This window comes from Bombina bombina, chromosome 2 (genome assembly GCF_027579735.1).
Source record: "Bombina bombina isolate aBomBom1 chromosome 2, aBomBom1.pri, whole genome shotgun sequence".
Taxonomy (NCBI): domain Eukaryota; kingdom Metazoa; phylum Chordata; class Amphibia; order Anura; family Bombinatoridae; genus Bombina; species Bombina bombina.
Genome location: NC_069500.1, coordinates 814750618 through 815032040, shown reverse-complemented (window position 1 = coordinate 815032040; position 281423 = coordinate 814750618). Strand labels below are relative to the sequence as shown.

At 38.7% G+C, this 281423-nt stretch overlaps 1 protein-coding gene across 2 annotated transcripts; it reads right to left on the bottom strand.

The window, feature by feature from the left end:
• Positions 1–65015: 65015 nt before the first annotated feature.
• LOC128648034 (CD209 antigen-like protein E) lies at positions 65016–264937 on the bottom strand. 2 transcript variants are annotated; one of them, XM_053700720.1, is made up of 7 exons: positions 264890–264937; positions 262516–262617; positions 259222–259341; positions 236395–236505; positions 148890–149041; positions 125209–125324; positions 65016–65357 (listed from the first exon to the last, which is right to left on the bottom strand). In XM_053700720.1, exons 2-7 carry the CDS (start codon positions 262592–262594, stop codon positions 65192–65194), a joined length of 744 nt encoding a protein of 247 aa, XP_053556695.1. In that variant the 5' UTR covers positions 262595–262617; positions 264890–264937; the 3' UTR covers positions 65016–65191. The 2 variants fall into 2 exon arrangements, with proteins under 2 accessions (XP_053556695.1, XP_053556696.1); XM_053700721.1 differs by lacking the exon at positions 259222–259341.
• Positions 264938–281423: the final 16486 nt, after the last annotated feature.

Genomic DNA, 281423 nt, shown 5'->3' with positions numbered 1-281423 from the left:
ATAGTTTAATTTTGACTAGACACTATCCCTTTAAACAACTTTTAACCTTCGGTTTGCTTGTTTTTAAATGGATATTCTACTGCAGTCCGATCCCAATGACTTGTCATACCAGCTGCGTAATATTAAATGTCTTGGAAATTGTTCCTTTAGGTTTATTCTTGCAATTAAACAGCTGGTCTTGCTCATTCTTTGAAACCACCACCCATTGTGAAATCTTCAATACTTAAAGGGACAGTCTAGTCAAAATTTAAACAACTTTCCAATTTACTTTTAAATTATTAGGAGTCTGCACTGATTGGCTAAACTGCATGTCTGTCAAAAGCACTGAGATAAGGGGGCAGTCTGCAGAGGCTTAGATACAAGGTAATCGCAGAGGTAAAACATAAATTAATATAACTGTGTTGGTTATGCAAAACTGGGGAATAGGTAATACAGGGATTATCTATCTTTTTAAACAATAACAATTCTGGTGTAGACTGTCCCTTTAAGTATTGACTTTGTGTATACTAAGAGCAATAAGAAAATTAGGTCTGCAGTTTTCCTAGGCTCATTCCATTTGAATGGGTAAAATTTTTAGAACAATGACGTCTGGTTTTAATTAGTTAAACACTGCTATTTAAAATGCAAAAATAAACCTAAAAGTTCCATACACGTATTAGTATGCAGCTGATAGAAGAAGTCCTAAACACATTAAAGGAAAACAGAATGCACAGTATATTGCTCCCATAACTGCTGCTTTTTCATGTACATGATGGAAAAAGTCTGAGTACCATGCCACTTTATATTCTGAATACAAAATGTCTTAAATAACAGCAGCAATCTGATTGCTGGTAACCTTAAAATATCAGATCCTTAAAGGGACAGTCTACTCCAGAAAATGTTTAAAAGGAAAGATAATACCTTTTGTTACCCATTCCCCAGTTTTGCATAATCAACACTGTTATATTAATATACTTTCTCTTGTTAGGTGTATCCAGTCCACGGATTCATCCTTTACTTGTGGGATATTCTCCTTCCTAACAGGAAGTGGCAAAGAGAGCACACAGCAGAGCTGTCCATATAGCTCCACCCCCCAGTCATTCTCTTTGCCGGCTCTAAGCAATAGGGTCCCTCTCGGGAGGGTAAAGTGAATGTGGTGTTAGAATTGAAGTTTTGTTTTTCTACAAGCAAAAGTTTGTTATTTTAAATGGTACCGGTTTGTACTATTTACTCTCTAGCAGAAAAGAGATGAAGATTTCTACAGAGAGGATGATGATTTTAGCATGTTGTAACTAAAATCCACTGCTGTTCCCACAAAGGACTGAGGAGTACCAGATAACTTCATTTGAGGGGAACGGTTTGCAGATTAGACTGCAATAAGGTATGTTGTTCAGTCATTTATTTCTAGACAAGACTGTGATCATGCTACAAGAGACTGACAAGATCCCCATGAGGGAAGGGTAAGCTTTATTCAGAGTATGGAATTACAAGCTTACATAACAGGGCTAATTTATGCTGGTTTTATGGCAAACGATTTTTACTAATAAATATCGTTTTTTGAGACACTTTGAAGGTCCCTTTGGGTTTCTTTCAGGGGTTGTTACCCACATGGCTAATATTATAACTCTTGGGAGTGTTTCTTTAGGCCTCACAACACCGGAGTAAGGTGGGAGGGGCCTAATTTTGCGCCTCAGATGCGCAGTTAGATTGACTAGATCTTCAGGCTGTTTTTCACATGGAGGTTCCTGCTACAGTTTGAGGACCCATAAGAAGCTTTGTTCCCCATAAATCTGACTCCTAAGGGAAGGTAGGGCCACAGCAGAGCTGTGGCAAGGTGCTGAAGTTGTTTTAACCGGTCTGTTAGCTTATTATTGATCCGGTTTGGGCATTAAGGGGTTAATCGTTTTTATTGCTAGTTGTGCGAGCTTAACAATGCTTTAGGTACATACTGTGAAAATTTCAAAAAGTTTGGTGCATTTTTCACTGTTTTGGAAAATTGTGTGCCTTTTTTTTATCTCTTAAAGGCACAGTAACTTTTTTTGCAAAGTGTGTTTTTGCTTCATTAAACTGATTTCTAAGCCTGTTTGTCTTACTACTAGTCTGTTAAACATGTCTGAGTCCAAGGAAAATCCTTGTTCAATGTGTTTAGAAGCCATGGTGGAACCCCCTCTCAGAATGTGTCCCACTTGTACTGATATGTCTATACACTTTAAAGATCATATTGTTGCACTTAAAAATGTGGCCCAAGATGATTCTCAGACTGAAGGTAACGAGGGTAGCCCGTCAACCTCTCCCCAAGTGTCTCAACCAGTTACACCCGCTCAAGCGACGCTCTTTTACCTTACAAGAATTAGCGGCAGTCATGGATAATTCCCTCTCAGTATTCTTATCTAGACTGCCCGTGTTACCTGCAAAGCGCGATAGCTCTGTTTTAAGAACAGATTATGAGCATCCTGACGCTTTAGTAGCCGTATCCGATATACCCTCACTACACTCTGAAGTGGGGGCGAGGGATTTGATGTCTGAGGGAGAAGTTTCCGATTCAGGAAAGGTTTCTCAGACAGATTCAGATACATTGGCTTTTAAATTTAAACTAGAACACCTCCGCTTATTGCTCAGGGAGGTATTAGTTACTCTGGATGACTGCGACCCTATGGTGGTTCCAGAGAAAATGTGTAAAATGGACAAGTACCTAGAGGTCCCTGTTTACACTGATGCGTTTCCGGTCCCTAAGAGGATTGCGGATATCGTTACTAGGGAGTGGGATAGACCAGGTGTTCCCTTTGTTCCCCCTCCTGTTTTTAAGAAAATGTTCCCCATATCTGACCCCATGCGGGACTCGTGGCAGACGGTCCCTAAGGTAGAGGGGGCTGTTTCTTCACTTGCTAAACGCACAACCATACCAATTGAAGACAGTTGTGCTTTTAAAGACCCTATGGATAAAAAGTTAGAGGGTTTACTTAAGAAAATTTATGTTCAACAAGGTTTTCTTCTCCAACCTATTGCGTGCATTATTCCTGTAACTACTGCAGCTGCTTTCTGGTTTGAGGCGCTGGAAGATGCGCTCCAGACGGAGACCTCATACGAGGACATTATGGATAGAATTAAGGCTCTAAAGCTGGCTAATTCTTTTATCACAGATGCCGCTTTCCAACTAGCTAAGTTAGCGGCAAAAAATTCAGGTTTCGCCATTTTGGCGCGCAGGGCGCTATGGCTAAAGTCCTGGTTGGCCGATGTGTCGTCAAAATCCAAGCTCTTGAACATCCCTTTCAAAGGAATGACCCTCTTCGGGCCTGAATTGAAAGAGATTTCAGAAATCACTGGGGGTAAAGGCCATGCTCTCCCTCAGGACAAGTCCTTTAAGACAAGGAATAAACAAAATAATTTTCGTTCCTTTCGGAATTTCAGGAGCGGTCTCGCTTCATCCTCCCCTGCTGCAAAGCATGAGGGTAAACAGTCCAAAAAGCCTGCAGCTGCCACCGAGACAGCATGAAGGAGTAGCCCCCGGTCCGGGACCGGATCTAGTAGGGGGCAGACTCTCTCTCTTCGCTCAGGCCTGGGCAAGAGATGTACACGATCCCTGGTCATTAGAGATTGTATCCCAGGGATATCTTCTAGAATTCAAGGACTCTCCTCCAAGGGGAAGGTTCCACATTTCTCGTCTGTCTACAGATCAGACAAAGAAAGAGGCGTTTTTACGCTGTGTAGAAGATCTACATACAATGGGAGTGATCCACCCAGTTCCAATTGGGGAACAAGGGCTGGGTTTCTTTTGCAAGGTGTATCCAGTCCACGGATTCATCCTTACTTGTGGGATATTCTCATTCCCTACAGGAAGTGGCAAAGAGAGCACACAGCAGAGCTGTCCATATAGCTCCCCCTCAGGCTCCGCCCCCCCAGTCATTCTCTTTGCCGCTCTAACAAGTAGCATCTCCACGGGAGGGTAAAGTGAATGTGGTGTTAGATTTGTAGTTTTTATTTCTTCAATCAAAAGTTTGTTATTTTTAAATAGTGCCGGTTTGTACTATTTACTCTCTGGCAGAAAGTGATGAAGATTTCTGCTGAGAGGAAAACGATTTTAGCATGTTGTAACTAAAATCCATTGCTGTTCCCACACAGGACTGATGAGTACCAGAAAACTTCAGTTGGGGGGAACAGTTTGCAGGCTTAACTGCTTTAAGGTATGTTCAGTCATTTTTTCTAATCAAGACTTAGTAATGCTGGAAAAAGACAGTTCCGGCTAACTAGGAAGACGCTCCAAACAGTGGTAAGTAAATTCAAAAGATTTCTTTATTCAAAGCACTGTGCACTAAAAACAAAGAGCGGACAATAGCTAGAAATGACCTCCACCCAAATCAAGTAGTGGTCACATAAAGGCAGTAACAGCAGACGCGTTTCATGCGGGTCCACCGCACTTGATCACTGCTTAGCATAAGAAACTGCCTATAGTCTATTTAAAGGGGCATATAATTAGGCAATTAACATCATATGTGTCCAACTTAGTAATTCATAAAGCCTTAAACAATTAATCCCTAATTCATAGACTGTAATGTACAGGACACAGGAAGGTTTGCACACACAACAATACAAGTTCATACTTAACAAAACATGAAAGGGGAGCAAAGTAGATAATCGATTCAATCTCAAGAAAAATTACAAACAATTATTATTATATATACATAGTTTCTAATTCATGATTTATAATATTTAATTTTTAATTATTAATTTTTATAATTCTTATAATTTAGTGAACAGTAACAGATGAAAGAAGGGGCAAATGAGGTATCATATATTGTTGATACTATTATTTAATTATAACTCAAATTCAAATTTAATTTTAATTTCAATTCAAATATTGGCTTAATTGCTATAGTACACAAAAACCAAAAATTTTTTTGTGTTTATTTAAACAAAAAGATTGACATCGGCTTCAACATTCAAGCCAAGAGGGGTCCTAGTATTGAGATGAAAAATCCATCTAACCTCCTTTTTGCTTAAATAATGTTCTCTGTCCCCACCTCTCTTGGAGAAAGGAACATGATCAATTGCTTGGAAATTTGCCAGGCTAGAATTTCCCAAATGTTCAAATTTAAAATGGGTGGCAACAGAGGTGAACACATCAGGGTCCTCAATGTCCCTGATGTGCTCCAACACCCGATCTCTTAACCTCCTCTTGGTTTTCCCCAAATATTGTATTTTACATTCTTTGCACGTCATAAGATAGACTATATGTGTGGAATTGCAGTTTAGTCTAAATTTAATTTTATATTCTTTGTTAGTACTATGGGACACAAAACTGTCTCCCTCCGTTACGTAGTCACATGTTTTACATCTGGTAGCCCTACATCTATAGAAACCCATCCTAGGTTTCAACCAAGATTGTATCTTCCTGTCAGGCAGGGAAGAGGGGGCTACATAATCTCTTATAGTCAAGGCTTTTTTAGGTACAAATTTTATACCTTCTGCCACTACTTTTTCTAATACAGTATCTGTATGAAGAATCGGGAGGCTTTCACGAATGATGTCACAAACTTCTCGGAACTCCAGACTGTATGGAGTACTGAAAATGATATTTTTACAGACATCATTAGCCTTTCCCTCTCTTTCAACTTTCCTATATACGAGAAGGTCCTCTCGTGGTATAGCATCAACTATCTCTTTTGTATTTAGTAGAAGGGCATCCTTATACCCTCTTTCAAGAAGTCTGTCGTGCAGTTTTTTACTTTGTTGCTGATACAAAGATTCATTCGAACAAATACGTTTTGTACGAATGAATTGACTTTTGGGAATAGCATTCAAAACGTGTTTTGGATGACAAGATTTATAATTGAGAATTGTGTTCCCACTGGTGGCTTTGCGATACAAATTAGTAACAATGTTATTTCCTTCAATCGTTAGCTCAATGTCAAGAAACTGTATTTTAAGAGGGTCCTGAACCCCCACAAAAATAAGATTGAAGTTATTGCAATTCAAATAATCAAAAAAGGAAATTGTTGATTTCTCATCTCCATCCCAAATAAATAATAAGTCATCTATATAGCGACCAAAGTAAACTATATGATGACGGAAAGGATTACTATCTGCATAGACGTGGAACAGCTCCCACCATCCCATATAGAGATTGGCGTAGGAAGGGGCAAACTTTGCCCCCATAGCCGTTCCACGTCTCTGCAGATAGTAAGATCCCTCAAACAAAAAATAATTGTGGGAGAGAAGAAATTCAATGACACAAACAAGAAAATGTTTGTAGTCTTCAGAATAATTCGACATTCTATTCAGAATGTGTGAAATAGATTGCAGTCCCAAATGATGGGGAATCGATGTATACAGTGATGATACATCTACTGTTATAAACCGATAAGATCGTTTCCATTGTATGGATTGCATGGCACATAGCACCTGTGTGGAATCTTTAATATAACTAGTCAAATCACCCACCAAGGGTTGCAAAAATAAATCCACCAACTCAGAGGTGGGCTCCAAAAGAGAGCCCACCCCTGATATGATGGGTCTGCCAGGGGGATGAACCTCGTCCTTATGTAGCTTTGGGAGGAAATAGAAGATGGGTACTCTAGGGTTTTGTTTTAATAGGTAATCCATTTGAATATCCTTTATCAAACCTATTTGTTTTCCCAACAGTAATACCCTCTCCAATCTCCTCCCAAACACAAAAGTAGGATCAGAATCCAGTTTTTCATAGATCTCAGCATCCCTAAGCTGTCGTTTAGCCTCAAAAAGGTAGTACTCCCTGTCCATGACAACGACATTCCCACCTTTGTCAGATGCCTTAATGACTATATTGTGGTTTTCTTTTAGGGATGCCAAGGCCTTGAAATGTTTGTCACTGAGATTTTTATTGAACCTATTTGATTTTTTCTTTTTTCTAGATTCAACTTTACAAGACAGAGCTATCAATTTTTTCTCAATTGTTCTTTGAAAAACGTAACGGAGGGAGACAGTTTTGTGTCCCATAGTACTAACAAAGAATATAAAATTAAATTTAGACTAAACTGCAATTCCACACATATAGTCTATCTTATGACGTGCAAAGAATGTAAAATACAATATTTGGGGAAAACCAAGAGGAGGTTAAGAGATCGGGTGTTGGAGCACATCAGGGACATTGAGGACCCTGATGTGTTCACCTCTGTTGCCACCCATTTTAAATTTGAACATTTGGGAAATTCTAGCCTGGCAAATTTCCAAGCAATTGATCATGTTCCTTTCTCCAAGAGAGGTGGGGACAGAGAACATTATTTAAGCAAAAAGGAGGTTAGATGGATTTTTCATCTCAATACTAGGACCCCTCTTGGCTTGAATGTTGAAGCCGATGTCAATCTTTTTGTTTAAATAAACACAAAAAATTTTTTGGTTTTTGTGTACTATAGCAATTAAGCCAATATTTGAATTGAAATTAAAATTAAATTTGAATTTGAGTTATAATTAAATAATAGTATCAACAATATATGATACCTCATTTGCCCCTTCTTTCATCTGTTACTGTTCACTAAATTATAAGAATTATAAAAATTAATAATTAAAAATTAAATATTATAAATCATGAATTAGAAACTATGTATATATAATAATAATTGTTTGTAATTTTTCTTGAGATTGAATCGATTATCTACTTTGCTCCCCTTTCATGTTTTGTTATTTTTGCTGTTTTTTGTTGTTTTTGATTGTTTATATATATATTAAGTATGAACTTGTATTGTTGTGTGTGCAAACCTTCCTGTGTCCTGTACATTACAGTCTATGAATTAGGGATTAATTGTTTAAGGCTTTATGAATTACTAAGTTGGACACATATGATGTTAATTGCCTAATTATATGCCCCTTTAAATAGACTATAGGCAGTTTCTTATGCTAAGCAGTGATCAAGTGCGGTGGACCCGCATGAAACGCGTCTGCTGTTACTGCCTTTATGTGACCACTACTTGATTTGGGTGGAGGTCATTTCTAGCTATTGTCCGCTCTTTGTTTTTAGTGCACAGTGCTTTGAATAAAGAAATCTTTTGAATTTACTTACCACTGTTTGGAGCGTCTTCCTAGTTAGCCGGAACTGTCTTTCTCAAGTGTTTGTTCCTGTGGCGTCTGATACAGAGACGCACTTCCTGGCTCCTGTGGAGGATCGTGGGGGAGTTGTTGGACTGGTGCACACGCTGAAGCAACGCCGAAGACACGCAGAAGAAGCCGGCATTTGAGCACTGTTTGGGTAAGCACCGCTTGTTGTGTATATTGTTATTGCTTTTCTGTTTTATAGCGGTAGCTCTCCTGTGCTCTCATGCGAGTGGGCTGAATATTTAGCGTTTACATTAGGAGCGTTTTTGTGACTTGTGCGGTGCTGAAGATACAACCCCAGGTACTATTTTGGATGTCTTATATTTTCTATTTGGACTGTTATACATCAATATTGGTGTTGCACTGTGCACTTTTGACTGGACTGGACTTTAGCTATGTCTGAGACACAGGATTGTTTTGTACTAAGAGACTTGGAAGCCACTCTATATCATTATGATGAGGACTTGGATCACCTCTCTACTGATAATGAAAACACCATTGACAGCCTCTTTTTCCATATTGATGAGCTTCGTAGAAAAGATATAAAATTAGATCTGGAGATTAAGGCTTTTCTATTATACAAAAAAAATCAACGTATCCCAAGAGGCCTTAGGATAAGGAAATTCCCATCCTTCACAGTTAATGATTCAGACTTTATATTGAAGTGGAACAAGATTCAAAATGATTGTTCATTTGCTTTAATGGACCTTCTTATAGAATTTAAAAAACAACAGAGACAAGAACTTATCACTTTAATTAAAGCAGTACAAACTGACCTACAAAACCTACAGACTGACCCTGTATTTAAAGAGTATGACACCAAATTTGAAGCCAATATGCAAAAGTTTTCCAAAGAATTGTGGGACTTCAAGAAAACTAAGTTGTCACGTGACAAAAGAGACTATGAATCAAATAGGGTGTATAGGTGGTCTGCAGCACCTCACAAAACTCAGGGTGATAAACGTACCTTTAATAAAAGAAATGAAAATAAATCAGCTAAAAAAGTAAGATTTGCTGAGACAGAATATGATCAGGATACCACCGACCATGAGTCTAATGGGGAGGGAGCGGCTGAGGTCAGAATAACATCAGTATTAGATATTCCTAGTGTTGAGATGGAAGGGGCTTCAAAAAACGAAGTGGGTTTAGATGTCAGACCAAAAAGAAAAAAACAAGAAGGGGTAGTAGAGGAAGAAAAAGAAAAGAGAGTAAGGACATATCATAGGAGAACAAATCGGACTCAGGTCCGCAAGTATGTTTAAAAAATGTAATTAATCTGTCACAGTATGAACTTAACAAGTATGAAGAGGAGGTTTTAAGTAAGGGTTTGAATTTCTCTCCGACTACCCACTTCAGCCTCTTTGATACCATCTTAGATGTAAACAGTTTTGTGAGAAAACTCACATTGAAAAAACATTTTTTTGTGGAAGATGGTAATGTGGAGGAAACTGTGGGCATTGCGGATGATTTGGTTAAATCTGGCTCTGATAGTGCATCCAATGCACTAAATTTTGATGATCAGTGCACACTTACTGAGTTAATGCAATTAATGGATGACAATATGGGTTGTAACACTGCACAGGGAGAAACTCATCCTGAGGTGAGATTAAATAGAAAAAGTAATTTTTACCCCGTACATACTAGGGGTAAAAATATAGATGTTTTTCAAAGAACAATTGAGAAAAAATTGATAGCTCTGTCTTGTAAAGTTGAATCTAGAAAAAAGAAAAAATCAAATAGGTTCAATAAAAATCTCAGTGACAAACATTTCAAGGCCTTGGCATCCCTAAAAGAAAACCACAATATAGTCATTAAGGCATCTGACAAAGGTGGGAATGTCGTTGTCATGGACAGGGAGTACTACCTTTTTGAGGCTAAACGACAGCTTAGGGATGCTGAGATCTATGAAAAACTGGATTCTGATCCTACTTTTGTGTTTGGGAGGAGATTGGAGAGGGTATTACTGTTGGGAAAACAAATAGGTTTGATAAAGGATATTCAAATGGATTACCTATTAAAACAAAACCCTAGAGTACCCATCTTCTATTTCCTCCCAAAGCTACATAAGGACGAGGTTCATCCCCCTGGCAGACCCATCATATCAGGGGTGGGCTCTCTTTTGGAGCCCACCTCTGAGTTGGTGGATTTATTTTTGCAACCCTTGGTGGGTGATTTGACTAGTTATATTAAAGATTCCACACAGGTGCTATGTGCCATGCAATCCATACAATGGAAACCATCTTATCGGTTTATAACAGTAGATGTATCATCACTGTATACATCGATTCCCCATCATTTGGGACTGCAATCTATTTCACACATTCTGAATAGAATGTCGAATTATTCTGAAGACTACAGACATTTTCTTGTTTGTGTCATTGAATTTCTTCTCTCCCACAATTATTTTTTGTTTGAGGGATCTTACTATCTGCAGAGACGTGGAACGGCTATGGGGGCAAAGTTTGCCCCTTCCTACGCCAATCTCTATATGGGATGGTGGGAGCTGTTCCACGTCTATGCAGATAGTAATCCTTTCCGTCATCATATAGTTTACTTTGGTCGCTATATAGATGACTTATTATTTATTTGGGATGGAGATGAGAAATCAACAATTTCCTTTTTTGATTATTTGAATTGCAATAACTTCAATCTTATTTTTGTGGGGGTTCAGGACCCTCTTAAAATACAGTTTCTTGACATTGAGCTAACGATTGAAGGAAATAACATTGTTACTAATTTGTATCGCAAACCCACCAGTGGGAACACAATTCTCAATTATAAATCTTGTCATCCAAAACACGTTTTGAATGCTATTCCCAAAAGTCAATTCATTCGTACAAAACGTATTTGTTCGAATGAATCTTTGTATCAGCAACAAAGTAAAAAACTGCACGACAGACTTCTTGAAAGAGGGTATAAGGATGCCCTTCTACTAAATACAAAAGAGATAGTTGATGCTATACCACGAGAGGACCTTCTCGTATATAGGAAAGTTGAAAGAGAGGGAAAGGCTAATGATGTCTGTAAAAATATCATTTTCAGTACTCCATACAGTCTGGAGTTCCGAGAAGTTTGTGACATCATTCGTGAAAGCCTCCCGATTCTTCATACAGATACTGTATTAGAAAAAGTAGTGGCAGAAGGTATAAAATTTGTACCTAAAAAAGCCTTGACTATAAGAGATTATGTAGCCCCCTCTTCCCTGCCTGACAGGAAGATACAATCTTGGTTGAAACCTAGGATGGGTTTCTATAGATGTAGGGCTACCAGATGTAAAACATGTGACTACGTAACGGAGGGAGACAGTTTTGTGTCCCATAGTACTAACAAAGAATATAAAATTAAATTTAGACTAAACTGCAATTCCACACATATAGTCTATCTTATGACGTGCAAAGAATGTAAAATACAATATTTGGGGAAAACCAAGAGGAGGTTAAGAGATCGGGTGTTGGAGCACATCAGGGACATTGAGGACCCTGATGTGTTCACCTCTGTTGCCACCCATTTTAAATTTGAACATTTGGGAAATTCTAGCCTGGCAAATTTCCAAGCAATTGATCATGTTCCTTTCTCCAAGAGAGGTGGGGACAGAGAACATTATTTAAGCAAAAAGGAGGTTAGATGGATTTTTCATCTCAATACTAGGACCCCTCTTGGCTTGAATGTTGAAGCCGATGTCAATCTTTTTGTTTAAATAAACACAAAAAAATTTTTGGTTTTTGTGTACTATAGCAATTAAGCCAATATTTGAATTGAAATTAAAATTAAATTTGAATTTGAGTTATAATTAAATAATAGTATCAACAATATATGATACCTCATTTGCCCCTTCTTTCATCTGTTACTGTTCACTAAATTATAAGAATTATAAAAATTAATAATTAAAAATTAAATATTATAAATCATGAATTAGAAACTATGTATATATAATAATAATTGTTTGTAATTTTTCTTGAGATTGAATCGATTATCTACTTTGCTCCCCTTTCATGTTTTGTTATTTTTGCTGTTTTTTGTCGTTTTTGATTGTTTATATAAGTATGAACTTGTATTGTTGTGTGTGCAAACCTTCCTGTGTCCTGTACATTACAGTCTATGAATTAGGGATTAATTGTTTAAGGCTTTATGAATTACTAAGTTGGACACATATGATGTTAATTGCCTAATTATATGCCCCTTTAAATAGACTATAGGCAGTTTCTTATGCTAAGCAGTGATCAAGTGCGGTGGACCCGCATGAAACGCGTCTGCTGTTACTGCCTTTATGTGACCACTACTTGATTTGGGTGGAGGTCATTTCTAGCTATTGTCCGCTCTTTGTTTTTAGTGCACAGTGCTTTGAATAAAGAAATCTTTTGAATTTACTTACCACTGTTTGGAGCGTCTTCCTAGTTAGCCGGAACTGTCTTTCTCAAGTGTTTGTTCCTGTGGCGTCTGATACAGAGACGCACTTCCTGGCTCCTGTGGAGGATCGTGGGGGAGTTGTTGGACTGGTGCACACGCTGAAGCAACGCCGAAGACACACAGAAGAAGCCGGCATTTGAGCACTGTTTGGGTAAGCACCGCTTGTTGTGTATATTGTTAGTAATGCTGGAAGACTGACAAGAATCCCCATGTGGGGAAGGTAAGCCATATTCTGAGACTCGGTATAGAAGGAAGGCTTTATTAATAGGGCTCAAACACTTGTGGACACTGTTAAGGGGCAGTCAATTATTTTTTAATAAAAATCTGATCATTATACAAGTTTTTATTACATTTGGAATGTTTTATGGGGTTTTATTCCACATGGCATCTATTTAGACACCTATTTAGGCTTTTGAAGGCCCCACAACTCCGGAGTGGAGAGGGAGGGGGCCTAAATTTCGCGCCTCAGTTGCGCAGTTGATATTGCAGACAGCTTCATGCAGCTTCACGTGGAGGGTCCAAAGATTACTTGAGGACTTCATAGAGGCTTATTTTCGATCAAACTAATCCCCAGGGAGCAGGTAGGGCCACAGCAGATTGCTGTGGCATGGTGCTGTAGTTTGCTAACCGGTTGTCAGCTTTAGTTTGCTCCGGTTTGGGCATTAAGGGGTTAATTGACTTGAAATTCACTGTGCAATCATTTCAAAGCATTAGGATCATATGGTGAAAATTTCATAAAGATTGGATGATTTTTTAAGATTTAGTAAAAAAGTGTGCGCTTTTTTATTATTTAAAGGCACAGTACGGTTTTTTTCTCAAATTGTATTTTTCTGTATTTGAGTGCTGTCTAAGTCTGTTTAACATGTCTGAGCCTACAGATAGACGTTGTTCTATGTGTTTAATAGCCATGGCGGAACCCCCTTTACATTTGTGTTTAAAGTGTGCTAAGGTATCTAAGCATTTTAAAGACCATGCTGTGACACTTAAAAATGTAGCCCAAGATGATTCTTTAACGGAAGGTAATGAGGATAGTCCACCTTCCTCTCCCCATGTGTCGACACCAGTTACGCTTGCGCAAGCGATGCCTAGTACCTCTAGCGCATTGGCCCCTATTACATTACAACAATTAGCAGCAGTCATAGATAATTTCCGTTGCGGCATTTCTATCCAAACTGCCAGTTTTTCCTAAAAAGCGTGATAGCTCGGTTTTAAGAACAGAGGATGAGCAATCAGAAGCTTTGGATGATTTATCCGTTGTACCCTCACAACACTCTGAAGTGGCAGTGAGGGATGTGCTGTCCGAGGGAGAAATTTCTGACACTGGAAAGGTTTCTCAGCGGGCAGAATCAGATTCCTTAGCGTTTAAATTTAAGCTGGAACACCTCCGCGTGCTGCTTAAGGAGGTATTAGCTACGCTGGATGATTGCGACCCCATGGTGGTCCCAGAGAAATTGTGTAAAATGGACAAGTTTCTAGAAGTCCCTGTATACACTGATGCGTTTCCGATCCCGAAGAGGGTGGCGGATATTGTGACTAGGGAGTGGGAGAGACCAGGTGTACCTTTTGTTCCCCCCCTATCTTTAAGAAAATGTTCCCCATAACCGATCCCAGGCGGGACGCGTGGCAGACGGTCCCTAAGGTAGAGGGGGCAGTTTCAACACTAGCCAAACGCACAACCATACCAATAGAAGATGGTTGTGCTTTCAAAGATCCTATGGATAAAAAATTAGAAGGTTTACTAAAGAAAATATTTGTTCAACAAGGTTTCCTTCTCCAACCTATTGCCTGCATTATTCCTGTAACTACTGCAGCGGCTTTTTGGTTTGAGGCGCTGGAGGAGTCGCTCCAGAGGGAGACTTCATATGACGAAGTCATGGATAGAATTCATGCTCTAAAGCTGGCTAATTCTTTTATCACAGATGCCGCTTTGCAATTAGCTAAGTTAGCGGCGAAAAATTCTGGTTTTGCCATTATGGCGCAATGAGCGCTTTGGCTCAAATCATGGTCGGCCGACGTGTCGTCCAAAACAAAATTACTAAATATTCCTTTCAAGGGTAAGACCCTTTTCGGCCCCGAGTTGAAAGAAATTATTTCGGATATCACTGGGGGAAAGGGCCATGCCCTCCCGCAAGATAGACCGTTTAAGGCCAAAAACAAGGCTAATTTTCGCTCCTTTCGCAACTTCAGGAGCGGTCCTGCTTCAACCTCTGCAACCACAAAGCAAGAGGGTAACGTTTCACAGCCCAAAGCAACCTGGAAACCTTTGCAGGGCTGGAACAAAGGTAAACAGGCCAAAAAGCCTGCGGCTGCTACTAAGACAGCATGAAGGGGTAGCCACCGATCCGGGACCGGATCTAGTGGGGGGCAGACTCTCTCTCTTTGCTCAGGCTTGGGCAAGAGATGTTCCAGATCCATGGGCATTAGAAATCGTTGCTCAGGGATACCTTCTAGAATTCAAGGACTCCCCTCCAAGGGGAAGGTTCCACATTTCTTCTCTGTCTACAGACCAGACAAAGAAAGAGGCTTTCTTACGCTGTGTAGAAGATCTACTCAAAATGGGAGTGATATATCCAGTTCCAATTACAGAACAAGGACTGGGATTTTACTCAAACCTGTTTGTGGTTCCCAAAAAGGAAGGAACTTTCAGGCCAATCCTGGATCTAAAAATTCTAAACAAATTCCTCAGAGTTCCATCGTTCAAGATGGAGACCATTCGGACAATCTTGCCAATGATCCAGGAAGGTCAATATATGACTACTGTGGATCTAAAGGATGCGTACCTTCATATTCCTATCCACAAAGATCACCATCAGTTCCTAAGGTTCGCCTTTCTGGACAAGCATTACCAGTTCGTGGCCCTTCCCTTCGGATTGGCCACTGCTCCCAGAATTTTCACAAAGGTGCTAGGGTCCCTTCTAGCGGTACTAAGACCGCGGGGCATTGCAGTAGCACCTTATCTAGACGACATCTTAATTCAGGCGTCGTCTTTTCACAGAGCCAAGGCTCATACGGAGATTGTGCTGGCCTTTCTAAGGTCTCACGGATGGAAGGTGAACGTGGAAAAAAGTTCTCTGTCCCCACTCACAAGGGTTCCCTTCCTGGGAACATTAATAGACTCAGTAGAAATGAAAATATTTTTGACGGAGGTCAGGAAGTTAAAGCTTTTAACTACGTGCCGAGTTCTTCATTCCATTCCATTCCTCGGCCATCCGTTGCTCAGTGCATGGAGGTAATCGGATTAAAGGTTGCGGCAATGGACGTTGTCCCCTTTGCCCGAATTCATCTCAGATCACTGCAACTGTGCATGCTCAAACAGTGGAATGGGGATTATGCAGATTTGTCTCCTCAAATTCAACTGGACCAGAAAGCCAGAGATTCTCTTCTCTGGTGGTTGTCTCAGGATCACCTGTCTCAGGGAATGTGCTTCCACAGACCGGAGTGGATCATTGTCATGACCGATGCCAGTCTGTTAGGCTAGGGTGCGGTCTGGGACTCCCTGAAAGCTCAGGGCCCATGGTCTCGGGAAGAATCTCTTCTCCCGATAAACATTTTGGAACAGAGCGATATTCAATACGCTCCAGGCATGGCCTCAACTAGCGACGGCCAAATTCATCAGATTTCAGTCGGACAACATCACGACTGCAGCGTACATCAATCATCAGGGAGGAACAAAGAGTTCCCTAGCGATGAAGGAAGTAACCAAGATTATCAAGTGGGCGGAGGATCACTCCTGCCATCTATCTGCAATTCACATCCCAGGAGTAGACAACTGGGAGGTGGATTTTCTAAGTTGTCAGACTTTCCACCCGGGGGAGTGGGAACTCCACCCGGAGGTTTTTGCTCAGCTGACCCAGCTATGGGGCATTCCAGAACTGGATCTGATGGCGTCCCGTCAGAACACCAAACTTCCCCTTTACGGATCCAGGTCCAGGGACCCCAAGGCGACATTGATAGATGCTCTAGTCCTTCAATCTAGCTTATGTCTTTCCACCGTTTCCCCTTCTCCCTCGGCTGGTAGCCAGAATCAAACAAGAGAAGGCTTCGGTAATTCTGATAGCGCCTGCGTGGCCACGCAGGACTTGGTATGCAGACCTAGTGGACATGTCATCTGTTCCACCATGGAAGCTGCCATCGAGGCAGGATCTTCTAATTCAGGGGCCATTCAAGCATCCAAATCTAGTTTCTCTGCAACTGACTGCTTGGAGATTGAACGCTTAATTCTAGCTAAGCGTGGGTTCTCTGAATCAGTTATAGATACTCTGATTCAGGCTAGAAAGCCTGTCACCAGGAAAATTTACCATAAGTTATGGCGGAAATATCTTTGTTGGTGCGAATACAAGGGTTACTCGTGGAGTAAGATTAGGATTCCAAGGATATTGTCCTTTCTCCAAGAAGGATTGGAGAAGGGTTTGTCAGCTAGTTCCTTAAAGGGACAGATATCTGCTCTGTCTGTCCTGTTACACAAGCGTTTGGCAGAGGTACCAGACGTTCAAGCGTTTACACAGCTTTAGTCAGAATCAAGCCTGTCTATAAACTTGTGACTCCTCCATGGAGTCTAAATTTAGTTCTTTCAATTCTTCAAGGGGTTCCGTTTGAACCTTTACATTCCATAGATATTAAGTTATTATCTTGGAAAGTTTTGTTTTTGGAAGCTATATCTTCTGCTCGAAGAGTTTCAGAATTGTCTGCTTTGCAGTGTGATTCACCCTATCTGGTGTTCCATGCAGATAAGGTGGTTTTGCGTACCAAACCTGGATTTCTTCCTAAAGTTGTTTCTAATAGGAATATTAACCAGGAAATCATTGTTCCTTCTCTGTGTCCTGATCCAGCTTCTAAGAAGGAACGGCTATTACACAATCTTGATGTGGTTCGTGCTTTGAAATTCTATTTAAAAGCAACTAACGATTTCAGGCAAACATCATCTTTGTTTGTTGTATATTCTGGTAAGAGGAGAGGTCAAAAAGCGACTGCTACCTCTCTTTCATTCTGGCTGAAAAGCATTATCCGATTGGCTTATGAGACTGCTGGACGGCAGCCTCCTGAACGAATTACAGCTCATTCCACCAGAGCTGTGGCTTCCACATGGGCTTTCAAGAATGAGGCTTCTGTTGAACAGATTTGTAAGGCAGCTACTTGGTCTTCTCTGCATACTTTTGCCAAATTTTACAAATTCGATACTTTTGCTTCTTTGGAGGCTATTTTTGGGAGGTTTTGCAAGCAGTGGTGCCTTCCGTTTAGGTTACCTGACTTGTTCCCTCCCTTCATCCGTGTCCTAAAGCTTTGGTATTGGTATCCCACAAGTAAGGATGAATCAGTGGACTGGATACACCTTGCAAGAGAAAACAGAATTAATGCTTACCTGATAAATTACTTTCTCTTGCGGTGTATCCAGTCCACGGCCTGCCCTGGCAATTAAGTCAGGTTGAAATTTTCTTGTTTAAACTACAGTCACCACTGCACCCTATGGTTTCTCCTTTTTCTCCTAACCGTCGGTCGAATGACTGGGGGGGCGGAGCCTGAGGGGGAGCTATATGGACAGCTCTGCTGTGTGCTCTCTTTGCCACTTCCTGTAGGGAATGAGAATATCCCACAAGTAAGGATGAATCCGTGGACTGGATACACGGCAAGAGAAAGTAATTTATCAGGTAAGCATAAATTCAGTTTTTTACTCAAATCTGTTTGTGGTTCCCAAAAAAGAAGGAACTTTGAGACCAATCCTGGATCTCAAAATTCTAAACAGATTCCTCAGAGTCCCATCATTCAAGATGGAGACCATTCGGACACTCTTACCAATGATCCAGGAAGGTCAATATATGACTACCGTGGATCTAAAGGATGCGTATCTGCACATTCCTATCCACAAAGATCATCACCAGTTTCTCAGGTTCGCTTTTCTGGACAAGCATTATCAGTTTGTGGCTCTTCCCTTCGGGTTGGCCACTGCTCCCAGAATTTTTACAAAAGTGCTAGGGTCCCTCCTGGCGGTTCTAAGACCGCGGGGCATAGCAGTGGCGCCTTATCTAGACGACATCTTCATTCAGGCGCAGACTTTCCAAAGAACCAAGTCTCACACGGAAATTGTGTTAGCTTTTCTGAGGTTAGTGCTGAATCATAATTAACTCCACGGACGTGAGCACAATGTTTTCTCTATATGCACACATTAACTAGTGCTATTTAGCTGTGAAAACTGTCAAAATGCAGAAGCGGCCTTCAAGGTCTTAAACTAGCATATGAGCCAACATAGGCTTAACTTTCAACAAAGAATACCAAAAGAACAAAGCAAATTTCATGATAAAAGTAAATTGGAAAGATGTTTAAAATTGCATGCCCTATCTGAATCATGAAAGTTAAATTTTGACTAGACTGTCCCTTTATTGCCTAATTATTATAAATCAAATCCATTACCTCTATGATGATACCAGAACTCCACAATATCACGTAAAGTGGAATATATTATTTTGTTAGTATAGCAAGAAAAGGGAGCATATTGTTCAGATGTAGGTACAAAATATTTAGCTTTGAAAGAACACAAAAAACAAAACTTGAAATGTAAGTTTTAATATACTTAATTGACACGCTTTCTGTATCCTGGATCCCTTGAAAAAAAATAGTGGTGCCTGTATTAATTTGCTAAACTGTGGTGCTTAGTAAGGGGCCTAGTATGTACTATGTTCATTTCTGCATGGCAACACTAGTTTTGCCAACAATTTAGAAAAAAGGAAAATCATATTTATTTTCCCTTTAAAAATCTAGGAAATTCAGCACTTTTAAATATATATTTGTATCAATTGGTACACAGAGAACACTGCACCTGAAATACAAAACTAATTAAAGGGACACTCATGTCAAAATTAAACTTTCATGATTCAGATAGAACATGCAATTTTAAACAACTTTCCAATTTACTTCCATTAACAAAATGTTCACTGTCTTTTTATATTTACACTTTTTGAGTCACCAGCTCTTACTGAGCATGTGCAATAATTCACAGAATAGATGTGTATGCGTTTGTGATTGGCTGATGGCTATCTCATGATACAGAGGGAGTGGAAATAGCCATAACTTTAAAATTTGTCAGAAAAAAATCATTTGAAGTTCAGATTAAGTGCTTTTGCATTGTCTTTCATGCATATGTTGATTGTGCAAATATACAGTAGTTTCTAGTCCTTTAGCGAAATCATGAAATGTCATTAAAAAAAAAATTGTTTTATTTGCAATACCAGTAACATTAATTGACCACAAGGTTGCAAACAAGCATTGTCGCCATAGTAATAGTCCATGCTGTTAGACTTGAGCAAATATATGATGATGTACATACACACAAGCATAAAGAACTAAAATATAACAACCGCATGGTATCAGCATATGTATTAAAGTGCATGGATTTCTGAGCAATTATTAAATCGGGTATGCTGGTACAGCCTATTGCTCTGCTGCGTCTCATGCAATATTAAACTCATAGGTCATATGATCTGGCAGCCATATTGCTTTTTGTGACTAATTTCGACAAACGCTTAAAACTGTACTGCTCTGGAACTGCTTATGTTACATCTTTGAAACTTGCTGTGCTCACTGCTGCTATGACCTAGCTTTGCTATTGCTCAAGAGAAGTGCCTCTGTCATATGATGTAGCAGTCATCTTGAATTTTGAAAAAATCTTCAAACATCTTCTCTAAAACTGCTAAGTGCAATAAAGCGAAATGTTGCACATGTGCTCCTTGCAAGGACCTCTACCAAGTTTGTTCAAACTGAGATTTTTCCATAATCAACATGGCTGCCGTGAGACATTAATCTTTTTGTCAAAGTTTAATTGCGTAACTTTGCACTTTATGCACTATTTTTACACTTTTCAACTATATTACAGTGTAGTAGACACATGATTACACGTATTAATATCTCCCAAAGACAATATTGTGGTCAAAGTTCGCACTGCACAGTCGCTATCGGGAAATAAAACATTTACTAATTTCAATGAAACTTCAGCAAATTGTAGAGGTCTATGGTGAGCATTAGTATGTGTAATATGAAAGCCATATTACACAGTGTTGAGGCCATTTTGTTTCGTATGCGTTGTTTTTAAAAACTACAAAAATCTTCTCCAAAACTGCTTATGAGACAGACATGAAATTTTGGTCTATAGAGTTATCTTATGACTAATATTCAGATTTGTTTAAGAGAAGTCAATTGGTCATGTGGTTTGGCAGCCATTTTGAATAGTTCAAAAAGCTTAACAATATTTTTAAATTAATAGTAAAACAAAAACTGTTTGATAATAAAGCCTTCTTTTTGCCATGTTTATTGACATGTATGGTGAGCACTATTGTGCGTAATATGGAGGCTGTAGATCACATGATCTGGCAGCCATTTTGTTTTAAGCAAAAATATTGAAAATCTATTTTCTCTGCAACCGCTTATGCTAGAACTGTCAAATTTGCTGTATAACCTTATATTGTGACCTAGAGTTACAATTGTTCTTGTTGAAAGTATAGGTCACATAGAGTGGCAGCCATCTTGGTTTATGCAAACATTTTGAAAATGTGTTTTCTTTTCAATCTCTTATGTTAGTGTTGTAAAACTTGCTGTGTAACTTCATGTAGTGACTTAGCTGCTTGTATGCTATTGCAAAGGGGATGCTGGTCACATGTTGTGGAAGCTATATTGGTTTTCACGAAAATTAAAAAAAAAATTGTTTTCTATTCAACCTCACAATAGATCACTGAAATCTGCTGTATAACTAAATGTTGGGACTTAGCTGCTCATATGCCATTGCAAAGGCAATGCACTTGGCCACCTCTATTGCTGCTTGCAGCTATATTTTTAATTTAGAATTTCTTTTGGAAAAAAGACACAAATATTTTGTTGGCACTCTTTAAAGCTTGGAGATCTACATCACAAATCATAAGGCATTTCCAGAGCCTGATTCCAACCTTTAAGCTATAAAACCTGACTTGGTTGATTGACAACAGTCTGTAACCAATACAAAAGTCTGAGGTCATTCACAGGATAAGTAGCCTTGTAAAGACATAGGCCCCATTTAAGACAGGTCCGCAAGACCTTGCTGAATGCGGAGAGCAATACGCTCTCCGTATTCAGCATTGCACCAGCAGCTCACAAGAGCTGCTGGTGCAACGCCGCCCCCTGCAGACTCTTGACCAATCGGCCGCCAGCAGGGAGGTGTCAATCAACCCGATCGTACACAATCGGGTTGAATTGTGGCGATTCCTGTCCGCCTGCTCAGAGCAGGCGGACAGGGTTATGGAGCAGCGGTCTTTGTGACCGCTGCTTCATAACTGCTGTTTCTGGCAAGTCTGAAGACTCGCCAGAAACACGGGCCGTCAAGCTCCTTTCGGAGCTTGATAGATAGGCCCCATATACTTTAATAAGTAATAATGCCTTAGAACAATTAAGAATGGAAAATACTTGGTTTTTGGTATGAAAGGTTTTGTGTGGCAGGTAAATTAAATGTGCCTGTGTATGCTAATGGAATACATTTAGAACTTTCTCTAATTTAGAATGTAAGGGACTTAAAGCTGGGGTTATATTCTCTTACCCCCCTCTAACCAAGTTGGGCTGGCTTAGAAACCTGAGATGGTTCTTTAATGTATCTAGTGGGAAAATTTACACCAAAAAAAGTTAATTTGCTGGAGAGCATTTTTTTCTCTGAAATTGCATAAATGACCCAGGATCTTAATCTCAATTCTTCATGATTGTGACACTTATACATTTGCTGGATTGTGAATGAGTGTATAGGCTTTTCATTTTTATCCTAAAACTATTGCAGCGTGTACCTTTTTGTATATTTTTCTGTAATCTAATCTTGTCAATAAAATACACTGACCATTTTTGTCCTAATAAAAATTTCTCTTATAGGTTTGACTTTCATTTTAACAGTTATAATCCATGTTATTTGAGAGACCAGGAACAGCTAGTAAGGTTTAATAGTAGGAGTTCATCAGTTAGTATTGTTAGGTCGTGTGGACTGTAGCTGGTAAACGCTTTACTAAACTCTACTATACTAAGATAGCCAGTAATATTGTGAATGTTTAACCTGGGTTTAACTGACAGCTGACATTCGTTGTAGTAGCACTCACCAATGGATATGGTCCCATTTGAAACTATAAACCCAAAAAAGTACGTTATTTACTTTGTGTGGGGATCTGGATTTTCACTTTTGGATCCTTTTCATAAAGCATAAACTGGAGAACTCACACCTACTCTGGAGTTCTTTAGCCTTATCCCAGCTTGGTTGCTACATCAAAGTCCTCTGAGGCAGGAAGTGACCTCTTTGTTTGAGTTACCCATAAAACAATAGTATACAGAAACACTTCTGCACTCCACTATTGATAGAAAATAGCACCAGACACTGAAAAAAAACAAAAAAACATAAAAAAGCATGACAAGGGGTACCTCATGCATATTATATACTTTTGAAAAAAGTATATGTGTATTTTTATTATAATATATATGCAATATGTATTTCTTTCATACAGGTGGTGGGAGTCCATGATCCATTATGCCTGGGAATTAGTCTTCCCTGCCATTAGGAGGAGGCAAAGATTCCAAAATCCAAGAGCTCTATCAAACTCGTCCCACCTCACTGACACCTCAGTCTTGTCTTTGCTTCCTCTGGAGAAAGGGGAAGAATGAAAATGTGCATACTGGATTCTTCAATGAGAGGGCTCATTTCCCCTCAGAGAGCAATGATTTGTGAGAGGTATGTGTATGCAGTATGGGCTGTGTCTAATTTTTCACCTCATGGTAAATTAGTTACAAGCCTTCCATGGGTCTTGCAGGACATGTCATTTGCCGCCTCCTGCTGATATTTTTCAGCTCTGATTTGGCTTTCTACTGGTTTTACCAGGAGATGAGTGTTTCGATAAGGAGCATATTTATTTTATTGACACTTTATTAGCCTTTAAGGGTATTTTAAATTATATATATATTCCTATATATAGTCCTTGGACAGAATCTTTATTTTAGTTTTACCCCTTTAAATTTAAAACTGATTTTTACTTTTTTTCCACGTGTCGAGTTTTTGGGGTGCTCTAACAGTTTATTTTGCGAGTCGACCTGTGCGCGTCCGTATGTCGGGTTCCTTTTGAGCACGTTGGTTTTCAGGGCCTGCGAGCATTAAGTTAGTGTACGCATTCACTCTGGTCTTTTTTTTTGGGGGGGGAGAAAGGTTCTTCAAGCAGTGGTGCCTTCCGTTTAGGTTTCCTGTCTTGTCCCTCCCTTATCATCTGTGTACTCTAGCTTGGGTATTGATTCCCAACACTAATTAATGATGATCCGTGGACTTATCGTGTCATTAGAAAGAAAACAAAATTTATGCTTACCTGATAAATTTATTTATTTCTTAACACGATGAGTCCACGGCCCGCCCTGTTATTTAGACATGTTGTTAGTATGTTATAAACTTCAGACTCCTCTTCACCTTGTTTCTTCCTTTCTCTCCTTTACTTCGGTCGAATGACTGGGGTGGGAGGGAAGAGAGGAGATATTTAACAGCTTTGCTGTGGTGCTCTTTGCCGCCTCCTGCTGGGCAGGAGTGATATTCCCAACAGTAATTAATGATGATCCGTGGACTCATCGTGTCAATAAATAAATAAATTTATCAGGTAAGCATAAATTTTGTTTTCTATCAATTCTATAATAGAAGTCTCAATTGATAGAAATGTTATTTTTTGCAATACATAGGTCAAACAAGAAGACTTCTCAGAACAAGAATTAGAGAACATTTGTTAAAGGGACAGTCTACACTAGAATTTTTATTGTTTGAAAAGATAGATAATCCCTTTATTACCCATTCCCTAGTTTTGCACAACCAACACAGTTATATTAATACACTTTCTTTCATGTAATTGGCAAGAGTCCATGAGCTAGTGACGTATGGGATATACAATCCTACTAGGAGGGGCAAAGTATCCCAAACCTCAAAATGCCTATAAATACACCCCTCACTACATCCATAATTCAGTTTTACAAACTTTGCCTCCTATAGAGGTGGTGAAGTAAGTTTGTGCTAAGATTTCTACGTTGATATGCGCTTCTCAGCATTGTTGAAGCCCGATTCCTCTCAGAGTACAGCGAATGTCAGAGGGACGTGAAGGGAGTATCACTTATTGAATACGATGATTTCCCTAACGGGGGTCTATTTCATAGGTTTTCTGTTATCGGTCGTAGAGATTCATCTCCTACCTCCCTTTTCAGATCGACGATATACTCTCAATTTACCATTACCTCTACTGATAACTGTTTCAGTACTGGTCTGGCTATCTGCTATATGTGGATGGGTGTCTTTTGGTAAGTATGTTTTTTTATTATTTAAGACACCTCAGCTATGGTTTGGCACTTTATGCATTTATATAAAGTTCTAAATATATGTATTGTACTTATATTTGCCATGAGTCAGGTTCTTGTATTTCCTTCTGCAGACTGTCAGTTTCATATTTGGGGAATATAAACATTTTTTAAGAAATTTCTTTCTTACCTGGGGTTTAGTCTTTTTTCAATTGACTACTTCTTGCAAATTGCGGGCGGTATTAGGCCCGCGGGTGCGTCAAATGCTAAACTTTATTGCGTCATTCTTGGTGCGAAATGTTTTTTGCCGCGAAAAATACGTCTATGACGCAACTTTGTCATTTCTGGAGTCATACTTGACGCCGAAGCCTTACAAACGGTTGCGTCATTAGTGACGCGAGTGTGTCATTTCCGGTTATTATTGGCGCCAAAAATGTTTTCAGTTACGTTGTGCGTCATACTTGGCGCCAAAATGTTTCATTATTTCAATACCCCATTGATGTTTGCCTCTTGCCTTTTTCTCTATCAGAGGGCTATGCTATTTGCATTTTTTCCCATTCCTGAAACTGTCATATAAGGAAATTGATAATTTTGCTTTATATGTTGTTTTTTCTTTTACATTTTGCAAGATGTCTCAATCTGATCCTGCCTCAGAGGTTTCTGCTGGAACATTGCTGCCTGACATCGGTTCTACCAAAGCTAAGTGCATTTGTTGTAAAATTGTGGAAATTATTTAGCCGAATGTCATTTGTAATAGTTGTCATGATAAACTTTTACATGCAGATAGTGTTGTGGAGTTATAAATTGTACTTTGCCAGTTGCAGTTCCTTCAACTTCTAATGTACATGATATACCTATGAATTTTAAAGAATTTGTTTCTGATTCTATCCTGAAGGCTTTGTCTGCATTTCCACCTTCTAATAAACGTAAAAGGTCTTTTAAAACTTCTCATTCAGTTGATGAAATTTCAAATGACCAACAACATAATAATTTATCCTCTTCTGATGAGGATCTATCTGATACAGACGATCCTTCCTCAGACATTGACAAATCTACTTATTTATTTAAAATAGAGTATATGCGTTCTTTATTAAAAGAAGTGTTAATTACTTTGGATATTGAGGTAACCAGTCCTCTTGACGTTCAGTCTAATAAACGTTTAAATGCTGTTTTTAAACCACCTGTGGTTTCTCCAGGGGTTTTTCCTATTCCTGAGGCTATGTCTGATATGATTTCCAAGGAATGGAATAAGCCAGGTACTTCTTTTATTCCTTCTTCAAGGTTTAAAAAATTGTATCCTACACCAGCAAAATCTATAGAGTTTTGGGAAAAAAATCCCCAAAGTTGATGGGGCTATTTCTACTCTTGCTAAACGTACCACTATTCCTATGGAAGATAGTACTTCCTTTAAGGATCCTTTAGATAGGAAGCTTGAATCTTATCTAAGGAAGGCCTATTTATATTCAGGTCATCTTCTCAGGCCTGCAATTTCTTTGGCTGATGTTGTGGCTGCATCAACTTTCTGGTTGGAGAATTTAGCGCAACAAAAATTGGATTGTGACATATCTAGCATTATTCGCTTACTGCAATATGCTAATCATTTTATTTGTGATGCCTTTTTGATATTATCAAAATTGATGTTAGATCCATGTCTTTAGCTATATTAGCTAGAAGAGCTTTGTGGCTTAAATCTTGGAATGCTGATATGACATCTAAATCTAGATTACTATCTCTTTCTTTCCAAGGTAATAATTTATTTGGTTCTCAGTTGGATTCTATTATTTCAACTGTCACTGGGGGAAAGGGAGTTTTTCTGCCTCAGGATAACAAAACCTAAGGGTAAATCTAAGGCTTCTAACCGTTTTCGTTCTTTTCGTCAAAATAAGGAACAAAAACTTAATCCTTTCCACAAGGAATCTGTTTTCAATTGGAAGCCTTCCTCAAATTGGAATAAATCCAAGCCATTTAGGAAACCAAAGTCAGACCCTAAGTCCGCATGAAGGTGCGGCCCTCATTTCAGCTCAGCTGGTAGGGAGCAGCTTAAGGTTTTTCAAGGATATTTGGATAAATTCTATCCAAAATCAATGGATTCAGAGCATTGTCTCTCAAGGGTATCAAATAGGATTCAGAGCAAGACCTCCTGTGAGAAGATTTTTTTCTCTCACGTATCCCAGAAAATCCAGTAAAAGCTCAGGCTTTCCTGAAGTGTGTTTCAGACCTGGAGTCTTCAGGGGTAATCATGCCAGTTCCTTTTCAGGAACAAGGTTTGGGGTTTTATTCAAATCTATTCATTGTCTCAAAGAAGGAAAATTTATTCAGACCAGTTCTGGATCTGAAAATTTTGAATCGTTATGTAAGAGTACCAACTTTCAAGATGGTGACTATAAGGACTATTCTGCCTTTTGTTCAGCGAGGACATTATATGTCCACAATAGACTTTCAGGATGCATACCTTCATATTCCGATTCATCCAGAACATTATCAGTTTCTGAGATTCTTTTTTCTAGACAAGCATTACTAGTTGGTTGCTCTTCCATTTGGCCTAGCAACAGCTCCAAGAATCTTTTCAAAGGTTCTAGGTGCCCTACTCTCTGTAATCAGAGAACAGGGTATTGCGGTGTTTCCTTATTTGGACGATATCTTGGTACTAGCTCAGTCTTTATGTTCTGCAGAATCTCACACAAATCAACTAGTGTTGTTTCTTCGGAAACATGGTTGGAGGATCAATTTACTAAAAAGTTTCTTGATTCCTCAGACAAGGGTCACCTTTTTAGGCTTCCAGATAGAGACAGAGTCATGGACACTGAATCTAACAGACAAGAGACGTTTAAAATTGGTTGCAGCCTGCCGGCACCTTCAGTCTCAGTCATTCCCTTCAGTGGCTATGTGCATGGAAGTTTTAGGTCTCATGACTGCAGCATCGGACGCAATCCCTTTTACTCGTTTTCACATGAGACCTCTACAGCTTTGTATGCTGAACCAATGGTGCAGGGATTATACAAAGATATCACAATTAATATCCTTAAATCCCAATGTACGACACTCTGACATGGTGGATAGATCACCATCGTTTAGTTCAAGGGGCTTCTTTTGTTCGGCCAACCTGGACTGTGATCACAACAGATGCGAGTCTTTCAGGTTGGGGAGCTGTTTGGGGATCTCTGACAGCACAAGGGGTTTGGAAATCTCAAGAGGCGAGATTACCAATAAATATTTTAGAACTCTGTGCAATTCTCAGAGCTCTTCAGTTTTGGCCTCTGTTGAAGAGAGAACCGTTCATTTGTTTTCAGACAGTGGCATATGTCAATCATCAGGGTGGGACTCACAGTCCCCAAGCTATGAAAGCAGTATCTCGGATACTTGCTTGGGCGGAATCCAGCTCCTGTCTAATCTCTGCAGTGCATATCCCAGGTGTAGACAATTGGGAGGCGGATTATCTCAGCCGTCAGACTTTACATCCAGGGGAGTGGTCTCTCCATCCAGATGTTTTCTCAGATTGTTCAGATGTGGGGTCTTCCAGAGATAGATCTCATGGCCTCTCATCTAAACAAGAAACTTCCCAGATACCTGTCCAGGTCCAGGGATGTTTAGTGGAAGCAGTGGATGCGCTGACACTTCCTCTGTGTTATCATCCTGCTTTCATTTTCCCGCCTCTAGTTCTCCTTCCAAGAGTGATCTCCAAAATCATCATGGAACAATCATTTGTGTTTCTGGTGGCTCCAGCATGGCCACACAGGTTTTGGTATGTGGATCTGGTTTGGATGTCCAGTTGCCAGCCTTGGCCACTTCCGTTAAGGTCAGACCTACTGTCTCAAGGTCCGTTTTTCCATCAGGATCTCAAATCATTAAATTTGAAGGTATGGAAATTGAACGCTTAGTACTAAGTCATAGAGGTTTCTCTGACTCAGTGATTACTACTATGTTACAAGCTCGCAAATCTGTCTCGAGAAAGATTAATTATAGAGTTTGGAAGACTTACATTTCATGGTGTTTTTCTCATAAATTTTCATGGCATTCTTTTAGAATTCCTAGAATTTTACAGTTTATTCAGGATGGTTTGGATAAGGGTTTGTCTGCAAGTTCCTTGAAGGGACAAATCTCTGCTCTTTCTGTTTTGTTTCACAGAAAGATTGCTATACTTCCTGATATTCACTGTTTTGTACAGGCTTTAGTTTGTATTAAACCTGTCATTAAATCAATTTCTTCTCCTTGGAGTCTTAATTTGGTTCTGAAGGCTTTACAGGCTTCTCCATTTGAGCCTATGCATTCTTTGGACATTAAACTACTTTCTTAGAAAGTGTTGTTCCTTTTGGCTATCTCTTATGCTAGAAGAGTTTCTGAGCTATCTGCTCTTTCTTGTGAGTCTCCTTTTCTGATTTTTCATCAGGATAAGGCAGTTTTGTGGACTTCTTTTCAATTTTTACCTAAGGTTGTGAATTCTTACAACATTAATAGAGAAATTGTTGTCCCTTCCTTGTGTCCTAATCCTAAGAATTCTTTGGAGATATCCTTACATTCTTTGGATGTGGTAAGAGCTTTGAAATATTATGTGGAAGCTACTAAAGATTTCAGGAAGACTTCCAGTCTATTTGTTTTATTTTCTGTTCCTAGGAAAGGTCAGAAGGCTTCTGCTATTTCTTTGGCTTCTTGGTTGAAACTTTTGATTCATCAAGCTTATTTGGGTCAGGCCCCGCCTCAGAGAATTACGGCTCATTCTACTAGATCAGTTTCCACTTCGTGGGCCTTTAAGAATGAAGCTTCAGTTGATCAGATTTGCAAAGTGGCAACTTGGTCCTCTCTGCATACATTTACTAAATTCTACCTTTTTGATGTATTTGCTTCTTCAGAAGCAGTTTTTGGTAGAAAAGTTCTTCAGGCAGCTGTTTCAGTTTGATTCTTCTGCTTTTGATTTTAGTTTTTTTTCATTTATGAGAATAAACTTATTTCTTTCATGTAATTAGCAAGAGTCCATGAGCTAGTGACGTATGGGATATACATTCCTACCAGGAGGGGCAAAGTTTCCCAAACCTCAAAATGCCTATAAATACACCCCTCACCACACCCACAATTCAGTTTTACAAACTTTGCCTCCGATGGAGGTGGTGAAGTAAGTTTGTGCTAGATTCTACGTTGATATGCGCTCCGCAGCAAGTTGGAGCCCGGTTTTCCTCTCAGCGTGCAGTGAATGTCAGAGGGATGTGAAGAGAGTATTGCCTATTTGAATGCAGTGATCTCCTTCTACGGGGTCTATTTCATAGGTTCTCTGTTATCGGTCGTAGAGATTCATCTCTTACCTCCCTTTTCAGATCGACGATATACTCTTATATATACCATTACCTCTGCTGATTCTCGTTTCAGTACTGGTTTGGCTTTCTACAAACATGTAGATGAGTGTCCTGGGGTAAGTAAATCTTATTTTCTGTGACACTCTAAGCTATGGTTGGGCACTTTGTTTATAAAGTTCTAAATATATGTATTCAAACATTTATTTGCCTTGACTCAGAATGTTCAACTTTCCTTATTTTTCAGACAGTCAGTTTCATATTTGGGATAATGCATTTGATTTAATCATTTTTTCTTACCTTCAAAAATTTGACTATTTTCCCTGTGGGCTGTTAGGCTCGCGGGGGCTGAAAATGATTCATTTTATTGCGTCATTCTTGGCGCGGACTTTTTTGGCGCAAAAATTCTTTTCCGTTTCCGGCGTCATACGTGTCGCCGGAAGTTGCGTCATTTTTTGACGTTATTTTGCGCCAAAAATGTCGGCGTTCCGGATGTGGCGTCATTTTTTGGCGCCAAAAAGCATTTAGGCGCCAAATAATGTGGGCGTCTTATTTGGCGCTAAAAAATATGGGCGTCGCTTTTGTCTCCACATTATTTAAGTCTCATTTTTCATTGCTTCTGGTTGCTAGAAGCTTGTTCTTTGGCATTTTTTCCCATTCCTGAAACTGTCATTTAAGGAATTTGATCAATTTTGCTTTATATGTTGTTGTTTTTTCTCTTACATATTGCAAGATGTCTCACGTTGCATCTGAGTCAGAAGATACTACAGGAAAATCGCTGTCTAGTGCTGGATCTACCAAAGCTAAGTGTATCTGCTGTAAACTTTTGGTAGCTATTCCTCCAGCTGTTGTTTGTATTGATTGTCATGACAAACTTGTTAATGCAGATAATATTTCCTTTAGTAAAGTACCATTGCCTGTTGCAGTTCCTTCAACATCTAAGGTGCAGAATGTTTCTGATGACATAAGAGATTTTGTTTCTGAATCCATAAAGAAGGCTATGTCTGTTATTTCTCCTTCTAGTAAACGTAAAAAATCTTTTAAAACTTCTCTCCCTACAGATGAATTTTTAAATGAACATCATCATTCTGATTCTGATGACTCTTCTGGTTCAGAGGATTCTGTCTCAGAGGTTGATGCTGATAAATCTTCATATTTATTTAAAATGGAATTTATTCGTTCTTTACTTAAAGAAGTTCTAATTGCTTTAGAAATAGAGGATTCTGGTCCTCTTGATACTAATTCTAAACGTTTGGATAAGGTATTTAAATCTCCTGTGGTTATTCCAGAAGTTTTTCCTGTTCCTAATGCTATTTCTGCAGTAATTTCCAAAGAATGGGATAAATTGGGTAATTCATTTACTCCTTCTAAACGTTTTAAGCAATTATATCCTGTGCCGTCTGACAGATTAGAATTTTGGGACAAAATCCCTAAAGTTGATGGGGCTATTTCTACCCTTGCTAAACGTACTACTATTCCTGCGTCAGATGGTACTTCGTTTAAGGATCCTTTAGATAGGAAAATTGAATCCTTTCTAAGAAAAGCTTATCTGTGTTCAGGTAATCTTCTTAGACCTGCTATATCTTTGGCTGATGTTGCTGCAGCTTCAACTTTTTGGTTGGAAACCTTAGCGCAACAAGTAACACATCATGATTCTCATGATATTATTCTTCTTCTTCAGCATGCTAATAATTTTATCTGTGATGCCATCTTTGATATTATCAGGGTTGATGTCAGGTTTATGTCTCTAGCTATTTTAGCTAGAAGAGCTTTATGGCTTAAGACTTGGAATGCTGATATGGCTTCTAAATCAACTCTACTTTCCATTTCTTTCCAGGGTAACAAATTATTTGGTTCTCAGTTGGATTCTATTATTTCAACTGTTACTGGTGGGAAAGGAACTTTTTTACCACAGGATAAAAAATCTAAGGGTAAAAACAGAGCTAATAATCGTTTTCGTTCCTTTCGTTTCAACAAAGAACAAAAACCTGATCCTTCATCCTCAGGAGCAGTTTCAGTTTGGAAACCATCTCCAATCTGGAATAAATCCAAGCCAGCCAGAAAGGCAAAGCCTGCTTCTAAGTCCACATGAAGGTGCGGCCCTCATTCCAGCTCAGCTGGTAGGGGGCAGGTTACGTTTTTTCAAAGAAATTTGGATCAATTCTGTTCACAATCTTTGGATTCAGAACATTGTTTCAGAAGGGTACAGAATTGGTTTCAAGATGAGACCTCCTGCAAAGAGATTTTTTCTTTCCCGTGTCCCAGTAAATCCAGTAAAAGCTCAAGCATTTCTGAATTGTGTTTCAGATCTAGAGTTGACTGGAGTAATTATGCCAGTTCCAGTTCAGGAACAGGGGATGGGGTTTTATTCAAATCTCTTCATTGTACCAAAGAAGGAGAATTCCTTCAGACCAGTTCTGGATCTAAAAATATTGAATCGTTATGTAAGGATACCAACGTTCAAGATGGTAACTGTAAGGACTATCTTGCCTTTTGTTCAGCAAGAGAATTATATGTCCACAATAGATTTACAGGATGCATATCTGCATATTCCGATTCATCCGGATCATTATCGGTTCCTGAGATTCTCTTTTCTGGACAAGCATTACCAGTTTGTGGCTCTGCCGTTTGGCCTTGCTACAGCTCCAAGAATTTTTACAAAGGTTCTCGGTGCCCTTCTGTCTGTAATCAGAGAACAGGGTATTGTGGTATTTCCTTATTTGGACGATATCTTGGTACTTGCTCAGTCTTTACATTTAGCAGAATTTCATACGAATCGACTTGTGTTGTTTCTTCAAGATCATGGTTGGAGGATCAATTTACCAAAAAGTTCATTGATTCCTCAGACAAGGGTAACCTTTCTGGGTTTCCAAATAGATTCAGTGTCCATGACTCTGTCTTTAACAGACAAGAGGCGTCTAAAACTGATGGCAGCTTGTCGAAACCTTCAGTCACAATCATTCCCTTCGGTAGCCTTATGCATGGAAATTCTAGGTCTTATGACTGCTGCATCGGACGCGATCCCCTTTGCTCGTTTTCACATGCGACCTCTTCAGCTTTGTATGCTGAATCAATGGTGCAAGGATTACACAAAGATATCTCAATTAATATCTTTAAAACCAATTGTTCAACACTCTCTAACGTGGTGGACAGATCACCATCGTTTAATTCAGGGGGCTTCTTTTGTGCTTCCGACCTGGACTGTAATTTCAACAGATGCAAGTCTCTCAGGTTGGGGAGCTGTGTGGGGATCTCTGACGGCACAAGGAGTTTGGGAATCTCAGGAGGTGAGATTACCGATCAATATTTTGGAACTCCGTGCAATTTTCAGAGCTCTTCAGTTTTGGCCTCTTCTGAAGAGAGAATCGTTCATTTGTTTTCAGACAGACAATGTCACAACTGTGGCATACATCAATCATCAAGGAGGAACTCACAGTCCTCTGGCTATGAAAGAAGTATCTCGAATTTTGGTTTGGGCAGAATCCAGCTCCTGTCTAATCTCTGCGGTTCATATCCCAGGTGTAGACAATTGGGAAGCGGATTATCTCAGTCGCCAAACGTTGCATCCGGGCGAATGGTCTCTTCACCCAGAGGTATTTCTTCAGATCGTTCAAATGTGGGAACTTCCAGAAATAGATTTGATGGCGTCCCATCTAAACAAGAAACTTCCCAGGTATCTGTCCAGATCCCGGGATCCTCAGGCGGAGGCAGTGGATGCATTATCACTTCCTTGGAAGTATCATCCTGCCTATATCTTTCCGCCTCTAGTTCTTCTTCCAAGAGTAATCTCCAAGATTCTGAAGGAATGCTTGTTTGTTCTGCTGGTAGCTCCGGCATGGCCTCACAGATTTTGGTATGCGGATCTTGTCCGGATGGCCTCTTGCCAACCGTGGACTCTTCCGTTAAGACCAGACCTTCTGTCACAAGGTCCTTTTTTCCATCAGGATCTGAAATCCTTAAATTTAAAGGTATGGAGATTGAACGCTTGATTCTTCGTCAAAGAGGTTTCTCTGACGCTGTGATTAATACTATGTTACAGGCTCGTAAATCTGTATCTAGAGAGATATATTATAGAGTCTGGAAGACTTATATTTCTTGGTGTATTTCTCATCATTTTTCTTGGCATTCTTTTAGAATTCCGAGAATTTTACAGTTTCTTCAGGATGGTTTAGATAAAGGTTTGTCCGCAAGTTCCTTGAAAGGACAAATCTCTGCTCTTTCTGTTCTTTTTCACAGAAAGATTGCTATTCTTCCTGATATTCATTGTTTTGTACAAGCTTTGGTTCGTATAAAACCTGTCATTAAGTCAATTTCTCCACCTTGGAGTTTGAATTTGGTTTTGGGGGCTCTTCAAGCTCCTCCGTTTGAACCTATGCATTCATTGGACATTAAATTACTTTCTTGGAAAGTTTTGTTCCTTTTGGCCATCTCTTCTGCCAGAAGAGTTTCTGAATTATCTGCTCTTTCTTGTGAGTCTCCTTTTCTGATTTTTCATCAGGATAAGGCGGTGTTGCGAACTTCTTTTGAATTTTTACCTAAAGTTGTGAATTCCAACAACATTAGTAGAGAAATTGTGGTTCCTTCATTATGTCCTAATCCTAAGAATTCTAAGGAGAAATCGTTGCATTCTTTGGATGTTGTTAGAGCTTTGAAATATTATGTTGAAGCTACTAAATCTTTCAGAAAGACTTCTAGTCTATTTGTTATCTTTTCCGGTTCTAGAAAAGGCCAGAAAGCTTCTGCCATTTCTTTGGCATCTTGGTTGAAATCTTTAATTCATCTTGCCTATGTTGAGTCGGGTAAAACTCCGCCTCAGAGAATTACAGCTCATTCTACTAGGTCAGTTTCTACTTCCTGGGCGTTTAGGAATGAAGCTTCGGTTGATCAGATTTGCAAAGCAGCAACTTGGTCCTCTTTGCATACTTTTACTAAATTCTACCATTTTTATGTATTTTCTTCTTCTGAAGCAGTCTTTGGTAGAAAAGTACTTCAGGCAGCGGTTTCAGTTTGAATCTTCTGCTTATGTTTTTCGTTAAACTTTATTTTGGGTGTGGATTATTTTCAGCAGGAATTGGCTGTCTTTATTTTATCCCTCCCTCTCTAGTGACTCTTGTGTGGAAAGATCCACATCTTGGGTAATCATTATCCCATACGTCACTAGCTCATGGACTCTTGCTAATTACATGAAAGAAAACATAATTTATGTAAGAACTTACCTGATAAATTCATTTCTTTCATATTAGCAAGAGTCCATGAGGCCCACCCTTTTTTTGTGGTGGTTATGATTTTGTATAAAGCACAATTATTCCAATTCCTTATTTTATATGCTTTCGCACTTTTTTATCACCCCACTTCTTGGCTATTCGTTAAACTGAATTGTGGGTGTGGTGAGGGGTGTATTTATAGGCATTTTGAGGTTTGGGAAACTTTGCCCCTCCTGGTAGGAATGTATATCCCATACGTCACTAGCTCATGGACTCTTGCTAATATGAAAGAAATGAATTTATCAGGTAAGTTCTTACATAAATTATGTTTTTTTGGGCTGTGGATTAATTTTTTCAGCGGAAAATGGCTGTTTTTATTTTTTATCTCTCCCTCTCTAGTGACTCTTGCGTGGAGTTCCACATCTTGGGTATTGCTATCCCATATGTCACTAGCTCATGGACTCTTGCCAATTACATGAAAGAAAACATAATTTATGTAAGAACTTGCCTGATAAATTCCATGAGGCCCATCCTTTTTTATGGTGGTTATGATTTTTTGTATAAAGCACAATTATTTCCAAATTTCTTTTGTTGATGCTTTTTACTCCTTTCTTTATCACCCCACTACTTGGCTAATCGTTAAACTGAATTATGGGTATGGTGAGGGGTGTATTTATAGGCATTTTGAGGTTTGGGAAACTTTGCCCCTCCTGGTAGGATTGTATATCCCATACGTCACTAGCTCATGGACTCTTGCCAATATGAAAGAAATGAATTTATCAGGTAAGTTCTTACATAAATTATGTTTTTTACCTCTGTGATTATTCTGTATCTAAGCCTCTGCAAACTGCCCTCTTATTTTAGTCCTTTTGACAGACATCCATTTTAGCCAATCAGAGCTTGGTCACTGGAACTCCACGTGCGTGAGCACAGTGTTATCTATATGACATACGTGAACTAACACCCTCTAGTGGTGAAAAACTGTCAAAATGCCCTGAGAGAAGAGGCGGCCTTCAAGGGCTTAGAAATTAGCATATGAACCTCCTAGGTTTAGCTTTCAACTAAGAATACCAAGAGAACAAAGCAAAATTGGTGATAAAAGTAAATTGGAAAATTGTTTAAAATTACATTCTCTATCTGAATCATGAAAGTTTATTTTGGACTAGACTGTCCCTTTAAGTATTGAACATGGTACTGATAACACTACTCTTTATAAACATTTTAAGGAGCATCACTATAAGGATACAACAGCTTTGAAATATTGGTGGATTAATAAAATTTATAACAATTCCAGAGGAGGGAATATTGAAAAGAGACTTAAAAATCTGAAGCAGAACTAATTTATACCTTCAAGACATTAATTCCCCTATGGTTTAAATTCTGAAATAGACCTGAATCAGATCTTATAGGCAATTCTAAATAACTGTTGATTTAAACTGTATCCCCACAAAGTAACAAAAGCAGTTAAACCAAATAATTAGGTACTAAAATTCCTCACTTGGCATTAACACACACACTACTTTTAATATCACAATGTATTCTAAATTTAGACATTAATTGTCCTTTAAGAAGACTCATAGTATATGGGTCTATACTTTAGTCAATTAAATTAGTTCCCCTACCAAACACTATCCCCACACGTTAGTATATCACTTAGTATAGAATAACCAGTTAACCATGGTGAAATTACATTTTTTCCTATGTTTTTGACTTTTACAACTTTAAAAAAAACAGAGTATATTAATGAAATTCATTCACTATCACGCTTTTATATAGAAAAATGATAAAACATAGATTAACCACTTTTCATTAATAAAGAAAAATATTTTTGTTAGCACTTTACCCATGTATTTATACATTTTAACCGTTCTTAAAAGATGCACAAAATTAGTACGAATTGTTCTCAATATGTTTTCTATGATGTAAATAATTTATAAACTTGGCAGATTGAAATGAATGAAACGAATCAAGGAAATGGAAATATAGAACTCACATTAACATAAAGAGTTAATCGGTAAGAGTATAAAAGGGAGTATCTTAACACTGTCAGGTATCTTGAGAAAGGCAACCCGCCGAAACGTGAAGATCACCTGTGCACACACTATCAGCCATCTGTAAAGGAGCAGACCGGTGAAAAGGCTACAACGCCTAAAGCTGCAACGTGTTTTTTCTGATTGTTAGAAACAATCCCTGCAATACAAATATCGAGAGAGGTAATAGAGAAAGCCGGTACCTATGTGTGAAGCGGAACGGAACTCTAGGAGTCATAACGCCAGAGCGGTTAGCCATTGTGGAGCTAATCACAATTAACAGGACCATAACCTACTCCCAATACGACCGATTGAAGGCACGCAACTCAAGGAACATTGGTAATCACTGCAGGTACGATATGCAACCTGAAGGTGAGCAGTATTAAGGATAATATTTGCTATAACTAAGGATCTCGTATTGACACTTGTTTATAAAAATATATAATAAATAGATTCATACCAGTCAAGGAACCCTACGGTATATCCGTAGTAAGGATTACAACTAACCCCTATATGGAGTAAGACAGCGTAAGCTGCTTCAAAAGCGATAAAGGAGAACAATAATTTATAAAACGCAGCATAATAACAAAAACCCCCTTGTACTACATATGAAAGGATACACTTGTCAGAGACTGTTCACATTATTTCCAACTAACGAATCTGCCGACTGAACATTCTATATCATCCTATCTGCCATAGTATCAACTACTTTATATATGTTTTAACGAATCTACCATTGAACCTTTGTTTTTATTAAGTAAGTTGAATAATCATATTCTTACCACAATTATCGGGTTTTAAACTAAACTATATTGTAAATATATTTTTATACAGACAATTTTGTGACTATGTATTTTTAAATAAATGTGTTATATACAACTTTTTTTTATAGAAACAGTGTCCTCCAACTTTTCGTCCTATAGCACCACCCTCCTTTCACTTTTTAAATTGTTCACACTATTTTTTGAGGAGTATAGTGTCTTCTTCGGGTGTAGCAGCTGATCACTAGTTTGTAGACTATTTTTTTCCCTTTTAACCTTAAACATAGATAAACAGACATCACATATTATTAGTGTATAAAATAAAGTAATTTGGTTTATCCTACTACAAGATGTTTCACAAAAACCTTTAATTGCAAGGTCTATTTTCCTTTGTATATACACGTGTATTTCCCTTGCAAACCTCATCCCAGCTATCTCTGGAAGAACTAAAAGGAAATCCAATCAGAGGAAGCTGGAAGTACATGACTCTTCCCTGCTTGATGAGCACATATTTAATTTGGTGTAACATTGAACTTTTTTTAAAAAACAATTTTAAATGAACTAAACTATCAGGGTGTCCATACTTTGTTTTTAACTCACATGGTGCATAGCCAGCTTAGCTTCAGTTCCTCACACCCTCCTTCCTCCTCTCCTTTCCAGAAGAAAGGAGAAGAGGAAGAAGCTGTTTACTTCAATGGATTTTCAAAGGAGATGTAAAGGTGATACCTTTAATAGCTAACCAATAGTGAATACAATTGCAAGCTTTCAGAACACTTAAAGGGCCATAATACCCAAATGTTTAAAAACTTTAAAGTGATGCAGTATAGCTGTAAAAAGCTGACTAGAAAATATCACCTGAACATCTCTATGTAAAAAAGGAAGATATTTTACCTCAAATGTTCCTCAATAGCCACATCCCATTGTAAAGGATTTCTAAGCAGCAAATCAGTATGTCTGTCCCGGAACAGCTAATGGAGTTAACCTCACCCGGGTTAGCCCCCCCCATATTCAAAATTTTAACAAATTATCATTCCATTTGTTAGATCTTTGTTAGATCAGTTTAGATCAACTGTTTTTTTCGTTAGATCTACTCTAAAATATGAAATATTAAAAATCTTTTTCAGGGGGGGCTAACCCGTAGCCAGCCCCCCCTCAACAAAAATTTGGACAAAATGTTATTGATTATGATAGCTCCACGTTAGATCAGGTTTGATCAGCCAAAAGTTTTGTTAGATCTAGTCTAATTACTGAGATATTGCATTTTTAATGAGGGGGGGCTAGCCCCCCCTCAACTGAAATCTGGACCAAATGTTATTGATTTTGATAGATATACGTTAGATCAGGTTAGATCAACTGTTTTTTTTCGTTAGATCTATCACGCAAGCGGCGGTATTCACAATCCTAGTTTGTGTGCGGGGGAGGGGTGATCCCCGGGTTAGCCCCCCCTCAACTGAAATCTGGACCAAATTTGATTGATTTTGATAGATATACGTTAGATCAGGTTAGATCAACTGTTTTTTTCGTTAGATCTATCACGCAAGCGGCGGTATTAACAATCCTATTTTGTGTGCGGGGGAGGGGTGATCCCCGGGTTAGCCCCCCCTCAACTGAAATCTGGACCAAATTTTATTGATTTTGATAGATATATGTTAGATCAGATTAGATCAACAGTTTTTTTCTTTAGATCTATCACGCAAGCGGCGGTATTCACAATCCTAGTTTGTGTGCGGGGGAGGGGTGATCCCCGGGTTAGCCCCCCCTCAACTGAAATCTGGACCAAATTTTATTGATTTTGATAGATATACGTTAGATCAGGTTAGATCAACTGTTTTTTTCGTTAGATCTATCACGCAAGCGGCGATATTAACAATCCTATTTTGTTTGCAGGGGAGGGGTCATCCCCGGGTTAGCCCCCCCTCAACTGAAATCTGGACCAAATTTTATTGATTTTGATAGATATACGTTAGATCAGGTTAGATCAACTGTTTTTTTCGTTAGATCTATCACGCAAGCGGCGGTATTCACAATCCTAGTTTGTGTGCGGGGGAGTGGTGATCCCCGGGTTAGCCCCCTCAACTGAAATCTGCACCAAATTTGATTGATTTTGATAGATATACGTTAGATCAGGTTAGATCAACTGTTTTTTTCGTTAGATCTATAACGCAAGCGACGGTATTAACAATCCTATTTTGTGTGCGGGGGAGGGGTGATCCCCGGGTTAGCCCCCCCTCAACTGAAATCTGGACCAAATTTGATTGATTTTGATAGATATACGTTAGATCAGGTTAGATCAACTGTTTTTTTCGTTAGATCTATCACGCAAGCGGCGGTATTCACAATCCTAGTTTGTGTGCGGGGGAGGGGTGATCCCCGGGTTAGCCCCCCCTCAACTGAAATCTGGACCAAATTTGATTGATTTTGATAGATATACGTTAGATCAGGTTAGATCAACTGTTTTTTTCGTTAGATCTATCACGCAAGCGGCGGTATTAACAATCCTATTTTGTGTGCGGGGAAGGGGTGATCCCCGGGTTAGCCCCCCCCTCAACTGAAATCTGGACCAAATTTGATTGATTTTGATAGATATACGTTAGATCAGATTAGATCAACAGTTTTTTTCGTTAAATCTATCACGCAAGCGGCGGTATTCACAATCCTAGTTTGTGTGCGGGGGAGGGGTGATCCCCGGGTTAGCCCCCCCCTCAACTGAAATCTGGACCAAATTTTATTGATTTTGATAGATATACGTTAGATCAGGTTAGATCATCTGTTTTTTTTGTTAGATCTATCACGCAAGCGGCGGTATTAACAATCCTATTTTGTGTGCGGGGGAGGGGTGATCCCCTGGTTAGCCCCCCCTCAACTGAAATCTGGACCAAATTTTATTGATTTTAATAGATATACGTTAGATCAGATTAGATCAACAGTTTTTTTCGTTAGATCTATCACGCAAGCGGCGGTATTCACAATCCTAGTTTGTGTGCGGGGGAGGGGTGATCCCCAGGTTAGCCCCCCCCTCAACTGAAATCTGGACCAAATTTTATTGATTTTGATAGATATACGTTAGATCAGGTTAGATCAACTGTTTTTTTCCGTTAGATCTATCACGCAATCGGCGGTATTCACAATCCTAGTTTGTGTGCGGGGGAGGGGTGATCCCCGGGTTAGCCCCCCCTCAACTGAAATCTGGACCAAATTTTATTGATTTTGATAGATATACGTTAGATCAGGTTAGATCAACTGTTTTTTTCGTTAGATCTATCACGCAAGCGGCGGTATTAACAATCCTATTTTGTGTGCGGGGGAGGGGTGATCCCCGGGTTAGCCCCCCCTCAACTGAAATCTGGACCAAATTTTATTGATTTTGATAGATATATGTTAGATCAGATTAGATCAACAGTTTTTTTCTTTAGATCTATCACGCAAGCGGCGGTATTCACAATCCTAGTTTGTGTGCGGGGGAGGGGTGATCCCCGGGTTAGCCCCCCCTCAACTGAAATCTGGACCAAATTTTATTGATTTTGATAGATATACGTTAGATCAGGTTAGATCAACTGTTTTTTTCGTTAGATCTATCACGCAAGCGGCGATATTAACAATCCTATTTTGTTTGCAGGGGAGGGGTCATCCCCGGGTTAGCCCCCCCTCAACTGAAATCTGGACCAAATTTTATTGATTTTGATAGATATACGTTAGATCAGGTTAGATCAACTGTTTTTTTCGTTAGATCTATCACGCAAGCGGCGGTATTCACAATCCTAGTTTGTGTGCGGGGGAGTGGTGATCCCCGGGTTAGCCCCCCTCAACTGAAATCTGCACCAAATTTGATTGATTTTGATAGATATACGTTAGATCAGGTTAGATCAACTGTTTTTTTCGTTAGATCTATAACGCAAGCGGCGGTATTAACAATCCTATTTTGTGTGCGGGGGAGGGGTGATCCCCGGGTTAGCCCCCCCTCAACTGAAATCTGGACCAAATTTTATTGATTTTGATAGATATACGTTAGATCAGGTTAGATCAACTGTTTTTTTCGTTAGATCTATCACGCAAGCGGCGGTATTCACAATCCTAGTTTGTGTGCGGGGGAGGGGTGATCCCCGGGTTAGCCCCCCCTCAACTGAAATCTGGACCAAATTTGATTGATTTTGATAGATATACGTTAGATCAGGTTAGATCAACTGTTTTTTTCGTTAGATCTATCACGCAAGCGGCGGTATTAACAATCCTATTTTGTGTGCGGGGAAGGGGTGATCCCCGGGTTAGCCCCCCCCTCAACTGAAATCTGGACCAAATTTGATTGATTTTGATAGATATACGTTAGATCAGATTAGATCAACAGTTTTTTTCGTTAGATCTATCACGCAAGCGGCGGTATTCACAATCCTAGTTTGTGTGCGGGGGAGGGGTGATCCCCGGGTTAGCCCCCCCCTCAACTGAAATCTGGACCAAATTTTATTGATTTTGATAGATATACGTTAGATCAGGTTAGATCAACTGTTTTTTTTGTTAGATCTATCACGCAAGCGGCGGTATTAACAATCCTATTTTGTGTGCGGGGGAGGGGTGATCCCCTGGTTAGCCCCCCCTCAACTGAAATCTGGACCAAATTTTATTGATTTTAATAGATATACGTTAGATCAGATTAGATCAACAGTTTTTTTCGTTAGATCTATCACGCAAGCGGCGGTATTCACAATCCTAGTTTGTGTGCGGGGGAGGGGTGATCCCCAGGTTAGCCCCCCCCTCAGCTGAAATCTGGACCAAATTTTATTGATTTTGATAGATATACGTTAGATCAGGTTAGATCAACTGTTTTTTCCGTTAGATCTATCACGCAATCGGCGGTATTCACAATCCTAGTTTGTGTGCGGGGGAGGGGTGATCCCCGGGTTAGCCCCCCCTCAACTGAAATCTGGACCAAATTTTATTGATTTTGATAGATATACGTTAGATCAGGTTAGATCAACTGTTTTTTTCGTTAGATCTATCACGCAAGCGGCGGTATAAACAATCCTATTTTGTGTGCGGGGGAGGGGTGATCCCCGGGTTAGCCCCCCCTCAACTGAAATCTGGACCAAATTTTATTGATTTTGATAGATATACGTTAGATCAGGTTAGATCAACTGTTTTTTTGTTAGATCTATCACGCAAGCGGCGGTATTCACACTCCTAATTTGTGTGCGAGGGAGGGGTGATCCCCGGGTTAGCCCCCCTCAACTGAAATCTGGACCAAATTTGATTGATTTTGATAGATATACATTAGATCAGGTTAGATCAACTGTTTTTTTCGTTAGATCTATCACGCAAGCGGCGGTATTCACAATCCTAGTTTGTGTGCGGGGGAGGGGTGATCCCCGGGTTAGCCCCCCCTCAACTGAAATCTGGACCAAATTTTATTGATTTTGATAGATATACGTTAGATCAGGTTAGATCAACTGTTTTTTTCGTTAGATCTATCACGCAAGCGGCGGTATTCACAATCCTAGTTTGTGTGCGGGGGAGGGGTGATCCCCGGGTTAGCCCCCCCTCAACTGAAATCTGGACCAAATTTTATTGATTTTGATAGATATACGTTAGATCAGGTTAGATCAACCATTTTTTTGTTAGATCTATCACGCAAGAGGCGGTATTCACAATCTTATTTTGTCTGCGGGGGAGGTGTAATCCCTGGGTTAGCCCCCCCTCAACTGAAATCTAGACCAAATTTTATTGAATTTGATAGATATACGTTAGATCAGGTTAGATCAACTGTTTTTTTTGTTAGATCTATAATGCAAGAGGCGGTATTCGGTAGCATGCAGGAGCGCATGTCCATGTACTGACCAGTCAGTGCTTTTGCACGCACTGTGTCTATTTGGCCTGTGAGGGACATTATTATAACCCCGCCCCAAAGCTCTGCACAAGACCAAGAGACATCCAGCAGTGACAAACTACGCCCCCCACATACCACCAGGGTGTAGGAAGCAGGGAATGGAAGATTATTCTACACTTTATTGGATTATTTTATAGTATACATTTGTCCTATAACAGAAGAAATACATTCTTTAGTATTGTGTTCTATAAAATTACAAGTAACGCATCTTCTATTATCACATTTAATATTGCTGATTTTATTATAATAAGTATTAACTTTCATATTGCTTACATCTTGATGTAAGATATATGGAAGTTAATACTTTATGAGATTAACCCTTCTTCATCTCCATGGATCACACTGGTGAACCTCTCCCAGGTATGGAACAAAGAAGAAGATTTGTTGAAGATGCTATGCAACACATTTCTTATGATAGGGTGACCAGACGTCCCCGATTTTAGGGAACAGTCCCCGGATTGAGGAGACTGTCCCAGGAAACATTATGTCCCGGAAATGTCCCCGGCTCCTGTTGAGCTGTCCCCAGGCAGCGCGCAGGTCAGGAGGGAAGAGCTTGTGCATGTGTGTATATATATGCTTGTGTGTGAATGTGTGTATATTTATGCGTGTGTGTGTGTGTGCATGTGTGTATATGTATGTTTGTATGTGCATGTGTGTATATATATATTTGTATGTGCATGTGTGTATATGTATGCTTGTGTGTGTATATATATATGTGTGTGTGTATATGTATGCTTGTGTATGTGTGTGTGTATATATGTATGCTTGTGTGTATATGTATGCTTGTGTGTATATATATATATATATATATATATATGCTTGTGTGTGTATATATATATATATGCTTGTGTGTGTGTATGTGTATATATGTATGCTTGTGTGTGTGCGTGCATGTGTGTATATATTTGTATACTTGTGTGTGTGTGTGTGTATATGTATGCTTGTATGTATGTGAGTATGTGTGTATATGTATGCTTGTATGTGTGTGTGTGTATGTGCATGTGTGTATATTTATACTTGTGTGTGTGTTTATGTATGCTTGTATGTATGTGAGTATGTTTGTATACAGGGAGTGCAGAATTATTAGGCAAGTTGTATTTTTGAGGATTAATTTTATTATTGAACAACCATGTTCTCAATGAACCCAAAAAACTCATTAATATCAAAGCTGAATATTTTTAGAAGTAGTTTTTAGTTTGTTTTTAGTTTTAGCTATTTTAGGGGGATATCTGTGTGTGCAGGTGACTATTACTGTGCATAATTATTAGGCAACTTAACAAAAAACAAATATATACCCATTTCAATTATTTATTTTTACCAGTGAAACCAATATAACATCTCAACATTCACAAATATACATTTCTGACATTCAAAAACAAAACAAAAACAAATCAGTGACCAATATAGCCACCTTTTTTTGCAATGACACTCAAAAGCCTGCCATCCATGGATTCTGTCAGTGTTTTGATCTGTTCACCATCAACATTGCGTGCAGCAGCAACCACAGCCTCCCAGACACTGTTCAGAGAGGTGTACTGTTTTCCCTCCTTGTAAATCTCACATTTGATGATGGACCACAGGTTCTCAATGGGGTTCAGATCAGGTGAACAAGGAGGCCATGTCATTAGATTTTCTTCTTTTATACCCTTTCTTGCCAGCCACGCTGTGGAGTACTTGGACGCGTGTGATGGAGCATTGTCCTGCATGAAAATCATGTTTTTCTTGAAGGATGCAGACTTCTTCCTGTACCACTGCTTGAAGAAGGTGTCTTCCAGAAACTGGCAGTAGGACTGGGAGTTGAGCTTGACTCCATCCTCAACCCGAAAAGGCCCCACAAGCACATCTTTGATGATACCAGCCCAAACCAGTACTCCACCTCCACCTTGCTGGCATCTGAGTCGGACTGGAGCTCTCTGCCCTTTACCAATCCAGCCACGGGCCCATCCATCTGGCCCATCAAGACTCACTCTCATTTCATCAGTCCATAAAACTTTAGAAAAATCAGTCTTGAGATATTTCTTGGCCCAGTCTTGATGTTTCAGCTTGTGTGTCTTGTTCAGTGGTGGTCGTCTTTCAGCCTTTCTTACCTTGGCCATGTCTCTGAGTATTGCACGCCTTGTGCTTTTGGGCACTCCAGTGATGTTGCAGCTCTGAAATATGGCCAAACTGGTGGCAAGTGGCATCTTGGCAGCTGCACGCTTGACTTTTCTCAGTTCATGGGCAGTTATTTTGCGCCTTGGTTTTTCCACAAGCTTCTTGCGACCCTGTTGACTATTTTGAATGAAACGCTTGATTGTTCGATGATCACGCTTCAGAAGCTTTGCAATTTTAAGAGTGCTGCATTCCTCTGCAAGATATTTCACTATTTTTGACTTTTCTGAGCCTGTCAAGTCCTTCTTTTGACCCATTTTGCCAAAGGAAAGGAAGTTGCCTAATAATTATGCACACCTGATATAGGGTGTTGATGTCATTAGACCACACCCCTTCTCATTACAGAGATGCGCATCACCTAATATGCTTAATTGGTAGAAGGCTTTCGAGCCTATACAGCTTGGAGTAAGACAACATGCATAAAGAGGATGATGTGGTCAAAATACTCATTTGCCTAATAATTCTGCACTCCCTGTATATGTATGCTTGTATGTGTGTATATGTATGATTGTATGTATGATTGTATGTGTGTATATGTATGTGTATGTGTGTCACAGCCTTAAGTGGGTATATGTGTGATGTGTGTGCATATGAGTGAGTGTATGTGTGATGTGCTTGCATATGAGTGTGTGTATGTGTGATGTGCTTGCATATGAGTGTGTGTATGTGTGATGTGCTTGCATATGAGTGTGTGTATGTGTGATGTGCGTGCATATGAGTGTGTGTATGTGTGATGTGCGTGCATATTAGTGTGTGTATGTGTGATGTGCTTGCATATGAGTGAGTGTTTGGAAGTGGGTGTATGTGTGATCTGCTTACATATGAGTGTAAGTGGGTGTATGTGTGATCTGCTTACATATGAGTGTGTGTAAGTGTGTGTATGTGTGATCTGCTTACATATGAGTGTGTGTGTGTGTATGTGTGATGTGCGTGCATATGAGTGTGTGTATGTGTGATGTGCTTGCATATGAGTGTAAGTGGGTGTATGTGTGATGTGCGTGCATATGAGTGTGTGTATGTGTGATGTGCTTGCATATGAGTGTGTGTATGTGTGATGTGCTTGCATATGAGTGTCTGTATGTGGGGTCTGCGTTCATACAAGTGTATTTCTGTAGTGCTGGATGTCACACATTAAGGTATATTTACAATCCCTGCAGGTGGCCATGTTTCAAAGCAAGGTAAAATGTAATTTTGCACAAGAGGATTATTGCGCAACGCCATCCCCTGCTGTGGTGCAAACAGTTGCACTATAGCACAGCATTTCAATCATCCTGGACAAGCGAGTGTTAAAGGGACAGTCAAGTCCCAAAAAAAAACTTTTATGTTTCAAATAGGGCATGCAATTTTAAACAACTTTCCAATTTACTTTTATCACCAATTTTGCTTTGTTCTCTTGGTATTCTTAGTTAAAAGCAAAACCTAGGAAGGCTCATATGATAATTTCTAAGCCCTTAAAGGCCGCCTCTTATCACATGCTTTTTTATTTGCTTTTCACAACAGGGGAGAGCTAGTTCATGTGAGCCATATAAATAACATTGTGATCACGCCCGTGGCTTGTGGCAGACACTGCACTAATTGGCTAAAATGAAAAGTCAACACATAATAAATAAAATGTAATGTGATCAGGGGGCTGTTTGAAGATGCTTAGAAACAAGGTTATCACAGAGGTAAAAAGTATATTAATATAACTGAGATAAGGAGCAGTCTGCAGAGGCTTAGATACAGGCTAATCACAGAGGTAAAAAGTATATTAATATAACTGAGATAAGGGGGCAGTCTGCAGAGGCTTAGATATAAGGTAATCACAGAGGTAAAAAGTACATTAATATAACATTGTTGGTTGTGCAAAACTGGGGAATGGGTAATAAAGGGATTATCTATCTTTTTAAACAACAAAAATTCTGGTGTTGACAAGAAATTGGGATGGCTGCTTTGCCTTAAAATGCTTGGGCCTATTTTTGGTCCCACCCCGACCCTGTCTATCACTTTGTCACACACACCCCCTTCACCCTGCCACATTCCCCAGCACACAAACTAGGATTGTGAATACCGCCGCTTGCGTGATAGATCTAACAAAAAAACATTTGATCTAACCTGCTCTAACATATATCTATCAAAATCAATCAAATTTAGTCCGGATTTCAGTTGAAGGGGGGGGCTAGCCCAGTGATTACCCCTCCCCCGCACACAAACTAGGATTGTGAATACAGCCGCTTGTGTGATAGATCTAACGAAAAAAACAGTTGATCTAACCTGATCTAACGTATATCTATCAAATTCAATAAAATTTGGTCCGGATTTCAGTTGAGGGGGGGCTAGCCCAGTGATCACCCCTCCCCCGCACACAAAATAGGATTGTTAATACCGCCGCTTGCGTGATAGATCTAACGAAAAAAACAGTTGATCTAACCTGATCTAACGTATATCTATCAAAATCAATCAAATTTGGTCCAGATTTCAGTTGAGGGGGGGCTAACCCGGGGATCACCCCTCCCCCGCACACAAACTAGGATTGTGAATACCGCCGATTGCGTGATAGATCTAACGGAAAAAAACAGTTGATCTAACCTGATCTAACGTATATCTATCAAAATCAATAAAATTTGGTCCAGATTTCAGTTGAGGGGGGGCTAACCCGGGGATCACCCCTCCCCCGCACACAAAAAAGGATTGTTAATACCGCCGCTTGCGTGATAGATCTAACGAAAAAAAAAACAGTTGATCTAACCTGATCTAACATATATCTATCAAAATCAATCAAATTTGGTCCAGATTTCAGTAAAGGGGCGGCTAAACCGGGGATCACCGCTCCCCCGCACACAAACTAGGATTGTGAATACCGCCGCTTGCGTGATAGATCTTATGAAAAAAACAGTTGATCTAATAAAGTATATCTATCAAAATCAATAAAATTTGGTCCAGATTTAAGTTGAGGGGGGGCTAACCCGGGGATCACCCCTCCCCCGCACACAAACAAGGATTGTTAATACCGCCGCTTACGTGATAGATCTAACGAAAAAAACATTTGATCTAACCTGATCTAACATATATCTATCAAAATCAATAAAATTTAGTCCAGATTTCAGTTGAGGGGGGGTTAACCCGGGGATCACCCCTCCCCCGCACACAAAATAGGATTGTTAATACCGCCGCTTGCGTGATAGATCTAACGAAAAAACAGTTGACCTAACCTGATCTAACGTATATCTATCAAAATCAATCAAATTTGGTCCAGATTTCAGTTGAGGGGGGGCTAACCCGGGGATCACCCCTCCCCCGCACACAAACTAGGATTGTGAATACCGCCGCTTGCGTGATAGATCTAACGAAAAAAAACAGTTGATCTAACCTGATCTAACGTATATCTATCAAAATCAATAAAATGTGGTCCAGATTTCAGTTGAGGGGGGGCTAACCCGGGGATCACCCCTCCCCCGCACACAAAATAGGATTGTTAATAACGCTGCTTGCGTTATAGATCTAACGAAAAAAACAGTTGATCTAACCTGATCTAACGTATATCTATCAAAATCAATCAAATTTTGTCCAGATTTCAGTTGAGGGGGGGCTAACCCGGGGATCACCCTTCCCCCGCACACAAACTAGGATTGTGAATACCGCCGCTTGCGTGATAGATCTAACGAAAAAAACAGTTGATCTAACCTGATCTAACGTATATCTATCAAAATCAATAAAATTTGGTCCAGATTTCAGTTGAGGGGTGGCTAACCCGGGGATCACCCCTCCCCCGCACACAAAATAGGATTGTTAATAACGCCGCTTGCGTGATAGATCTAACAAAAAAAACAGTTGATCTAACCTGATCTAACGTATATCTATCAAAATCAATAAAATTTGGTCCAGATTTCAGTTGAGGGGGGGCTAACCCGGGGATCACCCCTCCCCCGCACACAAACTAGGATTGTGAATACCGCCGATTGCGTGATAAATCTAACGAAAAAAACAGTTGATCTAACCTGATCTAACGTATATCTATCAAAATCAATAAAATTTGGTCCAGATTTCAGTTGAGGGGGGCTAACCCGGGGATCACCCCTCCCCCGTACACAAAATAGGATTGTTAATAACGCCGCTTGCGTGATAGATCTAACGAAAAAAACAGTTGATCTAACCTGATCTAACGTATATCTATCAAAATCAATCAAATTTGGTCCAGATTTCAGTTGAGGGGGGGGCTAACCCGGGGATCACCCCTCCCCCGCACACAAACTAGGATTGTGAATACCGCCGATTGCGTGATAAATCTAACGAAAAAAAACAGTTGATCTAACCTGATCTAACGTATATCTATCAAAATCAATAAAATTTGGTCCAGATTTCAGTTGAGGGGGGCTAACCCGGGGATCACCCCTCCCCCGCACACAAAATAGGATTGTTAATACCGCCGCTTGCGTGATAGATCTAACGAAAAAAACAGTTGATCTAACCTGATCTAACGTATATCTATCAAAATCAATAAAATTTGGTCCAGATTTCAGTTGAGGGGGGCTAACCCGGGGATCACCCCTCCCCCGTACACAAAATAGGATTGTTAATAACGCCGCTTGCGTGATAGATCTAACGAAAAAAACAGTTGATCTAACCTGATCTAACGTATATCTATCAAAATCAATCAAATTTGGTCCAGATTTCAGTTGAGGGGGGGCTAACCCGGGGATCACCCCTCCCCCGCACACAAACTAGGATTGTGAATACCGCCGATTGCGTGATAAATCTAACGAAAAAAAACAGTTGATCTAACCTGATCTAACGTATATCTATCAAAATCAATAAAATTTGGTCCAGATTTCAGTTGAGGGGGGCTAACCCGGGATCACCCCTCCCCCGCACACAAAATAGGATTGTTAATACCGCCGCTTGCGTGATAGATCTAACAAAAAAACAGTTGATCTAACCTGATCTAACGTATATCTATCAAAATCAATAAAATTTGGTCCAGATTTCAGTTGAGGGGGGGCTAACCCGGGGATCACCCCTCCCCCGCACACAAACTAGGATTGTGAATACCGCCGCTTGCGTGATAGATCTAACGAAAAAAACTGTTGATCTAATCTGATCTAATGTATATCTATCAAAATCAATAAAATTTGGTCCAGATTTCAGTTGAGGGGAGGCTAACCCGGGGATCACCCCTCCCCCGCACACAAAATAGGATTGTTAATACCGCCGCTTGCGTGATAGATCTAAGGAAAAAAACAGTTGATCTAACCTGATCTAACGTATATCTATCAAAATCAATCAAATTTGGTCCAGATTTCAGTTGAGGGGGGGCTAACCCGGGGATCACCCCTCCCCGCACACAAACTAGGATTGTGAATACCACCGCTTGCGTGATAGATCTAACGAAAAAAACAGTTGATCTAACCTGATCTAACATATATCTATCAAAATCAATAAAATTTGGTCCAGATTTCAGTTGAGGGGGGGCTAGCCCCCCCTCATTAAAAATGCAATATCTCAGTAATTAGACTAGATCTAACAAAACTTTTGGCTGATCAAACCTGATCTAACGTGGAGCTATCATAATCAATAAAATTTTGTCCAAATTTTTGTTGAGGGGGGGCTGGCTACGGGTTAGCCCCCCCTGAAAAAGATTGTTAATATTTCATATTTTAGAGTAGATCTAACGAAAAAAACAGTTGATCTAACCTCATCTAACAAAGATCTAACAAATGGAATGATAATTTGTTAAAATTTTGAATATGGGGGGGCTAACCCGGGTGAGGTATGGAGTTAGCTTACGTGCACTCTCATCTTATTTCCCTATTCAGCTTAAGGAAGTTTACTATGAAATCTCGAGAGTTAAGTGAAATCTCATGAGATCACAGTAGAAGAGTTCATGACCTGAGCACTGTTGATGCTGATTGGCTTCTGTTCATTTCTTCATTTTTTTATTTTTTTTTTTTTTTACCTGCAGCTGAGCAGCAGTTGAGTATAACTTTTTACACAGAACTTACTCTGCTGAGCTGAGGAAATTGTGAGGTAAAATATCTTCCTTTTTTACATAGAGATGCTCAGGTGATATTTTCCTGTCAGCTTTTTACAGTTATACTGCATCAGTTTCAAGTGATTTAGCATATGAGTATTATGTCCCTTTAAGTATTCTCCTTATGTAGGGACCTCAGTGTCCTGAAAGCTTGCAATTACTGTAAAGCCGCTATTAGTCAGCTATTAAAGGCATCACCTGTACATCACTTTTACTATTTTCATATTTTATTATTATTTAGTTTGAATACACTGCATCAAAAGGGCTTTTCAGAAAGTTAAATTGACAATTTCTCCTTTCTTTCCTCCACCTGGGGGCAGCAGAGACTTTATTTTGATATTCCATTGATTGATAAAAACAAATGAGTGTAAACCTTTTTCTTGTGAAACTGAAAACATTACAAGCTGCTGTGTTAGCCAAAAAATAGAACAAGAATACAGACATTGATCATACTATTTATAAGTGTTATTAATTTATTGGTTTCTGATGGGTTTTTATTATTAAATACAGGCAGTGCAGAACTATTAGGAAAATTAGTATTTTGACCACATCATCCTCTTTATGCATGTTGTCTTACTCCAAGCTGTATAGGCTCGAAAGCCTACTACCAATTAAGCATATTAGGTGATGTGCATCTCTGTAATGAGAAGGGGTGTGGTCTAATGACATCAACACCCTATATCAGGTGTGCATAATTATTAGGCAACTTCCTTTCCTTTGGCAAAATGGGTCAAAAGAAGGACTTGACAGGCTCAGAAAAGTAAAAAATAGTGAGATATCTTGCAGAGGGATGCAGCACTCTTAAAATTGCAAAGCTTCTGAATCGCGATCATCGAACAATCAAGCGTTTCATTCAAAATAGTCAACAGGGTCGCAAGAAGCGTGTGGAAAAACCAAGGTGCAAAATAACTGCCCATGAACTGAGAAAAGTCAAGCGTGCAGCTGCCAAGATGCCACTTGCCACCAGTTTGGCCATATTTCAGAGCTGCAACATCACTGGAGTGCCCAAAAGCACAAGGTGTGCAATACTCAGAGACATGGCCAAGGTAAGAAACGCTGAAAGACGACCACCACTGAACAAGACACACGAGCTGAAACGTCAAGACTGGGCCAAGAAATTTCTCAAGACTGATTTTTCTAAGGTTTTATGGACTGATGAAATGAGAGTGAGTCTTGATGGGCCAGATGGATGGGCCCGTGGCTGGATTGGTAAAGGGCAGAGAGCTCCAGTCCGACTCAGACGCCAGCAAGGTGGAGGTGGAGTACTGGTTTGGGCTGGTATCATCAAAGATGAGCTTGTGGGGCCTTTTCGGGTTGAGGATAGAGTCAAGCTCAACTCCCAGTCCTACTGCCAGTTTCTGGAAGACACCTTCTTCAAGCAGTGGTGCAGGAAGAAGTCTGCATCCTTCAAGAAAACCATGATTTTCATGCAGGACAATGCTCCATCACACGTGTCCAAGTACTCCACAGCGTGGCTGGCAAGAAAGGGTATAAAAGAAGAAAATCTAATGACATGGCCTCCTTGTTCACCTGGTCTGAACCCCATTGAGAACCTGTGGTCCATCATCAAATGTGAGATTTACAAGGAGGGAAAACAGTACACCTCTCTGAACAGTGTCTGGGAGGCTGTGGTTGCTGCTGCACGCAATGTTGATGGTGAACAGATCAAAACACTGACAGAATCCATGGATGGCAGGCTTTTGAGTGTCCTTGCAAAGAAAGGTGGCTATATTGGTCACTGACTGGTTTTTGTTTTGTTTTTGAATGTCAGAAATTTATATTTGTGAATGTTGAGATGTTATATTGGTTTCACTGGTAAAAATAAATAATTGAATTTGAAATGGGTATATATTTGTTTTTTGTTAAGTTGCCTAATAATTATGCACAGTAATAGTCACCTGCACACACAGATATCCCCCTAAAATAGCTATAACTAAAAACAAACTAAAAACTACTTCCAAAACTATTCAGCTTTGATATTAATGAGTTTTTTGGATTCATTGAGAACATGGTTGTTGTTCAATAATAAAATTAATCCTCAAAAATACAACTTGCCTAATAATTCTGCACTCCCTGTAAGTCTGTACACAATAATGTGTGTTTTCATACAGTGGCAAGAGAGCCAGTATCATTACAGTACCAAAAACACTACTAGTAACTTTATAAAAAAATCACTTCATCAGCTCTGAGTGAAATATATTACACAAATACTATCTAAAGCTCTTTGGTCTGGCGAGGTTATCTATGAAGGCTGAGTTTTACTGTGAGGTCTTGTAATGTAAATAATTTTATAAAGGCAAATTTTACCATGATAACTGTTTATCTGCTATGCATGTTTTGGAAGTGAAGGAGAGATACATACATTACAATATAGTGCTCAAAAAGTAAGTTTTGCAGAGTTTTTGATAATTGGGAAACTGTCTATAGCTTCCTATCATAAATAATGGTTATACAAGCCAATAAAGCAGACATCCTCAAACTTGGCCATCCAGAGGTTTTGGAACTACAGTTCCCACAATGCTCAGCCAGCATATCAGCTGGCTGAGCATCATGGGAAATGTAGTTCCAAAACCTAAGTTTGAGGATGTCTGCAATAAAGTAATACAGAAGCATACTTGTATTTCTGGATCATTTTTTATGGCTCTCATTTAGTAGTGGTAAATAGGTCACCGACTTATATTTGCATGATATTCCTTCCTTCCCATTGCTTGCAATCCCTCACTGATGCTGAAGGTGTTTTATTTTAGGGGCAGTAGACACACAGCAAAACTCTTAAGGCTGTGACACACTGCAAGCAATGCAGCGCGCAGCGTGTACATGCAGCTGTGTGCGCTCAGTGTGTCCTGCCTTTTCATCTCTGAGCACTCTGCTGCGCCAGGTCGCGTTGCTAAGCGCTCAGAGATGAAATATTTGAACTTCAGAAGCAATGCGATGCGGAGCGAAGCAGCTGCTTTGCCTCGCGCTGCATCGCTTGCAGTGTGTCACAGCCTTTAGAGCAGAGACATGCCTGCTGACTGACATTGTGTGTGAAGGCCTCTCACTATGAAACTGGGAGGTCTGAGTTCAAACTGTGCGACACACAAGCAAGCATGTGACTAGACTGCACTGTAGAGCAGGTAAGAAGCACAACACAAACATTATTATTATATTTTTTTTGTATATCAAACACCAATCTTTACTTGTGAATACAAATCATATTAAATAAACGTAACATGCAAAAATGTAAGTGATGTGAACTCTCCCCTTTACAAAATCAGATCAGGAATGTTAGTGATATTTTAGATTAATTCATCAGTTGTAATGAAGTTGTGCTATAGCTTACTTTTAAATATAGATAAAAAATTCAAATACCCTCCGCTGCCCACTTCAAAAGTCAATTTTTCTGTGAGCTAACGGTTTAGAATTGTTGTCCAATCAGCACTCTCCTGTATGGCACTTTTTTGTCGCTATAGCGCTGATACAGCGGCTATTAATCATTGACCTCTCATGTAACTACAAAGGAACACATTATATGAAATAAATTACAAGTATAATCATTAGTTACAAATTGTTCAGCTCAATACATCCAAAAATTGTAACAAAATATTTGTAACAAATATAGCTGCAAAATAAGAACCTCAATACATACAATGTACTAAATGTGCATATTTAATTTGATACAATTAATTAACATTATCATGTGCAATACATAATACACAATTTTCCCATTTCATATCTCAGCACTTCATTGCAAGTAATTATTAATGTCAGTATTGATGTTAAAGGGACAGTCTACACCAGAATTGTTATTGTTTAAAAAGATAGATAATCCCTTTATTACCAATTCCCTAGTTTTGCACAACCAACACAGTTATATTAATACATTTTTTTCCTCTGTGATTATCTTGTATCTAACCCTTTGCAAACTGCCCCCTTATTTCACTTCTTTTGGCAAACATCCATTTTAACTAGTGATGTCGCGAACCTAAAAATTTCGGTTCGCGAACGGCGGACTCGAACTTCCGCAACTGTTCGCGAACTGGCGAACCGGGCGAACCGCCATTGACTTCAATAGGCAGGCGAACTTTAAAACCCACAGGGACTCTTTCTGGCCACAATAGTGATGGAAAAGTTGTTTCAAGGGGACTAACACCTGGACTGTGGCATGCCGGAGGGTTATCCATGGCAAAACTCCCACGGAAAATTACCTAGTTGATGCAGAGTCTGGTTTTAAGCCATAAAGGGCATAAATCACCTAACATTCCTAAATTGTTTGGAATAACGTGCTTTAAAACATCAGGTATGATGTTGTATCGATCAGGTAGTGTAAGGGCTACGCCTGCTTGACAGTGACAGACCAAACTCCCCGTGTAACGCACCGCAAACAACCGCAAACAGTCCATTTGCACAACCACGAGATAGATAGATACATAGATTACATAGATCAATAGATGCAATATACATATGACAGATACTAATTACATAGATCAATAGATGCAATATACATTTGATAGATACGAATTACATAGATCAATAGATGCAATATACATTTGATAGATACGAATTACATAGATCAATAGATGCAATATACATTTGATAAATACTAATTACATCGATCAATAGATGCAATATACATTTGATAGATACAAACTACATAGATCAATAGATGCAATATACATTTGATAGATACAAATTACATAGATCAAAAGATGCAATATACATTTGATAGACACAAATTTCATAGATCAAAAGATGTAATATACATTTGATAGACACAAATTACATAGATCAAAAGATGCAAAATACATTTGATAGATACGAATTACATAGACCAATAGATGCAATATACAATACATTTGATAGATACGAATTACATGGATCAAAAGATGCAATATACATTTGATAGATACAAATTACATAGATCAAAAGATGCAATATACATTTGATAGATACGAATTCCATAGATCAAAAGATGCAATATACATTTGATAGATACGAATTGCATAGATCAATAGATGCAATATACATTTGATAGATACGATTGATAGTTAGATAGATTTGATAGATAAATAGATAATTTGAAAGATATATAATTTCCCAGACAGAGAATTACAAAGACGTGCGGTCTGAGACCCATGGTAAGGTTACTTCCTTTTGCACAATCGAGTACAGGTTGGGGTCAGGGATTGCCTTTTTGTGCTGTCTGATTCTTTCAAATATACCAGTTGCAGAGGTTCTGACCCTGCATTCTGGCTGCACCTCTCCCTGCAAGAGAGATCTGTTACAGAGTCTGTGGGCCTCTATGCAAAGAGCTGGCCTGCCTGAAAGGAGCAGCAAGGCAGATCAAAAGATGCAATATACTTTTGATAGATACGAATTACATAGATCAATAGATGCAATATACATTTGATAGATACGATTGATAATTCGATAGATTTGTTAGATAGATAGATTTGATAGATATATAATTTCCCTGACAGAGAATTACAAGACGTGTGGGCTGGGACCCATGGTAAGGTTCCCAGAGGCAGTTGGGGCGCCAGGGGACGTGTATATGGCATGGATTTTTGGAACCGGGAGATGGAAAAAGATGCTTGGTCGGTCCTCCCGCTTCAAATTTGGGGCGCTGCGCGTGCAATCTATTGTAACACCAGATATGAGTGGTGTCTTAAGTAGTAGTATTCTTAGCAGTTTAATACCTGTTACTCCCCCTATCGGGGGAGGTGTATATGGCATGGATTTTAGGAACCGGGAGATGGAAAAAGATGCTTGGTCGGTCCTCCTACTTCAAATTTGGCCGAAACACAAGTGGCTATCACAAAACAGTCCGGCCACGAGATCGAAAGATTTGATAGATAGATACATAGATTACATAGATCAATAGAGGCAATATACATTTGATGGATACGAATTACATGGATCAAAAGATGCAATATACATTTGATAGATACAAATTACATAGATCAAAAGATGCAATATACATTTGATAGATACAAATTCCATAGATCAAAAGATGCAATATACATTTGATAGATACGAATTGCATAGATCAACAGAGGCAATATACATTTGATAGATACGAATTACATAGTTTAAAAGATGCAATATACATTTGATAGATACGAATTACATGGATCAAAAGATGCAATATACATTTGATAGATACGAATTACATAGATCAAAAGATGCAATATACATTTGATAGATACGAATTGCATAGATCAATAGATGCAATATACATTTGATAGGTACAATTGATAGTTAGATAGATTTGATAGATAAATAGATAATTTGAAAGATATATAATTTCCCAGACAGAGAATTACAAGACGTGTGGGCTGGGACCCATGGTAAGGTTCCCAGAGGCAGTTGCGGCGCCAGGGGATGTGTATATGGCATGGATTTTCGGAACCGGGAGATGGAAAAAGATGCTTGGTCGGTCCTCCCGCTTCAAATTTGGGGCACTGCGCGTGCAATCTATTGTGACACCAGATATGAGTGGTGTGTTAAGTAGTACTATTCTTAGCAGTTTAATACCTGTTACTCCCCCTATCGGGGGAGGTGTGTATGGCATGGATTTTAGGAACCGGGAGATGGAAAAAGATGCTTGGTCGGTCCTCCTACTTCAAATTTGTCCGAAACACAAGTGGCTATCACAAAACAGTCTGGCCACGAGATCGATAGATTTAATAGATAGATACATGGATTACATAGATCAATAGATGCAATATACATTTGATAGATACAAATTACATAGATCAAAAAATGCAATATACATTTGATAGATACAAATTACATAGATCAAAAGATGCAAAATACATTTGATAGATACGAATTACATAGATCAAAATATGCAATATACATTTGATAGATATGAATTACATGGATCAAAAGATGCAATATACATTTGATAGATACGAATTACATAGACCAATAGATGCAATATACAATACATTTGATAGATACGAATTACATAGATCAAAAGATGCAATATACATTTGATAGATACGAATTATATAGATCAATAGATGCAATATACATTTGATAGATACGAATTACATAGATCAAAAGATGCAATATACATTTGATAGATACGAATTACATGGATCAAAAGATGCAATATACATTTGATAGATACAAGTTACATAGATCAAAAGATGCAATATACATTTGATAGATACGAATTCCATAGATCAAAAGATGCAATATACATTTGATAGATACGAATTGCATAGATCAATAGATGCAATATACATTTGATAGATACGATTGATAGTTTGATAGATTTGATAGATAAATAGATAATTTGAAAGATATATAATTTCCCAGACGGAGAATTACAAAGACGTGCGGTCTGAGACCCATGGTAAGGTTACTTCCTTTTGCACAATCGAGTACAGGTTGGGGTCAGGGATTGCCTTTTTGTGCTGTCTGATTCTTTCAAATATACCAGTTGCAGAGGTTCTGACCCTGCATTCTGGCTGCACCTCTCCCTGCAAGAGAGATCTGTTACAGAGTCTGTGGGCCTCTATGCAATGAGCTGGCCTGCCTGAAAGGAGCAGCAAGGCAGATCAAAAGATGCAATATACATTTGATAGATACGAATTACATAGATTAATAAATGCAATATACATTTGATAGATACGATTGATAGTTCGATAGATTTGTTAGATAGATAGATTTGATAGATATATAATTTCCCTGACAGAGAATTACAAGACGTGTGGGCTGGGACCCATGGTAAGATTCCCAGAGGCAGTTGGGGCGCCAGGGGACGTGTATATGGCATGGATTTTCGGAACCGGGAGATGGAAAAAGATGCTTGGTCGGTCCTCCCGCTTCAAATTTGGGGCGCTGCGCGTGCAATCTATTGTAACACCAGATATGAGTGGTGTGTTAAGTAGTAGTATTTAATACCTGTTACTCCCCCTAACGGGGGAGGTGTATATAGCATGGATTTTAGGAACCGGGAGATGGAAAAAGATGCTTGGTCGGTCCTCCTACTTCAAATTTGGCCGAAACACAAGTGGCTATCACAAAACGGTCCAGCCACAAGATCGAAAGATTTGATAGATAGATACATAGATTACATAGATCAATAGAGGCAATATACATTTGATAGATACGAATTACATAGTTTAAAAGATGCAATATACATTTGATAGATACGAATAACATAAATCTAAAGATGCAATATACATTTGATAGATACGAATTACATGGATCAAAAGATGCAATATACATTTGATAGATACGAATCACATAGATCAAAAGATGCAATATACATTTGATAGATACGAATTGCATAGATCAATAGATGCAATATACATTTGATAGGTACAATTGATAGTTAGATAGATTTGATAGATAAATAGATAATTTGAAAGATATATAATTTCCCAGACAGAGAATTACAAGACGTGTGGTCTGGGACCCATGGTAAGGTTCCCAGAGGCAGTTGTGGCGCCAGGGGACGTGTATATGGCATGGATTTTCGGAACCGGGAGATGGAAAAAGATGCTTGGTCGGTCCTCCCGCTTCAAATTTGGGGCACTGCGCGTGCAATCTATTGTGACACCAGATATGAGTGGTGTGTTGAGTAGTACTATTCTTAGCAGTTTAATACCTGTTACTCCCCCTATCGGGGGAGGTGTATATGGCATGGATTTTAGGAACCGGGAGATGGAAAAAGATGCTTGGTCGGTACTCCTACTTCAAATTTGTCCGAAACACAAGTGGCTATCACAAAACAGTCCGGCCACGAGATCGATAGATTTGATAAATAGATACATAGATTTCATAGATCAATAGATGCAATATACCTTTGATAGATACGAATTACATCATTTAAAAGATGCAATATACATTTGATAGATACGAATTACATAGATCTAAAGATGCAATATACATTTGATAGATACGAATTACATGGATCAAAAGATGCAATATACATTTGATAGATACGAATTACATAGATCAAAAGATGCAATATACACTTGATAGATACGAATTACATGGATCAAAAGATGCAATATACATTTGATAGATACGAATAACATAGATCAAAAGATGCAATATACATTTGATAGATACGAATTACATAGACCAAAAGATGCAATATACAATACATTTGATAGATACGAATTACATGGATCAAAAGATGCAATATACATTTGATAGATACAAATTACATAGATCAAAGATGCAATATACATTTGATAGATACGAATTCCATAGATCAATAGATGCAATATACATTTGATAGATACAAATTGCATAGATCAATAGATGCAATATACATTTGATAGATACGATTGATAGCTAGATAGATTTGATAGATAAATAGATAATTTGAAAGATATATAATTTCCCAGACAGAGAATTACAAAGACGTGCGGACTGCGACCCATGGTAAGGTTACTTCCTTTTGCACAATCGAGTACAGGTTGGGGTCTGGGATTGCCTTTTGTGCTGTCTGATTCTTTCAGGTATACCAGTTGTAGAGGTTCTGACCCTGCATTCTGGCTGCACCTCTCCCTGCAAGAGAGATCTGTTACAGAGTCTGTGGGCCTCTATGCAAAGAGCTGGCCTGCCTGAAAGGAGCAGCAAGGCAGAGGGATCTATTCCTGCCTAGAAGAAACCAGAGGTCACGCTACCTGCTTGAAGTGTGCAGTGAGGCAGAGGGATCTATTCCTGCCTAGAAGCAGACAGGCAGAGGGGACGCTACCTGCCTGGGAGCCTACTGAGACCAGTCCAGCTTGTGGAGATACAGCCGCTAGCTTGACCCCGGTCTCAGCAACTATATCTCTAGTCCCACTATCCGGTGGCCACCCCTGGGTTTGGACAGAGGAAGGGAGACCCCCTAGCGGAGTACCGCTACATACGGGAGATGGAAAAAGATGCTTGGACACCCAGTACAGGTCGTTCTCCTTCAGCCTTTTTATACGAGGGTCCCCGATCCCAAACAGGCACGACAGCATGAAAGACCCCATCTGCCATGACTTACTTTTGCACAATCGAGTACAGGTATGGCATCGATTTTAGGAACCCGGAGATTATTTTTAGGAACCGGGAGATGGAAAAAGATGCTTGGACACCCAGTACAGGTCGTTCAACTTCAGCCTTTTTATACGAGGGTCCCCGACCCTCAACAGGCACGACAGCATGAAAGACCCCATATGCCATGACTTCCTTTTGCACAATCGAGTACAGGTATGGCATCGTTTTTAGGAACCCGGAGATAGTTTTTAGGAACCGGGAGATGGAAAAAGATGCTAGACACCCAGTACAGGTCGTTCTCCTTCAGCCTTTTTATACAAGGGTCCCCGACCCTCAACAGGCATGACAGCATGAAAGACCTCATATGCCATGACTTCCTTTTGCACAATCAAGTACAGGTATGGCATTGTTTTTAGGAACCCGGAGATAATTTTTAGGAACCGGGAGATTGAAAAAGACACAATGGATGTGGTTACCTAAGGGCAAACAGGGGTGCTTCCTCTGTGGAAATTGTGTGACCTGTAACAGCCTAATCACAGGCAATACTTTCCATCATCCTCACACTAACAAGCAATTTACCATCAAGCGTAGGTTAACATGCACCTCTGAGTTTGTGGTTTATGTTAAGGACAGCTTGCCAACCATAAAACAGCAATATGGCAAGCGCTGGAAAAGGGTCGCTCGGAACAGCCGGTGGCTAGACACTTTCTGACCGCGGGACATGCGGTATCATCTCTTAGAACAATGCTTATTGATCATGTTCCACATCCCAGACGTGGTGGAAACAGGGCACAAGCCTTACTACATCTGGAGGCCAGATGGATATTTAACTTGGATACAGTTCCCCCCCGAGGACCTTTGTGCATAGGACAATATAGTCCTAATAGTTGCGCTGTACATTGGATTATATTTATCTATACATTTTTATGATACTGTGATTTTGTAGACTGTGTAACTGTATAGTTGTCACTATGTAGATTTTTTTAGGTGTATACATTAGGTTAAGTGTGTGTATAGTCTTACACATTTTATTCTTTTTTTGACAGTTATACTCCCTGACTGTCTGTTGTCCGTGGTCACACTTGCACTTTACCCTGCATAATGACTTATGTGCTAGTGTGTTGTGGTCATTACCATGGTAACCCATAGCGCTTTGGTTGAATCAGGCGGATGCGGAGGTATGATGTCATCTTCCATTGCCTGTCTCAGTCGTGTGTGGTTTGTTGTACACAGGTGGGTGTGATCGCAGTTCTTGGATATGGCTAAGGGATAAGACGGTATTTAGGTGTGAGTTCTGGGGGTTCTCACTATGTCTTCACAGCCTCCATTGACAAAGGCTCCTGCGTGAGCCGAAACGTTTGGGTCAAGCCTAGGCCCTTGTTATGCTGATTGTTGTTATAAAGGAATCTTTTGAAAATCCTGTGTTTGTGCCTGCTTTTGATAACCCTGGATACGCTGAAGCCAGGCGTGGGGATTATCTGGATTTCATGCATGTGTATTTCAAACAGAGCACCAGGTTGTTGTAAGGCTGGTGTGTGCCATTTCTTATATACTCTGAGGAAGGGGATACATTATCCTCGAAACGTCACATATTTGATAAGTAAAATTGAACACTAAAAAGTCCAGTGAGTGCAAGTTCTTTTGTTTCTACATACTCCTATATATATATATATATATATATATATATATAAATATTCAAACACCCTGTCATTTACCATATACATTTTACCACTTATAAAAATTTGTATTAATATTTATATGAATAATTTTTATCAGATAGTGTAAATATGAGTGGTAACACTTTATTTGAATATATTTATGTTGTGTTTGGTGCACATTTTTTATTTAACTCTTACACTTTATGCTAGGTCTCCACTCAAGCAAACCTGACGTATGCTAATTTAGTTTGTGCTTGAGCGAACACTATTACTTTCAACTTGTAATACGCGTGCAAGTTAGCATAGGCGATAAAATATTCTTATCACGACCCACACTAATTTAGCGCAACATTTGTAATTTAGCCCTATGTAGGTAAAATGAAAGGAATTTTTAGAGAACTTATGGTTAATCACAGACTCAAAGGAGTATGGTATAGGGACATGAGAGGCAATGTGTGGGGTCTTTGATGTTGGGAAATTGGAGTCCCTAGGGATTCCCTCACTCACTGATGGAGTTAAAAGGAATTTTAAAGATCCCGTCTCCAACGTCAGTACCCGTTTTGTTAACAGCCTGGAACTTGGAATAATACTATAAAATATCAAAGTCATTATAATGAAAAGATGACTGGCTTTTATTAGTAATGATACTAAATATAATATATATAATAAAAATATTTGATCTGGCTTACATGAATAGGGTGGTATATTCACTATGGACATGATCTATAATTTAAATATGTTATATGGATTAAACTTAGTATTGAATGAGAAGGTAAATTCTAAGCAGTTGAGGATTTTGATGCCTTGTTAATATGCACAATGCATAATTATCATATATATTTGAATCGGTAGAGGTATTAATTATATTTTAGGTACTTATATGATTGCTGAAAACATTAGTGTAATTTAATAGTTTAATAACTATATGTTGTTATATAACCACGGAGGGTTGTGTTGATGCTACAATTATGACATTGTCCATGAAACTACACACAAATTAATTCTACAGATCATTTTATATCACAGTTTCCATTTGTAGTTGTATAAAATTTATTTTACTAGATGATAGTTTGATTTATATGATTGTACTTACATGTAATAGAAATGATTAATTTAAGTTATATTTGCTGAGAATCAGAAGTGATGGCAACGGGTCACTTCTGATGGATACTGTGAATAACACGCACAGCGTGCATTCCAAAGACGTCAGCGAATGGGCACCATGAAGGAGGGGATGAGTGTATTTCACTTTTTAAAAACATTAAAAACATTATTATACATTTGATTATTCTGAGGAAGAAATTCAAATTACACTGAAATGTCAATACATTTTTTATTATGTTTGGCCACAAATCCTCTGAGTGCTATCTATCTATCTATCTATCTATCTATCTATCTATCTATCTATCTATCTATCTAACATTCATACCTTTTGACCCAGTGGATCCTGTTAATACTACCTCATTAATATGTACAAAGTCTGGAATTGTCCATCTTACAACCCTGGTTCTAAAAAGATCTGTGCCTCCTTTTCACACACGTATCTATTATTGGTCCCACAGAAAGCATCATTCCAGTTTTTCTCATCATTACCCCCAACTGTTGCACAATGTTCTGATCCTTGACTACTTTTATTATCTGGTTGGCTTTCTCTCCAGAACCTAGAAAACAAAGAATTGAATTAATGTAAAAGTTATCTGTGAAGTAATTATAAGTTTATATTATATAGAAAGATAGGAACATTAAACACAAATTGTAAGCTAAATGATAATGTACCTTCATATCTGAATATTGCAATGAATAATGCATCTTTGTTTTCTTAAATGGAGACAGGGTAATAGCTGAAACTACATGGAACAGGCCAGAATGGGGTAGGGGGCAAATAATTAGTCAAGTTTAAAAAACAAACAGCAGAAAGCTTTCAAGATCCTTCAGAACGAAATGTTAACATTTTTTTATTTATTAACCTATTCATAGCCCAAATAACTATGGAACTAAATGGAACAGCCTGTAGTAGCATGGAGCAGCCTGAAACACCCCAAGTAGTAACTTCAATGAAATTCAACTGAAAGCTAGAAGAGATGGAGACTGTAAGACACAGGCCTTCCATGTAACTCACATCCAAGTGTCCATACCAGTCAAAAAAAGTTTTGCACAAAAAAGGCCTAAAATACACAATTCCCAAGAAGTCACACCAAACAAATTCTCACCTACCACAAGGCTAGGTGGGAGAGAGACAAAAAGCCACACACCTATCACATAATCCACATCCTAGCAGCTGTTGCAGTCAAAAAAGAATTTTGCATACAAAAGGCCTGGAACGCCAACTTTCCAAGTACTCACAACAACCAAATACCCCTATTCCACAATGCTAGGTGGGAGAGAAAAAATGAGCCACAGACCTTTTACACAATCTACATGAAAGTGTTATTTCCTGTCAAAATATGTGTTACACAAAAAAAGGCCCAGAATGCTCACATCTCAAATAGCCACATCAACTAAATTAATTTATTCTACATGGTTAGCTGGGAGAGAGAAAAATGAGCCACATGCCTGAAACATAATCCACATCAAAGTGGCTATTCTGGTCAAAGAAACATTTTCATAAAACAAAAAAGGCTTGAAACTCCCTCTTCTCAAGTAGCCAAACCAATGAAATTCACCTATTTCACAAGGCTAGGTTAGAGAGAGACAATGAGCCACACAACCACCACACAATCCACATCCAGGAGGCCATCCCATCCCAGATACATTTTGCATAAAAAAGACCTAGAATGCTAACTTCACAAGATCCCACACCAGCTCAATTCTCCCATTCCTCAAAGCTAAATGGGGAGAGACAATGAACCACATACCTACCACAGAATCCACATCCAAGTGGCTCTTCTGGTCAAAAAACATTTTGTGCAAAAAGTCCATACTAGAGAATCTCAAGGCTAGGTGACATAGTGACAACACACCACACATCTTCCATAGAATCCTCATCTAAGTGGTTATTTCAGTAAAAAAAAAAGTTTTCTTTCTCAAAGTTTTTTTCCTCATCTGTTCCTGAAAGTGAGAATAGGAAAAAACAACTATACACAGGCACACCGCAAAATCCTCGTCCAAGTATATGTAACAGCCAAAAAAAACTTTTGTGGAAAAAGTCCTGGAATTCCCACTTGCCCGGGAGCTTAATGGATCAAATTGACCCATTCCACAAAGCAAGGTAGGAGAGAAACAATAAACTACACACCAGCCACAGAAGTCACATCCAAGTTGCCGTTCCAGTAAAAAATTTTTTTTTGAAAATTCGATGCCAGGGACACCATTTTCCCAAGTAGCCACATTAGTCAAATTCAACCATTCCTCAAGGGTATGTGAGAGAGAGATAATAAGACACACACTTGCCACATAATCCACATCCAAGTGTCTGTGCAACTCAAGAAAACATTTTGTGAAAAAGGCCCTAAATGTCCACTTTCTAAAAACCAAATTCACTTGATCTAAAAAGCTAGGTGGGAGAGAACTGAACCTTGGATGTAGATTCTGTGGTGGGCGTGTCATTGTTGTCTTTGTCTCTGTTCCATCTAGCCTTATGGACCAGGTGAGTTTTATTAGAGTTGTTACTTGGAAAGTGGGTGTTCCAGGCAGTTTTGACCAGAACAGTCACTTGGTTATAGATTCTGTGGCAGGCGTGTGACTCATAGTCTCTCTCACATGCAGTCTTGTGGAACTTATTCATTTGCCTAATGTGTCTTAATGTGGGATTGGGTGTTCTGACCAATTTTAAGCAAAATGTTTTTTGACCAGAAAGGCCACTTGATTGTGTAATATGTGGTGGCTATGCAGCTCATTGTATTCTCCAACCTAGCTTTGTGAAACTGGTGAATTGGAGAGGCTTCTTGAGAAGGGGATGTTCCAGGCCTTTTTTGAGCAAAATCTTTTTTGACCAGAATGGCCACTTGGATATAGATTCTGTGGCATATATATGGCTTATTATCTCTTTACCTCCTAGACTTGTGGAGTGGGTGAATTATATTGGTGTGGCTACTTGAGAAGTGGGAATTTTAGGCCTTTTTTTGAAAAATATTTTTTGACCAGAATGGCCACCTTAATGTGCATTCTGTAGCATTGTATCTCTCCCACCTAGGCATGTGGAACAGGTGAATTTGGTTAGCGTGTCTACTTTTGGCCTTTTTTGGTTAGTTTGGTTGTTCTGTGCCTTTTTGCACAAAACATTTTTGTGGATTCTGTGACAGATCCGTGTCTCATTTTCTTTCTCCCAACTAGCTTTGTGGAATGGGTGAAATTGTTTTGTGTGGGTACTTGGGAATTGGATGTTTCTGTTTTTTTTTTGCATAGAAAGGCCACTTGGATGTAGATTGCATGGATGGGGGTGTAGCTTATTTTATCTATCCCACCTGATCTTGCAGAAGAGGTTACTTTTTTCTTTTATTGGGAACGGCCACTTTAATGTGGATTCTGTGGTGAGTGTGTGACTTATTCTCTCATACATTGCCTTGTAAAATGGGTGAATTTGGTCATTATATATACTTAGGAAGTAGTAATTCCAGGCAATTTTTGAGCCCAGGGCCTTTGTGTTTTACACAAAAAGTTTTCTTTTTAACCACAACAGTCAGTTGAATGTTAATTCTGTGGTAGGTGAGTGGATCATTGTCTTTTTTCCACATAACCTTGTAAAACAGGTGGATTTTGTTGGTGTAACTACATAGGAAGTTAGCTTTTCAGACAATTTTAGACTTCTCCGTTTGGTTCCATATTCATCTGGGCTATGAAGGGGGTAATACAAATGATTATTTTAAATTCTAATATATAGTTCTAAAGAATTATTAAAACTTTCTACTGTTTTTTTATAACTTGTTCCAGCCTGTTCTGGGCTTTTACCCCATCACTGTTAAATGAGTATATTGTTTTATGTTTTTTTGTTTCCACTGATTTCCCTATCGACCAGAATATTAGATCCTTGTTAACGTATCACAGATTTTATAATTTTTTTTTGTATATGTGCAGTTAAATAGACATATTGGGGTAGCCCTGCCCTTTTCTTTTCTTTTAAAGGGACAATAAATAATAAATTAAACTGGCTCAGAGCACGACATTTTAAAAACTTTTCAATTTACTTCAATTATCAAAATGTGCACAATCTCTTTATATACACACTTTCTAAGGCACCAGCTCCTACTGAGCATGTGCAAAAGTTCACAGTATATAAGTACACGTGTTTGTAATTGTATGATGGCTGTTACCTGTGGTGATATAGCTCACAGATTTTATCCCTGGCATATTCACATAGCTGGTTTTAAAATCCCTTCCCCCTAGATACACCTTGGGGCCGAATTATCAAGCTCCAAATGGAGCTTGATGCCTCTTGTTTCTGGCAAGCCTTCAGGCTCGCCAAAAACAGAAGTTATGAAGTAGCGGTCTAAAGACCGCTGCTCCATAACTTGTTTGCCTGCTCTGAGGCGGCAGACGGAAATCAACCCGATCGAATACGGGGGGTGGCATTGCACCGCCAGTTCACCAGAACTGCTAGTGCAATGATAAATCCAGACAGCGTATGCTGTCTGCATTTATCGATGTGCAGCGGACATGTTCCGCTATATCAGATCATGTCCGCTCGCACCATAATAAATTGACCCCCCTTATCTGAGCTAGGTGTTTAATTAAAGACACTCCCATTAGCCTTGACTGGCATCATCATGTAATAGGCCAAACCCCTTTGAATTGAGAATAAAATTGGGAAACACTTTCTTTCTTGCTCTCTGTCTTATCCTGCTCCTGCTGATAAGATGGATTATGTTGGACACATTAGAGAATCTGGCTAAGTATTTCTGGGATAAAATAATGTGGTTATTTTAGTTGTGTACCACACATCAGGGTTGTGGTAGTTGCACTGTAATTATTATTTGGACTGTTTTGCTGTGAAATATATGTGTGTGTATATATATATATATATATATACAGTATATATAAATATATATATATCTGTAATATATTTATCTTATTATTAACATATATTGGTTCCTAATAAATTCTTTGGAAACAATGGAGACCCTTTTATAGCGTTTATTTCACAACTTACTTGTATTGGTTTAGTAGATTTTACCATAGAATTAGATTTAGTACTACATTAGAATTATATTTATTATAAATAAAAAATCCATTAAACTAATTAATAACCACATTATCTGATACATGGGGGGAGGGGATGTAGAAGTAACTGAAATTTCTCAGACAAAAATCTGCTCATTTTAAATTCAGACCAAGGCCCTGATGATCGAAAGTGCTGTGAGGCAGCCATATATTTAAAAGAGACCTGATGCAATGTCAAGAATGCTGGTGAAATATTCAAAAGTGACAACATTACTTTTTTAAGGCAGCATTGCAGAGAAGTTTTTTACTATACATTGCAATGGGTGGCAATGCTGGAAAAATATTCCAAGCAGTATCGACACCAACATTGGCGATGTAAGGTAAAGGATTCCTTTAAAATATATAGCACACAACCTAATAACTATACCTATGTACCCCTAAACAGCTATAACTCACAACCGCAAACTAACCCTGCAATTATTAACTCCTATACTGCCAACAGACCACCGCAGTATACTTCCTAACCTATTAACCCATATACCACCAATAGTCCACAGCAAAGACCCCCTACACTACTTAACCCCTATACTGCCAATACCCCTAACCTATCAACCCCTACATTGCCACAACCCTCCCAACGCAAACTTCCCCTAGACCACTTAACTACCTAACACCTAACTCCCCCACCTCTAAGCTAATACCCCCTAAGTTACCAAAAATAACAAGCACTAAATTAACAAAATATAAAAGAAACTAACATTATAGAAAACAAAAAGACAATACCAAAAATAAAAGAACACAAGTTATGCCTATATTAAAACTGAGGCCCTCATAAAAAAAACCTTAAAAACATTGTAGAACAATGCTTTGAATCAATGCTTTGAATATCGGGGCCTAAGTGCTCTTGCATTTTCTTAATATTATATAGATTTGTTGATTATGCAATTCTACTGTATGATTTGTTGATTATGCAATTCTACTGTATTTCATGATCCTTTAGGTGGTTTAGCACTGATTCGGCTTAGTTAACTAATAATAATAATAATTTATTAAAAAGGTATTAAAAAATAAAAATAAATACATTCCTTTCTAATTTCTATCTAAAGCTAAATATAAGTAAAGTATTTATGTATATATAGACAATACTATTCATTATTAAACTACTTAGTATGCTCACTTCTACTGCAAAGAATATTTTTCATGTTATGATTGCTTATGCAAAACTGATAATACACCTTAAAGTGATAGTAAACTCTCCCCTTTTTAAAAATGTTTTAAACTTACTTTTAAATATAAATATGAAATTCAAATTCCCTACGCTCCACAGCCCACTTCAAAAGTTTTTTTTATGAGCTAAAGGTTTGAATTGTTCTACAATCAACTCTCTAGCAACAACAAAAGTGCCATATGGGGAGAGCACTGATTGGAGAACAGTTCAGACCGTTAGCTCACAAAAAAATTTACTTTTGAAGTTGACAGTGGAGCACGGAGTATTTTATTTTTATATCTATTTTAAAAAGTAAGTTATAGCGCAACTTCATTACAACTGAAGAATTAAACTCCAACTAAAATATCACTAACACTCCTGATCTGTTTTTATAAAGTGGAGAGTTTACCATCACTTTAAGGAAACATTAGGTCACAGAAAACTAGGTAACAATAATAACCTAATCCTCTTAAGCAGAATAAACACTTTTATTAGATGTATTTTACAGCAAAATGCATAAAAATAAATAATACTGCAATATTTTTATACTTTTGATAATGAAACATTTTATGCTTTTTATGCTTTGTTAAATTTTGTTTTTAATAGTCCTTTAAACTTAAAGGGCCACTAAAACCAAAATCTTTCTTTCATGATTCAGATAGAGAATAGAAATTTAAACAACATTACAATTTACTGCTATTATTTATTTTGCTTCATTTTTTAGATATCGTTAGTTGAAGAAAAAGCAATGCACATGGTGAGCCAATCACACGAGGCTTCTATGTGCAGCAACCAATCAGCAGCTGCTGAGCATGTCTAGATATGCTTTTCAGCAAAGAATATCAAGAGAATAAAACAAATTAGATAATATAAGTAAATTAGAAAGATGTTTAAAATTGTTGGTGTCATGTCCCTTTAAATATTTAAAATGTTTCAATAGGTCACTATGCTGCAACATGACTGACTCATTCTTAGCCAATTCAACATATTATTTGGTCACTTTGCTGTTAAATTGAGATGTCCCTTAATCCCAAAAAACATGCCATTGCTCCAGAAGCAATAAAGTGTGTGTAGTTGCTAATGTAAAGTCCACTGGTCTAGCAAGTAATTAGTAAATTACAGTCCAGTACTATTGTGAATGGTGCTTGCTAATGGGTTAATGCCACAACTCCCAGTCCAACCAAACAAATTAAAGGAAGCAGCACAATGGTTTATTTTATTCATAGCATCAATCTATAGCTAATTTTTTTTTTAGGACTTCTCCATTATTCAGTCTAAATGCATATACTTATAACACAAGAGGGTACCAAAGTTCAAACTCTTTAACCTCCAATAGTGATATTTTTTCTATCACATCAATATGGTGAAATCTGCATTTTAAAACATAATAATGAGTTACAATATAACCTAACGAGAAGCCATTATATAAAAATATAAATACCTCAAGATTTTGATATATTTTTTCAAAATATAAATCAGTGTGAAATGTTTTTACATACAAGAAAATAAATCACAGAAAAACAATTTCTACAAAATGGAAACCAGCAATGTCCCTTTAAGCAGAGAGTGCACGTGAAGACAGAAGCTCACTGTCTAGCTCCCAAATGATTCAACAAAACACTATGTCCACAGCGCTCACAAGAGGAAATATTTATTCACCTGAGGAAGCGGTCAAGGTAGACCGGGAAACGCGTTGTGATATATGTTTATGAAATAAACATTTGTTTTTACCATAACTGATCACGGCTGAGTGATACATTTTTTAGGAATCGTTATTTTAACAAACACTTGATATCCGATCATAGCTACCAGCCCACCTGGTTTGGGCACCTCTCACATTATACAGCGAGAGAAAGGAGCAGGTGATAGGGTTCAAGCTGCAAATTGCTGCAGACCGTACACAGCACTAGGAGCTCATTTTGAGGACGAGAGACCAGCTACCTGGACAGCTGTTAATGCTCCAGAAAGTCGTTGTAGCACTTCTCAAGTGCTTTACTTCTCGTAAGTACCATTTATGTGTGGGGAGTGAACAACTTTCAATACAGATTCACACTATGTTGGCGCCTTCTTCTTTATTGTATTCTATACAGATTTATTCAAGGTAACATATTCCGGATACAAACAGCAATGTTTCGGGTAATGCATGACTAAGGGTGCACTATTCGAATAAATTGTATGTATGTAACCTGGATATGTTACCTTGAGTAAATCTTTCCTCTTGTGAGTGCTGTGGACATAGTTTTTTACAGAAAAACTGACAGGTCACAATCCCTATTCAGTACATGCATTTCCTAGCATTCAGTGTGTGAATCCAGAAAGTTCCCATTGTTTTTAAAAAAAGTACCCTTTTATCAACTCATCTTGGTTTCTGCACATGATCTATAACCTGATATCCGCATTGACTAATTGTGTGACACACATAAAACAATATGCAAAATCCAATGTAATCCAGCACAACAAACAAACAGGTGTGCACGCCCACAGGTCACTGCAAAAACCTTTGGATAATACAAAAGTTCAAGAAAACGGCAGCACCACCTTGATATGCAGTAAATCCTCTTTATTCTTTATGTAGGAGCAGGTACAAAATGACTACGTTTCGGGTCACATACCATTAGTCATGTCAAATTTTGTACCTGCTCCTACATAAAGAATAAAGAGGATTTACTGCATATCAAGGTGGTGCTGCCGTTTTCTTGAACACATAAAAAAATAATTAGCAACTGGGACTGTTAAATCTTTCCTACATATCCTCTTTTTATGCTCTACAATCCTATCACTAACATTTCTAGTTGTTTCCCCAACATAGATCTGCCCACATGAGCATTTTGGGCATTTGACCACAAAACAATTATTGCAAGTGTAATGTGTAGGAAATATAATACCCTCACTATATTACCACAACAGGAACAACCAGAACAAGGGAAGTACACCTTATTCTTAGATTTAACAAGGACCAATATTTGCCCTTATCAGTTTCTCCCTTAGGTTCTTACCTCTTAAATAAGTAGGCATGGACAATGCGTGAAACACAGAAACACAGGGATTACATGCCTTTATTATTCCCCATTGTTTCTAAAGAATACATAAAGGACTATATTACAAGTTAAAAAGTAAAACATTTGCGTGCAAGCAAAATTCAATGCACGCTAAGCAAAGGCCTTCTGATATTGTGACGTTGCTATAATCTCCCCATAGGCTTCAATGAAGAGCGAAAACAAAGAAAAACCTTTTGCTTGCACAATAACCCAACAGGAATGATTAATATTTAACATTACAATGTTCTTCACATACAGGATAATGTTATTTTTATTGATATACAGGTAAAGGTATATACATAAATATATATACTGTATAAATATATATATACTGTATATATATATATATATATATATATACTGTATATATATATATATATATATATATATATATATATATACTGTATATATATATATATATAAATATTTATTAACAATACAAATGATATTATCCTGTATGTGAAGAACATTGGATGTTAACTATGTACAGTAAATATACAGTAAAACACATAAATATGACTTTCGGTGGGCAGGGCGACTGGAAAGCAGCTGGAAAACGGAGCTCAGGGACTTTGTTCAAAAATCACACAGAATTCTGCTTTCCCGGATGCCCCCATGGGGTCTTCTTGCCAGGCAGACAGCTGATTACAGCACAGGCACGCTTTAGCTGAACTCGGCACACGCAGGACTCTGATATCGGTCCTGGTCCACGGACGACAGAAGGCAGAGGTGCGAAAAGACACCACTTTAGACAGAGGCTCCAGATCTCCCTCTTGCAGCCGGCGTCCCGGTGGAGCATGCGGAGCTGTGGCGATTCCTTTGGTGGAGAGGAGGTGGCCTTTTCACCGCATAGCACAGTATTGGCACGAATTTCGGCTGACGGACTTGTGGCGACTAACAAGTTTAGAGTAATCGGACGCCATCTTGAGACACTGTCTCACATTGTGCTTCAGGGTCCAATCTGTTGCGTCTTAAGCAGTGTGCAGGCTCACAACTTTTATTCAGCATTGGGTGCGAGGAGGAATCAATATACCATCACTGGAACCTGAGGTGCTATACTTTGCACTCTAACAAAGAGAACAAAAAAGCAATGCCCCCCTACTCCAAACTGATACAAGAAGCATCCACACAGGACAGGGTAAGACAAAATAAACCCTATTTTAAAGCATCATCTTCCTTCCAGTCTTTCTGCTGTTTGATTCCACACATTGCCTAGATATGCGGGGGTGAAGTGGAAGAGTCATTTTATTTTATTAATTGGCCCCTTAACCTTGTGGCATTACAAACAAATCTACATGCTAACACTGGCACATACAGATGCCTTCTATCTCGGGTCAGCTGAGACAAGTGTGCAACTTTGAAGCAGGAGATCATTACTAAATTTCTGCCTAGACTACTTTCTTTTCAGGAACTGTACACTTTGGGGCCCATTTATCAAGCTCCGTAAGGAGCTTGTGGGCCCGTGTTTCTGGCGAGTCTTCAGACTCACCAGAAACAGCAGTTATGAAGTAGCGGTCACAAAGACCGCTGCTCCATAACCCTGTCCGCCTGCTCTGAGAAAGCGGACAGGAATCACCGGAATTCAACCCGTTCGAGTACGATCGGGTTGATTGACACCCCCCGCTGATGGCCCATTGGCTGTGAGTCTGCAGGGGGCGTCGTTACACTAGCAGCTCTTGTGAGCTGCTGGTGCAATGCTCAATACGGAGAGCGTATTGCTCTTCGCATTCAGTGAGGTCTTGCGGACCTGATCCGCACTGTCGGATCAGGTCCGCAAGACCTTTAGTAAATAGGCCTCTTTTACTGGATTCTGTCAGGGGCGTATTTAGGTTTTGTGCTGCCCTAGGCACTCAAAATTCTGCTACCCCCCCCACCCCTCACCCCACCCCAGGTTTAAGGCCTTTTTTTTAGACATAATATTTTTGGGGCAGGGTGTAAAAAATTAAAAAAATGTCTTTTTTAAGTAGATGTTCACTAGGGCTTGCATTCACTCTGGTCACACACACACACACACATATATATATATATATATATATATATTAAGACATTATTTTGCAAGTCAGATGATTAAAGTGTTTATATCAGAAAAAAATATCCTTCACTGTATGATAGTTTGTCAGTAGGTAGTTGTTTAACCTTAAAGGGACACTGAACCCAAATTTTTTCTTTCGTGGTTCAGATAGAGCATGCAATTTTAAACAACTTTCTAATTTAGTCTTATTATCAATTTTTCTTCGTTCTCTTGCTTTCTTTATTTGAAAAAGAAGGCATCTAAGCTATTTTTTGGGTTCAGAACCATGGAAAGCACTTGTTTATTGGTGGGTGAATTTACCCACCAATCAGCAAGAACAATACAGTGTGTTCACCAAAAATGGGCATCTAAACTTACATTCTTGCATTTCAAATAAAGATACCAAGAGAATGAAAATAATTTCATAATAGGAGTAAATTAGAAAGTTGCTAAAAATTGCCTGCTCTATCTGAATCACGATTGAAAAAAATTGGGTTCAGTGTCCCTTTAAACATCTTCTTTGATGATTGACAGTTATTTAATCAAAATATCTGCTTGGATAAATATGTAATGAATACATAAACTGGCCTTTAAAAGTACTTAAAAAATACAACAGTAGTTATGATAGGTTTAGGAATTGTATCCTAGGGGATAAAGTCACATGATACAATCATAATAAAGTATATACTTGTATTGTTTCTGAATGTATTAAATGCATACAACATATTTTCAGTTGTGTTTTAAGTCACATAGTTGTCTGGATTCAGCAATAAATACTTATTCTTTGCATGTATGACACATAGACAAACAGTAAATGTACAAGTATTTAGTGACTAATCCGTTTAAGTATTTTAAGGCCTAATGAAGATATATTGAAGGGAGAAAGGCATATGCTGTTTCACAGTGGTCACTTTGTAGTGCACACTGCACTGTGTAGTCTGTGTGAGTCTCAATCACGCGGTGGAGCCAGGAAGAATACTGCATTCCCTCTCAGTGCAGGCCAGGCTGCGCAAGTGAGCTCCGCCTCCACTTTCACCACGTCATGCGCACCCACATTCAATCCCATAGGATAGCAATAGCCGGGCCAGCAGTTTAAGTCATTACTAATTGGTTGATTTAGCCACCCAGCCCTGAGTTCAGTAGAGTGGCCCTAGGGACTCAAAATTCTGCTGCCCCTTAAAAATCTGCAGAAATCAATAACATCAAAGTTGAGCGACACACAGGTCCTCTAAGACAGAAAAAAGACCAAGAAAAACCAGAATTAATTTCTATTCAAAACACAAATTCCTTCTTGTTGCATTTTGTTGTATATCTAATACCACATAAACAAAAAAAAAAAAAGAAGAGTGGGGGGAGAAAAATAAACAAATTTACATGAAACCTTCCCTCTCCCTCATCTCTCCGTGTCCTCCTCTCCCTCATTATTAGTAGAGAGCCAGGAGTTGGGTAAATGACCGGAAAGTACTTGTGTTTGAACATATACCGATTTCATAAGTGGTTTCACTATGATACTTTTTACAGGGAATGGAAGAGATAGAATAAACACTCCAATGCTTAAAGAACAATGCTATTCGGTCATCAGTTGTATTTTGTAAATTATATTTTTCAGACAAACATTGAGAAACCAACGCATTCTTCAGTTCTTTCAAGGTGGGCTTTAGCCTTCCAAGTTCTTAAAATCAAATTTCTGCCAAGAAATATAATTATGTTAATCAGTTTTAAATTCCGCACCACTCCTTGGAATTTAACCAGAAAAAAATATCCAATGACTGAATAGGGTAGTCCAGTTTAAGAGTAACATTCATCCAATATACTATTTTGGCCCAAAATTGCCCAATTTTGGGACAAGTCCAAAAGCAGTGTATAAGATCTGCGGAAGAGGAACTACATCTAGAGCAGGGATTATTTGTCTTATACCATTTGGATATCCTCGCAGGGGTCAGATAAGTCATTAGGGATATTTTAATCTGTGATTCTCTCCAGGCTGTCAAAACCCAACTATTTTCTATTAACTTAAAAGTGTCCATTATTAGCTGTCTATCTATATATGGAAAAAGAGGGGTCCATTTCAGTACTATATATTCTACTTGTTCTATAGAGGGCCTTTGATTAAGAAGAGAGTAGAGAGGAGAGATAGAAAACAGACCGTTTTGATAAATATTAATCCTACTCATGGAGAGACCAATCCAAACCATGTTTTTGTTTTAATTCATATATATAGTGTCTTAACTGTAAAAATGCATAAAAATCATGCGCCTAGATTTAGAGTTCTGCGTTAGCCGTCCAAACCAGTGTTAAGGGGTCCTAACGCTGGTTTTAACCGCCCGCTGGTATTTAGAGTCAGTCAGGAAAGGGTCTAATGCTCACTTTCCAGCCGCGACTTTTCCATACCGCAGATCCCCTTACGCCAATTGCGTATCCTATCTTTTCAATGGGATCTTTCTAACGCTGGTATTTAGAGTCTTGGCTGAAGTGAGCGTTAGAACTCTAACGACAAGACTCCAGCCACAGAAAAAAGTCAGGAGTTAAGAGCTTTATGGGCTAACGCCGGTTCATAAAGCTCTTAACTACTGTGCTCTAAAGTACACTAACACCCTTAAACTACCTATGTACCTCTAAACCAAGGTCCCCCCACATCGCCGCCACTATAATTACATTTTTTAACCCCTAATCTGCCGACCGCACACCGCCGCAACCTACATTATCCCTATGTACCCCAAATCTGCTGCCCCTAACATCGCTGACACCTACATAATATTTATTAACCCCTAATCTGCCCCCCCAACGTCGCCGCTACCTACCTACACTTATTAACCTCTAATCTGCCGACCGAACCTCGCCGCCACTATAATAAATGTATTAATCTGATTGAACTTGCATTCTATTGGCTGATCGGAATAGCCAATAGAATGAGAGCTCAATCTGATTGGCTGATTGGATCAGCCAATCCGATTGAACTTGAATCTGATTGGCTGATTCAATCAGCCAATCAGATTTTTCCTACCTTAATTCCGATTGGCTGATAGAATCCTATCAGCCAATCGGAATTCGAGGGACGCCATCTTGGATGACGTCACTTAAAGGAACCTTTATTCGTCGGGAGTCGCCGGAAGAAGAGGATGGATCCGCGTTGGCTGCTTCAAGATGGTCCCGCTCCATGTCGGATGGATGAAGATAGAAGACGCCGCATGGATGAACATGTCTACCGGTCCGGATGTCCTCTTCTTGCCGGATAGGATGAAGATTTCGGAGACTCTTCTGGACCTCTTCTTGCCGGATAGGATGAAGACTTTGGACCCTCTTCTGGACGGATCAGTGATACCCGGCGTGGTGAAGATAAGGTAGGGAGATCTTCAGGGGCTTAGTGTTAGGTTTTTTAAGGGGGGTTTGGGTTAGATTAGGGGTATGTGGGTAGTGGGTTGTAATGTTGGGGGGGTATTGTATGGTTTTTTTTCAGGCAAAATAGCTGTTTACTTCGGGGCATGCCCCGCAAAAGGCCCTTTTAAGGGCTGGTAAGGGAAAAGAGCTGTTAACTTTTTATTTTAGAATAGGGTAGGGCATTTTTTTATTTTGGGGGGCTTTGTTATTTTTTTAGGGGGCTTAGAGTACGTGTAATTAGTTTAAAATTCTTGTAATCTTTTTTATTTTTTCTAATTTAGTGTTTTTTTTTTGTAATTTAGTTTAGTTGATTTAATTGTAGATAATTATAGGTAGTTTATTTAATTAATTTATTGATAGTGTAGTGTTAGGTTTAATTGTAACTTTTTTACAGGTAATTTTGTATTTATTTTAACTAGGTAGCTATTAAATAGTTATTAACTATTTAATAGCTATTGTACCTGGTTAAAATAAATACAAAGTTGCCTGTAAAATAAATATAAATCCTAAAATAGCTACAATATAATTATTCGTTATATTGTAGCTGTATTAGGGTTTATTTTACAGGTAAGTATTTAGCTTTAAATAGGATTAATTTATTTAATAAGATTTATTTTATTTCGTTAGATTTAAATTATATTTAACTTAGGGGGGTGTTAGGGTTAGACTTAGCTTTAGGGGTAAAAACATTTATTATGGTAGCGGTGAGGTCCGGTCGGCAGATTAGGGGTTAATACTTGAAGTTAGGTGTCGGCGATGTTAGGGAGGGCAGATTAGGGGTTAATACTATTTATTATAGGGTTTTTGAGGCGGGAGTGAGGCGGTTTAGGGGTTAATACATTTATTATTGTGGCGGCGAGGTCCGGTCGGAAGATTAGGGGTTAATAAGTGTAGGTAGGTAGCGGCGACGTTGGGGGGGGGGCAGATTAGGGGTTAATAAATATAATATAGGGGTCGGCGATGTTAGGGGCAGCAGATTAGGGGTACATAGCTATAATGTAGGTTGCGGCGGTGTACGGAGCGGCAGATTAGGGGTTAATAATAAAATGCAGGGGTCAGCGATAGCGGGGGTGGCAGATTAGGGGTTAATAAGTGTAAGGTTAGGGGTGTTTAGACTCGGGGTTCATGTTAGGGTGTTAGGTGCAGACTTAGGAAGTGTTTCCCCATAGGAAACAATGGGGCTGCGTTAGGAGCTGAACGCTGCTTTTTTGCAGGTGTTAGGTTTTTTTTCAGCTCAAACTGCCCCATTGTTTCCTATGGGGGAATGGTGCATGAGCATGTTTTTGAAGCTGGACGCGTCCGTAAGAAAGGCTGGTATTTAGAGTTGAAGTGGCGGAAAATTATGCTCTACGCTCCCTTTTTGGAGCCTAACGCAGCCCTTCAGAGAACTCTAAATACCAGCGTTGTTTAAAAGGTGCGGGGGAAAAAAAACACGCGTAGCTAACGCACCCCTTCTAACGCAAAACTCTAAATCTAGCCGATGGTTTGTAAGTTGAAATTGCTTACGTAAGTCACCAAACGTTAATGGATTTAGATATGAGTCTAACATTTGTGTGATATATTCCAGGCCTTTAGCAAACCATTGTCTAAATACCCTATCCGTTAATCCTGGCGAAAAATTTGGATTACCTGTAATAGGAAGAAATTTGGAAACATGTGGGGAGCATCCCATCTCCCCACATATCTCCTGCCATGCTATAATAATATTTCTAAGCGTTATAAATTGAAAAGACACTGAAGGGAGAGAAGTGATTAGACAGTGCAAAATTGCATTTAATCGAAAAGGGGCCACTAAAGAAGATTCCCAAACTATTGAAGAGATTTGTTGTCGTTCTGTTAACCAATCTATTGCGATCTTACCACGTGACGCTAAGCTGTATAATTGAATATTCGGAAGTGCGAGCCCTCCTGCTGTTTTATTACACATAAGGAGGGTCACCGCCATACGTGGTTTTGTACCTTTCCAGAGAAATTTAGAACATGCCTTATTATATTCTTTTATATCCGCTCTATGTATAGGAATCGGTATGTTCTGTATAAAATAAAATAATTTGGGAAACAGTATTGTCTTTATTAGCATGACCTGTGCTGTTAATGAAATGGGAAGATTAATCCAATCCTCCATTTTTTTTTTACAAGCCACAAAACAATTACGAAAATTCATATTATACCATTCATCCGGGTTCGGGCTTAACCTAATACCAAGATAAGATATCGACGGAGTTTCACTAAATGGATGTTCAATATTATGATCTTTTATTTTGTTCAGCCACATCAATTCAGACTTTGTCAGATTAATTTTATAGCCTGATATTTTCCCAAAAATTCTGATCGTATCCAAAAGAAGAGGAAGATTTTTCTTAATGTTACTTAAGAATAGGAGTAAATCGTCTGCGTACATTAATTACACCAGCTTTTGTCCTGCAATATGAATCCCCTCCAACTGTTGGTGAAGAAAAATCGCCAGAGGTTCTAATGATATATTAAATAATAAAGGTGAAAGAGGACATCCTTGATGGGTACCTCTATGCAATACTAAACGTTGTGAAATCTCGCCGTTAATAATTAAGGCTGACATCGGAGCTGAATATTTTAACCGAATAAATTTGTTCAGATGCCCAGTCACTCCAAACTGCTCTAGTGAGAAAAAAAGGTCATTCCATGAAATATGATCAAATGCCTTTTCCGCGTCAACCGTTAATAGTGCTAAATTAGTAGTGTCTCTGCGCTTTACTGCTCTAAATTTGTTCCAAAAAGAAATCTAATAATGTCATTACCTTTCGCATATTCTTGGCTAGGTTCCTTCCAGGCATAAAGCCTGATTGATTTTCATGGATAATTAAATTAATTAAAGATGCGGTTTTAATCTGTTTGCCAGAATAGACATTAATAATTTATAATCCGTATTTAGTACCGATATAGGCCTATATGAAGCTGGTGATTCTAAATCTTTATTTTTCTTTGGGATTAGAGAGATATTAGCAGCCGCAAAATAAGGGGAACACTTATTACCCTCAATAAAGTAAAAATGAAATAGTTTCTCAAGGAATGGTACAATTTGTTCTTGCAGGATCCTATAAAATGCAATAGGTAAGCAATATGGTCCAGCAGCCTTATTAGTCTTAGCTTCTTTAATTGCTCCCAGAATCTCCTCTTCTGATATAGGTGTATTAATCTCTGATAAGATTTCTACGGGGATTCTAGGAACCTTAATTTTTTTCCCAAAAAAGTTTTCCCTTATCTATTTCGCATTCCTCAAGCCTATACAGATCTCTAAAATATTCCAAGAACACTCTGCTAATATCAGCGTTATTTGTTACTCTCTTAGTCCCACTTCTAATGGCTGTTATACTATTCCTATTAACTGCTTTCATTATTTTAGCTAAGAACTTTGCAGACCTACCGCCAAAGCCCCTATAGAGTGCCTTTTGTCTTTGCATTTCTTGTATAGTTTTTTGTTTCAGAAATATATCTCAAGCTTTTTTAACGTTTATATACTTATTCCAATTCAGATTTGAACGATCCCCTAAATATGCTCTATAGGCATTTTTAACCTGATTAGACATCTGAATTTCACTTTGTCGAAATTTCCTTTTAAGCTGACACATATAAGCCTTGATTTTCCCTCTTAATACAGCTTTAGCTGCTTACCAAAATATCTCCGGTCTATTTATATATGAACTATTGTAGTTAACATATTCTCTCCATTGATTAGTCAGCCAATTTTGGAAACCAATTTTATTCAGCAAGTGTTTGGGAAAAAAAAGAGTCTGATTAGTGGATAACTGCATACTTGCTGGATTAAGGGTCAGCATGATAGTGGCATGGTCTGAAATTATTATCTCTCCAATCTCTGCTCTCCACTCTAATCCAATCAAAGGGTCTGCAATCAAAAATAAATCGATCCTAGACAATGCTTGGTGACCTTTTGACATACATGTATATGATCTTAAATCAGGATTCTGTGAGCGCCAAATATCAGTTAACCCCTAATTGTGAACAAAATTTCTGTAAAATGCGAACTTTTCTATTTCATTTAAACAAATATTTTTTAATTGATTCTATCCAGTATAGGATCTACAACTAAATTTAAATCTCCTCCCACTATGAGGTTTTGTCCTATGTACTTATGTTGACGTAATGTCATATTATTCCAAAATTCTTTATCCACCTTGTTAGGGCCATAAATATTGCAAAGAAAAAATAGTTTTTTATTATAAGTTATCTCTAAGATTTGAAACTGACCTTCTTGATCTATCATAGCTTTTAAAGCTTTATTAAAAAGAATAGCCACTCCTCTCTAATGGGAATTATATGGGGCAGCCACCCCTTCACCCACCCAGTTAGTCTGAAATTTAGAAACTTCTGTAGCTTTTAAGTGGATCTCCTGTAAAAAAGGCTTAACTTTGGCAAGATGTTTAATTATAGATTTCCTCTTTATTGGGGAGTTTATGCCTCCTACATTTCAGGAAGCTATTTTAAAAGACGTTACCATTTATTTAACTTACAGATCTATCTAATCTATAGATCCACAAATAAATCATGAATTAACAACCTCATAAATATAATCTATAATATACACACAGTGGAAAGAGAGAGGATAGATTTTTTTTTTTAAAATTTCCAAAACATAATCCATTAGAATTAAAAAACATATAAGACCAAACTGAGACCATAATTTAATAGAATATCAAAACTAATAATGTATAGTATATATCTCAACCTCACGGTAGACCTAATTCCTTACAAAGAGAAAATGCCTCATGGGTATTGTTTAGTGTTTATGAAATCCACTATGAGTTTCGCAGGATACACCAACCTGACGTTATACTCTGCTTTCAGAAATTTCGTAAAAAAAAGGTGACATTTCTCTTCTTTTGGCAAGCGTCTCAGAAGAAAAATCTTGAAAGATCATGATATTATGTGTGTCAATAAGAAGAGAATTGAGTTTCCTATAATATTTTAAGTATAACAGTTTATCTTGATAATTAACAAATTTAAAATTAATAGATCTAGGTTTAGATTCTGTACTGTTATTCTCTCTTAGGTACCCAATTCAGTGTACTCTCTCTATTTGGAAAGCCACAGGAGGGGGCGCAATCAAGAGCGCCTGAGGAAGAGTATTTGTAACAAAGGCCATCAACTCCTGTGGACCTACTGACTCTGGCAGGCCAATAACCCTCAAATTATTGCGCCTTGACTGATCTTCAAGGTCTTCAATTCTCGCTTGCAATAGAGAGATATCCTTGTCTTGCTTAGCTAATATAGGCTCATTACTATTTAATCTGTCCTCTAGATCAGACACAATTGTCTCCACCTCCACCATTCTAGCAGTAAATTGTCGGATTTCACCTGTTAAACTAGAAATTTCAGCTTTGATTTCTTTTTTAACATCAAAATGAGGCATAATTACATTAGCCACCTCAGCAGCAAGCTCTGCCATGTCGCTAATACCAATGCCAGATAATCTTCGCTCATGTGAAGTATCTAGGTTAGGATTATACTGCCCTTCTTATACTTTTTAGGAGGCATATTTGGGGAGGAACTTTTTTGGTGTGAAATAAACCTATCCATTCACCTACGTGAATCTTGTATGTGTGTATTACTCAAAAAAAAAAAAAAAAGGAATAACCTAGTGAACAACAAAAAAACATAATTTATGTAAGAATTTACCTGATAAATTCATTTCTTTCATATTGGCAAGAGTCCATGAGCTAGTGACGTATGGGATATACATTCCTACCAGGAGGGCAAAGTTACCCAAACCTCAAAATGCCTATAAATACACCGCCCACCACACCCACGATTCAGTTTAACGAATAGCCAAGAAGTGGGGTGATAAGAAAAGAGCGAAAACATCAACAAGGAATTGGAATAATTGTGCTTTATACAAAAAATCATAACCACCATCTTGCCAATATAAAAAGAAATGAATTTATCAGGTAAATTCTTACATAAATTATGTTTTCTTTCATGTAATTGGCAAGAGTCCATGAGCTAGTGATGTATGGGATAGCAAATACCCAAGATGTGGAACTCCACGCAAGAGTCACTAGAGAGGGAGGGATAAAAATAAAGACAGCCAATCCCGCTGAAAAAATGAATCCACAACCCAAATCAAAAGTTTTAATCTTTATAATGAAAAAAACTGAAAATATTGATCAGAAGAATCAAACTGAAACAGCTGCCTGAAGTACTTTTCTACCAAAAACTGCTTCTGAAAAAGAGAAAACATCAAAATGGTAGAATTTAGTAAAAGTATGCAAAGAAGACCAAGTTGCTGCTTTGCAAATTTGATCAACAGAAGCTTCATTCTTAAAAGCCCAGGAAGTAGAAACTGACCTAGTAGAATGAGCCGTAATCCTCTGAGGCGGGGATTTACCTGACTCCAAATAAGCATGATGAGTCAAAAGCTTTAACCAAGATGCCAAAGAAATGGCAGAAGCCTTCTGACCTTTCCTAGGGCCAGAAAAGATAACAAGTAGACTAGAAGTCTTTCTGAAAACTTTAGTAGTTTCAACATAATATTTCAAAGCTCTTACCACATCCAAAGAATGTAAAGATCTCTCCTGAGAATTCTTAGGATTAGGACACAACGAAGGGACAACAATTTCTCTACTAATGTTGTTGGAATTCACAACTTTAGGTAAAATTTTAAATGAAGTCTGCAAAACTGCCTTATCCTGATGAAAAATCAGAAAAGGAGACTCACAAGAAAGAGCAGATAATTCAGATACTCATCTAGCAGAAGAGATGGCCAAAAAGAACAATACTTTCCAAGAAAGTAATTTAATGTCCAGAGAATGCATAGGCTCAAACGGAGGAGCCTGTAAAGCCCTCAAAACCAAATTAAGACCCCAAGGAGGAGAGATTGACTTAATGACAGGCTTGATACGAACTAAAGCCTGTACAAAACAATGAATATCAGGAAGATTAGCAATTTTTCTGTGGAACAGAACAGAAAGAGCATGTCCTTTCAAGGAACTTGCAGACAAACCCTTATCCAAACCATCCTTAAGAAACTGTAAAATTCTAGGAATTCTAAAAGAAAGCCAAGAGAATTTATGAGAAGAACACCATGAAATGTAAGTCTTTCAAACTCGGTAATAAATCTTTCTAGACACAGATTTGTGAGCCTGCAACATAGTATTAATTACTGAGTCAGAGAAACCTCTATGACTAAGCACTAAGCGTTCAATCTGAATACCTTCAAATTTAATGATTTGAGATCCTGATGGAAAAATGGGCCTTGAGATAGAAGGTCTGACCTTAACGGAAGTGGCCAAGGTTGGCAACTGGACATCCGAACAAGATCCACATACCAAAACCTGTGTGGTCATGCTGGAGCCACCAGCAGTACAAATGAACACTCCATTATTATTTTGGAAATCACTCTTGGAAGAAGAACTAGAGGCAGAAAGATATAAGCAGGTTGATAACTCCAAGGAAGTGTCAACGCATCCACTGCTTCCGCCTGAGGATCCCTGGACCTGGACAGATACCTGGGAAGTTTCCAGTTTAGATGAGAAGCCATCAGATCTATTTCTGGAAGCCCCCACATCTGAACAATCTGAAAAAACACATCTGGGTGAAGAGACCACTCTCCCGGATGTAAAGTCTGGCGACTAAGATAATCCGCGTCCCAATTTTCTACACCTGGGATATGGACCGCAGAAATTAGACAGGAGCTGGATTCCGCCCAAGCAAGTATCTGAGATACTTCTTTCATAGCTTGAGGACTGTGAGTCCCACCTTGATGATTGACATACGCCACGGTTGTGACATTGTCTGTCTGAAAACAAATAAACGGTTCTCTCTTCAGAAGAGGCCAAAACTGAAGAGCTCTGAGAATCGCACAGAGTTCCAAAATATTGATTAGTAAACTCACCTCTTGAGATTTCCAAACCCCTTGCGCTGTCAGAGATCCCCAGACAGCTCCCCAACCTGAAAGACTTGCATCTGTTGTGATCACAGTCCAGGTTGGACGAACAAAAGAGGCCCCTTGAACTAAACGATGGTGATCTAACCACCAAGTCAGAGATAGTCGAATATTGGGATGCACCATTGGCTCAGCATACAAAGCTGAAGAGGTCTCATGTGAAAACGAGCAAAGGGGATTGCGTCCGATGCTGCAGTCATGAGACCTAAAACCTCCATGCACATAGCTACTGAAGGGAATGATTGAAACTGAAGGTTCTGACAAGCTGAAACCAATTTCAGACGTCTTTTGTCTGTTAGAGACAAAGTCATGGATACTGAATCTATTTGGAATCCTAAAAAGGTTACCCTTGTCTGAGGAATCAAGAAACTTTTTGGTAAATTGATCCTCCAACCAGGTCTTTGAAGGAACAACACTAGTTGATTTGTGTGAGATTCTGCAGAATGTAAAGACTGAGCAAGTACCAAGATATCGTCCAAATAAGGAAACACCGCAATACCCCGCTCTCTGATTACAGAGAGTAGGGCACCGAGAACCTTTGAAAAGATCCTTGGAGCTGTTGCTAAGCCAAAAGGAAGAGCAACAAATTGGTAATGCTTGTCTAGAAAAGAGAATCTCAGGAATTGATAGTGATCTGGATGAATCGGAATATGAAGATATGCATCCTGTAAGTCTATTGTGGACATATAATGCCCTTGCTGAACAAAAGGCAGAATAGTCCTTATAGTCACCATCTTGAATGTTGGTATTCTTACATAAAAATTCAAAATTTTTAGATCCAGAACTGGTCTGAAAGAATTCTCCTTCTTTGGAACAATGAACAGATTTGAATAAAACCCCAGACCCCGTTCCTGAAAAGGAACTGGCACAATTAACCCAGATAACTCTAGGTCTGAAACACACTTCAGGAATACCTGAGCCTTTACTGGGTTCACTAGAATGTGTGAGAGAAAGAAACTTCTCACAGGCGGTCTTACTTTGAAATCTATTCTGTACCCTTGAGAAATAATGTTCTGAATCCAATGATTTTGAAATAAATTGATCCAAACATCCTTGTAAAATCTTAGTCTGCCCCCTAGCAGCTGCGCTGGAATGAGGGCCGCACCTTCATGCGGACTTGGGAGCTGATTTTGATTTTTTAAATGGCTTCGATTTATTCCAGACTGGAGAAGGCTTCCAATTGGAAACCGTTCCTTTAGGGAAAAGGTCAGGTTTCTGTTCCTTATTCTGACGAAAGGAACGAAAATGGTTAGCAGCCCTGAATTTACCCTTAGATTTTTTATCCTGAGGCAAAAAATCTCCCTTCCCCCAGTGACAGTTGAAATAATAGAATCCAACTGAGAACCAAATAATTTATTACCTTGGAAAGAGAGAGAGATAGCAACGTTGATTTAGAAGTCATATCAGCATTCCAAGATTTAAGCCATAAAGCTCTTCTAGCTAAAATAGCTAAAGACATATATCTGACATCAATTCTAATGATATAAAAAAATTCATCACAAATGAAATTATTAGCATGTTGAATTAGCTTAACAATGCTATACACATTATGATCTGGTACTTCTTGCGCTAAAGTATCCAACCAAAAAGTTGAAGCTGCAGCAACATCAGCCAAAGAAATAGCAGGCCTAAGAAGATGACCTGAACATAAATACGCCTTCCTTAGATAAGATTCAAGCTTCCTATCTAAAGGATCTTTAAAAGAAATACTATCTGCCGTAGGAATAGTAGTACGCTTTGCAAGAGTAGAGATGGCCCCATCAACTTTGGGGATCTTTTCCCAAAACTCCAATCTATCAGTCGGCAAAGGATACAGTTTCTTAAACCTTGAAGAAGGAGTAAATTAAGTACCCAGTCTATTCCATTCCCTAGAAATTACATCTGAAATAGCATCAGGAACTGGAAATACCTCTTGAATAACTACATGAGGTTTAAAAAACGAATTTAAACGTTTACTGGTGTTAATATCAAGAGGACTAGTCTCCTCCATATCTAATGCAATCAACACCTCTTTTAATAAGGAACGAATATACTCCATTTTAAATAAGTATGAAGATTTGTCAGGGTCAATATCTGAGGCAGAATCTTCTGAACCAGATAGATCCTCATCAGAGATAGATAAATCAGAATGCTGTCGGTCATATAAAAATTCATTAGTTTTATTAGAAGTTTTAAAAGACCTTTTACGTTTATTAGAAGGTGGTATGACAGACAAAGCCTTCTGAATAGAATTAGAAACAAATTCTCTCACATTAACAGGATTAGATGTTGAAGGAATAACAACAGGTAATGGATTACTACTAATGGAAATATTTTCTGCATGTAAAAGTTTGTATTGACAATTATCACAAACTACAGCCAGAGGAACAGTTACCACAAGTTTACAACAAATGCACTTAGCTTTGGTAGAACCAACATCAGGCAGCAGCATTCCAATAGTGGATTCTGAAACAGGATCAGATTGAGACATCTTGCAATATGTAAGAGAAAAAATAACATATAAAGCAAAATTATCAATTTCCTTATATGACAGTTTCAGGAATGGGAGAAAATGCAAACATTATGACGCCCATAACTGACAAAATATTTTTTGGCGCCAAAAACGTCTGCAACAAACACGAGCGTCATAAATGACGCAACTACGTGAAAATTCTCGGCGCCAACTAAGATGCCGGAAATGACGAAAATACGTCAACAAACGTAATTCTCGCGCCAAAAAAGTCTCGCGCCAAAAATGACGCAATAAATTATACAGGGAGTGCAGAATTATTAGGCAAATTTGCATTTTGATCACATCATCCTCTTTATGCATGTTGTCTTACTCCAAGCTGTATAGGCTCGAAAGCCTACTACCAATTAAGCATATTAGGTGATGTGCATCTCTGTAATGAGAAGGGGTGTGGTCTAATGACATCAACACCCTATATCAGGTGTGCATAATTATTAGGCACACCTGTGGTCCATCATCAAATGTGAGATTTACAAGGAGGGAAAACTGTACACCTCTCTGAACAGTGTCTGGGAGGCTGTGGTTGCTGCTGCACGCAATGTTGATGGTGAACAGATCAAAACACTGACAGAATCCATGGATGGCAGGCTTTTGAGTGTCCTTGCAAAGAAAGGTGGCTATATTGGTCACTGATTTGTTTTTGTTTTGTTTTTGAATGTCAGAAATGTATATTTGTGAATGTTGAGATGTTATATTGGTTTCACTGGTAAAAATAAATAATTGAAATGGGTATATATTTGTTTTTTGTTAAGTTGCCTAATAATTATGCACAGTAATAGTCACCTGCACACACAGATATCCCCCTAAAATAGCTATAACTGAAAACAAACTAAAATATACTTTCAAAACTATTCAGCTTTGATATTAATGAGTTTTTTGGGTTCATTGAGAACATGGTTGTTGTTCAATAATAAAATGAATCCTCAAAAATACAACTTGCCTAATAATTCTGCACTCCCTGTAGCATTTTGCGCACCCGCGAGCCTAACAGCCCGCAATTTAGAAAAAAGTCAGTAAGAAATTTTTTTTTTTTTTTTTTTATGTGTATTTCCCAAAATGAAACTGACAGTCTGCAAAAAGGAAATATACTGATAAACCTGAATCATGGCAAATATAAGTACAAACATTATATTTAGAACTTTACATTAAAGTGCCAAACCATAGCTGAGAGTGTCTTAATAAAGGAAAACATACTTACCAAAAGACAGTCATCTACATAAAGTAGATAGCCAAACCAGTACTGAAACGAGAATCAGCAGAGGTAATGGTATATAAGAGTATATCGTCGATCTGAAAAGGGAGGTAGGAGATGAATCTCTATGACCGATAACAGAGAACCTATGAAATAGATCCCCGTTAGGATGACCATTGTATTCAATAGGTAATACTCCCTTCAAATCCCTCTGACATTCACTGCACTCTGAGAGGAACCGGACTCCAGCATGCTGAGAAGCGCATATCAACGTAGAAATCTAGCACAAACTTACTTCACCACCTCTTAGGAGGCAAAGTTTGTAAAACTGAATTGTGGGTGTGGTGGGGGGTGTATTTATAGGCATTTTGAGGTTTGGGAAACTTTGCCCCTCCTGGTAGGAATGTATATCCCATACGTCACTAGCTCATGGACTCTTACCAATTACATGAAAGAAATGTGTACTTTAAACCTAGATTTCTAGGTATGTGCAAATTAATACTAAGCAGTTCTATTTATAGGTGCTTTATACTGTAAAAAAGAAAAAATCACAAAAAACACTCCTAAACAATGAAAATACAAAAATATTGTGAAAATATATAACTCTAACAAAGTGAAATACAGTGATCTTTAAAGTTCCTAGTTAAATAATATCTGGAAGGGCTACACCATAATCTGTATCAAGGATTCAGATCACAAACCCACTAGATGCAACACACAGGTAATAATAGCTTCACAGTGCTAGTTTAAATCAAATAGTCATATCCTAAAGCTTAAGATCTTACAGGATTTGAAGGCTTATTATAGCCTTCCAATAATTCAAAGGTCTGACACTTTATATTACTGAATAGGTTAATACAAGTCTTAAAGACCTGAATTAGTGGAACAATAATACTACTTCAGATAATATATTCCTTTACAGGCTCGGGTAATAATAGTCATAAATTCAAAGTTAACAGGGCCCTGCCGCTTTACCAGAAAAGTCTATCTCATAACTATATTTTAATACTATACTTATAAGTATCACTTAATTAGAACATTCAACTCCCAGCAAAAGGGGGCCCAAGTTCACAACTGGCCCTTTTAAGCTATAAATAAGACTAAATCTGTATGCAACATCAGCAAATACAGGGAGTGCAGAATTGTTAGGCAAGTTGTATTTTTGAGGATTCATTTTATTATTGAACAACAACCATGTTCTCAATGAACCCAAAAAACTCATTAATATCAAAGCTGAATAGTTTTGGAAGTAGTTTTTAGTTTGTTTTCAGTTATAGCTATTTTAGGGGGATATCTGTGTGTGCAGGTGACTATTACTGTGCATAATTATTAGGCAACTTAACAAAAAACAAATATATACCCATTTCAATTATTTATTTTTACCAGTGAAACCAATATAACATCTCAACATTCACAAATATACATTTCTGACATTCAAAAACAAAACAAAAACAAATCAGTGACCAATATAGCCACCTTTCTTTCCAAGGACACTCAAAAGCCTGCCATCCATGGATTCTGTCAGTGTTTTGATCTGTTCACCATCAACATTGCGTGCAGCAGCAACCACAGCCTCCCAGACACTGTTCAGAGAGGTGTACTGTTTTCCCTCCTTGTAAATCTCAAATTTGATGATGGACCACAGGTTCTCAATGGGGTTCAGATCAGGTGAACAAGGAGGCCATGTCATTAGATTTTCTTCTTTTATACCCTTTCTTGCCAGCCACGCTGTGGAGTACTTGGACGCGTGTGATGGAGCATTGTCCTGCATGAAAATCATGTTTTTCTTGAAGGATGCAGACTTCTTCCTGTACCACTGCTTGAAGAAGGTGTCTTCCAGAAACTGGCAGTAGGACTGGGAGTTGAGCTTGACTCCATCCTCAACCCAAAAAGGCCCCACAAGCTCATCTTTGATGATACCAGCCCAAACCAGTACTCCACCTCCACCTTGCTGGCGTCTGAGTCGGACTGGAGCTCTCTGCCCTTTACCAATCCAGCCACGGGCCCATCCATCTGGCCCATCAAGACTCACTCTCATTTCATCAGTCCATTAAACCTTAGAAAAATCAGTCTTGAGATATTTCCCAGCCCAGTCTTGAAGTTTCAGCTTGTGTGTCTTGTTCAGTTGTGGTCGTCTTTCAGCCTTTCTTACCTTGGCCATGTCTCTGAGTATTGTACACCTTGTGCTTTTGGGCACTCCAGTGATGTTGCAGCTCTGAAATATGGCCAAACTGGTGGCAAGTGGCATCTTGGCAGCTGCACGCTTGACTTTTCTCAGTTCATGGGCAGTTATTTTGCGCCTTGGTTTTTCCACACGCTTCTTGCGACCCTGTAGACTATTTTGAATGAAATGCTTGATTGTTCGATAATCACGCTTCAGAAGCTTTGCAATTTAAGAGTGCTGCATCCCTCTGCAAGATATCTCACTATTTTTGACTTTTCTGAGCCTGTCAAGTCCTTCTTTTGACCCATTTTGCCAAAGGAAAGGAAGCTGCCTAATAATTATGCACACCTGATATAGGGTGTTGATGTCATTAGACCACACCCCTTCTCATTACAGAGATGCACATCACCTAATATGCTTAATTGGTAGTAGGCTTTCGAGCCTATACAGCTTGGAGTAAGACAACATGCATAAAGAGGATGATGTGGTCAAAATACTCATTTGCCTAATAATTCTGCACTCCCTGTAGATACAAATTAGTTGTTTGTACTTCAGTCTTATGTAACTTTTAAGAAGCAAAATTCTGGCTTCTGTTAATTATCACTAATTCCCAGGCAGCAGTTCTCGTTGCCATATATATAGTCAATAACCATCTATCTATAGGAACCAGTGTCCATTATTTGTTCCGTGGGCCTGGGGCTTCAGAGGGTATATATGTAACGTTATGCCTCACTCTACCAGTCGGCAACCCCAGCCTTAACAGACCCACAATGTCAATTATGGCTTCAAAAGGGAAATAGACTTACAGCACCGGACCACTTCACTTGTTAAGATGTAGATATTTAGTCCGTGTCCGTAACACCCTCTATGACAAGCCAGAGCCGCTGCTAAAAATATCTGAACCGCCACCAACAACAGGCACTCTGCCCATGTGTAATAGCGATAGTTGTAGATGTGTGTCCGTAATAGCAAGAGTTGATCCGAGTTTCTGCCTTCCGCTACCCACAATGGCTAAAGACCCGGCGCTCCAACTTGACCTCTGCGATATCCACCGTATTCCCTTGGAACACAGCTTAACTTCTGCGGAGGGCCGTAGTATATAACTATCCCTCCGACTACGTACAATGTATACTGATTTCTTCTTGTGCAACAGGAGGTGTGTGGGAATTACCCCTCAGAATTGGTCAAAACTACTGATGTCAGCACACACCCGCAGAAAGACTTCACTTCACTGGAGGGCCATGGAGTTAGCCTCAGCCTTAATTCACACGCTGTAAAGGCAAGTCTCTTTCCACTCAAAGCCTTTGCTCACACAGTCTCGAAACTCCGGTCACACTCCCCGGCAGAGCCAAGTTCCATACAGGCTCCCCATCATCTGTTTGGGGTAATGGACATCTCCATTGGAAAATATATCAGAGTCTCTGGCTCCATTTTACCAACCTTCCAATCCGGTTAGTACTTAAAGTACAGACCAATTTCACCTGCCGTTTAGAGGCTGTTATGTATGGCTAGGTCAATCCATGTGCTGGAATCTTCAAAAAAAGGTGCTATAGCAACATAGCATATTACTGCCACAGTGGAACTTCCAATCCGAGATCCGAGGATCCTGTACCGGCCTAAAAACAAGTTAGAGCAAGGTACGCTTCAGCAGGCTGGAGAATATAATTCCCAATAAGGGAGAGGTGAAGTTGAAGGCAGCTACCTGTGTTGGCTCCGCCTCCAGCCAGAAGTTCCACAGCCACTTGAGGAGTAAGTTATACACAAATTCTTGCCATTGCTCTATGAAAGTTAACAACTATTTTAAAAGGCTCTCTCCACCTCTAAAAGACACCATGACCCACAGATCCAGGACACTAAACAAGAAACTTAAACATTCAGCAGAAATCCATGCAACCAACTCCTCTCAACTGAATAATGACAGGATCACAGTTCCCTACTACAGGAAATTAAATCTTTTTTCTTGCCAAAAATTGATTCTTTGCAGGCTGGTGTGGACACACTGACCAGTGAAGTGAGAGCATTCTCTACATGCCTTACGGTCGCGGAACACAGAATCTCTGAGGTTCAAGACAGGCAACAGGAATCAGAAGGTTCCATAAAGAATCTCTTAAAGCAAAACCAAGACTTGCAAGATAAAGTGGAGGATTTAAAGAACCATAGCAGGTAAAATAATTTACGGATCGTGGGAGTTCACAACTTCATGAGCAAGTTCATCAGGTTACCCTCTTGTATCCAGCCAAGTTGAAACTTCAAACGACTTCAGACCTAAGATTTTTCACTCACCTGCAGCGGTACATGCCTACCTTGCCTCAGAAAGGAGACAGGACACTGGCTAATGCTTCATCACTGAGTACTTGTATCTACTTTTCTAGCCTTTGTATTATTATATAATGTTTGTAAGTCTTTATTCACTGGTGTTAACCCTGGCCTTTGTGATACCCTTTTTCTAAACAGGCTTATGCGGTTTGCCACACACTTGGTTGTCTTATTGTTCCAGGGATTTTTTAAGTCTTAGTCACATGCTAGATAAATGTGATCTAGATCTATTTTATAGTTCACACAAGAAGCAAATATTGCACAATCAAGGCTTATTAAATTCTTGACAGTATGGGGGTGGTGACTTAGCTAAAGCCCAGGAGGTGTGTATGCTGTGGTCCAATACAACCGAGTGGATTCCGGCAAACTGAAACCATGCACTGCTGGCGGGGTGCCAGCCAAAAGGAGAGCCGAGCCAGCTCAATAATGAAAATAAGTGGAAAGAACAGCACTCCAGAAATCGTAGTAGATAAAAACAGAACTTTATTCGATCAGTTTAAAAACTTGTACAGCACGATGCAAGTATTACAAATAGAGGAGGAGGCGGAGTCCTGACATGTTTTGTGCCGTGCGGCACTTAATCATAGGATGACTCCACACCTAAGTAGCACACCTTTTAAGGTAACTGTAACCAATCAGAACACTGTGAATACAACGTTCCCCTGGAAACAAGTTATAAACAACAATAATGTGCAAATATGCGCTACAGAGGTATAAGAAAATGAGCAACATAAAACAATTAAAATCAAAAATTGTACAGAGCAAAAAAATCATTTTTTATATATATATAAATAATTATATCGCTACACATTTTGAAAGTTAGCCCCAACATTTTCTAAGACATATAATATTAGTATTTCTAATTTTATTTATTTATTTATATATATAATTATAATTTATATTGTTACTTGTTTTCATTGTTACCATGTCTCTGCAGCACATAAACAATCCATATATTCACTCAAAATGTGACAAATTAAACATATTAATATGGATAAAAACACATCAATGTGAATGCAGTGACAATGGTACTAAACGTCTACAATCAACAATTCAAACAATTATTACATAAATGTACTAAATTAATGATTTCCCTTATAAAGAATGCACTGTAAAAAAATATGTATAAACATGGAAATAAATATATAAATAAATAAATATATAAATAAATTCCCTCAATATGTTCATATTGTGAGACCACTAACTGATGACTTGAATAATCAGCAAAAAATATTTTGCATTATAAATTGAGTGGAATACAATACAATACATTGAACATAAGTGTATGCATACAGTCTAAAAATATAATTGAGCAAAAAAGGGGATTTTATATACATAAATTAATTATAATAATCATAATTAAAGTATATTCTATCCTATTCCACAAAATAACTTATATCCCATTCTTTATTGAGTCCATGGGGTGCCCTTATATTCAATTTCCAGATCCAATATAATTCTTTCTTAGAGAGGATATTATATATATTACCACCTCTAAGAGGCCTTATAGCTAAATCAATTACTTTGACAATGAATTTTGATTCATTAGTGAAATGAAGACAGTTGAAGTGTCTGGCTACATTTGAATCTTTGTTGTAATTTTTAATATCCCTTTAATGTTCACCTATCCTTGATCTTAGGGCACGATAAGTTTGACCTACATACTGCTCAAAACATAGTGTGCACTCAATGAGATAAATCACAAAATTTGTACCACAATTTGCATAGTGGTCAATTTTGAAATTCTGTTTAGTTGTATAGCTACAAAAATCAACACTAGATGAAATTACTTGGCAGGTGAGGCAATTCCTTGATAGGTATCTAAAGGTACCTTTTTTATACAACCACTGGGTTCCTATCTCTCTCAAATTACTATTAACCATACTAGGGGAAAGTCTATTAGCAAGTGTAGGTGCTTTTTTGGATACAAATTTGACTTTATCTACTACACCTGATAAGATTTCATCACCCTTTAATATCGGTAAATTCCTTTTAATGAAATTACACAAATCATTGTATTGTAGAGAAAATTCAGTTGAAAAAACTACCTTCTCTTTATTGAAACTAGTTATCTTTGATATATGATTGGTCTTATATTGATTAACATCATCTAATGACTGTTGTAATAGACTTGAATCATATCCTCTCGCACTTAGTCTGTCCATCAATTTGTCTGCGTGAAGGTTAAATAACTCAACTGAGTTGGTATTTCTCCGAAGCCTTAGAAATTGGCTCTTAGGTATTGATTTTATCAGGTGCCTAGGATGACACGATTTTGCATGGAAGATCGTGTTACCTGATATGTGGCTAGATTTAGAGTTCTGCGTTAGCCATCAAAAGCAGCGTTAAAGGGTCCTAACACTGCTTTTGGCCGCCCGCTGGTATTTAGAGTCAGTCAGGAAAGGGTCTACCGCTCACTTCCTCACCGTGACTCCAGGCTACCGCAGATCCCCTTACGCCAATTGCGTATCCTATCTTTTCAATGGGATCTGCCTAACGCCGGTATTTGGAGTATTGGAACAAGTGAGCGGTAGACCCTCTACCGACAAGACTCCAGCCGCAAAAAAAAGTCAGTAGTTAAGAGCTTCATGGGCTAACGCCGGAATATAAAGCTCTTAACTACTGTGCTACAAAGTACACTAACACCCATAAACTACCTATGTACCCCTAAACCGAGGCCCCCCCACATCGCCGCCACTCTAATAAATTTTTTTAACCCCTAATCTGCCGGCCGGACACCGCCGCCCCCTACATTATAGCTATGAACCCCTAATCTGCTGCCCCTAACATCGCCGACCCCTATATTATATTTATTAACCCCTAATCTGCCCCCCCCAATGTTGCCGCTACCTAACTACAATTATTAACCCCTAATCTGCCGAACGGACCTCGCCGCCACTATATTAACCCATAAACCGCCGCACTCCCGCCTCGCAAACACTAGAATAAATAGTATCGATAGTATTAGTACTAATCTGCCCTCCCTGACATCGCCGCCATCTACCTACAATTATTAACCCCTAATCTGCCGACCGGACCTCACCGCTACTATAATAAAATTATTAACCCCTAAACCTAACTCTAACCCTAACCCTAACAACCCCCTAACATAAATATAATTTAAATTAAACGAAATAATATTCCTAAAATTAACTAAAATAATCCTATTTAAAACTAAATACTTACCTAGAAAATAAACCCTAATATAGCTACAATATAATTAATAATTACATTGTAGCTATTTTAGGATTTATATTTATTTTATAGGCAACTTTGTATTTATTTTAACTAGGTACAATAGCTATTAAATAGTTAATAACTATTTAACAGCTACCTAGTTAAAATAAGTACAAAATTACCTGTAAAATAATTCCTAACCTAAGTTACAAATACACCTAACACTACACTATCATTAAATTAATTAAATAAATTACCTACAATTAGCTAACTTAAAATACAATAAAATAAACTATTCTATAATACAAAAAAAACAAACACTAAATTACAAAAAATAAAAAAGAATTACAAGATGTTTAAACTAATTACACCTAATCTAAGCCCCCTTAGGCTTATTTTACAGGTAATTTTGTACATATTTTAACTAGGTAGCTATTAAATAGTTATTAACTATTTAATAGCTATTGTAACTAGTTAAAATAAATACAAAGTTGTCTGTAAAATAAATATAAATCCTAAAATAGCTACAATGTAATTATTAATTATATTGTAGCTATATTAGGGTTTATTTTCTAGGTAAGTATTTAGTTTTAAATAGGATTATTTTAGTTAATTTTAGGAATATTATTTCGTTTAATTAAAATTATATTTATGTTAGGGGGTGTTAGGGTTAGAGTTAGAGTTAGGTTTAGGGGTTAATAATTTTATTATCGTAGCGGCGAGGTCCGGTCGGCAGATTAGGGATTAATAATTGTAGGTAGGTGGCGGCGATGTTAGGGAGGGCAGATTAGGGGTTAATACTATTTATTCTAGTGTTTGCGAGGAGGGAGTGCGGCGGTTTAGGGGTTAATACATTTATTATAGTGGCGGCGAGGTGCCATTAGACACAGTGCAGCTCGCTCCCGCTCTGTCTGACAGCAGGAGCGAGCTGCACTGTGTCTAATGGCGCGGTCGGGCCGGGCTGTGACTATACAGCTGGCCCGATGCGCTCAGTAAAAACAACAGACCCGCTCAGCAGAGTACAGAGAGCGAGTCTGTAAAACAGCGGTATTTTTACAAAATAAAAAGGAAATATTATGATTTACAAAGTTTGGCTAATGTGATGTTATATAATTCTGCACTATGTGCAGAATTATATAACATTATTTTTAAGGTTTACTGTCCCTTTAATAATAAAATGCAGGTGTCAGCGATAGCGGGGGCAGCAGATTAGGGGTTAATAAGTGTAAGGTTAGGGGTGTTTAGACTCGGGGTTCATGTTAGGGTGTTAGGTGTAGACTTAGAGAGTGTTTCCCATAGGAAACAATGGGGCTGCGTTAGGAGCTGAACGCTGCTTTTTTGCAGGTGTTAGTTTTTTTTTTAAGCCCAAACTGCCCCATTATTTCCTATGGGGATATCGTGCACGAGCACGTTTTTCCAGCTTACCGCTACCGTAGGCAACGCTGGTATTGAGGGTTGAAGTGAAGCTAAATTAGGATCAACGCTCCCTTTTCTGAGCCTAACGCAGCCCTTCAGACAACTCTAAATACCAGCGTTGTCTTAAGGATGTGCTGGGAAAAAAAGCAGCGTTAGCTATGCGGGTCTTAACCGACAAAACTCTAAATCTAGCCGATTGTTTTTCTGTATGTATCAGTGATGATCCTATTGTGTTCAATCGAGCCAACTAACGTGAGATCTAAAAAATTAATCTCCTTGTTTTGAATGAATCTCCAGTGAAGCCAGACACTTCAACTGTCTTCATTTCACTAATGAATCGAAATTCACTGTCAAAGTAATTGATTTAGCTAAAATGCCTCTTAGAGGTGGTAATATATATAATATCCTCTCTAAGAAAGAATTATAAGAATTATATTGGATCTGGAAAATGAATACAAGGGCACCCCATGGACTCAATAAAGAATGGGATATGTTATTTTGTGGAATAGGATAGAATATACTTTAATTATGATTATTATAATTAATTTATGTATATAAAATCCCCTTTTTTGCTCAATTATATTTTTAGACTGTATGCATACACTTATGTTCAATGTATTGTATTGTATTCCACTGAATTTATAATGCAAAATATTTTTTGCTGATTATTCAAGTCATCAGTTAGTGGTCTCACAATATGAACATTTTGAGGGAATTTATTTATATATTTATTTCCATATTTATATATATTTTTTTACAGTGCATTCTTTATAAGGGAAATCATTAATTTAGTTTCTAAGTACATTTATGTAATAATTGTTTGAATTGTTGATTGTAGACGATTAGTACCATTGTCACTGCATTCACATTGATGTGTTTTTTTTTATTTTAATAATTTTTATTGAGGACAATAGACATACAATATATATATATATATATATATATATATATAGACATAACATAAAATAGCATCTTTAAATCTTAGCAGAAGTAGGTGTATAAAGTTATAGTCCTCGATTTTCTTCCCCCAATTTGATATAATAGGTCGCTTTTGGACCTTTCCAAGTGATAGTAACAATGTCCAGGGGATGTTTTAGTACCAGAACAGAGAACAAGAACAAAAAAAAAAAGTAAAGAAAAAAAAAACAGCATCCTGCTAAAATGAAAACATTACAAACATGTTATAAACAGATTATAATCCAGATGCTGAGGCCGGAGCTAAACACAGTATATTCACAAAGCGCGTCGACACAAATCAGTGACCATAAAACAGTTATAAAGTATGGTGATTCAACTCTCTATTGTAAAGAAATAACTTTAAATGAACAGCTACGAGTAATATAAATACATAATCATGTTAGATGATCTATAGACAGATACCGCAGGCATAGATTGAGTTTCCATATCCACAAAAGAGGGTAAAAGGGTTATGGCTTTAGGTGGATAGATATGTTTACTAATTCATGTATATATCTAAAAAAGACAGAGATGGCCTAGTTGCGGTGTACTGTAGTTATTCTGTCTCTCCCATGGTCCCGGCCGTAGACCACTAGTCAAGACTGTTTTATTATATTAACACCGCCATCTTAATTGGCCTATCCTAAGTTCTGAATGCCCTCCCTCTATATTGAGAAAATTGTGTGGTGTTCGGGGGACCCCCCCAATCCCCAGAGCCCACAGCTATCTGACAAGTGCATAAAAGAACGGGGGCATATTACTGTGTAACTTTATAGACATGCAAGGTGGTAACGTCTGTCATCACCTGAATAGTAAGCTTTTTCTTCCCCCTACCATTTTGTGTTAAGAACTATAGTGGGTTTGAGTACAGGAGAATCAAAATAACCAGCATATATTAAAAACATTGCCCTCCAAACATCTCCAAAGTCCCTTGCGCAATCATTATAACATTCGAAACACAGAACAAAACAAAACTTTTATGATTAAACTCTTCTAGCGCTGATGTACTTAGCTAGAGTCCCCAATATCTCCATTTTATGCATACTGCGCAACATCTGTTAGTCCACAGCAAACACCCGCATTGGGAGTCCCGTCTTGGTTTCGATTCCAGCATAGTCAAAAATAAACTGAGACTTCTTCTGCACTATATTTTGAGGTCCATATCTACCAACATAGATGTCCGGAGGATCATTAGAGTTCAGGATATTTGCTGCATCAAGAATTGCGGGCCCCCCAGAGCACCCCCCAGGACTCCAGGGCAGTTCCACCATCTCCAATTCGAATCCATTCCAGCGAAGCAGACCCGATATCTCGGGATCATTGGTAAAAGGTTTCTTCGCGCTTCCTTTGAGGCTGTTGCTGCTGCGGGTAATTGGTACAATCTTTCCGAGCGCCATCTTTACTTGATAGTTGCGCCGTCGTGTCTCATCTCTCTGAACTGGGTCTACATACACTGCTCTTAGGCTGTTCCGAAAAACTCCTTCCATTATTCCGGATCGGGTCACCGGAGCAGGTAGGGATCGCAGATTGCTATCCTGTTGCAGGGGCTCCCCTTTTCTCAGAGTATTGGGAACAAGAGATCTCGTGGGCTCCATATTCAGTTCAAGTTCCTTATCCTTAGGTTGTAGTATAGGTTGCACTGAGTCTTTAGCATTAGGTAGCCTTGTTATAAGGAGTTGCAATTCGCTCTCGGACAGCGCCTTCTCCATCAAGGGCTGAAAGAGATCTTCCAGCTTGGCAAGGATCCTATCCCATCTATCCAAAAGAGGTTTACCTCGCATTATAGCTGTAAAATTTAGCATCAGAGGGATATCGCACTGCTCAAAAATCCTTTGTCAACGCCAACTTTGTAGAATTTTGCAAACAATCTGATGTGTCAACACTTATGCAAAAGCTTAGACAGCTCCGGTCGTACACCCCAGAGGAATCCGGGGGGGAAGCGTTGCCTGCAGATTTGCCGCCACTACAGGCCTCAAGAGTCCTTTTCCAGCCCTGGGTTCATTAATACAGCAAACTAAAAAATTTTGGTGTCCTTGATCTCATATGTACACGAAGCCAGTCGTGTGAGCTCTCTTTGCTGTGAATACCAAGCTATGACCGGCAAAATAATAGCTCCTCACCTGGAGCTTAAGAAATGTGCGACCGTTCAGGATCGCTACTTGGACACGCCCCCCATTGATGTGTTTTTATCCATATTAATATGTTTAATTTGTCACATTTTGAGTGAATATATGTATTGTTTATGTGTTGCAGAGACATGGTAACATTGAAAACAAGTAACAATATAAATTATAATTATATATATAAATAAAATTAGAAATACTAATATTATATGTCTTAGAAAATGTTGGGGCTAACTTTCAAAATGTGTAGCAATATAATTATTTATATATATTAAAAATACTTTTTTGCTCTGTACAATTTTTGATTTTAATTGTTTCATGTTACTCATTTTCTTATACCTCTGTAGCGCATATTTGCACATTATTGTTGTTTATAACTTGTTTCCAGGGGAACGCTGTGTTCACAGTGTTCTGATTGGTTACAGTTACCTTAAAAGGTGTGCTACTTAGGTGTGGAGTCATCCTATGATTAAGTGCCGCACGGCACGAAACATGTCAGGACTCTGCCTCCTCCTTCATTTGTAATACTTGCATCGTGCTGTACAAGTTTTTAAACTGATCGAATAAAGTTCTGTTTTTATCTACTACGATTTCTGGAGTGCTGCTCTTTCCACTTATTCTTATTAAATTGTTACTATTTTGCCAGATGCATTTATCCTGGTGCTCTGACAAAATGCCAACGGACATTTGGCGGACAGCATTCTGTCAGACGGACATTTGGCCGATGGACAGAATGCCGAATCACGTTACGATTTCGGCCGAGGGCATATATGCTCCAGAGTGCTTTGTTCCAATCAGAGCCTCGGGTGCTGCAACTGCCTCTGGGAACCTTACCATAGGTCCCAGCCCGCACGTCTTGTAATTCTCTGTCTGTCTATGGAATCTATCTATTTATCTATCTATCTATCTATCTATCTATCTATCAAATCTATCTATCTATCTATCTATCTATCTATCTATCTATCAAATCTATCTATCTAACAAATCTATCGAATTTATCTATTGCATCTATTTATCTATCATCTATCAATCTATCTAATCTATGTATCTATCAAATCTATCTATCTATCTTGTGGCCAGACTGTTATCTGACAGCCACTTGTGTGTTGGACTATTGTCCGTCGGCCAAATGTCTGTCGGCTAACAGTCCAGCCACGATTTATTCTATCTCACCTGCCTTAATGAAATTATTCCATTACACAGAGCGCATATCTTTTTGTCTTTTAATGTTCTTACTGGAAGTATATAGCATCCTCTTCACCTTTGGCAGTTGTACCTGGGAAAGGGTGGAACCCTTAGATTCTATACATTTACATAGTCTCCCTAGTGTAACCTGTTGTTCTTCCAGACCCTACTCTCTCTCATCAAGGACGGATGGGATGCTGCCCACTCTATGGGGAACAATATACTTTATAGTACCCACTATGTGGCTACTTGAATCTATTCACATTCCCTTAATGTCCTGTTACTTTAAAAGAACTGGTTCTGCACATTTATCGCTTAGCCCTGTTGGCATTGACTTACAATTATACCATAACACTTCAGCTTGCAGGGTACATTCCTTTAGATATGAGACCCCCAGTATCTTGTTGGGTTATGTTAAAGAGTCCCAAAAGAGGTCATTGTGTGTTGTTTGCATCACTCTGCTCTGGATAATGCTGCTGTCCTTATCATTAATCTCTGTTCTTTCTGTTACCTCTTATTAGGTCGGAACCTGGATGCTTGCACTTTCACCCTCCACAGACCATGTGCATTGGGAGCATCCTTTCTTGTGTCGCCTAACTATAAGTTTTACCAGCTGTCCTAAATTCCCTTCACACATTTTGTTGATGCATGATATGGTTCTACTCCCTTCTTCAGGATAATACCCTTAAGGGAATCATATGTGGATAACCAGACATATAAAGGCATAATTGATAGCTCTGCCCTGCTTCAACTTATCTTCTTGACCAATACCAACGGCCTTAACCCCCTAATATATCCCCCCAACAGTCCAGTTTCTGCTTATTTTATCAACATCACACAGCTTTTCACACTACCTCTGATTTTGCATGGCTACAACATTTAAAAACACTACATACGGACATATCATTACTCCAGGAAACCAAGTTATCCACAGAGGAACATAAAAAATGAAAAACACGTTGGGTGGGACAGATATTATTTTCCCCTACTGAGGGTAGGAAAAGAGGGGTGGTCATTTTGACTAGAAAGGGCCTTTCAATATCTTTTTCAAGGGTGGAGATAGAGCTAGAATGTATCTTCTTTTCTGATCTATTACAAGTTAATTCTCTTACTTATACCATCTGTAATGTATATGGCCCCATTGAGTACTGCCCTGGCTTTTGGACGACCCTACTAGCAAAAATATTTACTTATAATGCTCCTATAATTATGGGGGGAGACTTTAACATAGCTCAGGCATTGCCTCTGGACAGGTTTAGGGATCCTGCCATCTCCACCACCTCAAAAACAGGTACAGCTAGATATAAAAGAGAAGTGACACTGATTAAATCCTTCAAAGTAACTTTGGACCTTGTAGATGTATGGAGGGTGCAGAACCCGATCGGTAGGGAAACACTAGCCTACTTAAATCACATAGTACTCTATCAAGAATTGACTATTTCTTAACTTCCTCCAGTATATCATCCCAGATTCATCATACAGTTATAGGACAAATAATGATCTCAGATCATGCCCCAATTAGACTTATACTTCAACCTCTACCCACTAAACCTCCAGAAAAAACATGGAGATTCCCATCTTACCTATATAGTAATGTCAATTTTCTTCAGCACCTTAAATCCTCCTGGATTCATTACATATCGGATAACGCCCAGCACAACAATAACCCAAACCTATTCTGGCATGCCTCAAAGGCAGTAATGAGAGGACATATTACGTCCTTCACATCTCACTATAATAAAAACCTTAAAAAAGTAGACAGCAAATTCCTTTCAAAGCCCACTGAAGCATACAATAATTATCTGACCGATCCCACAACAGTATCTAAGCAAAATTACTATGACCTTAAAGGGACACTGAACCTAATTTTCTTCTTTCATGATTCAGATAGAGTTTTAAGCGACTTTCTAATTTACTCCTATTATTATTTGTAGGTAATCCAAATGCTAACTTAAAACTCCTCTTAAAAATAATTGATAGATTCAGCACTTTTACTGGTTATAAAATCAACATCGACAAGTCTGAGGTAACTTGGCTACAAAATAAACAAAACACCTCGCTGCTAAACACGGGACTCAAAATCACAGAAGGATCATTCAAATATCTAGGTATACAGCTACATGTTACTCCTAACAAACTATACCACCTTAGAAACCGTTAAAAATCTTAAACTCTTGCTTTTGGGCTGGGCAAAACTACCTATATCTCTCTTGGGCAGGGTCCACCTTTTTAAGATGATTACACTGCCTAAACTTCTTTATCCTCTGAAGATGTTGCTGTTTCTTCTCACCCACCAGGATGCTACCTTATTGCAGTCTGCTCTGGGACAGTTCATTTGGAGAGGGAAAAAACACAGTATAGGGAAAAATTACCTAGCAATGCCAATGAGCAGAGATGGGCTCCGTCTCCCAAACATTATATGGTACAATTGGGCCGCTCTAACAACACTAATACTCGACTGGTTGGTTGGAGATAACCGCTTCACTGTCCCTGTTTTAGAGACATGCCTTATTACTCCACTCCATCTTGCATTCCTTCCCGCCGACATACATACAGAATCACATTCTTTATCGGGACCCTTTAAAGGCATGGGCCAAATTGTGCAGAGTATGGGGAGTGGAAAAATCTGTGAGCAAATACTTACCAATCCAAGGTAATCTATGTTTTCTACCCGGATACACTACAGAAGCATTCAAATTATGGCATGTGAAACATCTCACCAGACATCTCTTTAACCCATTAAAGCTGGAAGTCCTACCCTTTCAAGAACTACAAGACGTATATGGTTTCCCCAACACACACAAATTTGCATATTTTCAGTGCAGACGTTACATAAATAAACTGAAATTGGATGGCTTGCTCTCTAGGGAATCATCTAACATAGACAGGCTCTGTTTGCTGGCGAGGCAAGGATCTTATAAAATCACACATACATATAACCTTATACTTCAACACTTTGAGGATTCTGCCATGAAGAAGATATTATCTAAATGGCTCAGTTATGAACTCCTGACGGCAGACAAGGAACTTATTAAAGACAGTCTTAATAAGATACAGGCCATAACCATCTCATCCACTCTAAGAGAGTCCCATTTAAAAATACTGCAACAAGCTTATATAACTCCTGGTCTCTGTTCTAAATGGGTACCTGGGGCAAAAAGTATCTTCACTAAGTGTAGTTATGCCGCACCAGATTGGATACATTTGTTATGGGATTGTCCCAAATTGAAAAGATATTGGCAAAAAAATTCCTATTGGTTGACCAAAATAACTAAATCACAGGTGTACCTTTCTGCTCAACATGTAATATTCTTAGTACCCAAAGATAGGAAATTTAACTTTCATATTTTTATTTATACAGTTATTGTATTAGTAAAACAGTTGATCTTGGGTTGGGCAAATAGCAAAACACCCTCCCTCCCTCCCTCCAACAAATGATTAGAAATATACATGCCCAGATGCTGGTTGAACAGGCTGATACAAAGGGAGACCCAGAGAAAAGAATTAAACGCTTTCTTCATATATGGAAAGCTTATCTACTGCACCTAACAGTTTCTGTCAGAGAAAGGGTTATCCACCCATTTAGAAATAGTCTTTATCTCTTAAATGAGAATCTCAAGGGTAACTGGTGTTTTTCCTTATGACAGTAGACCGGCAATCCTCCGCACACTTCTCATGCTGTACTTAGGGTATCGTTGATGAATCCAACTTCCTCCAATCACTGCATGGCCTCACGAGCTGGACACCTCGGAGTGCACGCCAGGGTCGGCTCCAGAACAAATGAAATGTGGGGGGCATTTTTTTTCACAAGGGGGCACGCATTTACAAAGCATGTATGAGAGAAAATAAGAGCAGACCTACATATTCTGCAGGAAAGTGTAGCTTCTGGCTGGTTTATCCCCCGCTATTAACATTTGGAGAATATGTGTTAAATCACTAGGTAAAAGAATGAAGTCTAAATCCTATGCAGTGCACTAAAACAGAGCCATTAAACTTGAGACCCCAAGTGCAATAGCTCCTTAAAAACAATTCAACCCTTAATCACCATGATCCAAAACCGGTAAACTCATTCTTAAATCTCAATCATGTCCCCTAAACAGCCATGCACCCCAAACCCTTAATGCAATTAAACCCTTTGTTTGCAATAACAGTGAAGATACTAGATTTTCAGGTACTGGTAATTTTGTAGATTAGATTTAGCTATACCTGTTTTCCAATAACTAATGGATATCAGGCTACTTAGTACAACCTATGTACTGTGAACCTATAAGAATATGATAGTATCATATAAATATGTCTATTAATCCCTACCGGCTTCTATCGACGCCTCAAAAGTGCACTGTGATCTTAGGCCCGGCCAAAGATCACAGTGCACTTTTGAGGTGTTGATAGAAGCCGGTAGCAATTTATAGACTTATATTAATATATTTTAATTAGGTTCAAATGGTAATCCGTTTCTAACCCTTTAAGAAAATGAGTAACTCACGATAGTTAGGTAAAATGAATAGGGTTGAAGACAAGACCAAAAAGTCTCCAATTAACTTCCAATTCCAAATAAGAGGTTAAGACACGGAGCTCCTTGCAGATGCGTGATGCAACCTCACAGCTCGGCAGCTAACTCCGCCCCCAGCATGCAGCATTACATAACAGTTCATTATTTTATTTATTATTTTTAAAGTGTATGAACTTTTCAATATTTTTTGAGGGGGCACATCATTCCATTTGGGTGGGCATTGCCCCCCAATGCCCCCCTTTGGAGCTGACCCTGGTGCACGCAATGGTTGGAGGAAGCTGAATTTGTCATTTCTGTGCTAAGTACAGGATGAGCTGCGGGAGGAAGATTGCCAGTCTGCTGTCATAAGGAAAAAGGTAAGTATTTAAAAAAACAAATGCTTAAAGTTTAATGAATGAAAGTGCCCCTGTTTTTAAGAGTATTTTTTAAAAACCGGCACTTTCTCATTAATCTTTACATTCACTCTAACATGCTAGTACTAATCCCCCCCTTCAAAGTTTAGTGTGTAAACATAGGAAAATATATCTTGTGCTCCCCACTTATCTGAGCCACAAGTACTTAAGATATTTAAAGAAAACAACTAGAATCATTTCACTGTTCTAAGTGGTCAGCTACCTGGAAATATTCTTGTACATATACTGGAACACTCAAGCCTATAGTACGATACTGATTCTATTTTGTTTATAGAAGTGATCAGAGGAGTTGCAATCATGGTCCACAAAAATCTATCATTTCAACTTCTGCACATAGAACAAGATGTAGAAGGTTGATATCTGATTGTGATTTGTAAACTAAACAATCGCCTATTCACGTTGGCCAATCTCTATGTCCCAAACCAGGTCAAATACCATTTTTGCGGAAGACTCTATCCCTAATAGACAGGGAATATTGATCTTGGGAAAGGACCTTCATTTAGTGTGGTATCCAGTCTTAGAAAAACGTCTCCCAGCAAATAAAGAGGTTAATTCCTATTCCAGAACTACAGCACTTAAATTTAGAGATCTTATCTCTCAATATCAACTGTTTGATGTGTGGAGAGTGTGTCACCTGGAGGAGAGAGATTTTTCTTACTTCTTCCTTTTACACCATTAATGCTCCCAGCTTGATTATTTCTTTGTAAATTATTGGACTTTAAACAAGGTCCAGGACTCAAAGATCCATTCTTGCTCCTTTGTGAGACCACAACGCTGTTTCTATAACAATCAAGGGGCACTCTGCACTGTCGGCTATACCAGCATGGAACGTCCCACAGATTTTACGTGAAGATCCGGTCTTCCTTCCTTCTCTTCAAGATATGGTATGAGATTACCTCCATAATAGCCTAAAAGGTCAGGCATCTAATCAAATTTGATGGACAGTCCTTAAATCCTCTATCAGAGGGTTTTGCATAGAGAAAGTTGCAACTTCTCTTAAGCTAATGGAGGCCCTCTAGGGAAACTGGTATGTAACCTCCGACTCAAAGAAAAGCTGAACAAGACTAATCCCACACCAGCGCTATCAGCTGATATTGCACAACTGCAAACTATAATTAAAACTCAAGAATTACAAAGAGTACAGGAGGCTGCACCGAGGTTTAAGCAAATGATGTATTCTAAGATTAATAAGGCAGATACCCTCTAGCAAGAAAACTCAGACAAAGAACAGCAACAGCCAGAATCCCCTATATTGTCCATAAGGGAAAAACTGCATATGCACCAGCTGATATTGGTAAAATGTTTGCTGATTACTATGAAGATTTATAAAATATAGCAGCATGGAAAAACAACAGAAGCACCGATTTTGGAAATATCTTCCTTCCTTAAAAACCTTCAGCTTTCCACTTTGACTGAGGAAGATAACGATTCTTTATTGAACCCCTTCTCGCTCGAGGAGATTACTACAGCTGTAAACAGCTACAATGTAATAAAACTCCAGGACCAGATGGATTCTCTAGCATGTCAGGGAATTCCTTGAATCATCTATATTACCAATACCAAAACCGGTTAACAACCACTCAGAATGTAGCAACTATAGCCCCATATCTCTAATTAATGTAGATACCAAACTCTACTCTAAACTCATAGCTAACAGGATAGTACATCTGCTGCCAATCCTAATTCATTACGACCAGGTGGGAAGGCCGACAAGGTCCTGATAATACAAGGAGGCTAATTAACATATTCACTGAAGCCAGGACACACAGAGTTCCTGTGGTGGCCTTGTTGCTAGATGCCAAGAATGCATTTGACAGAGTCAGATGGGACTATCTTTGGGAAGTGTTGAGAGCATTTATCATTCCAGTCCCATTCATTTGAGCTATTAAGACTCTATATTCATCCATATTTGCAAGAGTAAGGGGGATGGGCTTCTGCTCCCCAGAGATTTAGATACGGAATTGCACCAGGCAGGGTTGTCCCTTTTCATCATTGATTTTTGCAATGTTGATGGAACTTTTTGCTTAGGCAGTCGACATGTCCTACTCTATATCAGGAGTTCCCATAGGAACACACAAAGAGAAAATAGTCTTCAGGTGAGAAAGGAGTGCCTTGGAGATATTGATAATGTAATTTTCAGTCTTAGACAAAAAAAATTTATAGTAGTTAATTCTACCAAATAGTTCTATCAATCAAATTACGGCAGGTGGGGAGAACAATGGTCTTGTGAGAAGTAAGGTAACATCATCAGCAAATAAGTCTAACTATAATTTATTTTGGTCTACTGATGGATCCAGACTATATGCTATGGGAGAATTATAAAAGGCTCATTCTAGATATCAGAGTCCTACTCAGAAAATGGGACTTTAGGGAGATTTTGGGGTCAGGTAGAGTGGATTTGATAAAGATGTCCATTTTACCTAAAGTACTCTTTCTGTTTCATTGTTTACCTCTCAATGTTCAATATCCAACACCAATTTCATAAACTATTCTCTGCCTATATCTGGCATGGAAAAAATCCTCTGATTGCTCATAATGTTCTGCAAAAGTGCTACCCAAAGGGGGGGGGGGTTAGCATCCCCTAATATCTTTCTTTACCATGAGGCGGCTAGACTCTATCATATAGCGGAGTGAAGTATTAAATATGATAGAAGAAACTGCTCTACCTGTGGGCCTATCACTGTCAGATATTCTGTGGGTACCAAACCATCTAAAAGTAACTAAAACTATTTCCAACATCATAATCTTACACAATTTTATTGTATGGAAAACTCCACAAACCTATACCTCGATTGCCCCTTATTCCTCCCCTGCACATCATCTGAAAGGCCACTTCTGGGACCTTATTAATATTGATAAGGAGGGTTTGACAGAAATGGGCCTCTTGACAGCAGTCAATCTATATAATCAGGCATCCTTAGCCACCACTGCCTCGCTGGTATCCATATCAGAGTCAGTACCATCCTGGTTTCGATGTGTACTCATCTCTATGCAAGCATAGGGATTCACAAGACAACCTCCCATAGACTGTACTACTTGGGAGAATAGGTGGCTTAGTGGATCCAAACTGTATAAACCCCTTACAATACTTTATATTTATATCCTATCTGATAATTCTAAAGGGGTACCTTGGCAACTTAAAACATGGGGTAGAGAACTTGGAAGGGTATTCACAGAGCTAGAATTTAACAAAAACATAAATCTGACAAAGAAGACCCTGCATTGTATTACAGTCATAGAAATGTATATCAAAATACTGCTAAAATGTCATAGGACACCTGTAAGACTTGTCAAAATGTTCCAGACATCCTTGCCCTCAAATGTTGGTGACTATGTGGGAAATAGGATCAGATATTCATATCTGGTTGAATGCCCAAAACTTGCCACACTGTGGCAAGAGATCACTGCCCTACTTGACTATTTTAACATTCCATAGACTCTCTCCCCTGCATGAGCTCTACTCCACATTATTGATGACACGATCCCTGACACATCAAGGAGATTGATGATCTATAAACTCTTGCAATTTAATTAACATAGGTCAAACAAGCCGAGCTTTACAAGATAGAATACGAGAACACCTTTGGAACATTAAACATAAGACTTCAAATACAGTTTTATGGCAACATTTTTTAAAGAGGTACACAATGGAGAGACTTCCTGTTTTAAATTTTAGGGCCTAAAAAGATATACTCAGACAAAATTGGAGAGGACCTAGAATCTAAATTATTAAAACAAGAAGCGAAATTAATATTTGCACCGTCTCAATATAGAGTTCAATTTAAATTTTAACTTTTACATTTTTTATTTATATTTTTTCTAATCTTTTAAAAAAATGTTTAATAGGTTAGTTTATTCCAAATGATTTCTTATATCTGTTTTTTCAAATAGAACAAAAAAATGTTTTTGTTGTGAAAATATATACTTAGTTTGTGAAACAGAATGATTTAGGAGATAACTACTTGAACCTCATATATCACTGAGCTTCCTAAAACAGAAGTGGATAAGTACACTTAAGAATATCAAGATTACATACATAACTAAACAAAGAAACAGTAACGATAATCCACCAATCTAATATCATCAATCCTGTATTTGGATTACAATAAATATACCGAATATCACAAAGAAAAAAAATGTGAAATAAATGTGATAACACAAATCATAAAAGGAAAACCAAATAAAGTTCTGAATCAAGGATATGTCTGTGTCCTCTGGATGAGTTTTTCAGCTTGTTAGCATTCCTCAGTTAGATCCCATAAAAAAGGAAACAGAAAATTGCAACATAGTGTGAATCTGTAATGGCACTTTGAGGAAGTAGTTGTTTTGTAACAAATGACTACTCACATTTGTTGGAGCTTTCCACTAAGCTCAAGGATATATTTGGATGGCTATTGGAATTTTCTGAACCAATAACCAAGAAGTTTGTATAACACTCTTTGTTTTGAGTGATAACTAGAAACATACTATCGAACTACAAGCCTTCTCATTGGAGATTTGAGGCCAAGTGACAAGGGGGTCACCTGAAACCAACACAAATGCAGTGATTGTAAGTACTACTATAGTTAACGTCCTAGCTCGGATAAAGATCATTGGCGGTAAGAAGTAACTTACTAAATCAAAGGTGTGTGGGGCAACTTTTGGACATTATGTTTGTTATATAACAAAGAACCAATAACATATCCCAGTGGACAAAATCAAGTGGAACATTTGTTCATACAGTAATCAATTATTAGTAATATTTACAGATACCGGTATCTTATTGAATTGTTAGTAATATTTCATTATATATTATTGTATTTAATATTTTATTTAATGTGTGCTCTAATACATTTTCAGTAAATTTGAAGTTAACACATCATTTTGGAATAAGGTTTTTAGAAATGGTGATTTAATAACAGATAGCTCTTTGTGATCACTTTCCTCTCACCTTTGTATTTGGCATTTAGAAACCATACTTAGAAAGAATAGTGAGGTTTTGGAGGTATAGCGACATCTATGTGATTTAGGGAATAGTTCTTGCACTATATTTTGTCTGTGGCTCATATGAAACTGTGTAAAAGAAAGAAAATCTGATGCTGCAATCTTCAGACCTAACACTTCCATAGATTGAGCTATGGATAGATTGGAAATTTAGTGTAGTTGAGAGCAAACTGACTAATTTTGATCCCTGATCTCTTAGAGAAAGCTAGTCACCGAGTAGAGACTCTTGCTAAATAAGAAAAAAAAACTCTTAAATTAATTGTACAACCATGTCTGTGAAGAAAACAACAGTAGAACGTTGGTATGAAATACAGCTGAAGGAAAAAACATAGCCTGAATCAATATATTATCCAGGTATAGAGCCACTGAGCCACAAGTACTTATTACAGACAAGAGAGTTTCTAGAACCTCCATAAAAAGTCTAAGAGCTGTAGATAGACCAAATGGAAAAGCCACAAACTGAAAAATGTTGTCTTGAAAGTCAAATCTTAGAAACTGGAGATGGTTTAGGAATAGGAAGGAAGACATCCTTCAAATTAAACATTTATATAAATTGACCATGTTGAATAAGGGTTAGAATTGTACAGATAGTTACTATTTTGAAAATAGGAACTCTGAGAAATTTGATTAACGTCATTAAGTCCTTAATTGGCCAGAATATTCCCTCTTTCTTGGGAATAATCGAAAAGTATGGGATAAAATACTTGGCCTTGTTCCAAAACATTTTGGAACATGAGACAGAAGACACCTTCATTGAAAAGGCCTTGATTTTAAACCTTTTCAGTAATCCAGGGAAACTATGTTTAGATCCCAGAGATCTTGGACAGACTGGGATTGACTTTCTTTAAAAGGTGTAAACTGCCCCTACTAGAAAAGAATATGGATTGGGGTCGTACCTTCACACTGATTTGGAAGAGGAAGGAGGCTCATAGAAAGCTTTGCCAATTGGATTAAACTTCCAGGAAGAACTGGGAGATTGAGGTCATTGTACGGAGGAAAAAGATTTTTGGTTCCTAGATTGACCAAATGAACATAAAGCACATTCAACCCATATATATATTATGAAAGCTTCTGCTAGACTCATCAACCTAAGTCGACGATCTACATCAGCTGCTCCACTCTGCCAGTCTCTACACTGGCTCCCCATACACTCCAGAATACAATTTAAAGTATTAGCCCTAACCTACAAAGCACAGTCTAACTCCCAACTATATTTCCTCTCTCATCATGAAATACTCCCCATCCCGTCCTCTTCGATCAACTTCTGACCTACGTCTCTACACTCCTGTTATCTCTACATCCCACTCCCGCCTCCAAGACTTTGCACGTGCTGCTCCTGTCCTCTGGAACTCTCTACCCTGCTCTATCAGACTGTCTCCAACCTTGTATAGCTTAAGACAATCCTTGAAAACTCACCTATTCAGAGAGGCTTACCATCTCTCCTCCATCCCGCATCCGAACCAAGCTAATACATGTACATGAACTGCCTGACTCACTGCTGCAAATACAACCGATGTAACAAGCTACCCCAACCTTATGTCTCTGCACCCTAAACCTATAGACTGTGAGCTCTCCGGAGCAGGGCCCTCTTCCTCCTGTGCTAGATTTGTTTAGTCTTGTTATGTTTTGTATTGTATCACAAATCTTTGTCATTGTATACCCCTATCATTGTACCCAGCTCTACGGAATTTGGGGCGCTATACAAATAAATGATAATAATAATAATAATAAAGCACCATTTTTTCCTTTTTTTCCATTAGACTTCTTGTTCCTTTTCCTCCAGACCCAGTGGATATGATAATGTCAAGTCCAGGTCCAAATAAATTCTTCCTTGAAAAGGAGAGATAAAAGACTATCTGTCGACACCCTGTTTGCTGACAATGACTTAAATAATAAAGCCCTTCTGGTCAGCACTGCTAAAGTCATATACTTAGAACAAAATCGTGTTATGTCAACAATGAGACCCAAAATAAGTGCATTAGTCGACTTTAGACATTTCATACAATTTTGAAAATCTTCATCCACAGAGCCTTCTGAGATTTGCTCAGACAAATTGTAACACCAAAGAGCAGATGCAACTGCTACAGAAGCAATGCTTGCTGAAAAAGGCCTTTAAATGAAAGGTTATGAATTTCATATTCATATGGTTCCTGAAAAATGTAGTGCGTTTGGATAAAGTGAATAGCACCATCTACCACTGGAAACATTTCCCAAAGCTCTACATTAGAAGCTAGTAAAGGAAACCTATTACATTTAGCGTATGATTAACCTCTTAAGGACATATGACGGAATTTTTCCGTCATAAAACAATTGAGCAAACTGAAAGCTGTGTCCTTAAAGGGTTAAAAGAGAAGACCAGGGCTGGTTTACTCTCTGAAAAATATTTTAATAAGAGCCTCAGGAAAAGGAAAAAAACTCTTGTGGCTTAGCAGAAGGTTTAAAAATCAAATACAGTTGTTTGGAAGGTTTTCCTCAGATGATTTAGGGTCTTAGACACCTAAAGTACATAAAACCTCTTTAAATAAAACTAAGATGTTCAAGCTCAAACATGAAAGGGGTAGTCCTGATAAGTAAACAAAATCCCGATCATCATAACAAACTCTTCTTCAAAAAACAAACTGAGCTATCTGAGTCTGAAAATGAAAAGGGCATCCTAAGGTGTTCTGATCTCTGGTTATCGAGAAGAACATGATAATTTAACTTTAGGATGACTTTTCTACATAGAACCTTTGCACATATTTGGAGGAGGCATAGCCACCACAACTGCAGAGCGCACAAACCTTTAAATCCTAGTGCAAAACCTGAAGCACTCGCCATGTATTGAAGAAAGACATCATGATTACAAGTTTTGCGCTATACCAGGTGCGTAAATAATGCAAAAAAATTAGCTGTATCGCACTTTCCATAGCACTGCCATTGCAAGTTAAGCCAAAACCTTCTCTTGTTGTGCGATATGGTGCGATAAGCTCCATACCGCACAAAACCCAAGGCCTGACTTTACGTGCTCGTGCGTGCTTTCCCGCATAGACATCAATGGGGAGAAAGTGTCAGAAAAAAACTAAAACCTGCGATCGCAGAATGGTGATCGCCGTAACGCAACCCCATTGATGTCTATGGGGAAAAGAAAGCTATGTTAAAAACACCCTAACATAACCCCCTAGTCTAAACACCCCTAATCTGCCACTCCCCAACATCACCGACACTAAATAAACCTATTAAACCCTAAACCACTGGCCCCCCACATCGCTACTAATAAAATAAACCTATTAACCCCTAAACCGCCGGCCCCCCACATTACTACTAATAAAATAAACCTATTAACCCCTAAACCGCTGCCCCCACATAGCTACTAATAAACTAAACCTGTTAACCCCTAAACCGCCGCCGCCACATAGCTACTAATAAACTAAACCTATTAACCCCTAAACCTCTGGACCCCCACATCACAACACACTAAATTAAACTATTAATCCTTAACCTAACACCCCGCTAATTTTAAATTAAATTTACAATATAACTATATTTTCAAATAAATAAAAACTTACCTGTAAAATAAAAAACATCTTTAAAAGTTTAAACTATAACTTTAAATGTTTAAACTATAAAGTAACCTAACATTACTATTTTAAAACAATAAAATTAACGAAAAATAAAAAACCTAAATGACAAATTAAAAAAATTCAAACACTACGAAAAAAAAACAAGTTACATTACAAAAAAATAAAAACTCTAAGATTACAAAGAATAATAAACAAAATTATCCAAAATAATAACAATTAAACCTAATCTAATACACCCTATAAAAACAAAAAATCCCACCAAATTAAAAACACCCCCTCACCTAACAATAAACTACCAATAGCCCTTAAAATGGCATTTTGTAGGACATTGCCCTGAAGCAATAAGCTCTTTTACCTTAAAAAATTACAAAGTCCCCCCTAAAAGTAAAACCCCCCACCCAACCAACCCCCCAAAATAAAAAACCTAAGTCTAAAAAAAACCTAAGCTATCCATTGCCCCTAAAGGGGCATTTGTACGGGCATTGCCCTTAAAAGGACATTCAGCTCTTTTGTGCCCAAAGCCCTAATCTAAAAAAAAAACACCCCAAAAAAAACTGACACTAACCGCAGGAAATCTACTCATAGTTCCTGAAGTCCGGACATCCATCTTCATCCAGGCGGGGAAGAAGTCTTCATCCAGGGGGCGATATCTTCACCCATAGCGGGGGCATCTTCTATCTTCATCCCGGTGGTGCGGAGCTGTGGAAGCGTGGAGCTGTGGAGGCGCGGAGCATCATCGCCAGCGGCGCGGACATCCAGCGTGGAGGATCCTCTTCATACGATCACTGCCATACACTGAAGCTTGAATGCAAGGTACATGTTTAAAAATGGAGTACCTTGCATTCCTATTGGCTGACAGTTTCAAATCAGTCAATAGGATGAGAGCTACTGAAATCCTATTGGCTGATTAACAGGCCAATTTTTCAGCAATATAGCTGTACCACACCATTTCGCAAAACTTGCAATCTTGCTGAGACAGAAGACAAATTAATTTAGCAGAATTAGATTGTTAGAATGGCTAATGTGATCCATTCAGGAATTGCAAAGCTGAACTCGTAACAATACTACAAAATACAAAATAAAATTGTTATCAGTGGATCTACCCTCTAAAGGATAATGTAAGGTAGTGGGGGCAAATTTCAGTATGCTCTATGATAGAATACATAAATAGACTAACTAATGTAATTGTATCTTACAGGGACATTCTACACTAGAATTTTAATTTTGACTAGACCGTCCCTTTAATTTTACTTAGTTTATTTTTTATTTTTAAAGTAGTGTTAGGTTTTTTTTTTTTTTTGGTTTTTTTTTAAATATTTTTTTATTTAGGTTATAAGAGATATTACAGAGAATGTTCATCAATTAACATTGAGCGTATCTGATACTGATTTCAAATTTCCCGCATTTGGATTGACAGCGGAGGAACCCCCTCACTGATTGGAGGATTACCCCATGTGACAAGTGCTACTACGTCACACGCCAAGAGTTCCCGACGGAGGAAATTTCTAGCTACGAGGAGGACGTGGACACCCGAGAATTAAGGTGATCTCTATACACATATTGAGACTCTGAACCTAAGAGAGTCTGCCCTGGATATACAGTCCCATAGCAAAACGTATTTATAACTACATTTTGGAACGTTTTGGCTTCAGTGGAAATAACCATCTTTTAACTGGCTGCCTATAACTATACAAAGTGCTGAACATCAGACTGCTTTTAAACCACTCATTGATCGCTTATCTCCTAAGTATCGTTAAAAACTATTGAACTTTGGACTGAACTGTATTCACAGTATACTAGCATCTTATTAATTTTATTAGATTAATTTTATTAGAGCAATTAATTTAAGATTATTTTTAGTGTGATTATCCAAACCACCGGTGGTATATAAAATTGTTATTTATTGTTTGATGTGTATATATATTATTACCTTGTCTCATTAAATATTAGTGTATATATTAATTTTATTTGTATTACTTTATGGTTTTTATTGCAGTGTTTTTAAGATATATATACTCTTCTTAACATTGTGTGATTTATTTAAATACCTAGCTTTTTAGCGCCACATCCTTTTTGTATTGTATTTGTGTTCTTCTATGAATTGCTTCCAAAGTGCAATTCGTGTTTGATGTGTGCTGGTATTTTAGTATTAAGGAGTTTTTAATTCTATTTTGTTGAACATTGGGACATATGTAGTATACTCAAAAAAAAAACATAATAGAGAAATAAAAATAAAATAAAAATATAGTAGTTCTGAGCATGGATTCTATACTTCTCCAGAAGAATAACTAATTAGAGTCTGTATAAAATGGAACTATATCTAGTATTCTTAACATTCACATTGTGACTATAGACATTTGTAACAAATATCTAGTCAGCAGAAGTAGTATTATAAGATATGAATAATTGATAGACCCACAAATAATAATGAAACCTCGATTTTATATTATATGAACAATAGAACTGATCTCCACTTTGTGACTCATGTGGTTATTTAATAGAACAAACGAAAATTGGGCAAGTGGAGGTTAGCTGTCGTTTGGTCCCTTTCGGACCAAGTTGGCAGAGAGGGGGGAAGGGAGTGCAGCGGGCAAGAGCCGCTCTGAGTGGGATGGGGAAGGGTAAAGGGGGGCGGAGCCTTAGGGTATATCAAAATAACAGAGTGCGAAGGGTGGATATTGAATACTCTACAATACTAAAGGGATGGACTACAGAGGGCAATCTGTTATTTATATAGTTACTAGGGAGAAGCAGATGTTGCTTAGGGTGTAGTAATTTATACACGTAGTTGAGGGGTAAAATGGAAGGTCCTATTAGACTAAATAGGGAAGATTTGGGAGCAGATCTATTAACATAAAAGATGGGGAGCTGGTGATACCCTATGAGGGGGGTACGCCATATAATTGGATATCCAATTCCTTCTAGGAAGGTCAATAGAAAATGTGAGTTTGTTGCTAGGGGTAATGATTTAACACTATTATATAATGAGGGGTCAAAGTTGAGAGATCTGCTTTCGATAATATAAATAAATTTAGTTCTCAAGAAAGTTATGTGGAAGGTTGGATGTTAGTATATTTGGCATATAAAGGACTTCTGGGTGAGCTCCTCCCCTGGGGAAATGTCAACTGTAGACGATGCTGGAAAAAGGAAAAGAGGTATGACCCGCAGGCAACCAGTACCGGCGGGAAAGGGAGGAGAGGGGCCCAGCAGTACCAGACAATTTGTATAAACCATAAATTCACTACAGAGAATATAATTTTCTTGAGAAATAACGATAATAAAGTTTGCAATGTAACCCTTATATGCAGCCTTAGAATATAGATGATGGGAGCAATAGATAAAAGCGGTGTCACAATTGAGAGATAATATAAACTGTCTCTGTAAGGCCCTGGCTGGCATGGTATTAGCTAGTGTATGCAGTATGTATCACCCAAAAGCATTCAGCAATAACAATGGAGGGGTTAATATTCTATGTTCAGAACAGTGTTTGGGCCTTAATATAAAACAGTTTGAAATAGCCCATGGGTTAGGCTCCATCTAAGATGCCAATGTTGTTCTAGTATAATTGTAGAATGCCTCATGCTGAAAACCTTATATATTGGCTCTAGATAAGGATGGCAAATATGCAGTTGTTATCAAAGGCACGCAAGTGGGCTAGCTGGGATAGAGACCAAGTCAGGATCCTTAAAGTTAGCAAACCAGGAGTTTTTAGAGTGTCACCTTGCAAACCCTAAGAATAGGGCTGAACAGTTGTGTTTGAAAGTAGCAATACATGCCAGCATTAACAGCAAGATACAAGTTTGACATAACACCAATAAACATATTTAAACTTGTGCCCTAACATATAACCAGCTAGTTAGTGCAATATCTTACGATGTGAGCAGTGTAGGTAATACCAAGATAAAGGGAATCCCTATAAATCATATCAGAGAGTATATTGTAAAGAATGTTATTATCAAGAATGAGTTTAAAAGGCTATGCATAGTATAATAGCCTGCTTTAAACTATATTAACCATAAGTTCTGACCAACTACCTTATTGGAGATTATTTAGCTCTTGTGTATGGCAAGAATATATGAGTAAATGAATAAATAAGGCTCACAGTTATTGTATAGGACTCCAGTGAAAGCAATAAGAGATTAGAATGTAAATAGCTCAATAATACAATAAAGTGTTATTTCAGGATGTAAACTATGATAAACAAATTAACCCATGCACCTTTGAGGAGGTTAAGGGCGTGATGACATTAGTATCTGGTACTAATATAACATGTATATCAAAGTCCCCTGTCCTTGGTCTCTATGTAATGTGGTTGTTATGTGTACACTGCCAGGCAAACCTATAATGTGTAGATGTATCGTAAGTTATAGAGGTTAGGGCTACACAGTAATGAGCCTCTGGTATATCTATTAAAATGTATTAAAAGTAAAAAACACACATATGAAGTGAGACCTTAAGCCTACACTATCCGGCAATTACCTCTCATCTAGGTTTTCAGGGAGAATGTTTGAGACATGCAAGAGCATAATTAAAATTTTGCATAAGATTACCACACACATAAGTCTCAACTACTGATGCCATGACATAAACTGATGCATTGTAAGTTCACATTTCAGACATAACTGTCGTCATTTAGATATTAGCAAAAAGAAAAGACAATGCCTCAGAGGTAAAGTTCCAAGCCAGATTACCCAATGCCAGTCTTAAGGTAGTTCCACGATAGAATTGTGGAGAGATAGCTGCTGATCTTTACCAAAGGAGAACCTCCCATAGTTAGTGACAAGTTTGTAAATCGGCGCTTCCAAACTGCGCAAGATGAAAGTGTATCTGCAGGGCTGAGCTCCAAAAACGGCTGAAGGACTGAATTCCTCACAAATAATTTCACCTGTAGAAGAGGACAAGTCCGTGAGGCTCCGCTATAGCAAAGTGCTTCCTCAAATCCAGGATGTCCGCTTCCCTGTGCTCATTCTCCGGTTATCACTATCAGCTTCCAAGGCATTAACCCCAAGTAAGTTTAGCTTGATCACTAGGGATCTATCTCCAACCGCTTGGGGAATGGCGGTAGCACCTCCGCAGTTACTATGAGCCATGATGCCGGCTGCGTCCTCCAGATCCGCATGGCTCTTGCAGATGTTGCAGCATGGAGCTGATACCCTAGTCAGGGTGAGTACGTGCCATGCGGGCTGAGGAGCACCTTCCAAGAGGGTGGGTTGATGATTGGCCACGGAAGATCGATATGAGCCGCTTGCAGACTTAAATTTTTTCGGCGAGAGAGAGGAGCGGCTAGTAGTAATAGTATTCTCATGCTGTGGCAGGTTTGTATCGGGAGTGTAATCCTTTACTATAGAGCTCCGCTCTGCGATGAGCTCCGCATGGAGCTGTAGGAAGTGAGAGTCCATCTTCCTCTCTAGCCGCTTTAGTAAAAGTATTATCATCGCCATCTTGGAAAAGAGTTATCTCTATTTCTATTACAAGTGAGTGGTCTTCTAAAGGAATTACCTTCATGAGTAACGAAGTGCAGCGTTGTTACTGTATTTTGTAGTATAGGAGCTTACTGACACTTCTATAGCCCCTTATAGTCCTCGTTGCTGAGATTCAAGTCCATGAGAGATAATGCTGCGTTACTACCTCTTGATAAAGATCTCCCATTAGGATTCCAGTCTCCTAAGCATTCTTTAGCTCAATGGTAGTAATTAGACCCTTTAGGGCTGCAATCATTATGTGTTTTGGAATGATTTATAAGAATAATAGTAGTTATATAATAGATGAAGTCAGGAGCTGCAGCAGAGCACGTCCTGCACTCTAGATAGCCGGCTCCGCCCCCCCCCGTGTTAGTTTTTTTAATTTTAATAGTAACTATAGTATTTTGTAATTTGGGTTCATTTAGGGGGTGTTAGGTTAGGGGGTTTAGTAATTTAATTATTTATTTGCATTGTGGGCTTTGGCGGTTTAGTGGTTAATACTTTAATAGGTGGTTTGCGTTGTGGGCTTTGGTGGTTTAGGGGTTAATACTTTAATAGGTAGTTTGCATTGTGGGCTTTGGCGGTTTAGGGTTAATACTTTAATAGGCTGTTTGCGTTGTGGGATTTGGCGGTTTAGGGGTTAATACTTTAATAGGTAGTTTGTGATATTGGGTTTGGCGGATTTAGGGGTTAATAGTTTAGTTATTACTTGTGGTGTGGGTTTGAATGCGGATATAGAGGTAATAGTTTAATTAAGTTTAAATAGTTTAATTGCGTTGTGGGCGGGGGGGGGGGTTCAGTTTAGGGGTTAATACTTTTATTAGTTCCGATGTGGGTTTGATGGCGGTTATAGGGGTTTTACGTGTCAGGCTTATTTTTGGGAGGCATGTTAGACTTTTACGGGAGATTTTATATTTTTTTACTTTTCTTAGGCGCCGGTAGTTTCTAAAGTGCCGTAAGTCACTGGCAACTCCAGAAATTTGTATTTACGCTCATTTCTGGACATCGCTAGTTTACCCGACTTTTTTATGACCTGCCGGCACCATATATGTAATAGCCCAATGTGCGAGGTGAAATTACGGGCGGCGCGGGTATATGTTATACAACGAGGCAAAACTCTTCTGCCATTGAGCACTAAAGACACATGCAGACTTCTGAGCTCGTATGAGGCTACATAGTTTTACTCTTCAATAAAATATACCAAAAGAACAAAGCAAATTAGATAAGAGAAGTAAAATGGAAAGTTGTTTAAATTTGCATAATATGAATCATGAAAGTTTAAATTTTACTTTACTGTCCCTTTAGATGTCATTTTTAAGATTAAATACATATAAATGAAGCAAATAAGTAGAACTGTATTTATAAAAAGCTATAGGCCACATTTTATGTGGGGAAATGTATGCTAATTTGCACTTCAATTGATACCTTAAAGTTAAATTAGTTTTTCCTCCATGATACTTTAACCTATAAAACATGCTGTTGCAATTAAAGGGACAGTCAAAATTAAATGTTAATGGTACAGATCGAGAATGCAATTTTAAATAAAGTTAAAATTTACTTCTATTATCTAATTTGCTTCATTTGATATAATTTGTTGAAAAGCATACCTTAGTAGACTCAGGCGCAGCAATGCCCTACTGGGAGCTAGCTGTGGATTGGTTGCTCTTGTCATTGGCTCACCTGATGTGTTCAACTAGCTCTCAGTAGTGCATTGCTGCTCCTTCAATGAATGATACCAGAAGAATAAAGCAAAATTAATAATAGAATTGAAAGCTGATTAAAATTGTTTGCTTTATCTGAATGATGGAAGAAAAATGTTGTGTTTAATGCTCCTTTAAGCTGCTATAGTCACTTAAAGAATATGTTTTCTTACTTTATATTGTCATTCAATTTGCTTTCATCCACCCATCTGAACTTTGTATCCGTACCGGTGACAATAAGCCCCATCCAGAAATATTTATTGTGGGCAGAATTATTGGTGATGAATTTCTAAAGAAAAAAAGAAACAAAAGAATCAGAGATATACAAAATAAATTGACAAGGATATTAAACAATTACTAATTATAAATGATCATCTCTTTCTCTGTTCTGACCCCTCTGAAATTTGCTACATTTGGAGAATTCTCTGCCTCTTGCTGATTGATCTGTTTTTCAATTTTTCATAGAGGAGTAATTTTATTTTTTCATTTTAGAGACCTGATTTTATTTGCACAAACATTTAGTAACAAAGCACTATATGCAGGTCACTAAATAAGAGCAGCACCTGAGAGTTTGTCACTATAACCCACAAGGAAGTTTCTGACCCCAGTCACTGTAATCATGTATATCAATATTTTGCATAGCAACCAGTTTTATAGCCCATTAGACCTAACTGTGACACTCAACTGCAGCTTAAAGGGACATTATACACTCGTTTTTTCTTTGCATAAATGTTTTGTAGATGATCCATTCATATAGCCCATACAGTTTTTTTTTTTAAATGTATAGTTTTGCTTATTTTCAAATAACTTTGCTCTGATTTTCAGACTCCTAACCAAGCCCCAAAGTTTTAGAAGAATACTGATGTATACCTACTCCAGCTTGCTCCTGTTTGTGTAAAGGGTCTTTTCTTATGCAAAGGAAGGGGGGGGGGTGGGAGTGTCTGAATATTTCCCACTTGCAGTGGGTGTTCCAGTAATCTTTTAAACAGAGCTAAACTGAGAGCTTCTAAATACGTTTTGAAACGGTTTTATACTGGATTTTTATATCAGTATATGTGCATATTATTCTTTATAGTAGTGTCTATTACATGCAGGTATATGAAAGTTGGTGTATACTGTCCCTTTAACTCAAACTGTATTGTCCTGAACTACTCATAGAAATGAATGAAATTTATTTTTGGTTAGACTGTCCCTTTAATTGCTGGAAGAGACTGAAGCTGCCACCGAGTTCAAAAGAGTTAAGTTTAACCCCTATCTGCTGGTAGTTATTTGTTACATCGGAACAAAGTTCTGATGTAAACAAATAAGTGAAAAATGTAAATCACGCGACCGTACATGCGATCGCAAGATTTCAATGATGGGATCGGGTCTGGGGGGAGTGCCTATGATGCTAGGCATACCCTCCAGTCAGCAATCCAAGTTAGGAAGCCGTAGCTGCTTTAGTAAATCAGAACGACTAGGGCGTTCCATGCCATCCTAACGGCTCTAAAGTCCAGCGCGGTTAGGACAGCATGGAACATCCTAACGGCGTTAAGGGGTTAAAGGGGTAACTTTAAAGAGCTTTAAATTTAGTGCTGGGGTGTTTAGTGATAGTAAATAGTGATGTCGCGAACAGTTCGCCGGAGAACAGTTCCCGGCGATCATAGCTTGTTTGCGTTCGCCGCGGCGGGCGAACATATGCGATGTTTGATCCGCCCCCTATTCGTCATCATTGAGTAAACTTTGACCCTGTATCTCACAGTCTGCAGACACATTTCAGCCAATCAGCAGCAGACACTCCCTCCCAGACCCTCCCAGCTCCTGGGCAGCAGCCATTTTAGATTCATTATGATCCTGCATTCTTAGTGAGAGGAGTGATAGTGCTGCTGCTGGTGATTTTATAGGGAAATTGATAGATAGGCTAGTGTATTCAGTGTCCACTACAGTCCTGAAGGACTCATCTGATATCCTTTTTAGGGCTAGAACTTCAGCCCAAAAAGCCCTTTTAAGGGCTAGAACTTCAGTCGTTTTTTGTTTTTTGTTGTTGTTATCTAATTGCATTTGCCTGCCTGTCAGCCTGTGTGTGAGGCTCACAGCATATACTGTGCCTACTTGCTCACTGCCACCACTCATATCTGGTGTAACATTAGTGTAAATTTAAAAAAAAAAACTTTTACATTAGTTTGCTAGCGTAATCTAATTTAATTTTCCATCAGGCCTGTGTGTCAGGCCCACAGCATATACTGTGCCTATTTGCTCTGTTCTCCACCACTCATATCTGGTGTAACATTAGTGTAAATTTAAAAAAAATAAAATTTTACATTAGTTTGCTAGCGTAATCTAATTTCATTTTCCATCAGGCCTGTGTGTCAGGCGCACAGCATATACTGTGATTAATTGCTCTGTGCCACCACTCATATCTGGTGTAACATTAGTGTAAATTTTAAAAAAAACCTTTTACATCAGTTTGCTAGTGTAATCTAATTTAATTTTCCATCAGGCCTGTGTGTCAGGCCCACAGCATATACTGTGATTAATTTCTCTGTGCCACCACTCATATCTTGTGTAACATTAGTGTAAATTTAAAAAAAAAACTTTTACATCAGTTTGCTAGTTTAATCTAATTTCATTTTCCATCAGGCCTGTGTGTCAGGCCCACAGCATATACTGTGATTAATTGCTCTGTGCCACCACTCATATCTGGTGTAACATTAGTGTAAATTAAAAAAAAAACAACTTTTACATCGGTTTGCTAGTGTAATCTAATTTCATTTTCCATCAGGCCTGTGTGTCAGGCCCACAGCATATACTGTGCCTATTTGCTCTGTTCTCCACCACTCATATCTGGTGTAACATTAGTGTAAATTTTTTTAAAAAAAACTTTTACATCAGTCTGCTAGTGTAATCTAATTTCAGTTGCCAGGCCAGCCTGCCACTGCCAGCCTCAGTGCCACCACTCATATCTGGTGTAACATTAGTGTAATTTTTTTTAAAAAAAAACTTTTACATCAGTCTGCTAGTGTTAGCCTGTGTGGCAGGCTCCCGCATATACTGTGCCTACTTCCATCCTCAGTGCCACCACTCATATCTGTTTTAACATTAGTGTAACTTTTTTAAAAAAAAAACCTTTTACATCAGTCTGCTAGTGTTATTTAATTTTAGTTGCCAGGCCAGCCTGCCACTAGTGCCAGCCTGTGTGTCAGACTCCCAGCATATACTGTGCCTACTTCCATCCTCAGTGCCACCACTCATATCTGTTGTAACATTAGTGTAAATTTTTTTTAAAAAAACTTTTACATCAGTCTGCTAGTGTTATCTAATTTTAGTTGCCAGGCCAGCCTGCCATTAGTGCCAGCCTGTGTGTCAGGCTCCCAGCATATACTGTGCCTACTTCCATCCTCAGTGCCACCACTCATATCTGGTGTAACATTAGTGTAATTTTTTAAAAAAAACTTTCACATCAGTCTGCTAGTGTTATTTAATTTTAATTGCCAGGCCAGCCTGCCACTAGTGCCAGCCCGTGTGTCAGGCTCCCAGCATATACTGTGCCTACTTCCATGCTCAGTGCCACCACTCATATCTGTTGTAACATTAGTGTAATTTTTTTTTTCAAAAAACTGTTACATCAGTCTGCTAGTGTTATTTAATTTTAGTTGCCAGGCCAGCCTGCCACTAGTGCCAGCCTGTGTGTCAGGCTCCCAGCATATACTGTGCCTACTTCCATCCTCAGTGCCACCACTCATATCTGGTGTAACATAAGTGTAATTTAAAAAAAAAAATCTTTTACATCAGTCTGCTAGTGTTATTTAATTTTAGTTGCCAGGCCAGCCTGCCACTAGTGCCAACCTGTGTGTCAGGCTCCCAGCATATACTGTGCCTACTTCCATCCTCAGTGCCACCACTCATATCTGTTGTAACATTAGTGTAAATTTTTTTAAAAAAAACTTTTACATCAGTCTGCTAGTTTTATTTAATTTTAGTTGCCAGGCCAGCCTGCCACTAGTGCCAGCCTGTGTGTCAGGCTCCCAGCATATACTGTGCCTACTTCCATCCTCAGAGCCACCACTCATATCTGTTGTAACATTAGTGTAACTTTTTTAAAAAAAAACTTTTACATCACTCTGCTAGTGTTATTTAATTTTAGTTGCCAGGCCAGCCTGCCACTAGTGCCAGCCTGTGTGTCAGGCTCCCAGCATATACTGTGCCTACTTCCATCCTCAGTGCCACCACTCATATCTGTTGCAACATTAGTGTAAATTTAAAAAAAAAAAACCTTTTACATCAGTCTGCTAGTGTTATTTAATTGCAGTTGCCTGCCTGCCAGCGTGTGTGCCAGGCCCACTTTCCAACTAGTGCCACCAATCATATTTGTTATAACAGTACTATAAATATTTTAAAAAAAAAATTGACTGTGAAACATCAGTCTGTTAGTGTAATCTAATTGAAGTTGCCTGCCTGCCAGCGTGTGTGCCAGGCCCACTTGCTAAGTTAGTGGCACCACTCATATTTGTTGTAACAGTCGTGTAAATATTTTTTAAAAAAACTTTTTGGACTGTGAAACATCAGTCTGCTAGTGCAATCGAATTGCAGTTGCCTGCCTGCCAGCGTGTGTGCCAGGCCCACTTGCCAACTAGTGCCACCAATCATATTTGTTATAACAGTATTGTAAATATTTTTTAAAAAAAACTTTTTTGACTGTGAAACATCATTCAGCTAGTGTAATCTAATTGCAGTTGCCTGCCTGCCAGCGTGTGTGCCAGGCCCACTTGCCAACTAGTGCCACCAATCATAGTTGTTATAACAGTAGTGTAAATATTTTAAAAAAAACTTTTTTGACTGTGAAACATCAGTCTGCTAGTGTAATCTAATTGAAGTTGCCTGCCTGCCAGCGTGTGTGCCAGGCCCACTTGCCAAGTTTGTGGCACCAATCATATTTGTTGTAACAGTAGTGTAAATATTTCAAAAGAAAACTTTTTTGACTGTGAAACATCAGTCAGCTAGTGCAATCTAATTGCAGTTGCCTGCCTGCCAGCATGTTTGCCAGGCCCACTTGCCAACTAGTGCCACCACTCATATTTGTTATAACAGTAGTGTAAATATTTTTTAAAAAAACTTTTTTGACTGTGAAACATCAGTCTGCTAGTGTAATCTAATTGAAGTTGCCTGCCTGCCAGCGTGTGTGCCAGGCCCACTTGCCAACTAGTACCACCAATCATATTTGTTGTAACAGTAGTGTAAATATTTAAAAAAAAACTTTTTGGACTGTGAAACATCAGTCTGCTATTGTAATCTTATTGCATTTGCCCACCTGCCAGCGTGTGTGCCAGGCCCACTTGCCAAGTTAGTGGCACCACTCATATTTGTTGTAACAGTAGTTTAAATATTTAAAAAATAAACATTTTTGACTGTGAAACATCAGTCTGCTTTTTTGTGTCAGGCTCACAGCTTATACTGTGCCCACTTGCCCAGTGGCACCACTCATATCTTGTTTAATAGTAGTGTAAGTGTACATTTAAAAAAAATAAACTTTTTGGATTGTTAAAACATCAGTCTGCTTTTTTGTGTCAGGCTCACAGCGTATACTGTGCCCACTTGCCCAGTGCCACCACTCATATCTTGTTTAATAGTAGTGTAAGTGTACATTTAAAAAAAATAAACTTTTTGGATTGTGAAACATCAGTCTGCTTTTTTGTGTCAGGCTCACAGCGTATACTGTGCCCACTTGCCCAGTGGCACCACTCATATTTTGTTTAATAGTAGTGTAAGTCTACATTTTAAAAAAAAATGACAGGCAGAGGCAGGCCACCCCGCAGGTGCCGTTGTGGTCGTGGTGCTGTGATTCCCTTTGACCCTACAATAATGCACAGTGTTCAGAGGCCATGAACACGAAAAGTTCTGAGGAGGACCTAGTTGAATGGCTAACACAGGACACCCAATCTTCTACAGCTTCCGCTCCTAACCTTGACGCACCATCCACCTCCTGCTTAGCTTCGAGCACCTCTCAAGTTACCAGTGCCACTCGCCCGCCTGCCACCACCACCAACACTAGCACCACAGCTGCTTCACTTGATCTGTCAGAGGAGTTATTGACACATCAGTTGGAAGAAATGAGTGATGCGCAACCATCATTGACAGAGGATGTAGATAACAGTGATATGTCTCAGTGAGGCAGCATTACAGACATAGACGTACGGTGTGATAATGATGGTGATGTTGTACCCGCTGCTGCTTCCTTTGTTGATTTTTCAGATACAAGTGAAGCGGTTGGTGATGATGCGTCCGTGGATGTCACGTGGGTGCCCGCTAGAAGAGAAGAAGAAGAGGGGGAAAGTTCAGATGGGGAGACAGAGAGGAGGAGGAGGAGGAGACGAGTTGGAAGCAGGGGGAGGTCGTCGCAAGGAGCTAGTGGCACAGTCAGACAGCATGCATCGGCACCCAGGGTCAGCCAGACAGCACGCCAATCAACGCATGCTGTTGCCACCACCAGAATGCCTTCATCGCAGAGCTCAGCAGTGTGGCATTTTTTTTGTGTGTCTGCCTCTGACAACAGCAATGCCATTTGCAACCTGTGCCAAAAGAAACTGTGTCGTGGGAAGTCCAACACCCACCTAGGTACAACTGCTTTGCGAAGGCACATGGTCTCACATCACAAACGCCGATGGGATGAACACATGAGTAGAAGCAGCACACAAACTCAAAGCCGCCATCCTCCTCCTGGTCCAGCATCTTCAGCCACGTCAACCACTGCTGTCCTCCTTGCCCCCTCTCAACCATCCGCCACTCAGTCTCTCTTACGTAGCAGTTCCTGGTCATCTGCCCACAGTCAGGTGTCTGTCAAGGACATGTTCTCAAAGTCACCCCCTTGTCCGACATCTGACAGCTGGCTTGTCTGAACTCTTAGCCCGCCAGCTTTTACCATACAAGCTGGTGGAGTCTGAGGCATTCAAAAATTTTGTATCTATTGGGACACCGCAGTGGAATGTACCTGGCCAAAATTTCTTTTCACAAAAGGCAATCCCCAACCTGTACTCGATTGTGCGAAAGGAAGTAATGGCATGTCTGGCACACAGCGTTGGGGCAAGGGTCCATCTGACCACTGATAGCTGGTCTGCAAAGCATGGTCAGGGCAGGTATATCACCTACACTGCGCATTGGGTAAACCTGCTGACGGCTGACAAGCATGGAATGTGTGGCTCTGCAGAGGAGTTGGTGACACCGCCACAACTTGCAGGCAGGCCTGCTGCTACCTCTTCTACTCCTCCTACTCCATCCTCTTCCATAACCTCTTCCTCGGCTGAGTTCTCTTCTGCTGCTGCGTCTTGCTCTACATCAACGGCACCCCCCAGCTCCCCAGGTACTATTCAACATCCCGGATACGGCAGTGTCACGCCATCTTGGGGTTGACTTGCCTGAAAGCAGAGAATCACATTGCACCAGCACTCCTGTCCGCCCTGAACGCACAGGTGGATCAGTGGCTGACTCCGCACCAACTGGAGATTGGCAAAGTTGTTTCTGACAATGGAAGTAATTTGGTGGCGGCATTGAAATTGGGCAAGTTGACACATGTGCCGTGCATGGCACATGTGTGTAATCTGATTGTACAACGCTTTGTGCATAAGTACCCAGGCTTACAGGACGTCCTGAAGCAGGCCAGGAAGGTGTGTGGCCATTTCAGGTGTTCCTACACAACTTGTCAGATATCCAGCGGCGAAACAACCTGCCAGTGAGGCGCTTGATTTGCGACAGCCCGACACGTTGGAATTCAACACTCCTAATGTTCGACCGCCTGCTACAACAAGAAAAAGCTGTTAACGAGTATTTGTATGACCGGGGTGCTAGGACAGCCTCTGGGGAGCTGGGGATTTTTTTGCCACGTTACTGGACGCTCATGCGCAATGCCTGTAGGCTTATGCGTCCTTTTGAGGAGGTGACAAACCTAGTCAGTCGCACCGAAGGCACCATCAGCGACATCATACCATTTGTTTTCTTCCTGGAGCATGCCCTGCGAAGAGTGCTGGATCAGGCTGTAGATGAGCATGAAGAGGAAGAGTTGTGGTCTCCATCACCACCAGAAACAGCCTTATCAGCATTGCTTGCTGGACCAGCGGCAATGCAGGAAGAGGATTGTGAGGAAGAGGAGTCAGAGGAGGAATGTGGCTTTGAGGAGGAGGAGGAAGACCAAGCACAACAGGCATCCCAGGGTGCTCGTTGTTGTCACCTATCTGGTACCCGTGGTGTTGTACGTGGCTGGGGGGAAGAAGATACCTTTAGTGAGATCAGTGAGGATGAGGAACGGGACATGATTAGCTCGGCATCCAACCTTGTGCAAATGGGGTCTTTCATGCTGTTGTGCCTGTTGAGGGACCCTCGTATAAAAAAGCTGAAGGAGAACGACCTGTACTGTACGCTACTAGACCCCCGGTATAAGCATAAAGTGACTGAAATGTTACCGAATTCCCGCAAGTCGGAAAGGATGGAGCAGTTCAAAAATAAATTAAAAAGTATGCTTTACACAGCGTATAAGGGTGATGTCACAGCACAACTGGAATCTAACAGGGGAAGAGATGAAAGTAATCCTCCTCCTCCCATGACCACGCCGGCAAGGACAGGATGCTTTCCAGACGTGTTGTTGATGGAGGACATGCGGACCTTTTTAACTCCTATGCATCGCCACAGCCCTTCGGGATCCAGCCTCAGAGAAAGACTCAACCGACAGGTAGCAGACTACCTCGCATTAACTGTGGATCTCGACACTCTGAGGAGCGATGGACCCCTTGACTACTGGGTGTGCAGGCTTGACCTGTGGCCTGAGCTATCCCAATTTGCAATAGAACTTCTGGCCTGCCCCGCTTCAAGTGTCCTGTCAGAAAGGACCTTCAGTGCAGCAGGAGGTATTGTCACTGAGAAGAGAAGTCGCCTAGGTCAAAAAAGTCTTGATTATCTCACCTATATTAAAATGAATGAGGGATGGATCCCGAAGGGACTGACATTGTGCGATACATTAGAGTAAAAAAGGCCTGATGAGATGAGCTGCCTTGGGCTACAAATGGTACACATGCTGCTGTATTTTATCTTTGAATGCCGGATGACTTGCGTGACTTATCCGCCAACAACTAGGGTTCAAGCCGCAATGTTTTAGGGCACTTTCTAACTGTCAAACAAACATCAATTTTTCTGGCCGCTGCTACAGCAGCGGATGCAACAATAGCTAATTTTTCAGGCATTTGTACATGCCTAATTTTTCTGGCCTCTGGTGCTGCACTGTGGCTACAAAACCCAAACCAAAAAAAAGGCACATAACAGTGATTAAACTGTTAAGAATAGTACTACTTAACACACCACTCATATCTGGTGGCACAGTAGATTGCACACGCAGTGCCCCAAATTTGAACTAGGAGGACCGACCAAGCATCTTTTTCCATCTCCCGGTTCCTAAAAATTATCTCCGGGTTCCTAAAAACTATGCCATACCTGTACTCGATTGTGCAAAAGGAAGTCATGGCATATGGGGTCTTTCATGCTGTCGTGCCTGTTGAGGGTCAGGGACCCTCGTATAAAAAGGCTGAAGGAGAACGACCTGTACTGGGTGTCCAAGCATCTTTTTCAATCTTCCGGTTCCTAAAAATAATCTCCGGGTTCCTAAAATCGATGCCATACCTGTATTCGATTGTGCAAAAGTAAGTCATGGCAGATGGGGTCTTTCATGCTGTTGTGCCTGTTTGGGGACCCTCGTATAAAAAGGCTGAAGGAGAACGACCTATACTGGGTGTCCAAACATCTTTTTCCATCTCCCAGATGTAGCAGTACTCCACTAGGGGGTCTCCCTTCCTCTGTCCAAACCCAGGGGTGGCCACCGGATAGTGGGACCAGAGATATAGTTGCTGAGACCGGGGTCAAGCTAGCGGCTGTATCTCCCCCAGCTGGGCTGGTCTCAGTGGACTCCCAGTCAGGTAGCGTCCTCTCTGCCCTGCAGCTCTTTCTTGGCAGGTATCGTCCCCTCTGCCTGTCTGCTTCTAGGCAGGAATAAATCCCCCTGCCAGGCTGCTTCTTGGCAGGAATAGATCCCTCTGCCTCCAAATAGTGGGACCAGGGCAATCGTGGCTGAGACCGGCTGGTCTCAGTGAGCTCCCAGGCAGGTAGCGTCCCCTCTGCCTGTCTGCTTCTAGGCAGGAATAGATCCCTCTGCCTCACTGCACACTTCCAGCAGGTAGCGTGCCCTCTGGTTTCTTATAGGCAGGAATAGATCCCTCTGCCTTGCTGCTCCTTTCAGGCAGGCCAGCTCTTTGAATCAGACAGGACTACCTGTTCCAGAAGGAACTACTACTATTGCTTTATTTCACTCAGGACTAGCTTTTACAAACACACCAGTAAGCTTATGGTGACACACACTCCTTAAAATCGTATCTATCAAATGTATATTGCATCTATTGATCTATGTAATTCGTATCTAACAAAATGTATATTGCATCTATTGATCTATGTAATTCATATCTATCAAATGTATATTGCATCTATTGATCTATGTAATTCATATCTATCAAATGTATATTGCATCTTTTGATCTATGTAATTTGTATCTATCAAATGTATATTGCATCTATTGATCTATGTAATTCATATCTATCAAATGTATATTGCATCTTTTGATCTATGTAATGTGTATCTATCAAATGTATATTGCATCTATTGATCTATGTAATTCGTATCTATCAAATGTATATTGCATCTTCTGATCTATGTAATTCGTACCAGGCCACAATTTCTTTGCACAAAAGGCAATCCCGGACCCCAACCTGTACTCGATTGTGCAAAAGGAAGTAACCTTACTGATCTATGTAATTCGTATCTATCAAATGTAAATTGCATCTTTTGATCTATGTAATTCGTATCTATCAAATGTATATTGCATCTTTTGATCTATGTAATTGGTATCTATCAAATGTATATTGCATCTATTGATCTATGTAATCTATGTATCTATCTATCAAATCTATCAATCTCGTGGCTGGACTGTTTTGTGACAGCCACTTGTGTTTCGGCCAAATTTCAAGTAGGAGGACCGACCAAGCATCTTTTTCCATCTCCCGGTTCCTAAAATCCATGCCATATACACCGCCCCCGATAGGGGGAGTAACAGGTATTAAACTGCTAAGAATAGTACTACTTAACACACCACTCATATCTGGTGGCACAATAGATTGCACTCGCAGTGCCCCAAATTTGAAGCGGGAGGACCGACCAAGCATCTTTTTCCATCTCCCGGTTACAAAAATCCATGCCATATACACGTTTCCTGGCGCCGCAACTGCCTCTGGGAACCTTACCATGGGTCCCAGACTGCACGTCTTGTAATTCTCTGTCAGGGAAATTATATATCTATCAAATCTATCTATTTATCTAACGAATCTATCTAACTATCAATCGTATCTATCAAATATATATTGCATCTATTGATCTATGTAATTTGTATCTATCAAATGTATATTGCATCTTTTGATCTATGTAATTCGTATCTATCAAATGTATATTGCATCTATTGATCTATGTAATTCGTATCTATCAAATGTATATTGCATCTTTTGATCCATGTAATTCGTATCTATCAAATGTATATTGCATCTTTTGATCTATGTAATTCGTATCTATCAAATGTATATTGCATCTTTTGATCTATGTAATTCATATCTATCAAATGTATATTGCATCTTTTGATCTATGTAATTCGTATCTATCAAATGTATATTGCATCTATTGATCTATGTAATTCCTTTCTATCAAATGTATATTGCATCTTTTGATCCATGTAATTCGTATCTATCAAATGTATATTGCATCTTTTGATCCATGTAATTCGTATCGATCAAATGTATATTGCATCTTTTGATCTATGTAATTCGTATCTATCAAATGTATATTGCATCTTTTGATCTATGTAATTCGTATCTATCAAATGTAAATTGCATCTTTTGATCTATGTAATTCGTATCTATCAAATGTATATTGCATCTTTTGATCTATGTAATTTGTATCTATCAAATGTATATTGCATCTATTGATCTATGTGATCTATGTATCTATCTATCAAATCTATCAATCTCGTGGCTGGACTGTTTTGTGACAGCCACTTGTGTTTCGGCCAAATTTCAAGTAGGAGGACCGACCAAGCATCTTTTTCCATCTCCCGGTTCCTAAAATCCATGCCATATACACCGTCCCCGATAGGGGAAGTAACAGGTATTAAACTGCTAAGAATAGTACTACTTAACAGACCACTCATATCTGGTGGCACAATAGATTGCACGCGCAGTGCCCCAAATTTGAAGCGGGAGGACCGACCAATCATCTTTTTCCATCTCCCGGTTCTGAAAATCCATGCCATATACACGTCCCCTGGCACCGCAACTGCCTCTGGGAACCTTACGATGGGTCCCAGAACGCACGTCTTGAAATTCTCTGTCAGGGAAATTATATGCCTATCAAATCTATCTATTTATCTAACGAATCTATCTAACTATCAATCGTATCTATCAAATATATATTGCATCTATTGATCTATGTAATTTGTATCTATCAAATGTATATTGCATATTTTGATCTATGTAATTCGTATCTATCAAATGTATATTGCATCTATTGATCTATGTAATTCGTATCTATCAAATGTATATTGCATCTTTTGATCTATGTAATTCGTATCTATCAAATGTATATTGCATCTATTGATCTATGTAATTTGTATCTATCAAATGTATATTGCATCTTTTGATGTATGTAATTCGTATCTATCAAATGTAAATTGCATCTTTTGATGTATGTAATTCGTATCTATCAAATGTATATTGCATCTTTTGATCTATGTTATTCGTATCTATCAAATGTATAGTGCATCTTTTGATCCATGTAATTCGTATCTATGAAATGTATATTGCATCTTTTGATCTATGTAATTCGTATCTATCAAATGTATATTGCATCTTTTGATCCATGTAATTCGTATCTATGAAATGTATATTGCATCTTTTGATCTATGTAATTCGTATCTATCAAATGTATATTGCATCTTTTGATCTATGTAATTCGTATCTATCAAATGTATATTGCATCTATTGATCTATGTAATTCGTATCTATCAAATGTATATTGCATCTATTGATCTATGTAATTCGTATCTATCAAATGTATATTGCATCTATTGATCTATGTAATTCGTATCTATCAAATGTATATGGCATCTTTTGATCTATGCAATTCGCATCTATCAAATGTATATTGCATCTATTGATCTATGTAATTCGTATCTATCAAATGTATATTGCATCTATTGATCTATGTAATTCATATCTATCAAATGTATATTGCATATATTGATCGATGTAATTTGTATCTATCAAATGTATATTGCATCTATTGATCTATGTAATTCGTATCTATCAAATGTATATTGCATCTATTGAGCTATGTAATTCGTATCTATCATATGTATATTGCATCTACTGATCTATGTAATCTATGTATCTATCTATCTATCAAATCTATCTATCTCGTGGTTGTGCAAATGGACTGTTTGCGGTTGTTTGCAGTGCGTTACACGGGGAGTTTGGTCTGTCACTGTCAAGTGGGCGTAACCCTTACACTACCTGATCGATACAACATCATACCTGATGTTTTAAAGCATGTTATTCCAAAGAATTTAAGAATGTTCGGTGATTTAGGCCCTTTATGGCTTAAAACCAGACTCTGCATCAACTATGTAATTTTCCGTGGGAATTTTGCCATGGATCCCCCTCCGGCATGCCACAGTCCAGGTGTTAGTCCCCTTGAAAGAACTTTTCCATCACTATTGTGGCCAGAAAGAGTCCCTGTGGGTTTTAAAGTTCGCCTGCCTATTGAAGTCAATGGCGGTTCGCCCGGTTCGACGGTTCGCGAACAGTTGCGGAAGTTCGAGTCCGCCGTTCGCGAACCTAAATTTTTAGGTTCACGACATCACTAATAGTAAATGTGGTATAAGAGCACTCAAAGTGACAATTTAGTAGTCAGACAGGCTAGGTCATCAAATTTAAAGGGACATGAAACCCACATGTTTCAGATACAGTATGTGATGTTAAACAACTTGCTAATTCACTTATTTTATCTAATTTGTTTTGTTCACTTGATATCCTTTGTTAAAAATGTGCATACCCTGTATCAGTGCTCCGTTATTTTTACTATTGGGACTAGACTGCTACACATAAGCGCCTCTCTTGTTTATCTGATTTTTATAGAACTGGAAAAAAGATATGAACACAGCACCACAAAATGATGCAATGGCAGAAAAAGGTGAATGTCATTGCTAGGCAACCCCATAGCATGACAGTTTATTTCCCCAAAAGCTTACACTGGTGGCTTAATGAGCTTTATCATGGTGAACATGTTGGAAGGCTGAGATCAAGTTATGGGCAAATGAGAGGATGATCTAAAACCCAAGAACATATGGTGATGGAATATCCCTTCCAATACATTTGTCAAAGGCTTCCCCACTACAATATTTTGAATAAAAAATATTGCACAGCTCATACTGAAATCAACTTTATTATGAGTAGAGGAGGTGAACGTCAAACTATTCAGGAGAACTTGTTTTGAACAACCAGTTTAAAAAGTGACATGCGAAAGACTGGGGATATCTTCATCAAAGGAGGTGGAGCAGGACAAAATAATACAAGGTTGACCTGATGAGCAATACAAAAATACCAGATGAATCTGGGACCAAGTGTTGAAGAGGGTTGGTGTAACTTCAGATGTCCTGAAGTCAACCAAACAGGATCACCTGGTAGAAGAGTGTTACAAGTTGTTTACAATCTGCAAAACATTTTAAAATGTGTACAAGTACTTAGACATATCCAATGCTTATGTATCTTAAGAGAAGTCACCTGATGATCAATATAAGGCACACTGGAGTTAGAAGATGTTAGAAGTACTGGGACCCCAGAACATGGGATGAAGAAGTTTGAGCCAGTTTTATATGCCAATTCAGACCAAAATAAGATGTCTGCTCAACTATCTTGGAGTGCTGAAGAAATGGTACATAAGTTTATTTTTTCTGGTTGGGCCTCACAGTTTAAACAATAGTCAGGGGGTGGTAAGCTGAAGACATATTAATGGAAATTTCAAGATTCCCGCATACAACATTCTAAAACTAAAAGTCTAACAGGGAGCCTCTGCCTGGCACAATATTTGAAAGCAAACTATACAATTGGATAACATCGCCAATATCTGGAGTAGAAGGTAAACCTAGTCAAAGGAACATGTGCCACTCAGTAAATATGATCTACTACTATCAAGCATGGTTTTGCACAGATCTTAGTGCGTGGCACTTTCATAAGAAGAAATCCGGCTCAGAAAACAGCTGAGTGCTCCTAGGGGTGGCCATATTCAGCATTAATTTCCTAACAAATTGTCCGAATGCACACGTCTAAATGGTAAAATTCACTATGTTAATATTGGACATTGATAATTAATTGTTGGTAAAATCAGATTTCACTTGACATTGTATCTTTCTTAAATTTGTTTATACACATTATTATTGATAATAAGGGGATAGACTGATCATGTAAATGTATATAATACTTTAAGACTAATCATAAGCTGCACGTTCAAATATGACATAGTACCTGCTGGAGTGCATTAAATTGTTAACAAATAGCTAATTTCACTTTATTTTGGCATCTGAAATAGCTGAATTTTTTTTCTCTTGTATCCCTTCCTGTGCTGAAAGGTTCTATACTAAAGTATAGGCAATAGAAAAGCTGTGTAAACATAGACAGCAGAAGAATTTACAATCCCATTGAGGTTTAGGAGAGAGAAGTTATAACATATACATTTTCAATTGTTCTATGTATAGGACTTTGATATGCAGACAAAGATAAGATAAGGAAGCATATGTGTGTGAATAGAAAGTGATGAAATAATGAGATCTGATTTCCCTGCAAGCTAAGCTCATTTTAATGGGTTGTGGTTTCAAACATCAAGACCAACTGTTTCACATACAAACAAGAACCTAAATAAACATTTCCCATGCATTGTATACTCTGCAGCGACTATTACTAGTCATTGGAGACACATGAAGGGAAATACAATTTTACAGTAAACTGTACCTTTAAGTAAGTAAAGGATTTCTGAGGGATTGCTCAGGAATTTAGATATTTCTGAAATGTCCTTGTGGAAAGATGCATATAAGGGCTCTTGGTTCTAGCCAGTTTCTGATAACATATAAAATTCAGTGGGCTACCATTTGAAACTCCAATGAAGATCTAATAAAAATGCTTTTTCTGCAGTTGACCTCTCCTGGCTTGTCGAATACAGACTGCAAAGCGAGCAAAAACATCTTGAAGGACTGGATCGTCCTCCAGGAGTGGAGACACCCAAGCCCGTGCTTTAATTTCTAATAGAAAGATTATAAAGGTTAATAGGATAGACACAGGAGTGAAGGTGATCATTTCTAAAGTGCAGATGGCACTGATTTAAGAAACCCTTACATCCCTCAGAATTCACATAAAAAGTGTTAAGAATGAAACACCTTCGCGATTACCAATGGGACACGGCAAGGGTGCCCCCTATCCCCGCTGCTTTTCGCCCTCTCTATCGAAGCACTTGTGCAGAAAATTAGACGTAATCCAGACATTAGGGGAATTAAGGTTGGCAATACAGAACATAAACAGGCGCTATACGCCGATGATATTCTCTTCACTCTAACTGATGTTACCACGTCTGTACCCGCACTCCTGAAAGAGATCAAGGAAAATGGTAAATTATCCAACTTCCAACTAAACCTAACAAAATCAGAGCTCCTTAACATCAACACCCCCCCTGATCAACTCCACTTTCTAGCTACAAATTATAATGTCCCCCTCACCACCTCCAAACTAAAATACCTTGGTATTTATCTATCTGCTAACCCTACTGACTTATACAAAAATAACTATCTGACACTACGAAAAGAAATAATTAACGATCTGTCCTCTTGGAGGAATAAAGCCCTATCTTGGCTGGGTAAAATAGGCCTAATTAAAATGAATATTCTTCCACGAATCCTTTATGTCATGCAAACAGTACCTATTAATTTGCCCACAGAGTTCCTCCCACAATTACAAAGATCTCTTGAACAGTTTATATGGTCTGGAGTAAAACCCTGAATCCCAAAGAGAACACTTTACCTTCCCAGAGACAGAGGAGGGCTAGGCTTCCCTGACATTGCACTATACAGAAAAGCTATCCTACTGCAGAGATTGACCGAATGGTCCCACAACACAACACAAAAACAATGGGTCAGAATAGATGGGCAGAACCTCCACTCAAATAATGTAGCAACCCTTGCGTGGATTCACACTTCTAAGCGCCCAAAACTGCTAAATAAATACCACCTAATATCAGAAACCTTACTAGAATGGGACAAATTAATCGCAACAAGCACACATGTTTCAAATAGGCCTTCTCCAATGACGCCTATCTTAGAAAACCCCGAGATACCATACTACGCATTGAGTAAACGACTAAATACCCCCCATAGCCTGAGATCTGAAATATTGCACTACGCCCTCACAGAGGGAAGATTGCGCTCTCAACAAGAATTAGCAGAACAGTATGGAGATACCTTCTCGTCCTGGCTAAGATACCACCAATTATCACACTTCCTGGTACATCATAAAAATAAAGGTGACTTCCTCAGAGAACTCACCCCATTCGAAATACTCTGTACAGGGATAATTCCTCCCAGGAAGTTGATCTCAAAGATTTATAAACTTCTTCTAACACCTCCTGACACTCATTTACTTTCATACACCAGAGCTTGGTGCAGGGATCTTGACTCTAATATAGAAGAAGAGGAATGGCTTAAATCGTTTAAATTGACTAAACGCTCCTCAGTATCAGCTATTGTACAAGAAATACACATCAAATCATTAGCCAGATGGTATTACACACCAGTCAGACTACATCAGATTTACCCATTAGCCAAAGACACATGCTGGAGAGGGTGCGGCGAACAGGGTTCTCTAATTCACATATGGTGGGAATGCCCTAGACTGACAAACTACTGGGAGACAGTCATAGGGGAGATGTCAGCTAAAATAGACACACACATCCCAGTCTCTCCTGAAACAATATTACTCCTACACCTTTCCGATACCAAAAGCAAACACACTCGCGCCCTTCTCCTGATAATGCTAACTGGGGCTAAGAGGCTTATTCCCAGACTATGGAAGTCAAGGGATCTGCCCACGCTTTCAGACTGGCAATCTGCTGTTGAGGAGTTATTAATCTTGGAAAAGCTCCATTACTTCAGGAACAACCAGCTGGACATTTACGAAATGATAGACAAAATCAACATAGAAGTTGAAAAAAGTATGCATCTATTTAGCACTTCATTCTCCTCATGTAAAGTTATAATTAGAACATCAGTTGGTGGATGAAGTCGGCGATTTGATTAAAATTTAACCTTTATTGGTTTGATTAAAAAACAGAACACAACAACATAAAGTTTGTTTAAAAACACAAAAAGATTGGGACCTATGGAACGAGTTTTTCTGGTTACTCCTGGGAGTTAAACATATTATTCAAATTATGGAGTGTGAGAATCTGGTCACTTCTATACGTGAACAATAAGGAGGTGGAATTTTGAAGTCTCCTAGGAGAGTAGATTGGTACAGTGAGTGATCAAAGTTAGTATCCCAGACTGGGCAAAAATGGATATAATGTTGTAGTTTGTTCTTATAAGTGTCAATATTGTTCAGAGATCAGTTAGGTGCTTCCTGTTGTATCAAGTTAGTTGTATTGAATCATTTGTATCTTTCTCTTAGTTAGAGTTGTACTAAAGATTTATAGTGATTAAACTTTCACAATGATTATACTCAGATTAGAGAGCAAATATATATAGAAATAAATGTGGGTAGGGTAACCACAAATTTGTGTAATATATATTGTCACATAATGTCTTTTGTCAGTGGCTCATACCTTCTAGTGTATAATAAATTCGCCAGAAATCTTTGTTTATGTCGACAAAGATTTAGGATCAATATCTTATTGAAATGAGTATTTATTCACAATAGTGTAGGGTGGTTAGGTGAAACTCCACATTTCAGGTAATTACAACTAGTACCTGATTTGTTAAGCTGAAATATGTCAATTCAGTTGCTCTCAGTATATTCATTAATTGGATAAAAAATCACTCACATCAAACTTATGCAGGTATAAGTAAATTTAGAATGAAAGTTACTATCAAATACGATATTTAGGTTGTGCTTAGATTGCCTGGTGATTGCAATCTTACTTGTGTGTGGATTCTTGTCTGATAATACATAACAGTTGACACATACTGATTCTCAGTCTGTTGGTTCACTCTAATAATAATATGTCACTCTCAGAGGATAATGAAGATTGTTATCTGGATAATGTGCGCTAGATTTGTTGTACTGAGGTGTAGTTAAAACACCATATTATGAGGAGTATTATCCAAACAGCTTCAATACATAGTATATTGTAACTGATATTGTTACATGAGCGTAATGTATCAGTATTTACAATCCTATGTAAACCATATTAAAAGGATTGTTAGAAATGCAGCCTGGATAATCCCTAAAGAGTATTACCCTTAATATCAATATCTGTGGGCACCTATATGTACGGCGCCTGATTATTTCTTTACAACTGTAATACTTAGGTAGAGGCTGATGTCTGTTAAACACTATATTATATTACTGGTCTACATATATAGATTGAGCATTGCGTACTGTTGCAATATTGAAATATATTGAGGATATAAGCCCTCTAGATAGTACTCTCAAATGATAAGTTTGTCTGGTAGATAGATAATATGGGTAGTTTGTAAGTCGCTTTATAATCAAAGCGAAAACTAATTTAACTAAACACACACATATCTTTCAGATTCACATTGCCATTATTGTTAATTGTGTAAAAACTACTTGTCATGCATATCACAGATTCACACCACAGTTAAATTTTGTTTAACGTTAGGTACAGCACAGTATGGCTGTCACACGGAGTAGAAATAACTCGTTCTGTTATAATATAATATTAACAACCGTGTTACTCATTTTGGCGGCCCAAACTTAATGCTCAGTTTAAAAAATAATAGGGGTTGAAAGAGGTTCAACACCCTCCCCTGACATTTTAAACAAACTTTATGTTGTTGTGTTCTGTTTTTTAATCAAACCAATAAAGGTTAAATTTTAATCAAATCACCGACTTCATCCACCAACTGATGTTCTAATTATAACTTTACATGAGGAGAATGAAGTGCTAAATAGATGCATACTTTTTTCAACTTCTATGTTGATTTTGTCTTCCAGTTAATTCATGCATAAGCACTCAAGCTAAGGAAATTAATCCATTTAATACTAGCATCTCCTTAATACTAGTGTAGTGCTGTTGCACTTTTTTGTTTTCATTTACGAAATGATGCTGGCTGCCTGGCACCTCTCCACCACACGCCCCACTTAAGATACATCTCCTTGGCATTCTGACAATCAGCTTTAGGATAGCATAACCTGTTTCATAATGTTGTTTAATATATCTGTTAACAAAAAAAAAAAAGAAAAAAAAAGAAAACACCATGCTTTATCTCACAGAGTTCTACTTATATGTATGCATTTACTCGCTGGAGACTTTGGACTCTAAACTGAGGAACTCCTTCCCGTGACATCTTTGGAGTGCCCTCCCTCGCATTGTTATCGAGAGGGCCTTTTCTGAACTCCTCATTAGACGGGACTTTTGGCCTATCTGCACTCGAGTAACTGCTTTCATGTCTTGTTTATGTGTATGCCACTCTGTTCATGTATTTTTTGTTTCCTATAACTAATAAAGCTGGTTTAAAAAAAAATATATATATATTAAGAATGGCCAGTTTAAGAGCAGAGGATAATCCAGGTGGTGTAGCAGCGGTGGTAGAGGTTGCAGGGGCTACAGAACAAGAAAGTAGAGACATTTGCATTTGCATGTTGTCCTAAAGGAACATGGTCAATTGGTCCACCTTTTCTGCGCCGGAGGTCTTGAAGATGGAGCCGCTCCTCGTTGGATGGATGAAGATAGAAGATGCCGCTTGGATGAAGATGTCTGCCGGTCCGGATGTCCTCTTCTGCCTGGATAGGATGAAGACTTCTGCCGGTCTGGATGTCCTCTTCTGCCCCATCGGATGAAGACTTCGGCCCAGCTGGGTGAAGACGATTCAAGGTAGGGAGATCTTCAGGGGGGTAGTGTTATGTTTATTTAAAGGGGGGTTTGGGTTAGAGTAGGGGTATGTGGGTGGTGGGTTTTAATGTTGGGGGGGTTGCATTTCTTTTTACAGGCAAAAGAGCTGATTACTTTGGGGCATGCCCCGCAAAAAGCCCTTTTAAGGGCTGGTAAAAGAGCTGGTTACTTTTTAATTTAGAATAGGGTAGGGACCTTTATTATTTTGGGGGGCTTTTTTATTTTATTAAGGGGCTTAGAGTAGGTGTAATTAGCCTAATATTCTTGTAATCTTTTTTTATTTTTTGTAATTTTGTTTAGTTTATTTAATTTATGTAATTGTAGGTAATTTATTTAATTAATTTATTGATAGTGTAGTGTTAGGTGTATTTGTAACTTAGGTTAGGATTTATTTTACAGGTAATTTTGTAATTATTTTAACTAGGTAGCTATTACATAGTTAATAACTATTTAATAGCTATTGTACCTAGTTAAAATAAATACAAAGTTGCCTGTAAAATAAATATAAATCCTAAAATAGCTACAATATAATTATTCGTTATATTGCAGCTATATTAGGGTTTATTTTACAGGTAAGTATTTAGTTTTAAATAGGAATACTTTAGTTAATAAGATTTAATTTATTTCGTTAGATTAAAATTATATTTAACTTAGGGGGGTGTTAGGGTTAGGGTTAGACTTAGCTTTAGGGGTTAATACATTTATTAGAGTAGCGGCGAGGTCCGGTCGGCAGATTAGGGGTTAATACTTGAAGTTAGGTGGCGGCGACATTGAGGGGGGCAGATTAGGGGTTAATACTATTTATTATAGGGTTTGCGAGGCGGGAGTGCGGCGGTTTAGGGGTTAATAACTTTATTAGAGTAGCGGCGAGGTCTGGTCGGCAGATTTGGGGTTAATAAGTGTAGGTAAGATAGCGGCGACGTTGGGGGGGGCAGATTAGGGGTTAATAAATATAATATAGGGGTCGGCGATGTTGGGGGCAGCAGATTAGGGATTCATAGGGATAATGTAGGTTGTGGCGGTGTCCGGAGCGGCAGATTAGGGGTTAATAGTATAATGCAGCTGTCAGCGATAGCGGGGGCGGCAGATTAGGGGTTAATAAGTGTAAGGTTAGGGGTGTTTAGACTCGGGGTTCATGTTAGGGTGTTAGGTGCAAACTTAGAAAGTGTTTCCCCATAGGAAACAATGGGGCTGCGTTGGGAGCTTAACGCTGCTTTTTTGCAGGTGTTAGGTTTTTTTCATCCCAAACTGCCCCATTGTTTCCTATGGGGGAATCGTGCACGAGCACGTTTTGCCAGCTTACCGCTACGGTAAGCAACGCTGGTATTGAGGGTTGAAGTGGCGGTAAATTCGGCTCAACGCACCCTTTTTGGAGCCTAACGCAGCCCCTCAGACAACTCTAAATACCAGCGTTGTCCTAAGGCTGCGTTGGGAAAAAAAGCTGCGTTAGCTACGCGGGTCTTTACCGACAAAACTCTAAATCTAGCGGATGGTGAGTAAATGAGTAATTGTTATATGGGTGGATTAATACAGAAGTGCCAAAGCTCAATTTTATTTTTCCATTACAGGTGAACAGAGATCCAGAGCAACATAAGTAAAACACATAGGTACCATATTATTTTTAAATCACATTACTCTGCAAGGCTTTCAGTTGACAATACCTTAAAGGGACATTAGCCACTAAATACATTTCATGCACCTCCCTCTAATTATGGATGCCACCATTTTGGAACCTAGGTTATACTGCAGGTATCTGAATGAGTGTTGCTGCACATGCGTAAACACATCAGTACTGGAATGCAGTGAAAGCCAGATTTCAACATGGCGGCACCCATGACTAGAGGAAGGTGGGGAATAACCTCAATACGATGCTTATAAAAAGTATTTAGGGTCAGATTACAAGTGGAGCGCTATTTATCGCTCCTGCTCGAGTGTTAACTGTGCTAGCAGTAATCTTTTTGCACTCGTCAGGTTGTGCTCATATTATGAGTTAAAAGTAAACTGTTTTCGCTCTTGCGCTGCCGCTAACCCAATGAGAGTAAAAAGCAGAAGTTATAATATTGCATGTGCATTTACGTATTCCCTCATAGAAGTCAACAAAAAAAAGTTGAAAAAAAAACTTTGTAATGTAATTTTTTATGTGTTTTGTGCAACATTTTTGTTTTGCGAAACAGTCAACCAGAACTCTGAGGACCCGGTAATCATTCTAGTGTAAATTGCGATTGGGCTCAAGCGATCTTGTTTACTTTCAACTGGTAATATGAGCAGGAAACCCTGACGAGCAGAAACACTCACAATAAACCCCTTCACGCTCGTGTGTAACTGTTAGCGCTTCACTTGTAATCTGGCCCTTTGTGTTTTATGTCTCTTTAAAGAATGTGTAACTGAAGATAATTTTCTAGATGATTATCTTATCAACACTTTTTTTTTCTCTGTCAAAGTCTATGGGGTTTTTTTAGCTAGAAATTATCTTTAAACATTAAAAATCATGTTGTATTTAATAAAAAAGCCTTGTTATCTTGGTCTAAACATAGTTTTACAGAGAATAACAGCAACTAGAGAGAAATAAAAGCAGAGCACAAAACATGGGGAGGGCTGTCGTTTGTTATTGCAAGAGTAGCTGCCAGTATCACATTACCTGCTCATAATGACTGTTAATTATTAGGAGATCAGAATCCATATCCATACAAGATTTCTGGCTTTCATTCCAACTCAGGCTACTATTAGAAATAAAGTAGCATCTTGAAGCTTTCACCATCCATTCTTTAGGACATACATGAAATTCTACTTCTGTGGGAGATAATGGTTAAATGTTATGGATATAAATTAGGATACACATTCAAGGGACATTAAACTCAAAATGCAATTTCTCATAAAAGGTTTTAAATTTAGGGGTTGGAAACTTACGGCTAGATATAGAGTTCTGCGGCCAAAGGGGTGCGTTAGCTACGCGTGCTTTTTTTCCCCCGCACCTTTTAAATACCGCTGGTATTTAGAGTTCACAGAAGGGCTGCGTTAGGCTCCAAAAAGGGAGCGTATAGCATAATTTATCGCCACTGCAACTCTCAATACCAGCGGTGCTTACGGATGCGGCCAGCTTCAAAAACGTGCTCGTGCACGATTCCCCCATAGGAAACAATGGGGCCGTTTGAGCTGAAAAAAAAACCTAACACCTGCAAAAAAGCAGCGTTCAGCTCCTAACGCAGCCCCATTGTTTCCTATGGGGAAACACTTCCTAAGTCTGCACCTAACACCCTAACATGAACCCCGAGTCTAAACACCCCTAACCTTACACTTATTAACCCCTAATCTGCCGCCCCCGCTATCTCTGACCCCTGCATTATACTATTAACCCCTAATCTGCCGCTCCGCACACCGCCGCAACCTACATTATCCCTATGTACCCCTAATCTGCTTCCCCTAACCCCCGCTGATGCCTATATTATATTTATTAACCCCTAATCTGCCCCCCCCCCCCAACGTCGCCGCTACCTACCTACAATGATTAACCCCTAATCTGCCGACCGGACCTCACCGCTACTCTAATAAATGTATTAACCCCTAAAGCTAAGTCTAACCCTAACCCTAACACCCCCTAAGTTAAATATAATTTTTATCTAACAAAATAAAATAAATATTATTAAATAAATTAATCCTATTTAAAGCTAAATACTTACCTGTAAAATAAACCATAATATAGCTACAATATAAATTATAATTATATTGTAGCTATTTTAGGATTAATATTTATTTTACAGGCAACTTTGTATTTATTTTAACCAGGTACAATAGCTATTAAATAGTTAATAACTATTTAATAGCTACCTAGTTAAAATAATTACAAAAGTACCTGTAAAATAAATCCTAACCTAAGTCCCAATTAAACCTAACACTACACTATCAATAAATTAATTAAATAAACTACCTACAATTATCTACAATTAAACCTAACACTACACTATCAATAAATAAATTAAATACAAATACCTACAAATAAATACAAATAAATACACTAACTAAAGTACAAAAAATAAAAAAAGAACTAAGTTACAAAAAATAAAAAAAGAACTGTTACAAAAAATAAAAAAATAATTTACAAACATTATAAAAATATTACAACAATTTTAAGATAATTACACCTACTCTAAGCCCCCTAATAAAATAACAAAGCCCCCCAAAATAAATAAAATGCCCTACCCTATTCTAAAATAAAAATTGAAAAGCTCTTTTACCTTACCAGCTCTTAAAAGGGCCTTTTGCGGGGCATGCCCCAAAGAATTCTGCTCTTTTGCCTGTAAAAAAAACATACAATACCCCCCCCAACATTACCACCCACATACCCCTAATCTAACCCAAACCCCCCTTAAATAAACCTAACACTAAGCCCCTGAAGATCTTCCTACCTTGTTTTCACCACGCCGGGTATCACCGATCCGTCCAGAAGAGGGTCCGAAGTCTTCATCCTATCCGGGGCTGAAGAGGTCCATCATCCGGCTGAAGTCTTTATCCAAGCGGGGGCTGAAGAGGTCCATCATCCGGCTGAAGTCTTCTATCAAGCGGCATCTTCAATCTTCTTTCTTCCGGATCCATCTTCATCCCGCAGACGCGGAACATCCATCCTGGCCGACGACTTCCCGACGAATGACGGTTCCTTTAAGAGACATCATCCAAGATGGCGTCCCTCGAATTCCGATTGGCTGAAAGGATTCTATCAGCCAATCGGAATTAAGGTAGGAAAATTCTGATTGGCTGATGGAATCAGCCAATCAGATTCAAGTTCAATCCGATTGGCTGATCGGAACAGCCAATAGAATGCGAGCTCAATCTGATTGGCTGATTGGATCAGCCAATCGGATTGAACTTGAATCTGATTGGCTGATTCCATCAGCCAATCAGAATTTTCCTACCTTAATTCCGATTGGCTGATAGAATCCTATCAGCCAATCGGAATTCGAGGGACGCCATCTTGGATGATGTCCCTTAAAGGAACCGTCATTCGTCGGGAAGTCGTCAGCCAGGATGGATGTTCCGCGTCGGCGGGATGAAGATGGATTCGGAAGAAAGAAGATTGAAGATGCCGCTTGATAGAAGACTTCAGCCGGATGATGGACCTCTTCAGCCCCCGCTTGGATAAAGACTTCAGCCGGATGATGGACCTCTTCAGCCACCGCTTGGATAAAGACTTCAGCCGGATGATGGACCTTTTCAGCCCCGGATAGGATGAAGACTTCGGACCCTCTTCTGGACGGATCGGTGATACCCGGCGTTGTGAAGACAAGGTAGGAAGATCTTCAGGGGCTTAGTGTTAGGTTTATTTAAGGGGGGTTTGGGTTAGATTAGGGGTATGTGGGTGGTGGGTTGTAATGTTGGGGGGGGTATTGTATGTTTTTTTTACAGGCAAAAGAGCAGAATTCTTTGGGGCATGCCCCGCAAAAGGCCCTTTTAAGGGCTGGTAAGGTAAAAGAGCTTTTCAATTTTTATTTTAGAATAGGGTAGGGCATTTTTTTTATTTTGGGGGGCTTTGTTATTTTATTAGGGGGCTTAGAGTAGGTGTAATTAGCTTAAAATTGTTGTAATATTTTTATAACGTTTGTAAATTATTTTTTTATTTTTGTAACTTATTTATTTTTTATTTTTTGTACTTTAGTTAGTTTATTTAATTGTATTTATTTGTAGGTATTTGTATGTAATTAATTTATTGATAGTGTAGTGTTAGGTTTAATTGTAACTTAGGTTAGGATTTATTTTACAGGTAATTTTGTATTTATTTTAATTAGGTAGCTATTAAATAGTTATTAACTATTTAATAGCTATTGTACCTGGTTAAAATAAATACAAAGTTGCCTGTAAAATAAATATAAATCCTAAAATAGCTACAATATAATTATTATTGATATTGTAGCTATATTAGGGTTTATTTTACAGGTAAGTATTTAGTTTTAAATAGGAATAATTTATTTAATAAGATTTATTTTATTTCGTTAGATTAAAATTATATTTAACTTAGGGGGGTGTTAGGGTTAGACTTAGCTTTAGGGGTTAATACATTTATTAGAGTAGCGATGAGGTCCAGTCGGCAGATTAGGGGTTAATAATTGTAGGTAGGTAGCGGCGACATTGGGGGGGGCAGATTAGGGGTTAATAAATATTATGTAGGGGTTGGCGGTGTTAGGGGCAGCAGATTAGGGGTACATAGGGATAATGTAGGTTGCGGCGGTGTGCTGTTGGCAGATTAGGGGTTAAATTTTTTTATTAGAGTGGCGGCGATGTGGGGGGACCTCGGTTTAGGGGTACATAGGTAGTTTATGGGTGTTAGTGTACTTTAGAGCACAGTAGTTAAGAGCTTTATGAACCAGCGTTAGCCCAGAAAGCTCTTAACTCCTGGCTTTTCTCTGCGGCTGGAGTTTTGTCGTTAGAGTTCTAACGCTCACTTCAGCCAAGACTCTAAATACCGGCGTTAGAAAGATCCCATTGAAAAGATAGGATACGCAATTGGTGTAGGGGGATCTGCGGTATGGAAAAGTCGTGGCTGGAAAGTGAGCGTTAGACCCTTTCCTGACTGACTCTAAATACCAGAGGTAGGACAAAACCAGCGTTAGGACCCCCTAACGCTGGTTTTGACGGCTAACGCAGAACTCTAAATCTAGGCGTTAATTTTTTTAAAAAAAAATATGATTTAACACGTCTATTTATAACATATAGTTGTAATCTATCCCTTAATAGGCACCAATTACAAGTAGAGTGCAAAATATCACTTTCGCTAAAGGGATATTTGCGCTCCACTTTGTAATACCAGCACAAGCAAATACGCTCTGGTATTACAAGTTAGGTCAATGCCAACACAACCTCGTGTTCACATTGCATGGAAGCATTGCGCTCATGAGAACGTGCTTTGATAGGCTCCAATAGGAGCCTCGTTCTCATGTCGTCAGACGCGACATGAGAACTAGAGCAGCAAAGGGGGTAAGTCGCGCAGCGATGGGCAGCAAAGTGTAAATGTATAAGTATATGCTTATATACATATATATTTATGTGTTAATATGTGTATATACACATATTAACAAATACATATATATGTATATATTCATATACATATATTTCTTTCATGTAAGTGGCAAGAGTCCATGAGCTAGTGACGTATGGGATATACATTCCTACCAGGAGGGGCAAAGTTTCCCAAACCTCAAAATGCCTATACATACACCCCTCACCACACCCACAATTCAGTTTTACAAGCTTTGCCTCCTTAGGAGGTGGTGAAGCATGATGTGCTTGATTTCTTCAGTGAAAGGCGCTTCTAAGCATATTGAAGCCCAGTTCCTCTCAAAGTACAGTGTTTGTCTGAGGGATGTGAAGGGAGCATTGCCTGATGATGCCATGTTTTTAACCTATGGGAAATCTATTCTAAGGCTCTCTGTAATCGGTCTCAGAAATTCATCTGTTGCCTCCCTTTACAGATCGACATTATACTCCTCTACCATTACCTCTGCTGATATGTTTCAGTACTGGTTTGGTTGTCTGTTATATGTGGATGGGTGTCTTCTGGTAACTTTATATAATTTTTTAAGACACTCTCAGCTATGTTTGGCTCTTTATATTATAAAGTTTTAAATGTATATTGTATATAGTTGCCATGAGACAGGTCTGTGTATTTCCCTTTGCAGTCTTAACAGCTTCATCTTGGAAATTATGTTTATGGGAGTTTTAGGCTTACCTGGGGTTCCAGTTAATTATAACTTGAAGTCTTTTAGTTTCAAAGAATGTTGTGGGCTTTAAATTGCAACATTTTTGTCGCAAAGATTTTTGGCGTGATTTTGCATGTGCAGTGACGCGAGTCACGTCATTACTTGCTACTTTCTTGTTGCATGGTTTTTTTGGCGTGAAGTCGTACCTGTTATGACGCGAGTCGCATTATTTATCTTTGTCACCAAAAAGTTTTTTGCTCTGTATTTGCGCCGTTTTTTTGGCGCCTTAAATTTGTTATATAAGTCTCTCCCTCTTTTTGCTCTCTGCTCTCATTTGTGCTTAGAGGGCTAGGTTGCTTGCTTTTGATTTTACGTTTGTAATTTTTTTCTATCATAAGCATTTTTTCCCATTCCTGAAACTGCTATTTGAGGAAATTGGATATTTTGTTTAAATTTTATTTTTTTATTTTTTGTTACATTTTGCAAGATGTCTCAGACTGATCCTGCCTCTGATGTTACTGTAGGAACTAAGCTGCCTGAAAACAATTCTACCAAAGCTAAGTGTGTATGTTGTGAATTAGCTGAATATGTGGCACTTGTTATGAAAAACTTTTATATGTTGATAATGTTTCTATAAGTACAAATACATCTACTGTTAAACCTTCACAGGCTAATGTACATTATATTCCTGTAGATATTAAAGATTATATTGCTGCAGCCATAGAGAAGGCTATGAGGGATATTTATCAAGCCGTCAACCGCAAATACGCTGGAATTCCACAGCGTAATTGTGGCGAGCCTGATTCGACCCATTTATCAAAGCCTACAGACCGGCAAAAGTTGAAATTTGTAAAAAAAAAAAAAAAAAAAAGTTGAAATTTGTGACGTAACATACGAGCTGCTGGTCTCAATCCGACTTAGATCGATGCTTACATCATTACAGATGTTCCGAATACAAATTTGGCACTATCTGACACATTTTGCCATTTATCAAGCTTCTAACAGGTACGCTCGCCATTCTTCCAGCCCATCGTACCTGGTTTTCAATCCGCCACCCTGGAGGCCGCGGATGCCATAGGAACTACCAATGGCCCTTAAAAGGGCCTTTTGCAGGGCATTGCCCAGAGAAATCAGCTCTTTTACCTGATAAAAAAAATACAAATACTCCCCAACAGTAAAACCCATAACCCACACAGCCAACACCCCCAAATAAAAACCTATCTAAAAAAACTAAGCTCCTCATTGCCCTGAAAAGGGCATTTGTATGGGCATTGCCCTTAAAAGGGCATTCATCTCTTTTACTGCCCAAAGTCCCTAACCTAAAATTAAAACCCACACAATAAACCCTTAAAAAAACCTAACACTAACCCCCGAAGATCCACTTACAGTTTTCGAAGACCGGACATCCATTCTCATCCAAGCGGCAGAAGTCCTCAGCGAAGCCGGCAGAAGTCTTCATCTAAGCGGGCAGAAGTCTTCATCCAGACAGCATCTTCTATATTCATCCATCTTCTATATTCATCCATCTGGCGCAGAGCAGCTACATCTTCAAGACATCCGGCACGGAGCATCCTCTTCTTACGACGTCTCTTGAAGAATGAAGTTTCCTTTAAATGACGTCATCCAAGATGGCATCTCTTACATTCCGATTGGCTGATAGAATTCTATCAGCCAATCAGAAGTAAAGGGGAAAACAGACATACATTTCAACCTCGTCAGTGAGGTGCAGTTGCACATCTCTAGGGCATGTGTGCAAGGAGTCCACGTCTGGTTTCCCCCTTTTACTCATAGGAAGACCTAAGAGCAATTTACATAAAATCAAGAAAATAGAGATGCACTCACTGAGACAGAACAATAGCTAGAAAAACTAGCTCTGTGAAAAGGCATAGTGTGCAAAAAGAGACTGCACCCTGAGTGGCACTGGCCTTGTGGACAAGCACAGAAGTTTTTCTAGCTATTGTTCTGTCTCAGTGAGTGCATCTCTCTATTTTCTTGATTTTATGCAAATTGCTCTTAGGTTTCCCTAAGAGTAAAAGGGGAAACCAGACGTGGACTCCTTGCACACATGCCCTAGAGATATGCAACTGCACCTCACTGACGAGGCCCAAGAGAGGCCGAAACGTAGGTCTGGGGTTTGTTGTTTGTCTTGTTCAGAGAAGAATTGCCTGGTATTTTGGTGCTGGACTGTCATTGGGCAGGATCAGACTGATATGCTACAGGATATTTTTTCTCTCTGAAAAGGCATAGTGTGCAAAAAGAGACTGCACCCTGAGTGGCACTGGCCTTGTGGACAAGCACAGACGTTTTTCTAGCTATTGTTCTGTCTCAGTGAGTGCGTCTCTCTATTTTCTTGATTTTATGTAAATTGGTCTTAGGTCTCCCTAAAAATAAAGGGGAAACCAGATGTGGTCTCCTTGCACACATGCCCTAGAGATATGCAACTGCACCTCACTGATGAGGCCCAAGAGAGGCCAAAACGTAAGTCTGGGGTTTGTAGTTTGTCTTGTTCAGAGAAGAATTGCCTGGTATTTCGGTGCTGGACTATCATTGGGCAGGCTCAGACTGATATGCTACAGGATATTTTTTTCTCTGTGAAAGGCATAGTGTGCAAAAAGAGACTGCACCCTGAGTGGCACTGGCCTTGTGGACAAGCACAGAAGTTTTTCTAGCTATTGTTCTGTCTCAGTGAGTGCGTCTCTCTCTATTTTCTTGATTTTATGTAAATTGCTCTTAGGTCTCCCTAAGAGTAAAAGGGGAAACCAGACTTGGACTCCTTGCACACATGCCCTAGAGATATGCAACTGCACCTCACTGACGAGGCCCAAGAGAGGCCGAAACATATGTCTGGGGTTTGTTGTTCGTCTTATTCAGAGAAGAATTGCCTGGTATTTCGGTGGTGGACTGTCATTGGACAGGATCAGACTGATATGCTACAGGATATTTTTTCTCTGTGAAAAGGCATAGTGTGCAAAAAGAGACTGCACCCTGAGTGGCTCTAGCCTTGTGGACAAGCACAGAAGTTTTTCTAGCTATTGTTCTGTCTCAGTGAGTGCATCTCTCTATTTTCTTGATTTTATGTAAATTGCTCTTAGGTCTCCCTAAGAGTAAAAAGGGAAACCAGACGTGGACTCCTTGCACACATGCCCTAGAGATATGCAACTGCACCTCACTGATGAGGCCCAAGAGAGGCCAAAACGTACATCTGGGGTTTGTTGTTTGTCTTGTTCAGAGAAGAATTGCCTGGTATTTCGGTGCTGGAGTGTCATTGGGCAAGATCAGACTGATATGCTACAGGATATTTTTTCTCTGTGAAAAGGCATAGTGTGCAAAAAGAGACTGCACCCTGAGCGGCACTGGCCTTGTGGACAAGCACAGAAGTTTTTCTAGCTATTGTTCTGTCTCAGTGAGTGCGTCTCTCTATTTTCTTGATTTGAGGCTACTAAAGATTTCAGAAAAACTTCCAGTCTATTTGTTATTTTTTTCTGGCTCCAGATAAGGTCAGAAAGCCTCTGCCATTTCTTTGGCATCTTGGTTGAAACTTTTGATTCACAAAGCTTATTTGGAGGTGGGGCAGTCTCTGGTTCAGAGAATTACAGCTCATTCTACTAGATCAGTTGCCACTTCTTGGGCTTTTAAGAATGAAGCTTCAGTTGATCAAATTTGCAAAGCTGCAACTTGGTCTTCTCTGCATACTTTTACTAAATGTTATGTCAGGGTATCTATGAATAACATGAAGTGGACTACAGATGTACCACATGCTTTGAAGTTTTATTTTGGTTAATATAAAATTTGACATGAATTGTGTGGGCTACAGCCATAACAGACCAACCCCCTTTTTTCCTGATTAACAGAACATCTGAGAACAAAGGATTGCTTTCAAAGATTTCCTGCCTATGGTGTGAAGCTAAAGTTCCTATAAGATTGCCACTGACCCCCTCACTGCTCAAATACATTCAAATGAGAGCAAAGGAAAAACATTTGGTCTAATTAGTTCATGCAATTATTTCAAAGATCAGGCAGTTATTTCAAAAAGATGTTCTCCATGTGGCTGCCCAAGATGGGTAATAAACTTATCAGACCCCTGTAAATAAACAGACTGTCAGGGTTTTTTCCCTGTTTTGTTTGCCATGTGCTGATGGCAGCCATTTTACTCACCTCTCTTGCTTACTCTGGTGCATACTGTTTGATGCTGCTCATTTCCTGCACTTCATTTTATGGCCAGACTGGTGTACATCATCCGTGTGAGACAGGATGCAGTCTCAGAATTGTGATGTCATCACTTATTATTTAAAGGTTCTCTGTGCAGTATGCTTTGCCCTTGCGTTGTCTCAGACCTGTTTTTGAGAGCTCCTGTGTATTACCTGGCTGTCTGATGTCCCTCCTGGTTCCTGATCCCTGGCTTGTTCCTGACTCTGTTGTTCTCCTTGTTCCTGATTCCGGCTCGTCTGACTACTTGCTTTGGCTCCTGAATCGGCTCGTCTGACTATTTGCTTTGACTCCTGACTCGGCTCGTCTGACTACCAGCTCTGGTTTTGTTTCCTGGCTTGTTATTTGACTTATGGACTTTTTATTATTTTTTGCTAATAATAAAGGTGTGATTATTTTTGCACTTCTTGTCTCAGTCTGATTCCTGGCATCCTGACATTACGTAAGGGCCATGAATCCTGATGGTGCTAATAATCCACCTTTACCTGCCATAATTTCCACGATGGATGAACAGGATCACCGCTTGGATTAATTTGCACTAGCCCTGCAAACCCTGCTGACTCGCACTGCACATTTGGACCAAAGTGTCCCGCAAGTTATGGCTGCTCCTGTTTCTGCTGCTGCACCTAGTCCTACCAGGAGCATGTCCGGTTCTGCACCTCTACCTCAGCGATATGGAGGTGATCCTAATCAGTGCAGAGTGTTTTTGGGACCATGTGGGCATTTACTTTGAGATGATACCTCAGGCGTTTCCCTCTGACAGAGCTAAGGTGGGATTTCTCATTTTGTTACTCTCTGACACAGCTCTTGCCTGGGCTAATCCCTTGTGGGAGACTAATAAACCTGTGATTTAAAATTACCCTGAATTTGTGGCCTCCTTTTGAAGGGTATTTGATTTTCCGGCTCGCTCCTCCTCTGCTGCTAAATGACTCATGTCCATTCAGCAAGGTACAAGATCTGTTGCTCAGTATGCCATTGAGTTCCATACGCTTGCCGCAGAGGTAGGTTGGAACAATCAAGCCCTTGTTGCCGCCTTCTTTCATGGGCTCTCTGATGCGATTAAAGACGAAGTTGCTGCCAGAGATTTACCAGAGGATCACGAGGCATTGGTGTCCTTTTTGATCCTAATTGACATCAGACTCAGAGAGAGGCCCTCTTTCAAGAAGCGCTTGCAGAAGCCTCCTTTTCCATTGTCTCCTACGTGTTCCTTCCCACCCATGCCTCCCTCTCCTCCCATGCCTCCTGGTCCCGAGTCACCAGGTACTGCTGAGCCGATGCAGTTGGGATTAAGGCGTCTCTCCACGGTGGAGAGGGCCTTTAGGAGGAGGGAGGGGCTCTGCCTCTATTGTGGGTTACAGGACCACCTTTTGAAGTCTTGTCCTACACGGCCGGGAAAAGCACACACCTAAGGTCCTGTCGGGGACCAAAGGAGAAACCTTTGGTCATGGTTGTCCTTTCCTGGGTGGACTCCTCCAAAGTCACCCAGGCTCTTGTTGACTCCAGTTCTTTCATTGGCAGTGTTTTTGTATCAAAACACTCCATTCCTGTTTTGCCTCGGTCCATTCCGCTTGCTATTGAGGGCATTGATGGCAGGCCCCATTGATGGCAGGCCCCTTCAGCCCACCCTCGTTACTCACGAAACTGCTCCGTTATCCATGGCTGTTGGGGCTCTCCATTTTGAAACCCTCCAGTTCCAGGTGATAAACTCTCCGCATTTTCCGGTTGTTCTGGGTTATCCCTGGCTCCAAAAGCACAATCCCAGTTTCGACTGGGGCAGTTTCAAAATGTTGTCGTGGTCTCCGCAATGTATTTCCACTTGTCTTCGGAAACCAGTTAAAGTCTTGAGCACTTCTTCAGTATCTCAATTGCCAGAGGAGTACCGAGAGTTCCTAGATATTTTTGACAAGGTGCGTGCCGGTACGTTGCCTCCTCACTGGTCTTACGATTGTGCCATAGACCTGCAACCCGGAGCCATTCCTCCTCGGGGCCGGGTTTACCCTCTGTTTGTTGCAGAGAATTGTGCTATGGAGGAGTATGTTGCTGATGCTCTGTCGCGGGGGATCATCCACAAATCCTGCTCTCCTGCAGGGGCTGGCTTCTTCTTTGTGAAGAAAAAGGGTGGTGAGTTAAGACCATGCATCGATTATAGGGGTCTTAATCGTCTTACCATTAAAGTGATGGTAAACTCTCCCCTTTTTAAAATCAGATCTGGAATGTAAGCGCTATTTTAGATGGAGTTTTATTCATCATGTGCAATGAAGATGCGCTATAACTTAGTTATTAATATAGAAATGAAATTCAAATACCCCACGTTACACCACCCACTTCAAAAGTCAATTTTCCTGTCAGCTAAATGATTGAATTACTCTCCAATCAATGCTCTAGCTACAACAAAAGTGCCATATGGGGAGAGCGCTGATTGGACAACAATTCAATCTGTTAGCTCACAGAAAATTTTACTTTTGAAGTGGGCGGAGGAGCATGCAGTATTTGAATTTCATATCTATATTAAAAAGCATGTTATACTGCATCTTCATTACAGCTAATGAATTAAACTCCATCTAAAATAGTGCTTACATTCCAGATCTGATTTTAAAAAGGGGAGAGTTTACCATCACTTTAAGAATGCTTACCCTATTCCGCTCATTACGGAATTCTGTGACCGCCTCAAGGGAGCCTCGTCTCTACTAAACTTGATTTGAGAGGAGCGTACAATCTCGTTAGGATTAAGGAGGGCCATGAATGGAAAACAGTATTTAACACCAGGAGCGGGCATTATGAGTATCTTGTAATGCCCTTTGGCCTATGTAATGCTCCTGCTGTTTTTCAAGAATTTATTAATGATATCCTACGAGATATGTTGCAACAGTGTGTTGTGGTGTACTTAGACGACATCCTCATACACCCACACTTGAGGCTCATCGTTCTGATGATACACAGGTTCTTCAGAGACTACATGAGAACGGCCTGTTTTTGTAAACTCGAGAAATGTGAGTTCCATCAGACTCAAGTAAGCTTCCTAGGTTATGTTATCTCCGTTGCAGGGTTCTCCATGGATCCTGACAAGTTATCTGCAGTTCTGCAGTGGCCTCGCCCAGTTGGTCTTCGGTCTATTCAACATTTTTTGGGGTTCACCAATTACTATAGAAAGTTTATTAAAAACTTTTCTTCCTTGGTCAAACCTATCAAAGATATGACCCGTAAAGAGACTGATCCACTCCATTGGTCACCTACTGCCATTAAGGCCTTTGATAGTCTTAAGACTGCCTTTGCTGCTGCTCCAGTTCTGGCTCATCCTAACCCTGTCCTGCCTTTCGTTCTTGAGGTTGATGCGTCTGAGACTGGAGTAGGTGCCCTCTTGTCTCAACGTCCTACGCCTGACGGTTCCTTGCATCCGTGTGGCTTCTTCTCTAAGAAATTGTCTCCAGCGGAGTGCAATTATGAAATTGGCGACAGGGAATTACTGGCCATACTTTTGGCAGTCAAGGAATGGAGGCATCTACTCGAGGGTACTAGTGTGCCAGTGCTCATTCTTACTGACCACAAGAATTTAATTTATCTATCTGAAGCAAAACGTTTGTCGCCCCGACAGGCCAGATGGGCGTCATTTTTGTCTCTGTTTAATTATGTGGTCTCCTACCTGCCTGGTAGTGAGAATGTTAGGGCTGATGCCCTCTCTCGACAATTTTCGACTCTGTCCAAGGAGGAGTCTGTACCTACTCCAGTTATACCTCCTGACCATATTTTTGCTACCATACGTACTAATTTGACTTCTTCCTTGGGGGAGGAGATCCCGGCTGCACAAACCAATGCACCTCCTAAGAAACCTAGTGGTAAGTGTTTTGTTCCTGAGAATCTTCAAACTACACTTTTGCACACTTACCACTATACTAAAGCCGCAGGTCACCCAGGCAAGAACCAAATGATTTGGTCTGTCACTCGACAATTCTGGTGGCCAGGTCTTCGTTCTGATGTTGCTGCATATGTTGCCTCCTGCTCAGTTTGTGCACAGAATAAGACTCCTCGACGTCTTCCTGTGGGTCTTCTTCAACCTATTGCTAATGGTGAGCGTCCTTGGACACATCTTTCCATGGACTTCATTGTTGAGCTCCCTGTTTCTAATGGCAATACTGTTATCCTTATGGTGGTTGACCGTTTTTCAAAAATGTCACATTGCATTCCCTTGAAGAAGTTGCCTACCGCTCAGGAGCTTGCTTCAAGTCCTGCCAGGGAGGTCTTCCATTTACATGGGTTACCCAAGGAGATAGTGTCGGACCGGGGTAGCCAGTTTGTCTCCAGATTTTGGCGTTCCTTTTGTGCTCAAATGAGGATCCAGCTTTCCTTCTCCTCTGCATATCACCCTCAATTAAATGGGACTGTGGAACGATCTAATCAAGCTTGGAACAGTTCCTCCGTTGCTATGTCTCAGATCACCACAATAATTGGTCTGAACTATTACCTTGGGCAGAGTTTGCTCGTAATAGTGCTATTAATGCTTCCTCCAAGTTATCCCCGTTCATGGCGAATTATGGGTTTCAACCATCCTTGTTGCCTGATTCATGTCTCAGGGTATTCCGGCTTTGGAGGAGCATCTCCGTCAACTCCGTTCCACGTGGGTGCAGATTCAGAATTGCCTTCATCGTTCTATGCAGCGCCAAAAGTTCCAGGCTGTTCGTAGCCGTCTGCATGCACCTTCCTACCAGGTTCGTGAGGGAGTTTGGCTGTCCTCCTGCAACTTGAACCTTCATGTGCCTTCCAATAAACTGACTCCCCGTTATGTTGGTCCTTTTTGAATACTCAGACGGGTCAATCCTGTGGCCTATGCTCTTGACCTTCCTCCTGCAATGCGCATCTCCAATGTTTTTCATGTCTCCCTCTTGAAACCATTGGTTTGTAATCGGTTTACCACTGTGTTGCCTCATCCCCGTTATATCTTTGTTGACAACCATGATGAGTATGAGGTCAGCAGCATTATTGACTCTCGTATGTCCATGGGCCGCATACAGTATTTGGTTCACTAGAGGGGCTACAGTCCGGAGGAGCGTTCATGGGTTCCCTCCTCTAATGTTCATGCTTCTGCCCTCCTCCGTGCCTTCCATGCCCGTTTCCCCAATTCCCCAATAAGCCTTTTGTCCTCCCACGGGGGAGGGGTCGTTGAGGGGAGGGTACTCTCAGGGTTTTTTCCCTGTTTTGTTTGCCATGTGCTGCTGGCAGCCATTTTACTCACCTCTCTTGCTGACTATGGTGCATTGTGGGGGATGCTGCTCATTTCCTGCACTTCCTTTTATGGCCAGACTGGTGTACATCATCTGTGTGAGACAGGATGCAGTCTCAGAATTGTGATGTCATCACTTATTATTTAAAGGGCCACTGTTCAGTATGCTTTGCCCTTGCATTGTCTCAGACCTGTTTTTGAGAGCTCCTGTGTATTACCTGGCTGTCTGACGTCCCTTCTGGTTCCTGATTCCTGGTTTGTTCCTGACTCTGTTGTTCTCCTTGTTTCTGATTCTGGCTCATCTGAATACTTGCTTTGGCTCCTGACTCATCTTGTCTGACTATTCACTTTGGCTCCTGACTCGGCTCATCTCACTACCAGCTCTGGTTTTGTTTCCTGGCTAGTTATTAGACTTATGGACTATTTATTATTTTTTGCTATTAATAATGGTGTGATTATTTTTGCACTTCTCGTCTCAGTCTGATTCCTGGCATCCTGACACAGACATAGCTTAAGTGTATGCAAGAGTTGATTGCCCCTGCTGTGTTGAATCCACGAATTCCAGACGTTACGTCTAGATGAAGATTAGCTAAGCAGAAACATATATTGCGTTGTAGCTGTTAAATTCATTTTAAAATACAACTGGGATAATTTTCAATACTGTATAAAAATGTACAATTCCATGGATCTGAGAAATGCATTTCAGTTTTTGTAATAAATTTAATGGATAACATATTCTTATATTTTTCAGGCATCTAATAAGTACATATGTGGTTTGTGTTTTAAATAGTTTCATGTGTTTTATACTCTCAGCATGAAATATGCAAATATGAAATATTTATATGGAATAGTAATAAATATGAAACCACATATGTTTGCTGATCTCAAGGTATGTATGTGATGTTAAGATGATGGCAGAGATATTAGTTGGATCCATGTTAAAAGTATTAAAGTCCTTTTAAATACCTATATACTTTAAATGTATAATAATTACTTAGTATTATGAGAAATATATCATATCTGGTCTTGAAATGCTCAGGATGAGTGGTAAGACATCATCCAATACACATGGAACATGTGACTTATTAATACTAGAAAATATAATACATTGTAAAAATATATATATGAATCCATATTAATCTATAGCAGCATTGATGGTAAAACTGCATTTCTGTGTATATGCTGCCATGCTGCCACCAATGGTTAAAAAATGATATTTTAGCCAAAAGGCATTTGGCTGCTCAGGGAGGTGTTTTCCAAAATATCCTATGAGATATTCAGATCCAAGGGGGAATCAGAGACAAGCTCCGCAAGCCGAATCAGAGAAAAGCTCTGATGGCCTATCATATTGTTTCACCAATGATTAGAATAATAAAAGGAGGGGTTTATCACGTGATATAACCTCATGCAAGAGGATAGTAGAGGGCTGGCTGGCTGTTTGCTGAATTTTTGACTGATAACTTGCTGCCTTGGAACACAGTAACTATTATCCATACGACATTACCTTTATTCATATGAGGTGAAACAAGAAATTCTGGAAACTGAATTATCGATTTGGTTATTCTTAGTAAAGTATACACGTTTGATAAAAAAAAAATAAAAAAAAAAAAATATATATATATATATATATATATATATATAATATTTAAATTAAAGGTATTTGGTAACTATAACTAGATTGCAGTTAGTAATTTTAAAAGGGCACAATTTGTATTTTAAGTTATATCCATAGTCCTGTGTAGTCTTAACTAGTCAATATTACTAAATAATTTGTTTACTAGACAGGGTTTTATACTCCAGATTTATAAGTCAGTTATTATAGTGATCTCTTTAAGAACTGTACATAAACTGGTTATTGAAATTATATCCCTGGTAGTTATTAATTAAGCATAGTAAGTTGGTAATCCACATTGAGCATTGAACTAGAGTTATTTGTTAATAACAGAAGATTCTGGTATTTTGTTGTGGTATTTTAATGCAATTATTGTGAATAAGATAATTTGTAAAGATATATTTTTATGATCTTTGTAAGGATATTATAACAGCATAAGTGTGTATCATCTGATTCATAATCTGGTTTTCTATAAATATAATTCAATGTGTTTATAACTTTAACTAATAAAAAGAATTTAGGAATTTATATTCATTTTAATTGTTTCGTATATGCATTTTATTGGGGATTTGTTTTTAAGAATAATTATTAAATATATTGTATTATAACCCGGCCATATACTGACATATTATTTGGAGGCACTGCTGAGATATTATTACATTTATCACATTGATATAATATATTTGTAGTAAATAAAAATTATTATTGGGAAAAAAAATATTAAAATGAATTTTTTGAAAAAATGATAAAAAAATATAAATTTTTCATATTTCAAAATTAAAGGGACTGTAAACCTTAAAAAAAATGTTATATAATTCTGCACATAGTGCAGAATTATATAACATTACATTAGCCAAACTTTTTAAATCATAATATTTCCTTTTTATTTTTTAAAAATATTGCCGTTTTACAGACCCGCTCTCTGGGTTCTGCTGAGCGGGTCTGTTGTTTTTACTGAGCGCATCGGGCCAGCTGTATAGTCACAGCCCGGCCCGACCGCGCCATTAGACACAATGCAGCTCGCTCCCGCTGTCAGACAGAGCAGGAGCGAGCTGCATTGTGTCTAATGGCGCGGTCGGGCCGGACTGTGACTATACAGCTGGCCCGATGCGCTCAGTAAAAACAACAGACCCGCTCAGCAGAGCCCAGAGAGCGGGTCTGTAAAACGGCGATATTTTTTAAAAATAAAAAGGCAATATTATGATTTAAAAAGTTATATAACATTTTTTTTAAGGTTTACTGACCCTTTAATATTAATATTTTTGAGTTTTTATTTCTTTCTTCTTATTGGTCAAAATTGTATTAGCATTTTAATTTAACTAAATACTAAGCCAATATAATAATCTCTGTTACTAGAAGTGAATCAATTAATTCTATACATAGTGTTGAAATATGTTCCCCAAAATCACCTGTTAGTCAGGCAGAAACGCTTAAAACAGAAGCCATTTCTCACCTTAAAAATAAATTAAATATTAAGGGAGAATTAGGCGCTTAAATTAAGATGCTGAAGACTAAGGCCAAAAATATTGCAGAATTAAAAATAGAAGAAAAATATTGCAGATAATATATGGTGTGGTGAAAGCGAAATATTTCAAGGGCTGTTAAAATTGGGCCAATCTCAAAAGTGGGGAAAACGCAATTAAATAATTTTCAAAACATGGGGCCTGCTCCTCTATGTGAACGATGAAATGTACAATAAAATAGAAGTAAAAAATTCACAATTGGAGCAACTGAGGGGTGAAAATTATTCATTATGGTTAGATGAGGAAGAGGCAGAACGAATCCAGGATAAAATTGATGAGTTTGCCCAAAACATGGCCACCTTACAAAAATATAACCAGAATTTAGTAGCTCAGATAGAAGATTTGCATAAGGAACTCGCACAAAACCAGAGAGAATTAAGTGATTTAAAAAAGCTGTATCTTCATAATGAAAACCCCTCTATTAGCAATGAGGATAATGCAGATAATTCTAAATCTCTTAAAGAATACATCAGAAATGAACTGCAGACATTTAGGGAAGAATTTAGACAAAGGACCCCTGTTGGGTCAGAAATAAACTTCCCACATAGACAATCACCTCATGTTATAAATTCAGGGAACTACTATACCTTGGGGGAGGGCATCTCTAGTAGTGAGTCAGAGGGCAGAGCCAGCTACCCAAATAGCCCAGGTAGTACTAATGTATCTAAGGGGTCTCCCCATAGTCAATATAGGGCAGATAGGGGGTGCTCCAGCCCCAAAAATAAGGTCCCTAGGAGAGCCCAAGATACGTCTAATAAGGTATATGACACCCCTAAAATAATTACTTTCTTAAAGGATGCAGTACCTACATTTTCCAAAAACGGAACCACTTCTATAATTGACCACTTAGAGGCCTTTGAAAATGCTTTACTTATAATGAAGTTACTAATGAGCGGTCAAAAATTGAATTTCTGCCCTGGGTATTTGAGGGTAAACATCACAAATTCTTTGCTTCACTAAAGGATATGAATATTAATTCCTGGAATGAAACGCAAAATCAGTGCAAAAAGGATTTTGGGAAATATTGCACCAAAACTGCAGCGAAAATAGCTGTATACGGTTTAAAATGTGGCGCGAATCAAAGCCCTATAGAATTCCTTTCTGTACTGAAAAGTGCATACAGTATGGCTGAAGACTACCCCATATTTGAAAGCTCAGAATTTGTAAATGTATTTTTCGAAGCATTGCCCGCACACATCAAAGTTAATTTAGCTAGAGATTTTGATGAGCACTGCTCATTGGACTGGCTGATCAAAGAGAGTACAAATTTATACTCTATTCAGCAGTCCGGTGAACAGGGGGTTAAAAAGGAACCACGGTCCAGCCCCAAAATTGTGGCAGAAACTAGGGTGTCACCTAGCCCCCTCAATTTGGAGAAAACGTCTGTGGAGGTGGCCCAAGAAAACAGGCCATCCCCACAAAGTTTTAACTCTGCCCCTCCCCCAACACGGGCTGAAGCGCAGAGAGAATATACTCAAAATTGGGGGCATACCCAGGTAAATAATTATCCCCAATGAGATGAAAACCCACAAGGTTATCGGTATCCCCATAAAAGTAAATACCAAAAGTGGGGAAAATACTCTCAGGGTAACCAGACACCCCAAGTAAATAGTGCTCCCCAAATTATTAAAGCTGAACAAGTTGAACCCCAAAGACAACCACGTCAAAATAGGAACAATAGCTATGATTCTGAGGGATCCCAAGGATCCAGGAATCAGTACCCTGGGACATCAAAAAATCGGTCCATGGGTGAAGATAACTTGTCCATTCAAGTGGGCCAACTCAGTATGCAAGTTAGTCAATTATGTACACTATTTACTAATATGAGTCAAGCTTTTACGGGTCAGTGGGCCACAGGCACAGTCATAAATACTGAAGTATTACCTGAGGGGGAAGAGATATACCAAATGGAATAATAAATGTCAATAATGGTACTAATAATATTCTCTCCCTACAGACTGGAAACAGACGATTTAGCTGTGATGACGAGCAACCTCAACCTTAAAGCACTAACAAATCTCTTCCTTTGCAGTATTCTCTTAACCTTATTTCCACAGATGCAGTACACAGGAACCCTGTCAATCCTATTACAGAGGGATGGACTGGTAAGAATAAAGTTTCTTCTGCATCAGGTAACGTGGCAGATTCAGGTAACACGTGGCAAAGCCCACAGATGTGTGATAATGCCAATTTTATGTGTGAAATGGTAGTAACTGCAGGGAGATATTATGTATTAGCTGAGCTCCAGGATTCAGTCTCCAACCCTATCATGGGATTGATTGACACTGGATCTCAGGCAACTATTTTATCCCACAGGTACTACACACAGCTAAATGAGCTAACACCCCACAAACCTAAAATAAAAGAATTTGATGGTTCACTAATAGGTGTTGAGGGTGACTCTCTCAAAGTCTACGGTACTGCATGGTTAAAACTAAGGCTGGGGAACAGGGTAATAAGACACCCTGTCATTATAGTGGATCTGCCAACTGCTTGTTTAATTATTGGTAGTGATTTCCTGAAGCGATTAAGCACCATAATTGATTGCATAAATAATGTAATTTGGTCACAAGTAAAAAGGCCTATTAATTATGAGTGATCCGGTATATCTCGCACCCGACATAACTGTCAGGTGGTGGAAGAGAAGCCAGATGCTGTGGAGATTCATTTCAGGAATGACTCTATACCTGAATTCACTATCCTACAAATAGATGATCAGACTCCTTTAAGTGGCTCTGATGGTAATACTTTTAAAATTTCTCCTGGAAAGATAGCAAATATTTCCTTAGAGGGCGATGTATTAACCATATCTCTCCACAAGGGGGATCATAAAATCCCCAAAGGGGGAGGCCACATTCAATACCTCGCAGGAATTGAGAGAGTTAAGGATGATCTATTTATCCCCATGCAAGTGCATTACCTTGGTAAAACCAAATATGCTAAATTTAACTTAAAACAGGAAGCTAGCTATAGAAGCAAAGGCTTATTAGCGCAGATAGCTGAACCTAAAGTGATTAAATACCTTTCTCCCCAAGACCACTGTGTCCATGGCCTGAATTACAGGTCTGAAAGCTATAATGTCACAGCTAAATGTTTATTATCTATCTCTATAGGTAATAAATCAGCAAAGCACCTGTTTTCAGTTTTAAATACTCCCCATAATCAAATATATGTTGGCAATGATCTCTTACATAGATATGCCTTACGAATAGATTTAAACAACATTTTCCTCTGGAACAGGTTAAAATGGGACCCTGAAGTATTTCAGGATGAAAATGCCGCCCTTAAATCAAACCAGCAATTGCCATATGCTGTAAATATGCAGGTGTCTAACGATGTTGTAATCCCTGCTGAAACTTATAAATTCCTCTTATCCTTACAGGTAAAAAGAGGTCAGAAATTTAAAAATTCTGAAACACTAATTTGCATCTCCCATAGAATGCAAGATCTGGGTATAACAATGACCCATACTCCCTATGGTAAATATTGGAACTATTCCAATACATGTTATTGTGCATAACATGACCCCACAGGATATAACCTTATCCAAGGGAACTACCATAGGATATGCACTGGAATCAAGTTATTACATGTTTGGATTCCAGAATAATGTAATTGGGCTAATACCTGAAGGATACTTAACTGAAGAACAATTAATAGAACAATCCTTTGCATCTATGCCAGAGGGTCTATTCACAATTCAGTCTATTTATCCCTTCAGCTCAGAGGAAGGCGTCTGTAAAATTGAAGAAGCCTCCCTAGTAATTGATCATCTAATAAAAGAACAAGTATACCCCAATACCCAGAGTCATGGGGGCAATGTAAATTATAATCAAGGGGATCTCACCTCTAGGTTGGAAGAAGCCTATGAGATAGGACAACCTGAAATCTTTCCAGGATTTCAGCAAATAGTCGAAGAGCAAATCTCCCTAGCTAATGGCTGTTCCAGTGATGATGAACGCCGACAGCTATGAGAATGTCCGATGGAGTACAAGGATATTTTTGCTAGGGATTCTTATGACTGTGGGACTACAGACTTGCACATTGCAAGAATCCAAACAGATCCCAATACACCACCCGTCTTTGCTAAACAATACAGACTTCCTTTAGCCTCATATGATTCTCTTGCAGAAATCATAAGGAACTTGGAAGAAAGAGGTATTATCAGACAGGTGAACAGCTCTTATAGCAATCCTATTCTAGGTGTTCTCAAGCCCAATAGACAATGGCGTCTGTGTGCTGACTTAAGACAGCTAAACAAACAAGTGTACATGGCTGGCTCGTGCCATATATTGACCAATGCCTAGCACAAATGCAGGGATCTAAAATATTCACTGCCATTGATTGTGCATAGGGATATTGGACCATAAAGGTACATGAAGAGGACCAGTATAAGCTTACATTCTCATTCCAAAAGGTCCAGTATGCATTCCAAAGACTCCCGTTTGGATACATAAATTTAGGACATGAATTTGCTGTATTCATGCATAAGGCAATGCCTGATGCACTGAAAAGGGGGACCTTATCTTATGTTGACGATGTTTTAATCAAAAGCACAGACTTTGAAAAACACATTGCAGAACTTAAACACGTCCTCAGCCAACTTAAAAGGGCAGGTGTCAAATTATCCCTACAAAAAGCTCAATGGTGCTGCTCTTATGTAAACTTCTTAGGACATGAAGTTATTTCTGAAGGGTTAAATCCTCAGAAGAAAAAGGTGGAAGCTATAATAAATTCTAAGAACCCAACTAACTTAAAGGAATTGAGATCATTCCTGGGTATGACAAATTATTCTTGCAAATTTATTGATAATTAGCTAAGCCACTGCTACTTTTTCTAAAGAAGGATGTGAAATGGCACTGGAGTGAGATTAAAGAGAGAGCCATCAGAGAGCTGAAGAGAAAACTCACTCAAGCACCTTGCTTAGCGTACCGTGAAGGGGGTAATCCTTTCTACTTAGAGACAGGTTACACAGATATAAGCAGAGTGCTGTTTTATACCAAAAGCATGATAATTTAAGCAAAGTCATTGCTTACGCGAGCAAAACTCTATCCCCAGTAGAAATAAAATTTAGCGATTTGCGAAAATGTCCTCTTATCTACTGTATGGGCTCTACAAAATTTCTGCAGCTATATACAGGGCGAGAAAATTATTGTAGAAACGGCCCACCAGCCTTTGCAATATATCTGCAAAGTGAGAGAATAAGAGATGGAAATTTGTCTAACAGTTGCATAACAGCTTGGACTCTTTCCTTACAAGGCTGGCCTTTAGAAATTCGCTACAAGCAGAATAAAATGAATCCAGTTGCACAGGGGCTTGCTGAGCTCCACAGCTGTACTGCTAAGGATCATGGGGAAGAGTTTCCTGGAGGAACAATTGCTTTCCCCATATAAAGGAGGACCAGTGTCAAACATTACCTTGGGTATATGTTGATGGTTGTTCTTACCATGCCACTATTGATAATGAGCGCAGACTAGTCGCTGGTATTAGTATAACTTGGGCAAGTCGATTCCCAAATATTTCTGTAGGTTTCAACATTGGACCAAGATCCAGTAAAGTTGCAAAACTCACTGCTGTTCTAAAAACCATTAAAATGGCTATTGAACAGGATATTCATGATTTTGTGATCATTATTGACTCAAATTACGTTTGTGACAGTTTTGTTGAATACCTGCCAACTTGGAAAGAAATGGCATGCAGAAAACTAACAACAAACCAGTCAAACATGGCAAGTTGTTCTGCGAGATTGATAATCTGGTGGTATCCAATGATTTAACCATACACTGGAAAAAGACCAAGGGTCATTCCAGAATTCTAGGTCCTGATAAGAAAGGCAATGATCTTGTGGATTCATTAACCAAACAAGGAGCCATAACTGGAGAACTCCTTAATATCAACCACTTAATGGGTGCAATTCAGGTAGAAGCCATTATCAGAAACCAGGCTAAACAACAGAGTGAGCCTAACTTGGTACAATGGAGTTAGGATTCTCCTAGTGAGGACCTGATCACTAGTCAAAAAGAAGATCCCATTGTAGGCATCTTCTATAAACACAAAGAAGATCCTGAAAGCAACCCCATCTCAAAAGAGGACGGTGCAAGGAAGATCTTACAATCTTTTTTTTTTTTTTTTTTTGCTGTGAAGAGATTTATTTTACTTTAGATATGATGAGAATTAGTCAAGGATAATGCTAAGTCTGTATAGTAAGGACCTCATTTTCGGTGTTATAAATTAGATTATGGTAACTATTGCTCAGGGATTGTATAAACTAGATGAAAAACAACATATGGAAATTTAAAAGTACAATCTGGTCAGACAAGAGTATATAGATAAGTGTGGAGGATGTAGCTAGGAGTGGGTACTGGAGGAACAGATTTGAATAAGAATTGGGTAATACTAACCTAGAATTCTATGGCTAGAGCCGCTCTTACATAAGTGTGAGGCAAAGTGTAAATGAATAGGAAAATTTTCAGTTATATATAGTGTTGCGTATACCTAAGAACAGTTATACTTACGAACAATTATGGAAAGCTAGTGGCATTACCACTTATCAGCTGAAATATCATATCCAGGAACAATAGTGGAGATTATACAATAGGGTAAACCTTGCATTTCTATAGTATATATTCTTACATGTAACCAATTTATATCCCATAGGTTAATCACATAAGTTGCAGTGTCATGTTCTGCTACTAGCTAATTGCAATGGACAGCATAACAGCCATGTAAACACTTCCCTACTAACATACGCAGGTATTCAATAAATATAAATATGAAGCCTTGGTGTTAGACTCTTTTAACCTGTGTGTGCCGCATAGTACCTAAACCCACCCACTTCTAGATTGGCAAGGGTTGAGGGGGTTGGATGCTTGTCTTAATCACGCTTGGACCTTAGTGTATGAAGCATAGGGGGAAGGACTAAATATAAGAGAAAAAAAACATCTGTAGATTTGGTGGCATTAACATGTGGATATATGATAAGAACCACACTTGTTTAGTTATTAGAGAAGGTTCTAATTGTGAAAGAGCTGCCATCAATGATAAAAAGGAAAATATACAAGAGAGCTACAGCTTTAAGGCTCAGGAGCTTGAGAGTAGTAGAGCGGTCTGCTTAGATGTATCACCTAGACAAAATATGTACAGATTGCTCAATATTAATACACAGCCTCAAGACCATTTTTGATGAACAGAGAACTCATCTGAGTATAACTAATGTCCCACTATATAGGAACTCTGTGGGGTCAATTACATAATAAAGCCAGGAAAAAATATATTGTGAGGAGTGAGCACCAATAAATCTAATGGTAAGAGTGAGTCGTTCCTAGCAAGTCCCTGCAAAAACATAAACCTGCGACAAGACAGACCATCTTTCACATGTAAGATAAACTATTCGAATATATCTGTGGCTATGATTTTGGGGAAGGCTAACGGGAATAAAACATTTGAATTAATATGAGAGTTGAGAAATACACCAGTCTAACACATATAAAAACAAAATTTTAGAACTAAATCCCAGTGCAGTGTATATATAACATACTCTTCTTAACCTATAAGAGTAACAATGCAAAGAAAAAGAAAATTGTTAAACTCGGATGAGAGGCAAACTGCCTTAGATTAGTTTCAGTGCCTTTAAGAATCAGACCACTCCAATGCTCAAATGATACCGTTGCAGTCTATTATGAACCAACATGACAGATCCGACTTCCAAAGTGTGCTGGGGAAAAGCTCTCTTAGCTAAGTGGATCACATCATATGCCAACAGACCAGTAAGCTGATAACGAGTAGGCTCCGATCTCCGACCAGAGGAGCCAGCTGCATCTCCCCTGCCAGAGGCCAGAGGCAACTGATCAAATGCCTGTTTCTCCCTGGAGCTCAAAGAAGGAACTGATAACAATCGGGTAGGCTGAGTGCGTATGGCTAGTACATAGAGCTTAGGGTCCGGCAAGGCGGCACTCGCAGGTAGATGTTGCTGGGTGTACTCACAGTAGGAAAATGGTGTGCCAGTTAGACTGCATACAGGGTCGCCCGCATTGCTAATTCCTGAATTGTAGTCTGGGGCATCATCAGACTCCTCTCTCTGTGGTTGCAAACACAGCTGCACTGGGGATACATCCTCCGTTAGATCCATGGAGTCTGAGTCCTTATTAGGTAGATATCCGACATGATCCTGTGCTGGTATACTTCTGACAAGGTCGTTAAATCGTTTGTCCGCCCTACTTATAAGGTCCATCAGCATGGTATGAATATCTGGGTGTTCCATATAAAGCTAGCAGTTTGATGACTGTATTGTACTCTGCTATCTGGGGAAGTGTTAGCAAGGTTAGTAGTTGAAGGCCGGTGCCATTTCTTGTGACGATATAGTTCTAATCTTCAAAAAGCACTGGAATGAAGTTATACTTATGGCTAGCAGTTCTTGTCGTTGTTAAAGATCAAATAAAAGCGTTGAAGATCAGTAGTTTGTTAGGATTCAGGTAGATTTTAATTGAAAGTTTATATTAGATCCAGAGCTGCTAAAGAGTGCGACTTGTCATGGCACTGGCTAGACACGCCCCCCCAGATCTTAGAATCTTAATGAAATCCAGATCACAATTCAAGTTACAGGATGGTTTGTTAATTAGAACCTCCAAAACTGGCATCCAGCAATGGTTGGTACCCACCAAGTTCAGAGGTCTAATGCTTCAACATGCCCATGATGGCCCCACATCTGGTCATCGTGGCGTCAAATTAACATATGAAATATTGCATGATTACGCTTTTTGGCAACACATGTTGAAAGATGTTCAAACTTACTGTCAAGGTTGTTTAATCTGTCCACAGTTCCAACCCACTGCACCACTCCATAGGGTGCCATTGCAGAAAAGGGGGATGGTAATGCCATGGTCAGATATACTAATTGATTTTATTGGTCCAGTAACTAGGTCATTAAGAGGTAACAAATACATGTTAACAGTGACATGCCTATTCACTAAATGGGTAGAGTGCATCAGTGCACCTAACAATAGTGCTGAAAGATGCGCAGCTTTGCTCATCAACCACGTGTTTTCCAGATTTGGTTTGCCCCAAAGAATCGAATCCGATCGGGGAACCCACTTCAGTAGTGAAGTGATGATCAAAATGTGGAAAATACTAGGGGTCAAAAGAAATCTCCATAATGCATATAGAGCTGCTTCAAGTGGTTGTGTAGAGCGTTACAACCAGTCCATTGTGAAAATCCTCAAAAAGTTTGTGAGTGAAACGGGTAAAGACTGGGATGTAAAATTAACTCTAGTCCTAATAGCATTAAGAGCAACTCCAAGTAATGCTACCAAGATGTCACCTTTTGAGTTGATGACTGGTAGAAGAATGGTTCTACCTCAGCATCTACTGTACTGTACATCAGACCTTAACTTGATAAACGCTGCCAATGCACATCAATATGTGAATAATCTAAGAAAGCACCTGCAATATGCCTTTGCATTTGCTCAAAGGAACTTAGAGAAGGCTGCAACGTCCACTAAAACATATTATGATCTCAAAACATCCAAAAAGAAATATGAAATAAATGATAACGTTTATCTTTATAACTTTGGAAGAGATCAGGTTAAGGAGAAGAAATAATTCTTCCATCATGGAAGGGTCCTTTTGTCATTACAGACAAAATATCTCCAGTTGCCTATAAAATTAGGATCCCTAAAATTGATACTTTTATGGATAATGGGTCCATATTAATCAGTTGCGAGCATGCCATCCTAGATCCCAACTACAAGTCATAGAGGGAGAATGAAGTGTCATATCCCCCAATGCACTAAAAAAATACTGTAGTTTAAAGATGCCTAGCTAATGAGCACAAGGGCTCAAAAATAACAGACTCTCTTCATAGAAGACTGTCTATGATGCATATTGTCAACACTCACCAAGTACCACTGACTTTAAGCCAATTCAAATATATGTGTCCTACATCTATTTAAAATTGGAAGGGGGATTTATGTCAGGGTATCTGTGAATAACATGAAGTGGACTACAGATATACCACATGATTTGATGTTTCATTTTGGTTAATATAACATTTGACAGGAATTGTGTGGGCTATATCCATAACAGACCAATCCCTATTTTTTCCTGATTAACAGAACATCTGAGAACAAAGGATTGCTTTCAAAGATTTCCTGCCTATGGTGTGAAGCTAAAGTTCCTATCAGATTATCCAATGAAAAAATGTTGTCAGGAGCACCAAAAAGTAAATTGATAAGACTTGCTTTATTATTTTTGTGAATAAAACAAAACAAAAATGGTTAACTAACCCCCAGGGTAAGAGTGATAAATAACCTTAGAAACACAGAAAACAAAAAGTCTGACCGGTTTTGGCGTCTGCCTTAGTCCTAGCCTGCAGACGCCGAAACCAGTCAGCCTTTTTGTTTTCTGTGTTTCTAAGGTTATTTATCACTCTTACCCTGGGGGTTAGTTAACCCTTTTTGTTTTGTTTTATTCACAAAAATAATAAAGCAAGTCTTATCAATTTACTTTTTGGTGCTCCTGACAACATTTTTTCATTGGATAATTCGCAGCTGAGGCCACAGTGAGCACATTAAGTGAATCAGCACTTAATAAACCCTTTTTTACTGCATGAGTACAACACCACACTGCGAGGACATTGTAACTCCTGAGAGAAGTTTTCTAACCACCAACAAGGGGCAGAGAATGAAGATTTGACGGCGGCACCACACTACTGGTTAACCAGCATCCTGGGGAGCAAAAAAGGACTGCACCCAAGAAGTAAGGAGGTGGTGAGTCACTTAACTAATTGAATATTCTGTACCAGTGGTTTATAAATGGAAAAGTGAACTTTCATATTGCACAGATCAGGGGATTTGGGGGCTAACCCTCTGACACTGCACACAGTAGGAGTTTTCAACATACTATAACAGCAGTTTGTGGGAAAAGGGACTGACAAATTTATACAATTAAATTAAATTATTTTACTGTGCGAGCACCCATTTGAGTATGCACCCCCACATCCTTGATTTTCCTATCAGATTGCCACTCACCCACTCACTGCTCCAATACATCCAAATGAGAAGAGGGAAAACATTTGGTCTAATTAGTTCAGGCAGTCATTTCAAAGATCAGGCAGTTATTTAAAAAAAATTTCACCATGTGGCTGCCCAAGATGGGTAAGAAACTTATCAGACACCCTGTAAATAAACAGACATGGCTTAAGTGTATGCAAGAGATGATTGCCCCTGCTGTGTTGAATCCACAAATTCTAGACGTTATGTCTAGATGAAGATTAGCTAAGCAGAAACATATATTGCATTGTAGCTGTTAAATTCATTTTAGAATACAACTGGGATAATTTTCAATACTGTATAAAAATTTACAATTCTGGGGGGTGTGTCTAGGCTGTGAACAAGTATGGCCGCAATTCCTGGAGCTTGGAGAGATCTCTAAGATATAAGTCAAATATCTTCATTAAGTGGCACCATCCACAGCATTGAAGCTAAGAAACGCTTAATATGAAGTCGGTACCTACATCAAGTTTGAGTATGCCGCATGAATGACCCCAGAGACTCAGTTCAGGTATAAGTGCTCAGAGATGGCTTAACAACCTATGTACACTGATCTTCCCAGCCTATACCAACTTCCAGTACACGGCTGACAACCTGGATAAATGCAAATAGCAATTATGGAGCAAGCTAGCGCTATCATAAGTAGGATGCTACTAGAACTGGAGCAGAAGATGGCCAGGAACTTCGAAAGCCTAGTATCTATAGTGAGAGATGTACACGTGGAGTTGGCCATCTTAATGCTGAGGACACCCGCTAACGATAATGGCCTGAAGGAGAACACGCAAGTGAGCCCACTCATGAGAGGAGATTAGCCTACTTACACGCCAAAGAGTATAACTACAAGTCCTAGCCTTCTCCCCTCAGCCCCCACCGTGGGAGATGCGGCCGGCACCCGGCGGGAGGATGAAGGAGATAGTCAAGCAACAGTCAAAGGCGTCGGATCTAAGGAGAAGAATAGCAGCTCAGTTCCAGCTCTACTAATGAATACAAGATATAAGTGGTGCCTACTGTTCTCTCACGACCTCTATACTCAGGCTCTTCCTGTTCACCAACACAGGCCCCTCAGATACTTGCTACGCAGAGAGAGGATGGTGTGGCGATGCGGGGGAGTCCAGATTGCTTGCTTAGTAGATGCTGGATTGCAGATGGCGACTGGACAGGACATACACTTTTACAGGTCACACATCAGCAGTGCATAGCAAACTTACACGAATACCGCAATGAGTTGCTCTCAGTGCACGGAGACTTACCGCAACCATGAGCGAGCGAGACAGATAGTAATGTGCTTCCTGCTTGCTGAGGATTTCTATCAAGCCCACAGAGACCTATACTGCACACTCAGACTCGGTTTTGTACAACAAAGTGGTAATGGCTGATTAAGGTGGAACTGTTAATTATTCTTTATGGGGTACTCAGTTACTCACTTGCCTAAGATAATTATTAGCCCTGCATATGGTTTTTTCTCACAGCTCCTATCTCCTTGTTGGCATCACTAACTCTTGTTTTTATATGTCACTTTTGCCCCATGTAAGGTCTGGTGGGCTGTAATCTGTCTAAGAGGATAAGTATAGTCTATATTCAGCTCTGGCCTTTCAGTAGGTGGTTGTACCTGTTCTACAAGCCTTAAATTTGTATTTTCACATCTCTAGTACTAGTTCACACAACGCTCAAACATCAGAAGCCTACATTACATTATATTATATGAAATTGGAATGTTATTTTCCTTGTTTATTAGCTAACTCAGCTGACATACACCCAAGTTACTTATTAGTTATAATGTGATGAGGGCAGTCAATAGTAGCCTGCAGTTTAGTAAATAAAGATTTCTTAACACGTATGCTTTGCTTGTTTGCTGTACACTCCCATTAAGTTCTGCACAGCCTCACAACTAACATCACCAATGCACTGGCCACCTAGGTATAGGGCCCATACTTGGGGGCTTACGCCTAATTTTATGAGATCATAGACAACAAACGCCGATCTTACTACAATATCACTACATCTTCACCCCGAGACTGCATAAACTCTTATATATTTGACATTGAATGTGTATAGTCTTCTCAGCCCTATGTGTAAAATGTAGAAAAATATTATAGATCTCTGGCAATTCTTTTCTAGAGGCAACAATTCCTTATCTTATTGCACAAGGTTTTACTATTAATCATGGCATGTCTGATAAAATAAGTCATTAGTCGGATAGCTTTCCGCTATTATCTCATTTTATCTACTTATATGGATTTACAGTAACTGTCTTGCTCTCACGCCCACGTCTCTCTTATGTACATTATTGGACGCTGATATATTTTGCTGCCTATTAACTATGTGACTGTAATGCTGACACTTTTTTAAATCTTTAACTGGGAGCGGTGTTTACCGGCTGTAATATTTATAACCCCTTGGTGTAATTAGGCACCATAGGGTCTTTGATTTGACTAACACAATATACCAGTTTGATATATTAATAACGGCCCTTGCGAGGTCGGCTACTTAGTCAATTATGAAAGCTATTAACAATAAAACACACACCTATATCATTGCTCTATTTATATTTTCTCAGCTCTCCTTGCTGACATTTATGTTTGTTTTGGGTTCATAAGTGACCTCTAATGACCAGTGGAGAATATATTACTGTAAAATGGAGGATTCATAAGCTTATGCCATGTTACTTTCTTTAGTATTTATTAATAGTGGTACATTATGTTAATGCATTTCTATGATAATATGTATATGATTTTGTGCCATTTATAATTTGGCAATTACTGTTTGTTATGCCTTTTTGAAAATCTTCAATAAAAGAATTATAAATGAAAAAATAAAATAAAAAAAATGTACAATTCCATGGATCTGAGAAATGCATTTCAGTTTTGTAATAAATTTAATGGATAACATATTCTTATATTTTTCAGGCATCTAATAAGTACATATGTGGTTTGTGTTTTAAATAGTGTGATGTGTTTTATACTCTCAGCAAGAAATATGCAGATATGAAATATTTATATGGAATAGTAATAAATATGAAACCACATATGTTTGCTGATCTCAAGGTATGTATGTGATGTTAAGATGATGGTAGAGATATTAATTGGATCCATGCTAAAAGTATTAAAGTCCTTTTAAATACCCATATACTTTAAATGTATAAGAATTACTTTGTATTATGAGAAATATATCATATCTGGTCTTGAAATGCTCAGGATGAGTGGTATGACGTGGTCCAATACACATGGGACATGTGACTTATTAATACTAGAACATATAATACATTGTAAAAATATATATATGAATCCATATTAAACTATAGCAACATTGATGGTAAAACTACATTTATGTGTATATGCTGCCACCTATGATTCAAAATTGGTATTGCAGCCAAAAGGCATTTGGCTGCTCAGGGAGGAGTTTCCCAAAATAACCTATGAGATATTCAGATCCAAGGGCGAATCAGAGAAAAGCTCCGCAAGGGAGAATCAGAGACAAGCTCCACAAGGACAAATCAGAGACAAGCCCTGAGGGCCTATCATATCGTTTCACCGATGATTAGAATAATAAAGGGAGGGGATTATCACGTGATATAACCTCATGCAAGAGAATAGAAGAGGGCTGGCTGGCTGTTTCCTGAATATTTGATTGATAACTTGCTGCCTTGGAACACAGTCACTATAAGCAAAATCTGGCTACCTTTTATTATCCATACGGCAATACCTTTATTTATATGAGGTGAAACAAGAAATTCTGGAAACTGAATTATCGATTTGGTTATTCTTGGTAAAGTATACGCGATTGATAAATATATATAATATTTAAATCAAAGGTATTTGGTAACTATAACTAGATTGCAGTTAGTAATTTTAAAAGGGCACAATTTGTATTTTAAGTTATATCCATAGTCCTGTGTAGTCTTAACTAGCCATTATTGCTAAATAATTTATTTACTAGACAGGGTTTTACACTCCAGATTTATAAATCAGTTATTATAGTGCACTCTTTCAGAACTGTACATAAACTGGTTATTGTGATTATATCCCTGGTAGTTATTAATTAAGCAAAGTATGTTGGTAATCCATATTGAGCATTGAACTAGAGTTATTGGTTAATAACAGAAGATTCTGGTATTTTATTGTGGTATTTCAGTGTGATTATTATGAATAAGGTAAATTGTAAAGATATATTTTTATGATCTTTGTAAGGATATTATAACAGCAAAAGGACCAGATTACGAGTTTTGCGTTAGAGGCTGTGTGGTGCTAACGAGCAGTTTTGTCTCACCGCTCACTTACCTACAGCGCTGGTATTATGAGTTTTCAGAAACCCGTCGTTAAAAGGCAAGAAGTGAGCGTTGAGCACAATTTTGCTCATTATCGCACTCCAATACCAGTGCTGCTCAAGTCAGCAGTGAGCTGGTCGTATGCACTTGTGCAAAATTTCCCCATAGGAATCAACGGGGAGAGCCAGCTGAGAAAAAGTTTGACACCTGCAAAAAAAGCAGCGTAAAACTCCTTAACGCAGCCCCATTGATTCCTATGGGCAAATACATTTTATGTTTACACCTAACACCCTAACATGAACCCCGAGTCTAAACACCCCTAATCTTACACTTATTAACTTCTAATCTGCCACCCCAGACAAAGCCGACACCTACATTATAATTATTAGCCCCTAATCTGCCGCTCCGGACACCGCCGCCACCTACATTATATGTATTAACCCCAATCTGCTGCCCCCAACATCGCCGACACCTACATACTATTTATTAACCCCTAATCTGCCGCCCCCAATGTCGCCGCAACCTACCTACTATTTATTAACCCCTAATCTGCCGCCCCAACGTCGCCGCCACTATATTAAAGTTTTTAACCCCTAAACCTAAGTCTAACCCTAACCCTAACACCCCCTAACTTAAATATAAATTAAATAAATCTAAATAAAATTACTATCATTAACTAAATTATTCCTATTTAAAACTAAATACTTACCTGTAAAATAAACCCTAAGCTAGCTACAATATAACTAATAGTTACATTGTAGCTATCTTATGGGTTTATTTTTATTTTACAGGCAAGTTTGTATTTATTTTAACTAGGCATAATATTTATTAAATAGTTATTAACTATTTAATAACTACCTAGCTAAAATAAATACAAAAGTACCTTTAAAATAAAACCTAACCTAAGTTACCATAACACCTAACACTACACTATAATTAAATAAATTAACTACATTAAATACAATTAAATTAGCTAAAGTACAAAAACAAACAAACACTAAATTACAGAAAATAATCAACAAATTACAGATATTTAAACTAATTACACCTAATCTAATAGCCCTATTAAAATAAAAAAAGCCCCACAAAATAAAAAAAACCCTAGCCTAAACTTATCTACCAATAGCCCTTAAAAGGGCCTTTTGCGAGGCATTGCCCCAAAGTAATCAGCTCTTTTACCTGTAAAAATAATACAAACAACCCCTCCCAAAAGTAAAACCCACCACCCACACAACCAACCCCCCAAATAAAATACTATCTAAAAAAAACCTAAGCTCCCCTTTGCCCTGAAAAGGGCATTTGGATGGGCATTGCCTTTTAAAGGGCAGTTAGCTCTTTTGCAGTCCAAAGTCCCTAACCTAAAAATAAAACTCACCCAATACACCCTTAAAAAAACCTAACACTAACACCCTGAAGATCGACTTACTAGGAGAAGTCTTCATCCAAGCCAGACCGAAGCCCTCAACGAAGCTGGGAGAAGTCTTTATCCAAGCCGGGCAAAGTGGTCCTCCAGACGGGCAGAAGTCTTCATCCAGACGGCATCTTCTATCTTCATCCATCCGGCACGGAGCGGGTCCATCTTCAAGACATCCGACGCGGAGCATCCTCTTCATCCGAAGTCTTCTTACTGAATGAAGGTACCTTTAAGTGACGTCATCCAAGATGGCATCCCTTAAATTCCACGTTGGATTGATAAAGATAGAAGATGCCGTCTGGATGAAGACTTCTGCTCGTCTGGAGGACCACTTCACCCGGCTTGGATGAAGACTTCTCCTGGCTTCGTTGAGGACTTCGGCCCAGCTTAGATGAAGACTTTTCCCAGTAAGTCGCTCTTCAGGGGGTTAGTGTTAGGTTTTTTTTAAGGGTGTATTGGGTGGGTTTTATTTTTTGGTTAGGGACTTTGGGCTGCAAAAGAGCTAACTGCCCTTTTAAAGGCAATGCCCATCCAAATGCCCTTATCAGGGCAATGGGGAGCTTAGGTTTCTTTTATGTAATTGTCAAGAGCCATGAGCTAGTGATGTATGGGATATACAATCCTACCAGGAGAGGCAAAGTTTCCCAAACCTCAACCTAAGCTCCCCTTTGCCCTGAAAAGGGCATTTGGATGGGCATTGCCTTTTAAAGGGCAGTTAGCTCTTTTGCAGTCCAAAGTCCCTAACCTAAAAATAAAACCCACCCAATACACCCTTAAAAAAACCTAACACTAACACCCTGAAGATTGACTTACTAGGAGAAGTCTTCATCCAAGCCAGACCGAAGCCCTCAACGAAGCTGGGAGAAGTCTTTATCCAAGCCGGGCAAAGTGGTCCTCCAGACGGGCAGAAGTCTTCATCCAGACGGCATCTTCTATCTTCATCCATCCGGCACGGAGCGGGTCCATCTTCAAGACATCCGACGCGGAGCATCCTCTTCATCCGAAGTCTTCTTACTGAATGAAGGTACCTTTAAGTGACGTCATCCAAGATGGCATCCCTTAAATTCCACGTCGGATTGATAAAGATAGAAGATGCCGTCTGGATGAAGACTTCTGCTCGTCTGGAGGACCACTTCACCCGGCTTGGATGAAGACTTCTCCTGGCTTCGTTGAGGACTTCGGCCCAGCTTGGATGAAGACTTTTCCCAGTAAGTCGCTCTTCAGGGGGTTAGTGTTAGGTTTTTTTTAAGGGTGTATTGGGTGGGTTTTATTTTTTGGTTAGGGACTTTGGGCTGCAAAAGAGCTAACTGCCCTTTTAAAGGCAATGCCCATCCAAATGCCCTTATCAGGGCAATGGGGAGCTTAGGTTTCTTTTATGTAATTGTCAAGAGCCATGAGCTAGTGATGTATGGGATATACAATCCTACCAGGAGAGGCAAAGTTTCCCAAACCTCAAAATGCCTATAAATACACCCCTCACCACACCCACAATTCAGTTTTACAAACTTTGCATCCTATGGAGGTGGTGAAGTAAGTTTGTGCTAAGATTTCTACGTTGACATTCGCTTCTCAGCATTTTGAAGCCTGATTTCTCTCAGAGTACAGCGAATGTCAGAGGGACGTGAAGAGAGTATCACCTATTGAATGCAATGATTTTCCTAACGGGGGTCTATTTCATATGTTCTCTGTTATTGGTCATAGAGATTCATCTCCTACCTCCCTTTTCAGATCAACGATATACTCTCATATACCATTACCTCTACTGTTAACTGTTTCAGTACTGGTTTGGCTATCTGCTATATTTGGATGGGTGTCTTTCGGTAAGTATGTTTTTTATTACTTAAGACACCTCAGCTATGGTTTGGCACTTTATGCGTTAATATAAAGTTCTAAATATATGTATTGTACTTATATTTGCCATGAGTCAGGTTCATGTATTTCCTTTTGCAGACTGTCAGTTTCATATTTGGGGAAGATTAACATATTAAGAAATATTTTTTCTTACCTGGGGTTTAGTTTTTTTTTCAAATTGACTAAATTTTTCTTGCAAATTGCGGGCAGGATTAGGCCCACGGGTGCGCCCAATGCTAGACTTTATTGCGTCATTCTTGGCACAGGGTTGCGTCGTTAGTGACGCGAGTGTGTCATTTCTGGATGTGCTTGGCGCCAAAAAAATTTCAGTTACGTTGTGCGTCATACTTGGCGCCAAATTTTTTTCATTATTTTAATACCCCATTGCTATTTGCCTTTTGCCTTTTTCTATGTCAGAGGGCTATGCTATTGCATTTTTTCCCATTCCTGGAACTGTCATATAAGGAAATTGACAATTTTGCTTTATATGTTGTTTTTTATTTTACATTTTGCAAGATGTCTCAATCTGATCCTGCCTCAGAAGTATCTGTTGGAACTTTGCTGCCTGATGTCGGTTCTACTAAAGCTAAGTGCATTATATTTCTGAATGTCATTTGTATTGGTTATCATGATAAACTTTTACATGCAGATATTGTGTCCATCAGTAAATAGTACATTGCCTGTTGTTGTTCCTTCAACTTTTAATGTACATGTTATACCTATGAAATTTAAAGAATTTGTTACTGATTCTGTTCAGAAGGCTTTGTCTGCTATTCTGCCTTCTAATTATTGTAAAGGTCTTTTAAAACTTCTCATAAGGTTGATGACATTTCAAATGACCGACAACATAATGAATTATCCTCCGCTGATGAGGATCTATCTGATTCAGAAGATCCTTCCTCAGATATTGACACTAACAAACCTACTTATTTATTTTAAATGATATATTTTTATTCTTTGTTAGAAGTGTTAATTATTTTTGGATATTGTGGAAACTAGTCCTCTTGATATTAGAACTAGTAAATTCTGTTTTTAAACCTCCTTTGGTTACTCCAGAGGTTTTTTTTCCTATTCCTGATGCTATTTCTGATATGATTTATAAGGAATGGAATAAGCCGGGTACTTCTTTTTTTCCTTCTTCAAGGTTTTAAAAATTGTATCTTTTGCCAGCAATTACTATAGAGTTTTGGGAAAAGATCCTCAAGTTGATAAGGCTATTTCTACTCTTGGTAAACATACCTCTATTTCTATGGAAGATAGTACTTAAGTTCCTTTAGATAAGAAACTTGAATCTTTTCTAAGGAAAGCTTATTTATATTCAGGTCATCTCCAAGCCATTTAAGAAACCAAAAGCTAGCCCCTAAGTCCGCATGAAGGTGCAACTCTCATTCCAGCTCAGCTGGTAGTGGGCAGATTAAGGTTTTTTTCAAGGATGTTTGGATAAATTCTGTCCAAAATCTATGGTTTCAGAGTATTGTCTCTCAAGGGTATTGAATATGATTCTGAGTAAGTTCTCCTGTGAGAAGATTTTTTTCTCTCACGCATCCCAGCAAATCCAGTTAAAGCTCAGGCTTTCCTGAATTGTGTTTCAATTCTGGAGTTTCAGGGGTAGTCATGCCAGTTCCTTTTCAGGAACAGGGTCTGGAGTTTTATTCAAATCTATTCATTGTCACAAAGAAGGAAATTTCATTCAGACCAATTCTGGATCTGAAAATTTTGAATCGTTATGTAAGAGTACCATCTTTCAAATGATGACTTTCAGGACTATTCTGCCTTTTGTTCAGCAAGAACATTTTATGTCCTCAATGGACTTGCAGGATGTATACCTTCATATTCCGATTCATTCAGATCATTTTCAGTTCCTGAGATTTTCTTTTCTAGACAAACATTACCAATTCATTGCTCTTCCATTTGGACTAGCAACCACTCAAACAATCTTTTTAAAGGTTCTAGGTGCCCTGCTTTATGGAAACCAGAGAGCAGGGTATTGCAGTGTTTCCTTATTTGGATGATATCTTGGTACTAGCTCAGTCTTTACATTCTGCAGGTTCTCACACAACTCAACTAGTGTTGTTTCTTCGGATCAATTTACCAAAAAGTTTCTTGATTCCTCAGAAAGGGTCACCTTTTTTAGGTTTCCAGATAGATTCAGTATCCATGACTCTGTCTCTAACAGACAAGAGATGTTTGAAATTGGTTGCAGCCTGTCGGCACCTTCAGTCTCAGTCATTCCCTTCAGTGGTTATGTGCATGGAAATTTTAGGTCTCATGACTGCAGCATCAGACGCGAATCCCTTTGCTCGTTTTCACATGAGACCTCTCCAGCTTTGTTTGCTGAATCCATGGTGCAGGGATTATACAAAGATATCACAATTAATATCCTCAAAATCCCAATGTTTGACTCTCTCTGACGTGGTGGTTAAATCACCAGCGTTTAGTTCAAGGGGCTTCTTTTGTTTGGCTAACCTGGACTATGTTCATACAGATGCAAGTCTTTCAGGTTGGGGAGCTGTTTTGGGATCTCTGACAGCGCAAGGGGTTTGGAAATCTCAAGAGGCGAGATTACGAATCAATATTTTAGAACTCCGTGCAATTCTTAGAGCTCTTCAGTTTTGGCCTTTGTTGAAGAGAGAACCGTTCATTTGTTTTCAGACAGACAATATCACAAACAGTGGCATTTTTCAATCACCAGGATAGGACTCACAGTCCACAAGCTATGAAGACGTATCTCAGATACTTGCTTGGGCGGAATCCAGCTCCTGTCTAATTTCTGCGGTGCATTTCCCAGGTATAGACATTGGGAGGCGGATTATCTCAACCGTCAGACTTTACATCCGGGGGGTGGTCCCTGCATCCATATGTGTTTTCTCAGATTGTTCAGATATGGGGTCTTCTAGAGATGGATCAGATGGCCTCTCATCTAAACAAGAGACTTCCCAGATGCCTGTCCAGGTCGAGGGTTTTTCAGGCGGAAGCAGTGGGAGCGCTGACACTTCTTTGCTGTTTTCAACCTGCTTATATTTTCCCGCCTCTAGTTCTTCTTCCAAGAGTGATCTCCAAAATCATCACAGAACAATCGTTTGGGTTGCTGGTGGCTCTAGCATGGCCTCACAGGTTTTGGTATGCAGGTCTTGTTCGGATGTCCAGTTGCCACTTTGGCCACTTCCGTTAAGGCCAGACCTACTGTTTCAATGTCCTTTTTTCCATCAGGTTCTCAAATCATTAAATTTGAAGGTATGGAAATTGATCGCTTTAATGTTAAGTCATAGAGGTTTCTCTGACTCAGTGATTAATACTATGTTACAAGCTCATAAATCTGTCTCTAGAAAGATTTATTATCGAGTTTGGAAGACTTACATTCCATGGTGTTCTTCTTATGAATTTTCTTGGCATTGTTTTAGAATTGTAAGAATTTTACAGTTTCTTCAGGATTGTTTGGATAAGGGTTTGTCTGCAAGTTCCTTGAAGGGACAAATATCTGCTCTTTCTGTTTTACAGAAAGATTGCTAAACGTCCTGATATTCACTGTTTTGTACAGGCTTTAGTTCATATTAAGCCTGTCATTAAATCAATCTCTCCTTCTTGGAGTCTTAATTTGGTTTTGAGGCCTTTACAGGTTCCTCCATTTTGAGCCTATGCATTCTTTGGACATTTAACTACTTTTTTGGAAAGTGTTGTTTCTTTTGGCCATCTCTTCTGCTAGAAGAGTTTCTGAGCTATCTGCTCTTTCTTGTGAATCTCCTTTTCTGATTTTTCATCAGGATAAGGCGGTTTTGCGGACTTCATTTACATTTTTTCCTGAAGTTGTGAACAACATTAGTAGAGAAATTGTTGTCCCTTTCTTGTTTCCTAATCCTAAGAATTCTTTGGAAAGATCCTTACATTCTTTGGATGTGGTGAGAGCTTTGAAATATTATTTTGAAGCTACTAAAGATTTCAGGAAGACTTCTAATCTATTTGTTATATTTTCTGGTCCTAGGAAAGGTCAGAAGGCTTCTGCTATTTCCTTGGCTTCTTGGTTAAAGCTTTTGATTCTTCAAGCTTATTGGAGTCGGGTCAGACCCCGCCTCGGAGAATTACAGCTCATTCTACTAGATCAGTCTCCACTTTGTGGGCTTTTAAGAATGAAGCTTCAGTTGATCAAATTTGCAAACGGCAATTTGGTCTTCTTTACATTCATTTACTAAATTCTACCGTTTTGATGTATTCGCTTCTTCAGAAGCAGTTTTTGGTAGAAAAGTTCTTCAGGCAGCTGTTTCAGTTTGATTCATCTGCTGATGTTTTAAGTTTTTCTTGTCATTTGAATAAACATATTTTGGGTTGTGGATTATTTTTTCAGCGGAAAATGGCTGTTGTTTATTTTTATCCCTCCCTCTCTAGTGACTCTTGCGTGGAGTTCCACATCTTGGGTATTGATATCCCATATGTCACTAGCTCATGGACTCTTGCCAATTACATGAAAGAAAACATAATTTATGTAAGAATTTACAAGATAAATTCATTTCTTTCATATTGGCAAGCGTCCATGAGGCCCACCCTTTTTATGGTGGTTATGATTTTTTTTGTATAAAGCACAATTGTTTAAAAATTCCTTTGTTGATGCTTTTTACTCCTTTCTTTTTACCCCACTACTTGGCTATTTGTTAAACTGAATTGTGGGTGTGGTGAGGAGTGTATTTATAGGCATTTTGAGGATTGGGAAACTTTGCCTCTCCTGGTAGGATTGTATATCCCATACGTCACTAGCTCATGGACTCTTGCCAATATGAAACAAATGAATTTATCTTGTAAATTCTTACATAAATTATGTTTTTTTTAGATAGTATTTTATTTGGGGGTTGGTTGTGTGAGTGGTGGGTTTTACTGTTGGGGGGGTTGTTTGTATTTTTTTTTTACAGGTAAAAGAGCTGATTACTTTGGGGCAATGCCCCACAAAAGGCCCTTTTAAGGACTATTGGTAGTTTAGTTTAGGCTAGGGTTTTTTTTTATTTTGGGGGGGCTTTTTTATTTTAATAGGGCTATTAGGTTAGGTGTAATTAGTTTAAATATCTGTAATTTGTTTATTCTGTAATTTAATGGGGTTTTTTTTGTACTTTAGCTAATTTAATTTAATTTAGGTAATTGTATTTAATTTAGTTAATTTATTTAATTGTAGTGTTAGGTGTTATTGTAACTTAGGTTAGGTTTTATTTTACATGTACTTTTGTATTTATTGTAGCTAGGTAGTTATTAAATAGTTAATAACTATTTAATAACTATTCTACCTAGTTAAAATAAATACGAACTTGCCTGTAAAATAAAAATAAAACCTAAGCTAGATACAATGTAACTATTAGTTATATTGTAGCTATTTTAGGATTTATTTTACAGGTAAGTATTTAGTTTTAAATAGGAATAATGTAGTTAATGATAGTAATATTTATTTATATTTATTTAAATTATATTTAAGTTAGGGGGTGTTAGGGTTAGACTTAGGTTTAGGGGTTAATAAATTGAATATAGTGGCGGCGACATTGGGGCAGCAGATTAGGGGTTAATAAATAGTATGTAGGTGTTGACGATGTTGGGGGCAGCAGATTAGGGGATAATACATATAATGTAGGTGGCGGCGGTGTCCGGAGCGGCAGATTAGGGGTTAATAATTATAATGTAGGTGTCGGTGATGTCAGGGGTGGCAGATTAGGGGTTAATAAATATAATGTAGGTGTCGGCGATGTTGGGGGCAGCAGATTAGGGGTTCATACATATAATGTAGGTGGCGGCGGTGTCCGGAGCGGCAGATTAGGGGTTAATAATTTTATTATAGTGTTTGCCTCGGTTTAGGGGTTAATAGGTAGTTTATGGGTGTTAGTGTACTTTTTGGCACTTTAGTTATGAGTTTTATGCTACAGCGTTGTACCATAAAACTCATAACTACTGACTTTTAAATGCGTTAGGACTCTTGACAGGGTAGGGTGTACCGCTCACTTTTTGGCCTCCCAGGACAGACTCGTAATATCAGCGCTATGGAAGTCCCATAGAAAAAAGACTTTACGAAGTTTATGTAAGTCGTTTTGCAGTAAGGCCAAAGAAGTGTGCGTTGACCCTAAACCTTCAAGACTCGTAATAGCAGTGGTAGGGAAAAAGCAGCGTTAGGACCTCTTAACGCTGCTTTTTTACCCTAACGCACAACTCGTAATCTAGCCGTAAGTGTGCATCATCTGATTCATAATCTGGTTTTCTATAAATATGATTCAATGTGTTTATAACTTTAACTAATACAAATATTTTAGGAATCTATATTAATTTTAATTGTTTCGTATATGCATGTTATTGGGGGTTTGTTTTAAAGAATAATTATTAAATATATTGTATTATAACCCGGCCATATACTGACAGTTACCATTTTGATGTGTTTGCTTCCTCGGAAGCAGCCTTTGGTAGAAAGGTTCTTCAGGCAGTTGTATCAGTTTGATTCTAATGCCTTTTGATTTGAGTTTTTTTGAAATGTTTTAAAGAAAACGTAATTATTCTGATTAACTTTCTCAGCGGATTTAGCTGTTGTTATTTTCTCTCTCCCTCTCTAGTGACTTGTGGATTTCCACATCTTGGGTATTGTATCCCATACATCACTAGCTCATGGACTCTTGCCACTTACATGAAAGAAAACATAATTTATGTAAGAACTTACCTGATAAATTAATTTCTTTCATAGTGGCAAGAGTCCATGAGACCCACCTTATTTTTTATGGTTAAGATTTTTTGTATAAAACACTTTATTTTTTCCAGTTCCTCTTTGTGTATGCTTTTTACTCCTTCTTTTACACCTCACTTCTTGGCTACACGTTTAACTAAGGTATGAGTGTATTTATAGGCATTTTGAGGTTTGAGGAACTTTGTCCTCTCCTGGTAGGAATGTATATCCCATACGTCACTAGCCCAAAGACTCTTGCCACTATGAAATTAATTTATCAGGTAAGTTCTTACATAAATTATGTTATTTACAGGGAACACACAGTTCCCATAGACCACAATGTAAAGGCACTTTATAGTACCGTTTTTTTTTTAACACCCCACAGCTGCCAACTTTAGCCCCCCAAAACTGCCTACTGCAGTAATTTTTTTTTTTTTAAAGTTGCTACAATTTTTCATTTTTAAAAAGGGACCTCACTTTTTTTGTGGCGGGGGGCTATTGAGGCAATTTTAAAAATGTAACCAGAGTTCTGAACTCTGGTTAATTTTTTGTAATTGTATTGACTGGTTATTTGCCAGTTTGCAGGTGTGCAATAAATTAGCTCTCCACTTGTAATCTAGCCCTAATTACAAGTTTATTGTGTTCCTGTAATTACTGCTTATTGTGCCAAACCTATGAATTCCCACATTATGTGGGGCCTATAACGATGTTTTAACTGGGTAGAAACATCATGGCGGCCTGCATACGCATTCAATTGTTTTTCCAGTTAATGCATGTGCATATTTGAATACCTCTTTCCTCTCTCCTGCAGCGTGTCACTAATCAAGTGCCGGATACAAGGCTGACAGGGGGATGGTGACGTCAATGCATTTAAAACTTTAAATATTGATGTATATAATACTTTGGCTTTTATTCATACAAGTTAGCAAAGATTTCTAACCCTTTAATTTAAATTAATCCTTTTTAAAAATGCACATTTATAATTTGTTTTGCCTGCCCTTCTTGTAATTCCTCTAAAAAGTGTAGTGAGATGCATAAGTGTATTCCATGCATTACAGATCCCTACTATGCTGCACAGTGATTGGTGAGATCATGGACGTTCTAAAGTTTGTCCCTAATTGGCAGGAGCAAATAAACACCTAGATTACAAGTTGTGCGTTTGTGTTTTAATGCTGAAAAAAATGGTAATTTCATCGTTAAAACAGCACCGCAGCCATTACAAGTCTTGTTGGTATAGCTGCACCGCAAGCCTTTTAGACTGTAATGCAACGTCTGTCCGCGCACTCGTAAAAATTATGTTTTTTCATGGGACTTCCATAGCGCAGCTATTACGAGTTTTGCGGTGAGGCTAAAAAGCTTGCATTGCAGCCTATACCGACAAGATCCATTTCGCAATCTGAGAGCAGTAGTTATGAGTTTTACACAACAAAACTGTTACATAAAACTCATATCTAAACTGTTACAAAGTACACTCATAAACTACCTAAACCGAGGCCCTCCCGCATTGCAAATACTATATTAAAACTTTTAACCTCTAATCTGCCGCTCCCGACAATGCCGCCACTAATACAATTTAATAGCCCCTATTCCGCTGCACCCCGACATCATTGCCACTATACTGAAGTTATTAACCCCTAAACCACCGCCCTCCCGCATCGCAAACACTATTTAAATATTATTAACCCCTAATCTGCCGTCCGCCCACACTACCCCCACTATACTAAAGTTATTAACCCCTATTCTGCCGCTTCCCGCCACTATAATAAACCTATTAACCAATAAACCGAAAGCCCCCCACAACTAAATATACTAAATAAACCTATTAACCCCTAAACCAAAAGCCCCCACATCACAATAAACTAATTTAAACTAGTAACCCCTAAACCCTGTTTTGAACAGCCAATAGGATTTCAGTAGCTCTCATCCTATTGGCTGATTTGAATTTCCAAAATCAAATCAGCCAATAGGAATGCAAGGGACGCCATTTTGAATTGCGCCATTTTGAATTGCGTCCCCTGCACTGAAGATTTAGTATACGGCGGCGACCGTATGAAGAGGATGCTCCATGACAGATGTCTTCAGGATGGACCCGCTCCGCTGGGATGAAGATAGAAGATGCCACCTGGATGAAGATGGAGCCGCCTGGATGAAGATGGAGCCACCTGGATGAAGATGGAGCCACCGGGATGAAGATCGTTCAAGCGGTACTTCAGAAACTGTGAGTACCTAAAGAGGGGTTAGTGTCAAGTTTTTTTAAGGTTTTTTGGGGTAGGTTTTTTTTAGATTTGGGTTTGGGCAGTTCTTAAAAGAGCTGAATGCTCTTTTAAGGGTAAGAAAAAGAGCTGAATGCCCATACAAATGCACTTTTCAGGGCAATGGGTAGATTAGTTTTTTTTAGATAGTTCTTTTTTTATTTTGTGGGTTGGGGGGGGTGTGGGTTTGTAATGTTAGTGGGTCTTTGCATTTTTTTTTCAGGTAAAAGAGCTGTTTAACTTAGGGCAATGCCCTACAGAGGCCCTTTTAAGGGCTATTGGTAGTTTATTCTAGATTAGGTTTTTTATTTTGGGGTGTTTTTTTAAAAAAAATGCGTATTAGAATAGGAATAATTGTTATTATTTTGGATAATTTGTTTGCTATTTTGTGTAATGTTTTTTTCGTTTTGGGGTGGGTTTTTATTTTTAGATTAGGGGTGGGGCATTTCTTAAAAGAGCAGAATGCCCTTTTAATGGCAGGAAAAATTGCTGAATGTCATTTTAAGGGCAATGCCCATACAAATTCCCTTTTCAGGGCAATGGGTAGATTAGGTTTTACTATTTTTTATTTTGTGGGTTTGAGGGATGGGGCTTTGTTATCTTTAGGGCAATGCTCTACAAAAGGCCTTTTAAGGGCCCACAAAGGCCCTTTTAAGGGCCCTTGGTAGTTTATTATAGATTAGGGTATTAGAATAGGAATCATTTTTATTGTTTTGGATCATTTTGTTTGTTATTTTTTATAATGGTAATTTTTTTATTTTTTGTAATGGTAGTTTTTTTGTGTGTAATGTTAGGTTTTAGTGTAAGACAGCTTAGGTTTTATTTCACAGGTAAGTTTGTATTTATTTTAACTAGGTAGTTAGTATATAGTTAATAACTATTTACTAACTATCCTACCTAGTTAAAATAACTACAAACTTACCTGTGAAATAAAAATAAAACCTAAGCTAGCTACAATATAACTATTAGTTATATTGTAGCTAGCTTAGGTTTTATTTTACAGGTAAGTATGTGTTTAGTTTTAAATAGGTATTATTTAGTTAATAATTGTAACTTTAATTTAGCTCTTTTTTAATTATGTTAAACTTAGGGGGTGTTAGGGTTAGGGTTACGGTTAGGGTTAGGTTTAGGGGTTAATATAGTTTAATTTAGGTTATTGCGATGTGCGATGTGGGGGGCTGACGGTTTAGTGGTTAATAGGTTTATTTAGTGGTAGTGATGTGGGAGGCCAGAGGTTTAGGGGTTAATAACTTTATTTAGTGGCGGCGATGTCGGGGAGAGGTGGACTAGGGGTTAATAGATTTATTATAATGTGGGCGATGTTGGGGTGCAGGGGAATAGGGGTTAATAACTTTAGTATGGTGGCGGCGATATCAGGAGCGGCAGATTAGGGGTTAATAGCTTTATTTTGCTGGCGGCGATATCGGGAGCGGCAGATTAGGGGTTAATAACATTATGTTGGTGTTGGCGATGACAGGGGCGGCAGATTAGGGGTGTTTAGACATGGGGTTTATGTTAGGGTGTTAGGTTTAAACGTAACTTTTTTTTCCCCATAGACATCAATGAGGCTGCGTTATGGAGCTTTTCATTCCGCGATCGCAGGTGTTAGGTTTTTTTCTAACCCGCTCTCCCATTGATGTCTATGGGCAAAGCGTGAACGAGCACGTCAAAACAGAACTTGTATTTTATGCGGTATGGAGCTCAACGCAACCATATCGCACGCACAAGCCGGCTGTTTCAAAACTTGTAATGGCTGCACTATAGAGGGTTAAATAACGCAACTTTTGTTGCGTTTGTTAAATTTCCTATAGCGCGCATAACTCGTAATCTAGGTGAAAATGAATAATGTTCAAAAGGCTGCTTGCATATGTTTCTAACAAAAACAAAATTTACGTTTACCTGATAAATTCATTTATTTTGATGGTGGTGAGAGCCCTTGAGCCATTACTCCTGGGATTCATCTCCTGGTCACTAGGAGGAGGCATAGATTCCCAAAGCTCTAAGAGCACTTAATCCCTTCCAACGCCCTGGTATTCTAGACTAACTTAGAGCAAAGAAAGGAGAAGTAGAAAGTTAGGAAAGGACAAAGTATGAAAAATGAGGTGCAAGTAAGAACTGACACCAAAGAAAATAATGAAAATGGGCAGGTCTCATGGACTCTCACATGAAAATATTTACCAGGTAAGCATACATTTTGTTTTCTTTCATAAGTTGTAGAGAGTCCACAAACTATTACTGGTAACTAATACTCAAGCTGTGGAGTCCATGAGTAATTGGGCAAGACAAATATTTTTAAAGGAAGGCATCTAAAGTACCAGACACTGATTCCTGAAGGACTTTCCTACCAAACACATCAAAGTAGTAGAATTTAGAGAAAGTATGTTGCTGCTTTGCAAATTTATTCAATATAATCCACATTCTTGAAAACTCAAGAAGACGAAACTTATCTAGAAAAAAGGGCAATAATGCGTTTTGGAAAAGACTATCCCGCCTCCACGTAAACCTCAGTAATTAGGAGATTTACCCAAAAAGCTAAAGAAACTGATGTGGTCTTCTGACTTTTACGTGGATCAAGAGACAAATTAAAGAATTGTCTAATGCTAACTTAAAGGACCAGTCAACACAGTAGATTTGCATAATCAACAAATGCAAGATAACAAGACAATGCAATAGCACTTAGTTTGAACTTCAAATAAGAAGTAGATTCTTGTCTGACAATTTTAAAGTTATGTCTATTTCCACTCCCCCTGTACCATGTGTCAGCCATCTGCCAATCACAAATGCATACACGTACCATGTGATACCCATCAGCCAATCACAAATGCATACACATGCTCAGTAGGAGCTGGTGACTCAAAAAGTTTAAATATAAAATGACTGCGCACATTTTGTTAATGGAAGTAAATTGGAAAGTTGTTTAAAATTGCATGCTCTATCTGAATAATGAAAGTTTAATTTTGATTTGAGTGTCCCTTTAAGTAAGAGATCATCAAATTAATTATTTCAATTAGGACAAGGAGATGGAATATAATTTCTTGATTGATGATATCCGAAAAATCATGTTAGGTAAGGAAAAAATCAGTCTGCCCGCAGAATATGTTGCTAAAAACAACAAGCAGACAGAAAAAAAATACAGAAGATAAATGTCAAACGCATGCAGGTTTGCAAAGAGAAACCTGAAAAGCTTGTAAAAAAAACCTAAACAAATTAATCTTTCAAAGAAGAGTTTAGTTTTCAAAAGCAGGAAAGAAACAACTTTCCAAATCATTTAAGAAATTTTATTTTATGTCCTGAAATAAGGTGTTTATACAGCATTAATGAAGCTTCTTTGTTATAAAAAGTGGGTATACAATCTCTAATTCATCAAGATGAGAGCCTCTAGATCTTGATGACTGGAGAAAGCTTGACAGTGACACTTGAATCAACTTCACAAACCAAGTTCTGTGGGGTCTGACTGGAGAATTCAGATTAATGAAGAATGCTCTATTAAATTCAAAATATGACTCTTGGAAACATACGTCATCAGGTCTCCCCCTTCGAAACCACATACTTCAATAATCTAGTAGAAAATAAACATGTGCACAGGTACAAAATTTGGTTCTTCTGAAAATTTTGGTTTGGGTTCTCAGAATTTTGGTCACCGACATGTTCGGTTCAGCCGAATATTCAGAAGAGAATTTCATTTGAGTTAAAATTTGTTACCCATTATTATTATATCCCATTAAAGCCTATGGGAGGCCTGCTAAACATCCTTTTTACACTGCTAGTAATTGTCAACAAATCCAAACCTCCATTGCTAACTGTGACACAAGAACATTCAAGAACTGGAACAAGTTTGACAAAGAGAATTCAAACAATAAATTGAAATGAAGTATCCACATTCCTCATTTTGTCACACAGCTGCTCCATAACAAGTTTGTAGCTAATTCTCCTTGAAGACTCAACTCAGAGAAGTGCAGGAACAGGAGAGGCAGCAGCAGGAAGCAGATTAACTGAACTACGCTTCTGATAATTATAGTACATAAACCACAAAAATAAACTTCCAAAGAGGGAGGACAAATGTGTTTACTAGAGTCCCTTGGAAACAGCAGGCAGCAGTTCCCTGAGGAATTGGCATTGATGGATGATGACCACCACAGAGCAGGGAGGGCAGCAGCAGCAGCAGCAAGCAGCAGAGTTACTGAGCTAGTAAGCTAGACCTGACAGTATATAAACCTCAAAAATACACCTCCAAGCAGGGGAGGAAGAGGGCAACAAGGAGCCTAGAGCCCCTTGGACACAGTGGCTTGCAGGATTTGGCATTGACAGAAGCTTACCACTACAAAGTAGGGATGGTTGGAGCAGGAGTGGCAGCACACTTACTGAACTAGATAGGTAGGCCTCAAAAATAAACCTCCAGGCAAGGGAGGAAGAGGGCAACATGTGCATACAACCCCTTGGACACAGTGGGCGGCAGTGTCCTAAAGGATTTAGCATTGATGGATGATGACCACCTGCAGGAGCAGGAGTGGCAGCAGCAGGCAGTGTGGTTACTGAACTTGCTAGGTAGGCCTGAAAGTACATAAACATCAAAAATACACCTCCAGGCAGAGAAGTAAGAGGGCAACAGGTGCCTTGAGCCCATTGAACACACCATCCAGCAGTTCCCTGAGGGTATGGTATTAACAGAAAATGATCCCCACAAAGAAGGGATGGCTGGAGCAGGAGTGGCAGCAGCAGGCAGTTAACTTACTGAACTAGATAGGTAGCCCTGACAATACATTATGCCTAGAGCCCCATGGACACAGCAGCCAGCATTTCCCTGAGGATTTGGTATTGACAGATGATGACCACCACAGATCAAGGAGGGCAGGGGCAGTAGCGGACCTACTCAATATATTTGCCCCTCAAAGGTTCTCTCAGTAATAAGTAATAGTAATAGCTATTTGAGTGTGTGTATGTATATATATACACAGTAGCTTTTAAATTAATTTTTTACAGACTGCAATTAGATAGAATTGTTTTACTGCACACAAAGGGTTAAAGTTTAATTTTAATTTATTTGGCACCCCCCAAAAAAACAAATAGGCTGCCATTGCCTACACAGCAAAAGCTTACGTGCAGCTTTTAACTCAAAGTTTAACTTACTGCAAAATTAGATAGAACTGTTTTTCTGCACAAAAACAATTAAAGTTTAATTCTACATTGTTGGCACCCCCTAAAAAGCAAGCAGGCTTTTTTTTCCCAACCTATGGCTGGCCACACAGCAAACGTTTACGTGCAGTTTTTAACTTAGCTTAATTGACTGCAAAATTACATAGAATAGTTTTTTCTGCACACAAAGAAGCTTAATTCTAACTTTTGGGCACCCCAAAAAAGCAAGCAAGCTATGGCTGCCAGTGCCCAAACAGCAAAATTTTATGTGCATCTTTTAACTCAAACTTGGACTACAATTAGATAGAAGTGTTTTTCTGCACACAAAGGGTTAAAGTTAAATTCAAATTTTTTTTGGCACCCCCAAAAAGCAAGCTGGCTATGGCTGCCCAAACAGCAACCGTTAACTTTACATGCAGCTTTTAAATCAAAGATCAACTACAATAATAACAATTTTTATGCACAAAAAAAACAAACTTAAATTTTATTTTCCCAAGATAGCTGGCCTATAATGTAACTTGTAGAAATAGTCTCACAGCTATGCCTCACTACTGTGATTAACTTGAAAAACAACAACACTAAAATAAAGAAAATGATATAATTCCCTGGTCCCCAGAGTAAATTTTTTTTTACAGCAGTACACTACACTTCCAGAAAACACAGATTCTGCACAATTTTAAAGCAAACAATAGCACAGCTAGCTCAGATAGGCACACACTACTATACAGCTCAAAAAAACAGAAGTAGAAATGACTACACCTACCGATGCTATGCATTGGACAAGCCTGTTTGGGAACAGTGCCTGACTTGCTGGCCCTCACATCAATCATTTAGTGATGCTCTGTCACAATTGGACAAGAGAAAGTTGTACACATGAATGTTCAAACTCCCTGTATATCACGGGAAACGAAGGAGCTCATTTGTCAAATTATATCAGGCTCCTTCTCCCTCTCCTGTGTTCTCTGCCCTTTTTATTTTTGGTGCCTAAAGTTCCTAGAGAAAACAAAATGTATGACACTAATAAACACTAAAAAATGTTGTTACGGTCTGATTTCAGTCCCATTTCCATTTGTCCCCTTGGTATGCTGCCGATGGCATGAATGGGACCAATTTTTGGCCAAATACATGTTTGGTCGAAAAAGAATGCACATGTCTAGTAAAAAACTAGTTGAAGGAGAAAACATTTCTTTTGAAGGTATTACCTACTAAGGAAATCTGCTTCTTTTCTGTGTCCAATCAAAAACCTTGAGACTTTTCTAAATTATTCCTAAGGAACTGCATGTTCCCCCTTGATGATAGAAGTAAGCTACAGCTGAAACACTGTCCGAATTAAAACTGAAGAGACATAAGATTGCAAGAAAATTTGGAAACCTCCAGACTGAACCCCAATATCAGAAAATGGTGTCTGCAGACATTATTTTCCAAGTTGAGTGAATAAAGGATTCCCCCAGAAAAATAGTTTGGAAAACCTATCCCCTGAGACATAGATTGCCTCACTGAAAAATCCCATACGATTCAATGAAATAGTTGAGTGGAATTTTTTCACCACTGTCGAAGCGTGCAAAGTTGAAGAGGTCTCATGTTGAGCCGTGCAAAAGAAAGAAAATCTGATTCAGCAATCATCAGACCTAACACTTCCATACTTTGAGCTACAGATAGGTTGGAAATTTTTTGTAGTCCAGGTATAGAGCCACTGAACTACATGAGTACTTAATACAGACAACAGAGTTCCTAGAACCTTCGTAAAAAAATCTGGAAACTGTAGATAAACCAAACAGAAGAGCCACAAACTAAAAAAAGTTTGTCCTAAAAGCTGGGGATGGTCAAGGAATAGGAAGGAAGGTACTCTTCAAATAGAATGTTGGCATAAATTGACCCTGTTGAATAAGAGGAAGAATTGTCAAGATTGTTACTATTTTTAAAATATATTGAAAATAGGAACTATGAGAAATTTGATTAGTCATTAAATCCAGAATAAGTCTGAAAAGTACCCATTTCTTGGGAATAATGGAAAAGGATGGAATAAAATCATTGATCTTGTTCCAAAATTTAAACCACAGCTAATACAATTTGCAAAGTCTTTTGGAACGTGAGACAGTAGACACCTTTTTCAAAAAGGCATTGATTTGAAATATATTCAGTAATTCTGGGAAACTTTAATTAGAACCCTTGGGCAGACTGTGATAGGTATTCTAAAAAAGGAATAAACTACCCCCTATCAGAAAAACATTTACCAAAGCTCTACATTAGAAGACAGTAAAAGGAAACATCCTATTAAATTTAGAGGACGATTAAAAGAGAAGACCAGGTTTGGTTTACTCTCTGAAAATTATTTTAATAAGAGCCTCAGGAAGAGGGGAAAACAACTCTTGTAACTTAACAGAAGGTTTAAAAATCTAATCCAGTTGTTTGGAAGTTTTTTTCAGATGATGTAGGGTCTTGGATGCCTAAAATATATAAAGCCCCTTAAAACAAAGAACTAAAATGTTCAAGCTCAAAACCTGAAACAAACGTGCAGGTCGGCAACCAATTCAATCACATGCAACATAGAACAATGACTTCAATCCGTGTAATAACAACACTGAGGTGCAACCCAAAGTAAGTAGCTGAGCGTGCCCACAGCAATAGCAAATAGTCGAAGGAGGCAGCACACAAGGATATCCAATAAAAACGGAAACTTTATTCCAGCATATGCAGGGAAAAATACAAACACTCAAACACAAGAAAAAAGGGGGCGTGTCCTTACGCCTTTCATGCCTTGCTGCACTTAGTCATAGGATAACAGGTAAATGAAGACGTGATAGCTATATACCTGAACCCCTCCAATCATTACTCAAACAAGTAAATATGGGAGTGACAGAGCAAGCAAGAACAAGTGAATTAAAAACAACAATAAGACTTTAGAAAAGATAATGAGAACAATAACAAAAAAATTGGTAAGACGATAACAGAGCAGAATCATATATTTTCATGTCAGACCTGAAAGGCCAATTTGTGTTACGCTACGTGCATGTTCATAATACATGAGGTAAATGATTAGAGACGGCACATAATACAAGTACATTAGATTAGGATGTCTTATCAGAGTATACACCAAAGGGAGGAGCAAAAGTGACTCATTGCAATACTTTCAGGACAAATGCATATAGAAAAAATTCCCATATTATTCATTGAAAAAAGGGGGCGGCTCAATTCGGCCTATAACCCAGTTCATAATCATTTCAATGAAACATAATGTGAAATAGTGTTACATGTACAAGAACAGAAAAAGATACATTCTGACATAAATGGTTCATTGAATGTATTATGTACGATGTGACAAAAAATCACCAAACCAAACGTGTTCAAGAATACTAGTTCTGGTTTACGAGCAGTAATACAAGCTTAAATGAATAAGCACATATCTAGACATGTGCATTTTGTTTCGGACAAATTCGGAATTCGGCCGAATCGGCACATCCCGAAAAATTACGAAAAATTACGAAAATTAATAAATATGTTTCCGAATTTTTGGATTCATTATTCATATTCTGAATTTTTCATTGTTCCTACCTAAACTGCAGTTTCCCGTCACTAACTCTAAGTCTAAGGTATAACCCCTTAACCCCCATTCCCCAACATCGCTGAAACTAACTAAACCTATTAACCCCTAAAACCCCAACCCGAAACATCGCCGACATGAACTAATCCGATTAACCACTAAACTGCACCCCCCCACATCGCCGACACAAACTAAACCTATTAATCCCTAAACAGCACTTCCCCACATCGCCGATACTAATTAAACTTATTAAATCCTAAACCGCCATTCCGAAACATCGCCGGCACAAACTAAACCTATTAACCACTAAACCGCACTCCCCATATCGCCGACACAAACTAAACCTATTAACCCCTAAACTGCCGTTCCGAAACATCGCCGACATGAACTAAACCTATTAACCTCTAAACCGCACCCCCCACATCGTCAACACAAACTAAACCTATAAACCCCTAAACCGCAACCCCCCTCATCATCAACAGTAACTAAACCTATTAACCCCTAAACCGCACCCCACACATCGCCGAGACACACTCTAAACCTATTAAACCCTAAACCTCACCCCCCACATCACCGACACTAACTTAACCTATTAACTCCTAAACCACACCCCCCACATCGCCAACACTAACAAACCTATTAACCCCTAAACCGGCGTTTCAAAACATCGCCGACACTAACTAAAGCTATTAACCCCTAAACCGCCGTCCACGAACATCGCCAATACTAACTAAACCTATTAACCCCTAAACCACCACCCCCCATATCCCAACAACCTAAATTAAACTATATTAACCCCTAACCCTAAACCTAACAACCCCTAACTTTAACATAATTAAAATATAGCTACATTAAAGTTACAATTATTAACTAAATAATACCATTTAAATATAAATACAAAGTAACTTACCTGTGAAATAAAACCTAAGCTAGCTACAATATAACTAATAGTTATATTGTAGCTAGCTTAGGTTTTATTTTTATTTCACAGGCAAGTTTGTATTTATTTTAACTAGGTAGACTAGTTAGTAAATAGTTATTAACTATTTACTAACTACCTAGTTAAAATAAATACAAACTTACCTGTGAAATAAAACCTAAGCTACCTTACACTAAAACCTAAAATTACAAAAAATAAAAAAACCTACCATTACAAAAAATAAAAAAAAAACTACCAAAAACCTACAAAAAACAAATGAAATTATCCAAAAAAATAAAAATTATTCCTATTCTAATACCCTTTAATATAAAAAAGCACTCCAAAATAAAAAAGCCTAATCTAAAATAAACTACTAAGGGCCCTTAAAAGAGCCTTTTGTAGGGCATTGCCCTAAGTTAACCCTTTCGTGACAGGGTTAAAGTGTCTACATCGGAACACCTGTTCCGATGTAGACAAATTGAAACTACGCGATCGTGCATACGATCGCGAGATTTCAATTATTGGATCGCATCTGGGGGGCGTCCCTAAAACCCTAGGAACGCCCTCCAGACCGCGATCAAGTCCTTGAAGCGCAGAAGGCGTTTGATATGACGTTCTATTCCGTCATAACGGCTTTAAAGCCCAGTGTAAATATGACGGAATAGAACGGCATAACGGCGTTAAAAGGTTAAACAGCTCTTTTGCTACAAAATAAAAAACAAACACCCCCTAACAGTATACAAACCCTAACTCCCAAACTACCAAGGGCCCTTAAAAGGGCCTTTTGTAGGGCATTGCCCTAAGTTTAACAGCTCTTTTGCTACAAAAAAACCCAAACACCTTAAAATGGCCATTTGGGGGGCCTTAAAAGGGACTTTTGAAGGGCATTGCCCTAAGTTAAACAGCTGTTTTGCTACACAAAAAAAAAACTATATAAAAATACATTACACAATCACTGAACTTGGGTATTGGGTAAGAACCAAATGGTATCACATAGTTCAATATTTTGTTAATAGGTGTACAATGTTGTAAACCTGTTTTTTCAAGTTACTTCAAGTTACTATGTTTTAATTTTTAGATGAAGAACAAAAAGACACTACATGTCCTTCAGACATATAACATCAGGGACATCTATAGATAATGATCTACATTAGGGATACCATGATAGTTTCTTTTTTTTTTTTTTTTTTTCCTTTTTCCTCCTCCCCTTTTTTCCCCTTTTTTTTTTACTTTACGTCTCCACCTTGAACCTTCATATATCATACATATAGCTAACAAGAGCGCTATGCGACACCGTTTATCCCCCTACTAAGGTGTATAATTTTAAAAATACACTTGGAACAGTTTCTAGATATTGTTTAACTCACTGTGTTATTGTTGTATTTGATGCACTTATGATGTCTCATGCCTTTCTCTTAATGTTGACTTTCACAACTACGAATTACAAGTTCAATCTGTATCAGTCATTTGCAATAGTGTATAAATCAGAGTGTACTAATGTTGGCAAACAAGACTACTATTAAAGTTCTTTCACATAATGTCAAGGGGTTTAACATTCCGCAGAAACGAACCATGGCGTTCAGAGATTATAAAATACTTAAATGTGATGTTGTTATGCTTCAAGAGACCCTTATTAGGAGGGGATTTGAACCCCGCTCATCCTTTAAGAAATTTGGCCCAGTCTATTTCTCTTCTAATGACTCTAAACACAATGGAGTATGTATAATGATTGATAAAAAAATCCCCTTCAAGGTTAACTCAACTATTAAAGACAAGGAAGGGAGATACCTAATTATCTCTGGTATCCTATATCACAAACCTATAACTCTAGTTAATATATATGCACCTAGCCTAGATTCTCCTAAATTCTTTCACCAAATCTGTAATAAAATATTAGAATCCGCTAAAAATAGTCTGCTGGTGCGTGGGGACTTTAATGTTGCGCTAGACCCCACCATTGATTGTTCTCCAGGAAGGTCATCAGTCACTAACAAAACTTTAAACTTAATAAAGTCCCAATTGTCGACCCTTGCAATACATGATGTTTGGCGAATCCAACACCCAGATTTGAAAGATTACACATTCTACTCACATCCTCACCAAAATTATTCTAGAATAGATTATTTGTTAACTGATGTCACTAGTCTATCCCAAGTTCTTCATTCAGAAATATATCCTTTAACGTGGTCGGATCATGCTATGATTAGCTGTACTTTTAATTTTTCCACTTATACCACCCAATCGAGATCATGGAGATTAAACGAATCCCTCTTGAAAGACCCCCTAATACGAATCCAATTAACTAAGTCCATTGAGGACTACTTTGAACTGAACAATACCCCTAACACTTGTCCACAACACATATGGAATGCTCATAAGTGTGTTCTTAGAGGAGAATTGATAGCATTAAAAGCAGCTAAAACTAAACAAAAACAGAATTATTTAACCTCGTTACTAGCTGACATGAATAAACTTCAAGAAATACACAAAGTATTCCCCAAAGATCGATCACTCCTTGAACGCTTAGAGCATAAAAGATCACAACTTAACCTTCTTCTATGGGCCAAGGCCAAACGCAATGTGCTATTTCTTAAAAAAACTTTTTATGAGGGCGCTAATAAACAGGGTAAGTTACTAGCTAGACAACTTTGGAAAAAAACGCTCAACAGGTATATCTTACATATTACAGATGAAAGGGGGAAGGGTTGGTATACATCAAAAGACATAGCAGACAGTTTCAGACAATACTATGAATCATTATATAACTTGAACCAAATTATTCCTCCACCAACAAACACAGCTATACAAAATTATCTGAACCAACTACACGTTCCCAGAATTACTGAGGAACAGAGAGATGACCTAGATGCACCCTTCTCAGCCGAGGAGATTAAACTAGCAATCAAATCATTAAAAAAGGGGAAGTCACCAGGCGCAGATGGCTTCGGTAACGATTACTATACCACCTTTAAAGACCTCCTAATACCACATCTTCTAGCATACTTTCAAAGTATAGACAAAAACAAAAAATTTCCCCCCTTGGCCCTGCAAGCCAACATAACTTTGATCCCAAAACCAAACAAATCTAATACATCAATACCAAATTATAGACCGATCTCCCTGTTAAACACAGACATAAAGATTGTTGTTAAAGTTATAGCTAACAGACTTAATTTAATTCTACCTAAGATTATCCACCAAGATCAGGTCGGTTTTGTTCCCTATCGCGAGGCCAGGGATAATACAGTACGCAATTTACATTTGATGTGGCATGCCAAATCCAAAAATATTCCTTCAATCTGGCTCTCTACTGATGCTGAAAAGACCTTCGACAGAGTCGGATGGCCTTTTCTGGAGGCAACATTACGGGCTTTTGGGTTAAGTGATAAGATACTACATAGAATTTTTGCACTTTATAATAAACCCAGCGCAAGAGTGATCCTTAACGGAGTCTTATCAGACCCGCTTCAGATTACAAACGGCACCAGACAGGGTTGCCCTCTGTCCCCTCTGCTATTCACGTGTCTTATCGAAACCTTGGCGATTAGAATTAGATCAAACCAAGACGTTCGGGGTCTAGTGGTGGAGGGGGAAGAGTACAAGATGTCTCTATTTGCAGATGACATCCTTTTTTCCCTGATAGATCCAGTTAAAACAATCCCACCCCTCATGAAAGAGTTAGAGGTATTTCATAAATTATTTAACTTTAAAATTAACCAAACTAAATCCGAAATGCTAGAAGTGGCCATTGATCATCAAATGGAAACATTAATAACCAAAATATGTCCATTTAAATGGAATAGAGAATCCCTGAGATACTTGGGAATACAGCTAGCGGACAATTTTGATGCATTATTCAAATTAAATTACATCCCAATTAAGAATATCCTAATGAGAGACCTCTCATCCTGGACTAGGAAACATTTGTCCTAGCTAGGCAGGATTAATACTATTAAAATGAATGCATTTCCGCAACTGCTGTACATTATGCAAACCCTCCCTATTCAACTTCCCAATACTTATACTTCACAGATGCAGCAGCTGTTTGGTTCATTCATTTGGAATAGACGCCCCCCTAGGATAAATAAACTTACAATGACATGCCCTACAGCTCAGGGAGGCCTAGGCGTACCAGATATTGATTCATATCGTAGGTCCATATTTCTTCAGAGAATTCTTGATTGGAGAATACACAAGGACCATAAAAGATGGATTTTATTAGAGGAAAATCTAAACCTTAGCATTAACTTACCTTCTATCTGTTGGCACCCAAAATTCCAAATGTTGAGTAGACAGATTAATAACCCAATAACCCAAGAAACACTAAAAATATGGGACATTTCTAATAAGATGAACCCATACCTTTCTTCATGTCTTCATGTCTAGGTCCGCTAACATCACTTCTCCACAACAGTGAATTCTCCCTATTATCAATAACTAAAAATATAGAGATACACAATGTCAATAGAGAGGTCTCAGTTATGCAAATCACTAATAATGATCAGTTGTGCACACAAGAGCAGCTGGTCGATATGGGCCATGACTGGGCTGCTAGCTGGTTCTCCTACAGGAGAGTACACCATTATATCACAACCCACCAACATTACGCAAATATGGCACGTTCGCTAACAAATATTGAAAAATTATATGCTTCCACACCTCCAGTTAAACATAGTCTCTCACATATCTATAATATTATTACTCAATTGCCCCTGGGCAATCTGCCATGTTCCATTGAAATGTGGGAGAGAGAATTGGGGGTAATTATTACTCCTCAGACTGCAACTAACATTTTTCACAACACTATATCCGCCTCTACATCTGCATCCATTAAGAAAATAAATTACAAAATATTACATGGTTGGTTCTTGACCCCTAAGAGATTACATAAATTGTTCCCAAAGACTAATAATCGCTGTTGGCGATGTGGGCATGTTGGAAGTAATATGAGCCATATGTGGTGGTGGTGTTCTCAGATTAACACACTGTGGCGTAATATAATTAGTGAGATAGAGAGCATTTTTCAAGCTCTTCTCCCCTTGGATCCTCTAGTCTGGTTGTTAAATAAATCAATTAAACTTCCCCAGGCCCATTTTAGACCCCTATTAAAAATTATGATAAACAGCACAAAAGTTTTGATAGCTCAAAACTGGAGATCAACTGAAGTTTTTTCTATAAAACTTTGGCACAGTAAGGTTACGGATATGATTGAACTGGAGGAGTATGGTTCCTATCTGTCTGGCAATGGGGAACAATTTATTGAAGTGCAACATACGTGGGAACAATATATTAAAAACAGAAAGCTCTAGATCCCCTCTTGACTGACTCTTGGCTATGTGCACTATGGATCGTAGCTAATATTGGTTCAATTTATGCATTAGTACAGTTATTGAACAATTGTCAAGGCAAATTAACAAAGATATTGTTATAGGCATTGAGACATTAGGGTTATTGTTAAAACTAAATTTATAAAAGGTTAAAATGAGAATCCGTGATGCATGTTCTCTTATATATGATTACTTTTAATCATAAATGTGTATTCATTTGTTTGTATTCTTTTGTAATGCTTACCGGATGAATGTCATTTGTCATCATTGCATAACTGCACATTTTTATGTATTATGGATTCTTAATAAAAAGATTTTGAAAAAAAAAAATACATTACACAAAATAACAAACAAAATATAATATTCTAATACCCATTTAAAAGAAAACACCCAAAATAAAAAACCTAATATAGAATAAAGGGCCTTTTGTAGGGCATTGCCCTAAAGAAAATCAGCTCTGTTTATTAAATAAAAATACAAATACCCACTAACATTACAAACCCCCACCCCCCCAAACCCACAAAATAAAAAAAACTATCTAAAAAACCTAAGCTACCCATTGCCCTGAAAAGGGCATTTGGATGGACATTGCCCTTAAATGGGCATTTAGCTCTTTTACTGCCAAAACCCTAATCTAAAAATAAAACCCACCCAAAAACCCTTAAAAAAACCTAACACTAACCCCTGACGATCCACTTAAAGTTTTTAAAGTACCGCTTGAACGATCTTCATCCAGGCGGCGAAGAGTCTTCATCCAGGCGGCCTCTTCAATCTTCATCCTGGCGGCAAAGTCCTCATCCAAGCATCGAGAAGTCTTCATCCAGATGGCCTCTTCAGTCTTCATCCAGGTGGCCTCTTTAATCTTCATCCAGGAGGCATCTTCTATCTTGATCCCGGCGGCGCAGAGCGGGTCCATCCTGAAGACATCCGACGCGGAGCATCCTCTTCATACAGACGCCGCCATACACTGAATCTTCAATGCAAGGTACGCGATTCAAGATGGCGTCCCTTGCATTCCTATTGGCTGAAAAATTTAAATCAGCCAATAGGAATTAGACCTGCTAAAATCCTATTGGCTGTTCAAATTAGCCAATAGAATTTAAACAGCTCTCATTCTATTGGATGATGAATCATCCAATAGAATGAGAGCTGCTTAAATCCTATTGGCTGGTTTGAACAGCCAAAAAGATTTAAGCAGCTCTCAGTCTATTTACGAACTAATAAAACTTGCCTGTGAAAAAAAATAAAACCTAAGCTAGCTACAATATAACTATATTGTAGCTAGCTTAGGTTTAATTGCACAGGTAAATTACTTTTTATTTAGATTTAAAAAGAGGCGGCCTGGGATCAATAGCAGTCACCCAGCAGACTGACCTCCAAATTGGCAATCTGTGGAGAGTACAAGCAGATACAAAACGCCAATATGGCCTAGTATTGTATGGACAAATTGATGGTGTATGTGGTAATCAGAGTACTCACATTTGATGAAGCACCTCCCTTGGTGCAACGGAAGCAAACTGGGATCAAACAGTCACCCAGTAAACTAGTTTTCATTCATTTTATTAAAGTAAGTTCTTGTTTTAACTTACCACTTGCTGCCAATTCTCCTTACCACCTCATTGTCCTATCATCTGGATTGCTGGGAGTTACTGTTTCCCTGGTATCAGTCTACTGGGTAACTGTTTGATCCCAGTTTGCTTCTGTTGCACCAAGGGAGGTGCTTCATCAAATGTGAGTACTCTAATTACCCCATACACCGTCATTCTGTCCATACAATACTAGGCCATATTGGCGTTTTGTATCTGCTTGTACTCTCCACAGATTGCCAATTTGGAGGTCAGTCTGCTGGGTGACTGCTATTGATCCCAGGCCGCCTCTTCTACACCACTAGGGGTGTCTCGCCAAATGTGAGTGTGATATTACACTGCTATCTATCATCATTTTGTCAAACAATATTGGGCCATGTGGCGCTTCTGTTTTCTTATGTTGTTTACAGTTATTTGATATTGGATCTGGGCCTTAAACCATTTACAGACAGCTGCCTTAACCTGAACCATCTACTGTTCCTCCGTGATATTACCATTTTTTGTCTATCTCTGGACTTTTATACTATCACATCGTTATAATTATTGCTCGAATAATTTTTTATTATCACTTGTGTATATGTTTATCTGTCACTATTTTCATTAAGAACAATAGTTATTACACTTTCTTATTTGATCACCAAGGGTGCCCCCTATCTTCTCTTCCAGTAGATTTAAATAGGTATTATTAGTTAATAATTGTAACTTTAATTTAGTTATATATATTTATATAATTCTTTTATTGAAGATTTTCAAAAAGGCATAACAAACAGTAATTTCCAAGTTATAAATGGCACAAAATCATATACATATTATCATAGAAATGCATTAACAGAATGTACCGCTATTAATAAATAATAAAGAATGTAACAAGCTTATGAATCCTCCATTTTACAATAATATATTCTCCACAGGTCATGAGAGGTCACTTATGAACCCAAAACAAACATAAACGTCAGCGAGGAGAGCTGAGAAAATATAAATAGATTAATGATATACAGGGAGTGCAGAATTATTAGGCAAGTTGTATTTTTGAGGATTAATTTTATTATTGAACAACAACCATGTTCTCAATGAACCCAAAAAACTCATTAATATCAAAGCTGAATAGTTTTGGAAGTAGTTTTTAGTTTGTTTTTAGTTATAGCTATTTTAGGGGGATATCTGTGTGTGCAGGTGACTATTACTGTGCATAATTATTAGGCAACTTAACAAAAAACAAATATATACCCATTTCAATTATTTATTTTTACCAGTGAAACCAATATAACATCTCAACATTCACAAATATACATTTCTGACATTCAAAAACAACAAAAACAAATCAGTGACCAATATAGCCACCTTTCTTTGCAAGGACACTCAAAAGCCTGCCATCCATGGATTCTGTCAGTGTTTTGATCTGTTAACCATCAACATTGCGTGCAGCAGCAACCACAGCCTCCCAGACACTGTTCAGAGAGGTGTACTGTTTTCCCTCCTTGTAAATCTCACATTTGATGATGGACCACAGGTTCTCAATGGGGTTCAGATCAGGTGAACAAGGAGGCCATGTCATTAGATTTTCTTCTTTTATACCCTTTCTTGCCAGCCACGCTGTGGAGTACTTGGACGCGTGTGATGGAGCATTGTCCTGCATGAAAATCATGTTTTTCTTGAAGGATGCAGACTTCTTCCTGTACCACTGCTTGAAGAAGGTGTCTTCCAGAAACTGGCAGTAGGACTGGGAGTTGAGCTTGACTCCATCCTCAACCCGAAAAGCCCCCCCAAGCTCATCTTTGATGATACCAGCCCAAACCAGTACTCCACCTCCACCTTGCTGGCGTCTGAGTCGGACTGGAGCTCTCTGCCCTTTACCAATCCAGCCACGGGCCCATCCATCTGGCCCATCAAGACTCACTCTCATTTCATCAGTCCATAAAACCTTACAAAAATCAGTCTTGAGATATTTCTTGGCCCAGTCTTGACGTTTCAGCTTGTGTGTCTTGTTCAGTGGTGGTCGTCTTTCAGCCTTTCTTACCTTGGCCATGTCTCTGAGTATTGCACACCTTGTGCTTTTGGGCACTCCAATGATGTTGCAGCTCTGAAATATGGCCAAACTGGTGGCAAGTGGCATCTTGGCAGCTGCACGCTTGACTTTTCTCAGTTCATGGGCAATTATTTTGCGCCTTGGTTTTTCCACACGCTTCTTGCGACCCTGTTGACTATTTTGAATGAAACGCTTGATTGTTCGATGATCACGCTTCAAAAGCTTTGCAATTTTAAGAGTGCTGCATCCCTCTGCAAGATATCTCACTATTTTTGACTTTTCTGAGCCTGTCAAGTCCTTCTTTTGACCCATTTTGCCAAAGGAAAGGAAGTTGCCTAATAATTATGCACACCTGATATAGGGTGTTGATGTCATTAGACCACACCCCTTCTCATTACAGAGATGCACATCACCTAATATGCTTAATTGGTAGTAGGCTTTCGAGCCTATACAGCTTGGAGTAAGACAACATGCATAAAGAGGATGATGTGGTCAAAATACTCATTTGCCTAATAATTCTGCACTCCCTGTAGGTGTGTGTTATATCATTAAAAGCTTTCATAATTAACTAAGTAGCCGACCTCGTATGGGCCGTTAGCAATATATCAAACTGGTATATTGTGTTAGTTAAATCGAAGACCGTATGGTGTCTAATTTCACAGAGGGGTTATAAGTATTACAGCGGGTAAACACTGCTCACAGTTGAAAGAGGGGGGGGGCGTGTCCAGGAGATTTATAGAAGTGTCAGCATTACTGTCACATAGTTGATAAGCAGTGAAATATATCAGCATCCAATAATGTACATAAGAGAGACGTGGGCGTGAGAGCAAGACAGTTACTGTAAACCCATATAAGTAGATAAAAATGACATAATAGCAGGAGGCTACCCTCAAAATAAAGACTAACGACTAATTTTATCAGACATGCCAGTTCTACACTTTACACATAGGGCAAAGAAGACTATATACATTCAGTATAAAATATAAAAGTGTTTATGCAGTCTCGGGGTGAAGATGTAGTGATATTGTATTGAGAACGGCATTTGTTGTCTGTGATCTCATATATTTAGACCTAAGCCCCCAAATATGGGCCCTATACCTAGGTGGCCAGCGCATTAGCGATGTTAGTCGTGAGGCTGTGCAGAGCTTAATGGGAGTGTACAGCGTACAAGCAAAGCATACAACATGTTAAGAAATCTTTATCTACTAAACTGCAGGCTACTATTGACTGCCCTCATCACATAATAACTAATAAGTAACTTAGGTTTATGTCAGCTGAGTTAGCTAATAAACAAGGAAAACAAGCATACAGGCGTGAGGTATTTACAGTAGTTTTGCCAACCAACTGCCTGTGATTTATAATCATCAAGTATAGACTGACACTTTTTGGGGTACATGGTTACTAGCCGTTCATGTGTAAAATTGACAGGGAGCTTAATAAGTGCCTGAATATATCAAAATTAACTCTATAGAACAGGAAAGGAAAAGTACATATATAGATAGCCTACTATAAAGGGCTGATTATACTTATGAACATGGAGGTATAAATAGTAGATCTTTCAGCAAGGGCTATCTCAGCTTTGCATTGCATGAATATTTAGACTGATAACAAAGGAATAGGGCTGCAGTGGTATAAATCAGTGACATCATGCAATACAATACATAGTCTGTCTAGTGTAATTAAAGTGTAAATTGTTATCTACCTCGTTGTTCATTTTTGAGAAAGCAGTAAACCTCTCACTTAGTGATATCGCACATGAGAGTGATCAAGCTTAACGATCTAGGGTCTCTAGCACACATTGTAAAATTATATAGAGCAAGTGAAGGGTACTTATTGTTGTCTGCCCTTTTAAGTAATAAACTAGGGTTATGGTTTCTTCTGAAACCTCAGTTTTTTTGTAATTTTTAGTAGCTATCATGAATGACTAGTTAGCTGACCGCGTATGGGCCCTTTGATTTAGGTAACACTGGTAGGACATGTTAATCATATCAAAGACCCTATTGGGTCTAATGACTCTTAGAAGGTATGAGAATATAATTTTAACGATAATATTGAAATATTCCAATAAAGTTTTTCAGCGGGTAAGCACCGCTTGAGGTAATGAAAAATAAATGAACTAAACAGATAGGATTGATATATATGATGTACGTTCTCTAAAGGGCTTATATTCATACGTATATGCATAAGGATCAGCTAGATTATATCAGAATATTGAACTTATGATTCAGTACACTAGGAGGAGGATCTATGGAGCTACTTAAATGACTTATATAACATAGCTGTACCGCAGGATGGCAATACACAGAGATATTGAACTACTAACTGGTGTATATGTAGAACTTATGGTCAAGAATCAGACATCTAGGGTTCTAAAGTGAAGTAAAATTGCTTTTCTGACATCATCACATAACATAGAGAGTTATAGAAGTCTAAAGTACAGTAAAATTGCTTTGCTGACTTCGTCACAGAATATAAGCATTATATTTTTTTTTTTTAAATTCTCTTTATTAATGTTGAGGATACAACAAAATGTTACAGATTCCACAAATACATCCACTTGTTTTACATTCAGTAGGCGGGTACATACATAGTTTAAATCAACATGGTATACACATGTACATATAATATCGCCTTGGCCCTGATGTTAGGGTGAGTATATCCTTACAAATGCACTATAGATCTGTTAGATATAATTGTCATGATATAGCATTCAGTTGACAGTTTGCACGTATCCCTCAACATATTTTATTGTTTATACAGTCATAATCCTAAATCTTAACACCTAACTTAAACAAAAAGTACCTAGTCTAGGTTTGAGAAGCCTCAGTCTAATGGCGTCTCGTAAATTCTAATGATGAAGGAGGTATATGGGCAATCATGTCTGCAAGAAGTTAAGGGTGGGGGAGAGAGAAAGAAGAAGAGGAGAAAGAAGAAAAAAAAAAAAAAAAGTTATAAGGGTTGAAAGAAGGATTCAATAAGTATGGTTTCAGAGTCACCTGGCCTGCTCTGGAGGGGTCTCTCCATTGTCAGTGCTGTCCAGTCACCCCTAAGCATCGCCTCTAGTATTATCTCATGATTCGCGAATGGTCTGAGGATCTGGTTCTGCTGCTCAGGGGGCAACCTTTCCAGAAAACTCGTCCATTTTTTTAAAAAGGGTAGGAGTCTGTGTTTGGTATCCCAACAGACGTCCTGTCTTTCAATAAATAGGTGTTTGAGTAATGTTTTCTTAAATTGTGGTATAGTCGGATCGCGACTGGAACACCACAAGGTCAGTATGCAGTGTCTTGCTAGTAGTGTACAAAGTGTTAACAAAGGTTGGACTTTATTGCCAACAGTAGTCCATGTAAATAAGTATATATTCGTGAGGTTAAAGGAAATGTCAATGCCTAAATTAATTTTAAGCCAATATTGTAGGCGGCTCCAAAATCATCTAATCAATGGGCAATCAAAAAAGTAGTGCGTCAAGGGGGGATCGGAAATCCGACACTTCATACATTTGTTGGGGTGCTCGGGATTCCACCTCACCCTTCTGCTAGGAGTGATGTAGTCCCTATTGATCATTCTAATCTGTGCCTCTCTCAGCGCCAGCGCCAGAGTGGCCGATTTAGCTTTCATGAGACTGTTTTTAATATCTTGGATGGAGATCTCTTGGGTGGTATCTAGTTTCAATCTCTCTAGTGTCACTTCCTGAGCTTTAGTGGTGTGTTGACGGAGCATCTCTTGATAAATCTCTGACATGGAGAAGCTCCCCATCTTGAAAGCAATCTGGGTGATTGCAAATCGGGCTTGGCTCCAAAACTTTGGGTTGGCATCTATTAGTGTTTTAACGTAATGTCGAAGTTGCAGGTATGCATAAAAATGTGTGTTTGGAAGCTCAAAGGCGGTTTTCAGTTCCTGAAATGTTCTGACAGTGTGCAACAACGGATCCAGAACATCCCCCACCCTCTGCAATCCCTTCGCATGCCATACATCGAAGGGGGCTTGCTCACTGCCGCCAGGGAAGCCAGTATTGCCCTTAATAGGTAAATACTTAGGAGCGGGGCACGAGTGCCCCAGTGTTTTATGTGCCTGAAACCAAGTCTTAAGGGGGTCCCTATACAAAAGATTATTACGTATATGTTGGGGTAGGTCTCCCAAAGGACAGTAGGGCAGATAAGTCAGGCTGCATATTCCAATTACAGTTTCCTCCAATTGTTTATCCGAGAAGTGTCCCGTGCCCATTTGCCAGTCCAATACTAGTCGTATAAGAGATGCCCAGTTATAATATTGGATGTGCGGCAATCCAAGGCCTCCATTCAAAAAGGAAGCGTGCAATTTGTGAGTTGCTATTCTGGATTTCTTCCCCTTCCATATGAAGCGCCGCAGCGTTCTGTCCAGTCTCAAAATGTCACCCTTAGACATCATGAAAGGCAGCATTGGCAGGGGGTACAAGATTTTCGGCAGGAGCGACATTTTAAATAGATTTATTCGTCCTGTAAGACTTAGTGGGAGATTTTGCCAGCCATCCAGTCGAGAACAAATCCGATCACACTGGCCTGTAATATTGAGTTCGTATATACGGTGCGGGTTTCGGTGTAGGTTGATACCCAGGTATGTGAGGAAATCTGTTACTTCCACAAAAGGAAACATAATAGGCTTAGAAGATTGTCTATGCAGCCAAAGTATCTCAGATTTGGTGGTATTTATTTTGTACCCTGAGAATCGTCCAAACGATTCCAGTGTATCCAGAACAGTAGGGATGACCTTCGCGGGAGAGTCCACAAAGAGCATCATATCGTCCGCATACAGTGCCAGGTGCAGCATCACATTACCTATAGTGACTCCTGGAAAGACCTGTCGTAGCCTCAGTGCCAAAGGCTCCAAGGCCAGGTCAAAAATTAGGGGGAAGAGAGGACACCCTTGTCTAGCGCCTCTCTCCAGGGTAAAACCCGAAGAGAAACACCCGTTAACTAGAATTTGGGCATCAGGGGCTGCATAGAGTTTTTTCAACGTTTCCAAATAGGAGCCACTGAAATTAAAATGGCCCAGGGTATCAAAGAGGTAGGGCCACTCGACACGATCAAAGGCCTTTTCCGCATCTAAGGATAGCAGAAAGGCCTCAGAGTTTCCTCTCCCTGGGTGGGCCTGTTCCCTTTCCCAATAGTGATTGATGACGTGGAGCACACGCCTCAAGTTGATCACCGGGGTCCTTCCATACACAAAGCCAGTTTGATCAGAATTAAGTAGGGTGGGTAATATAGTTTTTAAACGATTTGCAAGAAGTTTTGTGAAAATCTTGTAGTCCGAATTTAGGAGCGATATGGGGCGGTAAGATCCCGGTTCCAAGGGGTTTCTACCTGGTTTCGGGATTAAGGTTATGTGCGCGGAGGAAAAAGTAGTGGAGGGGAGACTATCTCCCTCGAAAAGATCCACATACATTTTGGTGAGTATAGGGGATATCTGTGGCATAAGCATACAATACAATTCTACTGGTAGACCATCAGGACCCGCCGCTTTGCCCAGAGCTAGCGATTTGATTGTAGCTTGTACTTCTCCCAAGGAGATAGGGGCATTAAGGGAGCTCAACTGGTCGTCAGTTAAACTCGGGGGTGATACAGAACTCCAAAAGGTCTCCAGCATTTCTGCTGGAGGTTCAGCTTGTCTAGCATATAGTTGTCTATAATATAGGGCGAAGCCCTCCGCAATATCTATTGGAGTAGTATAGATGTTGTCTTGTAGCTGTATGGCTGCAACCTCCCACCCAACCTCTCTTTTGTTTACTAAATTGGCAAGCAGTCTGCCCGATCTGTTGCCATATCTATGAAACCTGGCAGCTGATTTCAGCAGCTCTGACGCCGCTCTCTGCTTTAAGAAGGTGTCTAGCTCCTCCTTTGCAAGCACGATGTAAGGATTCCGCTTCAGGTTTTACCTATGCCTTTCCCATTCACCTTATGTAAGGATTCCGCTCCATGTTTTACCTATGCCATTTCCATTCACCTGACTTCAGCCTTACCTGTACTTAAGGCATCAGCTGACTGCAGACAGGTGCTTAATTATTAAGTTTCTAGACTAGCTCTGAAGCGTGTCTGTTTTCCACTTGCTGTGTGTTTTTTTTGACAACAAACCAAACTGCTTTTCTTCCAATTACTGAATCAGCTACTACCTTGGGATTACTTATTTTCTACTGCCGGTTCATATGCTCATTTTGCCTACAGAAAGTTTTACAGAGGCGAGTTTTTCTTTTTAGCGTGCACGCTACAACAGAGACTTAATCTATACTGCAGTGTGTTTGCTGCCGTCTCCCTCTGAGTTTCTATCTCATCTGAGCCACTGAAGTGTTTCTCACACACCGGACTTCAATCTCTCTTTCACTGCAACACAGCGCAACTCTTCTACAAACAACCTCCCACGGACTAAGTGCAAGGACATCTCAGAACTAATTCTGCTTCTATTACACACCATCCGGTGACTGGGGGTAAGCGCTGTAGTTACTTTAAGCTGTGCTGTACAAATAAACATTGAACTTTGCTTTTCCATGCTACTCTACTGACCGCAAGACTATCAGCACATGTGTATACCGTTCTGTGACAAACTAACTAATAGTGTCTAAAACTGAGAGTTACACTTCACACTGAACTGTTATATCTTACTCCAGCACTAAAAGCAACACTACCTGCTTTCTGGAACTCTGCTTTTCTTTATCAAGATTTATCGTACTGGGAGCTAGCTGAACTCTAAAGATTGTTACTAAGAAATTGATTTATTTTTTATATTTCTTCTGATGCAGACTCTGTTTTTGTCTATACTAATGCTGTGACGTTCAACAGCATATATGTTTTACATCATTCGTTGCCAGACAAGTTTCTGATCTGCAATTCAATTACTTGAGAATAACAACTTCACTGAAAGCAGCTTGGTCTATGCTGTTCAATAGTCCATTTGCCAAAAGTGATACAAATCATTTATTTTGCATACTCTGCAGTTGTGATCCATCCTCACTCTCTACTAAATCGTTACACACGAATGCGTTGTGCGTTTCCCTGGAGTTAGTTGCAGTGTATCTCCGAAAAGAGCGTTCTAGTGTTTTCTGCAACTCCGTATATCTTTGCTGTGCTCTATGTTTCAGATTAGCTATATAAGAGATGATGTGCCCAGTAAGAACCGCTTTGGCGGTGTCCCAGAACAGCTGTGGCTCATTCAAGTGCTGTTGGTTGTCCGTATAATAGTCATTCCAACAGTGTATAAGATGTTTTTGGAAGGGTTCCGAGGTCACAAGATATGATGGGAATCTTAGTGTATTTTTATTTGGCCTAGGTTTAACGAGTCTCAGTGTCAAGCCCACTGGGGCATGATCTGAGAGCAGAATCGATTATATTTTTTCCCGGTCTACCCTGGGTATCAGAGAATCCGATATCCAGAACATGTCTATTCTAGACAACGAGCCCGCTGCCTTAGATAAGCACATGTAACCCCTATCCAGGGGGTGCCTCCTTCTCCATATGTAGCACACCGCCAGATCAGACTGTAACTTAGCGAAAATTTTTTATTCAAATTTCCCCTTATGTCTTGGTAGTTTGCTATCGGCATCTGCGGAGCCGAGCCATGATCTGTCTAACTGAGGGTTTGGAGCAAGATTAAAATCTCCTCCGATTATAAGCGGGGTCCCCATAAAGGGGGTCAATGTTCGTATCAGTGCATCCCAGAAAGCTAGTGTTTTAGAGTTAGGGGCATATATGTTACAAAGGGTGTAAATGGTATGTTGGAGCTTGATTTGCAGTATCAGGAACCTACCCTCCCTATCTTTATGTGTATGTAGAATTTCTATTGGTGAGCGTTTGCCAAATAGGATAGCCAAACCCCTACTAGAGCTAGTATATGAAAGGTAAGAAATCGCCCCCACCCAAGTCTGTTGCAGTTTGTCATGTTCAGAGTCTATTAGGTGGGTTTCTTGAAGAAACGCAATGTCAGAGTCCAGCTTTTGCAAGTGAGAAAGAATCGACCTCCTCTTCACCGGGGAGTTAATACCTCCCACATTCCAGGATGTCAGTTTAAGCGTCATTTGTAGTATCCGTCAAGAGGGGTATGTAGACGAGGAGAGATGAGGAGGTGGAGGAGAGACAGAGAAGAAAAAAGAGGGGAGAAGAGAGGGGAAAAAACAAAAAAAACAAAAAAAAAAAACAGTTGGATAGGGGATTCTCCCCCATCCCCGCAAACATGATGCTATTCTGTGGATGTGAATGTGTTGGAATAGAGAACGCTTAATTGGCTTTAACATTAATGTAATCTTGTTCAAGGGCAAGAGCGTAGGTGTAAGTATGCCCATATATATATTCATCCCAAGCCTCAAGCTACTTCTCATATATATAGAAATAAACTGTGAGAGTTTCTGTCCCCTGTGACTCTGATATACCCATACAAAGACAAATATTGGTACAGTACAGTGATAGAGCAAAAATTAGAGTTATCACAGCTGGCATTTAAACATGTATCTGTTCCCCACCAATCCGTCAAACATGAAGGCTTCTATGGACAAAACAAGCATAAGTTCTCCTGTGGCAGTGAGAACACTGCTGCTCATGGTTAAAGCAAACACAGCATATAGAAGGTCTTGGGGTACCTCTTGTAAGGGGGTCGGGTCATACTTAGGTTGTGTTTGAAAGTGGGGCCAAAATTGAGTCAGTTGACTATTCGCCATAAAGCATAAGGGCACACACATGTATAATTGAGCGAGAGTGTGGGGGTTAAAATTATAGTTATCACAGGCCTGAAAGATATTGGTTGGCAGTTAAGCATATACCTGTGGGCCACACATCTATTAGATACCAACATAATCATGAACAAAGCGAACATGTTCCCATATACAACAGTGAAAGTACCTAGCTGGTAAACATATAAGTGCAGACAGTAGTAGGCATAAGCTGTCACAGCACAGTGATAAGCACAGTGATAAAATCCTAGAATGCATATGTAATACTGACAGGCATTGGCACAGATGATGATATATAGTAAAATCCCTAAACATTATTTTATCTATTAGTAGGACAAGTACAGCACAAAAAGAGGTCTGATCTGAGAACCAAAACATATAAGTGCAGACAGTAGTAGGCATGGGCTGTCACAGTGCAGTAATAAAATCCTAGCGTGCATATGTAATACTGACAAGCATTGGCACAGATGATGATATATAGTAAAATCCTTAATTATTCTATCTATCAGTAGGACAAGTACAGCACAAAAAGAGGTCTGGTTGTATACATTTTGCATGTGAGAGATAGGCCATAGACAGTCCAGACAACTGTCCATCTGTCTCAGAGTTGCACAGGGGCCTCTGAGAACTAAGACCGGATCCAGGGTGCATGGTCTAGTTTTACATATAGTAAGATAGTGCAATGTCTGTCTGTCTACATTTAAGTTAGAAGACATAGAGGCTAAGATTCTCGATCTAGGTACCATTAACTTCAATAAAATATTTAAACAGTTAAGAAACACAATCAACCTTAAAACTTTTAACCAGATTTGGCACAACAGGTGCAACAGTATTGGGCCTGTGCAAGCACAGCACCCTTGGGCGCCCGAGGAAGGGTGCATCTGGGTCACCTTATCCATTATTAATGATAAACAAGATATAGTTACGTATTAGCTCCTGTCCATGGACGTCAGCCATCTTCCTGCTGCCGCCTTTCCGATTCCAGGTAGCTCTCCACTGCCTAGGGGGAGTGGAAAAACTTAGGGCCAGAGGATGTTTGCAAACGGAGTTTAGCTGGGAACAGCAAAGCCACTTGTCGGCCCTGTTCGTACAGACGTGAGCAGATCGGTGAAAAATCTTTGCATTGTTTGGTGACCTCTGTCAAGAAGTCCTGAAACACCAAGAGTCTATTACCCTCATACAAGACTTCTTTTTTCATCCGGTAGGCTCTCAGGATTTTCAGCTTCTCTTGGAAGTTAAGGCATTTAAAGATCAGCTGCCTTGGTTTCTGATTACTGGATTCCAAGCTTCGCTCAGGGCCCACTCTGTGAGCTCTTTCGATATCCAGGGGCAAAAGATCCTGTGGTATACCCAAAAGTTTTGGAAGAACAAGTGCCGCAAAGGCCAGCAGTTCTTTACCTTTAACCTTCTCCGGTAGTCCCACCACTCGTAAATTATTACGGCGGCTACGGTTCTCCAAGTCATCCACCCACTCTTGCAATAGTTTGTTTTGGCGGAGGAGTTGTTGAATGGAGTTACTTGTTTCCACTTGCCTATCCTCTATTTCTGATATGCGGCCTTCTGCATCAGAGAGGCGCGTGGAATATTGCCTGACTTCACTTGTCAGGGTGTCTAGGCCTGCCGGCAGAGTCTCCATTTTAGGCAAGAAAAAGAATTTCAATTCCTTCAGTAGCTGAGTGTGATCTCCCATATTCTTGGCACTGGTTTCAGGATTTATCTCAACCACCGCCTGAGTTTCCATTTGATGTTTAGATTTTCTATCATTATTTTTATTCTTCTGGCTCATGGTGTCAGTCTGAGGGGGAGTCAGCTTAAAGAAATATTTATCCACTTTCATCAGTGTGTCCTGTACAGATTTACAGTGCAGATACTATAAAGGAGTGTGTGTTGGAGAAGGCGAGCACAGTATATGCCTAGAGAGTGTTCCCCAATGTAGAAATGACCAATTATAGAGTGTTTCTGAAGTGCACAGCACACTATCCCCCAGCCAATACAATTAGGGGACAACAGAGTTTCACCTCCTGTGTTGTGAGTGTTGAGTCCGTTCACTATCCCACAATGTTCTCTAATTTGGTAGTTCAGAGGGTAGCATGCAAGGGGGTATAGTGTACTTGGGTTATAATCTGATCTGAGGGTTTTTTCCAGCAGCCACAGTTCAGTTTGTAAAAGTTTGCGGTGCTATAGCAGTCCGGTCACCCACGTGGCTCCCCACCAAGCCCCACTGTCGCTGTGCAGCCGTTATATATTATCCCCTCAATCGTCAGTTGGCTTTGCTTGTTTCTTCTCTTTGCGGGGTTAGATAGGTCTGAGGCCTAAGCCACGTGGGTTCATAGTGCTGCTGTAAAATGGAGCCAGGTTAATGAGCGCCCTGTCCCTCAGCAGTCTCTAATATATGTGTCCTTATACAACCGGACAGTGGGGATCCTTACTGTAATATCCCTTCTATAGATAGATTTCTCAGTTCCCCCCTATTTGGTCTCAGCAGTGTCTCTCACCCTTCACAACTCCCAGGGCTGGATCTCCTCTCTGGATGTTAGGCCGATCGCTGTACATTCAGATCAGGCCGTGACTGTAGGGATTGCAAGATGGCGCGGTAGCGTCTAGTGTCTTTTGCGTTCCGGAGCTCCCGGCGGCCAGGATCGTTGTTATTAGTCCTGCACACTAAAATAGGAAGCCGGCATGGGTGTCCTCCATCCGGCAAGTCTGCTGTGTGGGGTCAGGCAGCTCAAAAAGCAGCGTTATATGAAGCAGTTTTATTCCGTTTTACGGAGCTCTCTTTCTCTGCGGCTGCACAGGAAGCCCGCCCACCGGAAGTCATCATAAGCATTATATTTAACTAGTAAAACGCCATGAGAGCTCTACTGTCAGGAAGAGATCATACTCCAACAAATATGCCTATTATTTGCAGGCTATCCTAGATATCTGTATATGTGACAGTAAGCAATTTACCGTGTATCATATGCAAGTGTTTAGAAGCCCAAACAAATATATATATAATAAAAAGGAAAAGAGAAGAATAGAAATATATATATATAAATTGATAATGCTAGCAAGAAGAGGGCTTATATTAACAGTGAGTGGGGAAAAATTGCTGTGTGGCAAACAAACAGGCTTTTTGAACAAACACATAACCAGAGACCCCATGAAGAGTATCCCGTGGCAATACTATATTCATCCAATACCACACTTCTGTAGTTGAGTAAGTCTATAAGTGATAACCACAAAAGTCAGAGTCTGTTTATGAGAGACCTCCCTCTGATCAGAAACATCCTCACGCCAATGGACCAAGAATCTTACAATGATTAATATCCCTCGTGTTGCAAGGATCCGTCTTGCAGCTTTTCTAGCTTGAACTCGATAGCCTCTTCGTACCCTATGTACTCCTAAAGTCTGATCTCCACGACTCAGGGTGCAGATAGTGATTCCTTTACATAGCGGGAGGACGGCCGCACCATCCCGAGCCTTGGCTGGTAAGGGTTCCTCCTCAAATCTATTTTCATGCGCAGCAGCGTGAGATGCACCCATGCCGTCAGGGATGTCAGAATTCGAGTTATGTGAGGTGGGTCTTTGCTCCACTTTTATTTCTCCAGTTCTCAGTGTGTTTTGCCTGGCACTATCTAGCATAGAGGGTTGAAGGTATTCACCAGTTTGACGGTACACTTGCTGCGCAGCGCCGTCTACCTCTGCCACCATCTTGCCTTCATGGTTGCCTTGTTCGACATAAGTAGCTCTAATTGCTTGTGTGAGATCTTCCACCCCGTAGTGTAGTCTCCACTCCAGATCTTTAAGGAGAGTTTTAATGAACAAGCCGGGGTCCTCCTCCATGCTTAGCTTCTCTATCTGTATAGCCCATGGGGGGTGTTGGATATCAAAGGTCTAGGCCTCCACTTCGGCCTCTAAACAGTCCAAAGCAGCGCTCTGTTGTAGTTACATCTGTCACAAAAGAACAGCATTTGGCTCAGCAACGTGTCTGGATCACACTTCTGCAGTTTATCAATTTAGATACTTGGATTATTATTATAAATGTGGTGGATTATTTGCTAAAATAGCAGAGCTTCACTTTTTGCTGCCTGTCATGGCTGCTGCTTGCACATGCCCCCAATTTAGTTATATTCTAATTATATTAAAGTTATGGGGTGTTACTTTTAGGGTTAGGTTTAGGTTTAGGGGTAGGGAGTGCTAGGTTTAGGGGTTAATATAGTTTAATTTAAGTTGTTGCGATCTGGGGGCCAGCGGTTTAGGGGTTAATAGGTTTAGTTAGTATTGGCGATGTTTGTGAACGTCGGTTTAGGGGTTAATAGCTTTAGTTAGTGTTGGCGATGTTGGGGGGTGCGGTTTAGGGGTCAATAGGTTTAGTTTGTGTCAACAATGTGGGGGGTTGCGGTTTAGGGGTTAATAGGTTTAGTTTGTGTCAACGATGTGTGGGGGTGCGGTTTAGGGGTTAATAGGTTGAGTTTGTGTCGGCGATGTGGGGGGGTGCGGTTTAGGGGTTAATAGATTTAGTTTGTGTCGGTGATGTTTTGGAACGGCGGTTTTGGTGGTTAATAGGTTTAGTTAGTGTTGGCGATGTGGAGGTGTGTACGGTTTAGGGGTACATAGGTTTAGGTAGTGTTAGTGATGTGGGGGGATGGCGATTTAGGGATTAATAGCTTTATTTTGTGGAGGCGTGGGTGGCAGCGGCGGTTTAACATAATTTTGTTTCGGCAATCGCCGGAACATTAGCTAGAAATAACGATTCGGTCCGTAATAAAGATTCGGTCTGTTATTAATAATAATTCTGTAACGGTTTTGAATGCATTCGAATTTCAAAATTCGGAACGACACAAATAAATTCTGAAACCGAATTACCGACACATACCGAATTATTACAAATGTCTCAAACCAAATTTTTTTACGGCCCGAATCAAAACAAAATGAAGCGAACCAAATTTTTCGATTGCACACAAGTCTATACATATCCAAAAATAAAAATAAACATTTAAGACATAATACAATACAAACTCACTGAAGACACAAATATATAAAATTGGAAGCTGTACTAACTTTCAGATTAAGTAAATTCAAGGTCAAACTGTGATATTCTTGATTGGTTTGAGATATACTGAAGCGCCAACTGATACCTTTTCGCCCAGGGGTGGTGGTCCCTAGCTAACACCGTATATGCAAGGAATATATGAATAAGACCTAGGCGCCAATCCTACGGAGGCTAAGGTATTAAGACTGCTAATGTGTTAAAGATAGAATTTATTCGATAAAATCAGCTTTAATCAATAAAAGATATAATCAATAAAAGATTATAGCATAAAAAGTTTATAGCATAAAAATGGTTTGCGTACATAAAAATGGTAGCATACATAAAAGAAGGTTGCATACATAAATAATGGTCATGGATCCATGATAACAATGAATGTACAATATTAAAAACAAACAATAAATGGAATGGAATAAATAGTAAGCTATTAAAATACACAATGGTGAAATACACAATGCTCGAATAATATGTGTATGTGTAAAAATTGAGATCAACAATCCATATAGAAGTGAATCTTTAGTGATAAAAAATCCCTTGGTGATCAAAAAATAATATAGTGATCAAAAAATTGATGAATCCTGTGAAAAAATATATTTTGGATGTGTCCTGTGAAAAAAGTCAGTGGGATGAAACATAATAAAAGTAATCCAGTGAAAAAAATGTGAAAAATAATTTTGGTGATAAAAATTAATCCTGTGAAAAAATAATAATAATATCTCCTGTGATAAAATAAGGCTGTGATAAAAAATGAGTGTCTAGATCTTGAGAATAAAGTGCGCTGTATCTGAGCAATGGAATTAACAGGTTAATGGAGTTGTGACTCCATACTTCTTAAATACAAGAGTACTATAGCCCAAGATATAATGAGTGCAAGACGAAATTGATGACTTGGGTAAACAGAAATAAATGACGATCCTCCTGTGGAAAAAATAGAGAACAATGTGTAGAAAATTTACAAATTGTGTTAGCAATTAAAAAGAGGCTTACCAGTTCAAGGTCTACGTGTTTCGGCCCGTGTAAGGGCTTTATCAAGACTCTTGATAAAGGCCTTACACGGGCCGAAACGCATAGACCTTGAACTGGTAAACCTCTTTTCAATTGCTAACACAATTTGTAAACTTTCTACACATTAATTTTTTCCACAGGAGGATCGTCATTTATTTCTGTTTACCCAAGTCATCAATTTCGTCTTGCACTCATTATCTCTTGGGCTATAGTACTCTTGTATTTAAGAAGTATGGAGTCACAACTCCATTAACCTGTTAATTCCATTGCTCAGATACAGCGCACTTTATTCTCAAGATCTAGACACTCATTTTTTATCACAGCCTTATTTTATCACAGGAGATAGTATTATTATTTTTTCACAGGATTAATTTTTATCACCAAAATTATTTTTCACATTTTTTTCACTGGATTACTTTTATTATTTTTCATCCCACTGACTTTTTTTCACAGGACACATCCAAAATATATTTTTTCACAGGATTCATCAATTTTTTGATCACTATATTATTTTTTGATCACCAAGGGATTTTTTATCACTAAAGATTTTTTAAATCCACTGGATTCACTTCTATATGGATTGTTGATCTCAATTTTTACACATACACATATTATTCGAGCATTGTGTATTTCACCATTGTGTATTTTAATAGCTTACTTACTATTTATTCCATTCCATTTATTGTTTGTTTTTAATATTGTACATTCTATGGCCTAGATTTAGAGTTTGGCGGTAGCCGTGAAAACCAGCGTTAGAGGCTCCTAACGCTGGTTTTAGGCTACCACCGGTATTTGGAGTCATTAAAAAAAGGGTCTAACGCTCACTTTTCAGCCGCGACTTTTCCATACCGCAGATCCCCTTACGTCAATTGCGTATCCTATCTTTTCAATGGGATCTTTCTAACTCCGGTATTTAGAGTCGTGTCTGAAGTGAGCGTTAGAAATCTAACGACAAAACTTCAGCCGCAGAAAAAAGTCAGGTGTTAAGAGCTTTTTGGGCTAACGCCGGTTCATAAAGCTCTTAACTACTGTACTCTAAAGTACACTAACACCCATAAACTACCTATGTACCCCTAAACCGAGGTCCCCCCACATCGCCGCCACTCGATTAATTTTTTTTAACCCCTAATCTGCCGACCGCTACCTACGTTATACTTATGTACCCCTAATCTGCTGCCCCTAACACCGCCGACCCCTGTATTATATTTATTTACCCCTAATCTGCCCCCCACAACGTCGCCGCCAACTACCTACAATAATTAACCCCTAATCTTCCGACCGCCACCTACGTTATCCTTATGTACCCCTAATCTGCTGCCCCTAACACCGCCAACCCCTGTATTATATTTATTATCCCCTAATCTGCCCCCCACAACGTCGCCGCCAACTACCTACAATAATTAACCCCTAATCTGCCGACCGCCACCTACGTTATCCTTATGTACCCCTAATCTGCTGCCCCTAACACCGCTGACCCCTATATTATATTTATTAACCCCTAATCTGCCCCCCACAACGTCGCCGCCAACTACCTACACTTATTAACCCCTAATCTGCCGAGCGGACCGCACCGCTACTCTATTAAATTTATTAACCCCTAAAGCTAATTCTAACCCTAACCCTAACACCCCCCTAAGTTAAATATAATTTTATTCTAACGAAATAAATTATCTCTTATTAAATAACTTATTCCTATTTAAAGCTAAATACTTACCTGTAAAATAAACCCTAATATAGCTACAATATAACGAATAATTACATTGTAGCTATTTTAGGATTAATATTTATTTTACAGGCAACTTTGTAATTATTTTAACCAGGTACAATAGCTATTAAATAGTTAAGAACTAGTTAATAGTTACCTAGTTAAAATAATAACAAAATTACCTGTAAAATAAATCCTAACCTAAGTTACAATTAAACCTAACACTATACTATCATTAAATTAATTAAATAAAATACCTACAATTATCTACAATTAAACCTAACACTACACTATCAATAAATAAATTAAATAAACTACCTACAATTAAACCTAACACTACACTATCAATAAATTAATTAAATACAATATGTACAAATAACTACAATGAAATAAACTAACTAAAGTACAAAAAATAAAAAAGAACTGTTACAAAAAATAAAAAAATATTTACAAACATAAGAAAAATATTACAACAATTTTAAACTAATTACACCTACTCTAAGGCCCCTAATAAAATAACAAAGACCCCCAAAATAAAAAATGCCCTACCCTATTCTAAATTACTAAAGTTCAAAGCTCTTTTACCTTACCAGCCCTGAACAGGGCCCTTTGAGGGGCATGCCCCAAAGAATTCAGCTCTTTTGCCTGTAAAAAAAAAACATACAATACCCCCCCTCCCAACATTACAACCCACCACCCACATACCCCTAATCTAACCCAAACCCCCCTTAAATAAACCTAACACTAAGCCCCTGAAGATCTTCCTACCTTGTCTTCACCATGCCAGGTATGACCGTCCGTTCCAGGCTCCAATATCTTTATCTAAGCCCAAGCGGGGGCTAGACATCCATCATCCGACGGCTGAAGAAGTCCAGAAGAGGCTCCAAAGTCTTCATCCTATCCGGGAAGAAGAGTAGATCTGGACCGGCAACCATCATCTTCCAAGCGGCATCTTCTATCTTCATCCGATGAGGACCGGCTCCATCCTGAAGACCTCCACCGCGGACCCATCTTCATCCGGCGACATCCAACTGAAGAATGACGGTTCCTTTAAGGGACGTCATCCAAGAATTTTCCTACCTTAATTCCGATTGGCTGATAGAATCCTATCAGCCAATCGGAATTCGAGGGACGCCATCTTGGATGACGTCCCTTAAAGGAACCGTCATTCTTCAGTTGGACGTCGCTGAATGAAGATGGGTCCGCGGTGGAGGTCTTCAGGATGGAGCCGATCCTCATCGGATGAAGATAGAAGATGCCGCTTGGAAGATGATGGTTGCCGGTCCAGATCTACTCTTCTTCCCGGATAGGATGAAGACTTTGGAGCCTCTTCTGGACTTCTTCAGCCGTCGGATGATGGATGTCTAGCCCCTGCTTGGGCTTGGATGAAGATTTTGGAGCCAGGACGGATCAGTGAACCTGGTATGGTGAAGACAAGGTAGGATGATCTTCAGGGGCTTAGTGTTAGGTTTATTTAAGGGGGGTTTGGGTTAGATTAGGGGTATGTGGGTGGTGGGTTGTAATGTTGGGGGGGGTATTGTATGTGTTTTTTTACAGGAAAAAGAGCTGAATTTTTTGGGGCATGCCCCGCAAAGGGCCCTGTTCAGGGCTGGTAAGGTAAAAGAGCTTTGAACTTTAGTAATTTAGAATAGGGTAGGGCATTTTTTATTTTGGGGGTCTTTGTTATTTTATTAGGGGGCTTAGTGTAGGTGTAATTAGTTTAAAATTGTTGTAATATTTTTCTTATGTTTGTAAATATTTTTTTATTTTTTGTAACTTAGTTCTTTTTTATTTTTTGTACTTTAGTTAGTTTATTTCATTGTAGTTATTTGTACATATTGTATTTAATTAATTTATTGATAGTGTAGTGTTAGGTTTAATTGTAGGTAATTGTAGGTATTTTATTTAATTAATTTAATGATAGTATAGTGTTAGGTTTAATTGTAACTTAGGTTAGGATTTATTTTACAGGTAATTTTGTAATTATTTTAACTATTTTAGCTATTAAATAGTTCTTAACTATTTAATAGCTATTGTACCTGGTTAAAATAAAGACAAAGTTACCTGTAAAATAAATATTAATCCTAAAATAGCTATAATATAATTATAATTTATATTGTAGCTATATTAGGATTTATTTTACAGGTAAGTATTTAGCTTTAAATAGGAATAATTTATTTAATAAGAGTTAATTAATTTCGTTGGATTTAAATTATATTTAACTTAGGGGGGTGTTAGTGTTAGGGTTAGACTTAGCTTTAGGGGTTAATACATTTATTAGAATAGCGGTGAGCTCCAGTCGGCAGATTAGGGGTTAATGTTTGAAGTTAGGTGTCGGCGATGTTAGGCAGGGCAGATTAGGGGTTAATACTATTTATTATAGGGTTAGTGAGGCGGATTAGGGGTTAATAACAACTTTATTATGATAGCGGTGCGGTCCGCTCGGCAGATTAGGGGTTAATAAGTGTATGCAGGTGGGGGCGACGTTGTGGGGGGCAGATTAGGGGTTAATAAATATAATATAGGGGTCGGCGGTGTTAGGGGCAGCAGATTAGGGGTACATAAGGATAATGTAAGTAGCGGCGGTTTACGGAGCGGCAGATTAGGGGTTAAAAATAATATGCAGGGGTCAGCGATAGCGGGGGCGGCAGAATAGGGGTTAATAAGTGTAAGGTTAGGGGTGTTTAGACTCGGGGTACATGTTAGAGTGTTAGGTGCAGACGTAGGAAGTGTTTCCTCATAGCAAACAATGGGGCTGCGTTAGGAGCTGAACGCGGCTTTTTTGCAGGTGTTAGGTTTTTTTTCAGCTCAAACAGCCCCATTGTTTCCTAAGGGGGAATCGTGCACGAGCACGTTTTTGAGGCTGGCCTCGTCCGTAAGCAACTCTGGTATCGAGAGTTGCAGTTGCGTTAAAAATGCTCTACGCTCCTTTTTTGGAGCCTAACGCAGCCATTCTGTGGACTCTCAATACCAGAGTTATTTTAGAGGTGCGGCCAGAAAAAAGCCAGCGTTAGCTACGCGGGTCGTTACCGACAAAACTCTAAATCTAGCCGAATGTTATCATGGATCCATGACCATTATTTATGTATGCAACCTTCTTTTATGTATGCTACCATTTTTATGTACGCAAACCATTTTTATGCTATAAACTTTTTATGCTATAATCTTTTATTGATTATATCTTTTATTGATTAAAGCTGATTTTATCGAATAAATTGTATCTTTAACACATTAGCAGTCTTAATACCTTAGCCTCCGTAGGATTGGCGCCTAGGTCTTATTCATATATTCCAAACTGTGATATTCTTTGTTATCAAAATATGTTAGCCCCTTTATTTATGTATATGCAATACAGATCAATATTTATAATTATGATTATTTAATCGACAAAAAGGCTAATATCCCATTCCTTATTCTGGCCATTCCGCTCCCTGGTGTCAAGCATAAAAATCCAATTCCAAGTTCCTTTTTCGTTAAAATGTTATATTTCTTGCCACCTATAAGTGGTAGCTTAGCAATATCAATCACCTTAACATTAAAATTGGATATATGTGTAAAGTGTAACCCATTGAAATGTCTGGCTATACTGGACTCTTTCACATCATTTTTGACATCCCTTCTATGTTCACCAATTCTAGACCTAAGGCAATGTGAGGTCTGACCTACGTAAGGTGCCCTGCCTAAATTGCACTCCAAAAGGTACACCACGAAAGTAGTGCCACAACTGGCATAATGTTCAATCTTATGAACTGCTCCAGATACTGTACTTGTGAAAGTCTCACCTCTCAATATAACCTCACATGTGCCACTATTTCGTGAAAAACATTTGAATGTACCTTTTTTATTTAGCCAAGCTCCTTCCTACTGTTCTGGTTACTGACAACCAAACTAGGAGAAACCTTAATACCCAAAGTTGGTGCTTTTCTTGATACAAATTTAATTTGGTCAACAGAAGCAGAAAGTATATAATCTCCTTTCAGAAATGTCAAATTTCGTTTGATTATGTCACAAATCTCTCTGTATTGTAAAGAATACTCCATAGAAAATAGAATAGTCTCATTGGGGAAGCCACCATCTCCTCTGGACTCTTGCTTTTAACACTGATCAAGGGTTTATCCTTAACTTCTTTCAAGGCCCTAGTAAGTAAAATTGGGTCATAACCCCTGACTAAAAGCCTTTGTATAAATTTGTTTGCTTGTACATCAAATACAGCTTCAGAGGAAGCATTCCTTCTCAATCTAAGAAACTGGCTCTTCGGTATGGCCTTAATAAGATGCTTTGGATGACAAGACTTAGCATGAAGTATTGTATTGCCCACAGTGGGCTTGCGATAGGTATCTGTAATGACTGATTTTAATTGTGTAGAACCACAGAGTTTCAAATCCAGATACTGGACCTCAGTCTTATGTGTCACTCCTGTAAATCTCAGGCCCAGCTCATTTTCATTTATAAATCTCATAAAATCATCAAGGACAAAATTACCATTGATGATAAATATGAGATCATCAATGTACCTCATGCATAATTGTATGTTGTCCCTGAAAGGATTACCTTCATTGTAGAGGACGTTGAGCTCCCACCATCCCATAAATACATTTGCAAATAAGGGGGCAAATTTTGCCCCCATTGCCGTACCACAAGTTTGCAAATAATATTTGCCATCAAACATAAAGAAATTATGGGATAGTAGGAAATTGACGCACTCACAAATACAAATGCGATATTCATCAGAAAAGTTTGTTCTGTGTTGTAAAAGGTATTCAATGGCTTGTATACCAAGGTTATGAGGAGTATTAGAATACAGTGACACCACATCAATCACCACCCACCCAAAATCTTAACACCAATTGTTTTTTTTAAAGAGATGAGATGACCAGAGTCTCTCAGATAGCTACTTAAACCTTTAACCAATGGTTGCAGAATAGAGTCAACCCACTCTGACAAAGGCTCAAACAAGGAGCCTATCCCAGAAATAATGGGACGGCCAGGTGGGCTGACTGTACTCTTGTGAAGTCTTGGGCAGGTGGTGAAAGGCACATTCCAATGTTTGTCACGTAATTGTGGCACATGTGAGGTTATATCGAGAGTTGAGACTTTCACAAGTACAGTATCTGGAGCAGTCCATAAGATTGAACATTATGCCAATTGTGGCACTACTTGCATGGTGTTTTGGAGTGCAATTTATGCAGGGCACAGTACATAGGTCAGACCTCACATTGCCTTAGGTCTAGAATTGGTGAACATAGAAGAGATGTAAAAAATTATGTGAAAGAGTCCAGTATAGCCAGACATTTCAATGGTTTACACTTTATGCATATATCCAATTTTAATGTTAAGGTGATTGATATTGCTAAGCTACCACTTAGAGGTGGCAACAAATATAAAATTCCCACAAAAAAGGAACTTTATTGGATTTTTTTGCTTGACACCAGGGAGCCGAATGGCCTGAATAAGGAATGGGATTTTAGCCTTGTTGTCGATTAAATTATCATAATTATAAATATTGATCTGTATTGTATATACATAAATAGAGGGGCTAACATATTTTGATAACAAAGAATATCACAGTTTGACCTTGAATTTACTTAAAGCGACACTGAACCCAAATTTTTTCTTTCATGATTCAGATCAGAAACATCTTTCTAATTTACTCCTATTATCAATTTTTCTTCGTTGTCTTGCTATCTTTATTTGAAAATCATGAATGTAAATCTTAGCAGCAAGCTCATTTTAGGTTTAGCACCATGGATAGCACTTGCTTATTGGTGTGTAAATGTCAGCCCAGGTTCTCAACCAAAAATGGGCTGGCTCCTATGCATCACATTCCTGCTTTTTAAATAAAGATAGCAAGAAAATGAAGAAAAATTGATAATAGGAGTAAATTATAATGTTGCTTAAAATTGCATGCTCTATAATTTGCGTTTAGTATCCCTTTAATCTGATAGTTAGTACAGCTTCCATTCTTATATATTTGTGTCTTCAGTGAGTTTGTATTGTATTATGCCTTAAATTTTAATTTTTATTTTTGGATATGTGTTTATTCATTTAAGCTTGTATTACTGCCCGTAAACCAGTACAATTATTCTTGAACACATTTGGTTTGGTAATTTTTTGACACATCGTACATAATACATTTAATGAACCATTTATGTCAGAATGTATCTTTTTGTGTTCTTGTATATGTAACACTATTTCACATTATGTTTCATTGAAATGATTATGAACTGGGTTATAGGCCCGAATGGAGCCGCCCCCTTTATTCAATGAATAATATGGGAATTTTTTCTATATGCATTTGTCCTGCAAGTATAGCAATGATTCACTTTTGCTCCTCTCTTTGGTTTATACTCTGATAAGACATCCTAATCTAATGTACTTGTATTATGTGCTGTCTCTAATCATTTACCCCATGTATTATGATGAACATGTACGTACGTAGCATAACACAAATTGGCCTTTCAGGTCTGACATGAAATTATGTGATTCTGCTCTGTTATCGTCTTACCATTTTTTTGTTATTGTTCTCATTATCTTTTCTAAAGTCTTATTGTTGTTTTTAATTCACTTGTTCTTGCTTGCTCTGTCACTCCCATATTTACTTGTTTGAGTAATGATTGGAGGTATATAGCTATCACGTCTTAATTTAACTGTTATCCTATTACTAAGTGCTGCACGGCACGAAACACGTAAGGACACGCCCCCTTATTCCTCATGTTTGAGTGTTTGTATTTTTCTCTACATATGCTGAAATAAAGTTTCCGTTTTTATTGGATATCCTTGTGTGCTGCCTCCTTCGACAATTTGCTATTGATGTACCTAATAATAGCCTGTGGGCAATGTGAGTGCAAGAAATGGCTGCACATACCTCAGATGCACCAACTCTATGGTGCAAACTGGGTGCAGAAGAGAGCCCATCCTGTGCTGGAGTAAATTGATGAGGCTAAGGGACTGGTCCCTGTGACACCTATGGCAGCCTTCTGACTAACTACTTTACTTGGAGTGATAATACCACTACCCAAATCTTCAATCTCCTCTCTGTTGTCTCTCAGTAGCAGCAATCTGAGGGGAAAATGGGTCTCAAATCGGTCTGAGGACCCCTTTTAACAAAGAATCTGGAGCAACTCAATTTTCCCCTTCCTCCTGTGAGGCAAAGAAAAGACTAGAATACTAGAGACGTGGGAGGGATTAAGTACTCTTTTAGCTTTGGGAATCTTTGCCTTCTCCTAGTGGCCAGGAGTTGAATCCCAGGAGTAATGTCTCATGGACTCTCACCACCTTATAAAATAAATTGCAATTTTAAGTACTTAGCATTAATATTCCATGCAGATATTTTGCAATACAGCAAAAACTTGTTGATGCATACATTTAAATTTTGCTTCAAGGTTCCTTTAATTTGCAGTCATATACAGACATATACTTTGTAATGCATTCATTCACACTTACTGTTTGATATCACTGACTTCTCACATGATATGTTATTGCAGCTGAGATTCATCTTAATCATAAAGTCATTATTAGTTAAACATTTTTGAAGGTCAGATGAAGCAAAAATATCTGGAAAATAAACAACAAATTATAGCCATCATTTTAATCAATCAAAATTCCTTTGTAAAGTGCATCTCATGGCTTTAACGCAGGGTTTCTAAATTCAAACACATTCCAAATAATTTGAAAGAACAGAAATAACCTAATAATCTTACACTTTTCAAATACATTAGTGGCATTAAAACTCCCCCTTTACCTTACATGGGGAAAAAAAAGCTTCTTTTTTTAAAAATAATTAAAATTAAAATCTAGTTCAAGTCACACTATGCATCTGGGGCAAAATTTGAATGTTTAAACATATTATTTAAGAAAATACTGAGACTAATATGAAATTGCACACATTTAATTAACTAGTATGGTTTACTTCTATGAAAGTTTGAAAACACTCACATGAAAATCCTTACAATACTCTTCCCCCTCTCCTCCTTATAGCTTTCAATTGTTTTTGTTTACATTTAGCTATTACATCTATTGTTTTCTAATATAGATTACAAGTGGAGCAGTATTTTGCGTTTTCACTATCGCTAGGATTTTAATTTTTGTGCTAGTCGGGTTGGGCTGATATTACAAGTTCAAATTAAACTGTGGTTCTCTAGCGGTAACCCAAATTAAAGTCGAAATTCAAAATTTGTGATTGAGTTCACGCATTCTCCCATAACTAACACCACACTATCACGCAAACATGATCACATGTGCTCATTCCCCTATAGAAATTAATGCAAAAAATTGATTTGCTTGCACAAACTTCTTTAAAACTTATAATTTTATTAGCACAATTAAAACAGCTTCAAGTGAAACCCGTCTGATATGTTTTGGCCTGTGGCCTTAATCATAGACACAACCAAGGTAAAAACAACACTAAAATTTATACCTGAAGCTATACTCCATTGGATATTAACATCACATGTGATATAAAGTGTGCTCAGATTTCTAACTAACTCTTCTTGATATATTTCATAATACATAGTACAGTGGCTGTAAAATGCCACTGATTCATTTCCATTTTATTAAATGAATATCATCAATCCTCACAAATAACTATAGCTTAGTCGGGGTATGGTTAAATAATTAAATGAAAAATTGCAAATAAATAAATACAACCACTATTACTAGAGCATATCAACAGCAGTTATAATGTCCAATATGAACAATGTGACATTATTATCTGGCAAATAAAAGCCTAACCTTAGTTTGTGTACTTAAATGGTACATATGCCCTGCTAAATAATATATAATTATTAATAAATAAAATTGTATGTACAACTTATGTACAATTTACATCAATTTATTTAACTCTATACTTTTATAAAACCCTGCTATAGTATCATGGCGTACTACCATAATGCAAAAATATACACTCATATTTGCATTAAGATATTTATCATTCCTAAAATTAATGATATCATAGACCGAGTTATAACCATTGGGAATACATGAAGCAAGAGTAAAGATCCAAAAACCCTCTCTTTTAAACAATAGTTTACTTGTATCACCTCCTCTTTTTGTATCATGTTCAGTGATAAAATGCTTGGCCAATTCTGAGCGTGGGTCAGATCTCTTTATATCTGAGAGGTGTTTTTGGATCCTCTCTATAGCTTCCCTAAAGGTGCATCCTACATACTGTTTTCTATTGGCCAGCATACCTGCATACATTTGATGAGACAAATGATACGATCAAGATGATTGACACCCCATGCTAGCGTCTGATTGGCCGCAAATGTTCAGGGGCGGCAATTCAGAAGCATTTGTGACACTCACATTTAGTTGAGCATTAAGTTTAAATTAGTGGTGACAAAGCAGGCTGGATCTTAAAGCTTCAAGATGGCTGTCACTAATGGCAGATCACTGCTTTTCCCACTAGGGCCTAAAGTGTGTCTGAGCATCATGGGAAATGTAGTTCCAAAACATCTGGGGTGCTAAGGTTGCTGACCCCCTACTCTAGGCTGTGGGCTCAGCTTGGGCTTGTTCAGATCTGTCCACTCTGATCACATGACCTCTGCCTCTAAGTAGCCGATCTTTCACGTTAATGGACCACTACCCAGATTTTTCCGTTCACCTTTCCCCCTCTAATTTATCAAAACCAGTAAAAATAATTGTTTCTGAAGGTTATTTATAACTAGGGAAGGACTCATACACTTTAAATTTAGTTTGCTTTCTATATTTGTTTTGTATATTTTTTTAACAGAAAACCCAATCTACCTCATAGCTTTCCAAATGCTAGATTTTTGCGAAATTGTACAAGACGTGGTTTTCTCTTATTGTTTGTAATGGGAAATCTTTATTTTTCAACTTAGTTAAGAGACCACTTCTTATTTTTTTACTTCAGATAATTGCTGCTATTGTTTCATGGGGCAGAAGAAAAATAGATATCAGCAAATATTCTATTCTTTCATCTATGATAACATAAAGGTAAGTAGCTCGAGTATGTCCTTTCCAGAAGTATATGTGCTTCAAATAAATAAATACAATTTTTTATCCAAATATATGCAGTAAAGATTTTGTAAATTGGTCATTGTATTACTTTAGTATAATATGTTACTCAAACTTTTTTTTTTCCTATACATATATATATATACTGTATATACAGTATATATACAGTATATATATATATATATATATATATATATATTCTACTTCATGCACTCCCTCTCTTGGATGTTGCGTATATGGCCCAGGTGTCTCCTCAAATAGTTTTCATATATTCAAATGTTGTATGGAGGACACTCACAGGTCTTTGTTGAATTAAAATTATATTTTTATTAACAATGTAGCATCACTAAAGTCAACATTTCGGCTCATACAGTGAGCCTTTCTCAAGACAATCTATAAGTAGTGATGTCCCGAACTGTTCGCCCGCGAATGGTTCCCTGCGAACATAGCTTGTTCGCGTTCGCCGCTGCGGGCGAACATATGCAATGTTCGATCCCCCCCCTATGTGTCATCATTGAGGAAAGTTTGACCCTGTATGTCACAGCCTTCTGACACATTAGAGCCAATCAGCAGCAGACACTCCCTCACAGACCCTCCCAGCTCCTTGGCAGCAGCCATTTTAGACTCATTACGATCTTGCTTTCTAAGTGAGAGGAGCTTTAGTGCTGCTGCTGCTGACATAATAGGGAAATAGATAGCTAGGATAGTGTATTTAGTGTCCACTACAGTCCTGATCTCTGCTGCAAGGACAGCACCCCAAAAAGCCCTTTTTAGGGCTATAACTTCAGTCGTTTTTTTTTTTTTCTTTGTATTTTTATTTGCATTTGCCTGGCTTTCAGCCTGTGTGTGAGGCTCACAGCATATACTGTGATTACTGCCACCATTGATATCTGCTTAACATTAGTTTAAATTTAACGAACAAAAATTTGAAATTATTTTGCTAGTGTAATTTATTTTCATTTTCTATCAGGCCTGTGTCTCTCAGGCTCACACAGCATATACTTCAGTTTTTTCAGTCTTTTGGTTAATTGCTCTGTGCCAGCCACCACTCATATCTGCTTAACCTTATTTTAAATTTAAAAAAAAAACTTTTAAATCATTTTGCTAGTGTAATCTAATTTCATTTTCTATCAGGCCTGTGTGTTTCTGACTTACTCAGCAGCATACTGTGTTTAATTGCTGCCCTACCTAGGCTAGCAGCCACGACTCATATGTGCTTAACCTTTTTTTCAATTAAAAAAAAACCCTTTAAATCATATTGCTAGTGTAATCTAATTTTATTTTCTATCAGGCCTGTGTGTTTCTGACTTACAGAGCATACTGTGGTTAATTGCTGCCCTACCTAGGCTAGCAGCCACGACTCATATGTGCTTAACCTTTTTTTCAATTAAAAAAAAAACCTTAAAATCATTTTGCTAGTGTAATCTAATTGTATTTTCTATCAGGCCTGTGTGTTTCTGACTTACAGAGCATACTGTGTTTAATTGCTGCCCTACCTAGGCTAGCAGCCATGACTCATATGTGCTTAACCTTTTTTTCAATTAAAAAAAAAAACCTTTAAATCATTTTGCTAGTGTAATCTAATTTTATTTTCTATCAGGCCTGTGTGTTTCTGACTTACAGAACATACTGTGTTTAATTGCTGCCCTACCTAGGCTAGCAGCCACGACTCATATGTGCTTAACCTTTTTTTCAATTAAAAAATATAACCTTTAAATCATTTTGCTAGTGTAATCTAATTTTATTTTCTATCAGGCCTGTGTGTTTCTGACTTACAGAGCATACTGTGTTTAATTGCTGCCCTACCTAGGCTAGCAGCCACGACTCATATGTGCTTAACCTTTTTTTTAAATTAAAAAAAAAAATATTTAAATCATTTAGCTAGTGTAATCTAATTTCTTTTTCCATCAGGCCTGTGTGTTTCTGGCCCACATCATATAGTGTGACACAGATAAATATCTCTTTTTCCCACCACTTATATCTGTTGTAACAACATCAGTGTAAATTTAAAAAAATTTTTTTTTTACATCAGTCCTCTTCTAGTGTTATTTAATTTTAGTTGACAAGCCAGCCAGGCTGCCATTAGTGCCAGCCTGTGTGTCAGGCTGCCAGCATAAACTGTGCCTACTTCCATCCTCAGTGCCAGTCCATGACTCCTATCTGGTGTAACATTATATTAATTTTTGTAAAAAAAATGTTTTACATCAGTCTTCTAGTGTTATTTAATTTTAGTTTACAGGCCAGCCTGCCACCACTAGTGCCAGCCTGTGTGTCAGGCTGCCAGCACCTACTGTGCCTAGTTCTATCCTGAGTGCGATTACTCCTATCTGTTGTAACATTTTTTTAACTTTTTTAAAAACAAACTGTTACATCAGTCTGCTATTGTTATTTAATTGCAGTTGCCTGTCTGCCAGCGTGTGTGCCAGGCCCACTTTCCAACTAGTGCCACGAATCATATTTGTTATTATAACAGTAGTTTAAATATTTAAAATAAAATCTTTTTTGACTGTGAATCATCATCCTGCTAGTGCCATTGAATTGCAGTTGCCTGCCTGCCAGCGTGTGTGCCAGGCCCACTTGCCAACTAGTGCCACCAATCATATTTGTTATAACAGTAGTTTAAATATTAAAAATAATAATTTTTTGACTCTGAAAGATCAGTCTGCTAGTGTAATCTAATTGCAGTTGCCTGCCAGCGTGTGTGCCAGGCCCACTAGCCAACTACTGCCACCAATCATATTTGTTGTAACAGTATTTAAAATTTTCTAATTCATAACTTTTTGAACTTTGAATCATCAGTCTCCTAGTGCCATCGAATTGCAGTTGCCTGCCTGCCAGCGTGTGTGCCAGGCCCACTAGCCAACTACTGCCACCAACCATATTTGTTGTAACAGTATTGAAAATATTTTAAATCATAACCTTTTGGACTGTGAATCTTCAGTCTCCTTGTGCCATTGAATTGCAGTTTCCTCCCACCTGGCAGCGTGTGTGCCAGGCCCACTAGCCAACTTCTGCCACCAATCATATTTGTTGTAACAGTATTGAAAATATTTTATATCATAACTTTTTTGACTGTGAACCATCAGTCTCCTAGTGCCATTGAATTTCAGTTGCCTGCCTGCCAGCGTGTGTGCCTGGCCCACTAGCCAACTACTGCCACCAATCATCTTTGTTGTAACAGTATTGAAAATATTTTAAATCATAACTTTTTAGACTGTGAATCTTCAGTCTCCTAGTGCCATTGAATTGCAGTTGCCTGCCTGACAGCGTGTGTGCCAGGCCCACTTGCCAACTAGTTACACCTATCATATTAGTTGTAACAGTATTGTAAAAATTTAAAATAAAAAATTCTTAGACTGTGAATCATCAGTCTGCTAGTGCTATTGAATTGCAGTTTCCTCCTGCCTGCCAGCGTGTTTGCCAGGCCCACTAGCCAACTTCTGCCACCAATCATATTTGTTGTAACAGTTTTGAAAATATTTTAAATCATAACTTTTTGGACTGTGAATCATCAGTCTCCTAGTGCCATTGAATTGCAGTTTCCTCCTGCCTGCCAGCGTGTGTGCCAGGCCCACTTGCCAACTTCTGCCACCAATCATATTTGTTGTAACAGTTTTGAAAATATTTTAAATCATAACTTTTTGGACTGTGAATCTTCAGTCTCCTAGTGCCATTGAATTGCAGTTGCCTGCCTGCCAGCGTGTGTGCCAGGCCCACTAGCCAACTACTGCCACCAATCATCTTTGTTGTAACAGTATTGAAAATATTTTAAATTATAACTTTTTGGACTGTGAATCTTCAGTCTCCTAGTGCCATTGAATTGCAGTTGCCTGCCTGCCAGCGTGTGTGCCAGGCCCACTAGCCAACTACTGCCACCAATCATATTTGTTGTAACAGTATTGAAAATATTTTAAATCATAACTTTTTGGACTGTGAATCTTCAGTCTCCTAGTGCCATTGAATTTCAGTTTCCTCCTGCCTGCCAGCGTGTGTGCCAGGGCCACTAGCCAACTTCTGCCACCAATCATATTTGTTGTAACAGTATTGAAAATATTTTAAATCATAACTTTTTGGACTGTGAATCATCAGTCTCCTAGTGCCATTGAATTGCAGTTGCCTGCCTGCCAACGTGTGTGCCAGGCCCACTTTCCATTTCCAACTAGTGCCACCAATCATATTTGTTGTAACAAACAGTATTGTAAATTTTTATAAAAAATTTTTTTTGACTAAGAAGCATGACTCAGCTAGTGTAATCTAATTGCAGTTGCCTTCCTCCCAGCGTGTGTGCCAGACAGGCCCACTTGCCAACTAGTGCCACCAATCATATTTGTTGTCACAGTACTTTTAATATTTAAAAAATAAGCATTTTTGACTTTGAAACATCAGTCTTTTTTTTGTTGTCAGGCTCACAGCGTATACTGTGCCCACTTGCCCAGTGCCACGACTGATAATTTGTTTAATAGTATTGTAAGTGTACATTTTTAAAAAAAATGACAGGCAGAGGCAGGCCACCACGCAGGTTCCGTCGTGGTGCTGTGATTCCTTTAGACCCTACAAATATGCACATTGTTCAGATGCAGGGTGCCAGGGGGGACACAAAAAGTTCAGAGGAGGACCTAGTTGAATGGCTAACACAGGACACCCAATCTTCTACAGCTTCCACTCCTAGTCCTCCTAACCTTGACGCACCATCTACATCCAGCTGTGCTTTGGGCACCTCTCTAGTGACCAGTGCCACTCGCCCGCCTGTCGCCACCACCAACACTAGCACCACAGCCGCTTCACTTGATCTGTCACAGGAGTTATTGACACATCAGTTGGAAGAAATGAGTGATGCGCAACCATCATTGACAGAGGATGTAGATAACAGTGATATGTCTCAGTCAGGCAGCATTACAGACATGGAGGTACGGTGTGATGATCATGATGTTGTACCCGCTGCTGCTTCCTTTCTTGATGTGTCAGATACAAGTGAAGCAGTTGATGATGATGTGTCGGTGGATGTCACGTGGGTGCCTGCTAGAAGAGAAGAAGAAGAGGGGGAAAGTTCAGATGGGGAGACAGAGAGGAGGAGGAGGAGATGAGTTGGAAGCAGGGGGAGGTCGTCGCAAGGAGCTAGTGGCACAGTCAGACAGCATGCATCGGCACCCGGGAGCAGCCAGACAGCACGCCGACAACCATCAACGCATGCTGTTGCCACCACTAGAATGCTGTCATCGCAGAGCTCAGCAGTGTGGCATTTTTGTTGTGTGTCTGCCTCTGACAACAGCGATGCCATTTGCAACCTGTGCCAAAAGAGTCGTGGGAAGTCCAACACCCATCTAGGTACAACTGCTTTGCGAAGGCACATGGTCTCCCATCACAAACGCCGATGGGAAGAACACATGAGTAGAAGCAGCACACAAACTCAAAGCCGCCCTCCTCCTCCTGCTCCAGCATCTTCAGCCACGTCAACCACTGCTGTCCTCCTTGCCCCCTCTCAACCATCCTCCACTGAGTCTCTCTTACGTAGCAGTTCCTGGTCATCTGCCCACAGTCAGGTGTCTGTCAAGGACATGTTTGAGCGTAAGAAGCCAATTTCTCAAAGTCACCCCCTTGCCCGGTGTCTGAGAGCTGGCTTGTCTGAACTGTTAGCCTGCCTGCTTTTACCATACAAGCTGGTGGAGTCTGATGCTTTCAAAAAATTTGTATCTATTGGGACACCGCAGTGGAAGGTACCTGGCAGAAATTTATTTTCACAAAAGGCAATCCCAAACCTGTACTCTGTTGTTCGAAAAGAAGAAATGGCATGTCTGGCACACAGCGTTGGGGCAAGGGTCCATATGACCACGGATAGCTGGTCTGCAAAGCATGGTCAGGGCAGGTATATCACCTACACTGCGCATTGGGTAAACCTGCTGACGTCTGACAAGCATGGAATGCGTGGTTCTGCAGAAGAGTTGGTGACACCGCCACGACTTGCAGGCAGGCCTGCTGCTACCTCCTCTAATCCTTCCTACTGCATCCTCTTCCATAACATCTTCCATAACCTCTTCCTCGGCTGAGTCCTCTTCTGCTTCTGCGTCTTGCTCCACATCAATGGCACCCCCCCCCCAGCTCCCCAGGTACTATTCCACATCCCGGATACGGCAGTGTCATGCCGTCTTGGGGTTGACTTGCTGAAAGAGGAGAGTCACACCGCACCAGCACTCCTGACCGCCCTGAACGCACAGGTGGATCAGTGGCTGACTCCGCACCAACTGGAGATTGGCAAGGTTGTTTCTGACAATGGAAGTAATTTGGTGGCGGCCTTGAAATTGGGCAAGTTGACACATGTGCTGTGCATGGCACATGTGTGTAATCTGATTGTACAATGCTTTGTGCATAAATACCCAGGCTTACAGGACGTCCTGAAGCAGGCCAGGAAGGTGTGTGGCCATTTCAGGCGTTCCTACACGGCCATGGTACACTTGTCCGATATCCAGCGTTGAAACAACCTGCCAGTAAGGCGCTTGATTTGCAAAAGCCCAACACGGTGGAATTCAACACTCCTAATGTTCGACCGCCTGCTCCAACAAGAAAAAGCTGTTAACAAGTATTTGTATGACCGGGGTGCTAGGCCAGCCTCTGGGAAGCTGGGGATTTTTTTGCCAAATTACTGGACACTCATGCGCAATGCCTGTAGGCTCATGCGTCCTTTTGAGGAGGTGACAAACCTTGTCAGTCGCACCGAAGGCACCATCAGCGACATCATACCATTTGTTTTCTTCCTGGAGCGTGCCCTGCGAAGAGTGCTGGATCAGGCCGTAGATGAGCGTGAAGAGGAAGAGGAAGAGTAATCAAATCTATCTAACTATCAAACGTATCTATCAAATGTATATTGCATCTATTGATCAATGTAATTCGTATCTATAGAATGTAAATTGCATCTTTTGATTGATGTAATTCGTATCTATCAAATGTATATTGCATCTTTGGATCGATAACATTCGTATCTATCAAATGGATAGTGCATCTATTGATCTATGTCTATGTAATTCGTATCTATCAAATGTATATTGCATCTATTGATCTATGTAATTTGTATCGATCATATGTATATTGCATCTATTGAGCTATGTAATCTATGTATCTATCTATCAAATCGATCTATATTGTGGTTGTGGAAATGGACTGTTTGCGGTTGTTTGCGGTGCGTTACACTTGGAATTTGGTCTGTCACTGTGAAGCGGGCGTAACCCTTACACTACATGATCGATACGACATCATAACTGATGTTTTAAAGCAAGTTATTGCAAACAATTTAGGAATGTTAGGTGATTTAGGCCCTTTATGGGTTAAAAGCAGACTCTGCATCAACTATGTAATTTTCCCTGGGAGTTTGGACATGGATCCCCCTCCAGCATGCCACAGTCCAGGTGTTAGTCCCCTTGAAACAACTTTTCCATCACTATTGTGGCCAGAGAGAGTCCTTGTGGGTTTTAAAGTTTGCCTGCCTATTGAAGTCAATGGCGGTTCGCGTGGTTCGCCGGTTCGCGAACAATAGCGGAAGTTTGAGTCCGCCGTTCGCGAACCGAAATTTTTAAGTTTGCGACATCACTATCTATAAGTATAATATTAACAAATCAGTCATATGTACAAAATTTATGCACGCAATAATAAATGGAAACATATGAAAAACTTGAATTATCATCCCCAACCATCATCTCATTATTTATACAAAACATTTGTAAAAAATTTCCAACTTACCAAATTATATATATATGTGAAAGAAGACAGTATTTTCTCACATACAATATTCTCAATGTATATATCTAAAAAAATATCAGTTTATATATTTTGAAAGTTTTGCTTCTTAAATGTAGTTACAATTGTATCAAATGAATTTTTCCCATACTCTTATAGCATCGATATTTTATCATTCGCTACTTTAAGTAGCACCATATAATCAAACTTCTATAGCGATTCACTCTCTGTTATAATCATTACATAGAGACACATCATGTTAGCAAACATCTATAGTGATACACCGTCTATTACCATGCTAACTTTCATTAATATACTGTAAACAAATTTGTTGGACATTTCTATGTTCAAGGCTAAAAATTACATGCTAGATTCAAAATACACAGTATATAACTTAGATCTTATTATATTGCAGTCACATCAGATTGCATACTTTGTAAACATTTCAGTTTCAAGCCGCCATTCCCAAACAGTGAACGACCTACAATGTAACTGCACAGTTGAAATACCCGCGGTTTGAAAAGCTCAATGATGCAAATTGCGTCAGTGACTGGGGGCTTGTTTCAATGTTGACTGCGTAATTTGTCAAGTATATTATGGTAATTTGCATAACTGGAGATTCATAAATCAACCAGACTAGAATTAGGGATCAAAATGTATTACCTTTTTACATAAAAGTAATATTCAGTGTCTCTAGTGGCTTTGTTGATGAAAAACCCAAAGCATGTGTGAAGCAATATGGGGAAACATTCGTTCAAACAAAAGATGGTTCAGAATGATGTTGTTAATATTGTGCCATTGGTATTACTTGCCTTGTGTTGAATATGTACCTTATTCTAAAAGGTATCACTAGATGAATTCCTGTAATACTATGTAGTACACTGTTCAAAAAAGCACAGTATTGCACAAAAAAATAATGTGGTCCCTAGGGACCGATAAAAATGTAACTTTAAGTTATAACACCCAATTTGAAGTTGAAATCAATAAATAATTTATTCAGAGTCATATTAGTAAAATAAAGACAAGTCCACATGTGTTCTCAATCCCTTTAGATATATTGTGCCTAATCTATATATCAACTGGGCATCTCTTTTTAACCCCTTAAGGACCACAGCACTTTTCCATTTTCTGACCTTTTGGGACCAGGTCTATTTTTACTTTTCTGCTGTGTTTGTGTTTACCTGTTCTCTTCCTCCTACTCATTTACTGTACCCACACATATTATATACCGTTTTTCTTGCCATTAAATAGACTTTCGAAAGATACCATTATTTTCATCATATCATATAATTTACTATAAAAAAAGATAAAATATGATAAAAAAATGGAAAAAACACACTTTTTCTAACTTTGACCCCCAAAATCTGTTACACATCTACATTTTGTCCTGAGTTTAGAAATACCCAATGTTTACATGTTCTTTCCTTTTTGTGCAAGTTATAGGGCAACAAATACAAGTAGCACTTTGCTATTTCCAAAACATTTTTTTTTTCAAAATTAGCGCTAGTTACATTGGAACACTGATATCTGTCAGGAATCCCTGAATATCCCTTAACATATATATATATATATATATATATATATATTTTTTTTTATTTTTTTTAAAAAAAACAAAGTATTGATCTTAGGCCCATTTTGGTATATTTCATGCCACCATTTCACTGCCAAATGCGATCAAATAAAAAAAACATTCACTTTTTCACAAACTTTAGGTTTCTCACTGAAATTATTTACAAACAGCTTGTGCAATTATGGCACAAATGGTTGTAAATGCTTCCATGGGATCCCCTTTGTTCAGAAATAGCAGTGAAGGGGTTAATTAGGGAGCTTGTGGGGTTAATTTTAGCTTTAGTGTAGTGTGTAGACAACCCAAAGTATTGATCTAGGCCCATTTTGGTATATTTCATGCCACCATTTCCCTGCCAAATGTGATCAAATAAAAAAAAACGTTACATTTTTCACAATTTAAGGTTTCTCACTGAAATTATTTACAAACAGCTTGTGCAATTATGGCACAAATGGTTGTAAAAGCTTCTCTGGGATCCCCTTTGTTCAGAAATAGCAGACAAATATGGCTTTGGCGTTGCTTTTTGGTAATTAGAAGGCCGCTAAATGCTGCTGCGCACCACATGTGTACTACGACCAGCAGTGAAGGGATTAATTAGGGAGCTTGTAGGGTTAATTTTAGCTTTAGTGTAGTAGACAGCCCAAAGTATTGATCTAGGCCCATTTTTGTATATTTCATTCCACCATTTCACCGCCAAATGCGATCAAATAAAAAATATTGTTTACTTTTTCACAAACTTTTTCACAAACTTTAGGTTTCTCATTGAAATGATTTACAAAATAGCTTTAGTGTAGAGATCAGCCTCCCACCTGACACATCCCACCCCCTGATCCCTCCCAAACAGCTCTCTTTCCTCCCCCACCGCACAATTGTCCCCGCCATCTTAAGTACTGGCAGAAAGTCTGCCGGTACTAAAATAAAAGTTTTTTTTTAAAAAAAACCAACAACATATTCTGCTGTGTAGGATCCCCCCATAGCCCCCAACCTCCCTGATCCCCCCCAAACAGCTCTCTAACCCTCCCCCTCTAACTTATTGTGCGCCATCTTGGGTACTGGCCGCTGTCTGCCAGTACCTAGTTTGCCATAAAATATGGTATTTTTAAAATTTTAAAATATTTTTCTGTAGTGTAGCTGCCCCCCTCAATAACCAACCCCCCACCCCCTCCCAGATCACTTAGATGCAAATTCTATCCCTCCTCTCTCCCACCTTATCTAAGCAAATTGTGCCATAGTGTAGTGTTCCCACTCCCTGCCACCCCCGAGCATGCCCGCACGCTCCTGGCGCACCTGCACGTGACCCCGCTCCCCTCTGACGCACATCCCCCCAACGATGGCCGCCCACCCGCCTCCCTGCAACGGCTCCCACCCACCAACGATTGTGACCATCGATGGCTGATGCAGAGAGGGCCACAGAGTGGCTCTCTCTGCATCGGATGGCTAAAAAATGTTATTGCAGAATGCCTCAATATCGAGGCATCACTGCAATAACATGAAAACACCAACAACGTAAAGGGTACGTCCTTGGTCATTAACAACCAATTTTTGTAGGACATACCCTGTATCGTTGGTCGTTAAGGGGTTAAGAGCTTCTCATCCCTATTACCTCCTTTTTCAAAGGGGGAATCCTATCTATTACCATTGTTCTAAGCATGGCTATGGTTTGTTTAAAAATGGTTTGCCACAGGTTGGTTATTAGTGCCATCTCTGTAAGCAGCTCTGATGGCACTTTTGTGGTTAGCAAGATGGTCCCTGAAAGATGTGCAGGTCTTACTCACATAATATTTTCCACAAGGGCAAATGATGATATATACCCCATAATCTGAGGTGCAAGACAGTCTGTGCCTAATGTTAAATTTTTTCGATTAATAGGGATGAGTAAATGTGTCACCCGCTATCATAGTATTGCAGGTGACACAACTTCCACATTTAAAACAACCAACTCTACCTTTTGGTAACCAATTGTGTGACTTTCATGGAATATCATGTTTGACCAATAATGTTTTGAGGCTGCTGCCTTTCTTATACACCATACCGGAAAGTTTTACTCCGGAGAAGGGTAGGGATGGATCTTCAGACAATATAAACCAGTTTTCAGCCAATGTTTTCTTAACTATTGAACTGGCTGGTGTATAAGTGGAAATGAAATTGATCACCTGAACTTCTGATTCTTTCTTTCTGTCATTGGAAATAACCATCCCTGATCAAGGTGAGCAATCTCATTCCACACTCTAGCAATATTAGACCCATTATATCCTGTTTGAATGAACCTTTCTCTCATGAGTTCATATTGCAACATTTTATCTGTCTCGTCTGAAGTGTTACCAATAATGTTTTGAGGCTGCTGCCTTTCTTATACACCATACGGGGAGGTAACAACTCAGACGAGTTAGCAACTCACATGAGACAGATAAACTGTTGCAATATGAACTGATTAGAGAAAGGTTAATTCAAACAGGATATAAGGGGTCTGATATTACTAGAGTGTATAAGAAAGACACTAGCCTCAAAAAATTATTGGTCAAATATGATATTCCATATGAGTCACACAATTGATTACTAAAAGGTAGAGTTGGTTGTTTTAAATGTGGAAGTTGTGTCACCTGCAATACTATGATAGCGGGTGACACATTTTCTCATCCCTTCAGATCGAAAAAAATTGACATTAGGAACAGACTGTCTTGCACCTCAGATTATGTGGTATATATCATCAGTTGCCCTTGTGGAAAATATTATGTGGGTAAGACCTGCACATCTTTCAGGGACCATCTTGCTAACCACAAAAGTGCCATCAGAGCTGCTTACAGAGGTGGCACAAGTGACCAATCTGTGGCATGCCATTTTTTTGAGAATAAACATACCATAGCCATGCTTAGAACAATGGTCATAGATAGGATTCCCCCTTTAAAAAGGGAGGTAATAGGGATGAGGAGCTCTTAAAAAGAGAAGCCCAGTGGATATATAGATTAGGCACAATATATCCAAAGGGATTGAACACACATGTGAACTTGTCTTTATTTTACTAATATGACTCTGAATAATGTATTTATTGATTGGACTTCAAATTGGGTATTATAACTTAAGTTACATTTTTATTGGTCACTAGGGACCACACTATTTTTTTGTGCAATACTGTGCTTTTTTTTAACAGTGTACTACATAGTATTACAGGAATTCATCTAGTGATACCTTTTAGGATAAGGTACATATTCAACACAAGGCAAGTAATATCAATGGCACAATATTAACAACATCATTCCGAACCATCTTTTGTTTGATCGAATGTTTCCTCATATTGATTTACACATGCTTTGAGTTTTTCATCAACAAAGCCACTAGAGACACTGAATATTACTTTTATGTAAAAAGGTAATACATTTTGATTCCTAATTGTAGTCTGGTTGATTTATGAATCTCCGGTTATGCAAGTTACCATAATACACTTGACAAATTACGCAGTCAACATTGAAACACGCCCCCAGTCACTAACGCAATTTGCATCATTGAGTTTCTCAAACCGCGGGTATTTAAACTGTGCAGTTAATGATTGTAGGTCGTTCACTGTTTGGGAATGGCGGCTTGAAATGCTGTAATGTTTAAAAGGTATGCAATCTGATGTGACTGCAATATAATAAGATCTAAGTGATATACTGTGTATTTTGAATCTAGCATGTAATTTTTAGCCTTGAACATAGAAATGTCCAACAAATTTGTTTATAATTATGAAAGTTATCATGGTAATAGAGGGTGTATCACTATAGATGTATATATATATATATATATATATATATATATATATAAAACATGATGTGTCTCTATGTAATGATTATAACAGAGAGTGAATCGCCATAGAAGTTTGATTATATGGTGCTACTTAAAGTAGCGAATTATAAAATATTGATGCTATAAGTGTATGGGAAAAATGCAGTTGATACAATTGTAACTACATTTAACAAGCATAACTTTCAAAATATATCAATTGATCTTTTTTGAGATATATACATGTGAAATATACATGAGAAAATACTGTCTTCTTTCACACATACACATATATATATATATATATATATATATATATATATATATATATATATATATAGAGAGAGAGAGAGAGAGAGAAGAGAGAGAGAGAGAGAGAGAGAAAGAGAGAGAGAATTTGACAAGCTGGAAATTTTTAACAAATGTTATATATATATATATATATATATATATACCTATACCTGTATATCTATTCCTATAGCTATATAGGTATAGATATCTATTTTACATTAACATTATCATATATATATAGAAATATATATTTAACCTCTTAACGACCACGACATATCATATACATCGCTGGTCGTTAAGAGTTTTCATGTTTATAATAGCCCGGGTCCCGCCGCCAGTGGAGGGACCGTGCTATTATACTCTCCCTCCTCCCATCTGGTCACCGGAAATATTGGTAACACCATGAAGAATTAGTAAACTTCAAGCGCATTCTTGAAAATTTAATAAAAAATATTAAGAATGGGGCGTGTCCGAACAGCGTACCTGACAGGACGCATTTTCTGTGAGCTCTGCAAGAATCCTCTTTAATCCGCCGATTATTGAGCTAAAAAACAGCACATCTCTTTATACCAGGCATCAAATAATAGCTACAAAGCAATCTGTGGCTACATGTCAGTTTTATGCTGCTGTATCTACGAAATTGGAACCACAGAACGGAAATATAAGGCCTAAGGCGGCGGCCCACTTCTAGGCAGCGACCCCCCCGGACTTGCCGGGTAACCAGTGCTGACAGCTGATACCTGTCTTACTGAGCCTTCTTACTAGCAACAGACAGTTTACTATTTTACCGTTACACAAGCAGCCTAACATACCTATATCCTTTAATACCTCTGCCGGCAGAATCTCTCAAGATGGCGACTGCATGGGAGATCGAACTGGAGCAGCACTTAGAACAACGCTTCGCTAAAATGGAGGTCTTACTAACCAAACTTTATGAGAGATCCCTGCCCATAGCCCTCATAGAAAGCTTTCAATCAATACCGGAGCACTTGCCCACAACAGAGCCTGAACCAGACTTTTCGAATGGCGACTGGAAGCAACAACTAGCTCCGAAGGAGGCCCACTGTTCCTCACACGCTTTCACAGATAAACAGGAGGTCCGCAGATCAGCCAAAGATCCTCAGAATGCCCACCGCGATCATAACTTCATGAAATTCACATGGATATGCAAACATCCGGAACTCGCAGTTTCACATCATACCAAACTGGTGGAAAATGCCCCTAAAACAACTACCCGTGGTATAGAGAGCATAGTGCAGCTACCCCTGCCGGGAACCCTCCTTGCAAAAAACAGCGGCTACTTAGTTCCACGCAGCAATGGACTGACAGGACTTGGGCTTTTCTCAGGGAGCGCACTAGCAGATTCAGCCATTGGAAGTGACCCACAAATTGTTGTATTCAGGCGCTCACTGTTTTCACCTGACTTTGCTACTCAAACAGCCTCAAGATTTGAAGCAGGTTAATGAGAAAACCTTTATCTACATCGACATCTGACATACCTATTATAACAGGTTGGTTTATATATTGTGCAGGTGTTGATGTCTCTGTTATTACTGATATTATCATACGATCATTATTGTATTGCTGGCAGTGAGAACCCGGGGACTGTGCATAGTTAAAATTTTCGATAAAGCTACGTGTGGTGCATGTTAGTAATCTTAAGATATCTATTTTTTGTCATAGTATGCAACGTTTTTTAGCTTTTTATCATTTATATGTTCGGCAAGTTATTGATCAGTGCATATGCCCCACACAGCACCCGGAACTATGGTTGAGAAGCGCTATGGTATATGCAAACTTAACCTTGGGACTAAAAGATCAGCAGAGAACCGTTATTTCTGCCTCTTGTAACACACATTTATATAGAATATTAATGGGGCATTTGACTTCATGACTTCTTGTTATAGCGACATTTAGTTGCTCAGTTTTATATTCTCCATGTACTCCTATTGTCTCTAGCAAGCATAACACCACTGTGCAACTGTTATATATATGTATACCATGTGAAACCTGAGGACAATACCGCGTCTATAATATAAAAACAGGACTGTCTAGGGCAGTTATAGATGTACAAGTACATTTCCCCTTGATAATGTCCAATATGATATTGTCTTGCACTACATCATAACCCAGAAACTGGGGGCAAAACTGTATTATTATAGCATGATAGGTGATCAATTTTATATTTAAGCCATGATAAACACTGTATAGCCACAGATCAGCCTCTCATTGCCCCTCACTTTACAGGCAAGCAGCCAACATACAAAAACATTATTGCTTTTTCAACAAGGTATACTGTACAGGCAAATCCCTTACAATGCTTAACGGTTTATTTGTAGTAGGTTTAGTGTTTAGTGTTTAATGTTACATACTAGTTATGAGCTGGTTAAAACAGACATACAGACGTAAGACCGCTGCTCCTTAACTTCTCCTAAACCTTTTAGGTGGAGGACTAAAATCAACCCGATCCAATACAATCGGGATGATTGACACCCCCTGCTAGGAGCTGATTGGCTGCGAGTGTGCAGGGGGCGGCATTACACAAGTATTTCACTAGAAATGCTTGTGCAATAATAAAAGCCTGTATATCATGAGCACTGTGTCAACTCAAACTCATGCAGTTATATCTGGCACCTCTTTGTGTCCTTTAAGAACTGTTAATTTCCCTTTTCTATTTAAAGGGATACATAAGTGCAAAAAGCAAGTGCTTTTATATGTTAGATCATTATATTACTGTACTATTGCTTGCATATAAATGTGTGTTAACCTCTGCAAAGAGATTATACACATAGTTAAAGTCTGCTCCAGATCAGCAATGCACTACTGGGAGCTAGCTGGATTACAAGTGGTGTGCTAACTGTAACGCGCAAGCAGTATGGGGAATTTCTTGGCTTTTGGTTTGCAAATACTGCAAATGTTATTAGTTGAAAGTAAACATGTTCGCTGAGCAGAATCAAATTTAATGAGCTCTAGTTAATTGTTGCACCATCACTAAACAAAAAAGTTGTACAAAACACATGAAAAATACATTTAAGAGTGCAATTACACTCATTAACACTGTCTGAAAATTGCATCAAAAGGTTATAAGAACTATAAGATTTGAGGTCTCAGGTGAAAAAAAGGCAGGCAAAGTGCTTTAATATAGAGATACATACACATGTCTAAATAGATATTTATGTATAGATATTTATCTGTGGCGGCTGGTGATCATAAGACCGCTGCTCCTTAACTCATTCGCCACCTCTGAGGTGGCGGACTGCAATCATCCCGATCCAATACGGCCGCGAATGTGTAGGGTGCGGCATTGCACAAGCATTTCACCAGAAATGCTTGTGCAATGTTAAATGCCGACAGAGTATGCTGTCAGCATTTATCAATGTCGGGCAGGCATGATCCACTACACAGGATCATGTCTGACTAACATTTGATAAATCTACCCCAATGGCTATAGCTAGCCTTGTTGGGCTCCTACAAAAAATGTAAATGGAGGGTGAAGTTTTGCTATTGATATGTTTTTTTAAAAAATGTTAATGTTAGCAATACAACAGAAATGTCTTATAATTACAAGCGGCTAGATTACGAGTTCTGCGTTAGCCTTAAAAAGCAGCGTTGAGAGGTCCCAACGCTGCTTTTTAACGCCCGCTGGTATTACAAGTCTGACAGATACAGGTGTACCGCTCACTTTTCTTCCGCGACTTGAGACTACCACAAATCCCCTTACGTCAATTGCGTATCTTATCTTTTTAATGGGATTTTCCTAATGCCGGTATTACAAGTCTTGGAAGAAGTGAGCGGTAAACCCTCTCCTGTCAAGACTTCTCCTGCATTTAAAAGTCAGTAGTTAAGAGTTTTATGGGCTAACGCCGGGACATAAAACTCTTAACTAAAGTGCTAAAAAGTACACTAACACCCATAAACTACCTATGAACCCCTAAACCGAGGCCCCCCCCCCACATCGCAAACACTATAATACATTTTTTTAACCCATAATCTGCCGACCGGACATCGCCACCACTTTAATAAATGTATTAACCCCTAAACCGCCGCACTCCCGCCTCGCAAACACTAGTTAAATTATATTAACCCCTAATCTGCTGTCCCTAACACCGCCGACACCTAACTACATTTATTAACCCCTAATCTGCCGCACCCAACGTCGCCACTACTAAATGTATTAACCCCTAAACCTAAGTCTAACCCTAACCCCCCCTAACTTAAATCTAATTTAAATAAATATAAATAAAATTACTATAATTAACTTAATGAATCCTATTTAAAACTAAATACTTACCTATAAAATATACCCTATTATAGCTACAATATAACTAATAGTTACATTATAGCTATTTTAGGATTTATTTTTATTTTACAGGCAACTTTGTATTTATTTTAACTAGGTAGAATAGTTATTAAATAGTTATTAACTATTTAATAACTACCTAGCTAAAATAAATACAAAATAAATCCTAACCTAAGTTACAATTACACTACACTACTCTACAAATAAATTAATTAACTAAATTAAATTAAACTAATTTCAATTAAATTAAATAAACTAAACACTAAATTACAGAAAATAAAAAAGGAATTACAATTTTCTAAACTAATTACACCTAATCTAATCCCCCTAATAAAATAAAAAAGCCCCCCAAAATAATAAAATTCCCTTCCCTATACTAAATTACAAATAGCCCTTAAAAGGGCCTTTTGCGGGGCATTGCCCCAAAGTAATCAGCTCTTTTACCTGTAAAAAAAAAATACAATACCCCACCAACATTACAACCCACCACCCACATACCCCTACTCTAAAACCCACCCAATTCCCCCTTAAAAAAACCTAACACTAACCCCCTGAAGATCACCCTACCTTGAGCCGTCTTCACCCAGCCGGGCACAAGTGGTCATCCGATCCGGGCAGAAGTCTTCATCCGATCGGGGCAGAAGAGGTCCTCCAGACGGAAGAAGTCTTCATCCATGCTGCATCTTCTATCTTCATCCTTCCGGAGCGGAGTGGATCCATCTTCAATCCAGCCGACGTGGAGCATCCTCTTCAATCGTGAATCAGCCAATCTGATTTTTCCTACCTTAATTCCGATTGGCTGATAGAATCCTATCAGCCAATCGGAATTCGAGGGACACCATCTTGGATGACGTCATTTAAAGGTACCTTCATTTTTCGTTAGGACTTCGTTTGAAGAGGATGCTCTGCGTCGTCTGGATTGAAGATGGACCCGCTCTGCGCCGGAAGGATGAAGATAGAAGATGCAGCCTGGATGAAGACTTCTGCCGTCTGGAGGACCTCTTCTGCCCCGATCGGATGAAGACTTCTGCTGTATGGAGGATCACTTGTGCCCAGCTGGGTGTAGACGGCTCAAGGTAGGGTTATCTTCAGGGGGTTAGTGTTAGGTTTTTTAAGGGGGGATTGGGTGGGTTTTAGAGTAGGGGTATGTGCGTTGTGGGTTGTAATGTTGGGGGGGGTATTGTATTTTCTTTTTACAGGTAAAAGAGATGATTACTTTGGGGCAATGCGCCGCAAAAGGCCCTTTTAAGGGCTATTTGTAATTTAGTATAGGGTAGGGAATTTTATTATTTTGGGGGACGTTTTTATTTTATTAGGGGGATTAGATTAGGTGTAATTAGTTTAAAAAATTGTAATTTCTTTTTTATTTTCTGTAATTTAGTGGGGTTTTTTTTCCGTAATTTAGTTTATTTAATTTAATTGTAATTAGTTTAATTTAATTTAGTTAATTAATTTATTTATAGAGTAGTGTTAGGTGTAATTGTAACTTAGGTTAGGATTTATTTTACAGGTAATTTTGTATTTATTTTGGCTAGGTAGTTATTAAATAGTTAATAACTATTCTACCTAGTTAAAATAAATACAAAGTTGCCAGTAAAATAAAAATAAATCCTAAAATAGCTATAATGTAACTATTAGTTATATTGTAGCCATATTAGGGTTTATTTCATAGGTAAGTATTTAGTTTTAAATAGGATTAATTTATTTAATTATAGTAATTTTATTTATATTTATTTAAATTAGATTTAAGTTAGGGGTGTTAGGGTTAGACTTAGGTTTAGGGGTTAATACATTTAGAATAGTGGCGGCGACATTGGGGGCAGCAGATTAGGGGTTAATAAATATAATGTAGGTCTCGGCGATGTTAGGGGCAGCAGATTAGGGGTTAATAATATTTAACTAGTGTTTGCGAGGCGGGAGTGCAGCGGTTTAGGGGTTAATATCTTTATTCTAGTGGCGGCGATGTCTGGAGCGGCAGATTAGGGGTTAATAATTTTCTTTTAGTGTTTGTGATGCAGGAGGGCCTCGGTTCATATTCAGATTAGGGGTTCATAGGTATAACGTAAGTGGCAGCGGTGTCCGGAGCGGCAGATTAGGAGTTAATAGTATAATGCAGGTGGCGATTATGTCGGGGGCGGAAGATTAGGGGTTAATAAGTGTAAGATTAGGGGTGTTTAGACTCGGGGTTCATGTTAGGGTGTTAGGGGTAGACATATTTTTTATTTTCCCATAGGAAACAATGGGGCTGCGTTAGAAGCTGAACGCTGCTTTTATGTTTGTTTTTCAGCCGTCTCAGCCCCATTGTTTCCTATGGGGAAATTGTGCACGAGCACTTTACACCATCTTACCGCTGACTTAAGCAACGCTGGTATTACAGTGAGATGTGGAGCTCAATTTTGCTCAATGCTCACTTTTATGAGGCTAGCGCAGCCATTGTGAAAACTTGTAATACCAGCGTTGTCTTAAGTGAGAAAAAAAAGGCTTGTTAGCAACGCACCCCTGTTACCGCAAAACTCGTAATCTAGCAGAAGGTGTTTAATGTCCCTTTTAAAGTTTATAAAATATTCACTTGGGGTCCCCATGTGTAAAGAAGTTGTTTATCAATTATATATATATAATAAGCACTGATATAAGTTATAATTAATGATCTACTTACACATTATAGTCATGATCAAAGATAAGATAAAAAACAGGAACATAAGAAGTAGCTGAACCAAGGCCCATCTCTTAGCGTTACTGGTATTCTGGTGTGTTACATTGTCTTTAGAGATTACGTCTAAAAAAAGCATAAGAAAGTTTACAATTTGTATAAATATATATATATATATATATATCAAGGACGTGCAGTCATAGGAGGCAGGGGAGGCATATGGGCCCAAAGTTTATTTAAATGTAATATAAATGAAAAAAAAAAAATTGTGTTAAAAAAAAAATGTACTTTTTATTTTCTCCCCCATGTTACGCTATGGAGATGCAGAGCAGACATACTCCATTGCGCAACATGGGTGCATATTTTGAGCATTAGAGCGACACCTGCTGGTATAACATAAAATATTAACCTTTTTTTTCCCCATGTTACGCTATGGAGAGGCAGTGTACTTTTCTACCTCTCCATTGTGTAACATCATTGCATTTTTTAAATTACGCACTAAGGATGAAAACACCACCCACTGGCTGCCACAGGCTGACTGAACGTCAGTGTGGAAAAAATAGGCCAATCGGAGGCATCACTCGTAATGCCTCTTAGAGAGGGAGCCAATCAGACGGTCATGTTCTCCTGTGATTGACAACACCAGGAGAACGTGACCGTTATTGATTGGCTCCCTGCGCATGCGCAAGATAGGATCCAGAGCGCAGCGCAGCGCAGTAGTACTGGGAGTCTGGCGGCAAAGACTGTGAAGGAAGGAAGGACTGTTGCCACCTGATCAGTGCATCCCATCTGGGTCACTCTGGACGTGGACGGAGCCATATACTAATTTGAGTTGGACTTGGATTTAAAAATCTTCAGCTGCTAAACGGACCAGTAACGGTAAGGCAGAACAGAAAGTGGCTATGCTTAAAGTTTTAAAGCGCGAGAGCGCATCTAGGCAGCAGCAGGGGAGTTAGTGAATTTACTACTATTTGTCCACATTATTTTTATTATAATATACCTTGATCATGAATCAAGGTATATTATAATAAAAAATAATGTGCACAAATAATAGTTATGATGCTTTTGGTCCGTTTTGCTTTTCTTTTTTTAATATACCAGAGAGAGACTAGTCCTGACTGACATGATGATCAAGGGATAGAATAATAAAATAAATGTGCACTGCAGAAATAATATTAGGATCATTGTTAGGACCCCTAAGTTAGCCCTAACACCTTCCATTTTTCAAACATTATGAGGGTTTATAAAACAATGATGCCATCTAGAAGTCAATCTTAAAGGTAGGAGCTCTGCACTATTAATTTAAAACCTAATTTAGCACTTGTGGGCATTAGTCAAGTATTTTCCATAGATGTAATACATGTTTCTCTAACCCAAGTAAAACAGCACATAAAATCTTGACTGGATTAAGTACAGTACAGTACAACTAGTATTCATGAGATAACTAAGCCAGGAAGGATGTATACTTAGTAAATATATCACTGTATTTAACTGCCTTTAATAGATTATATACTCTTTCTATACACATTTCTGTGAGTTATGTAATATAAATGTGACCAGTTATGGCTCATGCAGTATTGATCACTTGTTAATTTTTGTTGAAATAAAAATATCTAGATATGCTCAGCAGCATTTGTGTCTTTAAAACTTTCAAGGGATATGAAACCAATATTTTTTTATTTCATAATTCAGATACAGCATGCAATTTGAAGCAAATTTCTAATGTACTACTCAAAAAAATTATAATAGGAGTACATTAGAAAGCTGCTTAAAACTGCTGCTTTATCTGAATCATGACAGAAAAAATATGGGTTTCATATTCCTTTAAAGGGATAGGAAATTCAAAATAAAACTTGCATGATTCTAATAGAGCATGTCCCTTTAACTATATTTTATTTGCTGTTTAGAGAGGTTAAATGGCATATAAATATTTATGTCACTGGCTATGTAATTGTATTGATGGTAAAAAGAAATAAAATAATTGCCTGAGAGTGACAGATGACAGTCAGACGCCATTTCTGCACTGTGGAGAATCTAATATCTAATTTTCTTAATTCTTTTGATATCCTTTGTTGAAAATCATATCTAAATATGCTCAGTAGCTGCTGATTGGTGGCTACACATAGATAACTCATGTGATTGGCTCACCCATGTGCATTGCTATTTCTTCAACAAAGGATATCTAAAGAATGAAGACGTATCCTAGTCAGTGCCTCACTAGCCTCTGACGTCACTGCACGTCACTGGATATGTATATACCTCCTCTGTGTATCTGCACTCACAGGGTGCAAAGTCAAATTATTTTAGAACATCCAAGCAGGGACTGCACTCACTGGATTTAGAAAATAAATTAATATTTATTAAATGGTTATGTTTCGGGGTTCGCAAACCCCTTCCTCAGACCCTGTTCTGAGGAAGAAGTCTGCGAACCCTGAACGTCACCATTTAAAAAATATAAATTTATTTTCTAAATCCTATATATGTATATATATATACAGTATATATATATATATATATATATATATATATATATATATATATATATATAATCTTAGAGATGTGCATTTGTTTAGTTATGAATGCAAATTTGTAACAAAAAAGAGATATTTACTTTGTTTTCACAAAACGAATATCTGAACGAATGCACCTATAAAATGTAAAAAAAATTAAGACATTTTTCAGTGTTCATTTTTTTTAAAATTACCTTTCAGGGGTTAAACAATTACCTCAGGAGAGCAGCACTAACCCCGATCCTTCTTCTCAGAACGCAGGAGCTCTGCGCTAATTTGTGGCTTAATGCAGAGGATTCCAGAGCCTGCATTAAAGGAGAAGGGCCCGGGGCTCTGAGAAGAGCAATCAGGGTTAGCGCGGCTTTTCAGTGTACCGGAGATAAGTATAACGCTGCAGGTGAACTTTTTTACCTGTAGCAAAGAAATATTTACTTTTGTTTAACAAAAATGAATGTAAAGGTTCCACGAATCTTCAGTATTCATTTTGTTTAAAACTAAATAAAAACTGAATAGTGCAGCAGACGAATATTTGGAGACACTAATTTCCCTGAATATTCATTCCAAAAACTAATATAATATAGTCATATATATATATATATATATATATATATATATATATATATATATATATATAAAAAAAAATATTTAATAGATAGAAATAGATAGATTTGTATAGAGACACAGATATAAGTACTGTACATAATAAAACATAGGCTCTATTTTCCCCCAGAAACCTTTAATTCCTATGATCTTGACCAAAAAAAGCTTGAATTTAAAGAGCCTAGATTACCTTTCTTCTCTCCACTTGACGCCAACTGTTTGGAGCTGGGAGGCAAACGAATATCTGCGTAGGTAATTTCATTTTCCATTAGGACTTGCCTTTACAGAATGACTGAATGATTTGTGAATAAAAAGCAAATAAAAAACAATTATCACAGTGTCTTTGTCTACGTCAAAATAGTGACTACAATATCTGTGTAAGAAGAACAGATAAAGACCCTACAAAAATGGTCAGCACGTCTCAGTTTCAAATAAATCCAATTAATGTAGTTTATAAAGTAAAAGTCATTCAAACTATGAAAGAAATACAATTATACACCCCCACTAGTATGCCCTTCTCTAATGATTCAAAATTGCACCACTGGCATCAAACATTCAGTGCTAGATTACGAGTGGATCGCTATTTATCGCTCCCGCTCACGTGCTGTCTGCGATTGAGTAAAAAGTTTTTCCTCTCACGCTAACTTGACACATGCAAACAGCCAAAGTTAGAATATTGTGAACGCATTCATGTATTCTCCCATAGATTTCAATGGAGCGCAAAAAGTGGAAAAAATCAAACACCCTTACCCGATCGTGTTTTCTCCAGTGAGCTAACCTGACATGAAATATGAATATTTCACATTCCAATGTTCTTCACATAGAAGAATATGTTCTATTTATTCATAAATACATATTTCTTTATATATCTGACGTTTTTTTTTGTAATATATATATATAAAATAGTCCCAAAAGACAAGCACTTGTCATTTTTAGCAACAAAGCATTAAACGGTTTGTTGCTAAAAACGGCGAGTGCTTGTCTTTTGGGACTATTTTGTATGCATTTTGAATGACTGGTACCCCGGCAGCTACAGGCATGAGAGGTGTGTGTTGGATCCCACACTGGACTATATATATATATATATATATATATATATATATATATATATATATATATATATATATATATATATATATATATATATATATATATATATATATATATATATATAAGAATATCCATTTAAAAATACTTAGAACATATTCCCCTATATTAAACACATTGGAATGTGAAACATTTACTGTACCGTTAAACATTTTATTCAATATGAATATTGCATAAATATCATTTTTATGCTTTCTGCTACTTGTTAGCTAAGGGCTCCAGTTCACTTATATATATATATATATGTCTGTATATGTGTACATATGTATTTATGTGTTTGTATGTATGTAAATACATAAATATATATATATATATATATATCCATCTATATATCTATAGCTTTCTCTCTCTCTCTCTCTCTCTCTCTCTCTCTCTCTCTCAGTTAACCAGAGTTCTGAAGTCACGCTATCCCAACACGAGTTAAATTCAATTGCGCTTGAGCGACTGCATTTACGTTCAACTTCTAATACACGCACTACTTCCAACACGCAATAAACCCGATTTCGCTCAAGAATAAGTTAGAGCGCCACTCATAATCTGGCCCTAACTAGGTAGAAACTAGAAAAAAGGCACAAAAATGAGGCAAAATGTATCTAAATTTAGCAGAATTAGTATAAATACGTTGGGCTAGATTGTAAGTGGAGAACAAAAATATTAACGCTATTGTGCATTAATAATGCTCAATTTAAATCAATTGTATTTGTAATGGTACTAAAAATGAAAACGATTTTTGTATTACTCAAGTGAAAGTGCACTAAATCCTCCACATAATATTATGTGGAAAAACCTGTTAACTATTGTTCGAACAATAAGCCCTAAGGTGAACTAAACCTCAGTTCAAGTAATGTAGTTCTTCAGTTAGTTAAATACTGTAGCGTTGATTAAACACTGTGTGTATATACAGTATATAAATATATTTACACACACACACAGACTTGAAGGAGTGAGGTCCAACAAATCAATTAAGGAGTTTCATGTTCTTACAGATTATTTATAGAAATAAGGATAACCTGGCAATAACTGTTTTTCCAAAACTAATATTAAAAAATGGAACTTAAATAAATGGGAGATTTGAGTGAAATTCTATATAGGATGGTTTTTGGTACAAATATTTGATAGGTTTTTTATTTATATATTTTTTTTGCTTTGAGTTTGAGACTTTGGAGAGGGGTAGGAACATTGTCAAAATTGGTTACAAATCAGAATTTTGTGTAATCTTACAATGTATCTAATATTTGTATTGGTTAAACATTTTATACTTATTCATTTTCTGCATAAGTTGCAAATATTTTAAAAAATAATACATTTATCTGCTGCTTTTAATTAATAATTGTATTGTTATTATAGAATTAAACATCTAAAGTTTTTTTTATAAAGAAAATGTACCAGCATTATTCTGTAATAGAGAGGTCATATTAAATTGGTACATTAAAAACATAGATATATCAATCGCTTACCTAGACAACTTGATGTGTCTGTTGCTTAGCAGTTTAAATGAATTCTCCAGATAACTTCTTCCTTTTATCAGACTGAGTGTTGCAATGCTGTAGCTTGCAGTTTATTTCATATACATCCTCTTTTCTTAAATGTGTGTGCTGTATTCAAAAGTACCTCTATTTGCATATGAAGATTCATGTAAAGCAGTCATATTTATTTTTCCCACATGGTTGATGATGTGGAAACTTCAGTATTATACACTATGTTATAAGCTATTGCTATAAAAATATGTGAGATTATAACACATAAATATACATTTTAATTTGCATACTTTCCCTTTAAAAGTAGCTAAGACATATTTTGCAACTTGTATATAAAGCTAGACATGAAATTGGTATAGAATTATTTCATATCCTGTCAAAGTTACATTACTTGCATGGACTTCTCAGGTTAAAGAACCAATTTTTTTAAACTTTAATAGCTTATACAGAACATTAAGACAGATGTGTGTGTGTGCAAAGCAAGGAAGTCTAAGTAAGATAAATTTGGTCTTGAAAAAGATCTTTGCACGGACCGAAATTTTGACCTTAACTAAGGCCTAGATTTGGAGTTTGGCGGTAGCCGTGAAAACCAGCGTTAGAGGCTCCTAACGCTGGTTTTAGGCTACCTCCGGTATTTGGAGTCAGTCAAAAAAGGGTCTAACGCTCACTTTTCAGCCGCGACTTTTCCATACCGCAGATCCCCTTACGTAAATTGCGTATCCTATCTTTTCAATGGGATCTTTCTAACTCGTCTGAAGTGAGCGTTAGAATTCTAACGACAAAACTCCAGCCGCAGAAAAAAGTCAGGAGTTAAGAGCTTTTTGGGCTAACGCCGGTTCATAAAGCTCTTAACTACTGTACTCTAAAGTACACTAACACCCATAAACTACCTATGTACCCCTAAACCGAGGTCCCCCCACATCGCCGCCACTCAATGAAATTTTTTTAACCCCTAATCTGCCGACCGCCGCCTACGTTATACTTATGTACCCCTAATCTGCTGCCCCTAACACCGCCGACCCCTGTATTATATTTATTAACCCCTAATCTGCCCCCCACAACGTCGCCGCCAGCTACCTACAATAATTAACCCCTAATCTGCCGACCGCAAAGCGCCGCCACCTACATTATAGCTATGTACCCCTAATCTGCTGCCCCTAACACCGCCGACCCCTATATTATATTTATTAACCCCTAATCTGCCCCCCACAACGTCGCCTCCACCTGCCTACACTTATTAACCCCTAATCTGCCGACCGGACCACACCGCTATTATAATAAAGTTATTAACCCCTAATCCGCCTCACTAACCCTATAATAAATAGTATTAACCCCTAATCTGCCCTCCCTAACATCGCCGACACCTAACTTCAAACATTAACCCCTAATCTGCCGACCGGAGCTCACCGCTATTCTAATAAATGTATTAACCCCTAAAGCTAAGTCTAACCCTAACACTAACACCCCCCTAAATTAAATATGATTTTAATCTAACGAAATTAATTAACTCTTATTAAATAAATTATTCCTATTTAAAGCTAAATACTTACCTGTAAAATAAATCCTAATATAGCTACAATATAAATTATAATTACATTGTAGCTATTTTAGGATTAATATTTATTTTACAGGCAACTTTGTAATTATTTTAACCATGTACAATAGCTATTAAATAGTTAAGAACTATTTAATAGTTACCTAGTTAAAATAATTACAAAATTACCTGTAAAATAAATCCTAACCTAAGTTACAATTAAACCTAACACTATACTATCATTAAATTAATTAAATAAAATACCTACAATTACCTACAATTAAACCTAACACTACACTATCAATAAATTAATTAAATACAATATGTACAAATAACTACAATGAAATAAACTAACTAAAGTACAAAAAATAAAAAAGAACTGTTACAAAAAATAAAAAAATATTTACAAACATAAGAAAAATATTACAACAATTTTAAACTAATTACACCTACTCTAAGCCCCCTACTAAAATAACAAAGACCCCCAAAATAAAAAATGCCCTACCCTATTCTAAATTACTAAAGTTCAAAGCTCTTTTACCTTACCAGCCCTGAACAGGGCCCTTTGCGGGGCATGCCCCAAGAAGTTCAGCTCTTTTTCCTGTAAAAAAAAACATACAATACCCCCCCCCCCAACATTACAACCCACCACCCACATACCCCTAATCTAACCCAAACCCCCCTTAAATAAACCTAACACTAAGCCCCTGAAGATCATCCTACCTTGTCTTCACCTCACCAGGTATCACCGATCCAGTGGCTGAAGAGGTCCAGAAGAGGCTCCAAAGTCTTCATCCTATCCGGGAAGAAGAGTAGATCCGGACCGGCAACCATCATCTTCCAAGCGGCATCTTCTATCTTCATCCGATGAGGACCGGCTCCATCCTGAAGACCTCCGACGCGGACCCATCTTCATCCGGCGACGTCCAACTGAAGAATGACGGTTCCAAGATGGCGTCCCTCGAATTCCGATTGGATGATAGGATTCTATCAGCCAATCGGAATTAAGGTAGGAATATTCTGATTGGCTGATGGAATCAGCCAATCAGAATCAAGTTCAATCCGATTGGCTGATCCAATCAGCCAATCAGATTGAGCTCGCATTCTATTGGCTGTTCCGATCAGCCAATAGAATGCAAGCTCAATCTGATTGGCTGATTGGATCAGCCAATCGGATTGATCTTGATTCTGATTGGCTGATTCCATCAGCCAATCAGAATATTCCTACCTTAATTCCGATTGGCTGATAGAATCCTATCAGCCAATCGGAATTCGAGGGACGCCATCTTGGATGACGTCCCTTAAAGGAACCGTCATTCTTCAGTTGGACGTCGCCGGATGAAGATGGGTCCGCGTCGGAGGTCTTCAGGATGGAGCCGGTCCTCATCGGATGAAGATAGAAGATGCCGCTTGGAAGATGATGGTTGCCGGTCCGGATCTACTCTTCTTCCCGGATAGGATGAAGACTTTGGAGCCTCTTCTGGACCTCTTCAGCCACCGGATGATGGATCGCTAGCCCCCGCTTGGGTTGGATGAAGATTTTGGAGCCAGGACGGATCGGTGATACCTGGCGAGGTGAAGACAAGGTAGGAAGATCTTCAGGGGCTTAGTGTTAGGTTTATTTAAGGGGGGTTTGGGTTAGATTAGGGGTATGTGGGTGGTGGGTTGTAATGTTGGGGGGGGGTATTGTATGGTTTTTTTTACAGGAAAAAGAGCTGAACTTCTTGGGGCATGCCCCGCAAAGGGCCCTGTTCAGGGCTGGTAAGGTAAAAGAGCTTTGAACTTTAGTAATTTAGAATAGGGTAGGGCATTTTTTATTTTGGGGGTCTTTGTTATTTTATTAGGGGGCTTAGAGTAGGTGTAATTAGTTTAAAATTGTTGTAATATTTTTCTTATGTTTGTAAATATTTTTTTATTTTTTGTAACTTAGTTCTTTTTTATTTTTTGTACTTTAGTTAGTTTATTTCATTGTAGTTATTTGTACATATTGTATTTAATTAATTTATTGATAGTGTAGTGTTAGGTTTAATTGTAGGTAATTGTAGGAATTTTATTTAATTAATTTAATGATAGTATAGTGTTAGGTTTAATTGTAACTTAGGTTAGGATTTATTTTACAGGTAATTTTGTAATTATTTTAACTAGGTAACTATTAAATAGTTCTTAACTATTTAATAGCTATTGTACATGGTTAAAATAATTACAAAGTTGCCTGTAAAATAAATATTAATCCTAAAATAGCTACAATGTAATTATAATTTATATTGTAGCTATATTAGGATTTATTTTACAGGTAAGTATTTAGCTTTAAATAGGAATAATTTATTTAATAAGAGTTAATTAATTTCGTTAGATTAAAATTATATTTAATTTAGGGGGGTGTTAGTGTTAGGGTTAGACTTAGCTTTAGGGGTTAATACATTTATTAGAATAGCGGTGAGCTCCGGTCGGCAGATTAGGGGTTAATAATTGAAGTTAGGTGTCGGCGATGTTAGGGAGGGCAGATTAGGGGTTAATACTATTTATTATAGGGTTAGTGAGGCGGATTAGGGGTTAATAACTTTATTATAGTAGCGGTGCGGTCCGCTCGGCAGATTAGGGGTTAATAAGTGTAGGCAGGTGGAGGCGACGTTGAGGGGGGCAGATTAGGGGTTAATAAATATAATATAGGGGTCGGTGGTGTTAGGGGCAGCAGATTAGGGGTAAATAAGGATAATGTAAGTAGCGGCGGTTTACGGAGCGGCAGATTAGGGGTTAAAAATAATATGCAGGGGTCAGCGATAGCGGGGGCGGCAGATTAGGGGTTAATAAGTGTAAGGTTAGGGGTGTTTAGACTCGGGGTACATGTTAGGGTGTTAGGTGCAGACGTAGGAAGTGTTTCCCCATAGCAAACAATGGGGCTGCGTTAGGAGCTGAACGCGGCTTTTTTGCAGGTGTTAGGTTTTTTTTCAGCTCAAACAGCCCCATTGTTTTCTATGGGGGAATCGTGCACAAGCACGTTTTTGAGGCTGGCCGCGTCCGTAAGCAACTCTGGTATCGAGAGTTGCAGTTGCGTTAAAAATGCTCTACGCTCCTTTTTTGAAGCCTAACGCTGACATTATATGGACTCTAAATACCAGAGTTATTTTAAAGGTGCGGCCAGAAAAAAGCCGGCGTTAGCTATGCGGGTCGTTACCGACAAAACTCTAAATCTAGCCGTAAGAAAATAAAGTGACTATAACTTTGAACAACCACAAGTCCTGAGAGTGCCTCTTCATTTTGGAGAATATATATACAGTACATACATACATACAACACAAAGAGAAAGTCTAGCACTTACTTGCAAGCACTCAGCTAAGATTAAAAGCAAAAATGGGGGGGGCGGAGCCAGCTATTGAGACATCCAGACGTGTTTTTGTGGAGCTCCTCAAATCCTGAGCTAATTCATTAATATAAGATCTAAATCTCCACAACTACGCTAAAAGACCTTTAAAGACACTAAGGGATACAGAGATGCCTTACTTTGGCTATGCTTAGCCGGCATACACCTCTTAATAACGCCATGTGGTAAGAATCACCACTCTACCTACAGGCCTGAACTATCGTACCTTCTCTTTGCTAAGATTCTTGGCTCAAATTGCTGTCTTCAATATAATGTAACCAGAAGAGGATCTGACACTGAATCGATTACTCTATAAGAAATATATACTGAAGCTACCTAACTAAGTACACGTATTGGGCGGAAGAAAGCCCTAAACAGAACCTGCATGCAGAGTTCCAGCCTTTTAACTTTTCCACATGGGCAGGTGAACGAATTCAGCGACATAACAAATATCGATCCAAAGGAACCGATTACTAAAGATATGGCTCATCAGATGACTGCCCGGGGCGTTATTGCAGAATTAGCCCACATACTGATAGAGCACCATACTGCACTTGAAGAGGCCCTACACACGGCGCTCCATGGGAGCGACTCCGGAGACGTCCAGCTACCCGCTCAGTCAGATCTCAGACAAAGAGAACATACTGACGATACAGGTCTTAGACATCCTACAAATAGAGATCGAGGTTCAACCTGTCTGGGGTCTGAGCAGCTTGTACAGGAGTCGGCCCCTGCTGAAAGAAATGGAGGACTAGGTCCTATATCTTTGGGCGCAATACAGAAGGTAACACCTAAGATCATGGCGCCTGTTCCTCAGACTGTTATGGCTCACCTACATCTGTTGTCTCGACCGGTGACGGCTGGTCCGGCCGGTATGTTATTTGCGCAACTCTACAGGGGACAGGCACCAGAAAAAGCTCCGGCATCCCTAAAGATATGCAAGGGCTGGTTGAGGTCAGTGGCGGGAGGCCAGCTAAATTGCACCCAAGTTACCGGACATCTGATGACTCTCTATTCAACCTCTAGATCTGGTATTGGTTGAAACAGCCTTAGTAGTTGCAGAACATTTTATAGCAAAATATCAAACGTACTGTTCTAGACTTGTTTTTCTTTGCCTGCTGAATTTGTTTATTTGTTTAATAGTATATCGGCAAAAAGTTTAAATCTATATACAATAATTGCTTTATATGTATAAGGGGTGGTAAGTGGAGACCTCGCACAAAAATTGCTGATGTAGTTTGCTTACTAATTCATGCTGATGGGTTGAGATACTATAAGTTATACCACTCACTTGCATTGTTCATATATTTCTTGCCACCCCCTGTTAGCATATATATAAAAACTTAATGGCTATTCATATATAAGTTATACTCTGCGTTAATATGGACTTGCTACCTTCAGTTAGTAGCTAAAGTGTTACTGTTTGCATGGGGCAGCTTGAGAGCCAGTATATAAATATAAATACAAATAATTTGTTAATGATCCTGTTAATCACAGACAGCTCTTATAGACAGTTGTTATGCTTTTCATATTTCTGTTGCAGGAGTTAACCTGGGGTACTGTCAGCTATGTTACAACTGGTGTATTTGTTTACTGTGGAGTGTTTATAGTCTTTGTGATGAGTGCTAACTGATATCAGATTAATCTATGGGGTCAGAGTCCTCTGAGCTCCAAATGATCCAGGCAAGTCATAATCTATCCATGTTGAGGGTAAGCTCCAATCATTAGAGTCACACATAAGTCCACCACATAGGTAGTTAACTCTACTAGTCACTTGGAAACTCATCTTACATATAACTCCACTTGATTAGTATTAACCCCCTGTTTATTCTTTCATATATCTTATTGGTTTCCTCTAAAAGTGCACGCATTTATGAGTACTCTGCCAACATTGCACTCTAGAAACTCCTCACATGCCTTTATACTGCCGCAGAGAGCCTACTACAGAGGCTTAAGTTACACGTCTCATTTTATTTCATTGGCATGTCTCTACACTAATATTAATAACCTTATTATATGGGGGGCGACCTGCCAGCGGCCGGGGCAGCAAGATCCCCTCTCGCATGGTTTTAGTGGAGTGTAGGCTCTCACATATAATTTGGACCTTCGTGACAGGTTTATTCATGCACACAATATGGGCTCTATCAGGGCTCCTTCTGTAACCATTAAGCATGCAACTACCAAGCTGCCAATCTAAGGTGCATATTTGTTATATCCCGCTTGTTATACCTAAATTCTCACCTCCCCCCCCCATAATATACCCCCTATCTGGGAGGGATAACCACGCGGTTTCTCTTTCCTATACCGCATCCTAGATATTATACCACACTTAGTCACCATACTGTATTGTTTGAATCTATAAATAGCACCTTTATTTTTGATACCATTTGAATTGTTATCTTCTAAGTTATATATCGCATTTTAATTACTGCATAATACTTGCATACTTAGCATAATATTTAAGCGGTTGACTGGCGCTCTCAGTGTTAATATCTTGGGATATACTAAATGTCAACCTATTCTAGATTTCTTTCAATTATTCACTTTCCTCCTTTAGAGTTTATAACAAGTACCAAGATGTGCAGGTATTGTCCCCAGTGTTTAATGAGGAAACATCTTGTACCTTGGATTTTGTGAGTAGTTTGCATAATTATAGAAAAGAGGTTCCAGACTCTTCCATAGTATTGCCTATGTTGTAAATCTTATCTATTAAGATGGAAGTTGTATATGTGAAATGTACCATTTATATATGTTCTGTACCATATTATTTTGCATAAGTTGTATTGGTTTCTGCATAACCTCAATAAAAATCTTTAAAAAAAAAAAAAAAAAGCAAAAATGGAAGAGTTAGTTACCGCATCTGGCAAAATGGGATAAGCCCAGGTACCACGTCAAAGTATCTCCCAAAACCAGTTATAAATAGGTCCCTAGAGTGTGCAGCCAATGGCTGTGTGGCATATAACAGTGTTCTGCACTTCCATTGAACTGAAAAGCTCACAATTTCAAAACAAAAGGGGGACAAAATAATTAATGAAAGTATATTGCAGAGTTTATATATATATATATATATATATATATATATATATAGTTTATCATATTAAATTACCTTCTCAAAGTGTGTAATGCTTAATTTAGCATGCAACACGTTTCTCGTCTTACTCACCGTTTTATCAGGCATCTTAAGGGGCACATATTGATATTACTGATGTTTTATTAAAATTCATTTTTAAAAAATTGGAATAAATGTACCAGTTGTTTTCTACGAGCAAACTACCATAGGAAGACCAGCAGGCCGGGTCCAGTGGGCTGGAGCACTGAGAATCTCCAGCATGCCTCTATCAGCACACCACGGTTCTGCCACTAAATGTGAGTAACCTGCGCCTTTATATTGATGAATGAGTGGAAGAAACTTTTGATATACACATGAGGCCTTCTCTTTGTCTGTTTGCATTTTTTGTATATGAGAAGGAGCTGTACTGGGGAAGTCTCAAAGATGTGTGTATGTGTATGTATGTATGTGTTTATGTATAACTGTGTGTGTGTGTGTATGAATATGTGTATGTATAACTGTGTGTGTATGTGTATGTATGTATGAGTGTATGTATAACTGTGTGTGTATGTATATGTATGTATGTGTGTATGTATGTGTATGTATGTATGTGTGTGTATGTATATCTGTGTGTGTATGTATATCTGTCTGTGTGTATGAATATGTGTGTGTGTGTATGTATCTATATATCTATGTGTATGTGCATGTATGTATGTATATGTGTGCGTGCATGTGTGTATGTATGTATGTGTGTGTATTTATGTATATGTGTGTATATGCATGTATATACAGTATATATATATATATATATATATATATATATATATATGCACAGTGGATATAAAAAGTTTACACACCCCTGTTAAAATGTCATGTTTCTGTGATGTAAAAAAATGAGACAAAGATAAATCATTTCAGAACTTTTTCCACCTTTTATGTGACCTATAAACTGTACAACTCAATTGAAAAACAAACTGAAATGTTTTAGGTAAAGGGAAGAAAAAAATTAAAAATAAAATAATATGGTTTCACACCCTTAAACTAATACTTTTTTGAAGCACCTTTTGATTTTATTACAGCACTCAGTCTTTTTGGGTATGAGTCTATCAGCATGGCACATTTTGACTTGGCAAGATTTGCCCACTCTTCTTTGCAAAAACACTCCAAATCTGTCAGACTCAGATTGCGAGGGGCGGGCATCTCCTGTGCACAGCCCTCTTCAGATCACCCCACAGATTTTCAATCGGATTCAGGTCTGGGCTCTGGCTGGGCTATTCCAAAACGTTAATCTTCTTCTGGTGAAGCCATTCCTTTGTTGATTTGGATGTATGCTTTGGGTCGTTGTCATGCTGAAACATGAAGTTATTCTTCATGTTCAGCTTTCTAGCAGAAGCCTGAAGGTTTTGTGCCAATATTGACTGGTATTTGGAACTGTTCATAATGCCCTCTAGCTTAACTAAGGCCCCAGTTCCAGCTGAAGAAAAACAGCCCCAAAGCATGATGCTGCCACCACCATACTTCACTGTGGGTATGGTGTTTTTTTGGTGATGTGCAGTGTTGTTTTTGCGCCAAACATATCTTTTGGAATTATGGCCAAAAAGTTAACCTTGGTTTCATCAGACCATAACACCTTTTCCCACATGCTTTTGGGAGACTTCAGATGTGTTTTTCCAAAATGTAGCCTGGCTTGGATGTTTTACTTCGTAAGAAAAGGCTTCTGTCTTGCCACTCTACCCCATAGCCCAGACATATAAAGAATACGGGAGATTTTTGTCACATTTACCACACAACCAGTACTTGCCAGATATTCCTGCAGCTCCTTCAATGTTGCTGTAGGCCTCGTGGCAGCCCCCCAGACCAGTTATATTCTTGTCTTTTCATCAATTTTGGAGGGACATCCAGTTCTTGGTAATGTCACTGTTGTGCCATATTTCTTTCATGTAATTGGCAAGAGTCCATGAGCTAGTGACGCATGGTATATACAATCCTACCAGGAGGGGCAAAGTTTCCCAAACCTCAAAATGCCTATAAATACACTCCTCACCACACCCACAATTCAGTTTTACAAACTTTGCCTCCTATGGAGGTTTGTGCTAAGATTTCTACGTTGACATGCACTTCTCAGCATTTTGAAGCCTGATTCCTCTCAGAGTACAGCGAATGTCAGAGGGACGTGAAGGGAGTATCACCTATTGAATGCAATAATTTTCCTAATGGGGGTCTATTTCATAGGTTCTCTGTTATCTGTCATAGAGATTCATCTCCTACCTCCCTTTTCATATCGACGAAATACTCTCATATACCATTACCTCTACTGATAACTGTTTAAGTACTGGTTTGGCTATCTGCTATATGTGGATGGGTGTCTTTCGGTAAGTATGTTTTTTTATTGCTTAAGACACCCCAGCTATGGTTTGGCACTTTATACATTTATATAAAGTTCTAAATATATGTATTGTACTTATATTTGCCATGAGTCAGGTTCATGTATTTCCTTGTGCAGACTGTCAGTTTCATTTTTAGGGAAAATAAACATATTGAGAAATATTTTTCTTACCTGGGGTTTTAGTCTTTTTTCAAATTGACTATACTTTTTCTTGCGAATTGCGGCAGTTCTAGGCCCGCGGGTGCGCCAAATGCTAGACTTTATTGCATAATTTTTGGCGCGATAATTTTTTGGCGCGAAAAGTACATCCATCATTTCCGGCGGCGTAGTTGATGCCGGGTCCTTACACATGGTTGCGTCGTTAGTGACGCAAGTGTGTCATTTCCGGATATTGTTGGCACTAAAAAATTTTCAGTTACGTTGTGTATCATACTTGGCGCCAAATTTTTCATTAATTTAATACCCCATTGCTATTTGCCTCTTGCCTTTCCCTATTCAGAGGACTATGCTATTTGCATTTTTTTCCCATTCCTGAAACTGTCATATAAGGAAATTGATAATTTTGCTTTATATGTTGTTTTTTCTTTTACATTTTGCAAGATGTCTCAATCTGATCCTGCCTCAGAAGTATCTGTTGGAACTTTGCTGCCTGACATCGGTTCTACCAAAGCTAAGTGCATTTGTTGTAAAATTGTGGATATTATATCTCCGAATGTCATTTGTAATAGTTGTCATGATAAACTTTTACATGCAGAAAATGTGTCCATCAGTAATAGTACATTGCCAGTTGCAGTTCCTTCAACTTCTAATGTACATGATATACCTATGAATTTTAAAGAATTTGTTACTGTTTCTATTCAGAAGGCTTTGTCTGCATTTCCGCCTTCTAATAAACGTAAAAGGTCTTTTAAAATGTCTCACTCAGTTGATGAAATTTCAAATGACCGACAACATAATGATTTATCATCCTCTGATGAGGATCTATCTGATTCAGAAGATCCTTCCTCAGATATTGACACTGACAAATCTACTTATTTATTTAAAATAGAGTATATTCGTTCTTTATTAAAAGAAGTGTTAATTACTTTGGATGTTGAGGAAGTCAGTCCTTGACGTTAAGACTAGTAAACGTTTTCTAAGGAATGGAATAAGCCAGGTACTTCTTTTATTCCTTCTTCAAGGTTTAAAAAAGTGTATCCTTTACCAGCAATTTCTATAGAGTTTTGGGAAAAGGTCCCCAAAGTTGATGGAGCTATTTCTACTCTTGCTAAACGTACCACTATTCCTATGGAAGATAGTACTTCCTTTAAGGATCCTTTAGATAGGAAGCTTGAATCTTATCTAAGGAAAGCCTATTTATATTCAGGTCATCTTCTCAGGCCTGCAATTTCTTTGGCTGATGTTGTGGCTGCATCAACTTTTTGGTTGGAAAATTTAGTGCAACAAGAATTGGATTCTGACACATCTAGCATTGTTCGCTTATTGCAATATGCTAATCATTTTATTTGTGATGCCATTTTTGATATTATCAAAATTGATGTTAGATCCATGTCTTTAGCTATTTTAGCTAGAAGAGCTTTGTGGCTTAAGTCTTGGAATGCTGATATGAAATCTAAGTCTTGATTACTATCTCTTTCTTTCCAAGTTAATAATTTATTTGGTTCTCAGTTGGATTCTATTATTTCAACTGTTACTGGGGGAAAGTTAGTTTTTTTGCCTCAGGATAAAAAACCTAAGGGTAAATCTAAGGCTTCTAATCATTTTCGTTCCTTTTGTCAGAATAAGAAACACACATCTAATCCTTCCTCCAAGGAATCTGTTTCCAATTGGAAGCCTTCCTCAAATTGGAATAAATCCAAGTCATTCAAGAAACCAAAGTCAGCCCCTAAGTCCGCATGAAGGTGCGGCCCTCATTCCAGCTCAGCTGGTAGGGGGCAGATTAAGGTTTTTCAAGGATGTTTGAATAAATTCTGTCCAAAATCAATGGATTCAGAGCATTGTCTCTCAAGGGTATCAAATAGGATTAAGAGCTCCTGAGAGAAGATTTTTTCTCTCACGCGTCCCAGCAAATCCAGTAAAAGCTCAGGCTTTCCTGAAGTGTGTTTCAGACCTGGAGTATTCAGGGGTAACCATGCCGGTTCCTTTTCAGGAACAAGGTCTGGGATTTTATTCAAATCTATTCATTGTCCCAAAGAAAGAAAATTAATTCAGACCAGTTCTGCATCTGAAAATTTTGAATCGTTATGTAAGAGTACCAACTTTCAAGATGGTGACTATAAGTACTATTCTGCCTTTTGTTCAGCAAGAACATTATATGTCTACAATACACTTGCAGGATGCATACCTTCATATTCCGATTCATCCAGATCATTATCAGTTCCTGAGATTCTCTTTTCTAGACAAGCATTACCAATTTGTTGCTCTTCCATTTGGCCTAGCAACAGCTCCAAGAATCTTTTCAAAGGTTCTAGGTGCCCTACTCTCTGTAATCAGAGAACAGGGTATTGCGGTGTTTCCTTATTTGGATGATATGTTGGTACTAGCTCAGTCTTTACGTTCTGCAGAATCTCACACAAATCAACTAGTGTTGTTTCTTCGAAAACATGGTTGGAGGATCAATTTATCAAAAAGTTTCTTGATTCCTCAGACAAGGGTCACCTTTTTAGGTTTCCAGATAGATTCAGTGTCCATGACTCTGTCTCTAACAGACAAGAGACGTTTAAAATTGGTTGCAGCCTGTCGGCACCTTCAGTCTCAGTCATTCCCTTCAGTGGCTATGTGCATGGAAGCTTTGTATGCTGAATCAATGGTGCAGGGATTATACAAAGATATCACAATTAATATCCTTAAATCCCAATGTTCGACACTCTCTGACATGTTGATTAAATCACCAGCGTTTAGTTCAAGGGGCTTCTTTTGTTCGGCCAACCTGGACTGTGATATCTACAGATGCAAGTCTTTCAGGTTGGGGAGCTGTTTGGGGATCTCTGAAAGCACAAGAGGTTTGGAAATATCAAGAGGCGAGATTACCAATCAACATTTTAGAACTCTGTGCAATTCTCAGAGCTCTTCAGTTTTGGCCTCTGTTAAAGAGAGAACCGTTCATTTGCTTTCAGACAGACAATATCACAACTGTGGCATATGTCAATCATCAGGGTGGGACTCACAGTCCCCAAGTTATGAAAGAAGTATCACGGATACTTGCTTGGGCGGAATCCAGCTCCTGTCTAATCTCTGCAGTACATATCCCAGGTGTAGACAATTGGGAGGTGGATTATCTCAGCCATCAGACTTTACATCCAGGGGAGTGTTCTCTCCATCCAGATGTGTTTTCTCAGATTGTTCAGATGTGGGGTCTTCCAGAGATAGATCTGATGGCCTCTCATCTAAATAAGAAACTTCCCAGATACCTGTCCAGGTCCAGGGATGTTCAGGCGGAAGCAGTGGATGCGTTGTCACTTCCATGGTGTTATCATCTTGCTTACATTTTTCCACCTCTAGTTCTTCTTCCAAGAGTGATCTCCAAAATCATCATGGAACAATTGCTTGTGTTGCTGGTGGCTCCTGCATGGCACACAGGTTTTGGTATGTGGATCTTGTTCGGATGTCCAGTTGCCAACCTTGGCCACTTCCGTTAAGACCGGACCTACTGTCTCAAGGTCCATTTTTCCATCAGGACCTCAAATCATTAAATTTGAAGGTATGGAAATTGAACGCTTAGTGCTAAGTCATAGAGATTTCTCTGACTCAGTGATTAATACTATGTTACAAGCTCATAAATCTGTTCTAGGAAGATTTACTATCAAGTCTGGAAGACTTACATTTCATGGTGTTCTTCTCATAAATTCTCTTGGCATTCTTTTAGAATTCCTAGAATTTCACAGTTTCTTCAGGATGGTTTGGATAAAGGTTTGTCTGCAAGTTCCTTGAAGGGACAAATCTCTGCTATTTCAGTTTTATTTCACAGAAAGATTGCTAAACTTCCTGATATTCACAGTTTTTTTTTTTTTTTGAAAAATTAGCTTTATTTAGTAATTTATGAAATGAGAGTTACAACTTTTGGAGACGCAGCTCCATGTTCAGTACATCGAAAGCAAAATATTGTATAGTTAAACTTTTGAGCTAATTAGATTTAATAAACCAACTGAACTCTGGACTGGATCAGCCAACGCGGTCTTAGGTAATTCCTCTCGTGGGTCTCCAAATATAGTTTCAGACCCTCCCTTTTGTGTACATGAGTAAAAGGCAGATGAGTCGACCAAACACCCTCTCTCCCCCTCCTACTCCCAAAGCGACAAGTGCTTATAAAACCTATCTGTTTTTAAGGTACGTTTCCCATGTTGTCAGAATGTCTGAGTATATGTCTGTTTTATCATGTTGTAGATAGTAAAGCTCTTCGAGATGAATCGATTCAGATACCCTTTGTACCCACATTTCAATTGTGGTAGGGTCCTTTGATTTCCAATTTTTAGCTATTTGGAACTTCATACTATTGGACATTATAAAAAATAATTTAAGGGAAGGTTTGTATTTTATTCTAGGGGGTTTATTCAGTAGCCAAATTAAGGGATCCAGAGGGAATTGGAATTCCAATATGTCTTCAATCTCAGATATAACAGATCTCCAAAGATTTTGGATGGCTGTACACCACCACCACATGTGGGTCATACCACTATTAACATGACCGCAGTGCCAGCATTTGTTTTTTGTCTTATGGAATAAGCGATGTATTTTTTGGGGAGTGTAATACCACCTATGTAGTAGCTTTAGGTTGATTTCTATAGTTGCAGTGGAAATGGAAGTTTTCAGAGTTGATCGAATTATCTTCGTACCTATGTGTGGATGAATTACTACTATATCTTTTTCCCAGCTTTCCAAGTATGGGATAGGCTGGCCTGGAAATGGGGTAATTAATATTTTATATATCAACGACAGTGTGTGATGAATCTGGGGATTTCTGATACATAATTGTTCGTAGTTGGTTAGTGGTCTGGTCATATTGTTAGATTGAACGTGAGTTGTTATAAAGTTATGAATTAGTCGGTACATGAACCAATTACTCAGGCATGTAAAGCCTTTTTGCATTAGTTCTGGTTGTGATTTAATTTGTTCATTCTGTATAAGCCAACACACTGGAAAATCATATAGATGGGACGGGTAAGAGTGGTTTTCTACGCTGGAGCCTAAGTCTAGTTCCCCATTTATCACCAGGGACGTAAGTGGGGAGGGTCTTGAAGAGAGATTTGGAAATTGGATCATTGTTTGGTTCCACTACTTATATGTTTCTGATATGACGGGGTTAAGTTTGGGGTTTTTATATTTCCGTATTTGAATGGCCCAACACGATCTACTAAGATTTGATGATTGGGCAATTCCATGTTCCATTTTGATAAGGAGATAGAATCAGCGCTTATTTCTACCTAAGCCAAATACTGTACAGAGAAGGTCCCTCTCAAAAAGACCAAAAAGTGAAGTTAGAATTAAAGATTAGTACTGGCGCTTACAGCTAAGGTAAGGTGATCACAATAAATGAGTAATTCTCAGTTTAAATTTAAGGTGGTTTCTAAGGTGGCTGATGTAAACCAAAGGGCAATATGGGAGAATTTTTTTTATAAAAAGACAATGGTCAGATACCTTTGAAAATAATCCACATTTGATCGCACTATTTATTATATAAAGTAGCTGGTGGATACCACAGGGCAATAAGGGAGCTATATTTTTTATATAGAAAGACAATGGTCAGATATCTTTAAAAATCATACACATTTATTAAATACAATTAAGGGTTGAGGTCACAGAATTCTTAAAGATTAAATGCCCAAGTGTACCATAAAAATAAATATATAAATATATAGCCTAACTCTAAGGATGAGCTCGATTAAGCAAATTACAATAGGTAGGTAGTTAGAAAAGTAAATCCTATACACTGATAAAGCAACTGTGTCACTAAGCAGATCCTTGAGGGGTATCAAGGAGTAAAATTAGTTTTGGTAACTGTGCTCTGAGTAGAGATAAAAAATAACAATCAGGGTAATAAAATATATAAGTGTAAAATAAAATGTAGAGAAAGCTATCTATCTGGATGTCAAGTATTAGCACACACAATTGTATAATTAAAATACAGTAGGGAAATACTGCCTAAAACCTAATAGACAAAGATATCTATTATACAAATAAAACCGG

Bases quoted from the DNA above. Each gene is read 5' to 3' on its own strand.
- LOC128648034 (XM_053700720.1), bottom strand. From the start codon at position 262,594: ATGGAAAATGAAATTACCTACGCAGATATTCGTTTGCCTCCCAGCTCC. The intron at 236,506-259,221 runs GTAAGTAGATCA...TTTATTTTCCAG, and splicing joins TTTGATCATGACTATAATGT to ATATTTTTGCTTCATCTGAC. The intron at 65,358-125,208 runs GTAAGAAAACAT...TTTGTTTTCTAG, and splicing joins AAATTGAATGACAATATAAA to GTTCTGGAGAGAAAGCCAAC.